Source organism: Panthera tigris, chromosome A1, assembly GCF_018350195.1.
Source record: "Panthera tigris isolate Pti1 chromosome A1, P.tigris_Pti1_mat1.1, whole genome shotgun sequence".
Classification (NCBI taxonomy): Eukaryota; Metazoa; Chordata; class Mammalia; order Carnivora; family Felidae; genus Panthera; species Panthera tigris.
In genome coordinates this window covers 9204815-9493172 of record NC_056660.1, presented here as the reverse complement: position 1 = coordinate 9493172, position 288358 = coordinate 9204815, and the positions used below count along the sequence as shown (strand labels likewise).

General features: G+C 45.3%; 1 protein-coding gene, 3 long non-coding RNA genes and 1 pseudogene across 22 annotated transcripts; 4 read left to right on the top strand and 1 right to left on the bottom strand.

Annotated features, from left to right (window-relative positions):
* The first annotated feature begins 18028 nt into the window (after positions 1-18028).
* Positions 18029-37634, top strand: LOC122240434. 3 transcript variants are annotated; one of them, XR_006220193.1, is made up of 3 exons: positions 18029-18516; positions 31999-32178; positions 37525-37634. It is a non-coding gene; the product is annotated as an uncharacterized LOC122240434 (long non-coding RNA). The 3 variants fall into 3 exon arrangements; XR_006220177.1 differs by lacking the exon at positions 37525-37634 and adding an exon at positions 33601-34629; XR_006220183.1 differs by lacking the exons at positions 18029-18516; positions 37525-37634 and adding exons at positions 29357-29510; positions 33601-34629.
* Positions 37635-69685: 32051 nt separating this feature from the next.
* On the top strand, positions 69686-179052 carry KATNAL1 (katanin catalytic subunit A1 like 1). 13 transcript variants are annotated; one of them, XR_006220093.1, is made up of 17 exons: positions 69686-69979; positions 71023-71139; positions 92559-92734; positions 94727-94887; positions 117377-117545; positions 125964-126091; positions 126487-126592; positions 132024-132182; positions 132908-133034; positions 135924-136058; positions 151370-151496; positions 153109-153332; positions 161607-161683; positions 163347-163636; positions 164073-164213; positions 166897-167120; positions 178769-179052. XR_006220093.1 is itself a non-coding variant. In XM_042992789.1 (12 exons), the coding sequence occupies exons 2-11, from the start codon at positions 92573-92575 to the stop codon at positions 153305-153307; spliced, it is 1473 nt and encodes a 490-aa protein (XP_042848723.1). In that variant the 5' UTR covers positions 69686-69979; positions 92559-92572; the 3' UTR covers positions 153308-153332; positions 178769-179052. The 13 variants fall into 13 exon arrangements, 1 of the variants encoding a protein (XP_042848723.1); XR_006220017.1 differs by lacking the exon at positions 71023-71139 and having other exon boundaries at positions 164125-164213; XR_006220005.1 differs by lacking the exon at positions 71023-71139 and having other exon boundaries at positions 166897-167114.
* Positions 91095-91648, top strand: LOC102953550 (annotated as a pseudogene).
* Positions 179053-179489: 437 nt separating the features above from the next.
* Positions 179490-189296, top strand: LOC122240429. Its single transcript, XR_006220170.1, has 3 exons — positions 179490-179560; positions 179987-180199; positions 188643-189296. It is a non-coding gene; the product is annotated as an uncharacterized LOC122240429 (long non-coding RNA).
* Positions 189297-262614: 73318 nt separating this feature from the next.
* On the bottom strand, positions 262615-269802 carry LOC122240353. Of its 5 annotated transcripts, none has more exons than XR_006219963.1 (3): positions 269361-269802; positions 266382-266752; positions 262615-262812 (listed from the first exon to the last, which is right to left on the bottom strand). It is a non-coding gene; the product is annotated as an uncharacterized LOC122240353 (long non-coding RNA). The 5 variants fall into 5 exon arrangements; XR_006219960.1 differs by having other exon boundaries at positions 269444-269798; XR_006219970.1 differs by having other exon boundaries at positions 262615-262763; positions 269444-269798.
* Positions 269803-288358: the final 18556 nt, after the last annotated feature.

Here is a 288358-nt window from a genome sequence, read left to right as displayed (position 1 = left end):
CACGTGTACCGTCTCCGTAAATGTATGGTCTTAGTGGGACAGAGACCGTATTTAGAAATTCTATTCATTTGCCCTTTCACATCCTGTCTAGAATAAGGCAAGGTATAAACATTATTTTTTATGTTGCACACTCACTTAGTAAAGCGAGCTCTTCCCCTGTTCGGTGCTGGAGAGAGATCTGAGCAGATCTGAGAGAGACAGCGGCTGACCTCACGGACCTCACGGTCAAGGCGGCGAGGCCATCGCGCACCTCTGATCACAGGCAGTGAGATGGGTTCAGTCTCAGGGATGCGCCCGCGGTGCTAAGGGCCCGGGAGGAGGGGCAGCAAGCGCCATCTGCAGGCACCTGCACGCTGGACCAAGGAGGTGGGACTCTTTTGTAGGCGGTGGCACCGCGCTAGGAGAGAGAGAGAGCTGGCTGGGTGTGCATTTGGAGCCCTCACTGCTGCAGCTGGGGCTGGAGGGCCAGGGGCACAAATGCCACCGTCCAGGCGAGCAGTGGCAAGGGACTGGAGCCCACGGGCCGCTCCCAGGGCTGGCGAGAGGGCCACTCGACAAGATGAGGGGGCTGACTGGATGCAAGGATAAAGCCAAGAGGCAAGGACACGATGACTTCAGGGTTCCTGGCTTCTGCAACCGGGTGGATGGTCGTGCTTTGGGCCACATTTTCTCTTCTTTTGTTTTCTTTTTTTTTCTTTTCTTCTCTTTCTCTTCAAATTTATTTATTTATTTTGAGAGAGAGGGGAGCGCGGGAGGGGCAGTGAGAGAGGGAGAGAGAGAATCCCCAGCAGGCTTTGCACTCACAAACTCAGATCACGACCCAAGCCGAAGTCAGATGCTTAACCGCTTAACTGGCTGAGCCACCCTGGGCGCCCTGGGCCACATTTTCTTTGAACGCAACGGCAAAAATCATGGCATGTTCTTAGTATTTCTGATTTCCTATGGGTGACTTTTGTGACCAGAGTTTATTTACTTGTCCCATTTTCTCTAATACAATTCTATCTGGTAACTAGTAGGGACTAGAACAGATAAGAACAGAATAAGGGCATGAGTCTTTGCCTTCTGCTCCGGCCCCCCCCCCACCCCCAAATAGGAAGCAATTCAGGGTAATTTATGGGCTGTTAACTTACACAGCTAGGACAGAGAGCGGAGTAGGAGTGGCAGTCTGGGCACGGATGGGGAGGTTGCCCAGTTGCTGGGCAAGTGCTCAAAACAGCTTCTGGCTTAGCCGCTTTGCCAGGCACCAACCTCCCCCCCCCCCACGCCCCCGCCAGGTTATGAAATATTTAATACTGTATTTTTATGGGAGAAATGCAACCAGGAGAAAGAAATGTGCCATAAAGGTGGCCTGACCAGATTTTGCCCAACTGACTGGCTTCAAGAACAGGAATGTTTCTGGCCAGTGCATTCAAGGAAGAGAAATGAGAACAAAAACAATCAAATTATATTTTTCTGAGAGTTGGGTGAACCTGAAAGGAAGGTGTTTTCTCAGTTTGAGAGAAAAAAATTTTTTTTTCCCTAATGAAGATGAATGTAAAGTTTAGTTATAAAGACCCCAGGTAAACTAAAAATCTACTTTGGTGAATTTTATTTTATTATTATTTTCTAAAGTTTTCTTTATTTTTGGGAGGGAGACAGGGAGAGTGAGTGGGGGAGGGGCAGAGAGCGAGAGGGAGAGAGAGACTCTCAAGCAGGCTCTGTGCTGTCAGCATGGAGCCCGATGCGGGGCTCGAACTCACACACGGTGAGATCGTGACCTGAGCCGAAACTAAGAGTCGGACTCTTAGCCGACTGAGCCACCCAGGCGCCCCTGGTGAATTTTAAAAGGTAAAAGAATTCATGTTGGAAGAAGTGGACTCTAGCCGAGTCTTAGACGGCTCAAGCATCTTTTGGTTTATTGAGTATTGAGATTTTAAGCTGCGGAGTATATATGCTTACCGTTGCTCTGTGTGTGTGTGTGTGTGTGTGTGTGTGTGTGTGTGTGTATTTCACACCAAAGACCGAAATCGCAAAGAAGCCTCCGTTAGCAGGTGTCATGATTATCCTACAAACGCAGCGGCACACTGGATTGCTGCCATGGAGTTATTTTCTTCAAACATATCTTTCTGGTATAATGTTCTCTTTCCAGAAGCAAACAACTTCTATTGCGGGGAGTCTTGAGTGTATCATTAAGCCTCCCCAAGCACAAATCCATCCACTGCATTTTAGAAGTAATGGCCTGCATAGCTATGTATCTCTGTGACTGGAGGGACGTGGCCGAAATGGGATCTAAGAGGTGTTAATGAAGGAACTATCCCTGAATAGCGAACAGTCAGAACGGAGCCTTCGATCCACACCAAAGAGGGGAAGGAAGGTTCGAATCCTGACCGCGCGTCTCGTTAACCTGCAACCACGCAGGGGTCAAACGTGTGTCTCAGGGCCCTGTGGCGTCTGCTTGGAGCCCCACGGCTGGCGGATCGAGAGCTGTTTGCTCGCCTTGTCCAAATCAGGAGGTGCAAAGGGACAGCAACTGAAAGACGAGTCATAATTTGTAGCTGACTGGCTGCGCTTGTCGTGCCCCGTGTGTTTATAATCTTTCAAAGCCCAATGCAAAGATTCCTGTGCCTCGTTAATCATCCGGCTGCAATAGTCTTGCTTATCGTGCTGTTTGTCACCACAAAACCTGAGCTAAAGTAAACTTTTCCTTCCCAAGTTTTCCCTCCTAGCCGAAGAGCTATAGCTTCAGCCTTTCTCAGTTATAGCAACCAATGTCTGTTTCAGGCGGGTCCCTGGGGGCTATAATTGCAGAAGTCTAACCTGGCAGTTAGATCACGTGGTCCCAGAAACCGCCAGGGCACCAACGTGCTTCCTGCCAGGCGACCTTTGGCAGCTGAAGATACCCGTGCCCCATCTGCAGCCACCGTCCTTGCGGGCACAGCTCTCCGATACTCCCAGGGCGGAGTGGAGGTGCCCGTTGACAACACCCAGTCAAAACTTGGAACCCTGAGCTGTTGTTCAGCCACCGTATCAGTTTCCTGTTCAGGGACTGGCTTGCTCAGGTGTTAGTTGGCAAGGATGTTTGTTTGGTTTTGGTTTTTTTTTTTTTTTCATAAAAAGGACTGCATTTTGGTATGAGGCATTTCCTACTTTTGAATCAGCTTAGGGCATGTTTCCTACTAAAAAGATAAGCATTATCTACACAAGGATGCAGAATATCTTGTTCAGTGTAACCCTTGGGAATGGAGAGCTGGCTCCGCAGCTGAGGGGATTCAGGCAGTGCACACACAGCCTTCGTGGTTGAGAAGGTGGGTGCCGGGGAGGGGGGCGCCTGGGTGGCTCAGTCTGTTAAGCCCCTGACTCTTGGTTTCGGCTTAGGTCATGAGCTCACGGTTTCGTGGGTTGGAGCCCCGCATCGGGCTGTATGCTGGCAGCGTGGAGCCTGCTTGGGATTCTCTCTTTCCCTCTTTCTCTGCCCCTCTCTGCTCTGTCTCTCTCAAAATAAATAAATAAACTTAAAAAAAAAAAAAAAGGTCTAGTAGTACAGTTTATTTCTCAAAGGGTAAGTCCCTTCTGTGTGGCCAGGTGCCAAGCCAGCGTCAGTGGGGGGTTGGTGAGATGCCACCGTGTTGCTGCCCAATAGGACCACGCCAGTGGTGGGACACTGGAGGCCACGGGGTGATCTTGATGGGGGTTATGTGGGAGCAGAGCTGTGTCGGGGAGGAGACACTTGACCTGTGTGCATGTGTCTAGGGAGGTGATGGAGAACCTTATAGGAGAGATGCCTATAGGATGAGACGGCATGCACAGGTTTGGGGTAGCCGGGACTCTGGCATTTCCTCCCAGAAGGCTAGCGATGCCAACCGTCCTGTGCTGAAGCTTGCTTTAGAGTTTTACCCGTTGTGTAATTCTGCTCCATGACTGGCCAATCGCTATTGTAGGGTCTGGCCATTCAGAGATAGTAGAAAACACAGCCTTTGCCCTCAAGCAGCAAATGTTCATGGGAAGAGAAGGACCCATAAACAGAAAGTATAAATCAATAGGGTAATCCAGAGGTAAGCATGGGGGATCATGGAACCTTCGAGAAAGACATCTAACCCTGGGAAGGAAGTGGTGGGGTCAGAGGTGGCTGGTAATATCTGCCAAATGTCTGCCTCCAAGGCAGAAGGCAGTGGAAGCATAATTCCAGGTGTAGGCAGGTGTAGGTAACAGGGAGGCGAGAGTTGAGCGGTTTTGTCTTGACGGGGCTTCAAGTCCTAGGTAAGGCAAGGTTGGGGAAAAAGATGGGGAGATAGGGCCATGTGTACCAAAGGAAGGATCTCGGGCTTCGTTGACTCTCCAGCAACGATGGTGTGTGTCATCAGATACAGGAGTTGCTCTGTAAAGGGATCCCTCTGACAGCAGTATGGAGGGTGGAATTCATGAGAGACGAGGCTGAGCCAGAAAGGTCTGTTGCAGTGCATCCAGACGAGATGATAAGGGCTGGAGCCACGACTGTGATCATAGGAAGGCCAGGTAAATAAACCGAGCGGGACTTGATGTTTGATCGGTTACGGGTGGAGGGTTGGAGGAGAAAGAATTCAGTGTCGACTCCCAGGTTTCTAGCTCGGGTGGCTGGGAAGGTGGTGGTACAACCACTGAGTTTGAAACGATAGAAGAGCTGGGCTAGAGCAGGAGATGATGAGGTCGGTCTTGAACACATTGAGTTGGAGGTGCCTGATGGATATTTAAATAGAGGGTCCAGGGGTGCCTGGGTGGCTTAGTCGGTTAAGGTTAAGCATCTGACTCTTTTTTTTTTTTAATTGTTTTTTAATGTTTATTTATTTTTGAGAGACAAAGAGAGACAGAGCACGAGTAGGGAAGGAGCAGAGAAAGAGAGGGAGACACAGACTCCGAAGCAGGCTCCAGGCTCCAGGTTCAGAGCCGGCAGCACAGAGCCCAACGCGGGGCTTGAACCCACTAACCGTGGGATCATGACCTGAGCCGAAGTCGGCACTTAAGCGACGGAGCCACCCAGGCGCCCCGAGCATCTAGTGGATTGTTGAAATCTTGGAGGAGAGGTGGGCTCAGCGGGGAGCTGACCGGTGCTCTGAGTAAGGATTGTGGCGCTGCTGGCGGCCAGAGCCCTGCAGGGGCACCGGCTCAGGGCATCCGTTGCTCTGAGGTTCAAGGGCTCCGGAATAGAGCAAACTCCGGTGGGCAGAGATGCTGCAGCCTCGGCTGGCTTTACGGGAGAACTGGGGATGGTAGGCCTGTTTCAGGGCTTGGGACGTTGTGTCCCAGGGCTGGTTCTGGTTCAGGACCCGGGAGAAGGGTAGGCCTCGGGAGGGGATGTGAGTCACAGTCCCCTGCTGGCTACGTGGGCTCTTTAAAATGGGAACATTGTGGGGTGCCTGGGTGGCTCAGTCGGTTAAGCGGCCGACTTCAACTCAGGTCACGATCTCGCAGTCCGTGAGTTCGAGCCCCGTGTCGGGCTCTGGGCTGACGGCTCAGAGCCTGGAGCCTGCTTCCAATTCTGTGTCTCCCTCTCTCTCTGCCCCTCCCCTGCTCATGCTCTGTCTCTCTCTGTCTCAAAAATAAATAAACGTTAAAAAAAATTTTTTTTAAATGGGAACATTGAAACTACGGGTGAAACACCGTGAAATGGTCTGGTCGGTGGGGCCTCGGCACAGGTTCTTCGGCAGGTGAAGGGGAGGAAATCACCTCCCAGGCCTCTTCAACTTGTGCAAGCCCCCCCTCTTCCCTGCAGATTCTCACGGTCATAGGCTTGTGACAGGCCTGGGAGCTGTCCTCTGGGGAGGGGGTGGTGTGGGGCCGTTTTGAAAAAGCTCCTGGGGGTGATTTCCCCCCGGGTGGGTGGAGATCCCCTGCTATGGGGGACCCGGGGCTAACTGGGGAGAAGTCTTGGGACCCTTCTTATACTTCGTAGCCCTTAAGTTGAACTGTTTTCCTCCCAACACTTCAAAATGTCCTCTAGCCTAACCGGTACAATCCCACCACTTAGAATTTCTACGCTTTTACTCCCATTGCAGTCATCGTAGAATCGTCACCCAGTCACCCGGGATTGTCAGGAAGGCTAAGGGAGCACCGGAATCCACGATGCTCTTTGCAGAATACCATGAAATAGTGACCTATTTATTTCTATTAAATAACTTAAGACAATTTTATGGGCAGAAAGTTTGACTCTATAATATATGTATGCAATCTAAAATTACCACCAACTGTCCATGAAAAAAAAAAAATCAAGCTGTCACACCAAGCCTAATTGGTGATTTCTGCGTTTTTCAGCTAATTTTTGTTAGCTATGCTCATTTATTTGTTTTATCATAGAAGTCTTCCCTGGCAGACGAATGGTAGCAGTTGCCAAAGTCTTCAGAAAAAATGTAGGAGACAAATTTCAGCCGAGTACGCTAAGGCTGTGGGGCCTTGGGACAGGAGTACAACTCCATCACCCCTGAAAATTGATACTAACTGCCATCGACAGGTTTTACTTGTAGAACCCCGGAGCCCAGCTTATGGAGTAAGTCCTCGGGAACCACTGACTTAAATGATGACACTTCTTTCTTCCTTCGCTGTCGAACAGCAACTGTGTCGATACATATATTCTTGCCCAAGTGACGGGTGAGCTTTACGGCATGGGAGAACCAGACTCAAAATGAAAAGCAGCTCGGAGCCCCGAGCTCCAGGGACTCGGCCCCTGGGTTCTTTCTGCCCTTCTTCTCTCGATCCTTGCTTTCTAGGCTCAGCTCACAGGCCATTTGCTGAAATCATCATACCAAGAGATGAAGGTCTCCCAGAGAGAGGCCTCACCCAGATGCAGGCACTAGCCCACAGCACTGAAGGTAGCTCTGATTTCTGCTTGGGTACCTTCAGGGCCGGGGAGCTCACTGCTTCACAAAGAAAAGGTTTTCCTGAAGCAGCTTTGGTCCCCATCTCCAACTTCTAAAATCACCCAACCCATAAATTCTGCTTCATTTTTGCCATCAGCCCTTTCTCCCTTATGCATTTTTTAAAATTGTTTTTAAAAAATGTTTTATTTTATTTTTAGGCGGGGGGAGGTGGAGGGGCCGAGAGAGAGAGAGAGAGAGAGGGAGACACAGAATCCAAAGCAGTCTCCAGGCTCCGAGCTGTCAGCATAGAGCCCGACGCGGGGCTCGAACCCATGAACCGTGAGATCATGACCTGAGCCGAATTGGGGCTTGACCGACTGAGCCACCCAGGCGCCCACCTTATTTTTGTATGGGTGCTTACTTGTCACTATCTGGTAAGGGGCTCAGGTTTGGGAATCATTTGGGCCAGAACCTTAAAATCACAATTACCTTCACCATTTTACCAGCTGTTGTGGCCTTGGCAAGTTACTTAACCTCTCTGAGCCTCAGTTATCACATATGTAAAATGAGTGTCACATTAGTGTCTATTTCAAGGATTATTATGAGGCCTAAGGTAATGGAAGGAAACTGCCTGACAGAAAGCCGTCAATGCAGCTTAGATATTATTATTATCCCCTCTCCTAGATTACAGAGTCACCGAGGGCTGGGACCCCTTCTTGGATGTCTTTGAATCTCTGCATACCAGTCAGCAAAGTGCCAGCAAGAGGAATCTAATGAACGTGGGACATGAAAGAGACTGGGCTGACCAAGACAGACAGGAAGCTCGGATAATTATTTGAAATATCTAAAGTCATCAGAAGGCTTAGAAAACGTAATGCCAGTCCTTCTTGCAAAAGAAATGTGCACAGCAGAAAACAAAACCCAGAGCAGAAAGCAGAGAGCAAGGGCAAGTTGGGACAGGAAATGGAGAAGAAATTGGGAAAGGTCGCGCAGAATGAGGTCAAGTTCCGGGGGACGGAGGAGCAAAGCACGCATGATGTGTGAGCGCTAATTAACGTGGTTAAAGAGAACAGCGTGGAACAGTAAATGCCAGCAGAGCAAGGAGCCCAGCTGCAAGGCGGACCCAACGTGAAAAAGAAAAGCAATCCTTGCGCCACACAACTCCTTTCATAAAGCAGCAAATTCCCGTAAATCTGTTCGCCTCCCGTTGTGGCTGTATAGGTGAGGAGTAGGATGGCCGAGTGGTGGACCTCCCAGCATGTATTACCCCTAGAACGAGCTCCTGGCGCCCGCTTAGGCCGCAGCCTCTTCTGACATCCTTTTCCTCCGCGCGTGGCTGTAGATGCTCATCCGGGAGCAGGAAATGATTGCATGCTTGGGCTTTTCTGCAGTTCGTCTTCTAAAGAGAGAAACGAAACAAAGCAAAAAAGAAAGCTGGATGTTTAGAGATATTCTAAAACCTTTAAAGGCGTGCCGTTCACTGAAGCAAGGAAAGGAAGGTGGAGGCCGGCCTTTCAGATTCCCTGGAGCGGGGATATGGAAGAATTCATCGCGGGCTAGTTTCTGTGTATTCTGCACTTCAAAGTGACTTTACAGGTTTATTTGGGGATTCCACTCCAGCAGAGAAAGGAACACCTTGCCAACTCTCGACCGTACGATCCATTTTTTGAAGAGAGAACACCACTCTGGGAGCGCTTAAGAGAGCAGGCACGGGGGCCAAGGCCACGCACAATCACTCACTGTCCAGATCAAATCGTGGCCTTTTTTTTCCCCCCCTCCTGGAGAATCAGCTGTTAAACATTTACCAGCATGCTGCCGTGTACAAACGAGATCCAAGAGGAACCAGTTGACCGGCTAGAGTGAACAAAGAGTTTAGCCCAAAACTGTGGGCAAGTAAGCAGATAAGGTTAATTGTATTATGGATCCCTTCATGAATGACCGCCTGATGGGAATGCTGCCTTAACATGACTCAACAATTCGTGCCCTTTGCCGTACATTCTTGGAAGCAATAGAATTGCCTTTTATTATTATTTTTTATTATTTTTGAGAGAGAGAGAGACAGAGACAGGGTGCAAGCAGGGGAGGGGCAGAGAGAGGGGGAGACACAGAATCCGAAGCAGGCTCCAGGCTCCGAGGCTTGAACACGGGGCTTGAACCCACGACCTGTGCGTGAGATCGCGACCTGAGCCGAAGTCGGACGCTTGACCGACTGAGCCACGCAGGCGCCCCGCCTTTCAGTATTTCTTTTCGTTTGTTTTTTTGCCCCCTACAGTGGAGGCCCCCGGTTCCAAAACTTCCAGTTTACAGATTACACGTGTGTGATGGGTATGGAAGAGCCTGGTATGAGAAGTGAGGGTGTTGCCGGCAGCTGGTGGCCGCAGCTAGAGCAGTGGAGTTCAGGGTTAGGGGGAGGTCGCAGAGGTGCGGGCTGGACTCTGGTGTGTTTATCTCAAAGCTGGTCTATCCCTCTCTTTTAAACCTTATAACAATCTTCCTTCAGTAATCCTGGGTACCAGGAGTGCCGTTGAGGCCCGAGGGCGGGGCCTGTATGTTGTTTGGGGATCGATCTCCGTACTCCAGAAGCTGCAAGCCTCAAGATCCACCCTACCAGTCGACCAGCTTTTTCAGCCGAAAGACTATGGCCCATCTTCCCCAAGTCCTGTGTCTGTAGAGTCCGGCGAGGTACCACCTGTGGTGGCCATTGGATTAAGTTCAAAGATACAACCTGGTGTAATGGGACAAGACGGGACGTGGAGTTCGGAGTCAGAAGACTGAGGTTCAACGAAAACTAATCGCTGGGGTAGAAATCAGATAGTGGTCTAGGGTTGAGGGTTGAGTGGTTCTGGGAAAGGGCCGGAGGGGATTTTCTAGGGGATAGAAATGTTCTATACCCTTTGCGGGAGGTAGTTACATAAGCATAGACATCTGCCCAAGTCCAGCAAAGACGCCGATGATCCGTGCATTTTATCGAATGCAAATTGTATAGCAATTGTCTCTCCTACTGTCCAGACAACTCCTTCGTCTCTATGAGCCTTCGTTTCCTGCCTGAAAAATGGAAGGACGACTTCTACCCGTGCCGTGGGTGATCACACATATTATTAAATGGGACCACGTGAGTCCAACGTGCTTTGTACATGATAAAAAGCCCTGTGCACGGTGGCTACCATTGTTCTGCTTTTCATCTAGCTGCCTTCTAGAGCAGATTGAGTTGGTACAAATCTGTGGGCTCTGCCCTGCAACTTTCCCTTGGAGATTAGTGTTTATCTGTCTATTTTAAGGAGACTCTGGAGGTATCAAAATGCTGCAGAAAAGCAAATGGAATATGGATTTGCTGGGGAGAGGAGGGCGGGCCGGAAAGGGAACAGCTGGGGAGCAAGCCATCAATCCAGCCGGGCAGCAGGGCCAGCCGGGTGCCGAGAGGGAGCCGCTTAATGCCTGTGAGAGAGTCGTGACCAGGAAAAGCAACGTGAGTAAAAAAAAAAAAAAAAAAAAAAAAAAAAAAAAATCACATCTTGCCAAACAAACTGGGTCACATTCGTGATGGAGTTAGTCACCGAGCAGAGACGGGAAAGCATTTTCACAGGAAAAAGCAGAAGGTTGGGGGACCACGGTGACTCAGCTGAAGTGGCCAGGGCCACTTTGGCCTCCTGGCCCCGCTCGGTAGTTAAGCGAGAGTCCTTCTGTGGGTCCTGCAGCGTGTCTTGCGGTCTTTTGGGTTTGAACTTGATCTTTACGCCTAGAGGCAATCGCAAACAACCTTTACATTGGAATCAAGAGCACAGCACACATTTTAAAATAGAAAAAAAAAAAAAATCATAGCGAGAAGCCAAGTTAAACTAAGACCGGAAGAGCGGGGAGGCCGTGGCGGAGTTCACCCCCCGGAGCTCGAGTGGGAGGTAACAACTGGCCAAATGCAGCCAGAGCTCCTGAGTGATTACACTGGCAAAGTCTTTGAATTTAGCAACTTTGAAGTCAGAGCAAAGAGCAACTGTCCTTTGGCAGCAAAAACCTATAAGATGATTGAACAACGCTGAATTCAAATTTAAAATTGTTGGCCACTAAAATAAAGCTAAAACAGGGAACGATGTAGCAGGAAGAAATAATCTACAAGACAAATCTGATGTGTGAAATTTTGATTTTATCCTCATTATAAAAATTTTGGTGCTTTCTGCTAGATGGTTTTGCCAAGAAATGTGATATGTTGAAAAAGCAGAGGAAATGTACCCTAGACGCCGAGGCTATAAAAGGCTGTTTAAAGTGATAGGAATCAGTCGAGGCTCTCCCCGTGACCGAGGTTATAAAATTAGGATCTTAAAACTACCAAATCTGGGTGAGAGCAAAAGCTCCAGTTAAAAGCCATGTCTCAATTTATTTTAATATAACTTCCATTTTCCCACAGTGTTTGTCTTTTCTCTGGGCATGTCGGATTCCTTATGCTGTTAATTCCTTCCCGAAGCGCGGTCTCTGTTGGAGCGAGGTGGGGAGCTGGGGTGAGGAGGCACAGTGAGAAAGCGGGGGTGTCCTTCCTGCAACCTCTGAATCAGAAGGAGGGTGACGTCTGGCACAGGCACTTGCATGTGGGGGACATCACTGTGTTGATCCCAGCTGAAGCAAGCCTGGCTGGGAGCACCCTTCCCACCCGGATCTTTGTCTCACTGGTAATCGGCCACCTCAGACCTCCACCTGGACCCTCGGTGATACTGTCTCTAGCTGTGTCACTCTGTTCTGTAGCACGTGGAGTCCGGGACCTCCTGCAGCCCGGTGCTGGCTCCAGGTGCTTCTTAACCCCGCTTCTCCGAGGTCTTCAGGAACAGTTGGACACATGCCTTACCCCCACCCCCCCCCCCCCCAGATCACCAGTGGGCTGTGAATCATGATGGAATCTCTTATTTCTCCCCGGCTGCAGAGGGAGATTTGGGTGTGACAGATTTGGGTTTGAAGCTCAGGTCCATGACTTACTGGCCATCCGGGAAACCTCCGTGAATGCCGAGTTTCTTGCCTGGAGAGGTGGCACAGAGTAAGGAGCCAAAACACAGGGGCTATAATTAGCTGGCTTAACATTTTTGCCAAAGACTGCGATGGACCTTCACAGCAGGATAACCAAATCGACGTGCGGTCAGTTACCTTCCGATAGAAAGGGACAAAGGAGAGAGATCATAGGCTCCTCAAAGGCTGTGTTTTGGTCCCAAAGCAACTTTCCAAGGACAGAACTGGCAGCACTAATGTCATAGTGTGATCTGATGAGAAATATGCATTTCATCTTCTTGCCTGGTTCTTGGCACAAGATCGTCTAAACCCCTTTGCCTAAATTTCCCAAATTTCCCAAATGATAGGAGTGGGCCGAGCTTGTTTTGTTAGTCACAACAAGCCCCTCTCAACCACACCTGAGTTTATGCTCAGGAAGTGACGTCATCCCTTCAGGATGGGAGCTGGGTGTCAGAGGAACCAACTCTGTGATGAGATGATTGGAGCGAGGGGGCTGGAGACGGAAGTAATCACCAACGGCCAGTGATTTAATCAACCGCACTTCTGTAACGCGGCCTCCATGAACCTCCATAAACAGTGGAGTTCAGAGAGCCTCCAGGCTGGTGAACACAGCAAGGTGAGGGCAGGGGGTGCACCCAGAGAGGGTGGGGAAGCTCTCTGAACTCCACTGGGACAGCTTATAGGACTGAACCCTTCAGTTGTGGGGTCTGTACTAACTCTGGGGACAGAGTGTCAGAATTAAATTGTAGAACACCTAGTTGGTGTCCAGAGAGCTGGGGAACTGTTCAGTGGGGGAAAAAACCCACACTCATTTGGTGCCAGAGTGTCGTGAACAGAAACAGGCTATGAAACAGATTTAGGAGTCTGGCCCACAACGAGCCCCCTGCTGGGACTGTGGCCAAACAAGGTAACCTGATGGTGTCAGAGTTTTTTGGTGGCAAGCACTTGAAAGAGATTCTGATGAACTTAATTGGAAAAGGACTTTGCTAGAAAGGGATGGAAGTGTTGGCTGTTGGATACTGAAGAGCCAGGCCTCGGGAGGAAGGAAGGCTGGCTGTTAGCAGGAATAAATGGACAGACTCTATGTTCCTCCATGAGCACTTCTAAGCTCCAGTGTTTTCTGTTATTTTCTCAAAGGTTCCAAACCCTAGGAGCCAGCTTGAATGGCCTAGATTGGGTTTTATGCACCAATATCCTTCCAATAGGAGAGGTCATGGAAAATCTTTGACTGACAGGCCCTCAGGACTTCTCAGAATGGGGGAAGAGTTAATTCCCTACTGGGAAACCAGGGTACTTTTACCCCAAAAGGTGGAAAGGCATGGCTGGCCAAAGCAAGAGATCCCTGGCATGCTGATTTTAGGCTCCACTGTTAAAAGAGTGTAGAAAAACAAGGAAATGATTCCATCTTGCTCTTCCCTGGCCAGGATCAGGCCCAGTTCTGGGAAGCACACTGTCAGGGGCCTTTGACTGCTTGGGAGGTGTTCAAAAAGAGCAATTAAGACAGGAAAACATGACACATAAGAAATGGGTGGAAGACGAGGAGAAGGAACCCAAAGAAGAGACGACGGAGTGCGCCTCTACTGGCTGATCTCTCATATCTGAGGGTCCGGAATGCAGAAGAAGAAAAATTTTGTATTTGGTGGCTCCGAGAGGAGAAACTAAAACCAATAATGGGAATAGATTTCAGTTCTGGGTATTCAGGAAAGATCTTTCAAAAAAAAAAAAAAAAAAAACCCAACTCCCGGAACCGAAATGAGCTGACGTAAGGTAGGGAACTTTCCATCCCTGAGAAACCTTGGTTCTTTAGCAAGAGCAATAAATACACCCTTCACGTTGCATTCCAACACACCAGTGTGTTATGTTCCTGCTTTTGAGGACCCCGACCTAATGGCTGTCGATGACACAGCACTTCCTGTTTGGCCACGTCTGCTACAGAGCACTTTTCCACATGTGGAGTTGTGGATGTGTGGCGTGAGTAATGATGGATGGAAAGGACAGGAGCTCCTCCAAATATCCTTTCTAACCACTTTCCCGGGGCCACATGGGACAGACGTACCACAGGGAGGCCTTAATTTAGAGCCTTGCTTCATTCAAGGACCTTTCTTGCCATAGTTAACATTAACATGCATCCTTCATGGACCTCCCAGTACAAATCGAGCCAACATCTTGCTTTACCACTGAACAATCTTCAACAAAACTATATCAAGTCTCTTGGGCTATTCCTATTACTAGGAAGCTACCATATCAGTGTTGGAAGGAATTTTGCGGTCAATGAGTTTACAACGCTTGAGTACATCCAATGGCATTCTAGACAAGTTGGTTCATAGCCTGTTCTTGTTTTTTTTCAGACACCCACAACCTCATAGAGTAATGCACAGCACTTCGGGCAGTGTTGGTTGGTAAAATCCTTTATTATTTTGGGGTCAGATCTACCCTCTCTGTGACTATATCAACCAAATTTAAAATGCACAAAGCCTCTGACCAACGATTCCACTTTTAACCTGTATCCCGTATCCTGTAGATACAGTCCCCATGGGTTCAAAGACGTGTGCAAAGATATTCATTAGAGCGAAGGGCTGGAAATTATTTAAATGTTTGACTGGGGGACTGATTAAACAAATTATGGAGCAGTATCTGTTTTGTGGAAAATCAGGCAGCTGTTAAAAAATGAAACTATTTTCGGGGCGCCTGGGTGGCTCAGTCAGTTAACCCTCCTCCTCTTGATTTTTGGCTCAGGTCATCATCTCACGGTTCATGAGATGGAGCCCTGAATTGGGCTCTGTGCTGACGGCACGGAGCCTGCTTCGGATTCTCTCTCTCTCCCCACCTCTCACGACTCCTCCCCGACTCGTGTGCACGTGTGCTCCCTCTCTCTCTCAAAATCAATCAATATTTATACACAAAAACTTCTTTATTATTTTTTTTTAATTTTTTTTTTAACGTTTTATTTATTTTTGAGACAGAGACAGAGCATGAACGGGGGAGGGGCAGAGAGAGAGGGAGACACAGAATCGGAAGCAGGCTCCAGGCTCTGAGCCATCAGCCCAGAGCCCGACGCGGGGCTCGAACTCACGGTCCGCGAGATGGTGACCTGAGCCGAAGTCGGACGTTTAACCGACTGAGCCACCCAGGCGCCCCCAAAAACTTCTTTAAAAATAGGTCTTCTTACAGAGAACAAACTGAGGGTTGATGGAGGGAGGTGCGTGGGGGATGGGAGAGAGGGGGGATGGGCATTAAGGAGGGCACTTGTTGTGATGAGCACGGAGTGTTGTATGTAAGTGATGAGTCACTCGATTCTACTCCTGAAATCAATACTGCATCGTATGTTAACTAACTAGAATTTAAATAAAAATTTGAAAGGAAAAAAACATGTCTTCTTAGGCAACAAAAACAAAAATAGGCAAATGAGACGATATCAAGCTTAAAAACCTCTGTGCATCAAAGGAAACGAGTGAAAAGCAACCCACAGAAAATATTGGCAAATCATGTATGTGATAAGGGATGAAGAACAAAAATATATAAGGAACTTCCATACATTAACAACAAAAACCCCAAATAACCTGATTAAAAAATGGGCAATGGACCCGAATAGGCTATTCTCTGAGGAAGATATTCAGATGGTACCAAGTATATAAAAACATGCTCAATATCCTTAATCATCAGAAATATGTAAATCAAAGTTACAATGCGCTATCACCGCAGGCCCGTTAGGAGGACCATTATCAAAAGAAAAGAAAATAACAATTGTTGGCAAGGAGGCAGACAAATTGGAACCCTGTGCACTGTGGGTAGGAATGTAAAATGCTGCAGCCATATGGAAAACAGTATGGAAGTTCCTAAAAAAATTAAAAATAAAATTACCATATGATCTAGCGATCCCACTTCTGGGTATATATCCAAAAGAATTCAAAGCAGGGTTTCAAAGAGATAGTTGTACGTTTATGTTCCTTAGACCATTATTCAAGATGACCAACGGGAAATGACCCACACGCCGATGGACAAACGAAACAAATGACATGTGGTATATACACACAGTGAAATATTACGCAGCCTCAAAAAAGAAGGAAATCCTCACACATGCTACCGCACGGATGAACCTTACGCACGTTATGCTAAGAGAAATCAGTCGGTCACAAAAAGATGGGGACAGCGTGACTCCGCTCACGTGAAGTGTCTAAAGCAGTCAAAATGATAAAAACAGAAAAGAGAAAGATGGTTGCCAAGGGCTGGGGGATGGGCAGGGGAAATTCACGTTTAGCGGGGATAGAGTCAGTTTGGCAAGAGGAAAAAGTTCTAGAGATCTGTTGTGCAACAATGTGAATATACTTAATGGTACTGAATTGTACATTTCAAAATGGTTAAGATGGCTTAAAAAAAAAAAAAAATCTGACCTCTTAAATCCTAGGACAGGGCCCACCCGGTTCTACCTCTAAAACTGTACAAAATACTTTCGTCTTTTTTCTGCTGCGGCAGGCCTTTCAAGACCTCTCCCAAGGCCCCTTAAACTGGCTGCCTCTTCTCCAGGTGAAACAAGCTCTTATTTCCATCGGTTCTGCCCCTGTCGTCTTAGCGCCCTTCTCCCGGCAGACCCAGAACCGGCCGCTGAGGTGCAGCAGGATGGTGGGGCTTGGGAGAGAGGGCTCCCAGACACGCACCCCTGCCCGGGGAGACCCTGTCCTGAGCACTCAGTGGGAGCATAGTGGCTACCCGGTGAGGGTATCTCACAGTGGGTATCTGGGGGAGGGAAGGCCCTTGAGTGGGACAAGGACCAAGAGGGAACTGAGCCTGCGTATGAAAAGGCAAGCTTTGCTAAGCGTGTGATGGCCCGACTTTACTGCATGAATGTTCCCTACACACAGTCACGAATTTGCTGGAACAAGACAGAAAACCAGTATCGCTTACGTTCACATGGCTCCTTTATACTTTTTAAGGCATTTTGCAACCGGATTAAAGGTGCCACTCACGACAATTCTTTGAGGAGGGCGGTCAGCAACTATTTTTCTCATTTCAGGAAAAGGTGACCTCAGCCAGAAGGATTAAGGACTTACTCTGTCTTCTGTGTCATCCTTACTGGGCTGACCCTTTCCACTCTGCAGGCTGCCTTTGGTTGCACATAAAAACAAGCAAAACGAAAAGCAAAAGCAAAAATGACCATTTTGCTCAATTGTCCCAAGCCTTGTAATTTTGAAAGACGAGAATGTTTTCTATGGAGATAGATGCAAGAGGCCGAACTATTTCCAGCTCATAATGCACACCCGTAAGTGCCAAAGACTATTTGTGGGGTACCCTTGGACTAGAGCCCTCACTGAGCCTGGGGACCTGGGGCGGCTTCTTTGATAACACCTGAACCTGCCTCCACCAGCGGGTAAGAGACCAGTTAAACGTCCCGCTCTGGGGAAAGGGAAGTCCTCTCCCCTTGGCTATGTAAGAGGACCCAAAACATCCTTAGGGCCAGGAGTCTCCTAGCCTGGGCCCTACACAGGGCCCAGGGGATCCCTCTCCCGCAGGGGCTGGAAACCAGGATGGCAGCTGCCAGAGGTGGGAAGGCAGAGGCAAAGGGGGCCTCGGGCAGCCAGGATGAAAGAACGTGGGTATTCAGAGGCCTCCAGCAAAGCAGCGCTGTGCACGTCACCCTGGCCCTGGCTGTTTCTCCCCGTCAGTACGTGGCCCTGACGCTGCCCTTCTGCCTATGGTAACTTTATTTTCCCCTTTTAGGCTGCTCTCCCCGACCATGTTAACCTAATTTCATCGGGGTAAACAAGTTAGGGAAGTAAAAGGAAGCGGCACATAGGAAAATTTCCTTGCAGTCCGGAGCATCAAGGTCCCCAGGGGAATGAGTTAAGGGGCTTCTCTGCTGGCACAGAGGAAAAGCCATTTTGCTGCAAAAGACACTCCCGGGTGTCCTAAGCTGGCAGATTCCGGGCTAGGGAGAAACGGAGGCAGGGAGAGGAAGGTGGAGGGCTCTCTGCAGGAAGCCGGCTTTCTGGCCTCTGGCTGGGCGATCTAGTGGCAGGGAGTGCTATTTAAAATATTTAACCGGCGGGCCTGACCAATCAGAGCCCGGCTTCCAGCGCCGGCTCCGGGAGGCCCTCTGCTGGTCCATACGTTCCAATTCGGCTGCAGCGGGGGTGGGGGCGGGGGTGGGGCAGCCAGGGGAGGGGCCGGGGCCGTGGCCGTGGCTGTTTACCACCCGGTGCGGAATCATTCCCACGTGAACACGTGGTGTGGCTGCCGCAGTTCACAGCGGCTGGACGCCGTCCCGGTGGGGGTGGGGTAAGAGCCGGTGGTCCCGGGCGCCTCCCCCGCCGCCTGGCGCTGCCCCGAAGTGCCAGTGCCGAATCGCGGCTGGCACCGGTGGCCTCTTCCAGCCTGGCAGAATCGCGCCCGTTCGTTCTCCCTCCTGCCGAGGCAGGCGGTGCCCGAGCGTCCCGCGGGCGCGGCCAGGCGCCCCTCTGCCCGAAGGAGCTCCCGTCTGACCTCGGAAGCGCAGGCACGTCTTGCTTCACCAGCAGGAACCCCTCTCCGGCCTTCTCCCCCTCGCCTTCCCGGGTGACGAGCAGCTGCAACGAGCCGGCGGACCGGATGCCTCAGCCCGGGAATCCGGGGCTCTTCCTGCGTAAAGAGGAGGGGCCTGGGCTTCCAGAACCACTGACAGATGTCTGTGGGAAAGGGCTTCCACACCTGCCAAACCGCCAGCTTCCTTTCTCATTCTCGAGGGCTCGAGGTAACACGAGCTTGTGAAAAATGTGTCGTGTGCGCCGCGGTTTCCACTTTCACCCAAGGCCAGCCAGCTCGTCTCCCGAGCGTGAAAAATCAGGTGGCTGAGTTTCCTAAGGCGGGAGGCGAGTGGTGGCCTGTGAAACCAGGTGCGCGTCCCCCTCCCCCCGCCATCCCCCCAGGCGCCTTGCAAACCAGACCAGCCTGGACCACGCACGAGAGGGGGGCCGGAGTAGACCCTTAGACCCTTGGTCCTGAGAGGGAGACCTTAAAGATCCCTTTTTGATTTTTCCCAGTCTGAAAACTTGTGCCCGGGGAAGGCTTGAAATGGAGAGCTTCATCTCATTCCTTTGATTTCTACACATAGTACTTTCACTTTCAGTCCATGTATAAAGAGTTTTAAAATTCGTATGTTTACGAGGCGCATGAAGAAATCACAACACAGTAGTCTCCCCCCCGCCTTACCCATTCTTCTCTCCATTTATTGATTCCCGGAGCCAACAGCTGTCTATGATTTTAGCTGTACCCCAGGTATGCGCAGCGATCATTGCCGGATAATATGCTTATAAAGCTGCATCTTTGTTAATTTTAGAAATCACCCGCCGACTGGGGCACCTGGGTGGCTCAGCCAGTTAAGCGTCAGACGTCGCTCAGGTCAGGATCTCACATTCGTGAGTTCAGGCCCTGCGTTAGGCTCGCTGCGGTCAGCACAGAGCCCGCTGCGGATCCTCTGCCCCTCTCTCTCTGTCCGCCTCTCTCTGTGCCCCCCCCCCTTGTGCATTTTTCTCGCTCTCAAAATGAACAGATTAACTAAAAACACAAAACAAAACACAAAACCAGAAAGAAATCATCCGCTGACTTATTTCTGTGCAAGATGAGGTTTTAGCCCTTTCGTCCTCCCCCCGGACGCAGGTACCCCAACTTCTCCGTCACTTCCCGACAGAGGTCCTGTATTTCTTCTCTTCCTAGATGCCATCCATTATACGATAGAGCATTATTTATGAGTCACTACAAAAGAACAAAAGTGCTTTCGATGACACTATGATCCAATACTTCAAAACCAAATTCATGTCTGTTTATTTATTTATTTTGAGAGAGAGAGAGTGCATGCCTGTGCATGGGGGAGGGGCAGAGAGAGAAGGGGGAGAGGGAATCCCAAGGGGGCTCCATGCTGTCATCATAGACCCCTACCTGGGGCTCCATCTCACAAACCATGAGATCGCGAGTGAGCCGAAACCGAGAGTCAGACGCTTCACCCACTGAACCACCCAGGAGCCCCTGATCCAATACTTTATCACGTTGGCTACAAGATGCAGTTTGCTTTTCAGGATGTTAGAATGTGAAAAATATGTGCATTGTAGAATCTCGTGAATTAGGGGACATCACAATGTCCGGCTAAATCACCGATCAGTATATACGTTATTTTAACTGTGTTAATATTGTTCACAGTGTACTATAATTACATTTCTACTCTTGTACGTCTTTTCCCCTTTGGAGCTAATAACTGCCTGCTCTATTTAACTGTGTAGTTTTGGGGGGGTATTTATGAGTAATTCATCCCCAGGCTCTCCCCAGTGTGGTGAACGCATTGGCAATCTCTCAGTTGCAATTCCTTCCCCGTGGGGACCCCCCCCCACCCCCCGAGCTGTCTTCCTGCTCCAAATTCAGCGCCGGGTTCTCCTGGGCCTACGGCACTTGGCATCTCAGAGTGTCCCTTCCACATCGTCCTGGGATTTCTCTTTTCTTCTTTTCTATGTTGGATCTCCTGTTCCCCGGAGCTCCTGTCTTCTTTCTTGGTCTGTTCTTTGTTTTGTTGGAGCACGTCTTCCTGAGAAAGGCCTGTGGCAGGTAAATGTTTGGAGACCTTGTAAATGTCTTTAGTCTACTGTGGCGCTCGATAGCTTGTCTGAATGTATTACTAGACCTTGGAAAGAATTTTTCTTCATGTGAGAGGCGTCCCTCCAATGTCTGGCGATATACTGCTGCCACTAAAGGGACGTGTGCGTGGGCGAAGCTTGTGGACCAGAGGGCTCCCCGTCCGTGACTCTGCAGTGATCTGGATGCTTCCCTGGGGGAATCCTGCTGGATTGGTCTCCGTAAGTCTTCTCCCTTGGACTGGTTGGCTTCCCCAGAACCGGATCATCTGTTCTTTTGCCTGTGGAGTATAAGCCTCATTGCCAGTGTCCTGGGAGCCAAGAGGGTGAAGGGGACTGTGGAATCTTACAATCTAAAATGCAGCCTGTCATTTAATCTCGTTTCGGTAGTGTGTCAGTCACATGCCAGCTCTCCGTTGTGCCCACGGTGCAGATGATCTCTGATTCAACCTTTTCTCCCAGGGCTGGGCAGGGGCAGTGGTCCGGCTGCACAGGTGCAGGAAAAACCGTGGGGAGTCTCAGTGCTCCTTCCACAAATTTCCGCCCACCTGCGCCCATGTTCGGCAACAGAGGGAACCAATTTCTGTTTCTTTCTGAGGTTCTGTGGTGTAGCTAGTTTGCTTCTTACAGGCTTCCTTTTCTGTGACCTTGGTTTTGGCTTTATCTTCTCTGCTAAATTAATTACCTCTTACTCGTCTGCTTTTTTAGTTTCCAAAAGATTGTTGCCATGTTTTGTTTGCTGTTGTTTTTGTGCCTGTCTTCTCCTTGTCCTTATGGGTCTAGACAGGGTGTGCTTCTAAATGTTTGGCAACTGGCTTTTGGGGGGAGGGGGAGCCCTGATTTGTAGCAGTCCAGTTTCTGTGGTATAAATACTCCTACTGTGGCTAATTTCAAGCTACCAAAAGGACATCGCTGAACATGCAGATGGGAAGAAATGCAAAGTTGCATATCATTATATAATACAGATCTGCCTTGACGTTACAGTGGGGTTACAGCCTGGTAAACTAAGTTGAAAATGCATTTAATACACCTCACCTACTGGTCCTCACAGCATAGCTTAGCCTGCCTTAAATGTGCTCAGAACTCTTACATTAGCCTACAGTGGGCAAAATCGTTGAACACAAAGCCTGTTTTATAATAAACATTGAATATATAATGGAACTTACTGAATACCGTACAGAAAGTGAAAATCAGAACGGTTGTCTGGGGACCGAATGGTTGCCAGCGTATGGGTTGTTGGCTCTCGTGATCGCGGGGTTGACTGGGAGCTTCTTCTGCCCAACATCAGAGAGAGGATTGTACTGCGTATCGCTAAGCCAGGAAAAGATCAAAATTCAAAATCTGAGGCCTGGCTTCTATCAAATGAGAATTGCGTTTACACCGTCATAGAATCAAGAAATCTTACACCGAAACGTTGTCAGTTGGGGACTATCTGTATTTCCGCCGTGTGGGCACAATAGCTGTGAACAGTAGACCTAAATGACCTCAACAGAGTAGATAATTATAAAATTACTATGAATAGTAAGTTCGGAGAGTTTGTTAGGTTTGTTTTTAATATAATTTAAAATATTTTAGGCATATGTAATTTAGTTTTTAAACTGGCTGTATTTCACAACCGGCTCAAAAAATTCCTACAAATTTCACAATCAGTTTTCACGAGCCACTAGCTGCTCTCCTGCACATAATTACCTTTCCTCATCTATTGGGGTTTTCCCCAAGTTTTATTGACATATGACTCGTATATTATTAACACAATGGTAATCCATGCAGGATTCACATGCAGAAGAAAGGATGACACTTCATTCGAAGGAAATGATGCTTGATTTGAGGGGCAAAAAGAAAAGTTAAGCTCAAATAAGGTGTGGGGAGGTCATCAGTCCCCACGGGTAGTACTCCGAGGGAAGCCATGTCAACACGATTAGGCATGAGGTCTTACTAGGACAAGGTAGTGAGTTGGCCAACCTTTCTGTTCTGATTTAGTTTCAGTTTTGAAGACCATTTAGTATATCTACATTTCTTTCTTCTTCTTTTTTAGTGTTTATTTATTTCAGAGAGAGAGAGAGAGAGAGAGAGAGAATGACTGGGAGAGAGGCAGAGAGAGAGGGAGACACAGAATGGGAAGCAGGCTCCAGGCTCTGAGCTGTCAGCACAGAGCCCGATGCGGGGCTCGAACCCGTGAACCGCAAGATCATGACCTGAGCCAAAGTCGGACGCTTAACCGACCGAGCCACCCAGCCGCCCCAGTATATCTACATTTCTTAGCAGTTCTCTGAAGTGGTGCAAACCAACTTCTTATTCCAAACACGCATGACCACCAAGGGTCCGTGTGATAATGTGAGTGCTTGCACAGCACTTTCTTTAGCCCAGCCCAAAGCATTTTACCAACAGTGCCTCATTAAGTCCCACCACACCCTAGTGTGGGAGTAGAAGGGGAATAACACTATCCCGATTTTACAGATGGAAGAAACAGGCCTTGAAGCAAATCCACAGCTGCCGAAACTAGCTTTCCAGCCTGCGGATTCCGTGGGCTAGCTCTCCATGACAGGATTTAGGCACTAATTTGCGTCTGCTGCCTGTACCTAGCCAGGTAAGGGTACGGCTTTATTATCTGCAATATCAAGGAGTTCCTTTAAGTCCTAAACTATGCGATTCTGGTTTTGGCCTTTGTTGACCCTCCCACACCTTCCAGAATGCAGGGTTTTGTGTATGTGATTCAACAGAATTCCAGTCTGGCTGTAGGAATGCGGGAGCGTCGGCAAGAATGGAAGACCAGATAATTGTGGTTTGGTCTCCATGCTGAGCAGATCACAGAGCATTAACGATTGCCGAAATAGGCAATGGACTTTGTGAACCGTCACCACGTGCCCGGTACGGGCTTCGGGACTTGATATACACTGTCTCATTTAGCTTATTTCAACCTTCACAGCAACACTTTGTGGCTGGTGTTGACATTTTCCCCGTCTTACAGATGAGGGAAGTGAGGCTTAGGGAGACTACGTAAACACGGCTGGCCTCTTGGTTATAATGACTGGTGTAGACATCGATGTCACCCAACAGAGTCCCAACGCTGGACGTTCCTCGCAGGGCCTAGCCGAAGAACCGTCTCTTCTCTGGTCGCGGAGTCGTTCGACTGCGAACCCAGTGAGGTGGACTCCCATGTTGTGTGAAGAAAAGCTCTCTGTAGGAGATGAGAAGGCAGTCCTCTCACAGAGAAAAGCAGAGACGAGGATGGGGAGAAAGAATTCGGAGGGCATTCAAATCCTTGCCTCCCAGTCCCCGCCTTCCTTATCTAAGCCAATTTGGTTGAGTTCAGCTTTTGTCACTGGACCAGTGGGTGAGTTCTGGACAACATAGTGCTTACACATCTTGCTATCCATTTTTAATTTTTTTTTTTAACGTTTATTTTTATTTTTGAGACAGAGAGAGACAGAGCATGAACGGGGGAGGGGCAGGGAGAGAGGGAGACACAGAATCAGAAGCAGGTTCCAGGCTCTGAGCCATCAGCCCGACGCAGGGCTCGAACTCACAGACCGCGAGATGGTGACCTGAGCTGAAGTCGGACGCTTAACCGACTGAGCTACCCAGGCGCCCCACCATTTTTAATTTTTAAAAACATTTAAATCCAGGTTCGTTATCATGTGGTAATAATGGTTTCAGGAATAGAATTTAGTGATTCGTCACCCCAGTGCTCATCCCGACGAGTGCCCTCCTTAATGCCCCTCACCCATTTAGCCCATGCCCCACCCACCTCCCCTCCAGCGACCCTCAGTTTGTTCTCTGTATTTAAGGGTCTCTTATGGCTTGCCTCCGCTCTCTTTTTTCCTTATTTTTCCTTCCCTTTCCCTATGTTCTTCTGTTTTGTTTTTTAAATTCCACGTGTGAGTGACATCATATGATATTTATCTTCCTCTGACTGGCTTATTTTGCTTAGCCTAATACATTCTTTTTTTCTTTTTTTTTAAATGTTTTTATTTATTTTTGAGACAGAGACAGAGCATGAGCGGGGGAGGGGCAGAGAGAGAGGGAGACACAGAATCCGAAGCAGTTTCCAGGCTCTGAGCTGTCAGCACAGAGCCTGACGTGGGGCTTGAACTCACGGAGTGTGAGATCATGACCTGAGCTGAAGTCGGACGCTTAACTGACTGAGCCACCCAGGTGCCCCTAGCCTAATACATTCTAGTTCCATCCACGTTGTTGCAAATGGCAAGATTTCGTTCTTTTTGATTGCCGAGTAATATTCCACATACATCTTGCTATCCTGATGCTAGACATTACCATATTTACCAGCATAGGAGAGCCCACCACCGGGTCCCTTGGACTTACCCAGGTCTGTAAGCAGGTACATTCTCCCCATGATACAACTTTTCTTCCACTTCTTCTTTTTTTCCTTTTCTGTACTTATTTATTTTTAAACTTGCATCCAAGTTAGTTAGCATGTAGTGCTATAATTATTGCAGGAGTAGATTCTAGTGATTCATCCCCTATAACACCCAGTGCTCACCCCAACAAGTGTCCCCCCTAATGCCCTTTACCCCTTTAGCCCATCTCCCCACCCACAACCCCTCCAGCAACCCTCAGTTTGTTCTCTGTATTTAAGAGTCTCTTCTGTTTTGTCCCCTGCCTTGTTTTAATATGATTTTTGCTTCCCTTCCCTTATGTTCATCTGTTTCGTATCTTAAATTCCTCATAGGAGTGAAGTCATGATATTTGTCTTTCTCTGGCTAATTTCACTTAGCATGATACCCTCTAGTTCCATCCATTACTTGCAAATGGCAAGATTTCATTCTTTCTGATTGCCGAGTAATATTCCATTGTATATATATACCACATCTTCTTTATCCATTCATCAGTTGATGGACGTTTGGGCTCTTTCCATACTTTGGCTATTGTTGATAGTGCTGCTCTAAACATGGGGGTGCATGTGCCCCTTTGAAACAGCACACCTGTATCTCTTGGATAAATACCTAGTAGTGCAGTTGCTGGGTCGTAGGGTAGTTCTACGCCATACTGTTTTTTGTTTTTTTTTTTTTAATGCTTATTTATTTTTGAGAGAGACAGAATGCAAGTGGGTTAGAGGCAGAGAGAGGGGGAGACACAGAATCCGAAGCAGGCTCCAGGCTCCAAGCCATCAGCACAGAGCCCGATGTGGGGCTCGAACTCACAGAGCTGTGAGATCATGACCTGAGCCAAAGTCAGACGCTCAACCGACTGAGCCACCCAGGCGCCCCAACGCCATACTGGTTTTTTTTGGAGGAACCGCCATACTGTTTTCCAGAGTGGCTGCACCAGCTTGCATTCCCATCTACTTCCCCTTCTAAGCACGTTCTGTATCTCATCCATAAGATTCTTCTCTGTTTCTTCTTACTTGGCTCAAGCCTCCTAATGTGGACCTCTTAGAGTTGATATGCATTACTTAGTCTTCTGACCTCAAGAGGCAGAACAGCCCTGGTATTAACAGTACAAATGACATGATGGCAGTACCGGGCCCAGTAAGGGTCCCCAGACTGCACAATTTCACGGGTAGAATTCCTTTTTTTATTATGGGGTAGGGGTAGGGGAAAACAGAGTTGCTGACTTTTATTTTCGCCAAACTGGGGCCAGTAAGCTTACATGAATCCTCCCATTGTTAATTCATTTATTTGTTAACAAGGCTAGTAAAGACTCTGCTGTAAGCCCTGAGGGTATACAACAAGCTTACATTCAAGTCACTGGAAGACTTTAAAGGGCCACACTAATTCTACTCTTCACTTTCCTTGATACCTTTGATTAGGGTCTAGAATTTAGGGGATGGTATAGGGAGATTGTCGGTCTTGTTGGCAACAATCTAAACGATGACGGAAGCAAGAAATGGAAAAGGAGGTGAAGAGGAAGCCAAGGCGGTAGTGGAAGGTGATGTAGGGCATTGATCAGAGCAAGGCTCAGAGGAAATCAGCGGGAGTGGCACTCATACATGGGACCAGACGCAGAGGAAAAAAGCTTCTTGATGTGTATCGTGTTTGCATCTGAGCAAAATAGATTTATGAAAATCTCCTTGAAACTCCTGGCAAGGAAACCTGAAAAAGGTTCTGGTAAAGCAAAGCGTTAACAAAATGGAAATTAATTGTATGGTACCTGGTACCTCTAATCTAATGGCATTGGTAAGCTCTTTATTTACCGTATTGTCTGTTATTTTGTGTTAATAAAATTAAAAGTTTACCTATTAGAAATGTTGCAGATACATTTGCAAGCCTGGTCCTCCAACCTCATTTCGTTTTGGAGGTTTTAGGTTCCGGGGCCCCCACTTCTCTTGCTGGGGGTTTCAGCATTGCGGCATCTTGACTGGGGGATGCGGTAGGCCGCCTCCAAGATGGCGCCTCATGGTGCCTGCCTCCTGCTGATCTCAGCTGTCTATAGGTCTCTGGTAGAGGAGTTGAGTCACCTTCGCTTCCTTTGCTGAACTGGGGGTACTGGTGTTTTGAATGAGATCTAGAATGATATTTCCCTTACATTCATCATCATACACTTCTTTTTTTAAAGTTTATTTACTTGATTTGGCAGGGGGAGGGGCAGAGAGAGAGAATCCCCAGCAAACTCCACACTGTCAGTGCGGAGCCTGACAAGGGGCTCGAGCCCACGAACTGTGAGATCATGACCTGAGCTGAAAGCAAGAGCTGGACACTCAACTGACTGAGCCATCCAGGCACCCCAATCGTCGTACACTTCTAATCCCTTGTCTGTTCCTTTGATATTTGCATGGATGGATGATAAAGCACACATAGAATCTAGAGGATGACGCAGACAGTTCTTTCTGTCCCTGTTCCAGCTGGGTGGAGTATGGAAAACATTTTTTGTGCACATGCAGGCTTTAGAAACTGGTCTAAATAAGAACCTCTCTCTCTCTCTCTCTCTCTCTCTCTCTCTCTTTTAATTACAAAAGCAGTAATATCTGTGGTGTAAAAAATAAAAAGGCAAAACCATTAGACACCCGTAATTTCACTATCTGGATATAAACACTATTAGCAACTGGAGCATTTCTACAACTATTTCTATCTGTGTTACACAAACAGGTAATATAATGAGTGCCGTTTTGCAAATTGTTTCTTAATTAAGTATAGTATGAGCCTGTGTTTATGCCGTTAGTGTATTATATCATCTACAATTATAATTTTATTTATTTATTAAATATATTTTTTTAAGATTTTATTTTTAAGTGATCCCTACACCCAATGTGGGGCTCGAACTTACAACCCCGAGATCAAGAGTTGCAGGCTCCACCGACTGAGCTGGCCAGGCACCTCTCACCTACAATTATAGTTTTAAATGGTTGCACAGTACCCCATTATGTGTCGTGCATTTTTAAGCCATTTCCTCGTTCTTGGATACACGTTTATTTCCATTTTTGCTAATGAAAGAGATGCTATAAAGAAATGCTATAGATTCAGCGTGTAGCTAAATATTTGTACCTATCGTTGACTTTTCCCCTTTAAGATAAATTATTAAGGTGGAACGGTTAGATTAAGGCATCTGTACATTTTTAGAGCTTTTTCGACATATTGCCAAACTGCCTTCCAGAGAGGCTATACCGGTTGATACTCAGTGAAATTTATTAGTGTGTCTATTTCCTTCTGCCCTTGCCGGCACGAGAATTTTTTTTTTTTTTTTTTAATCTTTCTGGCCTGTATTTGAACGGGAAACATAAGAATTCTTGAAGTGCAGCTTATAGTCACCAACTGGCCACAGCTGTGAGCGTCAGCAGCCTCCACTTTAACCCAGCGCCCACCAGGCGTGAGGGAAACGAAACGCTGAATCGAATCTGGCTCTGGCAGGTTGTGTTCCTAAGACGAGACGAAGGTCGAAGCTCACGTGTTCAAGATGGAGGAACAAGGGTCAAACGTACAACAGGCAACCCCTGTGGTTTTGTAGTTATAGTTTTGGGAATTTAGCCTAAAGAAAATTCCCAGGAAGAGGAAAAAAGCACATGTATGTGGAAAAAGTGTATTGTAGGGGCGCCTGGCTGGCTCCGTTGGTGGAGCGTGCGAGTCTTGATCTTGGGGTTGTGGGTCCGAGCCCCACACTGGGTGTGAATATTACTTAAAAAATAAAATTTAGGGGCGCCTGGGTGGCTCAGTCGGTTAAGCGTCCGACTTCAGCTCAGGTCATGATCTCGCGGTTTGTGAGTTCGAGCCCCGCGTGGGGCTCTGGGCTGATGGCTCGGAGCCTGGAGCCTGCTTCCGATTCTGTGTCTCCCTCTCTCTCTGCCCCTCCCCCAATCATGCTCTGTCTCTCTCTCTCTCAAAAATAAATAAAAATTAAAAAAAATTATCGTAACATTACTTATATTAGGGAAACAAACAACTTGACATAGGAGAAATGGTTTAAGAAATTGAGGTGTATCAACCTAATGGAATTGTCTGCAGTTGTTAAATTAGTAACTATAATGGTGACGTCCAAACATAGGAATATGTTCATGTGTAATGTTAAGTGCAAAAAGGGGATAGAATTGTTCGCATTTGAGAACGATGTACCAGTTAAATCTGCGTGGACGAAGACTGGAAGAAAATACAAAAACCAAAGCCAGTGGTGGAAGAGAGGGACACCCCCAACTTGACATTTTTCTTTCAAGTCTTCCTTGTGCGATTACAGTGAAAAGCAACAGTTTTGAAAGAGGTGGGAAAGGGGTCATATAAAGAGGCAAATAAATGTGCTTGAGGGACAGCCGCGGAAAATGCTCGGTCAGCCCCGGCTAGTTACGGAGGGAGGCGTTGTGGAAGGTTGGGAAGAACGAGGCACTGGAGGCAAATAGAGCTGGGCTTGAAGCCAGCCTCCACTTCATACCAGAAGTATGAGCCGAGGCAAGTTATTTGACTTCCTGCAGTTTAGTTTACATAGCTGTAAAAATGGATGAAAAATGTGTGTCTGTGCAGTTGTTGGGGGAGGGGAGCACGCATGCTCCGCGGCAGGTACACGGTCGGTGCCCAACCGGTGGGGGGTGGGGGATCGTAGAAGCGATGCTGCTCTTTTTCTGTATTTATCCTTTCATCATTATTGATCCTGCAATAGCGAGAAGCACATTCAGCCAAGAGAAGCGATTTGCAAGTGTGCTGCTTGCGAACGTAAGCCACCTAGTTCTGTCCGGGACAGAAGCGGGGTGAGTGAACGGAGATTCTTTTCTCGGCTGGATCGTTATTGAACGGGCTTAGCGGGGTCTCTGCCGCTTCTCTGTTAAGCAACTTATCTGGACGCCTGGATTGATAATGACACGGCATAAATGGTATCACAGCGGCAAAGCTTGCGCTGTGCATATGGCAGAGAGAAGATTGGACGGCAAAAGGTGACAGCCAGAAAACATTTTTGGGGAACAGAAGATCTTACATAATTATCTATCTCCATGTTATTTTTAAAACACCAGTTAAATACAGTGTAATTGGGGGCGAAAAGTCAGTGTTGGCTCTTGGTAATCCAGTGATTTGAAATCAGCCCAGGAAGAGCAAACCGCACTGAATTTTGCCCTCTGTGACCTCTACACAACTTGCCAATTGCCTATGGATTTCCAGATTCTCTAGCACTAGGGAAAACTCAGAAGGTGGAGAGAAAATGCCCTGACTTACAGATCCTGAGAGACTCAGTGGCCACTCGGCACAGAGAAACTTTCGACCTAAAAAGGCTGTCTGTGTCTTCTCAGGGACTTGAGGCAATTTCTCAAGGGCACCCATCCCTTTTATAGGGAAAAGTACATCAGCACCTTGTTTGTACCTGGTCCTTTCTGACAAATTCTTTGTCCTATGGAGAAGCTTTTTGCTTTGTCCTCTTCAAAAATCTTTTAGCATCAGAGCAGCTCTAATAGCTGGACTTATTTCAGCATTAAAATGCAGGCTCGGTGACCCTCTTCTGCAGGCAGATGTAATTTCAAAGGAAACCCCCTTTGCTGGGTATTCGGTGTTACCCGGGATTTGGGGAGTTAATCTCCCCTGTCTCTGTTGTCAGAGAAAAGGAAAGAAGGGTAGCTCTTTCTAAACGCTGATCCCCGTGGGCATCTGTCTCCTTTTGTACCCCGGAATTGTGGGAGACGGAGGAAACTCCCAAGTGGCTATCCCACCTAGCTTCTTGAGGCAGGCTGGACTCTCCTTAAAACCTCCAAAACAGAGGCTTGTGGGTCATAGTTTTAAAGCTCTCAGGTATAGGCATCCTGCAGCCTCTCTTGTTAACTGGTATCAGTGCTTAGCCTTCTTTCATTTGAATAATTAAAAAATTTTTTTAATGTCTATTCATTTTTGAGAGACAGAAAGAGACAGAGTGTGAGCAAGGGAGGGGCAGAGAGAGAGGGAGACACAGAATCCAAAGCAGGCTCTGGGCTCTGAGCTGTTCAGCACAGAGCCCGACGCGGGGCTCGAACCCACGGACCGTGAGATCATGACCTGAGCTGAGGTCAGACACTTAACCGACTGAGCCACCCAGGCGCCCCTGAATACACACACACACACACACACACACACACACACACACACACACACATATGTGTGTTATATACACACACACACATATATATATATATATATATATATATATTTTTTTTTTTTTTAGAGAGAGAGAGAGCATGAGCGGACGGGGGTAGAGAGAGAGGGAGACACAGAATCCGAAGCAGGCTCCAGGCTCTGAGCCGTCAGCACAGAGCCCGACGTGGAGCTCGAACCCATGGACCGTGGGATCATGACCTGAGCTGAAGCCGGACGCTTAACTGACTGAACCACCCAGGAGCCCCCCTGAATATATTTTTTAAATGACACCAACAATAGTAGAAATTTAGAAACAAATACTCCAAAAACCCATACAAGAAGCTCCCCGTGCCGATAAGTCACTTGTAACCATGTTGGTACATTTTCGGTTTATTTCAGAGAGAACTGGAGTTAGGGAGACACCATTTTATAAAAATACAGTAGTTTTGAGATCGACTCCTCTCGGGGCAGGGGCTGCATCACAGAGGGTCCTGCCTTCAGAAACCCCAGCTAGGAAGCAGGCCCAGGCTTATGTTCCTGTGTGTTTCCAGCTTCCAGAAGAAAACACCGCACAGCCCTCTCACCACACTTCGCTCCACCCAGGATGGGCTTGAAGGCCACAGTTCATCAGCTGTGTCCACTGGGGAGTCCCATGTCACTGTCCCCCCTTCTGGCAGGTCCCCACCGTGTCTGCGCGTGCTTCCCCTGGATTCAGGGTTGGCAAACTACGGACAAGAGGCCAAACTTGGCCCGCTCCGTTTTTGTATAGCTTGTGAGCTACAAATTTTTGGTTGTTTTTTTTTTTTTTTAAACTTTTTAAGTGGTTTAAAAAAATGAGAAGCTGTGAAAATCAGATGAGTTTCAAATTCAAGTGCCCATAAATAGCTTTATCGGAACACAGCCTCGCTCATTGATGTATGTCTCATTCGTTACCGTCTATGGCCGTTTTCATGCTACGGCGGTCGCGTGGAGTGTTTGTGACAGACACTGTAAGGCCAGCAAGTCCTACAATGTTTACCATCTGGCCCTTCACAGAGAAAGTCTCCCGACCTCTGTCCTAGAGCCTCCCAGCATCTCCTTTCCCCACAGGGAGGGCGCAGTGATCTTTAGGAGGTGAAATAATTAGGTCTTGTTGTTTTTCAGCCGTGAGATCTAATTCTGATTCTGGAGAATTAGAAGCAACAGGACACGGGACACAGGCATCCAGGACAAGTCCTGTATTTGGGCCGCGTTTGGTGCTACGTATGCAGATGGGAAAGACCGGAGAAGGGACAGATTCGGGCGGGAGAGAGAAGACTCCAGAGTCCACTTCACATGAACCAAGTTTGTGATTTAAAAAACATTTTCTTTCCAGTTTACTTATTTATTTTGAGTGGAGGGAGGGGCAGAGAGAGAGGGAGAGAGAATCCCACGCAGGCTCCGCACTGCCTGCGCGGAGCCCGACGCGGGGCTCGGACTCACGAACCGTGAGATCGTGCCCTGAGCCGAAATCGAGAGTTGGATGCTCAGCTGACTGAGCCACCCAGGTGCCCCGGGTCTGTGATTTTTTGAAGGGACAAGTAGACGGCTGGTCACCCGGGTCTGGGATGGAAGGACTGAGTTGTGAGTCATCGGCAGATGGGTGGTATGGAAAGCCTTGGTAGTGGGTGACGTCACCCAAGGAGGGAGTATAGACGGAAAGAGAAGACGTCTAAGGGCTTGTAAAGGCTCTTCAACATGTAGAAGCCAGGTAGAAGAAGAAGACCCCACGAGGGCAAGATTCTGGATACAGTGCCCGGCACACACTATGTGCTCAGTAAATTTTTTATTGACTGTATAAGTGAACTCAGATTCCAATTAACTAGAACCTTCCACTTTTAACATACATCACGGCACTGTAACATCCCACCTGTCAATCATTTCTCCCTGTCTCTCTTTCTCATCCTGCCTCTCCTCTTTTCTTCTGCCTTCTTGCCCTCTTCTCTCACCATCAGGGGCACCCAGGCACCCCTACCATACTTGAACAGTGCTTATCTGCTTACAGCTCTGGGTGAAACTGGTTGATGATCCTGCGAACTAGTCAATACATATCCTTCTTTTTTGTCTCTTCAGTTTGTTTCAAAATGTGCTAGTGACACTTGTTCCTATGGAACCTCGCCCGCATCATGAACTATTTCTTAAGTCAGTTAATGCTATTTTGACTTCTATTCCTACCCTCTTACAACCTGGTGTCATCTGTGATTTAATTAGGAAGTTCTCAGTTACATCACTGGGGTAAAGATAGAGATGTTCAGCACCGGCTCCAGCTCTGACAAGAGTGAGATCATGCGGGATACTTCCGGGTTGAGGCTGAGTCATCGATAAGCCACACTTTGAGTGATATTATTCAGCTCTCGGTACCTGCCCCTTAGAAATAAGTCTTTCTTTTCTTTCTTTCTTTCTTTCTTTCTTTCTTTCTTTCTTTCTTTCTTTCTTTCCTTCTTTCTTTTTCTTTCTTTCTTTCTTTCTTTCTTTCTTTCTTTCTTTCTTTCTTTCTTAATAGTTATTTATTTTTCAGAGAGAGAGAGGGAGAGAGAGCGAGGAGGGGAGGGGCAGAGAGAGGGGGACAGAGGATCCGAAGTGGGCTCTGTGCTGACAGTAGAGAGCCCGATGCGGGGTTGGAACTCACGAACTATGAGATCATGGCCTGAGCTGGCGTTGCACGCTTAACTGACTGAGCCACCTAGGCACCCGTCTCTTCTTTCTTTCTATCTCGCCGATGAAAAGTCACTGGCAGTGGAATCTGAGGTCATACTCCACCACGGAGAGATTGTATCTCTCGCTCATTCCTTATCTGCATGGCCTATCTATTTATCAAAGAAAATTAAATCGGTCTGCCGAGATTCGATCTTCAAATACCATTGAGGTGAGTGCAAATTGATTGTGTGCTGTTGCGGGACTCATTTTCTACTTGTGGGAAGGACTTGTGCCATGGCTTGCTAGGGAGCTGTGTAGGACAGGGCAAGCAAAATCAGAGAGATCTAACAAGACTTGAGGCCATGCTTTGCACCAGGTAGAATGCCAGGTGCTTTGCGAGGATTTGCTTGCTTATTATTCACAACAGCTCAGAGAGGTTGGTATGATAATTCTTGTTTTCCACATAAGGAAACTGAGGCCCAGGAGGCAGAGTATCTCGTACAAAGCCATACAGCTGGTTGGTGGCAGAGGTGGCACGTGAACTCCAGTCATTCCTGTGGACCCCCAGCAGTTATAAATGGGTGATACCTTGGACAATAGTGCATTCTGGGAAAGACTTTTAAACTCCTCAGGCTTCAGATGTTACCTGGGTACAAATGACTGCAAAATTTGTAACTCTGCCTTCTGAGATCCAGTTCCCATCTCCACCTGCCTCCTGGACGCTTCCACCTGGACCTGATGCCAAGAACTATGGCTCAGCACGGAAACTCGAACAATCACCATCCCTTGGGGACCCAGGGCCCCTCCCCCTCTCATCGCTGTCCTGTGTTTCTCAGGTAGCACCACATTTTTTCAGCCTTCTCAAGATCTGAGTTATGTTAAGCCCCTCCCTGGAGATTCTTGCTCTAAAATAGTTTTTGCCTCATTTCTCATTTTCCGTCTCCACCACCCTTTTAGCCTTTGTTGCCTCGGGCTTAGATTATTGCAACAGCGAAATACCTCTTTTATTAGCTGTCACGGCTTAGACACTACCTACTCAAGGCAGTTCCTTAAAAGTCAATTTTGGGGGCGCCTGGGTGGCCCTGTCGGTTGAGCGTCCGACTTCAGCTCAGGTCATGATCTCACAGTCCGTGAGTTCGAGCCCTGCGTCAGGCTCTGTGCTGACAGCTCGGAGCCTGGAGCCTGCTTCACATTCTGTGTCTCCCTCTCTCTCTGTCCCTCCCCCATTCATGCTCTGTCTCTCTCTGGATCAAAAACAAATAAACATTTTTAAAAAAATTTAAGAAAAAAAGTCAATTTTGTCCACATATTGAAATTACCTGGGAATGTAAAAAGTACTAAGAACTATCTAGAGGTTGGGGTCTCACCTTTCCAGCATTACAGCGGCCTCATCAGGATTATTTGTATCTCTGAGACCAGCGATGTTGTCCTAAGGCTCTGAGGATCGAATGTAGTCTCCAGGAAGGGTAACTCTAGCCCTACTCCTGTCTAAACTTTGGCCCGACACACACAGCAGAGAAGAAGGCACAGGACAGTTTGTGACAAGAAGCCCAGGTGGGCTGGTGGACGCCAACTTGTAACCAGGACTATGGAGCAGTTGTCGTCCCACAATATTCCACATCAGCCGGAGAAAATCTGTGTTTGGGTTAAAGTTCTTCCCTGACCGTCCCCACTGATGGCTGTCTTCCCCTCGGTACTCCCGGGGGACCTCTAGACAAGTCATTTGTACCACCTTGTGACACCTCTTTTGTTGTTATTTTCATGCATTTACAACACCCACGCTATGAACTCCTTTAGGACGAGGCTTACACTTTGTCTTTTGTCTGGGGTGTTTCCAGGCCTAATAATTCTAATGGTTCAGCACCTTTGGGAGCCTGCCGGGGAAACTGTGGAGTGGGCCTGGGGTAAAGATAAGGCAGCATCTCGCAACTTGTACACAACACCTGCATATAGCCACAGCCTTCTGACACAAGTATACTCCTAGGAAGAATTATTGTCCACAAAGCAAAACCTGACTCTGTTCAAGCTTCTGGCTCTAACTACCAGTTTACGGGAAGGAAGGAGATAGGGGAACATGCTAAATGATACCACAGGAATGCAACTCGCAAGATCCAGACTGCGGGAAACCCTGTGGGACACAACGACCCAGTTTCTTCAACAAATCAATTGCAAGGAAAAGCAACAATGTGGAGGGCAACCCTACATATTAAAAGAGACTTAAACACTATACTCACCCATTGAAATATATGTTTCATTTGCTTCCTTATTCAAACAAACTATAAAAAAATATTTCAGACAATTAGAGAAATTTGACTTGGTTAGGGAATCATCGTTCCAGGTATGCTAATGATGTGGTTCTGTTTTTTGAAAGGGTCTTTATTTTTATGAGGAGGCTGGATGGCTCAGTTAGTTAAGTGTCCAACTTTGGCTCAGGTCATGATCTCATGGCTCGTGAGTTTGAGCCCTGCATTAGACTCTGTGCTGACAGCCCTGAGCCTTCTTTGGATTCTCTGTCTCCCTCTGTCTCTGCCCCTCTCCTATGTGCTCTCTCACTCTCAAAACGAAAGAAAGAAAGAAAGAAAGAAAGAAAGAAAGAAAGAAAGAAAGATAATAAAATAAATAAATAAACTTTTTTTTTTAAAGAAAGGGTCTTTATCTTTTAGAGATGCATACTGAAATATTTTAGAGAAAAATGATACTAGATGTTTGCTTTGGGATAACAGTATGTGTGGAGGGGAGTGGACAGAGTAGAGGCTAAGACTCACCAAGGACTGTCAGCCATGGAAGCTGGATAGGTGCAGAGAAGGTCCTTGTCTAATCTCTTTTTTGCTTATGTTTAAAATGTTCATAATAAAAAGGTGGGGGGGGGGGACTAGAAGAAGGGAAAATCACTGGCCAGCCAAACGTAACCCATGACAGACAGAGAAGGGTTTAACCATGGATCCGCTGAAGTTCAACATCAGGACCTCTCACTACATAGGCCTCTTCCAAGAGAATGTCGTATTCATGATTTTTCTTACAAAGTGCTCCCCAAATCGTAAAAGTTTCAGGCATCGCAAAAGTTAGACCTACCCCTAATGGCAGGCAGCCGGCTGACTCTCATTTTAGGCATTTCGTAAGTGCTCACCAATATGCTTTTTAAAAACACTTAATGAAGATTTTCAAACGTACACAAAGTAGGCACAACATATAATGAAGCTCATGTTCCCTCCCCCAGTTCAAGTTATGAATGTTGTACTATATTTGCTTCATATTTTCCTATCTCTCTCCTCCTCCTCCTCCTTTTTTACCCTTGAATAGTTCTGCATGTTTCTTCATTTTCTTTCATAACCACAATATCATTATCACATCCAGCAAAATTAACGATACTTCTTCCACATTATCTAAGACACAACCAATTTCCCCAGTTGTCTCAGAATGACTGGATCTTCAGCAAAGATCTCTAATCAATGTCAGAGAGAGGACATCAGAGCCATTCATGAACTGTGTGCCTTTTTGTGTTGAATGTTAAAGTCACATTTTCCCCACCATCGCAGGTGGCATGGTATGGAAATATTGACCGAGCCTGCCCTTTTTTGTAAAATCTGGTTGTGCTTGTACAGTCAAAATCATTGTATTTAACGATGGCCACTGAGGGTGAGTGGACAAGATATCAGCATGTTAGCTAGAAGAGCTTATTTAAAATATGAATAAAACAACCTCTGTATTTGCAATGTGCTCCTTGTTTCTACAGATAATAGCCAGCATTCTGCCTTTAGCCGTGACCTTTATTTTTCCCCTTGCCGCTCTGTAATTGTTTCGTGTGTGCTTTGCATCCTATTGCTATGGACCAAACTGTGTCTCGCCAAATTCGTACTTTGAAGTCCTGAACCCAAACACGACTCGAGGGGGAGATGGGGCCTTGGAGGTAATTAAGGACATAGGGATGGAGACCTAATTTGATAGGACAAGTGTCCTTATAAAAAGCAGAAGAAATATTAGCAATCCTCACTCCTTCCCCCTTCCCCTGCACAGGGGAAAGGCCATGGGAGAACACAGGGGGAAGGCAGCCAGCTACAAGCCAACAAGTGAGCTCTCACCGGACCCCAACCCTTCCGGCACTTGATCTTGGACTTCTCGGCCTCCAGAACTGTGAGAAAATAAATGTCTATTGTGTAAGACTCCCAGTCTATGGTTTGTTTGTTTTTTTTTTAATTTTTTTTTTTAACGTTTACTTATTTTTGAGACAGAGAGAGACAGAGCGTGAACGGGGGAGGGTCAGAGAGAGGGAGACACAGAATCCGAAACAGGCTCCAGGCTCTGAGCCATCAGCACAGAGCCTGACGCGGGGCTCGAACTCACGGACCGCGAGATCGTGACCTGAGCCGAAGTCGGCCGCTTAACCGACTGAGCCACCCAGGAGCCCCCACTCTATGGTTTTTTGGATACGGTAGCCTGATAAGACCAATGTACTATGTAGACTATACTATGTAGAATAGAATGCACGACATACAGTGTGCAAAGCATACTTCATTTTAATAGTTTACCAGGCATAACAAGGTTAAGGACCAATACATTGCAGGCGGGTGCATGAGTGCACACACCCCCCCCCCCCCACGTCCTCAGATAAAGGGCAATGAGGAAGAGGGAGGGGAAATACTCATCAGATTTGAAATGAGTGGGTCTTTAGGGACCTTATTAAGAACACGGCTTCTGTGGCACACACAGATAAAATACACCCTGGGAATTAGCTAGAAGTGAATTGACTTGTACTTGGACACTTTAGGAGGTCGTATTAGAAGGGGAGGAACATGTAGGGTCAATGTCAATTCTGGGCGGTATGTGCCTGTTTTAAGGGGAGTGAATAAATGCATAGGGAGCAATAAATGAGAGATACTAGATGTGGAAAGAATGTCGTGAAATCATCTGGTCCGATGGTTGAAGGTGGGAATGAACGCTGTGAAGAAGACAGTCACTGAGTTCAGAGTAGAGAAGGGGGCTGTCCCCCAGGATGGGTGCAATCCTGGTCCTTCAGAGAAAGGTGTAAGGCAAGGTCATGATTTTCGAGGTGGATGAAATTCACGTGACAGTGGTAGTGGTGATGGGGAGCACTCATATGACTTTAATCATTTCCAAAGATGAGTTCAGTGAAGAAGTGGCTGGAATGTAGGAGGAGGTGACTGTGTGCAGTGAGAGTTGGAATGAAAGAGGGGACGAGTCTTCCTGACTTCTTTGACTAGGACGACAAATTTACGCTCCAAACGGGGAACAACAGGCGTAACCCTGGCAAGTTGGGAAAAAGGCACCTGCCACGGAGCCTCGGTTTTCTGGTTGGAGATTTAAGGGTTCTCCAACTGTTTGCAGCGTGGAGGGGCAATTGTCCTCTCCCTTTCAGGAGCCACGGAGGAAATGTGAGCTTCTCAGGGCTGCTGTGGGAGCAGTGAGCCAGTTCCCCTTTGAAACGGAAGAAGCAGGAGAGACCCTTGCCCTTGGACAACATTAGTGATTCTGGCAGCTGAGGCTGAGTTTGATTCTCTTTTGTGATACAGGATCTGAGAGAGAAGCGTTAGTGTATGGGCTCCTCGAACAAAGGAATTATCTCTCCCCCAGCTGGTGCCAGCAAAATAACTCCCTAAAAAGTGTGGCAAAATACTTGCCCCAGAGCCCCTAAGTTTGGAAATTAACAGCGTATTAAGCAATCCTTAATTTCTTGAACTGTTCTTTTAAAAAATCTCCTGAGTTTAGAATCGATTCCCCTTGTTTACAAATTAGACTTCAGAAAAGCGTGGAGGAAGAATTTTTGCTACTGGTATTCAAGAAGTTCACACGTGACTGTCAAGAATTTTGAAGGGACCAAGATCTTACACTACATCACACTTAAAAGTTAGCCTGCTACAGTCTCACCAGTATCCACTGGTGAAGACAAGAGTCTGCTGGGTCAGAGAAGGACAGTTTATTACTCGCGGCCAGACCGGGGGACAGACCATCAGCCTTGTTCTTTATACTGATTCCCCAAACCTCAATTTCCAGAGAACAATGCAAAGAGGGCTGGATTATACCTGCATATGCAGTGGGTTGCATTTCAGGAGAGGAATCCTGAGGTTCAGAAGCCCGAATCTTTTATAAAGGGCAGTAAGCATATGCGCCCTTTGCTTCAGAGGTAGACATTATCTCTATCTTCCAAGGATACAAGCAAGCCTGCGTTTTGCTCCAGAAGGAGACACTGTCTCTTTTCCTCAAGGCTGGCCATTACATAAACGTCCCTCAAAAGAAATTCCAGAATAAGGGGTGGTTAGTTTTTCTACACAAGATGTGCAGAAATTTGAAAAATCTATGCAGGGTGGTAGCCGTACAGCAATAGATTCTTTTTTAAAAATGTTTATTTTTGAGAGAAAGAGAGTGGGGGAGGGGCAGAGAGAGGGAGAGAGAGAATCCTGAGCAGGCTCCACGCCATAAGCGCAGAGTCCGACGTGGGGCTCGAACTCATGAACCGTGAAATGACCTGAGCCGAGATCAAGAGTTGGACGCTTAAATGAGCCACCCAGGCACCCTGAAGAGTTTTCTTAATACCTTGTCATTAGTGATGTCCTTGGACCAGAGAAACTTCTTAAACGCTGTGGGGGGTCGCTCTACACCATTGCCTCTGCTTTAATTGTTTCTAACCTTGGTATCACAATTCCCTGTGGCTTAAAAATCTTTTTTCATGCATCTGTCCAGATAACTACCTGCCAGCACCTCTTCCCCACCCACTGGACTCAGTGCTGTCTTCTTTCTTTCTACTCCCAGGCTTTTAGATTCTGGCCATCCTGGGTTTCACCTCATTGGCTTTTGCCTACAAGATCTATACAAAGAAGACAAAATAACTCCACTCCTGAAAGGTATGGCCATTGTCTCATCGTATAAAGCTAGGAGGAATCTGAAAAGCTATCTAACCCTACCTGCTCATTTTACAGATGTTAGGGGGTGGGGGTCTGTGGTCAAATGAATACAGGAAATACTAAGTTAAAAAAGTCTAACAGGTGCAACTACTTTGGAGAACTGTTTGGCAGTTTTTATAAAGTTAAATGTGTCTGCCCTCTGGCCTAACAATTCCTCTCTTAAGGATTTACCCAAGAAAAATGAAAACATATGGCCCCAAACATTCTTGCACAAGAATGTTCATACCTGCCCTATTCATGACGGTCAAAACTTGGAGACAACCCAAATGTCCATTGAAAGGAGAATGGACAAAAAATCATGAATGAATGAACTACTGATACCCACAACAGCATTGATGAAACTCAAAAATCTCATACTGAGCAAAAGAAGTCAGGTCCTACCCCCCAAAATCTATGCAACATGATTTGGGTTTTTTGTTTTTTTTTTTTTACGTCTAAGAAGTATATGGACTTTAGTGATGAGAAGTCAGATACTGGCTGTTGCTGAACAGGGACAGGGGATTTACAGAAATGGGGACATTTTCTGGGGTGATGGAAATGTTTTATATCGTGCTTTGGCTGGTGGAAGATTTAAATATTCAGTTCTCAAAACTCATTGAACTGAACACTTAACGGTCTATGCATATGTTAATTATACCTCAGTTAAATCTTTTAAAAAGTAAAACATATTTCTTTACTAAGGGACTTTGAAGTAAAACATATTTCTTTACTAAAGGCTTGTTAATCAAGCAAATATACATTGTACATCTTTAAGAAGGAGATACAGTATACAGAGTGTTTCTTAAACATATTTGAACACCAATCACTTTTTTATAATAAAAATCTTCGACACATATGTGCGTTTATTTCCCCAATTTTTTTTAAGTTTATTTATTTTGAGAGAGGCAGAGACAGCATGAGCGGGGGAGGCGCAGAGAGAGAGGGAGAGAGAGAGAGAATCCCAAACAGGCCCCGCACTGTCAGCACGGAGCCCAATATGGGGCTCGAACACGTGACACCGTGAGATCATGACCTGAGCCGAAATCAAGAGTTGGACAGTGTCACTGACTGAGCCACCCAGGTGCCCCTGAAGACCAGTTGCTTTTGGAAGGAACAACAGGGAACAGAAAATGCCTTAGAGGATGTTTTGGGTTGCACGTTGAGCGTAGAGTATTTCACTGTGCGGTTTTCTGTTCCTTATTTCCTTCCTTCTGCTCGACATAGAGATGGACCTCTCATGCCAATCCGTCGGGGCAGGATGGTGAGCCACCTGCGGTGACCCAGCTTTCCTGTCTTCCTGTTGCCAGCTCGGGTCCTTCAGTTGGCACCCTCGTCTGTCCCAGGCCATTGGATCACCACAGCCCATTGCCTTCAACGGCAAGAGACACAGTTGAACGGGGAACGGGGCGGAGCATGGCCATCTGATGTGTTCGCAGGACGTTGCCCATATCAGTCACAGAGTTCATTTATTCGGTCACGGAGGCATCCATTCACTGGTTGGCAACCTAGTTAGAGGAGCGCCTCTATGTGTCTGTCATTGTGCAGGTCTCTGGAGACATAAAACTTAGTAAAGCACACTTCCTGTCTTACGTGGGGGGAAGGGCAGAGGAGAGAGCCACACGCACACGACTTTTAAATGATGCAAAACTGCAGTGTTGGTGCTAAAGGTCTCGTCTTTATCTTGTTCCTTCCCCTGCAGACACGCGGATTCCCTTTCCCTTCTACGGGGCTGCCAAAGGCAAAAATAACAATACCAACCACCTGATGCCAAGGGAGAATTATTGCTTCGACCGAAAGGTTATCTGTTATAAAGGAAGTAGTCTACGTGTCCGCAAAGTGGTAGAATGGTACAGAGGCTCCAGGACCTGCTGGGGATTTGCTGCACCTTTGTGGGTGCGGCAGCTAGGAAGGAAACTCAGAAGCGGGTGCTCCCATGAGGAGTCCAGTGGGTTTTTTTTCTTGTTTGTGAGGAGGTTTGAAGGGAGGTCGGCTTTACAGTTTTTGGAGAACAAGAGGGCTGTACCACAGAATGACTCACTTTTTACTCATTGTTCAGCTCGAGCACGTAACATTCTCTGTGCTTGAGCTGGTAGTGGGGCCGGTGCAGAGGTCAATTCAGGTATTAGTTGCACGCAAGGGCGGCAGGAACAGCCTGATATTGACCATGGCCGTGACGCAGAGATGACCCTCACAAGCACGCATCCAAGGGAGATGGTGAAGCTTAGAGTGTCCCTCAAAGACTCGAAATTTCGTAGGGACCAACGTCTCGATTTGTCCACTTAAGAAAATTTAGTAGGTGGCAACACCGACTCCGTGTATGTGGCTGTAGTGGTGTGTGCATTTTACTATACGCAGAGATTTGTGTAAGCACCATCACAATCAGCATACACACATCTGTGTCAGCCCAGGATTCCCTCGTGCTCTCCCACCTTATTCACACCCTCATCCCACCCCCGGCTCCTGGAAACTACTGATCCATCCTCCAGAACCATAGTTCTAGCTTTCTGGAAGTATCATATAAATGAAACTGGTATAGTACATAACCTTTGAGTCCAGCTTCCTGCATGCAGGGTAATTTTGTGTGAAGATCTTCCTTCCTTCCTTCCTTCCTTCCTTCCTTCCTTCCTTCCTTCCTTCCTTCCTTCCTTCCTCCTTCTCCTTCTTCTCTCTCCTTCCTTCCTTCCTTCCTTCCTCCTTCTCCTTCTTCTCTCTCCTTCCTTCCTTCCTTCCTTCCTTCCTTCCTTCCTTTCTTCCTCCCTCCCTCCCTTCCTTCTTTCCTTCCTTTGGTCTTTCCTTCTTTCCTCCCTTCCTTCCTTCCTTCTTTCTTCCCTCCCTTCCTTCTTTCCTTCCTTCGGTCTTTCCTTCTTTCCTCCCTTCCTTCCTTCCTTCCTTCCTTCCTTCCTCCCTCCCTCCCTTCCTTCCTTCCTCCCTCCCTTCCTTCTTTCCTTCCTTCAGTCTTTCCTTCTTTCCTTCCTTCCTTCCTCCCTCCCTTCTTTCTTTCCTTCCTTCAGTCTTTCCTTCTTTCCTTCCTTCCTTCCCTCCCTCCCTCCCTCCCTCCCTCCTTTCCTTCCTTCCTTCCTTCCTTCTCTCCCTCCTTTCTTTCTTTCTTTCTTTCTTTCTTTCTTTCTTTCTTTCTTTCTTTCTTTCCTCTCTACACCCAACATGGGGCTCAAACTCACAACCCCAAAATCAAGAGTCGCACCCTCTACTAACTGAGGCAGCCAGGTGCCACTGTCTGAAGATCTTTCTTTATCAGTTCTCCTAGAGCGTGTCTGCTGTCAAAAAAACCCTCTTAATTTTTCATTCATCTGAGGATGCGTTAATTAATTAATTAATTAATTTTTTAATGTTTATTTTTTGAGAAAGAAAGACAGAGCATGAGCAGGGCAGGGGCAGACAGAGAGGGAGATGCAGCATCCGAAGCAGGCTCCAGGCTCCGAGCTGTCAGCACAGAGCCCGAAGTGGGGCTCGAACCCATGAACTGTGAGATCATGACTTGAGGCGGAGTCAGACACTTAAACTCCTGAGCCACCCAGGCGCCCTGTGAATGCTTTTGTTGTTGTTGTTGTTGTTGTTTTACCTTTGTTCCTGAAAGCTATTGTCTTGGGATATAGAATGCTGGTGGATGCCAATTGCTTTTCTTCCAGCACATTCACATTGCTCTTCAGCTGCCTTCTCACCCCCGACGGTTTCCGGCTTCTGGTTCCAGATGAGAATTCCACAGCCGTTTATTTGATTGTTGCTCCCCCATAAATAATACGTTGCCTTTTCTCAGATTGTTTTCATGATTTTTGTTTGTTTTTAGTTTTTAGCAGTTTGATTATGATGTGTCTGGGCATGTATTTCTCGGGTGTATCCTACTCGAGATTTGCTGAACTTCTTGAATTTACAGGTTTATGCCTTTTGCTAAATTTGGGAAGTTTTATTTTATTTTATTTTTTTTTTTTTCAATATATGAAGTTTATTGTCAAATTGGTTTCCATACAACACCCAGTGCTCATCCCAAAAGGTGCCCTCCTCGATACCCATCACCCACCCTCCCCTCCCTCCCACCCCCCATCAACCCTCAGTTTGTTCTCAGTTTTTAAGAGTCTCTTATGCTTTGGCTCTCTCCCACTCTAACCTCTTTTTTTCTTTTCCTTCCCCTCCCCCATGGGTTTCTGTTAAGTTTCTCAGGATCCACATAAGAGTGAAACCATATGGTATCTGTCTTTCTCTGTATGGCTTATTTCACTTAGCGTAACCCTCTCCAGTTCCATCCACGTTGCTACAAAGGGCCAGATTTCATTCTTTCTCATTGCCACGTAGTACTCCATTGTGTATAGAAACCACAATTTCTTTACCCATTCATCAGTTGATGGACATTTAGGCTCCTTCCATAATTCGGCTATTGTTGAAAGTGCTGCTATAAACATTGGGGTACAAGTGCCCCTATGCATCAGTACTCCTGTATCCCTTGGATAAATTCCTAGCAGTGCTATTGCTGGGTCATAGGGTAGTTCTATTTTTAATTTTCTGAGGAACCTCCACACTGCTTTCCAGAGTGGCTGCACCAATTTGCATTCCCACCAACAGTGCAAGAGGGTTTCCGTTTCTCCACATCCTCTCCAGCATCTATAGTCTCCTGATTTGTTCATTTTGGCCACTCTGACTGGCGTGAGGTGATATCTGAGTGTGGTTTTGATTTGTATTTCCCTGATGAGGAGTGACGTTGAGCATCTTTTCATGAAAATTTGGGAAGTTTTAAAGAAAGACATTTCTCAAGTATTTTTCTACATCAGACTCTTTCTTCTGTCCTTCTGGGACTCTGATGACACAAGTATGAGACTTTGTATAATTGTTCCACAGGACCCTGAAGTTGTATTCTTTCTTTTTCAATCTCTATTCTCTCTTGTTAAGATGGGAGCATTTCTATTGCTCTGTCTTCAAGTTGACTGACTCTTCCCTCTGTTATGTCCATTCTGCTTTTGAGCCCAATCAGTGAGTTTTAAACTTTTGTTATTTTATTTTCAGTTCTATAATATCTGTTTGAGGTGTTTGTTTTGTTTTGTCTTGTTATTTTTTGCAGATCCTTTCTAGAATGTTTATTTTTCCTTGGACCATTCTTTATAATAGTTGCTTTAAAATCTTTATCAGATAAGTTTCACATCTGTATCATCTTGGCATTGACATCCATCAATTGTATTTTCCCATGTGAGTTGAGATTTTCCTGGTTTATATGCCAAGAATTTTTGGATCATTTCATGGACTTTTTTTTTTTTTTTTTTAGTATTAATGTTCACATATTCAATAGCAGCTTTTTTTCTTCTTAAAGATTTTATTTTAAGTAATCTCTACACCCAACATGGGGTTCGAACTTACAACTCTGAGAACAAGAGTTGCACGCTCTACCAACTGAGCCATCCAGGCACCTCTATTCAACAGTAGCTTAAAAATAAGTATTACTACATTCAAAATGCTTCCAAACTGAATCTATAAATGGTAATATAAATTTAAAAACAGAAACTTAAAGTAAATAAATTTAACATTACATATCATGGACATTTTGAGTATTATGTTACGAGATACTTGATCTTATTTAATTATTTAATTATTTATTTATTTAATTTCTGAGGGAGAAAGAGACAGAGGGAGACAGAGCCCAAGTGGGAGTGGGGCAGAGCGAGAGGGAGATACAGAATCCCAAGCAGGCTCCAGGCTCTGAGCGGTCAGCACAGAGCCCGACGCGGGGCTCAAACTCACACACCTTGAGATCATGACCTGAGCCGAAGTCGGACGCTCAGCCAACTGAGCTACCCAGGTGCCCCAATACTGGATCTTACGTAAATCCTGCAGAGAATGTTGATTTTTTTTTTTTTTTTTTTTTTTTTTTAAGCAGACAATTGACACAGTCGGGCTTAGGCGGCAAGTTCTGACCAGATTTCTGTGGGTTGTGGTTCCACCATCAGTTCCATTTGCAAAGTCTTTGCGGTAGTGTTTAGATTTCTCCTGAGCGCCCACCATCTCACGGTCAGTCTCGGATCCGGATGGTGGCATATCTGTTAGTTCAGTTCTCAGACTCTTTGTATGCTGTATGTGATCAAATCTAAGCGTGCGTAGCTTGGGGTGAGACCCCCCTCCAAATTAGCAAAGAACTTTATGGGGTTGTTTTTTCCAAACTCCTTTCTCTCCCTGATCTCCCTGTATTTTCCAGTTTCCTGCAGGTTCTCCTTTGGGTTCATCCATCTAGAAAGCTGCTGTTTTATTTAATCTACTCTGTGCCATTCCTGTGACTCTCCCATGTCCTGGGCCAAGTGGTGGGTACACACGGAGAGGAAAAGAGCATGGTCCTTGGACCACCCCTCCTTTAACTGGAGAGGAAGGTTCCCCTTCGTTGGCATTTTCTATGCCGTGGACCTTCCGTGCTGCCGCTGTCACTGCCAGAAGACTTCTTTCTCACATCTTGAACCTGAGCTAGTAGGCTTCTACTCAGTTCTCTCTGTCCACACGGGTGTCTCCTTTTGGGGTTCAGTCTGCCTTGAGTCCTGTCTAGGGGACACCAAAGGGGAAAAAAACATTAAGTCCACAGCCAGTTTAAAGGTTCTTTGAATTCTTGTTTTCTTCCCCAGATGACCGGCTACTCTTTTCTTTCTTTCTTTCTTTCTTTCTTTCTTTCTTTCTTTCTTTCTTTCTTTATTTATTTTTTAACGTTTATTTATTTTTGAGACAGGGAGAGACAGAGCATGAACAGGGGAGGGTCAGAGAGAGAGGGAGACACAGAATCTGAAGCAGGCTCCAGGCTCTGAGCTGTCAGCACAGAGCCCGACGCGGGGCTCGAACTCACAGACCGCGAGATCATGACCTGAGCCGAAGTCGGCCGCTTAACCGACTGAGCCACCCAGGCACCCCTACTCTTTCCTTTTTAAAAAGACCTCATAGAGCTGCTCCGTGCATTGTGTCCATCTATTCTAGCTGCGTTCAATGGGAGAAGCAGGGTGGAGTGTGTTTATTCTGCTTTATCCCAAAATAGAACCTGTGCGTTGACTCTGGCTGGGCAATTTCTCCCCTATCCTTTGGTCTGAGGCCTGGGGCCCCTTTCCTAGTCACAAAGGTAGAATGGATACTTCATTGTAGGCATTTGTGATGGCAATTGTCAAATATGTGAGTTTGTCTGTTTGCGTGTATATGGATGCTAATTAAGTGCTGAAGAAAACCACAAAAGGGGTCGAATCCTTTTCCCAGACGGAAGTGGAGGTCACCGTGCTCTTATCTCTTGCCACTGCTGATGGGAGCAGAGCCCCGCCTGTACTGCCGGTAACAGAGGGTCTGCAGCTCTATTCCTAATGGCTTTGGGGCACACCGAATGTTCTAGAAGTGGAGCTGTCAGCCCTATATCTCTTTGCAGGTCCCCTTGAAACCTTTTCTTCCCTTCTCCATTGATCCATTTTTTTCTGCCAGCCCCTTTGACGGAGTGACGTGACGTTAGGAAAGAAGGATTGGAGCCAAACAACAGAAGGGGGCGGTGGAGTGTTTATACGAAGAAATGAGGTTCTTACGTGTTGTGTGTGTTGTGATCCAGGCTGGGGCAGTCTTTGGTGGGGAAAAAAGCTGTAGTGCAGAAAAGTCTTAACTAATAAAGATATAGTTGTTCTTGCCAATGTCACCCAAGGGATAAACAGCCTGCCCGCCATAAAATCTCATTAGTCCTGCCAGGCAAGTGAAGAAATGTAAAGATTTGTGGCCCCGGTCTAACTAAGCCATTATCCCAAGAATGTCTCAGCGATGCGTTGCGGGTCTATTTGAGGATTTCAATTTACCTGTAGTAGGTTTGCTTTCTTTTCTTGTACCGGAGAAAAACATTCAGCCCGTTTTACTGTTTTGGATTTCTTTTCGGTGGGCTGAAACTGTCATAGCGCTCCCTTCCAAAAAAGTAAAAATACCAAGCACTTGCCTGTCTCGCCCCCTCGCCCCCCCCCCCAACACACACGATCGTCAAGGTGATTTCCGTTTATGGAGGGGCAGGGGTCAGTTTGGTGGGTGGACAGGTTGAACGAGACGGTTGAAGGGGTTGTGAATCCATCTGTGGTTGAAAAACATGCTGGGAGTCTAAGAAACGCTCAGAGAGTCTCTGAAAAAGACATTCATCATAAGGATTGTAATATTTCCCTTTTTTAATGTATTTGGCGCGCATAAGGAACATGAAATCTGGCGAGGCATGTTTGCTCAGTGCCCCCGGCTGCACGCTAAGTGAGTGCCAGGCGTCCACCAAAACCCTGCTCGTGAAGACGAGATGGCCCTCGTGGGCGGTGCTGTCTGAGCCTGCACTCAAGTCACCAGGTCAGAGGGCTCAGGTCAGTCTTCAGCCTCACGGGTCCCTCGCTTCCCACATTCAACGGGTCGATCCTATTTCCAAAAGGTCCCTCAGGTTTCCCTTGTTTGCTTTGTTCCACTCTTGCTGTGCTTTATCAGCTATAACTATAAATCCCTGGACGGCAGCAATTTCCTCCTAACCGATCTCCAGGGAAGTCACCTATCTGATCACGTATCAAAGTTCCTTCATGATTCTTTTTTTTTTTTTTTTAATGTTTATTTAGTTTGGAGAGAGAAAGGGAGAGCGTGAGCTGGGGAGGGGCAGAGAGAGAGGAAGACAGAGGATCCGAAGCGGGCTCTGTGCTCACAGCAGCGAGCTCCCTTTGGGGCTTGAGCTCACAAACCACGAGATCGTGACCTGAGCTGAGGTCAGACGCTCAACCTACCGAGCCACCCAGGCGCCCCTCATGGTTTGTCACTATGTCCAGAATAAAGCCTAAGCTCTTCACACATTATCCTGGTCTAAGTGTCAGCCCCGGCTTCTTCCTTTTTAATGTCTGTCTGCTACTGGACGTAGAGTATTCGTCGCTTTCTGGGAAGGCTGCCCTATTTCCCACCCCCATGACTTTGTTCGTGCCCTTCTTCTGTTTGTGATTCTTATTTCCCTTTCCCTTCCTAAAAATCAGATTTGTCCTTTAATACCGAGCTCAGATGCTGTCTCCTTGGTGTGGCTAGTCAGTGGTTATAGCTGCCCTCTCTATGCTTCTGTAGAACTTCATTTAGGTATAATTCATTCACTCGTTCATTCATTCAATTATTCATATGATGTATTCATTAAACACTACTTTGTTATGGGGCAATAAACCAGCTGCTGAGCCCGCAAAAGGTAAGACATCACTCCTGTCCTTAAGGGATGTAGTCCAATGGAGAGAGAAATTGGAGTATAAACATACGCTATGAGAGTGGCGCCTGGGTGGCTCATTCAGTGAAGCATCCGACTCATAATTTCGGCTCAGGTCATGATCTCACGGTTCGTGGGATTGAGCTCTGTCTTGGGCTCTGTGCTGACAGCTTGAAGCGTGCTTGGGATTCTCCCTCTCTCCCCCTCTCTCTCTGCCCCTGCTTGCACTGTCTCTCTCGCAAAATAAATAAATAGGGGCACCTGGATGGCTCAGTCGGTTAAGCGTCCGACTCCAGCTCAGGTCGTGATCTCACGGTTTGTGAGTTCGAGCCCCGCGTCGGGCTCTGTGCCGACAGCTCGGAGCCTGGAGCCTGCTTCGGATTCTGTGTCTCCCTCTCTCTCTGCCCTTCCTCTGTTCACGGTCTGTCTCTCAAAAATAAATAGAAAGTTAAAAAAAAATGAATAAATATTTAAAAAATACAGAAAATATAATGGCTATAATGGATTTGTGTACAAAGGGAGTGAATCTGCCTGGGCGATTCTGAAAGAGCTTCCGGAGGACCAAGCATTTGAGCTGAGACTCATGGATAGAGAAGGCGGCCGTGGGGCGGGAGAGCCCACGCTCACAGCCCGGCACGCACCCTGTGAGAGGCGGCTGTAGGTGTGGTTGAACATGGCCTGCACGGGAGGTAGTGGACCTGACAACCACAGATAGCAAAGCAGAGGCCGAGCGACTCCAACACGGGGCTGGGGGTGGGGGGTGAGGGGAGTGTCTGCCATGATTAGATTCTAGGAGCCAAGTGTCTCGGAAGGCGCGTGCTTTTTAAGATGCATGAGAATGCCAATTTATGGCCAAGTCGGTTTGAACCATTTTTAATCTAAAGCGTGCTCTCACTCCCCCAAGTGATGGCGGCGTGAGGAAAAGAGCGAGGTGCGTGTTTCTCAGTGCTTGGGCCAGAATATAAATCAGGTCCTCCCCACTCACACCCTCTTCTTCCTCCTCTTCCTGGAGATTGCCGTAAGATAGTCCTAAAGGTACGCCAGTGTTGTGGAACGTTGACTGGAAAACCGTAAGTTCTAAAGCTCAAAAATAGTTAGGAGACTCTTCTGCCCGAAGAGGTATGTGACTATAAAACTATGCTTATTTTTCATTAGGTTTCTGCTCCCACCTGCTGTGTGGACCGCGGCATACAGGGACCCGGGCCCCTCCCACTCTGGTTCAGAAGGTGTTGGGTGGGGTTCGAGCAGCACACGCCCAGGTGACACTCCTGCTGCCCACCAGGAGACCACTCCAAGGGGGGGGGGGGGGCTCTACGTGTCACTGTCTCCATCATTAAATTCGACACAGAAAGCACCAAGCTGCGTGTGACTTGCCGAGTTCAAAGGCATTTTAAGAGGTTACCGCGACTAATCATCTCTTTAAACTACTACCCAGGGCACAACCGTATCTACTTCAATGGGGTGTTAAGAAAAAGCGGATGGTTGCAGTTTCATCAGAAATAAGAAGTTGGACGTTCTGCTTTTTCATTTTGTTAATCTTGCATAAGGGATGACCCCACGATACAATGTGAGGTATATTATCCCACACGTAACAAATGTCTAGCCTTCTGGACCAATAGCAAATACCTTGGGACTGGGGGCGCCCCGGTGGCTCAGTTGCTTGAGCGACCGACTCTTGATTTCGGCTCAGGTCATGATCTCATGGTTTGTGAGTTGGAGTCCTGAGTTGGGCTCTGCCCTAATAACACGGAGCCTGCCTGAGATCCTCTCTCTGCCTGTCTCCCTCTCTCTTTCTCTCTCTCTCTCTCAAAAAAAATAAATAAATAAAAAAAAAATAAAGACCTTGGGAGTAAAGTAACTAGTCAGTTGAGGTTTTTTTTTACTTGGCTTTCGATCTGTGATTGTCACTGTTTCGTATGTTCAGTAAACCTGCTTGTTTTTCTTTTCAACTTATCAAGGAATAATTTAGGTACGGTAAACTGCGTTCATTTAAAAAGTATACTTTTGTGACCTTTTTAACCTACGTTCTAATTTACTAATGACGTATTAATTTAAAAATATTCACTAACACAGGGGTGCCTGGGTGGCTCAGTTGGCTGAGCGTCTGACTTCAGCTCAGGTCACGATTTCACGGTTCGTGAGCTCGAAACCCACGTTGGGCTCTGTGCTGACAGCTCAGAGCCTGGAGCCTGCTTGGGATTCTGTGTCTCCCTCTCTCTCTACCTCTCCCCAGACTCATGCCGTCTCTTTGTCTCTCAAAAAGAAGTAAACGTTAAAAAATTCAAAGATAATTTCAAATAATTTAAAAAGCCCCGCACAATTGGGAATACCGTATAACCTTCAGAAGGAGCAAGAAATGACTACGATTTTGTCTTACTGTCTAGATAGAAGGGCAAGAGGGAGCACGTGGGAATTAGGATGAGACAGTCCACTAGGACACAAGAATAGCTTCCTGAGGCCACAGAGCCTTCACGCTCTAGTACCCAAGAAAGGGAGCTAGAGAATCCCCAGAGCCCAGACATGCCTGGAAAGCTCGGGAATGCATCTGAATTTGGCCTCCTGTGCTCGGATAACAAAGGCTGAGTCCAGGGAGCATTTAGGCTATGAGAATGGGGTGAAGGGGACAAATCTGTGTCGTATCTCTCATGCCTGTCACTTTGTGTTCTCAATGCCCCCACCTTGGTCCAGGACCTCATCACCTCATACCTAGGTGATTACTAAAAGTCGTCCAACTTTTCTCCCTGCTTCTGGTCTCTCCCCACGTGAACCCTATATCTGCGTCTGTGCCTCTTCCCAACTAACAAAACCTCGAGATCAGGGACCACATTGTAGAATACTTTCTGGATGTAGAATTGCTTGTAATAAAAAAACAATACCCTAAATGTGTAACTCGATGGCTTGTTGAGACGTTCCACATAAATATAAACCCACAAATCTGAAAACAATCCTTTGTTAGCCCATGTGTCTTGCTTTTTGTTTTTAAAATAGGTTAAATATTTTTACAGGCACTAAGGGAAAAGGAAAGTGCAGTGATAATAACAGCAATTGTTTTTTGAGTTCTTGCTGTGTGTCAGGCACCGTGAGTCTGGCTGGTACTATCGTTATCCCCACTATACAGCCAAGGAAACCAAGGCGCAAAGAGGTGAAGTCATTGCCAAGGTCAGACAGCTTGAGCCAGGCAGCTGAGCCTGGTGCCTGAGAGCTTCCTTAACCATAGCACCCACTGCATATCATTCCTATAAGGAGCATGTGAGATGTAGGCTGTGTTGAGGAATAAGTAACAGAATTGTAATTACAGCCCAGAGAAAAAGATCTTGAGATCAAGTTCAGGTTTATGCCTGACAGATGGTGAGATGGAGCCTATCTTCTGTACAGTGAAGGTGCTGTAACCTCACGAACTTGGGAGAAAGAAGGGATCATTATCTGTGGAGCCTATTTTTAGATACTTTCTCTTATGTCCTGATAAAGAAAATACAAAGTCTCCGGTTTGATTATTCTATGTTGGTATGACCTTAATTATTATGTTTTTAAGATCCTTGCCCAAAGTCTGTGCACTTTGCTGAGTTTTTCCTTAAAAATCTCCTTTTTGGACTTAGCAAATGCTCAGTCTTTTTCACTTCAATAGTTGGAAATTTTCCCTTGGGGGTCCTACGCTCTTTAAATATTTTTAGGTTGCCAGTTTTCTTCTGTTGGCTCTCCAGGAAGCCAATTTGGTTCCAAAGCCCCTGAGAGTAGCCTGGCTCCTTCTTTCGCACACCCATTGCATCACAATAAAATGCCGCCTAATTACTGCCTTTGTGGGGTCCCAGAGGCTGGGTATTTGTCTCCAGGCTATGCTGTGGACTATAAACTCTCCTCAGATGAGAGATAAACCGCTTCATTATTGAAATCTCCAGGTCTTGTAGCAGGAGTTTCCTCCTACCAAATCGTTTCCAGTCTTGGGAGAGAATCGATCAAACGAGACCATGTAATTCATCTCGAAGTAATTTCCAGTGGGATCAGCTTAAGAGAAATGTCCCTTGCTTGTGGTGCCCAGATCTAAAAGAGGGATTCTCCCCCAAATCGAATCCTTTTCTTGATTTTGCTTCCTCATTTCTGGTACGAGGAGGGAGTTCATAGGTGAGTAGTCCTTGACATGGGAACATACTGTGGAATGTTTTGGGGAGGCAGATTTTAGTAGAGAAACAGTGACGAGGGCGGGGGCTCTGTACTGCTTGGGCTGCTTTCTCCTGACAGTGGCTGTAGAAAGGAGGTCAGTTGCATAGGTGATGGAAGGGCCCTAGGATCTTTGTGCTTCAAGGTCCAACGCCTGGACCTCTTTCCCAAGCGACCCTCGGACCCACCCTGCTCAGGTACCGCCATCTCTGAAGCACATCCGTAGTCTCTACAGCAGTGCTTCCCGATCTTAGCTGCACACTGGAACCACTTGGGGACCGTCAAAAAATCCCGATGCCCAGTCCCGTCTCCACTGCCACCCACCCCCATTAAAATTTTCATTGGTCACGGTGGGGTCGAGGCAGGCGCGTATTTGACGTGCTCCGGGTGACGCTAACGTGCTACGACGTTGAGAATTTGCTGCCCTAAAGCCCCTCTGAGAAGAAAGCTTCTCCTCCCCCATCGGCCTGCTGCAGGTGCACCTGTGGGGGACGGGGGCCGCAGGGGTGTCACAAAGGCAATAGTATGCTGCAAAATTATTGAACGACCGCAGTAAAAGGCACTGTCAAAGTAAAAAGATGGTAACAAGTATTCTCATTATTTTGCCGAAAAAGATTGCTAAGATCAGACATCTGTGTATTACCAAACCAGTTATAAAGCACTTTCACACGTACCCCGGGTTCTGTCCCCATAAGCATCCCCCCCCCCCGCCCCACCCCAGGCAGATAGGGAAGGTATTACTACGTGCATTTTTTGTAGATGAGAAAATGTGGCTCAAAAAGGCTGAATGACATTCCGAGATGACACAGCTAAGCAGCTGGCAGTGCTGGGGTTAGAATCCAGCCTTCTGATTGCAGTTCCCTTGTAACAGATCAATAGTATTATGAATTAGAATTCCATACAATTCTAGTTACTTACTCGCTGTGTGACCCATAGACAGTCACTTAACCTCTCAGTTTCCTCATCTATAAAATGGGATCATACTTGGACCTCCCTCACAGGGCTGCTCTGGGATCAAAAGAGATAATGCTACTTTTTTTTTTTTTTTAATCTGAGAGAGAGAGAGAGAGAGAAAATGTGGGCACAAGCGTGATTGGGAGGAGAGGCAAAGACAGAGAAAAAGGGAGGGGGACAGAGTATCCAAAGCAGGCTCTGAGCTGAGGGCAGAGAGCCCGACATGGGGCTCGAACTCATGAACTGTGAGCCGAAGTTGGATGCTTAACCGACTGGGCCACCCAGGCATCCCTGCATCTGGGATTTTAAATTAACCCCAAAGTGTAAGTTGTTGCCTTGTAATATCTTATTCTTTTCCGTGTCGCCTGCGTATGTTTTTGGCCTGATTTATTCATGAATTCACCAGCCAGGAATCCAGAACTGACCTGAGAAGACCAGGTCTCCCAGAGTCAAAGAAGTGTCTGGAAGCAAGACACTGCATCCATTTTGGATTCACACTTCCCTTCCTGCTGAACTCCTGAATTTTCTGGCTCGTGAAGGCAGCTGCAGCAGCTGCTGTGTGTGTCCTTAACCACCCTCGAAGTCTGTAACACGTCATATTACCTCATTTTGGCTCCCTGGGCCTGTGTTGAAAGGCCCTGAATTAGTCACGTGGGGTACTTGATCAAAAATCACATGGCTATTTGGGGCGCCCGGGTGGCTCAGTCGGTTGGGCGGCCCACTGCGGCTCAGGTCATGATCTCGCGGTCTGTGAGTTCGAGCCCCTAGTCGGGCTCTGTGCTGACAGCTCAGAGCCTGGAGCCTGCTTCCGATTCTGTGCCTCCCTCTCTCTCTTCCCCTTCCCGGCTTAGTCTCTCTCTCTCTCTCAAAAGTGAGAAACATTAAAAAAAAATTGAAAAAAAAATCACATGGATAGCGCTCTACTCCTTTGCTCTACACTGGGCCTCACTGTCGGAGAATAAGCCCGGGTTAGGAGAGAGACGTCTGAGGGACGTCTGAGTTTTCTCGTAGGAGATGAAACAGGAAATGGATTAAGAGAAGGGATGCAAGAAACGGGGTCTTTCAATGCCACCTAACACCACTCAATCCATTGTCAGTGAGACACTTGATGGCACTTAGTTGTAGATATAAAGACTCTCCTTATTTATGAACTCTGGGCATTTATACCTTTTTTAAAATTCATCACTGTCAACTTCTGCTATCTTTTTCATGATTCTCTCTAGCACCACACTTACATAGACTAGATTTTCAGTAAATGTTGGCAGCAACTTCTTTCCCTGTGACATGCATTCATTTACTTATTCACGCAAGAAACATTTATTAGGTTTTGACTTTATGTCAGGCACTACGCAAGGGCTGAGGATATGTCAACCTTAGTCATAGTCCCCATTCTCAACGAAGTGGCTTAGGGCGGAGCAGAGATGTGAACAGAGGAGAGGAATCAGCCTGAGTGCTATGATGGGGGAGACGTAGAGTGCTACGGGGCTCACGGAAAGGGACCGGGCACCAAGGAATGGGTTCCAGAAGCAATGCCTGAGCTGATTCTTGAAAAGTATGGCGGGGCTGGGAAGGTGAGAAGGCCAGTTGGGAAAGGTGGTTATGGACGAAAGGAGGAGGTATATAGGTCTGGAGCAGGAGGGGTTTGGAGTGCAGGGAGAAAGCAAACAGGTCACCACCCCATAGGCCTGTGTTTGCCCACATCCATTAGTAGTTCATGAATTCGATGAAAAGAAATAGAATAGGAAATATCAGAGTAGTAGTAAGAGTGTGTTTTGCTTCATGAAACTTACAGGTGTTGGAGATACACGTTTGAGTGTGTGTGTGTGTGTGTGTGTGTGATGTGCATGTATATGTATGTCTGTACTGAGTACAGGGATTTATGGTTAAAAAAAAGTTTGAGGAGCTCTACTGTAGGCTGAAAGTGCCACTGGTTTCTACGCCGAGGGATGACATGATTAAATTTGCATTTTAGTACCATTATTCTAGCCGCGGTACGTAGAATGGACTTGAGGGGCTGGAATACAACATGGCGGCAGGTGTTAGAGCAGCTATCTTGTAGGATGAGATAGGATCCACATGTTGTAAATGGCAGAGGAATAGATAAAAGGAGCACAGGTCTCTGATGATTGTGAACTACCATACCAGCCCTGTACATGTATTCGGACCTCCAAATGAGGGAGAAATAAATCTCTAGTCTAGTTGGGCCCACCATTATTTGGGTTTGTAATGACAGGCTAACCCATATTCTTTTTTATTTTTTTTTTACTTTTTACTTAAATTTTAATTGTTAACATGCAGTGCAATATTGATTTCAGAAGTAGCATTCAGTGATTCGTCACTTACGTACGACACTGAGTGCTCATCATAACAAGTGCCTTCCTTATTTATTTACTTATTGAAAGTTTCTTTATCTATTTCGAGACAGAGAGAACACGCATACTTGTGAGCAGGGAAGGGAAGAGGGAGAGCAAGCAGGCTCTACACTGAGCGTGGGGCTCAATCTCACAAAATGTGAGATCATGACCTAAGTTGAAATCAAGAGTTGGATGCTTACCCTTAAGACTGAGCCCCACCCAGGCATCCACAAGTGTCTTCTTTAATACCCATTACCCATCTAGCCCATCTCCCACCCACCTGCCTCCACCAACCCTCAGTTGTTTTCTATAATCAAGAGTCTCCTGAGGTTTATTTCCCTCTCTCCTCTTCCCCACCCCCTTCCCATATGTTCATTTGTTTTGTTTCTTAAATTCTACACTTGAGTGAAATCATATGGTACTTGTCTTTCTCTGATTGACTTATTTCGCTTAGCATAATACATTCTAGCTCCATCCATGTCGTTGCCAATGGCAAGATTGCATTCTTTTTGACGGCTGAGTAATATTCAATCATATATACACCACACCACATCCTCTCTATCCATCACTTGATGGACATCTGGGCTCTTTCCATAGTTTGGCTATTGTTTTGTTTTTTTTTTTAATTTTTTTTTTAACATTTATTTATTTTTGAGACAGAGAGAGACAGAGCATGAACGGGGGAGGGTCAGAGAGAGAGAGACACACACAGAATCGGAGGCAGGCTCCAGGCTCTGAGCCATCAGCCCAGAGCCCGACGCGGGGCTCGAACTCACGGACCGTGAGATCGTGACCTGAGCTGAAGTCGGACGCTTAACCGACTGAGCCACCCAGGCGCCCCAGTTTGGTTATTGTTGATAAAGCTGCTATAAACATCAGAATGCACGTGCCCCTTCGAATCTGTATTTTTGTATCCTATGGGTAAATACCTAGTAGTGCAATTGCTGGATCGTAGGGTAGTTCTAGTTTTAGGTTTTTTTTTTTTTTAATGTTTATTTATTTTTGAGAGAGAGAGAGACAGAGAGGAAGCAAAGGGCAGAGAGAGGAGACACAGAATCCAAAGCAGGTTCCAGGCTCTGAGCTGTCAGCACAGAGTCTGAAGTGGGGCTCTACCTCACGAACTGCGAGATCGTGACCTGAACCGACTGAGCCACCTGGGCACCCCTATTTGTAGTTTTTTGGGGAACCTCCATATTGCTCTCCAGAGTGGCTGCACCAGTTGGCATTTCCACCAAAGGTGCAACAGAGGGTTCCCCTTTCTCCACTTCCTCGCCAACATCTGTTGTTTCTTTTGCTGTTAATTGACAGGCTAACCAATATTCTTAACTATTATGCCTGCCTACGACAGATGAACTCTAAGATGGCCCATGATAATCCCTACCTCCTGACATTCACACGTCTGGGTAATCCCTCCCCTTGATTATGGGGTGGGACCTGTGACTTGCTTCTAACCAATAGAATACGCAAGATGAGTAGGTTAATATTCAAGAATACTATCCATGAATATTATTATCCATGAAGAGATAGTACTGAAGATTCTGACCATCAAGTCTTGCTTTCAAAGTCTCACCTCTGCTGGTTTTGACAAAGCAAGTCGGTATGTTATGAGCTGTCCTGTGAAAAGGCTCAGATAGCAGACAACTGAAGGTAGCCTCTGGCCGACAGTCAGCAAGGAATTAAGGCTCTCAGTCCAACTGCCTGCAAAGAGCTGAATCCTGCCAACAACCAAGTAAGCTTGGAAGTAGGTTTTTCCCAGCCAAGAGAGCTCTTCCCAGAAGAGACCCCAGCCCTGGCCAACACCTTGATTGAAGCCTCAGGAGACACTCTGAAGTAGAGGACCCAGATGAACTGTGCCTGGATTCCTGACCCACAGAGAAGTGTGCTGTCTTGACCTAAAACTGAGTTGGGAATAGCAGAGGGATACAACTTGGGCAATGCAAGCTCTAGGCTGGTCCAGTCAGCATCGAGGGAGAATATTTAAATATTTATGGGCAAGGAGTGCAATGAAGGGGAGGTTGAGCCAGAGTCCGAGCAGTAAGTTTACTGGCTTGAGAAAGGGGAGAGATTCTTGTTGGATGTTCATTGATGAGGCGGTGAGTCTTGGTCTTGGGTAAATCGGGCATTTAATGGAAATCAGTCTCTTGGTTCTTAAGTTCCATTCTTCTAAGGGTACATTCTTGAGATTCCGCATTTCATATCTTCTGGTTCCATTTAAGATTGAAATCCTTTCACTCTAGGAATGAAATTGGATATATAGCTGAAGCAGTTTCTTTCTTTCTTTTTTTAAGTTTGTTTATTTGTGGGGGGGGGCACACGAGCAGGGGAGGGGCAGAGAGAGAGGGGAGAGAAAGAATCCCAAGCAGGGTCTGCACTATCAGCGCAGAGAGTCTGATGTGGGACTCGAACTCACAAACCACGAGATCATGACCTGAGCCGAAACCAAGAGTTGGAGGCGTAACAGACTGAGCCACCCAGGCGCACTGAAGCAGTTTCTAAGCAAAGTGTTGCAGAAGCAGACTGGTTCTTCCTGACGGCTCACAGTAAAATTCAACAAGAGAGAAATGACTTAAAGATGGAGGGCAGGGAGGGGCAGTTTCAAAAGAGGGGTTGCTGGCACTTTCAGGAGCTCGGTGTGGGCTGCTGGGCACTGCCTCACTTCACGCCGTGTGATGGCCACCGCACTCCCCAACCGTGCTCCTCAGCCGGCTGCCTCAGGTAAGCAGCCAGTGGGCCCAGGTGCAGTGTGGGCTAAATGGTTGCTCCCCCACGCAACCCCCACCCCCCGCCTGCGTGTCCCGAAAGGGAGAGTGGTATCTGCACTGCCTCCAGTGTGTACAATCGCTGGGGACATGGCTGCCTTCACCTATATTTCAAAGGATAGGACCCTGGAGCCATAAGAGTGGTGCCCAGGGGAGTCATGGCAGGTGAGGCCATCCAAAGCCATGGGGGCAGAGCCGTTGGAAGCTTTGGGAGCCATTTTCTGCCCAAAAAAGCTGGGAGGCCAGGACCACTACCCCAGTGTACGTGAAGGGTAGAGCATCAAGCCAAAATAGATTGTTCTCTAGTCTCAAGGTCTAATGGAATTTGCCTCGCTGGGTTTTGGACTTACTCTGGACCTCCCTCCTTTCTTCTTTCCTATTTCTTCCTTTTGGAATGGAAAAGTCTGTCCGGGGCCTGTCCCACCAGTTCATGTTTGGGAAGCACAGGGTATGTTCGGTTTTGCAGGCCAAGAGCTGGAGAGGAATTGGCCTCAGGATGAATCTCGAGTCTCACCCATAATTGATTGGGATGATATTTATTTATTAATACTTATTTATGATTACTTTTTTCTAAAAATTTTAAGTAGGCTCCATGCCTAACATGGGGCTCAAACTCATGACCCCGAGATCAAGAGTTGCACACTCTGCCAAGTGAGTCAGCCAGGCACCCCTGATTTAGATGAGATTTAGAGGAGATTTTTGGAGTTTAGGGTTGATGACGTGTGAGACAGACATGGACTTGGGGGGGCCAAGGGTAGAATGTTGCAGACCAAATGCTTGTGTCCCCTCTAAATTCGTATGTTGAAACCCTAACCCCCAAAGTGATGGTATTTGGTGGGGCTTCTGGAAGGTGATTAGGTAAGGAGGGTGGAGCTCTCATGACTGGGCCTGGTGTCCTCATGAAGACCGCAGAGATCTCCCTGTCCCCTTCTGCCACATGGGGACACAGCAAGAAGACCACAGTCAATGACTAGGAAGCCAGCTCTTACCAGACACTGAATCTGCTGGTGACTTGACCTGGAACTGCTCAGCCTCCAGAAATGGAAGAAATGAATTTCTGTTGTTTATGAGCCATCTGGCCTATGGTATTTTTGTTACAGCAGCCCGGACGTACCTGGACGTGAAGGTTGGGAAGAAACGAAATGTCCATCAGTGGGAAAGGGATGAACTGTATCCTATGCAGCAATTAAAAGGATTGAGCAAACCCTCCACGTATAAACATAGGTAAACCTCACTATTGTCTCATTTTGGGAGATTGCCACAGCCACCCCAACCGTCAGCAACCAGCACCGTGATCAGTCAGCAGCCCTCAACATTGAGGCAAGACCCTCTGCCAGCAAAAAGATTAAGACTTGCTGAAAACTCATCTTTTAGCAATAAAGGATCTTTGAATTAAGGTATGTACATTGTTGTTTTTTTTTTAGATACAATGCTATCGCACAGTTAAAAGATTATAGTATACATATAACTTTTATATGCACTGGGGAAGCAAAAATTTAATTTGACTTGCTTTACTGTGATACTCGTTTTATTGTGGTGTTCTGGAACTAAACCCACAATATCTCCAAGGTATGACCATATAATTCTCTATAATTCTCACTTAGGTTGTAATGTTTACACACAACGACCTGCTTATTTGTCAGGAAGGCATAAATCCAGGCACAGATCAAGAGGGAAGAAACAGTACAAAACTTATGTGTCTGCTGTCCCTACTTTATTTTATTGTGACTGCACCGTCAGATAGTGAGAACAGCTAACTGGTGAGCTGGGGAAAAGGGACAGAGGTGAGGTTGAATAAGGGCTGTTAGAAGTCTTCACTGTAGCTGTCAGAGAGGGCTTTTCGGAAACGTGAAATTTGCGGTGGGATTTGAGAAAGGAGTGAGGCAGCCTGGTGAACATAAGGAGAGGCTATCACGGAGAACTGGATGATGAACAGTTTGCTTGCGTAGTTAACCGTTTAGGAATGATTCATGTAAGCCATCATTTATGCACATAAATCACGAGGAAGACCTAAAATGTAGCAGAAAAACAAGCGGAAAGAGAGGAAATAGAATTTGCCTCCCAAGCCCATCACTCTCAATCCCCTACAGTTGAAGTAAAACAGGACACAGAAAAAAAAAAAAAAACAAAAAACAAACAACCAGGCAGGAAAAGGATTCTGGAACCAGGAGAAGCCGTCTAGAGTGACTTGTATCTTCTTGGAAGGGGAAATAGGATCCCAGATGTACCGCTCCTTTTCCCATTCAGACTTTAAATGTGTTGTGGTTGGGGTTGCTTGGCACAGCACTGCCTTCTCCAAATAGAAAACCTGATCACAAGCTGCTCTCCCTCTATGACATGCCAGCTACCTTGTACCATGCTTTTCAGCTCGCTAGAAAACGTTCTGCCCGTCACCAGCGAGGTAACTTGCCAACATTTGCCTGAGTAATTCACGTCCGGTGATGGATTCCTCTGCTAAATGTAAGGTCCTCGCGCAGTTAGGTGCTAATGAATTAGCATCTCGCCGGGTGGAGGCAATGACTTACTTCGGTGCTCAATGAAAATACTATTACTCCAGCTATCACGGAGGACTCGACATTCATTCATTGAGTTACGTACCCGCAACACTCCAGAGTGTTACCAATCCGCTTAACAGCCTCGAGTCCTGGGTTTCCTGTTCCTATTTCTAAATTAGCATAAGGAAATACAAAATCATAAGCAAGGAGAATCCCCACAGGCGACTGCCAAGAGGTTCCGTGTTTATTTTGGCATTCATAAGAAATGTTTTGAATTCCCCAAAAGTAGAGCAGTTCTTTTCATTAAGAATGGGTGATTAAGTGAGGCTGGCCTAATAGCTTTGGTCTTTAAAGAGTGCCTCACTGCTAATGGGAGCACTGAAGCAGAAGTTCATGAATAAAATAGAGCAAAAGCCCCATTTGGGCTGGATATGGCAGAAACATAGGTACAAGGTTCTTCGTTTCCTTCTCTTGTCTATTACCTCCTCATGTGACCTGTGAGAAAGGGCAACATCAGAGAGAAAAAAAATCCACCCTGAAAATCTGTCTTTTTCATCCTTCTCTTGGCCTCACCAGGTCCCACTTGGTGAGGTCTGTGGTACCCCTTTCTTGCTTTTTCATCATTAACTCTTGTTCCCCCCCCCCCACTTGCTAAGGGTAGCAAGTTAAAAAGCTGCGTTTCGGGGCGCCTGGGTGGGTCAGTTGGTTAAGCCTCCGACTTTGGCTCGGGTCATGATCTCACAGCTCGGCGGTTCGAGCCCTGCATGGGGCTCTCTGCTGACAGCTGGGAGCCTGGAGCCTGCTTCAGGTTCTGTGTCTCCTTCTCTCTCTGCCCCTCTCCCACTCACACTCTGTCTCTTTCTCGCTCTCTCTCAAAAATAAACATTCCCAAAAATTAAAAATAAAGCTGCATTTCTACATATCTGAGAGAGGTCAGAGTCCACATGAAGCGTGGGGTTCCAGCCAAACTGTGGTAGGCAACTGTAAGCTCATCGCCAGTGATTCTTAAGGCCGCGCTAGGCCTGGGGTCCGACGGTGACAGTTGCTATGGCAGAACTGGGTCTCTGCTCTTCACAGACCTGAGACACAGAGCACCCGTCTGTGGAAGGACTGGACCCTTGGCACGTAGGGCATCTGTTTGGTGAAGGACTCTCCCACTCCTCTGAGATAGTGTTTCTTAAACCCTCTGGATCGACATTCACAGGAGATATATTTCACTTCACAACCCGTATTTGTCAGCGTCCAGCCGTCAGGCAAAAGGAAGCCAAAGGAAGTATTTCCACGGAGAGAATTTCGCATAGGGAATTGATTCAATAGGTGTTGGAGGGCTGAAAAAATGTAAAAGGAACACGGGAGTCACCATGTAAGTGACTGCAAAAAGCAGCTTCTGCCTCTGGGGCCAGAGATCAGAGAGAGGAGAGGAGGGCGGGGTCCTCAGAACCCAGCAGCCAGGAGAAGGAACCTACGGAGGTGGGACCCAGACCTCTGAAGAAAGGCACTGACTGGTTCCTGCTGCTAAGTCTGGGGTGGAGGGAGAGGAGGCGCCAGGGGACTGGTTCTGGAAGTGCAGCTAGAAGATGGAGACAAGTTCTGGCCACCAGGCCAAAGGGCCACTGCTTGGGTGATGCTGACAGGAAGGGACGCTGGGAGCAGTGGCTTCCCCGTCTTCCAGCCTTGTGCTCTTCTACGAGTGCACCCACGAGCCAGAGACAAGGGAGAAATGTGGGTTGTGGGGTTCCAGCTCCCCCAGCACGGAACAGTGGAGAGAGGGTAGGTTTGAAGCCCACTGACCGCCATATAGTACTTGATCAGGGCTATGCGTACACGCCCCGCATTTCATTTCCTATTCCTTCTGTTTGATTCTACCTTCCCTTACTGTATCTTACCCTCTCACATTTTAAGCATTAAAAAGCTGGACGAGATGCATTACCTTGATCTCATGACCTGCTAAACTTTGCTCTAGGTCCTAGTAGTGAGTTTGAGCGTCGGAATTCAGAACCACTTACCTCCTGAACTCCTTCCCTACCAAAAGTCACTTGGAGGAATTTCCTCGTGAGGCACCCTCGCACCGAATACATATGGGGGCCTATGCTTTTCTATAGGCTTCAGGGATATTTATATGAGGAGGCTGTAAATGTCCTCTATAGCACTAGACGGGGAGAGCTACACAAAGCAGGGTTAACTCAGGAGAAAAGTGAAGGAGCCAGCCATCAGACAAAAATACTGTGCCCTTATATAAAAGGTATTATAAAGATGTATTTGGAAATACCCATAAGTGTTCATCAGAGGAGCTTGAGATCTAGTAAGGAGAAAAGACAAAGGCCAATGGGTCAACAACCCACAAGCTGCCACTAGGCAGTATGGTTAGTTGTCAAAGTGGGTGGTATAGGCAGGAAATTTTGTGAGTGCAGAGTAGGCCGGTACTATTGTGAGCAGGAATGACCTGGAAAGATTTCATGTAGAGGCCTGAGTTAGTTTTTGCAGAATACAGGTCGAATTTAGGGGAGGGGGATAGCATCCCAGGTGAAGAGAACATTAGACAGAACGAGGTGAGGAAGGACCCAGCAAACTTGGGGCAGGAGTGGAGCTTGGGGATCAGAACTAGTCAGGGAAATCTGTGCGTCAACCAGAACTGAGAGACGAAACCCTATAAATGGAGAGGGTGTAGGATTTGATGTTGGGAACTATTGCCACAATGAAGGAGCAGGGGGAAGAGCTGGTGAGCACACTGAAGTATGCTTTCAGGAGAACCAAGGTCATGAACCACTAAGGAAGGTGGCCGGCAAAGTCAAATGCTATAGCAGCCAAGACTGAGAACTGAGGGAAAATGCCTGACTTTGAACCAGATGTGCTAAGTCTCTGGGTTTTGTTTTGTTTTGTTTTCAATTTATTTAAAAAAAATTTTTAAAAGTCTTTATCTTTTAAAGAGAGAGCATGCTAGTGGGGGAGAGGGGCTGAGAGGAAGAGAGAGAGAGAGAGAGAGAGAGAGAGAGAGAGACACTCTTAAGCAGGCTCCGTGCTTAGCGAGGGCCCAATGGAAGATTAGTCCCCACGACCCTGGCTGGGATCATCCACCTGAGCTGAAATCAAGAGTTCAACGCTCAACCGCTCAACCGATTGAGCCACCCAGCTGCCCCAGATGTGCTAAGTGTCTTTCCTGAGGCTCAGGACCATATTGTCTGTAGATTAACCCGTTATCACTTGCAGATTTGCACAGTGTGTTTATTACCTGAAATGATCCAAAGTCTCCAGTGAAAACAATAAACCATTTTTGTCAGTCCTCACTCCTTGCCGGCTCCATAGCCACGCTAGGTTTCCTGAGGCCGTGCTTCAGTTGCCCATGGTCTTCCTTGGTGTGACCACCCTCCTTCAGCTTTACTTTAAGGCAGCTGTTGCTTTTCACTGCTGTCATCATTCTCCTTAAGTGGCTCGTCCCGCTGAGCTGTTTCTCTGGGGTCCCGGCTTCTCCCAAACAAGGAGGGTTAATGCATTGGGACCTTGCATGTGCAGACTTCTTCATGGCTGTAGATTGCACTACAACCCTGGCCAGCTGCCTTGTAAATGCAAGTGACTGGTCACAAGGGAAACCAGATGAGGGCTAGACGGGTCAAGCGAGCCTATCATCCCTACTGCAAAAACATGTGTTCTGCCGATAGCAGATCAGTATTTTCTTCTCCAGGAGTAAAGGAGACTCTATTTATATGCTCATTATATATGCAGAGTTGTGATCAAATTGCTAGTCCAGGTGACAAGCAGTGTTGCTTGTCAGTGACCAGTGACAAGTCCAGGTGTTGCTTCTATAAGGATGTCATTGCTATCAAGGATTAACTCAGATTTTGTTCTGGGTTGTATTGCTTGAATGCTATCATTTCTTCCGCATAATGTAAGCTACGATCACGGAGGCCTGAATTTCTTTTCTTTCTTTCAGACAGCAAATCCCAGCCACAATCAATTGCTTCCTCATTTATACCAAGTAGTTCTCATAATTGAACCCACTATGCAGGTAGCCTGGACAGGTCATGTGTATAAGCCTTTTTTTTTTTTTTTTTTTTAATGTAAATCCAAGTTAGTTAACATATAGTGTAATAATGACTTCAGGAATAGAATTTGGTAATTCGTCACCTACATATGACACCCAGCGCTCATCCCAGCAAGTGCCATTCTTAATGCCCATCGCCCATTCAGCCCATCTGCCCCCACCCAACACCCTTCTAGCAACCCTCAGTTTGTTCTCTGTGTTTAAGGGTCTCTTATGGTTTGTCTCCCTCTCTGTTTTTATCTTATTTTTGCTTCCCTTCCCCTATGTTCATCTGTTTTGTTTCTTAAATTCCACATATGAATGAAATCATATATTTGTCTTTCTCTGACTTATTTCGCTTAGCATAATACACTCTAGCTCCCGCCATGTTGTTGCAAATGGCAAGATTTCATTCTTTTTGATCACCGAGTAATATTTCATTGTGTATATATATATCACATCTTCTTTACGCATTCATGAGTTCATGGACATTTGGGCTCTTTCCGTACTTTGGCTATTGTCCACAGTGCTGCTATCGACACTGGGGTACGTGCCCCTTTGAATCAGCACTCCTGTATCCTTTGGATAAGTACCTAGGAGGGCAATTGCTGGGTCGTAGGGTAGTTCTATTTTTAATGTTTTTGAAGAACCTCCATCCTGTTTTCCAGAGTGGCTGCACCAGTTTGCATTCCCACCAGCAGTGCAAGAGGGTTCCTCTTTTGCTGCACCCTCACCAACATCTGTTGTTGCCTGAATTGTTAATTTTAGCCATTCTCACAGGTGTGAGGTGGTATCTCATTGTGGTTTTGATTTGTATTTCTCTGATGATGAGTGACATTGAGCATCTTTTCATGTGTCTGTTAGCCATCTGGATGTCTTCTTTGGAAAAGTGTCTATTCATGTCTCTTGCCCATTTCTTCACTGGATTATGTGTTTTTTGGTTGTTGAGCTTGGTAAGTTTTTTTAAATAGATTTTGGATACTAAGCCTTTATCTGATATGTCATTTGCAAATATCTTTTCCCATTCTGTCGGTTGCCTTTTAGTTTTGCTGATTGTTTCCTCCTCCGGAAAAGATATTTGCAAATGAAGCTTTTTATCGTGTTGAGGCCCCAATGGTTAATTTTTGCTTCTGTTTCTGCACAAGCTTAATATTTACTGAGTATACTGTGGACCGAATCAAGTAGAATATGCAGATATATACTGTGTTGCAACATATGCTTTTAATAGCTGGCACTAGAGTTCCTCTTGGGGAAAATATTTTGTGTAGGAAAACACTTTGATAAACAGTTTAGGAGTGGAAGGTGGTCCAGAAGGTACAGATTAGGAGAAAGAGATAACTAAAAGTACTGTATAAAGAGAGAAAAGAGGAAGGGAGAGGGATGGGACCAGGAAGATGTTGATTAGTGGGGAGTGGCAGCTTATGCTGAGAAAGGATGGGGGAGGGGTTGGTGGACACCAATGCCATTGTGATACTGAAGGCCTTTCAAGACCATGGACTTCTAACTTTAGGCTATTTACGTCCTTCATTTAAAACCCTTTAGTTGCTCCAAACCTTCAGAGGAGCCTGCTACACACACACAGCCAAAGAAAAGTGTTTGATTTCCACACTGGGTCAGCAGGAGAGAAAAGAGTTGCAGAAGGCGAGATGTGAGAGAGTCCCTGTGTTCAGAGAAAGCAAGAACTCAGAGCCAGAAGTGACCCTGTGATGGTAAGTTCCCCTGCCCCCCACGGGGGATGTACAATCTTGGAGAAGACACTGGCCTTTCCACAGGAGGTGGAAAAGGGATTTGAGTCAATCTCAACAAGATTTTTGTGGACAAGGTGACCCCGACTGAGAACTGGATGATATACACAGTAGCTTGCTATTTTCAATCATAATTTCTCAAGAGACGTTTATTGCTAGAAAACGACAGGGTCAGTAATTTCCCCCATTTACTTAAATCTCTAGGTCTCATTTTCCTCATTTGCAAAATCTGGAGATTGGCTGCAGAATATCTCTGTGGTCGCTATTAGAGTCTACCGCTGTAATAGCAATCTTACAGAGGCAGAGAACAAATTGGTGGTTGCCAGAGGTGGGGGCGGGGGTGCAAAATGGGTGAAGGGGGTCACCGAGTACGAATTTTGTTATAAAATAAATAATTCCTGGGGATGTAACGTACAGCAGGACTACAGTTAATGGCACTGTGTTGTCTATTCGAAAGTTGCGAAGGCAGATCTTAAAAAAATATTCTTACGTTCTTTTTTGGAGGTACATTCACACACAGTGAAATGCACGCATTTCACTACCTGCACCATTCCATGAGTTTTGACAAATGCACAGGCCTCTGTAACCCAAGCGCTAAGCATGATACACATCTTCTGCATCACCGCGGAAAATTCCCTCTTCAGTGGAGCCTGGGCGGTTCGGTCTGTTGAGCATCTGACTCTTGATTTTGGCTCACGGGTCAGGAGATGGGGCCCCACCTCCGGCTCCGCACTGAGCGGGCGCCTGCTCAAGATTCTCTCTCTCCCTTTCTGTCTCTGCCCACCCCCACCCCCCCTCCTCCCCCTCCTCCTCCCCTCTAAAAAAAAAAAAAGTCCCACCCTCACCTCCAGGCTACCCACTCTTCTGATTCTTATCAGGAAGCGTTGAATAACTAAGATTTAAAAGTTACTGTTAAATGCCAGTCTTTGTTTTACAGTGCTTCATCAGCATTAATGTTTTTTTATTTCTCACAAGCACTGGGAGCTGGCCATTACCTGCATTTTGCAGATTAAAACTTTCAGCATCACAGGGGGTAAAGAAATTGCCCCCCCCCCCCCCCCCCCGTTTATCAGCTACCAAGTATATAGGGGCAGGACGTGAACCCAGAAGCGAGTTTCGGAAGCCCTTGCGCTTGACCTCAGTTTCTACGGCACCGCATCTCTCAGGTGGGTCCTGGAGAGTCCGCAAACGGTTACCTAAGAAATACTACCCATCAAAAATTCAGCTGAAATCACGGCCACGTACAAGTTCTCAAACCTCCCGAATGAGCCTAAAGGCTGTAGGCACTACGTTTTTACTAACGGATTCATTTCTAGCCCACTCCTCAGAGTGGCAGAAAGGTGTGAGAGACTGCGACTTTCCCGGTGAAAAGCCCCAGGGTGGCTTCGGGTCCCACCCCGCCACTCGGCCGAGGCGGCGGGGGAGGGGCCGGGCCAGACGACCTTTAAAGAGCCGGCGCTGAGCCGCTGGGGCGCTCCTTCCTCTGACGCCACAGGCACCCTCTCGGATTAGAGCGGGCACCAACGCGCTCCGCCGACGGCACAGGACACGCGTCATGCCAAGGGGATTGGACGCTGCCGCAGCAGGGCTCATCCGGCCCCACCGAGTCATTAGTCACTCGCCCTCCTCAATGTCACAGTCTCCCGCCTTCCCCCGAAGCACCCAGGCGCCTCCCTTCCCCCGCACCCGGGTGGGGTTCCCAGGCTCCTCCCCCGAGTTGTCTTGGAGTCCCCGCGCGCCCCCCACCGCTCGGTCCGCGGCTGCCATGGCAACCGTACGCCGCCGCCACCGCCTCTTCACGCACGTCGGGAACTAACGGACTCCGCGGCGGCGGCTGCGGCGGCCTGTGCCCCACCCCCACCCGGACCGCATCACCAACAGCCGGCCGACCTGCGGCACCTAGGTAATGAATCCGAGGGAGAGCGCCGCGGGCAGGAGGGCAGGTGGTGGGGTGTTCAGGTGGACAGCCCCACCCGGTCTCCCGCCGCCAGGGCAGTGCCGCGGTCCTGGGGCGCCGGGAGGGGAGGAGGAGGGCCGTGGGAGCGCCAGGCTCGCGGGGCATTATGGGCATTGTAGTTTAGCGGCTGCACAGGCTCTCGGCCTCGGCGGGGTGGCCTGGACCGGCGAACTACAAAGCCCGGCGGCCCCGACCGCTGGCAGAGAACGATAAACTTTGAGCGGACCGGGCGAGAAAAAAAATCTGTCTTTGTGGTGCGGGGGCTCTTGGGTGGTCGCGGAACTGGGCTCTGCGCTGGGAAAGGGAAGTGGAGGTGAGACTTGGGTGGCCCGCCGCTGGGCCCGCCCCGGCTGACAGCGCTCAGCCCCACCCCGGCTGGGCTGGGCCACCGCCCCGCGTAAGTCTCAGGGATGAGCAGCCACCCCAGCCGCAGGGCCTCGGGCCTGCGGCGCCTGTGACCCTCCCAGGTTGCTGCCTCTCGGTGCCGAACCGTATGTATGGCACACATTTGATGCGAGACCTGAGAAACTAAATTTTTTTTTTTTTTTTTTTTTAAACAGGCCTTTCTCCTTTTCCTGAGAACGTGTGGTTTCTAGGCTTTTATTCATGATTATTCTGAAGTAGCTCAGAGGTGTTTGCATATTAAGCCCTAATAATTATTATTCAAAAGGCATTAATGTTTAAAGGTCAAGTGTAGAAGTAGAGACCATGCTTTTATATAGTAGTATCTTTTTTTTTTTTCATAACCGTTTTGCCTTTTGCATTGTATTTATTGAGGGTTAAGATCGCAAAATGAGGACCCCCACCTTCCCACTTACTAGCTTGGCCGCTGCCTGCACATATTTTGATTGTATTTTGAAGATTAGTTTAACTTTAAATTACTGGAATTTTTAAAGCATAGACTTTTCTTTCTTATTTATTTATTGATTGATTGATTTTTTTTTTGCTTTTTAGCAGTGGGTACTAATTATTTTCTTTGGTTATTTCAGTATTCTTCAGAATTTCTCAGGAACGTGCTTTCAGGATGAAAATTGCCCAAACAACACAAAACGAAACAGCAACTCTGTAATACACCTTAGCCCTTAGGGTTGGCTTAGGTCCTGGTGGTAAGGAAGCTGACACAGATTTAGAAAACCTTTAAATTTTTTTCAACAGGGAGACAACCATCGTAGAAATTTGGTATTTTATATAGTATGCAGAAAAATCGTTGGTAGCACAGCGGGTTTATTTTGTGGGTGTGTTTTCAACAAGTAAACAACATAAGGCCACTACAAAATTCCTATTTTCCTCCATTAAAATGAGACTGGCCTGTGAATTTTACTTAAATTACCGATTTTGTACAAGGAGATGGAACTTAAATCTAGTAAGACCGTTAGTAAAAAATTTGACGCCTTAATACTATAGGGATTGGAAGTGATTTATTTATCCAAGGTTTGTTAACAAACCTGTTAAATTGTGGACATTATGCCAGATAGTGGGAATAAAAAGATGATGTGTTCTGTATGGGCAAACAGTCATGTTATCGTAACGGTATGACAGAGATAGGTGCAAGTAGCTATAGGAGCCCAGAGTGGGAATAAATCGCAATATAACAGTAACATTTATTGATTACCTAATCTCAGCGAGGCACTATACATTATTTTGTATGTAGTCCATTATTTAATCCTCATAAAAATCCCTAACTACTGTTATTCAGAGATGAGGAAACAGGCTTAAAGATTTTTGTCCAGAGTCGTACCTTATAAGGTTTGAACCTGGGATTTCAACCCAAGTGGGTCTAACTCATCTAAGTCGTGATCTCAGCCACTGATGGCTGTTCTCTGTACCCATTGGTAGAAATACCCTGACTCTAAGGAGATCAGGGGAAGTTTCCAGTGTGATGTTACATTTGACCCGCGTTAAAGAAGGTTGAGTAGGCTTTCACTGGAGGGAAGTTGAGGAAACTCGTTCTAGGCAAATGGCACAACAAAAAGCAAAGGATATATTTGAGTGTTTTTTTGGGAGAATCCTAGGTCATTCTGATGCCCCAGTTCCAGAGTGAATGCAGTATAGTGATGGGAGAGGCCAGATATTAAAGTACTTGGTACCATGATAAAGAGTTTGGAAGTTTTTGTTTTTGTTTTTGTTTTTCATCATGGGGCAACCATGGAAGAATTTCAAATGGAGTAGTGGTGTTATTGGGTTTGTATTTAAAATTTTTTAAAAATGTTTTTATTTATTTTTGAGACAGAGAGCAACAGAGCGTGAGCAGGTGAGGGGCAGAGAGAGAGGGAGACACAGAATCGGAAACAGGCTCCAGGCTCTGCTCTGTCAGCACAGAGCCCGATGTGGGGCTTGAACTCATGGACTGTAAGATCATGACCTGAGCTGAAGTCGGATGCTTAACCAACTGAGCCACCCAGGCGCCCCTGGGTTTGTATTTTAGAGAGATAACTCCAGCTAAAGTGTGAAGAATAGACCCAGGAGAGGGGAAATTAGAGTGGTGTGGGGCAATCAGTTTTAGGGGAAAAAAATACAGTGGAAAAATGAAGAGAGTCTGAACTAAGCAGTTGGAGTTATGGAAAGACAGGGATTGTAGAAGTATTTAAGGGATAAAATTGGTACGATTTAAGTTGAGGGCTAGACATATTTGGAACCTTAAGACAAATGATTCCTAGTTTTCTGCCTAGGATGTCTGAAAGGATAATAAAACCATTGATCGAGAGGAAAAGGAGCAGGGTTTTGATGGGGTGAAAGATAAAGATCAGTTCAGTTTTGAGTATTCATTCAAAGTTCTTGTGGGATATTCAGGTAAGGATGCATTTGGATCTGGAGTTCAGGAGAGAGTTCAGGGCTGGAGGTGGAGGTTTGCATGTGCATAAGTAGTTGGAATTAAAGGAGAGAATGAGTCAGCTCACATAGGAATATATAGAAACGAAAAAGGAAAAGTTTGAATAAGTTTGGGAAGCAGCAGCATTTATGGGGTGTGTGTGTGTGTGTGTGTGTGTGTGTGTGTGTGTGTGAGGAGGGGAGGGAGGACCATGTTTGAAAGCAAGTGGGAGAAATGCCCACAAATGAGACTGAGAGATTGGGAGGCAGAGAAAGAGAAGAATCAGAGCAGGCATGCATAACAAATGACAAACGAGAGGAAAGTTAGAAGCAGGAATGGTCCAGAGTATCATGTGTCTTGCAGAGGGCAAGTAAGGTAAAGATTGAAACGTACCCAGTGGATCTGGTGACTTCAAATCACTTCTAAACTTTGCAAAAATGAGAAAGAGGAATGTGAGCTTAAGCCACTTGAAAAAAAACATTTGCGTTTTCCATAATAATACAAATACAAAAGAAAATAGAACGATGAGTCCCATGTAGTCATTACCTAAGCTTGAAGAATGAGCACATCACCAATTTTGTTCCATCTATAACCCCTGCCCCCAACTGGATTATTTATTTTTGATTAATTAATTAATTTATTTTTGGATTGTTTTAAAGCTAAGCTCAGGTATCATATCTTTTTATCTGTAATTGTTTTCAATATATATCTGTTTGGGGTGCCCGGTTGGCTCTGCTGGTAGAGAGCGCGACTCTTGACCTCAGGGCAGTGAGTTCGAGCCCCACGTTGGGTGTAGAGATTACTTAAATAAACTTAAAAAAATTTTTTAAGGATTCTTTCTTAAAAAAAAAAAAAAACTGTACTATTATCCTGCTTAAAAGAAATGGACAGTACTTCCTTAATATAAAATCCCCAGACACACTTTTCTTTAAAGAAGTTTGACTCTGAAGGAAAGAAAGGGATAAAGCAGTAACTGAAAAAGGTTTGTAGGTTTTTTTTTTTTCTTTAAAGACTGATGAGCTGTTAGGGAAAGAGCCAATGAAGAGGAAATGTTTGAAGATGTAGGAGATGAGAGAGAGGAGATAGTGGATGGATCTATCTCTGAAAATGTAGGGAACGATGGACGAGCAGAGTTGGAAGAATCAGTCTAGAATTAGTTTGTTACATTTTTAAAGTATCAACTAAGTGCTAGCTAGCTGTGATCCTAGGCAGTGTGCTAGTGTAGACAGGAGGAGAGATGCACTGAAAAAGGAAGAAAAGAAGTGAGAATAGATATGGATATTTATAGGTTGGGTGGTAAAAGGTTCAAGAGTTCAAAGCTTATGTTCTCTAAGAGGTAGATAGGAGTCAAGGTCAATTGATGAGAGGAGATGGGGGTGGGGCGTTCGGTGGGAAAGGAGAATGGTGGGGTTTTGGAATAGTCACTGAGCTAGGACAGGTTAAGAATGGTTTCATGGAGCTGAGATTAGATTTGGTAATTTTCAATGACAGCAAAACATAAGGTTGTGTGATTTTTTTTTTTTTTTACCCCCCCTTAAATTTTGATTTACTAAAGGAGAGCTTAAAATAGACCAGTAGCCTAATGTGTGACTAAAGAGAAGAGAATCCAGGCCAAGAACTTATGATTGATTGTTCCTCAACAACCAACAACTTTAGATTTATTCATTTAACTGATAATTATTATCTATTTTGTGTAAATATCACAGTAAAATTAGAAAGCCCTTATGGCTTCTTTGGATTAATACTTTGATTTTTGCAGTATGTACAGTGATATTCTTTTCTAGAGAACATTTCTCCAAGGATCGTTTACTGCACGTGGTAAGAGTGGAAGGGGCCAGTTATATCTGTTGTCCAGTTCTGGAACTACAACTTATTTTCTGTGTAATCACAGACAAGTTTCCAAACCTGTACCCTTATTAAAAAAAGGATGTTAATACTATTTTATAGGATTTTGGGGAAGATTGGACGGTTTAATGGAGGTAAACCCTAAGTGCTCAGTAACTGAAGGCTACTTTCCTTTCTCCCCCTTAGCAACAATATGCCAGGATTGTCGGTTCTGTTTGACAAGAGGCCACGTCCTGTGACTTTACCTGACTATATTAAGCAGGGAGATCAGGCAGTGGTTCCATTACAAAATAATGATTTGATCAATAAAAAGATTCGTCAATTCTTTTAAGTAAGGCTTCCTTAAATGCTATACGATGTTCTTTTATAGACCATTAATAGGAATAACATCTTTGCCTTGGTTTCATCTTCAAAGAAATTGGGAATTGCGCTGCATGATTTGAGATCCCGATAGCCCTAAACTTCAATTGATGAGATCTCATTTCTGGACTGATTCAGATTATCATGTTACTAATTTTGAGCATCTATTTGTGAATGGAAATATGTATATTTTAATGTACTCAGCGTTATTTCTTTTTTTTAAGTTTATTTATGTATTTTGAGAGAGAGAACAAGCAAGGGAGGGGCAGAGAGAGAGAGGGAGAGAAAATCCCAAGCAGGCTCTGCACCTCCAGTACAGAACCTGATGTGGGGCTTGAACTCACTGCCTTCGAGATCATGACCTGAGCCAAAATCAGGAGTCAGATGCTTAACCGATTGAGCCACCCGGGACTCATTATTATTTCAGACATTGTTTTCTCCTAATAACTATTTTATATATGGTAGACCTAGTGAAAGAATGCCTTAGAATACTTAGTCAAAGTTAAGTGTATACAGTCACTAGCTAGACAAATTTAAGGCGTAGATTATGGGAGAGGTTTTTTAAAAAAAAGGAATAGTTTTCTAAGGTGAGTTATTTAATCTCCACTAGATGTCTTTATGTTTCTTTTGCTATGGATTGTTTGATGAGGTCCTATTTGAAGGTATGGAGATGGACTAAATGACCTTTTGAGTCCCTTTCTAACTTTGTAATTCTTTTTTTTTTTTTTTTTTTAAGAGCAGAGGAAGGGCAGAGAGAGAGAGAGAGAGAGAGAGAATGCCAAGCAGGCTCTGTGCTGTCAGTGCAGAGCCTGACATGGGGCTCAATCCCATAAACCATGAAATCATGACCTGAGCTGAAACCGAGTCGGATGCTTAACCGACTGAGCCGCCCGGGAGCCCCAATAAAATTTATGGTTTAAGCTGCCATCTTGAGACAGACTGGCAGATGGTAAACATTATCTGCTGCTTCAGTATGTTAAAGAATTTAATCCATGGGCAGAAATTATTATGATGGCTACTTCTGAGAAACATTTAAGCTCTTAGGATTATCTATTTAGATTCTTTTATTTTGTACGCGCAGTCATTTTTCTGTTTCCCAAGTATTTGAGAAGTGAGCTTAGGTAAGGAAACAAAAAGGCTTCATTGCTACAGACATTTTCCTCTTGTCTCTGGGTTTTTGATTGCATCATATTCTTGATTATTCATGGCAAGCTATAGTCCTTGAGAGTATAACCCATCATAAAGAGATGGGTATTGTGGCTTTCAAAGTTAGCTGTTTTGCTGACTGGGGCTCACAAGTTAGGTCAATTTATTCCTACTAAAACATACTTCAAGATGTGGTAGTTCTAGCAGTTGTGATTATGTTTTTTTTTTTTTTTTAATTGCTGGGATTTATAGTAGTCATTGCATGAAATAGACTGGACTTTGGTGATTTTGATAAACTTTAAAGAAAAATATATGTAGAGGCTGGACCACATTGGTCGAATTCAGTGTGGGACAAAATGCTTAAATCTGATTTGTTTTGCCACCACTGTTCTAATTGGTGTTATTTTGTTCACATTGCTGTTGTTGAGGCTGCTTCAGTGTTTCTAAAATAAATATCTAATTTCAGGAATTCACAACTCCTAGAAGAAAAAAGAGCATTATGAGAGAATGATGGAAGTGTGAGAATGAAAATACTTTAATTAAAACATTTTCCCCTCTCCCCCACCCCTCCCATCAACCTGCAGTTTGTTCTGTGTATTTAAGAGTCTCTTATGGTTTGCCTCCCTCTCTCTGTGTTTGTATCTATTTTTTTCCCCCTTCCCTTCCTCCATGGTCTTCTGTTAAGTTTCTGAAGTTCCACATATGCGTGAAAACATACGATATCTGTCTTTCTCTGATTGACGTATTTCACTCAGCATAATACCCTCCAGTTCCATCCGTGTTGCTGCAAATGGCAGGATTTCATTCTTTCTCATTGCCAAATAGTATTCCATTATATATATAAACCACATCTTCTTTATCCATTCATCAGTTGATGGGCATTTAGGCTCTTTCCATAATTTGGATATTGTTGAAAGAGCTGCTGTAAACACTGGGGTACATCTGCCCCTGAACCAGCACTCCTGTATCCTTTGGATAATTTTTTGAGGAACCTCCACACTGTTTTCCAGAGCGGCTGCACCAGTTTACATTCCCACCAACAGTGCAAGAGGGTTCCTGTTTCTTCACATCCACACCAGCATCTCTTGTTTCCTGAGTTGTTAATTTTAGCCACTCTGACCGGTGTGAGGTGGTATCTCAGTGTGGTTTTGATTTGTATTTCCCTGATGATGAGTGATGTTGAGCATCTTTTCATGTTAGCCATTTGGATGTCTTCTTTGGAAAAGTGTCTATTCATGTCTTCTGCCCATTTCTTCACTGGATTATTTGTTTTTTGGTATTGAGTTTGGTAAGTTCTTTATAGATTTTGGATACTAACCCTTTATCCGATATGTCATTTGCACATATCTTTTCCCAGTCTGCTGGTTGCCTTTTAGTTTTGTTGATTGTTTCCTTTGCAGTGCAGAAGCTTTTTATCTTGATGAGGTCCCAATAGTTCATTTTTGCTTTTAATTCCCTTGCTTTTGGAGACATGTTGAAGAAATTGCTGCGAGTGAGTTCAAAGTGGTTGTTGCCTGTTTCTCCTCTAGGGTTTTGATGGTTTCCTCACTCACATTTAGGTCTTTCATCCATTTTGGGTTTATTTTTGTGTGTGGTGTAAGAAAGTGGTCTAGTTTCATTCTTTTTTTTTTTTTTAATTTAACTTTATTTTTTAAAATTTAAATCCAAATTAGTTAGTATATAGTGAAGCAATGATTTCAGTAGATTCCTTAATGCCCCTTACCCATTTAGCCCATCCCACCTCCCACAACCCCTCCCGTAACCCTCAGTTTGTTCTCCATATTTATGAGTCTCTTCTGTTTTGTCCCCCTCCCTGTTTTTATATTATTTTTGTTTCCCTTCCCTTATGTTCATCTGTTTTGTCTCTTAAAGTCCTCATATGAGTGAAGTCATATGATTTTTGTCTTTCTCTGACTGACTAATTTCACTTAGCATAATACCCTCCAGTTCCATCCACATAGTTGCAAATGGCAAGATTTCATTATTTTTGATTGCCGAGTAATACTCCATTGTGTGTGTGTGTGTGTGTGTGTGTGTGTGTGTGTGTGTGTGTATATATATACCACATTTTCTTTATCCATTCATCCATCGATGGACATTTGGGCTCTTTCCATACTTTGGCTATTGTTGATAGTGCTGCTGTAAACTTTGGGGTGCATGTGTCCCTTCGAAACAGCATACCTGTATCCCTTGGACAAATATCTAGTAGTGCAATTGCTGGGTCGTAGGTAGTTCTATTTTTAGTTTTTTGAGAAACCTCCATACTGTTTTCCAGAGTGGCCGCACCAGCTTCCATTCCCACCAGCAATGCAAAAGAGATCCTTTTTCTCCGCATCCTCGCCAACATCTGTTGTTGCCTGAGTTGTTAATGTTAGCCATTCTGACAGGTGAAAGGTGGTATCTCATTGTGGTTTTGATTTGTATTTCCCTGATGATAAGTGATGTTGAGCATTTTTTCATGTGTCGGTTGGCCATCTGGATGTAGTTTCATTCTTCTGCATGTTGCTGTCCAGTTCTCCCAGCACCATTGGCTAAAGAGACTGTCTTTTTTTCCATCGGATACTCTCTCCTGCTTTGTCAAAGATTAGTTGGCCATACACATGTGGGTCCAATTCTAGTTCTCTATTCTATTCCATTGGTCTATGTGTCTGTTGTTGTGCACGTACCATACTGTCTTGATGATTACAGCTTTGTAGTAGAGGCTAAAGTCTGGGATTGTGATGCCTTCTGCTTTGGTTTTCTTTTTCAACATTACTTTGGCTATTCAGGGTCTTTTGTGGTTCCATACAAATTTTAGGATTGTTTATTCTAGCTTTGAGAAGAATGTCGGTGCAATTTTGATTGGGATTGCATCGAATGTGTAGATTGCTTTGTATAGTATTGACATTTTAACAATATTTATTCTTCCAATCCATGAGCATGGAATGTTTTTCCATTTCTTTGTGTCTCCTTCAATTTCCTTCATAAGGGTTTTCTATAGTTTTCACAATACAGATCTTTTATGTCTTTGGTTAGGTTTATTCCTAGGTATTTTATGGTTCTTGGTGCAATTGTAAATGGGATCGACTTCTAGATTTCTCTTTCTGTTGCTTCATTATTGGTGTATAGAAATGCAACTGATTTCTGTACATTGATTTTGTATCCTTCGACTTTGCTGAATTCATGTATCAGTTCTAGCAGACTTTTGGTGGAGTCCTTTGGGTTTTCCATGTAGAGTATCATGTTGTCTGCAAAAAGTGAAAGTTTGACTTTTCTTTGCCAATTTTGATGCCTTTTATTTCATCTTGTTGTCTGATTGCTGAGGTATGACTTCAAACACGATGTTAAACAACAGTGGTGAGAGTGGACATCCCTTTTGTGTTCCTGATCTCAGGGGGAAAACTCTCAGTTTTTCCCCATTGAGAATGATATTAGCTGTGGGCTTTTCATATATGATTTTTATGGTTTTAGGTATGTTCTTTCTATCCTGAATTTCTTGAGGGTTTTTAGTAAGAAAGTATGCTGTATTTTGTCAAATGCTTTTTCTACATCTATTGACAGGATAATATGGTTCTTATCCTTTCTTTTGTTAATGTGATGTATCACATCGGTTGATTTGTGAATACTGAACCAGCTTTGCAGCCCTGGAATGAATCCCATTTGATCATGATGAATAATTCTTAAAAAAAATTTTTTTTTGATGTTTATTTATTTTTGAGAGAGAAAGAGACAGAGTGCGAGCAGGGGATGGGCAGAGAGAGAGACACACACAGAATCTGAAGCAGGCTCCAGGCTCTGAGCTGTCAGCATAGAGCCTGACATGGGGCTTGAACTCAGGAACCACAAGATCATGACCTGAGCCGAAGCCTGACGCTTAACCGACTGGGCCACTAGGTGCCCCATTAATTCTTTTTATATGATGTTGAATTCGATTTGCTAGTATCTTGTTGAGAATTTTTGCATCCATGTTCATCAGGGATATTGGCCTTAATTCTCCTTTTTTGTGGGGTCTCTGGTTTGGGAATCAAGGTAATGCTGGCTTCATAAGATGAATTTGGAAACTTAACTTCCGTTTCTATTTTTTGGAACAGCTTGAGAAGGATAGGTATTAACTCTGCTTTAAATCTCAGGTAGAATTCCCCTGGGAAGCTATCTGGCCCAGGACTTTTATTGGTTGGGAGATTTTTGATAACTGATTCAGTTTCTTCACTAGTTATGGGTCTATTAAATTTTCTATTTCTTCCTGTTTGAGTTTTGGTAGCGTGTGGGTGGCTAGGAATTTGTCCATTTCTTCCAGGCTGTCCAGGTTGTTGGCATAAAATTTTTCATAGTATGCTCTGATAAATGTTTATATTTCTGAGGGATTGGTTGTGATAAGTCCAAATTCATTCATGATTTTATCTATGTGGGTCCTCTTTTCTTTTTGAGAAGTCTGGCCAGGGGCGTATCCATTTTGTTTACTTTTTCCAAAAACCAGCTCTTAGTTTCATTGATCTGTTCTATGTTTTATTTGATTCTGTATTGTTTATTTCTGCTCTAATCTTTATTATTTCTCTTCTTCTGCTGGCCTTGGTTTTTGTTGTTGTTGTTGTTTTTTTGTTTTTTTTTTTTTTGCTGTTCTTCTGGTTCCTTTAGGTGTTGTGTTACGTTTTGTATTTGGGATTTTTCTTGTTTCTTAAGATAGGCCTGGATTGCAATGCATTTTCCTCTTAGGACTGCCTTTGCTCCATCCCAAAGGGTTTGGATTGTCGTGTTTTCATTTTCATTTGTTTCCAAATATTTTTTAATTTCTTCTTTAATTGCCTGGTTGACCCATTTATTCTTTGGTTGGATGTTCTTTAACTTCCATGCATTTGTAGGTTTTCCAGACTTTTTCCTGTGGTTGATTTTCGGTTTCATAGCATTGTGATATGAAAATGTGCATGGTATGATCTCAGTTCTTTTATATTTATCGGCTGTTTTGTGACCCAGTATGTGATCTATCTTGGAGAATGTTCCATGTACACTTGAGAAGAATGTGTATTCTGCTGCTTTTGGATGAAAAGTTCTGAATATATCTGTCAAGTCCATCTGGTCCAGTGTATCATTCAGGGCCATTTTTGATTTATTGATTTTCTGCCTAGATGATCTGTCCATTGTTGTAAGTGGAGTATTAAGGTTCCCTGCAATTACCACATAAGATTGCTCATGTTGGTGATTATTTTATATATTTGGGTGCTTCCAAATTGGTTGCATAAACGTTTATAATTATTAGTTCTTCTTGATGGATAGATCCCATAATTATGATATAATGTCCTTTTTCATCTCTTGTTACAGCCTTCAGTTTAAAATCTAGTTTGTCTGATATATGTATGGCTACTCCAGCTTTCTTTTGACTTTCAGTAGCATGGTAGATGGTTCTCCATCCCCTCACTTTCAATCTGAAGGTGTCCTCAGGTTTAAAATGAGTGTCTTGTAGACAGCAAATAGATAGGTCTTGTTTTTTTTATCCATTCTGATACCCTGTGTCTTTTTATTGGAGCATTTAGTCCATTTATATTCGGTGGACTTAGTGTCATATATAGACTTATTCAGATATGGACGTAGTGTCATTGTGTTATCTGTAGGTTTCATGCTTGTAGTGATGTCTCTGGTCCTTTGTGATCTTTGCAACATTCCACCACAGAGTCTCCCTTAGGATCTCTTGTAGGGCTGGTTTAGTGGTGATGAACTCCGTCAGTTTTTGTTTGTCTGGGAAAACCTTTATCTTTCTTTCTTTCTTTTTTTTTTTACTTTTTTTTTTTTTTTTTTAATGTTTACCTACCCCTGAGAGAGAGGGAGACACAGAATCCGCAGCAGGCAGCAGGCTCCGAGCTGTCAGCACGGAGCTCGACGCGGGGCCCAAACCCACAAACCATGAGATCGTGACCTGAGCCGAAGTCGGATGCCCAACCGACTGAGCTACCCAGGCGCCCCTTTTATCTCTCTTTCTATTCTGAATGACAGCCTTACTGGGTAAAGGATTTTTGGCTGCACATTTTTCCTATTCAGCACATTGACTATTTCTTGCCACTCCCTTCTGGCCTGCCACGTTTCAGTAGATAGCTTGGCTACTACCCTTACATGTCTACCCTTGTAGATTAAGACCTTTTTGTCCCTAGCTGCTTTCAGAATTCTCTCTTTATCTTTGTATTTTGCCAGTTTCACTATGGTATGTTGTGCAGAAGATCAATTCCTGTTACATCAGAAGGGAGTTCTCTGTGCCTCCTGGAGTTCAATGTCTGTTTCCTTCCCCAAATTAGGGAAGTTCTCGACTATGATTTGTTCGAGTACACCTTCGACCCCTTTCTCTCTTCTGGAATTCCTGTGATAAGGATATTACTACATTTCATTGAATCACTTAGTTCTCTAATTCCTCCCTCGTGGCCTAGAATTTTTTTTATCTCTCTTCTTCTCAGGTTCATCTTTTTCCATAATTTTATCTTCTATTTCACTTATTTATTTTCCCTTCTGCCTCTTCAATCCTCACTGCCATTGCCTCTAGTTTATTTTGCACCTCATTGACAACATTTTTAATTCATCATGACTATTTTTTAGTTCCTTGATCTCTGCAGCAATAGATTTTCTGCTGTCTTCTATGCTTTTTTCAAGCCCAGCAATTAATCTTATGACTATTATTCTAAGTACTTGATCAGATATATTGTTTATGTCTGTTTTGATCAATTCTTTAGCTGTCATTTCTTCCTGGAATTTTCTTTTGAGGAGAATTCTTCCATTTCATCATTTTGGCTAGTTTTCTGTCCCTTATGTGTTTTAAAAGCTTGTTATGTGTCCTGCACCTGCGAGCACTAGTGTATTAAAGGGGGGTCATACGCTGTCCTGGGCCTGGCCCTTCAGGAGGTGTTTTTTTGGAGTGTGTTGCTTGTTCTCTGTTGTTGGGATTCTGGTTGCTTTATTTCCCTATTCGTAGTGATGTTTGGGACCCTCCACCAGGTGTGCTTTGATTCGTTCATTAAAGTAGCCCTGGAGAAAAACAAACAAACAAACAACAACAACAAACCAATGGGGGGGGGGTGGTGGCGGGAGCAGTGTTGGTGGAAGAGGTCTTATCCCATACAAAGAGAAATGACGGGCGGGAAAAAAAGAAAGAAAAGAAAATTGACCAGGCAGAGAAACTATATGGCTGAATCCAGAGAGAGAGAGAGAGAGAGAGAGGAAAATAAGGCGATATAGAACAGGTATAAAGAGAATAGATTACATATATCTGCTTAAACAAACCAACAACCAGAATAACCAGACTAGAGGAGGAAGAAATAAGGAGAAAAGAAAGAAAAACAAATGTATGTAAGAAGAACTGTCCAAGAATTAAATCAGAAAATGCAAAACCGCTGGGTGCCTTGTCTGGAGGGGGGGGGCTGTCTGGTTGGTCGGCGTCAATCTCCGGTGGATACGCAGTTACCCGGCGTGGAGGGGCGTGGCTTGGTGTAGGGGGTACCGCCTCCCCTCTGGACCCGCTGTCCCTTCCCTGAAGCCCCACCCTGTTGGTGGTGGGGAGAAAAATGGCGACCCCTCAGTCTTTCCTCCCCCGACCGGTGTCCCGGCCAGCCTCACTGGGCCGCGGGGCGAACGAGGCAGTTTGTCCCTCTCTGCCGACTCCCGCGCCTCCCTGGTGCTCAGCCGGGATTGAAACCCCCGATGTCCTCAAGGGGCTCTCTCCGAGTGCCCCGGTTCCGCCAATATATGGCCTCTGGCTGGCGGTCGCAGGCAGTCTTTGTCCTTTGGATGGTTACATTCCTTCTTCCCACAGCACTCCAGAGAGGGATTGCTTTCTCCTACTGTGGACTGCAGCTCTGAACTAGTTACCGAGCCAGGGGCAGGCTCCCCTCCTCCCCAGGTGTGCAAACTGGGCAGCTGGCCCAGTCTGGAGAACGCCCCACAGTTAGAGATTGGATCCTTCTCCATCCCTGGTCCATGGTAATTCTCTTGTCCAGATACAGCCCTACACTTTCACAGCCTCTCTTTCTCTTCCTTTCGTTACTCTGCAGAAGGGGATCCCTCCCCTTCCGGCCTACGCACCCCTTTTCTCTCTCCCAGTTCACAGTCACACACCTGTGGCCCGCCAGGTTGTCCCAGTGTCTCTGCCACTCTGCAGCCCGGACTCTTGGAATTCAAAGTCCTTTGGCCTCGACACTGCTGTGTTTGAGGGACAAGGGAACTGTGGGTCTCCTGTTTCTCCACCATGTTGGATCTTTCCCCCACGTAGACCCATTTCAAATACATCATCAACAATTTTAGAAAGCTTGGATCAAGGAGAAGATCCTGCAGACTTGCAGAAAGGGGAAAAAACAGGTGATCTACAAAGGGTCAGGAATTTGAATGACTTCAGTCTTCCCAACTTAATTGAAGCCTAGACGGCAATAAAGCAGTGCCTTCAAAATTCTGAAGGAAAATTATTTCCAAGCTAGAGTTCAGTAGCTAATCAAACTATGACAAACGTGTGAGGGTAGAATAAAGGTAGAATAAAATCTCAAAAACTCTACCTCCCATCTATGGAAAGAAAATGTGCTTTATAAAAGTAAGGGAGTAAACCAAGAAAGAGAAAGACATGTGATAGACGCACACACAAAAGATTCAACATAGAAGAGGCAAGGGGGCTCCCCAGGTTGAAAGCTGATACGAAGTTGAACAGCCTTGAAAAGTAGATATTGTGTCTTCCTCCAGAGCAAAGGTTGGGCTTGCTTATAGCCTGGAGGAAAGAAGATCTTCCTTTGGAACAAGACCTGCATATGCTGTTCAATATAATAGATTGGGTTCCCTAACTGAGGATTCTCCGGTAATGCAACCTACTGTACATAAAGATGTCAGCTGACTCATTATGCCCTGTGGGAACTGGGGCTTGAGGACCTGGTGCCCCCTCCCCCCTCCATACCTTGGGTTGGGTTGTCTTCTGAAAGTTTTATAGTTTTAACTTATGTTTAGGTCATCAATTCATTTTGAGATGATTTTTGTATATGATGTGAGATAAGAGTGGAGGTTCAGGTTCCTTTTGCATATGGATATCTGGTTGTTTCAGCACCCCTTTTCGAAAAAAAAATTGGTCCTTGTTGACTTGCCTTGAGAACTTTGTCAGAAATTAATTGGCCATATATGTATGGATCTTTTTCTGGACTGCCTAATTTGTTCCATTGGTCTGTGAGTCTGTCTGTATGCCAATCCCACACTGTCTTCATTGCTGCAACTTTATAGTAAATCTTGGAAACAGACGGTATAAGTTGTCTTACGTTACTCTTTTGCGAACCCGTTTTGGCTATTCTCTGCCCTTTGTATTTCCACGTAAATTTTGAAATCAGCTTGTCAGTTTTTACAAGAAAGGCTGCTGGAATTTTGATGGTGATTGTATTGACTATGGCTCACTTTCAAGAGAATTGACATCTTACCTACATCGAACGTTTCAGTTCATTAATGTGTGAACATACATATGTCCATTAATGTAGGTCATCCTTAACTTCTCTTAGCAATATTTGGTAGTTTTCCATGTTACATTCTTGAATGTATTTTCTTAAATTTATCCCTGAATATTTCATGTTTTTTGGTGATTTTGTTTTTTAACTTTTGTTTTCAATTATTGTTAGTATGTAGAAATGCAATTGATATTTTTATATTGACCTTGTGTCCTGCAACATAATAACTTCTGAGTTACAAAATAAATTTTGAGTTACAAAACTCACTAATTCTGGTAGCTGTTGTAGATTCCCTAGGATTTTCTCCATTAATAATCAGGTTGTATATGAATAAAAGCAACTTTACTTCTTTTCCAATCTGTATGCCTTTTATTTTTTTTTTCCTGCCTATTGCAGTGGTTAGAACCTCTAGTTCTAATGTAGAATAGAAGGAATGAGAGCAAATATACCGGGCTTGTTATTTCTTGATCTTTGGGGAGAGCGTTTAGTCTTTCACAATAAATATGATTTTAGATGTAAGGATTTCGTGAATACTCTATTGGGCTGAGGAAATTCTCTTCTTAGTTTGCTAAAAGTTCTTATGAATGGTGTTGATTTTTTGTCAGAGCTTTTTATGCCTCTATTGAGATGATCATACATTTCATTTCTAGTCTCTTAAAATCCTGTTGATTGGTTTTTAATATAAACCATCTTGAATTTTTGGTATTGACCCTTCTTTGGTCATCATGCATTATCCTTTTTATGTATTACTGCATTTGACTACCTAAAATTTAAAGATTTTTGTATTTGTGTTTCTGAAGGATATTGCTATGTAAATTTCTTTTCTTATAATGTTTAGTTTTGCTATCAGGATAATGCTGCCCTTAAAGTAGGAGTTGGAAGTTTTTCTGCCTCTTCTTTTTTCTTTCTTTCCTTTTAAAATTTATTTTTGTTTTTTTTTTTTTATTTTAGAGAGAGCATGAGCGGGGAAGAGAGGCAGAGGGAGAGAGAGAATCTTACACATCAGGCTCCTTGCTCAGCGTGAAGCTCAATGAGGGGTTTGATCCCATGACCCTGGGATCATGACCCGAGCTGAAATCAAGAGTTGGATGCTCAACCAACTGGGTCACCCAGGCGCCCCACGCCTTTTCTTTTTTCTGAGAATTTGTTTAGAATTGGTTTTATTTTTTCCTTTAATGCTTTGGGAGAATTCACTAGTGAAGCCATTTGGATCTGGAGGGGTTTTTTGTTTGTTTTGTGGGGGAAGATTTTAAATTTCAAATTGAGTATCACTGGTTGATATAGGACTATTCAGATTAATCACTCTGTTTCTTCTTGAGTAAGCTTTGGTATTTTGTGTAGCATTTGCATATTTTATTAAGCCCTCGTTTGCCTTTTAATATCTCTAAAGTTTGTAGTGCTAGCCCCTCCGTTATTTCTGATTTTGTTAATCTTGTTTTCTCTCTCCCTTTCTCGGTCAATATCACTAGAGATATATTCATTATGATGGTACTTCTGAAGAACCAGCTTGGCTCCACTGAAACTTTTTTATTCTTCTATTTCTAGCTTATTGATTTCTGCTCTTAACTTTATTATGCTCTTTTACTTCCTTGCTGTTTAATTTGCTTGTATTTTTCTGGATTCTTAAGATAGAAGTGGAAAGCAGGACTCAGCAAAGTACAATCTAGGGGCCATATCCAGACTGCCACTTGTCTTTGAATGGCTTATGAACTGAGAACGGTTTTTGCATTTTTTTAATGGTTAAAAAAGTCAAAAGAAGAATACTGTTTTGTGACGTGTGGAAATTAAATGAAATTCTGTTATCAGTGTCCATAAATAAAGGTCTATTTGAACACAGGCACACACGCTTGTTTACATATTCTTTATGGCTGCTTTTGTGAGCTTGAGTCATTGGGACTGAGATTTTGTGACATTCTCACTGTTTTGCACTACTTGGGTGCACTATAATCACCGTTTCAAGTAGCTTGTATATCATTGTACTATGACATTCTACTTTATTATCAGCACGTACCCATCATGTTGAAACAAAAGATGAGAAAAATGGACTTGACAAGTTATACTTTTATTTTTACTAAAAAAAAATTTTTTTTAATGTTTATTTGAGAGAGAGAGAGAGAGAGAGAGAGAGAGACAAGAGTGCGAGCAGGGGAGGGGCAGAGAGGGAGACACAGAATCCAAAGCAGGCTCCAGGCTCCGAGCTGTCAGCACAGAGCCGGATGTTGGGTTTGAACCCACGAACTGTGAGATCATGACCTGAGCTGAAGTCAGACACTTAATTAACCTACTGGACCACCCAGGTGCCCCTATTATTATTATTATTTTTTTTTAATTTTAATTTTTTATTTTAGAGAGAGTGAGAGCATGCACAAATGGGGAAGAGGGGCAGAGGGAGAAAGAGGGAGAATCCTAAGCTCAGCGATGTGAGGCTTGATCCCACAACCCGTGGAGTCCCGTGAGATCATGACCTGAGCCGAAATTAAGAGTCAGACGCTCAACTGGCTAAGCCACCCAGGTGCTCCAACATGTTAGACTTCTAAAGTACACTGGAGTATAGATTATCAAATTAGATGACAAAGCATTGATTATTATGCGGTGAGACTATAGCTGTGCTAAGGAAATACAGTATATGCTGACATTACCAGACTAATCAGTCATCACAGTATTCCCAACTCACAGGAAAACAATGGCCAGAAAAATTAGAAAATTGAAAAAGGAATATCTTAGCCACAGCAGAATTTCTTCACAGAATTATTAAAAATGAAAATCAGACTGTGCCCAGATTCAGTTTCCGAGTATTTCATTTGTTAGTCAAGTAAGGAAGTCATTTACTACTGATGGTGCCTTAACTAAATCGCCTTTGATTGTAGTAGCCAAAGAAATGTGTCTGGAGAGAATAAACTTGTTTAAAGCTATTAGCCTTTTGGCAAGAACAGTTGCTGCAAGGGTTGAGAACATTAGTAATCAATTAAAAAACAAAGCGAATGATTTCGCGTGGTTTTCCCTGGCTTTTGCGGATTGGCAGAGGTTACCAACACAGCTCAGTTATTGTTATTCAAGAAGTCAAGTCTAAGCTTGAAGTTTTTGAAGAATTAGTTTCAATGATAGTGCTCATGGAATAACTGCTGACAAAAATATTTACAAAGAGTTCAGAAAACACTAATTTTGTATGACCCGAGAGGTGGGATCGGTTAAGATGCGTTACAATTGATGGAAGCAAAAATATGTCTCTTAACAGAAAACGGCTTGGTGAGCAAATTTACGAAAGTGTGGAAATGTAAAGTGGCTAAAATATAGGGTTATTTATTGTATTTATCAGCAGGTATTTTGCAGAGGACATTTGAGTGTCGCATGAAATACAGAACTGGTCGTGTTGCTCCTGTGGACGTAGTCATTGTTAGCTGCGTGAATTTTGATCAGAAGTAGAAGCCGAAAACCCGGACTTGCCCCACCACATTGCGGTTCAGTGGCCTAGTAGTAACAGTAAAATTCTATTCCAGTCTTTTGAGGTTTGGGCTGATTTGAGATCTTTCCGAATGAGAAGAACTGCTCTCAACCACTGTGCTTGAACACCGAATGGCTTTGGGAGTCAGTTTTTGCTGCAGACTTGGTCATGTTTCTTAAAGTATTCAACCTAAAATTATAAGCCAAACCGTGCTTATATGCAAAATGAAAAGTGATTTCGATGCCAACGAATGTTGTTTGAATCACAAATAACATGAAGCTGTTTTAGATAGCTTTGCAGGCCGTCAGAAGTTAAGGTAAAGAAAACGAAGTCGCCGTTCCCACTCAGGATTGCAGTAGACGTATTTTCTGAGCTCGGTCTCAGACTCTGATGTGAGTGCAAAGGAAACGACCCTATTACAAAATCCGTTTCGTTGTGTGGTTGAGGCATTTGCACCCACCTTAACCTCCGATTGGAGGTGATTGATCTGCGGTGGAAGGACATACTGAAAGATGAAAGACAAATATTAAGAGAAGATTTAAGTCTGTAGATATCTCCCAAACAATGAATATGCTGAATTGAAATCGTGTGTATGTGACGGCCCGGCACCTTTCAGGGTAAAAAGACACTTTCAAACATGAAATACATACATTCTTATTTAAAAAGTAGCATTAGCATATGAACGTTTGCAGTTGATTTTGATTATAGGGAACGCTAATTTTGAATCTCAACTAAGTGAAATATTATCCCCCCGAAAGAACTTCATTCTTACTAGGAGACTGGTTTTATAGCAAGTTGCACTCAACGGTTATCACTATAACCTAAAATGTTTACTGTCTGATTCTTTATACAAAGAGTTTGCTGACCCCTGCTTTACATCAAGATACTGGTTTTTATTTTGAGAGAGAGAGCGAGAGAGAGAGCGAGCATTCGGGAGTAGGGAGAACAGAAGTAGAGAGAATCATGGGGCTCTATCTCACGACCATGAGATCATGACCTGAGCTGAGCCACCCAGGCGGCCCCTACATGAAGATATTTTTATCCTGCATAGTTGTGTGACAGCACATATTAGCAGAATTAATGCTTTTAAAAGAAAATAATATATGGAACAGTTTTTTTTTTTTTTTTCCCTTACCGGACTTACTAATTACAGCTCATTCAGTATGAGATCTTATTGCTTTGTGGTAATGTTGTAGTTTGAAGAAGAGGCTTTGCCCGGTTGCCCTGTGTTCTGTGGGTAGATCTGTTAAATGCTGAAGTTTCTAACTGTGCAAAGCTAGTGTACCTTTTGTTGTGGTGTAATTCTAAAGTAACACAGATGCTGCCTTCAAGGAACTTATGCTGGGGGAAGGGACTAATAATCAAAACACATAAAGGAAACAGCTTTATTTTTAAGAATGTACCGGAGTCCGTTGAAATGCCTAGAACTAGATGTGCTTAATTTTGAGGAAGGGTTTTTGAGCTCCTTAAGAATAGATAAGACGTAGAGAGAAAGCTAAGCTTACACCAGAATTTAATTGCCTCAGAAAGGCGTGGAGAAATACTTTGATGTTCTCTACTAAGTGTATCCTTTGGCTTACTGTTCTGGGAAATAAGCAGGGCAATTTGGACTCCTCCAGGATGCCGTTCGTCTATATCTCTGAACTCCCCCCAATTTGTAGTCTTTAGTGGCAAGTGTCTTGGCATTTGGAGCCTTTGGATGATTCTGGGAGACTTTTGGGAAGCCAGGAAGAAAAGCTAGAATTACCGGGCCAGAGAGCTTTGGTAGAAACCGGAAGGTCAGACGATGTTCTTCCTAGCATCTGTAGAAGGGGAAAGAAAAATGATAGTTATTTGCACAGACAGGAAGCTATAGAGAATGAGGAGATCATAGAAGATTACAATTTGAGGAGCAAAAGGGGCTCAGGTAGTTTCATTCACAGGTGTTTGCTTAGATTTCAGTTGTATGGGACAATTAAATACACATAAAGGATGCATGGACCACACTACAAGCTGTTCCTTTAAAATGTCTTCCGTAAGTGTGACTTTTTGGGGGAGAGCATGGCAGTGAGGTCTTCATCGTCGTCTCCTGACATGCACCGACAGAATTTTTGACCCCGACTGCTCCCTACCCTGGCGTGGGTGTAGGAGGTTGGGGTAGCTTGAACAGTTTCCGGGTTACCCCGGTTGGAGGCCAACCGCGGCCGCCCTCCCCCCGGGACCCTACGAGAATCCGCAACACACGCCACCGTTCTGCCCCGCTCAAGGATCAAGGCCCAAAGGGAGCAGGCAGCTTGGGGGGGTGGGGGGGGGGAGGCTGATTTGGGTCTCCATTCCCTGGCGTCCCCTGGCAGCTGCCCTCACTCCTTATTCCAAGTACCCCGCGGGGTCCCAGCAGCAATTTGGCTACTCCCCAGGAGAGCAGCAGCCTCACCCCCAGGGTTCTCCAAGGACATCTACACCATTTGGATCGTGGTAGAGAAAAAAGAATGTCTAATGAGTTGGAAAGTTATTTCAAGCCTTCAATGCTTGAAGACCCTTGGGCTGGCCTAGAACCAGCGTCTGTAGTGGGCAGTAATCAACAGTATAGTAATAAACAAAGGAAGATCCTTTAGTGAATCTTTTTGAAATTCACCCAGAAGTTTCTTGTGACAGGAACATCTTGGACAAATCTTTTACTTGGGTAATTGAATTGAACCCCAAGATGGAGACTGAATAATTAGTCGAGTCTTATTGGTATTTTACATCACATCAAGTACTGTTGATAATAGAGAAGACATACGGTAGAATAATTTGCAATATTTAGCTCTTTGGAAGTGCCTACCCCCTTTTCGAAGATTGACAGTTTCCAGATATTTAATGTTCATGGTTATATAATGGATATTTGTCTTTTCAATAGCTTTCCCAGTGTTTTAAAATAAAACATTTTGTCTTTCCAAAAAGAAAAAGAAAGTATGACCTTTTGTTTGGGGGGGCCAAAATGTTTTAGGGAGAACTAATGTCTGCAGTTATATGTTTCTACATCGTCAAAAATAAATTGAATAAAATCAAACTCATCTTTATTGTAGTTACAGCTTGTGGTAATTATAAACGAGCAAGGAAAACTAGTGTGCAATTTATGTACCTGTAACATAAACCAGTAGTTCAGAGCTGTGTAATTTCTGTGTTATCTTCTTGGGTGTTCTTTTATGATCTCCTTTGTGCTTCCAAAATTAGAAACTCTGCTCAGTATTATAAGATGCATTCAGATAACCTCAAAGAATGAGAGAACCATTTTGACTTTGAAAGTACTTTTAAGCAGATACTTTTTTTTTAATTTGATTTTTTTTTTTTTTTTTCCTGTTAGCACAGTGCCGGATGTGGGGCTGGAACCCACGATCCGTGAGATTATGACCTGAGCTAAAGTCGGATGCTCAACCGACTGAGCCACCCAGGCGCCCCTAAGCAGATATTTTAAAGAATAAGAAAAAATATTCTAAAGTTGGTGCTGAAAACTTAAAAGAAGACCTTATGTGTTCTCTTTAGTTCTCTTCAAGAAGATGAATTTGGCTGAGATTTGTGACAATGCAAAGAAAGGAAGAGAATTTGCACTTCTTGGAAACTATGACTCATCAATGGTATATTACCAGGGGGTGATACAGCAGATTCAGAGACATTGCCAATCAGTCAGAGACCCGGCTGTCAAAGGCAAATGGCAACAGGTAAGACACGCTCAGGTGAGGGTAATAGTTTATTATACTTGAGAGACCAGAGTTGGACCGTTGGAGGACTGTTAGTTGGAGTATAGACCGTTGGACTATTAGTTAGAGGTTTTGTAAATAGTTGTTTCTTGTTTGTCTGAATACTGAAATGTATTTAAAATGTACTCTGAATAATTTTGTCTTGCCTGGTGAATATTTTTGATAATATCTTTCATGAGGCATATTTTGAAGATACTTAATTGTCATGGAATCTACTTGTAATTTTTTTAATTTTCATGATCAGTCACCTAGTTGTGTGTGTTTATAAATTTTTGATATAAGGTATTTCTACTCGCCCTCTTCCCTTTCATTTTTACATGGAGTTTTGACCCATTTCACAAAACTTTTCCTTTAAGAAAGTTTCCTCTTTCTTAAAAGAGTATTTTGAAAGACTCCCTACAAATACAAAGGAATCAATAATCTAATAAAGCTAATATATTTGCTGTGTCTCTTGACTGTACAACTTGATTATATAATAGTACAGTTAATAAAAACTTGAATTAGAATTTCCCCACTTAGTCTTAAAACTTAAAATCCTTTTAAAATTAAAAGTACAAAGTCAAGCATTTCTTTGAAGTTTCTATTTAATGTACTAATGCCTTTCAAGTGTTTCTTCTAATTTTTCCATGTCAGAAATTGATATTTCACTAAGGTTTCAGGGTAAATTTGACTTATTTTCTGACTTAAGTGTTACCAAATTATGCTGAGTGAGAACAATATACTTGCTTTAACTCCAGTTGAAATTTGTAGTTGTGTTCTATCCTGCACAGTAGCCACAGGCAAGAGTGGTTTATTAATCTAGCACGGAAATATTTTTGACAATTCCTTAATTGTGTTAAATAGTGACCATTTCTATTCATTTATTTTTATGGTTCATTTCCCTTAGGTTCTGTAATTTTATTTCTCCGAGTATATAATAGCATATATTAGCAGTTGAATTTTATCTAGATTTTTCTTTTCTCTACAGTAAAGTATACTTTCTGGTCAAAAAACAAATTAGAATTGTTAAAGGGAATTTATGAATATAATGTTCAATCTATTATCTATTTGCCTTTGAAAATTAGTTTGGTCTCAAAGTTTGAAAACACAAGAAGTTCCATGTAGTAGGAAGTCAGTGAAGTTTTTTAAATGCGGGAAAAAATCTTGCCTTTGAATTCAAAATGAACTTTATCCAACACTTGAAAGAATTTAAACAAGGCCAGAAGAATTCAGGTTTTAGGTGAAAGAGAATGTAAATAAAAATTGGAGGGGCGTCTGGGTGACTCAGTCGGGTAAGCGTCCTACTTCGGCTCAGGTCTTGATCTCACGGTTAGTGAGTTCAAGCCCCACACCTGGCTCTCTGCTGTCAGCACAGAGCCCACTTCGGATCCTCTTTCCCTGTCTCTTTCTGCCCCTCCCATGCTCGTTCTCTCTTTCTCTCTCAAAATAAATAAATAAACTTAAAAAAAAAAAATGGAACTGGGTAATGCTTAGCATTACACCATTTCAGGTTTTCAGATGCTCGTAATAGGCATTTCATACTTCGTGATATTCGGAGTTAGCATTTCCTAATGCTGGTGAAAATTCTGGCCGATAGTATTCTGGAAGCTATTTTACAAATATATTAAAAGGATTTAGCATAACATTTTAGATTTCGGGGAATGGTTACCTTGTTACTGCCTTACTGCTTGTTTTAAATTATACTAATGGTCATCACATTCATTGGTAGAAATAGAGTTCCGTTTTGAAAAAATCATGACTACTTCCCTTACAAAAAGGTGCATAATATCTTTTTTCAGTCCAATTCCTGCCCTCTATCTATATTAGTTTACATGGTTCTTTGTTTTTTTAAGGTTTTAATGATTCATTTTGCATACTTTGATGTTGAGAAAACTTGCATTCAGTAGCAGTTTGTTATTTGCCATTCGTGTAAACCGTAAACAGTTTCTAGCGTAAAGCTTATTTCCTTTTAAGGTTCGGCAGGAATTACTGGAAGAATATGAACAAGTTAAAAGTATCGTCAGCACTTTGGAAAGTTTTAAAATTGACAAGCCCCCAGATTTCCCTGTGTCCTGTCAAGATGAGCCATTTAGAGATCCTGCTGTTTGGCCGCCCCCTGTACCTGCAGAACACAGGTAAATGGCACTTTATAGTCTCTTTGGGTACTTTTACAGGTAACTGATATTCCGAATGAAGAGAGTGAAGCTCTATTTAAACAAAGTATGGAAAATATTTTGGGGGTATGTAAATTTAATACTTGTTTACAATTTTCACACCTCTCCGTTTATATAGAGTTTATATTTGATGTAGAATAGAAGTAAATCATTTGTCATATATCTTGCTTTTAGAATGTTTGACTACTCTAATCATAACAATGGAAATCTGCTGGTCCTAAAATTTACCAGTTAAGTGAGTGAGGTCTTTTAGATTTCCTATCAGCATCAAAGCTTGGATGGCTTTTTTGTTTTAAAACTTTTTTTGCTTTAGAAGATTCTGACAGCTTGAGATGAAATGGTGGACCGATTGGATTCATCTGGTTGGGCCTGCAGCCAGTTTCCAGAATCATAATGTAGAAGGAACCTTATCATTCCTTAAAAGTTAAAGGTCAGATTCCCCAGTGTGGTCTATAATACTCTAAATTTTATCTCCCTGGTGCCCAGCCTACGCATCATCTACATTAAACCCGTCTAGTCTTGTTTTTTCCTGTCTTTTTGTCTTTGCCCAGTTTGTTTTCTTCAGGGGATTCCCATAATCCCCATCTGAGCAATTCATATTCATTGTTCGAGTCTCAGCTCAACTGTGTTTTCTCTCTGCAGCCTTTCTCAGTTTGCTCAAGCACAGCAGTTTGTTCATAGCAGTTAGCACATTGCATTTCTTTGTCTCTTCACAAAATTAGGAGCTTTGCTAGGGCAAGGGCCATGTTTTTATTTTCTCAAAACGAATTATGAACAACAGACTTCTGTTGCAAAAACAGTGTTCGATACATAGTAGGCATTCAACCGACATTGAATGAATAATTCCACTAATTTCACAAGTGAGGAAATTGAGACCTGAGAGACCCTCACCTATAAGTTGAGCTAGACCAGGATCTGAGTTTAGGTCTTTCTGGCTTTCAGATTGTGAAGTGCTGTTGTGACCAGAGTGTTGCATCATACAAAATAAGTTTCCTTTCGGTCAGTAGCTGTGATCATGTGTTTAACTTGTTGATCTCAGAATTTTCTAAAAGCATTTAAAAAACTGTGAAAAGTGGTTAATTTACTCCTTCAGGGTTTTTTCCACAGACTTACAGATAATTTTATGATTCCCATCATCAAAACACTAGATGATGATTCTTCTCTAAAGTCTGCAACAACAGAGCCCTTTTTGCAGATGTAACCACTTTCAGGTACTTTGGATTAAGACAACCCTTATCTCTCCAGAGTCAACATTTCAGGAGTCATAGGGCTGTTACCATGGAAGTCCCAAAGTAAATACCCAAAAAAGGAAATAATGGCATTTTGATTGATCAGCACTTGAAGATTTTATGTATGTATGTGTAACAAAATACCTTAGTCTTTTTCTGAAAGGCATTAATTCAGAAATATACTTCTAGTTTACAGCTAAAAGCTGAAAATAACTTTATTTAGGTATGTTAAAATATAACATTATAGAAGCTAAGGCGTACAATGTGTTGATTTGAGATATGTATATATATGGCGGTTTGATTACCATGGTAGCGTTAGCTTCCACCTCCATCGTGTCACATAATTGTCTTTTGTGTTTGTCTGTGTGGGGGGGAACGGTTGAGATTTAGTCTCTTAGCACCTTCGAAAATTGTAATACAGTATTGTTGTATATTACCTCTATGCTGTATGCTAGATTTCCAGGACTTATTTATCTACTGGTTGCAAGTTTGTACCCTTAAGCATCTTCCCAATTCTCAGCCCCTGGTATTTAACTCTCTGTTGTTACAATTTTGGTTTTTGTAGAGTCCAGGTATAAGTGATATCATACAGTGTTTGTCTTTTTCTGTGTGACTTATCTCACTTAGCATAATGCCCTCAAGGTCCATCCATGTTGCTATGGATGGCAAGATTTCCTCCTTTCTCATGGCTGAATAATATTCCACTACATAAGCAAACACTTAGATGGTTTCCATAGCTTGGCTATTGTGAGTAATTCTGCAGTCAACATGGGAGTGCATATATCTCTTCCATATCCTGTTTTTATTTCCTTTGGATATGTACCCAGCAGTGGAATGGATGGATCATTTGGTAGATCTATTTTTAATTTTTTTAAAGACCCTCCATACTGTTTTCCACGGTGGCTGAACCAATTTGCATTCCCATTGTCAGTGAATAAAGGTTCTCTTTTTTCCACATTTTTGCCAACACTTGCCTTTTATCTTCTTGATGAGGGCCATTCCAACAGGTGTGAGGTGATATCTCATAGGGGTTTTGATTTGCATTTTCTTGATAATTAGTAGTAATGAACGTTTTTTTTCTGTACCCCTCGGCCATTTTGGATGTCTCATTTGGAAAAATACTTTTTTTTGTTCCTCTGCCCATTTTTAGTTGGATTTTGTTGTTGTTGAGTTGTATGAGTTCTTTATGTATTTTGAATATTAACCCATTACCCAATATATGGTTTGCAAGTATTTTTTCCCATTCAGTAGGCTGCCTTTTCATTCTTGACTTGTTTTTTTTCTGTGTAGAAGCTTTTTAGTTTGATGTAGTTTCACTTGACTTTTTGCTTTTGATGTCCAATCCAAAAACTCATTGCCAAGACCAATGTTGAGGAGTGTCTTTCCATGTTTTCTTCTATGAGTTTTACAATATCACATCTTATGTTTAAGTCTTTTAAATCTAGTTTTACTTCATTTTTGTGAATGGTATAAGATAGGTGTCCAATTTTATTTTTCTGCTTGTGGTTATACAACTTTCTCAACACCATTTGTCGAAGAAACTATTCTTTCCCCATTGAGTATTCTTGGTTCTCTTGTCAAATATTAGTTAACCATAAATGCAAGGGTTTATTTCTGTACTCTGTGTTCTGTCCCATTAGTCTTTGCATGTGTTTTTATGACAGTAGTGTACTGTTTTTTTTTGTTTTTTTTCAAGTTTATTTATTTATTTTGAAAGAGAGAGAAAGCGCAAGCAGGGGAGGGGTAGAGAGAGGAGAGAGCAAGAAATCTGAGCAGGCTCCACACTTGGCAGTGCAGAGCCTGATGTGGGACTTGCACTCACGGACGGTGAGACCATGACCTGAGCTGAAGTTGGATGCTCAGCTGACCGAGCTACCCAGGCGCCCAGTACTCTACTGTTTAATTACTAAAGCTTTGTAGTATAGTTTGAAGCTAGAAGTGTGATGCCTCTGGCTTTGTTCTTTCTCATGATTGCTTTGGTTATTGGTGGTCTTTCTGGCTTCATACAAATTTTAGATTTTTTCCCAATTGTTGTGAAAAACGCTATTGGAATTTTGATAGGGATTGTGTTAAATGTGTAGATGGCTTTGGGTAGTATAGACATTTTAACAATGTTAGTCTTCCCGTCCGTAAACATGGGGTGGCTTTCCACTTGTTTGTATTTTCTTCAGTTTCTTTCATTAAAGTTTTGTAGTTTTCATTGTACAGATCGTCACTTCCTTGGTTATTAAATTTATTCCTAAAGATTTTATTGTTTTTGATGCTGTTGTCAATGGGATCGTTGTCTTTCTTTTTTCAGATGTTTCCGTGTTAGTTTGTAGAAACACCACTGATTGCTGTATGTTGACTTTCTATCCTGCAACTTTACTGAATTTCTTGATTGGTTCTAAGAGAATTTTGATTGAGCCTTTTAGAATTTTTTATGTATAAGATCATATTGTCTGCAAATAATGACAACTTTTGCTTCTTCATTTCTGATTTGAATGCCTTTTATTTTTTTTGTCTTGCCCAATTGCACTAGCTAGGACTTCTAGTATTACAAGGAGTAAGAATGATGAGAGTGGGCAGTCTTGTCTTGTTTCTGATCGTACAGCAGAAATTTTCCATTTTTCACTGTTAAGTATGATGTTGGTTGTGGGCTTAATTGTATAAGGCCTTTATTACGTTGAGGTGTGTTCCTTCTGTACCCAATTTATGGAGGGTTTTTATCATGAAAGACTATTTTATTTTGTCACATGCTTTTTTTTTTTTTTTTGCATCTATTGAGATGATCATACGATTTTTATTTTTCATTCTGTTAATGTGTTGTATCACATTTATTGGGTTGTGTATGTTGAACCACCCTGATATCCCAGGGATAAACCCCATTTGGTCAGGGTATATCATTCTTTTAACGTGTTGTTGAATTTATATTCAATAGGAATATTTTGCTAATACTTTGTTAAGAATTTTTGTATTCATTAGGGATATCAGTCTGTAGTTTTTTTGTAGTATTCTTACCAGGCTTTGATATCAGGGTAATGCTGGCCTTGTAAAATGAGTTTGGAAGTGTCCCCTCTTTTTGATTTTTTGGAAGAGTTTCAGAAGGATTGGTGTTAACTGTTCTTTAAATGTTTGGTAGAATTTACCAGTGAAGTCATCTGGTCCTGGAAATAATTTACAATATAGGAAATGTCTGTTCCAAATTGCTAGAGCACCATGATTTATTTTAAAAAGCTGTGGCCACAGATATTAACTCTAATATTTGTGGCTCAAACTGAATAAAAAAGTGTGGCTGGTAATTTCCCATTGATGAACACTTACTGAAAACTTCTTATTAGAGAAACATCATTAGCCCACTGTTTCCTTTTATTTATCCTCTGTTAACTGCCCATAACACAGATTTTATTTATTTTTAATCCTTATTCTTAATGAAAGTGACAGATGAATGGACCAGAATGTATTTCTCTGAACCTCGTTTCTCCATACTAAACTAAAAAAGAATTTTCCCTGTATATAGCCATTATATATAAAGATTTTTTTATGGACCAGAAAACCTTAATAAAAACAAATCCAAGACTATATATTGTTTGGGGGAGGGGTGGGGGGGTGGCGGTGGGTTGGGGGGGTGGCGGTGGGTTGGTGGGGGTGGTGGTGGGTTGGGGGGGAACAGGTTCCCATTCTCATGTATATCATCAACAACAATGGGAAAACTTTGATAACTTCACAAGGTTCTACCAGTGAAAGAATTTTGAGTATTGTGCATGGGCTGATAAAATAAGTAAATACTAAGATTGTAAGTTTAGGGTTTAAAGTTTTGGGAGGTTAGAGTTGTATAATATTTTCCTCCTTTTACAGTTTTGTTTCTTCTACAGGTCACATACAACAAAACGTAATGAAATTTTCACCTAGAGATAGTGAGTAGTGGGTATAGTCCTTAGATATTCTTGGTTTAATGGGAAGGCACTTGAGTTAAATCCATGAGATCTGAGTTTGAATTCCATTTCCGCCACTCACTTGCTTCAGGACCTTGAGCGAGTTATTTAATTTCTCCAAGTGTTAGTTTTGTTGTATGTAAAGTGGGAATCTCTACCTGATGGAATTAATTAAAAGAATTTAATGCCTAAGTAACTGACATATAATGAGTAATTAAAACGAATGGTCAATTCTGGAATAAAGTACTGCAATATTGTTCAGATAAATAAGAATAACAGAATTAAAAAATTATAACCTTCTTTATAAAATTCCTTTATTTCGTCCCTGCTCATTCTGCATACATCCTTTGTTTTCTGAAACATCGTGAATAACTCTGGCAGAGAAGTTATGATTTTGTAAATGTCCAAGTCTTGTGAAGTGGGTGATCATTTTCAGGGAAGGGATGAAAACTAATTAATGGTCACTTACTGTATGTTTTATAAGCATTATCTTATTGAAACCTCCAACAATTCCACGAAGTAGCTACTGTTATTCTTTGCTCACATTACTATTGCTAATTTATTATTATGAACCCCATTCACAGCTGAGGAAATTGAAGCTTATGGAGTTTATTTTCCCAAAGTCATCTGAATAAGTAAGTGGCAGAACCAGGATTTGAGTCTAAATCTTTTCACCTTATTTATATCTGCTTTGCTGTGTTACTTTCCTACATGTATTCAGTGGTATCTATGGGTGTGTTTTAATATATCCTAGTACATAGATACATCTATTACCTACTTGGTTAGATTCTCATTAGAGATTGTGAGAGAATAAAGAAGTTGAAGATACTTATTGATATTTTAAATATAGTTACGTTTGTTTTTTTTTTCCCCTATGGGAACACTACACTGGAATTACAGTGTGAGTCAACAGGAGAATGTAATTTATCTTGTTTCGGACAAAATGTTTCTGGGATGCATCTGATCTGTTTGGCATTAGCTACAAATTTGGCAACCCCGCTTGTAGTTCTGTCCTTTTCACTTAATGGACTTCTCACACTTCTGACACTTCTTAATCCCTGTTTCTGCACGCTAAGGTGATCCTTATACTGTGGTTTCCGGCAGTGGTTTGTGCATCATTTCAAGTTATGCCTTATATGTCATATGTCTGCTGAGTTCCATCATGATTCCCTGTTTTAAATCACCAGCAGCTGCTTGCATGTATCAAAGCAATCTTTGAAAATGAATTAGATTCATTGCCCTAAATGTGAGGCAGCTGAGCTACAAATGGTTCATGATAGGAGACAGTGGCAATATTAGAACTAAACTCCAGGGAGATGAAGCCTGCAGATCATTTTTCGTGTCCCGAGTGAAAGGGTATTTTGTATTAATTAAATTATTTGTAACATTTTCCACGTAAGTTTATGTAGTGTATTCTTTTTAATGAGGCCGTTTACAAATGGCCCCTCCTGGTGAGATCTGAAGCGACGGAAGAGACTTTCTGCATCGGAGCCATGTTTGATGTAGCGTATATTCAAGAGCCTATTCTGTAATCGACTTAAAAAATAAATGCATTACGTCTTTTTAAGTTGCAGCTTTTGGGATAGATGTCAGTAGGAATAGGATCCGCAAGCCTGAAATTATTCATTTGGCTCATTCTGCGCAGGTAAAATAGAACTCTTAATAGGCCCTTTAATGTTGTTTCATCTGGAACCAAGGGAAATGGCGTAATGTGTTTCTGTGTACACAGAAATAGTAAAATTCTTTTTTATCCGATTTGTGCTATTCTGTAGAATTTCAGCACAGAGGAAATTCTTATTGCCTTGGTATTAGGGTTGTTGCTTTATGTTTCTTTGGATACCTAAATAGATTATGTTACTGCTAGCATTGTAAAGCCTGATTTGCAGTGGAAAAAGATCAAGTAAGGCCAAGGTCAAGTACCAATAGAGAGTAAACTACCATCTCGTCCTTGTAGGTGTTTCATCCAGATTGTGGCTCGGTTACTTTCCGGAGATTAAGAGGCAGGAGAGCAAGGTGTGTGTGTGTGTGTGTGTGTGTGTGTGTGTGTGTGTGTGTGTGTGTTTAGCAGTTCCACCACTAATTGACTAGTCTTCCAAGTTACATTCATTTCTCCAACCTTCATGTTTCTCCCTGTAAAATGTAGATTATGATGAGATTGTTTTGTAAAATTGGTTTGAAGTCTTAGGAATAAAAACACTCTATCATGATCTATCCAGCGTATATCTTAGGGGCATTCACCCTATGTTAGGCATGATCTTTGGCCTTGTGAAAAGTATAAAGGTAACAGGCATACAGACCTTGGCCTCAAAAAGCCAATAAGAGAAAATAATCCAGGCATCCTGGGAAGCTTGAGCCAGGATGCTGGCACCTATTATATGCCAAGTACTGTGTCAGGTGCCAGTGCTGTGCCGGGGGTAGGGTGGGATTCAGAAACAGACACAGTCCGTCCTTGCCCTCTTAAGCATATGGTTTTGTGAGAGCCATTAGTGAGGTAGAATGGACAGGATTTGGTGATTAATGAAATACAGAGAATGAGAGAAAAACTGGAGCAGTTAATTAAATATCTAGACCAAGCTATTTATATTGGAACTGGAAATGAGAACCAGAACTTGAGAGGTTGGGGTTAGTGTTAGTTATTTACAAATCATCAGCAAGTAAGGAATTTTAAGAAGGAAATTTTAAGATCATTCTTTATATGGTGGAATAGGTTATTTGTCTAATATGATTGGCAGGTTGAGATTATACCCCTTTTTAAAAAACATTCTAGAGTCCCATTTTCTTCCAAGATTCTGTTTCTGGAGTGTGGAGTGGACTTTATTTTTAGTAGCTAGAATATTTTTAGTGGCTGGCAGTGTTGATTAACCATAATAACTGACATTTATTGAGTTCCTAATTGTGAACCAGGTACTGTGCTAATAAACTCTTTACAGGATTTATTTCTTAATCCTTACAACCTCCCTCCAAAATAGATACTATTATTATCAACTCTATATTTTTTAAATGCTGTATTATTTATTTTTGAGACAGAGTGTGAGTGGGGGAGATGCAAAGACAGAGGATCCAAAGTAGGCTTCTTAATGACAGTGGAGAGCCCGACACGGGGCTGGAACTCATGAATGTCATGTGAGATCATGACCTGAGCCAAAGTCTGACACTCAACCAACTGAGCCACCCAGGCTGCCCCTATCATCCCTATTTTTTTTTTAGGAGAAATTGGGGTTTAAGGATTCTAATAAACAGCTTTATCTAATTCTGCATGTAGGTCAAGTAAGATAAGGATTGAGGACTGTATTAGTGGCTCAGTCGGTTAAGCCTCCGACTTCAGCTCAGGTCCTGATCTTGAGGTTCGTGGGTTTGAGCCTCTCGTCGGGCTCTGTGCTGACAGCTCAGAGCCTGGAGCCTACTTAGGATACTGTCTCCCTCTCTCTTTGCCCCTCTCCTGTTCACACTCTGTCTCTCTCAAAAATAAATAAACATAAAAAAAATGTTTAGGGGTTCCTGGGTGGCTCAGTCGGTTAAGCGTCTGACTTCGGCTCCGGTCATGATCTCGCGGTTTGTGGGTTTGAGCCCCACGTCAGGCTCTGTGCTGGCAGCTCAGAGCCTGGAGCCTGCTTTGGATTCTGTGTCTCCCTCTCTCTGCCCCTCCCATGCTCATGCTCTGTCTCTCTCTGTCTCTGAATAATAAATAGACATTAAAAAAATTTAAAAAGAAAATTTTATTAGATTTAGCGACATAGAGCTCATTGGTGAAAAGTGCTGAACACTTTTCGTGGAATGGTAGCAAATAGCGGAGTGGGTGGAGAGAACCGGAAGAGAGGATTTGAAAACCAAGAGTGTATGCTGAGAAGGGGAGCAGAGAAGTTGAGCGGTAGTTGGGGGAGACGCAGAGTCAAGATCTGTTGTTTTAGAGAGGAGACGACTGGCAGGGTGTTTGTAGGCTGGCGAGAATGCTGCAGGGGAGGGGGAAACTGATGACGCCAGGGAGGGAGGGGATGGTATTGGGCAGTGTTCCGGAGTGGACAGGGAGATGGGGTCTAGTGTACAAGGGCAGGGGTGCATGGACAGCTGATTCATGGTAACCGGAGGGAAGGCTCGTTGTCACAAGGGTATGGATGTAGAGAAGTGTGTAGGTAGAGAGGTGAGCATTTGTGGAAATTCTCTTCTGGTTATTTCGATGAAGGGAAAAAAAAAGCAAGCGAGATCATCTGAGAGTGAGGACAGAAGGAGTAGATGTTTTCCGGGGTCTAAATTCTGATTGAACGCATCCCGAGGGTGGGAGGTCATTTTGTTTGGCTATTTCATATTATTTTATTTCTTTTATGTAAGTTTACCCTAGGGGACATTTCTCTTGTTTTGTAGAACTTAGTCACCCATTTGAAGTCTTTATTTTGGAACTGTAGATATGTATTACAATAAGTACCTAGAAACTTGGTTTTTCTACCATTTTTTTATGTTACAGGAAAGACAACTGAAAGATAGACATTTTAATTAATTAGAGGGAAACTAAGGAATGGGCACAAAATAGTGGTAAGTCAAAACGAAATCCTACCACATTAGGATTTTTCAATTTTTATCGAAAAAAAAAAATCTTCACCTTGCTGCACTTGAGCTGCTGTCATTGCCCCCCTTTGCTCCCTTGGCAGACTGGAATGTGGACTGTGCCTGTTTCGTCTCTCATGGCCACACTTTTCCTGAATAACTAGAGATCTTGGGTCTCCAGCATTGCGATATTGGGACTGAATTCTTGAAGATAACTTCCTAATTTAATGACCGAATGCCTACAAGTCTCAAGACTTCCTGTATTTAACTTTTGTAACATTTGGTAATGTTTACCATCTTTCTTCCTTGGAACTTTCTTCATAGGACTTCTGTGACATTACAGTATTCCTTTCTTCTTCTTCTTTTTCTTTTTTGACTGTGGCCTCTTCTCTTTCCCTTATGGCTGCCTCTTGTTCGCTAGTCCTCATCTCTCTTCTTCTTCTCTGTCCGATCCAGCTCAACGTACCCAGCAGCCACGGTGTCCTAGGCACTATGGATGCAAAGAATAAGAGGAAGATTCCTGTGCTCTAGGAAATCAGATTCTAGGAAGGTGGCTTCCTTTGCCGGGAGCTTGATAATTAGTCAGACTTTGAGGGTTCATCCTAATTTTGTCACTCAGTGTCTGTGAGGACATGCCATTCAGCGTTTCCCTCATTTTCCTTCTCTGTAAAATGGGGATCAATGGTACGGTTACTTCGTGGGGTTATTTTGAGAATTAAGTGATTGAATACAAGTCAAATGTAAAGAACAGCGTGGCGCATGAGGATGTGCTCAAGAAATATTTGTAGTTTTCATCACCCGTTCCCCTCCCCCCTCCCCCCAGCCCCAATAGGTATTTAGAAGACTAATGTTTATTTAGATGACACCTTCTTTAGGTCTTTCTTCACATGTCACCTATAAAGTCTTACCCTGACTACCTTATTTAAAATATTTATCCCCCTGGCAGGGGGCGGGGCGCAGGGATGGGCAAAATGGGTGAAGGGGAGTTGGAGGTACAGGCTTCCACGTATAGAGTGAATAAGCCATGGGAACAAAAAGTAAAGCCTAGGCTGCTATATGTTTTCACTCTTAGGTGGATCCTGGGAGACTTAACAGAAGACCATGGGGGAGGGGAAAGGGAACAAAAAAAATTAGAGAGGGAGGGAGCCAAACCACAAGAGACTCTTAAAAACTGAGAATAAACTGAGGGTGGATGGGGGTGGGGGAGAGGGGAAAGTGGGTGATGGGCATGGTGGAGGGCACCTGTTGGGAGGAGCACTGGGTGTTGTATGGAAACCAATTTGACGGTAAATTTCATATTAAAAAAAAAAAGTAAAGCCTAGGGAATGTAGTCGATGATATTGTAATAACGTTGTATGGTGACAGATGGTTGCTGCACTTGTGGTGAGCACAGCATAACATAGAGATGTTGAATCACCATGTTGTACATGTAAAACTAATGTTATGTGTCAGCTATACTCAAAAAATGTTTTAAAAAATGTACCCCCTCGCTTGTCGTCACTCGGTCGTCTTATTCTGCTTTGCTTTTCTTCACAGTCCTTATTGACGCCTGATACTATGGTCTACACCTACTGTTTAACTGTCCCTACTACATTGGAAGCTCTGTGAGGTCAAGGCCTTTGACCTTTTCACCGCTGTACCCCCAGCACCAAGAATAGTGCTGGGCATAGTGTAGGCATTCGGTAAATATTTGCCGAATGAATGAGCTAATAAAATGCTTCGGTTTATCCATGTGTTTACCAATTGTTTTGTTCACCATTCCTTGCATTTCACTCTTTCTAGAATCTGTTTCTTTGCGGAAGTACATTCTTCAGGAGTTCTTACACATGTCTCTTTTAGTGGTAAACCCTCAGGTTTTGTCTCAGACTTATTTTCCTGTAAGTTTTAAATGATAGTTTAGTATCGAATATTAGATTCTTTGTTCTCTATGCTTTGAAGAGGACATTAGTAATTGTATTATTTTTGCCTTCTCATTTATATTATCAGCCTAACTGTAGATAACTTGTCTTTTCTCTCCCAGTGTTTTCCTGATTTTATTTTTGTCTTTGGTGTTAAACAGTTCTGTGATGACTTATCTAAGTGTGGCTTTATTTTCACTTACATTCCTTAAGACTTGTATTTCTTTCCTTTCAAATTCTTTTTTTTTTTTAATTTTTTAAAATGTTTATTTTGAGAGAGAGAGAGAGAGAGAGAGACAGTACAAGTTGGGGAGAGGCAGAAAGAGAGGAGAGAGAGAGAATCCCAGGCTGGCTCCACACTGTCAGCACAGATCCTGATACGGGGCTCGAACCCATGAAACCGTGAGATCATGACCTGAGCTGAGATCAAGAGTCGGATGCTTAACTGACGGAGCCACCCAGGTGCCCCTGTTTCAAATTCTTTATGCTTTTAAAAACCATCTTTGTAAAAAAAATTATTTTATTTATTTATTTTTTTTTGAGAGAGAGGGATAGCATGTGTGCATGCAAGTGGGGGAGACGGGCAGAGAGAGAGGGAGACAGAGAATCTTAAGCAGGTTCCATGCCCAGTGCAGAGCCCAACATGACCATGAGATCACAACCTGAGCCAAAATTGGATGCTTAACTGACTGAGCCCCCCAGGTGCCCCCCAAAACCATCTTAAACATTCATTTTATAGTCTATAATTGATAGTTCTATTATCAGAAGTTATTGGGAGTTTTAACTTTTTCTTTTTTTTTTTTTCCTGATGGCTCTTGTTGGTGGTAAAGTTAATGTCTCTCCATGGTTTTAGTCATTTTAAGATGTGGCTTGTTTGGGGGTGCCTGGGCGGCTCAGTCGGTTAAGCGTCCGACTTCGGCTCAGGTCACGATCTCGCGGTCGGTGGGTTCGAGCCCCGCGTCGGGCTCTGTGCTGACAGCTCAGAGCCTGGAGCCTGTTTCGGATTCTGTGTCTCCCTCTCTCTGACCCTCCCCCGTTCATGCTCTGTCTCTCTCTGTCTCAAAAATAAATAAACGTTTAAAAAAATTAAAAAAAAAAAAAAAAAAAAGATGTGGCTTGTTTGGAGGGATGTCACTCCTGAGAGTCTGTGTTTGCTTCAGCCAGGTGCCCTGGAATGTTACCTGCCCAGGACCACTTTTAGGAAAATTTCTTTGAGCTATAAAACTGAATCCCAAATCACATGACAGCAGGCCCTTGGTTACTATTTCTAGGGGAGACATTTGCTTCACTCCACAAATATGGAACATAGGCCAGATAAACAGATGTACTTGCTTCTTCCACATGTGTGTTTTAAATTCAACTCTTGGGGCGCCTGGATGGCTCAGTCGGTTGGGTGTCTGACTTCGGCTCAGGTCATGGTCTCACTGTTGATGAGTTCGAGCCCCGCACCGGGCCCTGTGCTGACAACTCAGAGCCTGGAGCCTGCTTCGGATTCTGTGTCTCTGCCCCTCCCACGCTCTGTCTCTCAATAACAAATAAACGTTTAAAAATAAATAAATAAATTCAACTCTTTCACTGAGATTGTAGTCCTTGGACAGTCCTGGCTTTATGTGATAGTCTCAGTGCAACTTCTTTGATTGACGTGGGGCCTCAGGTCTTTCTGTGTGGTCATTAAATCTCAAGTCCTTGGGGCGCCTGGGTGGCTCAGTCGGTTAAGCGTCTGACTTCAGCTCAGGTCACGATCTCGCGGTCCGTGAGTTCGAGCCCCGCGTCGGGCTCTGGGCTGATGGCTCAGAGCCTGGAGCCTGCTTCCGATTCTGTGTCTCCCTCTCTCTCTGCCCCTCCCCCGTTCATGCTCTGTCTCTCTCTGTCTCAAAAATAAATAAAGGTTAAAAAAAAAAAATTTAAATCTCAAGTCCTTAAGTGTGTGAGGCCTGGAAAGCCTAAAGGACTGTCATGTCATCAGCTCTCTTTTATTTGTTTTTTGGCCATTAGGTATTTCTCTTACCCTCTGGTAATATCACCTATGTATGTAAAAGGGTATTTGTTACATTTTATCCAGAATTCCTACACGGTTGATAGTGGGAAGGGTTTCAGCTTATTTTTGTTGTTGTTACCGTGTTTTTTCATACTTCTATTATTATAAGTTCTTGAAGGTCTTATCCTACAATTTGTTGTCTTTGAGGACTCTTGTTTCTAGTTTAGTGGGGAACTGCTCAGCAAGGCTTTAGCTGTAAGATTTATGTGTGGACAGAACGGGATGTCCAGTATATTTCTTAAAATATGAATATATTTTCAGCCAAATTTTAAGCTTCTTGGATGCAGGGACTACCTCATATGTTTTTTGTGTCTGTGTGTTTTAAAAATAAATAGGATAATCTTAGAACTTGACTGTAAGCTAGACAAAGAACTGTGAGATAACTAAAGTTCAACTGGTATAATTTTAATATTTGTAGAAATTATGTAGCCTTTATAACCCGTAAGAGTGCCATTATACATCTAGTTTTGAGGTCTTTAGAGTTAGGCAGAGAATAAATATTTTAAGTGTTCAAATTTATTTATTTTTTTTAATTTTTTTTAACGTTTATTCATTTATTGATAGAGACAGAGCGTGAGTGGGGGAGGGGCAGAGAGAGAGGGAGACACAGGATCTGAAGCTGGCTCCAGGCTCTGAGCTGTCAGCCCAGAGCCCGACGTGGGGCTCGAACTCACAGACTGTGAGATCATGACCTGAGCTAAAGTTGGATGCTCAACCAACTGAGCCACCCAGGCACCCCTCAAATTTACTTTTATTTTTATTTATTTTTTATTCTAGAGAGAGCACCAGTAGGGAAGAGGGACAGAGAGAGAGAGAGAGAGAGAGAGAGAGAGAGAGAGACTCTTAAGCAGGCTCCATGCTCCGTGCAGAGTCCGATTGGGAACTCAATCCCATGACCCTGGAATCATGACCTGAGCCCAGATCAAGAGTTGGATGCTCAACTGACTGAGCCACCCCGGCGCCCCAAGTTTTTCAGATTTAAAAGTCTTTAGAGTTTCATGGAAAACACAAGGCTTGTCTATCTTTAGGTAAAGAAGAGCAAAGTACAATCAGGTAATTAACCTTCCTGGGAGTGGAGGAATTCTACCATTAGACTGATGAATTAGTAACGGTATCATCTCCTCTGTCCCCACCTCTGAAGTGGTAGAATGACAGGCACAGCAGCTTTAAATAAGGATCAGTATGTCCCATCAAAATTACTGACAAAGGTTTAGTTTCTATCCCAGCCGGCTGGTTGTGGATAATGGCAAAATGTTAAGAACCCTGTGACATTAAATGGTCTTGCATAATATTTGGTGTGAGGGTGTCTGTAGCTCCAGATCTCATACCAGCTGAAATTTCTGGTTAAATCTTCCCTTGGTTAACTTGGATGACAGTTGTCTTCTGTAGTGGATAAGCATCTTTCAACTCCAGGAAGATTTAGAATTAAGAATAGAAATGTCTAAGAGAATCAGAGTAATATTTTTCTGTTAAGGGATATGTGCATATTTGCATATTTACTTATCATTTTTATGTACTTGTAATTTAAGGATATATGGCTAGTGAGGGTGATAAGCATGCAATTCCACCTTTAAATGTATTATGGAATACGGGGTGCCTGGGTGGCTCAGTCGGTTGAGCGCCCGACTTTGGCTCAGGTCATGATCTCGCGGTGTGTGAGTTCGAGCCCCACGTCGGGCTCTGTGCTGATGGCTCGGAACCTGGAGCCTGCATCAGATTCTGTGTCTCCCTCTTTCTCTGCCCCTCCCCTGCTCACGCTCTGTCTCTCTGTCAAAAATAAATAAACATTAAAAATTTTTTTTAATGTATTATGGAATAATGGAGGTCTGTGATTTTTTACATAAAAATTTATGGTAAGTCACTTTTGTGGAACATTTAGGAGAAGTTTAGGCTTATTTATAAGTCTAATTTACTAGGTTTATAAAAATATTTATATGTAAATTATTATGCTTTATTGAGTAAGACAGTTGAGGAACTAAGAAGGAAATAAAATACGTTTATAAATGTAGGTAAAAAATTTTGGTGGCATTTAATTAACCAGGTTTGAAATGGGACAAAACACTGTTCAAAAGCATCTTAAAAATGACTTCTAAAATCTGTCAGTCTTGTATATAGGAAAAGATTTGTGAGCTGAATCTAAAAGTTTTAAGGAATAACTGAATTTTTACATTTTTTAACTTTAATAAGTTGAATACTTTTAAAAATCAAATTAAGCTTCTGAAGAGTACGAAAGGTACCCTAGAGGATACAAGACAACTCATATAGTTGTTCAATGTATTTGAAGACCTATAGTATTCAATGTATTTCTGGGTGTGATTGATTTATTCGTTGGATAATGAGGGAAGACTTAACCTAACATGGCCTGTTAGGCCTAACATGGCCTAACAACTAAAATGTCTAAAGTTCTTTTTAGAACTGGGACTTATCATTAAAGGTTAACTTTTGTGAAGTCACTTGATTTATGCAGAAGGTGCCACTGCAGTTTAGTAGGGAAAGGTGGGTCTTGTCACTAAATCCTTCTGGGTTAATTGAGTATTTATGGGGGGAGGAAATCTTGACCCCTCCTACCACACATCATATAGAAGAATTAATTTGAAATAGATCATTACCTAAAATGTAAAAGATAGTAAGATAAGGCTTCCAGAAGAGAACATGAAAGGATAATATCATGATTTTGGAGTAGCACAGACTTATGAAACTGGACACAAAATTATTAAAGAGAAAAGATTGGTAAATCAGAATTCTAAAACTATGAACTTCTCGTCATGAAGAGAGACACCAGTAAGAGAGTGAAAAGGCAAGCCATATACTAGAAGATATTTACAGTGCCTGTATCTGACAAAGGACTTGCATCCAGAATATATAAAGAATGACAGTCAATAAATCAATAAGAAAAAGACAACTGGTTGAAAAAAAAAAAAGGTGAACTAAAAGCTGGAATAGATACTGTACAAAAGACAGCGTTTACGTGGCCAAGAAGCATATTGTTGAAAAGGGGCTCAGCATCCATAGTCAGGAAAGGCAAAGTAAAGCCATAATGAGATGCCATTGTACCTCCACCAGAATGGCTGGGATGGGGTGACTGCTAGTCTTATATATTGTTGATGCGAACGTAGCATGACGTCATCACTTTGGAAAACTGTTTGGCTACATTTGCTAAAGCTACTCGTACATGTACTTGATGATCCAGCAGTTCTGTTCCTGGGTACATAACAAAGAAATGAATGCTTACGTTTACCATGAACATAACCCCATATTCGTAGAAGCTTTAATAATAGCGTCAAATGGAAAACAGCGCAAGTGTTCATCAACGGTAGAATAGATATGTTGTAATTATATTTACACAATAAAATACCACACAACGTTGAAGGAAGATGAACTCATGCTCCGTGCAGGAACATGGATGGATTTCACAGGTAATGTTGAGAGAAAGACCAAGTAAAAGTATGTACCGTAGGATTCCATTTCCCTGAAACTAGCACAGGCAAACCCAACTTACGATAATAAGGTCAGATAGTGCTTACCTTCTGGGTTGATGTTGACTAAAAGGAACCATGAAAAAGCTTTCTGAGATATTGGGAAGTGTTCTATATCTTCATCTACTGGTGGTTATATGGTATTAATATTTATTGAGTTGTGTACTGTGTTTACATTTTACTGAACATGTTATATTAGTGACAAATAGATTTACAAATTCTATGAAGTATTAACATCTCCATTTACAGAGGAAGAACATGACGAGTATAGATAGTAAGTAATATGTTCATATAATCAGTAATTGGTAGACCAATTTTTTTTTTTTTGAGAGAGAGAGAGAGAGAGCACGAGTGGGGAGGGACAGAGAGAGGGAGAGAGAATCCCAAGCAGGCTCCACGCTGCCAGCATAGAGCCCATCTTGCGAACTATTAGATCACGACCTGAGCCAAAACCAAGAGTCGGACGCTTAAGTGACTGAGCCACCCAGCTGCCCCTAGGATTCTAAATCTCATGCTGACTTCAGATCACCATGTTGTTTCTCTGTGAGGATAGGAATAGTGCTTATGATTTTTTTTTAAAATTTATTTATTTTGAGGGAGAGAGAGAGAGTGTGTGGGAGGGGCAGAGAGAGAGGGAGAAAGAGAATCCTAAGCAGGCTTGCAGGGCTCCAACTCACGAATGAGTGAGATCATGACCTGAGCTGAAATCAAAAGTCAGACGCTTAACTGACGGAGCCACCCAGGTGCCCTGCAATGTTTTTATGTCAGTAGTATACCCAGCATAGTTCTGTACTTATTAGGTGAACAATAAATATTTACTGATTTGAAAAAATAGCAGTCATATATATGATGAGAGTGGACATAAAATTCTTAATCATTAATGTTTAGTTTCAAATCCTAAGTCCTCTCATTTCTATTTAAGCTTTGTTTGTTTGTTTGTTTTTTCTTTTTTTTTTTTTTTTTTAAAGAGTAGTTACATTTTTCAACGTTTATTTATTTTTGGGACAGAGAGAGGCAGAACATGAACGGGGGAAGGGGCAGAGAGAGAGGGAGACACAGAATCGGAAACAGGCTCCAGGCTCTGAGCCATCAGCCCAGAGCCTGACGCGGGGCTCGAACTCACGGACCGTGAGATCGTGACCTGGCTGAAGTCGGACGCTTAACCGACTGCACCACCCAGGCGCCCCTAAGCTTTGTTTTTTACCTCCTGATTTCTTAACAGATAATTTCTCCTGGACTCAGAAGTCTCATATGTTGACTCCCAAGTTCTTATAGCCAAAATATCAGTATGAACTACTTGGAACTTATGTTTCTTATCTTTTTATTAGATGTGGAGGAGGTGTTTTTCTGTTTTTTTAATTCTGTAGTTATGTAAGTTAATCTGATAGCAAAATAAAATTATTTTTCCTTCTTGTCCAGAAGTTAAATTTAAACAATCTGGGTTATGTTCTTGGGCATATATAGGACCTGTTCTAAATTACTTATTCTTATACCAGAATTCTAACAATGTATGAACAAAAAAAAATTAGAATAATGATGAAACAAAATGCTAGAAGAAATAGAGGTCAATGGGTAGGAATCTTAAGAACAATTGGAGAAAATTGTGCTAGTATTGTAGACCCTGTTACTTAATATGGTGTGGAATGAAGGGTGTCTTCGAAAGAGGGCTTCTTCCCTTGACTTCTGGAACCATGGAAGAGTGATGCTATAATACAGACAGTTCTCTTTCTGTTGCTTGATGTTTTATGGAGATTTGCCAGGCAGTAGTCTAGTAGGTTCAACCGAGGATGTGGACTCTGAGCCCACGCCCCCTAGCACGTGCGTCTTTCTGGAACATGCCAAAAACTTTGTAGCAATTCTGTAATTTCGCTTTTTAGGTGCCCGGATCTTTTACTCAGTGTTGTAGTATAATCAGATTTAAAGTTTCATTAACTACTGAGCAGATAATGTAAATAATTCAAATTACGGACGGTAGAAGGCGTCACAACACAATAGCTTCCATGGACCCCGCGAAGAGTTTAGGATAAAGAACTGAACTGTTGCTTTTGAAGATCCCCTATGAGCTCCTCTGCATTCCATTCCCCTCCCTCCCCGTTCAGAGTTAGGCACTGTCCTGGACTTGGGATTTATTATTCCCTTGCCTTTCTTTACTTTTAGTACACATATTTATGTCCCCAAACAGTATCCTATGTTGCTGTCTGTCTGTGTCTTTTGAACCCACCTTTTCACTCACCATAATTGTCCTGAGATTCATCTAGTGTTGTTCCATGTGGTTATAATTCACGTTCATGTGTATATTGTGAATTATATCATTATGTGAATATATATGCATTTGTTCTGATACTGGACAGTTGGGTTGTTTTCAGGTGTTTGCTGTTACAACTAGTGCTGATAAGAACGTTTCCATAGAATGTTGATACTTAATATAGCTTAGAAAGAGGAAACACTGGATTTTGGAACAAATTAGGCTTATTTGCATATGACAGAAAGCGCATTTCTTTCCGTTTCTAGAGGGGAATCTAGGAGAACTGAGTATAGTGCAGACCTTCTAATCTTGTATCTGCAGCTCGATCAGATATTCTCTATCTCGGGAATACTGTAAGCTAGTACAGTGTCGTCTTCTCTTTGACCATCGGGGCAGAGGTTGGTGGTGCCGTGTAACCCTACTGAAGCCTCTTTTTAAACGAGACCCGTAAAAGAAGCCCCGAGACTTCTTTTTTTCCCCCTCAGCCTGGAAGCTGTCACTGAATCCTTAAATTGAAGCATGACATTGTGCAGTGATGCGCTAATGGAGGAAGTACAGAACAGAATCAAGGATGTCCTTTGGGAAGTTGCCAGGGTCTGTTACAAATGTAATATCCAACCGCAGCGAGATGCAACCGAAGACTTTTTCTCGGAGCACAGGCACCCTTTCCGCGAGGCTGCGGGTCTTGCCCCAAAGGGCACCTCTGGCTTCTCGAGCAGTTTCGTTCAGACCGCATACAAGCCCATCAGAATGGTGAGTGGCGCGACAAGGTCAGCGGCGGCGAACACTTGGGACGCAAGCCTGTGCCAGAGCTTGGACATCATTCTTCTCACGGCACAGCCTGCCTGGGCTGGATGCGTGTGCCAACCGGACTGAAGCGGGACCCCTAAGCCACCGCTGGAGAGCAAGCCGAGGCGGGGAATGTGCCAGCCGCGAAGGCAGAAGAAACGTTTCAGGACTCACTACGGCTCAGCCCCGGGCGCTGAGGCCTCGCGGGCAGGCCCAGCAACTGACGAGCAGCCTGGCACGCAGCTGTAGGGGACGGGCTTGCTGCTGGGGAGCAAAAGCTTCAGGCTGCCTGTGCCTCTAAAAAGCAGGCCCACAGACAACGACGGACTGTTTGAATAGCAGGCGCAGCTGCCACCAGAAGGGCGGACTTGGCGCACGTTGTGCGTGGAAGAGAGCGCGGCTCTCCTTGTGTCGTCTTGGGCCTTCCCCACGAGTCCGATTCAGGGAAGGCGTTTACGCACGCGCAAATGCGCGCACCCCAGAGTAAAGGGCTGCCCTGCTGCTTTCCGCTCCTTCAGCAAAAGGGAGCAAACGCTCGGTCAAAAGATAGTTGTTGCAGTGAAATGCCGGGAACAGAGCGCGTAACGTTTTTGGTTGTCTTAAATCCGTCTCATCACAGTGTTGCTTTGTTGGCAGATGCTTAAAAGACTAAGCTTGCCCTAAACTGATAATGCAGTAATATCTTTGTATTTGAAAATGCCTTGTAACCAGTTCCTTTCCCGTGATGTCTTTCACAAGATTGCCCATTCATCTTTGTCTCCTCCTGGGGCCTAGCACACTAGTGGCCATATACCTCCTAATAGGTGGTCAATAAATAATTATTGAGCTGAGTCAGCTCCAAGGATTCAGATGTCAGTGTGTAATGACCGAAGAGCCCTAGCTTCTCTTATCCCAGCAGTTTCATGCGGCGGTCTCATTCCAACAGTCTGAAGATGCTGTATTAGACCTGCCATATGTCAACAGTTTTTTGTTTTTTGGTTTTTTGTTTTTTTTTGTTTTTTTTTGTTTTTTTACCTCTATTGCCTTAAGTTGGCATCCTTCCTGGCTTTTCATCTGTTTTTCCGTGTTGCTGGGTTCTGAGTTATATACATGTCTCACTTCTGATATCAGGGAGAGAGACTCCGTGATGAGTTGGATGAACTGAAAGCCTGAAGTTGGAAAAGGGATAATAATAGGTAGGGCATATGGGTAAAAAAAAAAAGGAATACACATATGGGATCTCAAGGGCTACAAGTGAAGGCAGAGCAGTAGAGAGAGAAAAGATAGGAAAACAGAAGCAGAGACAGTCCAAGGAAGAAGAACCAAGAGATTAGGCACAGAGTGGATAGAGTCCCCGTAGCACCCAAAGAGAGATGCTAAATACTGTGCTAAGAAACCTTAGAGTTTCGCTATTGAAGAGGAAGTGTTTTGCATCACAGGGAACAAAATGCGTCACTTGGTGCCCATGCTTACTTTTATGTAGTTGTCAACACTTAAAAGACATTGAGGTATAATTGACATGCAACATTAGCGTCAGGTGTAGAACCAGACGATTCAGTATTTTTGTATGTTGTGAAATGGGCTGCCATGTGTCTAGTTAACATCCTTCGCCATACATGGGGCTCTGAGTTCTTCGTTCACATCTGGGGGCCTGTGTAATTTGAACGATCCTGTGATTTTTGGCACCTTCGATGCAAGAATAACATTTTCACACAAAAGTGAATTTGCATGTGAAAAATTGCATTGTTTAGCCCTACTGCTTATAATTTGATGAATGAAATGCTGGGTTTTCCAGCACAGAAGCAGAGGAAATAATTTTGATTGTAATCAGTAAATTAAGTCGACTGCGCGAATAGTTGTATTTTGAATTCCTGTCCTTTCAGCTTTTAATGCTTTTGCAAAAGTTGAAGTATAATTTACATGCAATGTGATATTAGTTTCAAATGCATTTGTTTTTTTAAAAGTTACTTAGTTTGGGTTTAAGACAGTAATGAATAAAGTAATTGACTTTCCATTACACTATTAAGATTGTTAGATGGAAATAGTCTGTATTGCCCTCTATTGGTGATTAATAGTTATTTTTGACAAAATAATTGCTGTTATACATATCATTTATATGTACTTAAAAATTGTATCAACCAGTCTATTTTATAGAAAAGCACTACTGCCCCCCCCCCCCCCGAAAAGTACTTTTAAGAACTGATCTAATAGTTGTAGCTATGAATTGGCAAAAGGGAAACGATGGAGATTTAGGGCTTCTTGATTGAATAGTTTTATTGACTACAAGAGCATCAAACTACTTTTGCCTTTGATTAATTTTCATTTTCATTTTTTTCCTGTCAGAGCTCCACCTCAGATAAGGCGTCCCAATCGAGAAGTAAGACCTCTGAGGAAAGAAATGCCCGGAGCGGGAGCCCGGGGACCTGTGGGCCGAGCACATCCTATATCGAAGAGTGAAAAACCCTCCACCAGTAGAGACAAGGATTATAGAGCAAAAGGAAGAGAGGATAAGGCAAGACTCTCTTTGTAACTCGTTCACTTGAGGCCCATGGCTTTTGGTGAATATTATCACATCTTTCAGGTTTTCAGGGTACCCCTGGTTTTGACACAGAAGAGAGTGAAAACAAAAAAAAAAGTCCGATTCAGAACTCCAAGCAGTCTTTGCAATCTAAGCAGAACCCCGCAATGCTAATAACCTCAGAGGTGTATTTCAATAAAGACTCACAGATCTTTAGTAAAACGGGTCTTTGGGAGAAATACTCAAAGTTTTAAAACTTAAAATATATTTGAACAAGTATTCTGAATTGAAATGAGCAATAAATGAAAACAGTTGTAGGGGAAGGACTTAACGCGGATATCGGTTTTTTTTCTCTTAACGAGAGAATTTTCCTGGGTTGGGGTTCACTGTGTGCATTTACTTTATCTGGGAAATTCATCCGTGAATAAACATAGTACTAGGTGGCGATTCTGTACTGCCCTTACAATGGACTTTAGAAACATGGGCTGAAGATAATCTTATAGAGTAGGGAGCCAGCCAGGATGATCTGACCCATCTTTTAGCTTTAGTTTTAGTGAAAACAAAATTAGATTTTTAGCGATAGCATTTCCCATTTCCATTGTGACGTCATAAATGAATGATGATGATTATTGAATTGCAACCAAGAAGTTGAACATTTTCCTAGCTAGAGATTCAGGATATGTCATCATGTCGATACCAGAACACTTATAATGAAAATATAACTTACCACTAATAGCAAGTTGTTATCCTTAAAGATTAGATGCTGTGTTGGAATATTTTTATGATGTATGATTTCAATTAGAAGATAAGGACTCTGCACAGACCACCTTCCTAGGCCTTGTGTCTGGTAGAATACAACCGGTGTTTTTGGAGTATTTCTCATGAGCTAGATTCAGAGATAGATTCTGCTTGTCTGCCTCGCTAGGACACAGCAAAGGAATTAGATATTTTTACATTGATAATTTGTCGGAGCTATTATACCATAAAACAGTAAGTGATTCCATCTCCGATCCTTTTTGGGATTCATGAGGGACACCAATAAATTAATTAATTGTTCCTGCTGGTGAAATTGTACTGTTTTCCCCCCATTATCAAAAGCCATCTGAATGGATACTTAAAAATCTCTATGTTATCTGTCATTTTTGTTTCTTTCCTTGTTCTTCATTTTGTCAGTTAACCCTGGCGTGCACTTTGGAACATAAAGTAGAGGCTAAAGTCCAACCGTCACTCTGCTCGTAGCTTTCAGGAAAACTTTTAGAACTGTGTGAGGAAATGCCAGGCTTTCACCGTAATTTCACATAACGCAAGAGAATAACCTTGGTCTTGGTTTATTTGGATGCTTCCTTGTTGGGCAGCATTCAGAGCAATTAGACATTAATCCATGAAACCATCCCATGAAGTAGGTAGTCCCCTTTTTCCCATTTTACAAATGAAGAAACCGAGGGAGAGAGCCGAAGTACCTAGCCCCAGGTCATAGATTAAGGAATGGAGCTTGGAATGGAATTTGTGAAGTCACAGATCTTTTTCCTCTTTATTTTAGGATTTTTTCATATTATGGAATATCCCTACCAAACTAGATTAAAAATATGGATTGGATTTGAAAAGAGTCCCGGAACAATTAAATAAATGTTGATTTTTAATGTGATTCGTCAGCAAAGAACAAAGCAATGAGGCAGCATTTGCTGAATGTCAGATTTTTCTGGAGATTGCAAATTGTCTTTCTCTTAAAAAGTTCCAAATAATTTTCTAAATCCTATTCTTTCACTGACATGTAAGTACTCAGAATGTCACTGGAAAGTAAGCCCTTTATTTTTTTAAAAAGAGAACTCTACAGTTGTTTGAAGATAAAAGATGTCTTCTGAGTCACTCTGGACACAAAAGGGACTACAATTAAGAGAAACGAATGCAAAGTTTATTAGTATTTGAAAAGCGTACGTGGTTCAGTTATGATCATTGTAAGCACTCAAATACCCATTAGAATGTCCCTAAAACTCACTGAGACCTGTGATAGGGTTCGAGGAAGTTTAGGTGAAACTGCTTTTGAAAGCTAATTTGAAAATGAGTACCTTGTATTGGACGCCTCCTCAGAGATATTTTGGTTCCCAGTGCTGTTGGTTTTTTAAAATTAGTTTTGTGTATTGCAACCAGCTTTTTTTTTTTTTTTTTTTTTTTAAAGAAGAGTAGACTAGAAAATTCAGAATGCATTGGCGATAGTAAGGACACTATTATTTTGAGGAAAAGTATTTAGTTACATGAATATGTATAAAAATTATATAATTATATATTTGTATACAGTAGCTCATGATCTCAGATGAATTTGTACTTCAACGCTTAACTTTATAGATGTAAAAAAAAAAAAAAGTGAGGACATGAGAATACCTCACCCAAGATTCTCAGTATCGTTGGATGTTTGAAGCTTTATATATATGGTGGCTTACTTAACTCCTATAAGTTTCTGTGACCTCAGCATTATTTCCCCTGTTCTACATATGAAGAAATTGAGGCACCAGCCTCGTACCTGCGCAAGTCGGTGCGGGAACTAGGAGTTGAACTCTTTGAACACCTGGGCTTTTAATCGGTTTGCTATGCAGCCTCTTGTTTGAAAACGCTTACTGTCTTATTTTAATGTATCACGGATGCCTTTTATAAGATTTTCCAGCTCCTTTTCTGAGAGTGATTAAGCACCCCCTCCCCCGTCCCCCCCTCCTCCCGCTCTTTTTTTAAAACTGTTGACAGGTTTCCAGTGAGGTCCAAGCTTAAAAATACTGGTTTTTAACCAGTAACCATCACTGTGTATGGTGATCTGTTGTCCAGCCCTTACAGTTTTTCTCTCCCTGAGGTCCACAGACTCATCATAAGCCAGTTTGTTACCCTGTTTACTTAACACACCTTTATTGTGTGCGTACTTTGTATTAGTCATACTTTGCAGGGACTGGGAATACAGACTCTAATAAAGTGTGACTCCTGACCTCACGCTGATTATTTTCTTATTGATGAGAGGGAGTCAGAAGAATCAGTTCACCTTTACAGCTATATTTGTCAGTCTTATTTGAATGTACCTGAGAACGTTCGATGTATTATTATTTCTTTTTAAAGATTTTTATCCTTTCTAAGTAATCTCTATACCCAACAGGGGGCTCAAGCCCACAACTCTGAGATCAAGAGTCACGTGCTCCACCAGTTGAGCCGGCCAGGTGCCCCTTGATGTATTATTATTTAACTGTTTAAACCTAGGGTCGGTATAGAAATAGACACAGAAATAATCAGTGCATTTTTTTATTGAAAAAAGATGGTTTAAAAATATTAGGTAGCAGAGGAAATGTTTTTGTACTACAACCGAAAATAAGTTTAATTCATAAAACTCTGATTCTCAAGTATTTTCAGACTATGGCTCTGTGGTGAATTAACTCTTAGTGAAATGAGCAGTACTGATTAAAGCTGTATATGCTTTTAAATAGAATTCAGAATAAAGCATGGTAAATTATATTAATAGAATTAATTTAAAATTATTACATGTCAATGACTTTATTTCATTGAATTTCACGTAACAAATGACCCTTTTTGACTCCTTTCCTTCTCATCCCTGAGTAAGTGTAGGGATGTCTGGATGTCTGATGTGGAGAGATGTTATAAACTGGATTGAGAGCTGTTGATGGGTCCTTGTACAGATGAACAGTGACTTGAAGAAAACTTTTTTTTTTTTTCCTTGAAGAAAAGGATACCATCATATGGGTACTATTTGACGAACGATGATCATCTAACTAGCAGTGTACTGGTAAACGTTCAGTAACTAGTTTCCTGAAAATGTGCGTGTATATACACGTTCACACATTTGTTATAAATCTGATGTTAAGGATGTGTAGCACATCATTACAAATCATAGAATATATAGTACAATTATTGTAAATTTTGTAGAGCTAATGGACTCTCACACAAGGCCTCTGCTGAGTTTTACTAATCTTGTATCTGTGGCCAACCTATGGTTGCAGATAACAGATGAAGAGAAATGTAGTTCTGACATGAATGTTGGGTGGTATTTTTTTTCATTAGTGAGTAAGATGAAAGTGTAACAATAGAAATGTATGTCGGTAGTTCATTCATTCAGCAGGTATTTGAGCAACTTCGATGAATCGGATCATGGTTTTCAGATCCTGGAAAAATATTTCCTTAATTTCTGCGCTATTTAGGAAGTAACAACTGCGGAAATGACAGACTTTTAAGTTTCACCTGCATTAACATTCCCCCCCCCCTTATTTTCTTAAGTCTAGACTGTTAACAAAACAATCAAGCCCCGATTTATACCATCAGCTGATTTCTGTGGTATAAGTACTTCTATGACTGATTCCAAACTACTGGCGTGATGTTGCTGACCTCAGTTGAGATGAACTTAGACATCACTGGGACTGTGGGCCAGTGGTTTTTTATTACTAATTAGCTAGTAATTCTGATGCTGGGTAGCTCACCACCTAACAAGAGCAATGACCCCTTTGTTAGACAGAACCCATTGTTAGAAAATTGTTTTGCTGATCTGAAATTTATATCCTTTGTTACTTTCTATTGGTCCCAGTTCTTTCTTTTAGAATAAGATAGAGGAGATGGAGGTAAACAGGTCAGTTGGTCATGTGGCTCCATTAGTGTTTGCTTCTTTACCTTAAATGTCTCTAGTGTCCTTGATTCTCCTCTCTATGATGTGGTTTTTCAATCCTTTCTCACCCTGGGTATCCTTCTCTGGGTCTAATTCACTTGTCACCTGAAACGCAAGACTCAGAGCTGTAACTGACCATCTTCCACTTCATCTGCCCGTGTGGGGAGGCACACAATAAAATGCAAAAACCGTTGTTTGTGCTTGAGGCCAAGCTGTGTTATTAATGGACTCTATCTAATATTGGGTTAGTTGCTAATTTTAGCCTCGTTTTTTTTTTTTTCAAATAGAATGATGAGCCAATACTAATGAAAGATCATTAACAAATCTGTCTTGATAAGGGTAATTGAGATGTTAGCAAAAAGATACTAAAATATTTTGAGGAAAAGGGGCTGTTAGACTTCATGCTAAATATCAGATTCTTGCTAGTGTTGACCTTTGTCAATTAATGTGAAAATCTAAGCAAAGAAGTCTAAGATCGTTTCGGTGTTATTGCAGCTAGTATTGTTATCATTAGTAAACTGTACAGGTAATAATATCTTGGGTGAGGTTATCTTAGTTGCCTGAAAACTCAGTCCCTTTTAGGTATTACAGTTAGTCTAGCCCGTGAACTGAAACTACAGTTACTTATATTTGATATCCCTATTCCAGGTTAGCTGGGTATTTGTTTTGAAGGATAATGGTCACCCATTTTGTTGATTTCTCAATGTAACCAAATGATTTACTTTTAGTTTCCCTAATTTTTTTCTTTAATAACCTCACCATTTTGATTTGTGAAAGTTCCTAGAATCTTTTTTGCTTAATTTGTACTCAGATCTCATCTCTACCTTTCATAAACTTTGGATTCTAGGGCAGGTCATTTGACTGGCTTACACCTTTATTTCCTCTTCTGCGAATTAAGAGGCTTGACCTTGAGTAGTGTAATAGAGGCTTTTCTTTCTCTGCTTCTTCTCCTCCCTCCACCCCATCCTTTTCCCACATGGTAGGCAGAAGGATCATTTAAAAATGTAAATCGGATCCTGTTACTTCCCTATTGAACACATTTCAGAAATTTCCCCGTGCACTTAGAATAAAGTCCAAACTCCTCACTGTGACCTGCAGGCGCCTAGGTGAGCTGGCGCCTGCCTTCCTCTCCAATCTGTTTTATTTGCTCAATACCTTTGAGCCACCCTGACCACCCACATTTTTCGTAGCATTTCGCAGTTTATGATTATGTGTGTTTTTGTTTTGTTTACTTGTTACTTGTTTCCCCTACCAGACTAGATGCTCAATGAGGGCAGATAGTGTATATGCATTCACCGATAAAACCTACTGCACAATGAAATGTGTTAGACAGATGCTCACGTATTTATTATTCTTAAAAATCCTCTGATTTCTATTACTTTCAGATAAGTGTACAGCTTTTTGTTTCTCTTGGTAGTATTTATCAAGTCTTTCCTACCACTTGGACATTCATATTAAAATGGATGTCTACCTACATTTTTTAATAGTAATTTTTTGGTAGGTCTTAAATTACGATGCCATTTCAAGACTTAAGTCTCAGATATATCAGTTTCTGTTGCATTCTTTAGTTGACTTATTTCTAGAAGAGGTGTTTTTTTTTTTTTTTTTTTTTAAGTTTATTTATTTTGAGAGAGAAAGAGAGCACGAGCAGGGGAGGGGGAGAGAGAGAGAATCCCAAGTGCAGAGCCGGATGCGGGGCTTGAACCCACAAACTGTGAGATCATGACCTGAGCTGAAGTCAAGAGCTGGATGCTCAACAGACTGAGCCCTCGAAAAGTTTTTAAAGGGATTAGTTTCTGGTGATTTGTTTGAATGTGGCTTTGTAACTGTGCCCTACCTGTATTATAAAATGTGATTCTAGGCCGAGCTCATTTTAAACTTGTAGATGTAATGTTTGTTGTGTAGGTATGCCAGAAATTTACTCTTTTTTTTTTTTAATATTTATTTATTTTTGAGAGAGAGAGAGAGACAGAGACAGAGCACAAGAGGGGGAGGGGTGGAGAGAGAGGGAGACACAGAATCCGAAGCAGGCTCCAGGCTCTGAGCTGTCAGCACAGAGCCCCATGCAGTGCTTGAACTCGTGAACTGTGGGATCATGACCTGAGCTGAAATTGGATGCTTAACTGACTGAGCCACCCAGGCGCCCCAAAATTTACTCTTTTTCATAGTGTCAGTATTGATATCTATCATCTGAAATACAAGAATCTTTCTGAAAATTCAGCTTGATAGTGTCACTGTGCTACCTAGAAACAGAAAATTGTTCATTTTTTTGGGTCGAGTCACCAAGATTACTATTTGGTCATTTACCTAGTGGCTTAATGAACTAGAGCATTTGCCCAAAGGGAGCCATTTAGTCCCCTGTCAGCACTTATGGTCAAGCCTATGGTGTATCTCAGATGAAGTGTGGTAGGAGGGGTTCATTGCTGTTCTCTCCCTTCAGATTTAAGCTTAGGATATTGACTCATTTTTTGACTACTTTCCCTTTCGTTTTTGTATTAGACAGTAACTGTGGGGCTGAAGCTCTGGGGAGGTATTTGGCTCTGTCCCCTGACGTCGTTCCATTGGTTGAACTATCTCTAGCAACTGAGCACATTTCATTTCAAGCTCTTCAAAGCTGAGGAAATCTTGGCAGAACCCCATAGAAAACAGAGCATGTAATTCTTTTTTTAAAGCCACCATATTATTAAATGAAGAATTGGGGTAAAGTATATTGCTTTAGTGGTCTTAATAGCACTACTTAAAAAGGTCCTTTTACCATTAGCATTACAATGACTTTATGATGTGGTCCAAGGACCTTTCTAGGAAGAAACCCCTGAATCCTGAGGGGCGCTTAGAGTAACAGGGAAAAGGCTTTGTAAGAAGCAGTTCAGAGTCCCAACTCTTTCCCTATATGCAGCCTCTTCTTGGTTGCTTTGAAGGATGTCATAGTTTGTAAAGCTCTTAAGCTGTAAGCTGACTCAATTAGGCATGAGATGGTCTGATGTTGTGCACAGGGCACGGGCTCGGGGAGTCAGGAAGAGATGCATTAAAATCTCTACTCTGCCATTTAATAATTATGGGTGATTAAGTTATTTCACCTGAGTCCTAGGTCCTCATTTGTAGAAATAAGGATAATAATACCTACCTTCTTGTGAGTATTAAATGAGATAGTTATATGTGAGATTTATTGGCAGGTAGTAGGTTCTCAGTGAATTAAGGTTGTTTTGTCCTCTGCATTAATAGTCTGTGTATTCTCTGGTGGTGGTGGAAATTCCCTGCATCCACAAATTCAGAAATCTCTAGCAAGGGTCATTTTAGTCTTACTTGCAACTGTCCGTCCACGGATGTAAATTTGAAGGAGTGGATAATAAAGTTGGCCAATTCATCTGTTTCTGAGGAAATGAACAAGGAAGGGTGGCATTTGGGTAATCAGAAAACGCTATCTTAAAATAACAAAAAAATTATTTAAAATGATTACATTATAATATTTTGAAACTCAGTGATGTTAATTAAAATTATCTTGGTTTTTTTGTGTTTTTAAAAAATGTTTATTTATTTTGAGAGAAAGAGTGCCTGTGTCAGGAGGGGGCAGAGAGAAAGAGAGAGAGAATCGCAAGCAGGCTCTGAGTTGTCGGCACAGAGCCCAGTGCGGGGCTCGATCCCACAGACCGTGAGATCATGACCTGAGCCAAGATCTAGAGTTGGACGTTCAACCAACTGAGCCACCCAGCCGCCCCTAAAATGATCTTTTGTTATTGAACGGTACTTTTTTTTATATCTGTCTCCAGGGAAGGAAGAATATGCAAGACGGTGCAAGTGATGGTGAAATTCCCAAATTTGATGGTGCGGGCTATGATAAGGATCTGGTAGAAACTCTTGAGAGAGACATCGTATCCAGGAATCCTAGCATTCATTGGTTAGTCTTTAAGTTCTTAAATTAAAGTAGCAGAGAAAACAAGTTATTGGCTGGCCTGGTGTGAGTCTTTTCTTATTATCCATTAATCTTCCTGACTGTGACTTCATGCCTAATATATGAGTGTGTAGGATTGACAGGACAATTCTTTCAAAATATAACCAAGACATTTTACATGTTAATTTGATGTTGACATAACTGATGAAGGTTGTTAATTGAATAACATGTCCTAATTAATAACTGCCATATGTTTTCACTGATCATTTTATGCAGTATTAATTAAATCATTGTTCTTAATGTAATAATAACTTCATAAATAAAAAATTTAAAAGAATGAGTATTGCCCATAAGTCAGAGGTGTCCTTGAATAAACACGAAACTTTGCTGTTGTTGCAAAGGGATGACATAGCAGATTTGGAAGAAGCTAAGAAGTTGCTCAGGGAAGCTGTTGTTCTGCCAATGTGGATGCCTGACTTTTTCAAAGGGATTAGAAGGCCGTGGAAGGTGAGCATTTATTAAAATAAAATAGGTATAAAAATGTGGCTTACGTGATAATGAACAACACCGTTGTGGTTTCTTTATGTGTGTGTTAGCACAGTGAGTAAAAGCTGGAGGAGGTTTGTGTACCCCGTAAGTACCTGGATTTGAATTTGTAGTCGAGGTGTGTTGCCCCTGCATGGCAAGAGAGGGACAGAGTGTTGAAATTACCGTCTTCAGTTGAGTCACTCCCCTCGGGTTTGCCAAGCTAGGGATTAGCTTTAAGAATTTTCTGGATGTCTGTTTCTGTAGATAAAAAAATTAAGAAGCGAATTGAAGAGTCTATTTATTTATTTATTTACTTACTTATTTATTTGGTAATCTGTACACCTCACCTGGGGCTCAGATTCAACGACCTCAAGGTCAGGAGTTGCATGCTCTCCCAACAGAGCCAGCCAGGTGCCCCTAAACAGCAGGTAATCTCATAGAATAAGTGTTTGATCACATAAATGCCTTTCTAAAAGTTGACGTATTTCTCACCGTTAATTATTTTGGTCACTTCATTTCAGCATGGTATAATTCTAAGACATGCCCTCTACTTTAGATTAAAAAGTCTGCCCAGGGCTAGTTCCCAAGTCCGTTGCTTTTATTTTGGCATATTAAAAAAGAACCTTCTGACAGTGGCTGCCTGGAACTTTGTTTGGTCTTAGTCACAGGCAAATCTGACTGACAGAGTGAAATAAAACCATGATCTTACTTTGCCCTTCTGAATTACGTAGGAAGGTCTGTTTCTCTTCTCAGTATCTCTTTCTCTTTGGACATGCCTTACAGTAAAGAAGAGGAGAAATTGTGTATTTACACAAATAGCTTGGAATACCCATAGCATTTTGATTGTCTTCTACAATTTAAAAACTTTTGTGGACTGTTACAAATCTACCAAATTTTGGTAACATATTACTGTATATTCCCTTTTTATTGTAACTGTTAAAACAATACTTAAAAGAGAGAAAAGTAGGTATTTAAAAGTACGTATTTAAAGGAGCTTTAAGGGGCGCCTGGGTGGCTCAGTCGGTTAAGTGGCTGACTTCGGCTCAGGTCATGATCTCGCGGTTCGTGAGTTCGAGCCCCGCGTCGGGCTCTGTGCTGACAGCTCAGAGTCTGGAGCCTGTTTCGGATTCTGTGTCTCCCTCTCTCTGACCCTCCCCCGTTCATGCTCTGTCTCTCTCTGTCTCAAAAATAAATAAAAAAACGTTAAAAAAAATAAAAAAAAAATAAAGGAGCTTTAAGACAGCAGGAATAGTAGGCATACACCCACCTATCACGATGAGCCCTGTAAATCTTTTTTTTATAAAGTTTATTTGTTTATTTTGAGAGAAAGAGAGCAAGCAGGGGCGGGGGGAGGGCAGAGAGAGAGGGAGAGAGAATCCCAAGTGGACTCAGTGCTGTCAGCGTGGAGCCTGATGAAGGGCTTGAACTCAAAAACTGTGGGATCATGACCCGAGCCAAAATCAAGAGTTGGAGGCTTAACTGACTGAGTCACCCAGGCGCCCCAAGCTCTGTAAGTCTTTAGCAGGAGGTTGATTTGCAGATGTAGAAAGATCACCTTGACCAGAAGTATGGAGGATGGACTGGAGATGGGCATAGATGGATATAGATGAGGAATCTGATTAAGAAGATGTGGCACCAGTCGAGCTGAACAGTGAGGACCTGAACAAAGGCATTTGTTATTTGGCCAGTGAAAAATGGGTGGATTTATGAGATATATAAAAGATATGACTAATAGTTTATAGGGATGAGGAAGAGGGACAAGTTGTATGACCCCCAAATTCCAGGCTTAATTGAAGGAGTGTGCAGTTACTTGGGACACCGGCTACTTTGGGCCAAACCTCATAGGTTGAGGGCACTTTTCCGTGGGACTGTCCTCACTTCAGATGCCAGCTGCCAACTTGGGCGTCCCCAGGTCTCCTTCACTTCTGGCCAGCTGGCTATAAATTTGGGGGTTCTTACTATCCCCTTAGATTTGGCAATTCTCTAGAATGACTCACAGACCTTAGGAAAGCATTGTACTTACAATCACAATTTTTATCATAGCAAATGGAGGCAAATCGGGACTAGCCAAGGGAAGAAATGCATAGGGGCACGATCAGGAGGATGCCGGAAGCGAAGCTTCTGTTGTTTTTTTGTCCGTAGAGTCAGGTTGCTTTGCCCTCCTAGCACATGGGTGTGTGACAATACATAGAGTCCTGCCAGCAAGGAAGCTCACTCGAGCTTCACTGTGGAGGGTTTTTATTGGGGTGTCATTACATAGCTGGGATTGATTGAAATCACTGCCCACGTGTCTCAGTCTCCAGTCTCCTTTCTCTAGAGGTCTAGTTGACATCACTCAACCCAAAGTTGGCTCAAAGTCCTAACGCTCTGATCCTATGGTTGGTTTTTCTGGCAAGGCCAGCCACCATCTGAATCATCTCATCAGCATAAACTATATAGGGGCCTACCATGAGTCCCCACATTAACATAAAATTTCAGGATTCAAATGAAACAACAAAGACACTCCTGTCACTTTGGAAATTCCGAGGATTTGTGGTCTCCACCTCCCAGGAACTGGGGGAAAAAAACAGCCAAATCCTTTATTATACAGCACGCATACTATAAACTGACACTGGAAATTGAGAAGAGGCGCAGGTTTAAATAGAAACAAAATATGTTCAGGTAAATACTCAGCAAGTAATTGGAAATAGAGGTGTGGAGCTTAGGACAGAGTTTGGATTTAAATTAAAATAGTGAGACTATGCATGTGGATGAGATGGTTCAAGGAGGTCTATAAAGGGAAAAGAGAGAAAGGCTTGGAATCGCTTTGGGAATGTAAAGGGCAGAGGAAGAGGAGACCCGAAAGGCACTGAAGAGAGTCCCAAGTAGGAGGAGTCTCAGGGAAGGAAGAGGCTCATAGAATGAACCCAGGGAGGAACCATTTCAGGAAGAAGGGAATGAACGTCAGGTATCGGCACCGTCAATGGACAGAGAGAAGGAGAAACGACAGAAGTTGAAAAATGACCCTGGCATTAGTAAATTAGGCAGTTTTAGTGAATCAGTGGAGGCGGAAGGCGGATTGTAGCTCATGAAGAAAAAATAGTAAACACATACCATTTCTTTAAGAAGGTTGGCTGAGAAGGGAAGGCGAGGTGAATAGTAGCTAGAGGATATGTAGGGTCGAGTGAAGGATTTTTTGTTAACAGGACAGATTTAAGTCTGTGTATATACTGAGGGAAGGAGCCGATAGAGAAGGAGATACAGGAAACCGAGGAGATAATCGAAGGAGGAGCTGTACTGTGTGAATCTATCTATGTACAGATGCTAATTTTGGAAATTAGCCCCTGTTGGAGGTGGCCCCATTGAAGGACATTACAGGAACTGAGAAGGGCATTCAAAGGGGACATTGGAAAAAGAAATAATGAATCTGGCTATAGCTGTGTTATATTAGTTGTTTTTACAGTTTCCAAAATACCAATCTCCTGCACCCTTGTGAAAGGCTCCTTGCAAAGCAAAATACTTTTTATAAAAGTAGTGTTTTAAATCCTAGTGACCTCTGCTCTTTCTGGGTGTCTGAATCCTATAACTGTGTTAACCTGAAAAATAAAACTCAGTTACTTTATCAGCAAAAACTGGGTTTATTTAGGAGTAGCAGAGAATTGCAATTTAGGACAAGCAAGCTATGGCAGAACCATAGGCAAGACTGGAGAACAAAGGAGAGGAACACTCTTTTATAGAGCAAAGGGGAAATTGGGAGGCCTGTTGCAAAGAAAAAGTGTATTGGAGGGGCTCCTGGGTGGCTCAGTCAGCTAAGCATCTGACTGTCGGACTCTTGATTTAGAGTACTGAGTTGGCCTCTGCACTGACAGCAGGAAGCCTGCTTGGGATTCTCCCTCGCTCTCGCTCTCTCTCTCTCTCCCTGCACCCCCTCCACACTGCTGCTTCTCTTTCTGTCGAAATAAATAAACATAAAAAAAAAAAAAAAAAAAAGGAAAAGTCTATTGGAGCAAAGTGTAAGGTTAAAGTATAGTGGTTTTTCATTGGCTGGGTTATGATACTCTTTCATTGGCTGGACTGTTGCCAGGGGAGTAGAAAAACCTTTCTTCCTCCTGCTGGGGTGGTAAAGTAGCTAAGGTAGCATAGACTTGCAAGACCGATCTCTTCCCGTTGGGTCTGCAATCGACTAGGGGTTGTAGGGTGTGAGAGCTCCCCCTTCTGGCCTCCAGGCTCTATTTTAAAAGAGTTTTTTCCTTTTCTTAATTTTTACACTAGAAAAGGGTTTGGACGGTTTCTAAATTTCTGAAACTTTTATGTGCACATAGTTTTCAAAATGTAAATCCCCAGAAGCCTATTAAGCCAAATAAATGGGAAGGAATTATTAAGATCATCCACTATTATACAAAAGAAATGTAGCGTCACCTATATATCGGCACTCCCATTAAAAGTGTCAGAAGAAAATAGGAAGTATCTGAGAATCCAATAGTCTTCAACGCTAAAGGATTGGTGTTCTTGAATAATTTTTACTCCTTAGTGATTTATTTTTATAGAATAGTTTTGTTTTTAAAGGTATTAAGTAACTAAAATGTAGTTTTGAGTCTGTTACACTTAGTGGCTCCTTCATCGGTAACACTATCGTATGTAAACTATTGTCTAGCACATTAAAGCTGACGAAATGCTAGCTAAATTGGTTATGCTTGAATTGCCACTAGATTTCAGTTACCTTACTAACTGATAAGTGGATCTAGTTTTGATTAAAAACTGTGTATTATGTAATGTGGAAGATTGGTTTTGTCCCATAGGAGGGCACATTCTACTAGATGTGGTAGAAAAGGTTTTATTTTATGTTTAAATAGAGCAGTCATTCTTAAGCAGTGCTCAAGACTATACATACGTATCTTCTTCCAGGCTTAAGAAAATTGGGTCGGTTCTTTTTTTTTTTTTTTTTTTTTTTAATTTATTTGTTTATTTTGAGAGCGAGAGTATGAGTGGGGGAGGACCAGAGAGAGACTAAGAGAGAGAGAAACCCAAGCAGACTCCACACTGACAACACAGAGCCCAGAGGGTGGCTCAAACTCATGAACCGTGAGATCATGACCTGAGTCGAAACCAAGAGTTGGACGCTTAACCAACTGAGCCACCCAGGTGCCCCTGGGTAGGTCCTTTCGAAATGTATCAGAAGATTTCTTCTTGTCTGGGCCTTTTGTTGTAACACCCATTTCTGACTACCTCTGATTCGAGACATTTTATGAAATCGGTCTTCATTTTTTTTTTACTCTGTAAAATGATACTCATATCAAATGCACCATGATTTCACTGTGATAATTGGGTTTACCTTTTGATGGGAATTTTTATGTATGTCAATAGCTGATGATACTTTATAAGAATGTATTTTAATCTGATAAAACATTTAATACATCTTTTGAAATTTCAGGGCGTGCTGATGGTTGGACCCCCCGGCACTGGGAAGACTATGCTAGCTAAAGCTGTTGCCACCGAATGTGGCACAACATTCTTCAATGTTTCCTCTTCTACATTGACATCGAAATATAGAGGTGAATCTGAGAAGTTAGTCCGTCTGTTGTTTGAAATGGTGAGTGATGATCTATATATTCAGATTTCAAAGTACTGTTTGTGTAGGCAAATGATATCCCCATAAATCTAGATCCATTCACCTGGGGATCTGTTTTTAAAAGGGCAAATGGACTTAGAGTTGAACAGTTCTTGACCCATGAGTAAGATATGGGGTAGTGGGTTTTGTGGAGTAGTTGATGTGTGTTTTCCTCTCTGACATAAGAGAAGGCCCTTCAGCATCCTTTCCAGTGAGGGTTGAAGACACTTGGGAATTGTGTATGTTTGATATTTCTGTATTTCTAATGAGCTGGTTGAGCAGAGTATTTTGTAATGTATATTTTAAAAATCAAATTGATCTATCATTGAAGTTTGTTCCTTTTTCATAAGGGATTTGCGGTAGTTATTTAAGAAAGTATGTATGTTTGAGGATGGTGATTGGTAATTTGTCTTTAAAAGGATTTGTATTTTGGAAATTTTCAAATACAGAAAGTATAAATCATAGTATTATGAATCCCCATGTATGTCAGCTACCTTCACCAACCATATAGCTTTTATTTTTAGAAATTTCCTTTATGTGATATAAATGATTTAATCCCTGTTGGTAACCACATGGTGACATTAAAGCAGTGAAAAATTTCTGCTCTTTTTTTTTTACCATTTCCTTAGGAGGAGGAAATGGCATTAAAAAAATCAGATTATCTTATGAGCTCATTAAATGGTTTCTTTAAAATATTTTTCACAAAGGCTAGATTTTATGCACCCACCACAATCTTCATTGATGAGATAGATTCCATCTGCAGTCGAAGAGGAACCTCTGATGAACATGAGGCAAGTCGCAGAGTCAAGTCTGAACTACTCATTCAGATGGATGGTAATTGATATTTAATTACTGTCACCCAACCATTATATTTCCTTTTTGAATTTTGTGGAGATTCATATTGTGGAAATTGTCAGGGAAGGGACTAGAAGGCAGCCCGAATTTATTTGTGATCATTTGTTCATCCCCCCCCATTTGTTCGTGCACTCAGGAAAAGCACTTCTTGCATACCTGTCATGAATCATGTACCATTTCAGGTTCTGAAGTTACAAAGAAAAGGAACGTCATGGTCTGCAAGGACTTAACTATTAAGAGCAGAGATTCCGGAGATGTGGTCCGGGGCCCCAGGACCCCTTTAAGACCCTTTGAAAAGGTCTGCAAAGGCTAAACTATTTTCATGATAATATCAAGGCGTTATTTGCTCTTTCTGATTCTCATTCTCTCCCCGAGAATACAGTGTAGTTTTTCAGAGACTACAAGACATTTAAGATGTCCTAATAGGTGGAAAGTAGAAGCAGATATGAGAATCCAGCTGTTCTCTGTTGAGTCAGACATTAAAGAGATTTACAAAAATGTAAGAAAATGCCACTCTTCTTACTGGTTTTTTTTTGGTTTTGAAAATCATAGTTATTTTTCATAAAATGTTATTTACATTAACAAATAACAGATTCATTATCATATTAAAATGAATTAATATTTTAAAAAATTCTCCATTTTAATTTCTCATGCTAAATATTGATAGTTACATTACACACAGACAAAAGCTCTTTGGAGCTCAATAATTTTTAAGAGTGCAAAAGGAGCCTGAGGGGCGCCTGGGTGGGGCAGTTGGTTAAATGTCTGACTCTCGATTTCAGCTCACGTCGTGATCTCACGGTTCATGGGTTTGAGCCCTGCGTCGGGCAGGCTCTGTGCTGACAGCTCGGAGCCTGCTTGGGATTCTCTCTCTCTCCCCCCCCCCCCCCCTCTGTCTCAAAATAAATAAATAAACTTAAAAAAAATAAAAGGAGCATGAAACCAGAAGGTAGAACCACTGGTCTAGTTGGGAAGCAGGCAACTTAACAATACTTTATAAGTTGTGTGGTAGAACTGACCTCTGGGTGTAGTGAAAACACAGTAGGAAAGGTGCCACCCAGACTAAGGGAATCATGGAAGGAAATAGCTGAGTTGGGCTTTGAAGCTTTGGCAGAAGTTTTTCAGACAAAGGAATGTCAGTGAAGGGAGAGAGTGATGGGCCAGAGCCTTCTTTTAGAGGTTTATTATTCTGGTAGCTGTGTGGTATATGTAAAATGTGTTAATATCCAGAATGTGCTGTTTCAAAACAAATAAGGTTATACACCAGCTATAGATACTTACTGAATACTTGTAGTGTGTGTTCTATATGGTGCCAGGCACTGTAAGATACATAAAACAATGTAGTACAAGTCCTCCCCTCAAAACGTTTATCATTTTAATTTCTGCTAAAGTATGAAAGAAAAGAGTGAGTATGTTATATTTTTGGGGAGGGATCTAGAGGAAACCTATTAGATGTTTTAAAAATATCACTGAATATAAATTTAGCTGAATTTCATCGAGGGGTATTTGTGACTACAGTTCTGTTGCTTATTAGTTGGATAGCTTGATTACTTTTTCTTTCTTTCTTTTTTTTTTTTTTTTGAGAGAGAGAGAGAGAGAGAGAGGGAGAGAGAGAGAAAGAAAGGGCACAAGTAAGTGAAGGGCAGAGAGAAAATCCCAGGAGGGGCAGATAGAAAGATAGAGGGAGAAGAAGAGAGAGAGAAGCGGGGCTACCCAAGCAGGTCTTGAGCTCACCCAGTGTGGGGCTCGAACTCACAAACTATGAGATCATAAAAGTCAGATACTTAACAACTAAGCCACACAGGCACCCTGGAGAGCTTGATTCTTTGTGGCAATGGTTGAATCAGGAGTTTAGTAATAATTTATTAAGAAAATACCGTATTGAACTGGGTTGCTTTAAATTCACTACTTTGCGGGGCGCCTGGGTGGCTCATTCGGTTAAATGTCTGACTTCAGCTCAGGTCACGATCTCATGGTTCGTGGGTTGGAGCCCTGCACTGAACTTTGTGCTGACAGCTCGGAGCCAGGAGCCTGCTTCAGATTCTGTGTCTCCCTCTCCCTCTGCCCCTCCCCACTCACATGTCTCTCTCTCTCTCAAAAAGAAATAAACATTAAAAAAAAATTAAAAAAAAAATAAATTCTCTACTTTGTTATGCCAGGCTACAACTAGAAACTCTTATCAATAAACTTTGTGGAGTTTTTGATGGTTTTTTTTTTTTTTCACTGAACATTTTCCAGAGTTGCCATTGTGTAATCTGAAGCTTCTTATTCTAAAATTTTAATTCTGAAAAAGTAGAACTCAATGTGCATATATTTTGTTTGGTATAAAAAGAAATGCTATTTTCAGTAGTGACTATTAGGTTTATTCTCAAATTTTTTGTTGATTTTTAACAAGTCACTTAGAAGTTTGAAGGATAAAATTGTTGCAGTATATAACCTGCAACAAATGTTATGATTGCATGCTAGGACATTAGTAGATGTGAACCTTTTTATTCTTGAGAAAATAAATTAGACTGACAACTAAAATAAAATTTTTTTTGAGGAACTTCATGATTTAAAAAAATAAGGAATAAAACAGCATAATCTCCCATGCCTTTTCTTTTCAGAGCAAATTAAATCTATATTCATTTTCTTACAGAAAAAAAAATATTTTTCTTATTGGATTAGATGATGTAAATCGTTACCTCCTTGTTTTGTAGTTATCTGTTGATGTATCTGGTTCTGCCACCATACAGAGGTCAGAAGGACTGCATTATTTTCGTCATTGAGCCTATGACGAAGCCTGTGGCTGATGCTTAGAGATGTGAGTTGAATGAAAGAATAAGGAACTGTAAGAAAAACTCCTTCTTTTGCCCTCACCATTTATAGGAGTTGGAGGAGCTTTAGAGAATGATGATCCTTCCAAAATGGTTATGGTATTGGCTGCTACTAATTTCCCATGGGACATTGATGAAGCTTTGAGAAGGAGATTAGAAAAAAGGATATATATACCTCTCCCAACAGGTATGATGCCTTCCTTTTACTATATATATATTTTTATTTTACTTCCTGTTACCTTTTTCCATTTACATAAGAATTTAGTCCATTGGCATTCTACTTAAAGGTTGTAGTATCACAAAACCAATTGGTCTTAAGTGGAAAGAGAGGCCACAGTAGTTCTCTGTTGAGCTCCTTACATTCAGAGCAGTATTCATGTTAATAAATTTGATAGGATATCTAAATTTTTACTTTTATTTTTTTTTGAATGTTAATTTTTGAGAGAGAGAGTTTGCACGCACATGCAAGGGTGGGGGGCGGAGGGGGAGAGATAGAGGGGGACAGAGGATCTGAAGTGGACTCCGAGCTGATAATAGAGAGCCCAGTGTGGGGCTCAAACTCACTAACTGTGAGATCAGGACCTGAGCTTAACCAGCTGAGCCACCCAGGCACCCCTGAATTTTTACTTTTACAGTCCTCATTAAATCTTAAGTGATTAAAAATAAAGATCTCTTGGGATTTTCTTCAAAATATGCTGCTCCGAAAAATATAATTTCATCCTATTGAAGACTGTTGAAATTTTCATAAGTGAATTTTTTCTTTTTATATTGAAATAAAATTTACATAAAATTGAGATAAAATTTAAATCTTAAGTGTGTATTCTGGTGAGTTTTGACAAATGAATATTCCTGTTTAATCGGTACCCTACTGAAGATGTAGGATATTTCTGCACCCAGGAAGTTTCTATGTGCCCCCTACCAGTTAATTCAAACCCTTAATTGGCATTACCTTTCCTGGTTTTTGTCACCATAGATGAATTTTACCTATTATTAAACTTCACATGAATGGAATCGTAATATGTATGTACTCTTGTGTGTCTGTTACTTTCAGGCACCATAATGTTTTGAGATTCATCCACATGGTTACGTGTATTGGTATATCCCTGATATGATTATGCCACAATTTATGTATTCCTTTTTTGGTTGAACGTTTGAGTTATGTCTAGTTTAGAGCTGTTAGGAATGAAGGTGTAAATAATTCTTGTGCAAATCTTTTTGTGGAGGAGTGTTTTGGATTCTGTTGGGTACTATAGCTAAGAATAGAACAGGTGGGTCCTAGGGTAGATATGTATATGTTTAACTTTATAATACCCAAACTTTTCCCAAGTGGTTGTACCATTTTACTCTTTCACCATCAACCAACGAGAATTCCAGTATTTCCACATCCTTGCCAACATTTGGTATGGTCGGTATTTTAATTTTAGTCCTCCTAACAAGTCTGAAATACTCTAATTATGGTTTTAATTTGTGTTTCTCTAATGACTCATGATGTGGAGTGCCTTTTCATGGGCCTGTTGGTCACTGGTATATCTTTTGTGCAGTGTCTTTTCAAGTCCTTTGCTCAGTTTTTAATTGGTTTATTTGTTGTTCTATTAATGCTGTGTAGTTCTTTATCAGATACATACATCATGAACATTTTCTTCCAGTTTGGTTTGCCTTTCAATTTTCTTTATGGTGTCTATTGATAAGGAAAGTTTTAATTAGTTATTTAAGTTTATTTATTTTTTTTCAACTTTTTTTTTAATTTATATTTGGGACAGAGAGAGACAGAGCATGAACGGGGGAGGGGCAGAGAGAGAGGGAGACACAGAATCGGAAACAGGCTCCAGGCTCCGAGCCATCAGCCCAGAGCCTGACGCGGGGCTCGAACTCACGGACCGCGAGATCGTGACCTGGCTGAAGTCGGACGCTTAACCGACTGCGCCACCCAGGCGCCCCTAAGTTTATTTATTTTGAGAGAGAGAGAGAGAGCACGCTCAGGGGAGAGGCAGAGACAGGGAGAGAGAGAGAATCCCAAGCTCTGCACCATTAGCTCTGAGCCCAGTGTGGGGCTCAAACTCACAAACTGTGAGATCATGACCTGAGCAGAAACCAAGAGTCAGATGCTTAACTGACTGAGCCACCCAGGCACCCCTATTTGTTTATTTTGAGAGAGAGAGAGAGAGAATGAGCAGGGCAGGGGCAGAGAGAGAGAAAGGGAGAGAGAGGATCCCAAGCAGTCTCTGCACTATCAGCGCAGAGCCCAATGCGGAGCTTGAAGCCATGAACCGTGAGATCATGACCTGAGCTAAAACAAAGAGCTGGGCACTTCATTGAATGAGCCACCCAGGTGCCCCGGAAAAGCTTTAATTTTGATGGTCTTCTTGTTAAGCTTTTCCTTTGCAGATAGCACTTTTTGTGTCTTAAGAAATCTTTGTTTACTCCAAGGGGCAAAGGTTTTCTCCCATTTTTCTTTTAGAAACTATAGTTAAATCTGTGGTCCATCTTGAAGTAATTTCGTGTGTATAGTATCTCTTAGAGGTTGAGTTTCATTTTTTTCAAATATATATCGAGTTGTTCCAAGCACCATTTGTTGAAAGGAGTTTTCTTTTTATATTTAGTTAGTTTGGCACCTTTGTTGAAAATTATTTTTCTGTGTATTTGTGGGTCTATTTCTCAGTTCTCTGTTCTATTCCATTGACTTAAATAAGTATAAGGCTGTCTAATTAGGTTATCTGATTTTTCTTAAGTTTTGATACCTTGTCTTGAAAAGAATTTGTCCATTTCTTCTAATTTGCCAAATTTATTGGGATTTGACCTAATACAAATGTGCAAGCTGACTAAAGGGTTTATGTGAGGCTGTTGATTTCACGTCTGGTTCTGGAGCCTGAAGTCAGTAGCAAGAGTAGTCAGGAAGACAAGATGAAGTGGTGGAAAGAAAGACAAATTATAACCTCTGGGGATGAACTGGGACCCCATGAGAACATACTGGAACCCATGCTGGGCTCTCATTGCCTCTAAGACTTCCAACTTTGATGACTGGGATGTCCTATTGAAGAAGCTGGTACTGTTTGTAACAGTATCAAATATACACCTAGCTAAGGAGTCAAAAAAGCTGAAGAAAGAAATCTGCCCTAGCAGGGCAGAGCCAGCAGATAAGTGACCGTATGCTTGAGCTGCAAATGCACTTCATATTCTGAACCAATTTTCTGAGTTGATTCATTTCTGCCTTATAAATTTCACCCATAATGACTTATGTGGTGCACACTGAATCAGAACTATTCAGTGAGGAGAATTCTAGGAAATGAAATTACAGCTTTGCTTAAATTGACATAATACAAATCTATACACCTAATTTTTCTTTTATTGTCTGTAGGGTCTATAGTAATGGCTCAGTTTTCATTCCTAAAATTGGTCATTTGTGTTTTATCTTTATTGTTCTTGATCATCTTGCTCTAGAGATTTATCAATGTTACTAATCTTTTAAAAATTCAATATTTTGCTTTGCAACTTTTCTGTTTCCTATGTCATTGATTTTTTTCTCTTATTTTTATCATTTCTCCATTGTACTTTGAGTTTAATTTTCTCTTTCCAAAGTTAGAAATTTATGCTATTGATTTTAAACCTTTCTTCTTTTTTTAATATAAATATTTACAGCTATAAATTTCTCTTTGTGCGCCACTTTGGCTTTATCCCACAGATTTTGCTATAGCATATTTTCTTTATTCAGTTAGAAATATTTTCTAATTTTCCTTTTTTTTTTTTTTGTTTTTGTTTCTTTGACTCTTGGGTTATTTAGAAGTTTGTGGTTTACTGTCCAAATATGTGAGGATTCTCTAGATATCTTCTTGTTGATTTTTAATTCAATTCCATTATAGTCAAGAACTACTCTGTAGAATGTCAATTTTTAAATTGTATTGAATTTATTTTATAATTCAACATATAGTCTTTCTTGGTGACATGTTTTAGTTGCGATTAAATAGAATGTTGTTCTGTGTTTGTTGATTACAATATTCTGTAATTGTTGGTCAGCTCAAGTTAGTGTGATAGTATTGTTCAAATCTTCTAGATTCTTACTGACGTTTTTACTCTAGTTTTTTTTTTTTATCAATTACTGAGAATGGGTTGTTAAACTTTTCAAATATGGTTGTGAATTTGTTTATAACTGTTTGCCCTAATTCTCTCAATTTTTGCTTTATGCATTTTGAAGTTCTGTCATTAGGTACCTAGATAGTTATCGTTGTTATACCTTCTTTGTCTTTCTACCGTTATAAAATATCTCTGTCTCTGGTTACATACTGTGGCTTGATGTTAACTTTTTTTTTAATGTTTATTTTTGAGAAAGAGAGTGAGCAAGGGATGGGCAGAGAGAGAGAGGGAGACAGAGGATTTGAAGTGGGTTCTATGCTGACAGCAGAGAACCCGATGCAGGGCTTGAACTCACAAACTGTGAGATTATGACCTGAATCAAGTTGGATGCTTAACCAACTGAGCCCCCCAGACACCCCAGCTTGATGTTTACTTTGATATTAATACAGCCTCACCATCTTTCTTCTGCTTACTGTTTGTATATCTGCTTTCTTCTTTAATTTTCACCCTGTCCTTATTTTTACAGTGTAGTTCTTGTAGACAGCATATCGTTGGGTCTTGCTATTTATCTAGTTTGTCTCTGTTTTTTAATTGGAGTATTTAGTCCATTTAAGTATAATGTAATTATTGATATGGTTATGTTTAAGTGTGCCATTTTGTTTGTTTCTCTGTACCTCTTCTCCTAATTTCTTTTGATAATTGATTTTTTATACACTTTAATTCCTTTATTGGATTTTTTTACCTGTACCTATTTTTTTAGCAGTTAACCTAGGGATTATAATATGTACCTGTAACTTCTCACAGTCAATTTAAAGCTAATACTGTACCACTTCATGTAAAATATAATAACTGTTTGCCTCCCTTTGCCTTTGTGCTCTTTTGTCATGTATTTTACACCTACATTCATTGTAGATCCCACAATATAATGAGATTTAAATTGTCAGTTTAAACTTAAGAGGAGCACAAAAAAGTAGTGTTTTTCATTTACCTACATATTTAACACCCCCGCTGCTCTGCTTTTCTTTTTTAAGGTCCAGATTTTCATCTGGGTCTATCTCCCATTTGTCTGGAAAACTTTCTGTAACATTTCTTCTGGTTTAAGGTCTGCCAGCATCAAGTTCAGTTTTTGTTATCTGAAATGTCTTTATTTCACCCTTATTTCTGAAGGATATTCTTGATCGATAAATAATTCTGGGTTGGGAAGTTTTTTTGTTTTGTTTTTTCTTTCATTACTTATGAGGATATCATTTTGTCATCTTCTGGCCTCCACTGCTTTTTGCTGTGAGGTTAGCTTTCATTCATCTCATTGTATATATAATGTGTTTTTCCCGCCTGGCTATTGTTTTTCAAAATCAGCTTTATCAAAGAATGATTTATATGTAATAAACTTTATCCACTTACAATGTGATGATGTTGACAGTTGTATACAGCATGAAACCATACCCCAATCAGGGTCCAGAACGTATCTTTCATTATGATAGGATTTCTTGTGCCCCTTGGTCTGTTCTTCTTTCTTCCCAACACCTTCTACCTCAGGCAACCACTGATCTGATCTTTGCCATTCTAATTTTGAATTTCATAAGTAGGATCATACAGTATGAATTATTTTGGACTGTCTTCTTCAGCATAATTGTTTTGGGATTTATCATTGTTATTTTTTTACTGGTGAGTAGTATTTCCTTTTATGGCCATATTACAGATTATTTATCCATTCTCTTATTGATGGACATTGCGTGGTTTTTGTTTTGAGACTGTTGTAAATAAAGCTGCTGTCAACATTCATGTTCAATTCTTTGTGTGGACACGTTTTCATTTCTTTTGGATAAATACCTACCAGTGAAATAACTGGGTCATGTGGTACTATATGTTTAACTATAGCGAACGGGTTGGATTTTCTTAAGTGGTTGTCCTCTGGTTGTTTTTAAGAGATTGTGTTTATCTTTTTGTTTTCAGCAGTTTTACTATGATGTACCTCTGTGGAGTTTTCCTTTTATTTATCCTATATGTATGTTGGACTTTGATATTGTTTCATAGGTCACTGGGACTCTCTTACATTTTTTTTCAGTCTTATTCAGATGGATAATTTCTGTTCATTTATATTCATGATCATTGACACTTTCTTCTGCCATTGCCTAATCTGCTTTCAATCTTGTCCAGTGAATTTTTCATTTCAGATATATTTTGTAAATCTAGCATTTCCATTTGGTTATTGTTTATAGTCTCCATTATTTTGCTGGGATTCCTCATCTCTTCATCCATTTTGTCCATCTTTTCCTTTAATTCTTTGAGATTTTCCTTTCAAAAGGTGGAACTTCCTTCCCTCCCTTTGAAAATGGATTGGATTTAGTGATTTGTTTCTAAGGAATAGAATATGGCAGAATGATGCTATCTATATATGACTTCCAAGGCCAGATCATAAAAAGGATAGTTTCTGCCTGGCTCTCCCTCTTTCAGATTATATGCTTTTGGGGAGGCCAGCTGCCACACCATGAATTCATGAATTCAAAGAACCTGTGAGAAGGAACTAACATGTCCCACCAAGAGCCAACACCAGCTTTTCTGTTATGTGAGTTAGCTGCCTTTGGATGACTGTAGGCCTGGCCTGTACCTTGACTGAAATTTCATGAGAGGCCCTGTATTAGTCAGGGTCTCTAGAGAAACAGAACCAATAGAAAATGTGTATAAAGAGACAGATTTATTTTAATGAACTAGCTCATGGAATTACAGAGACTGTCAAGTTTAAAATCTTCAGGGTAGGCTGGCAGGCTGGAGACTCAGGGTAGAGTTGATGTCACAATTAAAGTCTGAAGGCCCTTTTTGGGCACAATTCCCTCTTGCTCTGGGCAGGTCTGGCTTTTGTTCTGTTCAGGCCTTCAACTGATTAGATGTGGCCCATCTGCATTATGGAGGGCAGTCTGCTGACTGAATCCACTGATTTAAATACTAACATCATACAAAAACATCTTTACAGGAACATCTAGAATAATGTTTGACAACATATCTGACACAGTGGCCCAGCCAAGTTCACATAAAATTAGCCATCATAGGCCCTAAGCTAGAGCTTTCTAGCTAAGCTTCTCCCAAATTCCTGATGCACAGAACCTATGAAGGTAATAAATTGTTATTTTAGGCCACCATGCTTTAGTGTAACTTTTTCATTCAGAAATAGATAATTGGGGGACACCTAGTGGCTCAGTCGGTTGAGCTTCCAACTCTGGCTCAGGTCATGATCTCTCAGGTCATGAGTTCAAGCCCCGCGTTGGGTTCTGTGCTGGCAGCTTGGAGCCTGAAGCCTGCTTCCGATTCTGTGTCTCCCTCTCTCTCTGCCCCTCCTCCACTCGTACTCTGTGTGTGTCTCTCTCTCAAAAAATAAACATTAAAAAATATTGTAAAAATAAGGAAATAGATCATTGATATACTACTTTAGAGTTTTTGTCAGCTGATTCTTATATGTGGAACACAGTTTCTATTGGCTGCTTTTTAATTTTCTTGACTGCGGGTCACCTTTTCTGTTTCTTCACATGTTCAGTAATTTTTATTGTATATTTTACACTGTGGAGAGTCTGGATCATGTTGTTTTTCTTTGAAGGGTACTGAATTTTATTCCAGCAGGCACTCAAATTTTTGGCAGAACTTAAGAAAAAGCCAATTTACAGGTACTTGCTGTCTCTTGGCTAATGCATGAAAAAAGTTGCCTCTTCTCTTTTGTTTTATATTTGTTTACCATAAAAAGACAAGTCTGGTACCAGTTTTTTCCTGATGATCAGAAGTGGAAGCCTCACCTATGACTTTTGGAACTTAATTTTTATAACATCTTCCTTACTCACTTTTGTGACTCGATCTCCAAGCTCTATAGTGTAATTAATTGGCTCACAGATTCCATCTCGCGTTGTCTTTCCTGCCTGCTACTATGTATATACCATTAATTCTAATAATCTTGTTAACTTAAAAAGAAAAATGTTCTTCTTCTTAAAACATGCTTAAATTACTAGTTGAATTTACAACAATAATAAACTTATTTAAAGCACTAATGGAAGTGGTTCAATTTAGAACCTGGAAGCTGTTCTGGAATATTACACCTCCCAGAATCAGCTCCTTAGTGCCTGGCTTGATCTCATATTAGCCGCATGAAATTTTGAAATTTGAGTGGTTTGTTACAGTTTCTGATTTACTGTTTCTTTACTTTCTCTTTGTTCCTCTTTTTACTCTTCCTTGTTTTCTAAAACAAATCTCTCTATGCTATCTAGTATATTTGTATGAAATGAGTTTCAACTTTACTACTGTATACAATGATTGTAAATAAGAAATTAATGCTAATGGGGGAAAATAAAAGTTTTACTACTTGAACTGACACCATTTAAACTTTTGTACTTTGAACTTTAATTTACCATGATAGGGAGAAAAAAATGTAACTAGAAAAATAGTTGATGGTAGCAATTTTATGAACTGCTAAGGAGAACTTAGGTGTTGGGGAGAAACACATACTTTATGATACAAAGGTAGGAACTTAGCTTTCCTTGAAATATTGGCAAAGAAAATAGATTTGGCTGACTGAAGGGTTTTCTTCTAAACTTGTTTTCCCTTATGAAAACGTTGTATCCATTGTAGGTAATCACTTTTGAGTGCTTCTGTCTGCTCATTACTAGTCTGAAGGTCTGTACCTGTGACCACAGAACTTGAGAAATCGCTTTCTCCTAAAGTGCATCCAAACAGATCATCGTAATTAGAACTCCACTCTTTTTCTTTCATCCGTATTAATTCAGTAGGTGTTTATGTAGCTCTTTGCTATTAGAAAGACATTTACTGGGTTCTGTGGGAATATAAAGATAAGTAATGGACAGGCCTCATCCTTGGAGAACTCACTTTGTAGTTGGAAAGTAGGCATACGCTTAACCTAACTGCAGGGAAAACAGTGTAACATGCGGTGCCATTGTTCTCCGTGGTACTTTTCCTTTTCTTTTTAAAGTTTTTGTTTAAATTCCAGTTGGTTAATATAGAGTGTCATATTAGTTTCAGGTGTACAATACGGTGATTCATGACTTCCATACAACATCCGGTGCTCATCACAAGTGCCCTCCTTAATCCCCATCACCTATTTAACCCATCCCCCACTCTGGTCCATGGTACTTCGGAGTGGAGAATGAGGACTGATAAATTCGGACTGAGGTGCTTTGGGGAGACTTCATGGAGGAAGTTGCATTTTCACTCATTTCCAAAGAGAAAAACAGAAAAAAAAAAAAAAGAGAAAAACAGAAACAAAGGTGTGGTTGCTTGAAAACGAATAGATAGATAGCTCTTGTGGCTGAAGCATCTGGTAGGATAGAAGGGTCTGGAATAGACAAAACAGCAACATGTGGAAAGATCTGAAAGAATGATACAGCAATCTAGGGTAAAATTAATGGCAAGAAGAGATTATATGGAAGTAAAAAGAAGTTGGAGGACATTTTATGAACACAAGCAACCTATGAAAGTAAAATTTTAGTTGGAAAAGGCGAAAAGTAAAACAATGAGAATAGATAATACCAAAGCCACCCGGAGGCCCCGGCTGGAGCTGTCTTGCTGGAGCACTTTCATGTTATCTCTGGTCATTCCATTGGCCCAGGCTGCTCCGGGCGCGGTGGCTTCAAGACAGTCCGATTTCATACGTGGTGGCCGTGGCTCCAGACGTTCCGCTAGGGGCGTTGCTTTTTATAACCTAGCCTTACAGGTCATATAGTGTCACTTCTCCTGTACCCTGGGTCGAAGCATTTACAAGCCCACCCATTTTCAAGAGGTGGGAATTAGACTACCTCTGGGTGGGAGAGCGTCAAGACCGCACCGCCGAAGCGTGTGTGGGATGAGAGAGACTCTCGCAGCCATCCTGGGAAGTACGACCTGCCATAGTTACCAAAAGGCAAAACAGCAGGCCCGGGTGGAGCTTGGCCTTACATAAGTCTCTTCCTTCACTTTATGCATCTAAGTTATGGCAGCAACCGCCTGATCAGCTTAATGAACTCCCTTTTTCAGCCCCTTTCATTTAATTATATTTTGCTTTAGAATAACCTCCCTGAATCATTAAAGCATCATAGAGTCTCTTAGAGCTGAGTCTAATTTTCCATCACATCAGGGTCAGAGTTCTTTGTTTGGTTGTGCGTGCGTGTGTGTGTGTGTCTGTGTGTGTGTGTTTACCATAAGTTCTTATCTGTCTTATTTATATCTGTCTTATTTCTATTTATTTTTATTTATTTATTTATTTATTTATTTATTTATTTATTTATTATCTTATTTATATCTTATTTATTTATTATTTATTTATTTATTATCTTATTTATATCTGTCTATTTGTGTTTCTCAGTCCTCTTTTGTACTTTTCTACTTACCATCCTCCCTCCCCGCCTCTGGTATATATATGTGCTTCTTTCTACTTCCATGTCATTATTTATGGTACTCCCATTTCCAGATTTTCTCCCTTTTCCACTCTATTTAAATTTTATTGGGGCACCTGGCTGGCTCAGTCAGTAGAGCATACGACTCTTGATCTCAGGGTTGTACGTTCGAGCCCCACATTGGCTGTAGAGATTACTTAAATAAAACTTAAAAAAAAATTATTGGTTTTTCAAAGTTGGCATTAAAGCATCTCATTCTGTGAAGGCTTCTTTTGGCCTGGCCTGTCTCCTTTGTGTAGACTTCACTTCCCTGGGTTATCTGTCTCCCAGATGTTCCTTAATAGAAGGGATCTATCTGGCTTTTCTCTGTCTCCCTCTAATCTTGTTTGTCGATTGACTGATGGTGGTGGTGGGTGGGTGCGGGGGCAATGAACAATTTTTTGAGTGCTGACTGTGGGCCAGGCTTTACATCTATTAACCCATTTCCCCCTCACAACAGTCTTATGTGGTAGATTCTGTTCTTATCTTTATTTGACATGTGAGGAAACTGAGGCACCGAGAGGTTAAGTATCCTACCCAGTGAGGCAGAGCAGGGCAGTGAACCCAGGCGGTCTGGCCCCAGAGTGTGCACTCGTGTTCTTCTGCACTGGACCTCCAAGTGTGCTCAGGGAAGTTGTTATTACAAGAAGTGTATGATCCTTTTAACAATGTTTATTTAAATTTAGAATGTATATTAACTTGGTTATGTAGTATTGGTGGTTCTTGACTATTAACCTATTAATTACTTGTTAAATCCTTTCACAAGGTTATTAAATATCATTCATACAGTTTTATAGAGCTGATAAATCCTACTTGGAACCTTCTAACAAACCACTGATACAAGCAGAATTAGAAGTCACTTTCCCCAAATTATAGTTACGAGGGAAAAGGATGCTTCCAACTAGGGCTTCAGTACTGGCTTATACTCCAGAGTTCATTTAAGGTGACTGTCGGGAACTTTCTTTCTATGGGATAATACAGTATATTAAACTTGGCATTTGAGTTCTTAGGGCAGGCTGCAGTTAAACATTCTGATTTCCAAATACAATGAATTCTAGCATCAGGACTAAAAGAGCAAAGTGATCTTTGTTCACTAACATTCACACTAACACGTTGTGTGTGGAGCACTATGAAGTCACGCTTACGTTAAGTTTGGAGTTCTTACGGAGGCATCGGGAGCACCGCCACTTTGTGTAGCAGCAGACCTGGGAGCTTCCTGCCCCTCCCTCTTTTTCCCCACCCCCCTCGGGCTGGCCACCTGAGTACAGGACTTCTTTGGCCCCATACCTCAAATGATGGGCCTGCTGGCTGGGGATGGACAAAGATAAGGAGCCTCCTTACTTCCAAATTAGGGAATTCTGGAGGTAAAGATTGCCTAGTCACACTCTTTTTTTCTGGCGATCCCAGATAATGCGTGCTTGCTTCTCTTTCCACTGTGGCTGCCCTTTGCGTTGCTTTGCTCTTGTCTTACTTTGTGTGAGTGAGAAATAGAACTCACAATGGAAGCGTATTAAAATTTAGTTCAATCTATCCAATAATTGGCAAACAGGCAGATAACTACCTCTGTAGCTCAAGAAATGGAACGTTATCAGACTTCAGAAGCTCCCAGTATGTTCTTTCCCTAGCACAGCTCCCTTCTTGCCCCCTACTGGTAATCACTGTTATTCCTTTTATGGAAATACTTTGTTTGTTTCCCTTATAATTTTCTCGCCTAATAATATATCCCCAAAGTTTAACCTTTTTTTTTTTTTTTTTTTTTAACTTAAATGGAATCACACTGATTGTGTTCCTCTGTAGTTTGCTTCTTTGGCTCCAGTACATTTTTAAGATTCATCCATATTACGATTTCTAGATGCTGTTCATTTTTGTTGCTTATAGCATTCCATTGTATCAGTCAGCAAGGTATGCCACAACAAGGTACCACGGACTGGGTGGCTTAAACAGAAATTTATTTTCTCAGGCTACAAGGCCAAGGTCAAGCAAGGTGTCCTTTCATTCTGGAGCCTCTTTCCTTGGCCTGTAGGTGGCCATTTTCTTCCAGTGTCTTCAGGTGGTCTTCCTCCGTGTGTGCACGTGCGTGTGTGTGTGTTGTGTCCTAATTTCCTCTTCTTATAAAGATACCGGTCAGACTGGATTAGGGCCCACCCATATGACCTCGTTTTTACTTTAATTACCTCTTTAAAGGCCCTATCTCCAAATACAGTCACATTCTGAAGTATTGAAGGTCAGGGCTTCAACATAAGACTTCAGTAGGAGGGACACAATTCGGCCTGTGATAGCCATTGTGTGATTGTACCACGATTATCCATCATATTATTTGGTGGACATTTTGGTTCTTTCCAGTTTTAGGCAATTACGAATAGTGCTGCTATGAATATTTTTATACTTGTATCATGGTGAAAACGTCTAAGCTTCCTTAGGTTAAGATGCCGCATTCCATCCTTGCAGCGAATTGCGGGTCAGGCTGCGTAGCTGGAACAATAGTCGATAAATCCTGTCTGTCTTCCCAAGTGGTTGTTGCACTTTAGACTTCTACCCGCAAGGTGTGAGAGTTCCTATTGCTTCCCATTTTTCCAAAACGTAGTGTTTTCCAAAACCTCAGCCTTTTTCGTTTATACCAGCCTCTTGGTGTGCAGTGCTATCTCACTGTGGTTTAATTTTTATTCTCTTCATTATTAAATACAGTAAAGCCTTGGTTTATGGGCATAATTCGTTCTGGAAACCTGCTTGTAATCCAAAGCACTTGTCTGTCAAAGCGAATTTCCAGAACCATTGGCTCAGTTGTGATCCTGTGACATTTGGTGTCACGTACTGCTCGTTTTGCAAGACGTCGCTCGTTTATCAAGTCAAAATTTATTCGAAATGTTTGCTCGTCTTGCGGAATGCTCGCAGAACAAGTCACTTACGTTCCAAGGTTTTACTGTAATTTGAATATATTTTCCTTTATTTATTAGCCACTTGGATTTTGTTGTTATATATCTGTTCAAGTCTTTTGCCCATTTTTCTTAATTAGGTGGTCTGATCTTTTTTTAGTTTTTGTAGGAGTTCTTTAAATATTCTGGATATAAGAACTTTGTTACTTATATACATTGTAAATATCTTCTCAAACTCTGTAGCTTGTGTGTTTTCACTCTATTTAGAGAGTCTTTTGATGAATTAGAGTTCTTAATTTTAATGTGGTCAGTTTATCAATCTTTTCCTTTATGGTCAACTTTCTGAATATATATATATATATATATATATATATATATATATATATATGTCTTAAGAATATTCACTCTGAAGTCATTAAGATATTTCCTGTTTTATCTTTTAAGATGCTCATAATTTTTGCATTTTACATTTAGGGTAGTAATATATCTGGCACTGATTTTTATGTATGGTACGAGGTAGAACCCAGTTTCATCCCCCCCCCCTCCCCCCCAGTAAATAGCAGTTCTGGGATCCTTTCTCCCACTGCTGGAACCACCTGTGTCATAAATCAGGTATCCATAGTGTATGCTTTGATCTACTTCTAGGCTTCCTATTCTGTATCATTGATCTATTTACCTGAGTCCTAATGCTTTGTAATAAGTCTTACATTCTGATAGAGCAGTTCCTCCCATCTTACTGTTTTTCCAGACTGTCTTAGTTGTTCTTGTTTCTTTCCATTGCCATAAACATTTCAGTATCTGACTGTTCAGATCCACAAACAAAATTGTTGTGGCCTTTACTGGAATGCAAAAGCATTTTTATATGCTGTATGATCATTTGGAGGAATTGTCAATGTCATGAAATACAAAACAAACATCGGGGAACTGCTTTAGATTAAAGAAGACTAAAGAGATAAGCGAGAAGACTAAAGAGATAACTAAATACAATGTGTGATGGTTTTTAAGAAAGTTATAAAGTCCTGGGGAAAATGGGGACATTTTAATCTGGATTGTCTATTAGATGATTCTAATGTACCAATGTTAAATTTCCTGGCAAGTGTGATAGTTGAATGGATACCTTTGTTCTTAGGATGTACATGCTGAAGAATTTAAGATGAAGTGTGATTGTCTACAGCTAGCTCCCAATTCAGGAAGCAGTGGGGAGGAGGAGAAGGGAGTGATAATGGCAAAATGTTGACAATTGATGAGTCTAGATGGAAAATAAATGGGTGTTCATTGATTTTTTTTTTAAACTGTAGATTTAAAATAAATCTAAACTTTTCAAAAGAAAAGTTGGAGAAAATTAAATTTAATTTGATATATCAGGAAATAGTAGAAAGCCAGATCCAACCTAAGTTTGCGTTCTCTTAGTGTGCTGTATTAAATAGCGAATTTGCCACTAAAACTGATGGTAAAAAAAGCAAGCATGATTGGTTATTTAAATAATTCTGTACTTCATTAGAGCTTACACAATACACATTCTCATCGTACTGGAACATTAGATGTCTGTGGGCTAGCTCTCCAAGTGAAAATACGTTAATATGTTTTTTGCGACAATTGCCGATTTCCTCTATCATAGGAAATCTTTTCTATATCACACTAAAAGGTGAGCAAAGTGATTCACAGGAGTTAGTCCACGTAGTCTATAGTTTTATAAAACTAGGCCAAATGTTGTTTTACTAAAAGAATGTCTGGTACTTGCATATTAATGTTGAATATTAATGATTTTATTTTTAATAAGGATTTTATTTTTCATGAGGGATCACAAACCCTTTGTTTTCAAATCTGTATTTCACAATCTTCTTCACAACTTTTTGAATATATATGTTTATATCTTAAGAATATTTACTCTGAAGTCATTATATTTCCTATATTTCACAATCTGTGTTTAAAACTCTCAGTTTTGTTTCAATTTTTAGTTATTGAGCCCAGGCACATAGGAAGTTAAATAATTCTGAGTCATGCAATGAGTTGGTGATACTAGGTGAACTCAAGTTATTGACTCCTTTTTGCATTAGTCTCTTTCTTTTCCTAAATGTTGGTATGCGATTTCTCATCAAAATGATTTGTGAAGTAAAACATCTAACAGTAACAACAAAAAAATCTTTTAACAGCAAAAGGAAGAACTGAGCTTCTGAAGATCAATCTTCGTGAGGTTGAACTGGATCCTGACATTCAGCTGGAAGATATAGCAGAAAAGATTGAGGGCTATTCTGGTGCTGATATAACTAATGTTTGCAGGTATTTTTTTTTTAATAGTCTGTGACTTTTAGATATCAGGTATAGATTTGACATGAGGACTGGTCTTAAAGGCAGTATAGTTATTAAAACCTTTGACGTGAAAGCAGCAGTCCATTTCCTTGAAATGGTTTCTCATTTGTCTTCTTTTTTTTTTTTTTTTTTTTTTTTACATAGCTTCATTGGTCATTGTTAGATGAATAAATACATAACAATATGGTCACCTTTTCTGTCTTTGGTTTTTAAGAAATTTTACTTGGTAATAATGATTTTGACAAGCTAAGGTCAGTTTAGCCCTAAATTGGAGCCTAGCTGCATCAACATAAAATAATATTTCGTTTTGGTTAGTAGTATTTTACCACATGCAGAAGAGCAAGCAAAGTTGATCAATTTAAGCTGGGAAATATATAATATATACTTACATATTTTAGTAACATCATAATTTAGTGACATCATAATTTGTAGATAATTCACATCACCCAATCCTCTTAAGCTGGGAAATATATACTTATATCATGTTATATAAGTATATATTACATATTTCCCTTTCAATTTAGTGACATAATAATTTATAGACAATTTACATCACTCAAAGAAGAGGATTTTCTTTTCTTTATTTGGGGGGGGAGGGGAGAGTGCAAGTGGGGGAGGAACAGAGCTGGAGACAGAGGATCAGAAAGGGGGTCCGTGGCGACAGGCTGACAGCAAGCAAGCCCGATGTGGGGCACGAACCCACGGACCGTGAGATCATGACGGGAGCCGAAGCCAGACACTCAACCCACTGAGCCACCCAGGCGCCCCAAGAGGATTTTCTTTTAGTTGTCACCTTCTTAACTGTACTGAAATTGACATCAGTAGCCTTTCTTTAAAACTATAACATCTGTTGTTTCTCACTCTAGATACTAGTATTTTTCATGTGCATCTAAGTTTAGCGGCACATAATCTCACAGTAGTTTCTAGTATCACTATAATAAAATATATAAAAATTTGAAGTTTTGGTTGGGTTGGCTTCCTATTCGCTTTTCCGTGAGCATTATCTGCCTCTTCGAAACCTTGATAATAATTTACAGTTGATCAGAGTGGAGCTGAAAATAAGATCTGGAAGAGCTAGATTTTATCCCTTTAGTAGCCCAGCAATGCTCCATGTGGAGAATTCCACATCCACTATATGTAGATACATTCATGTTCCAAAGAAGGAGTTTCCTGGCTTTACCTCCTCTAATTAGGTTATAGACAAACTGGTATGAGATTTGAATTATGTTAACCTTAGCCATGTGTTCATTTTCAAGTATGCAATTCAGTAGTTCACAATTCACTTCTGTTTCCTAACTTTCTTGGCTGTCTTTGAAGAGCAAGTGAGGAAAAGGAAATTTGGTACTAGCTGAGCCTAACCTAGGCTTTTTGGATTCATTAATAGTACATTTTGTGTTTAAGTCATTTACATCCTGTTTTAACCTTTCTTGCACCCTCAGATAGCTCTAAAATGGGAAATTCTGAGCAGCATCGTAAAAACATAGAAAATGATCTTTTGAATGTTTTGTGTTAACTTTCTTACAGTTGAAAGTGTTTAAAACATTTACATCAGTATGTATTCACTGATTTTGTATGTTTTTAGGGATGCCTCTTTAATGGCAATGAGACGGCGAATCAATGGCTTAGGTCCAGAAGAGATCCGTGCACTTTCTAAAGAGGAACTTCAGATGCCCGTTACCAAAGGAGACTTTGAATTGGCTCTTAAGAAAATTGCTAAGTCTGTCTCTGCTGCAGACTTGGAGAAGTATGAAAAATGGATGGTTGAATTTGGATCTGCTTGAATTTCTGTCAGCTCTTTCATTTCTGGTATTTTTACTTATAAAATGTGAAGAAATTCCCTGCAGTTTTTTTTAAAAACAGGTTTAAAACTTCTCATTGGAGAGATTTTTCCCTTACAGGAAAAAAAAAAGAAAAACCCAAACCACCGAGAGTATAACCGTAGTTGAGAAATGAGAAAAGCTTACATAGAGAGCCTGGTAGTCTCCACCACCTGGCTTTGCGCTGGTATCCACGTGTGCACATGTGAATAGTGCACATCCAAACCAAGGTGTCAGGGAGGCCGAAGGAAGCGCTCCGCGTGCTCTTGTAGAAACTTGTTTACAAAAGGTTTAGAGGGACCTCTTTTTCTCACGTGCGTCTGTTGGCTTTTTTTGCTTTGTTTTCTTCTATTCTTTGCTCTGAACACGAGGGACCTAGATACGTCGACTTTTAACAGCCACACTGCGTTTGCGTCAAATTCCTCGTTCGTTGTTAAAAACGAGAGTTTGGAATTAAATAATGAACTTGTTAGTTAAGCCTTTAGAATTCAACTCTTACTGTTGCCGTCCATCATATGGTTGAATTTTAACCCTTCCTCCCCCCACCATTTCTTCTGTTAGCCATCTCATCATTTCTTCAGCTTTACATATCCTCATGCCTCGTGGTCTTTGAGACGTTTTGTCAGGTGGTGTCTCTGGGCTTCAGTATTTTTTGCTGGTACTTAACATTTCACGTTGGAAGGATGAGAAGAATGTAGTGATTGCATCAGATGCATTTCTTCATCCTAGACTTCTGGGTTTGTTTTCGCTTTTCTTTCAATACATTCAAATAGATAAGACCTTTACTTTCCTCAGCTCTAGCAATGTTTGATTTTTGCTGAACTTGACTTTCATATACTAAATAAATGCGTGGGTGTTCGAAACAAGTCCACTCTTTTGTGGCTAATGCAAAATAAAACAAAAATCGTTTTAATTATCCAGATAGCTTGTTTAACACAATAACATTGTACATAATGAGTGATGTTCATTTGAAAACTTTAGAATTATTCCTTGTCTAGGTTGAGAACTTGTACACCGCAGTGTACATTAGGATAAGATTAGGATAGAAATCTGACATGCACATGTCACGGTCAAAAGAGGCCAGAGAAAGTAGATGTGTCTAATCACGAGTAAAATATCCTGGTGTTAGTTGTTTTAAATTACATTTATCCCATTTTGGTTGGGCATCCTATGCTTTAATGGTGATGCTTTTTAAAATTTGTATTTGATGAGATCTTGAAGTCTCAATTTTGGAGAGCAGCCACTGGTTTAAAACTAAAAATAATAGAACTTTTTAGATACGTAACAAAAAAACCCTTTTAGTATCTTGCTTTAAGAGATTTTTTCCCCCTACTAAGAATTGCATAATTTTCAGATAACTTAAGTCTGATTCTAAACTCCAGTATTTTATAGAATGCTATAAATTACCCCCTGCTTCCCTGAGGTATAGATTATAAGAGTTAAAATCATAAGGCGTCGTAATTTTATTTTAACTCCTTTTTATTTAATTCATTTAAAAAAATTGAAATAAGTTTTCTTTTATTCATGACCTTTTAAAATAAATAAATGATCACACTAAGATAATCTTGCAAACAGTTGCCATCTAGTAACATATTTTTTTCCCCTGAAGTCCTAGGGGCAGTCGTTAATACATTTGTCTTTTGATTGCTAAAACTTCTATTTTGGTTGACTAGTTAGACCCTTTTTCTAGGTTTTGTGTTATTTGTGTGGGTATGTATTTCTTCTTCTTTTTAAAATTCTTCACGGATAATAGCATGGTGATCGCGATTTTTAAAAAACTATCAGTTAAGTAGTATTTGGACACTCAAGCTTCCTGGAACCTTATCTGCTTTGTTGAGAGTCAGCTGTGCTTTTTTATTTCCCTCATTTCTCATTTTGCTCTGTCAGTGGATGGCAAATGCTTTGTATTTCTTTTTTCTTTCTTTTTTTTAATGTTCATTGTTTATCTTTGAGAGAGAGTGAGTGGGAGAGGGGCGGATAGACCGGGGGTGGTGGGGGGGTGGGGGGCAGAGGACCTGAAGCGGGCTCTGGGCTGCCAGCCGAGAGCCCAATGCGGGGCTTGAACTCATGAATCGTGAGATCATGGCCTGAGCCGAAGTTGGACGCTCAACTGACTGAGCCACCCAGGCGCCCCAATGCTTTGTATTTCTTAAACCCCTTAAAGGATCCCAAGGAGCTTCCCCAGGTCTTCTATCCGGCCTTTACTGTACATCCTGTGTCCACTGTCTTTATTGCAAGACAGGGTGTTGCCTTACCCAGAATGAGAAAATTGTTGTCTTTTGCTTTTTTTCTATGTTGCATTATCAAATTAGAAGGATGTGGTTCCTTTACTTCATCTGAAAACATGAGTGCTTTGGGCTCTGCAACAAAGTGATGTTAGGACTGAGTTTTGTGCAATTCTGTCTTGCACATACCTGATCAGATAGTCCCTTTGTTCAGCCACCTTGCACTGGTTGCTTACTGTGTACAAGACCCTTGGAGGGGGAGCTCTGTGGCTTACAGAGTTGGGCCAGGTTGTCGTGCAGTACTGACTCTGGGCCCTTTCTATAATTACACCGTGTGGCTTCTGGCTCCAACTAATGAGATGAGTCCACATCATAAAAGGAGAGGCGCAGTAGTCTGTGTGTGCTTTGGAAAGATAATATTTACAGGTGTTTCTCTTTTTCCTTTAAATGTTTCAAAATAAGAAATTTGTTTGAACAAGGTCACTATTATAGATCTGGCTACTTTCATGAATCATTTCCTGAAGTTCATGTTTACGGTAAACACGTACCCATGTAATTGTGTATGCACGTTCCGTGTTTATTGTGAACATTTTGCTCTCACAATCACTTTATTTTTTAAAGGAAATTTGTGTTGATGAAATGGGCCAGATAAATGGCTTTTAACTGTAGGCTGAAACCTTCTAGAAGTCCAAGCAGGAAAATAGACGATGGTATCACAGATTTTTATCTTCTCGTCAGTAGCAGTGTAGAAATTCTAGAATGATCAAAAACACGCTTTGGGCTTGGACTTCTATCTTCTGAACTACCAAGACAGCTTGGAACAGGAAACATGTGGTCTAGCTGCATAATTATGGGCTTCAGTTGAGCCCCTGAGATTACAGTTTTTATGATGTGATATTTGACTGTCAAAGTATAGGCTGAAACCACTAATTACTCAAAAAGGGGGCGAGCAAATATCTGGTGAATCTCCGATGAACAAACATACAACCACGTCAAGAATAAAATGTGCGTTAACAGCCCAGATTTATAATGTGACTGTCACTCTACCACTTGGCTAATGTACCTGACTCCTCTGAACACAAAGTTATTGATATTCTGTAGGTTTTGCACAGCTTGAGTTGCTGTTAACCCTTGCCTTGGAGGTTTCTTATATGTACACTCTTGAATCTGTGATGGGAATTGTAAAACGGAAGCCGGTTGGCATAATTACGTGTCACTCTCCCCCACTCTGACTGCAGCTCGAGTGAAGGGCTTAGGCAGGTATTTTCACATTGCGTGGGCCTTGGCTTCTTCAGTGTTAATCTTGATTATTGCGTCTTTTTTGTGTAATAGTAGGGCCCCACTCTTTCCTTCATCATAAGTGATAAATCACCTTAGCTTGTATCCTGTGTGATAGGCATAAAATGTTAAGGATGTTTTCTGGCCTTTTCCGAGAAAGGGCCACATGAACTTGCGTGAAACAGTAGTAATTATTCTTTTCACATTTTTTTGTAACTTTTGTTCCTTAACTGTTTCGATTGTGTATTTTTTACATACCACTTAATCTGTGATGCACATAATATTTATGTGAATCTAAAAATCTGTCATAACAGAAAAGAATAGGAATTACAGTTGGAGGGCTTGTTAGGGAACAAAAGTATGTGAGCCCCAAATGTTATATTCTCATCTCCACGACTTATTTTGGCAGAGAAAGCTAGAAACTCCATTATAATTACTATATTTATCTATTTATACCTTCAAATTGGGCTTTTCATACTTATTTATTTAATTTTTAAGAACATTTGCTTTTTTTTTAAACGTTTATTTATTTTTAAGAGAGAGCACATGAGCAGGGGAGGGGCAGAGAGAGAAGGAGACAGAGGATCGAACCCACAAACTGCGAGGTCATGACCTGAGCTGAAGTAGGATGCTTTTAACCGACTGAGCCACCCAGGCGCCCCTAAGGACATTTGCTTTTAATTTTGTTTCTCAATGTGGAAACTGTGGGAGTACGTTAAAAATAAAATGCCTAAGATAATAGATACATTTTTAAACATTCACAGATTAACAATAATTCTTGAAATATTTATTAGGTTTTTTTTGGCTCTGGACAACTCTTTAGCTCTATGGTATTTCTAAATTTCCAAGTGATTTATTAATAAAAAAAAAAAAGGAAAACTATTAAGGTAATATCACTTATTCTTTTTATTTTACCATTCTTATTTCTTGATCAACCTTAGTTCATTTATGTCTATAAATCAACTAGATACTGCTTTGTCCCCAACAGTGTGTAGGTTTTTATACATTTGGGAATTTGGCACAACAAATAGGGAATTAGCGTAGAGGTTTTCTTCCAGTAAACGGGCTCCCATTTGATTTTGTGTTCAAGACTATAAAACGCACTTTTGTTTGACAACCTCTGACATGACTAAATATTGCCCTTTGGAAAACCTGAATCTTTGCACTTGTTATCTCCAGAGTCTACCTCAGTCACCCAGGCTTAGTTTTAGGAGGAAATGAACTGAAACCATATTTAAATTCTGTTCATCATCTATGCAGACTTGTTTCTTCAAGTACTTCCTTTTCTCTCCTCCTGCCCTTTTCCCGCTGCCTTTTTTTAAATCTTGAAGTTTTTATTTAACATACTTGCTTTTGCAAAACCGTCTATTCCAAATTAAGCCTCTGTGACATGTCTGGATGATCTTAATTCCCTTTTTGGTATGGCTTCGTTATTGGGATGTGTTTCGTTTCAACAAGCAGTTTCAAACACAACACACATCCCCTTCTTTTCTCGTGGCTTCATAAACGCAAAGTAATGTGATGACATGAAAAATCTTGGAACCTAACCGTTCCTGTGTCCACTTTCTAAGAACCCACGTGTGTTTTCTGAAAACGCACAAAAGTGGACACACGTCTGTTCACGTGTTGATACGGCAACAGGGCATCGACTTCAGGTACCGTTGTGTGGGGACAGTTCCCAGGGAATCATTACACGTTAAGACGGTTTATGTATGGTTACGAATTTTGTCTCAGTGTTTGTCTCAGTATTTTGACCCTAATTTAAAGAAAAAGGTGTTTCTGAATTGTATTTATTAAACGTGCTTTTCCTTACATTCTGTGCTGCTGCTTTGCTGGTCTCGTGAGCTTAGCTGTCTCTGTGCATAGGTTACGATTGGGTAATAAATCTCTAGAGTGTTGCTCGTTGGTGTTTTCTTTGCGGTTCATATTTGATCTGCGGTCACTGCTGCACTTACTGCCGTTAATGAGAGTAAGAAACCTTTCACTAGTAAGAAATGACTTCCCCGAGTATCAGTTCTTAAAAGATCACCTACGGTAAACCTGACCTCTTCCGTTTGCCACGCGTTATATTACTGGTTTCAGGGTTGATGAAGATGAGAGAGACTTTTCAATTAATTCTGACTGGTGTAATAACTATACTTGCCTTATTTATAGGACGCCACTGTTAAATGGATATCTCGTATGGTGACTCTTCCAGATGACTGTATCTTATCTTATTTGATGAATCCCCCTCCATTTTTGAATTCGTGGACTTTATTTTTTTGAGCAATTCAGGTTTACAGAGAAATTCAACAGCGGGGAGAGTTCTTCCTCCCTGCTTTGCTCCCTCCCCCGCCCCGCAATGCTTCAAGCCCCCTTTATGAATATCTTGCTTTAGCATAATACGTTTGTTATATATACTTGAATCAATATTGATACGTTATTATTACATAGTTACTAAAGTACACAGCGTACATTAAAGTTCACTCTGTGGCACAGGCGCGTGGGTTTTGGTCACAGTATAATGTCGTATATCCACCATCACGGGATCGTACAGAACAGTTTCAGTGCCCTAAAAATCCTCCTGGCGCTGACTGTTCATCTTTCCCCCGCCCCGCTCCTCTGGGAAGCACTGATTTTTTTTAACTGTCTCTGCACTTCGCCATTTCCAGAATGTTACATAGTCAGAATCCTACTGTTACTTAACAATATGCACTTAAGGTTCCTCCGTGTCTTTTCGTGGCGTGATAGTTCATTTCTTTTTATCACGGACTAACATGGATGTTACGTGGATATTCCAGTTTGTTTGAAGGACATCTTGGTTGCTTCCAAGTTTAAGAAATCGCTATAAACTACTAAAAGCATTCATGTACAGGTCTTTGCGTGGACGTACGTTTTCAACTCATTTGAGTAAATACCTAGGAATGCAGGGGCTGGAATGTGTGCTAAAGAGTATGTTTAATTTCGTAAGAAGCTGCCAAACCATATTCCACGCGAGCCGTCCCCGTTTGCGTCCCCAGCCGCAGCACGTGAGCGTCCCGGTCGTCCCACATCCTGTCCGGCATCTGGTGTTGTCAGTGTTGTGATTTTGCCTCTGGAAAGTGTGTCCCAGTGTGACATTGCCGTCGCCATTCCCAGTTCTGTAGTGACAGGGCACGCATCTCCTCATATGCTTATCTGTTTTCAGTTGGCTTTTATCGAAGCCTTGCCAAAATGTATCACACTTGTTCTCCGAGTTTGTAACAGAGAACTTGAACTTCACCTTGGCTTTGTGATTCGAGGTCATCCTGAAGACATGCTACCCCCAGCAGCTGGTGGGGGGCGAAGTAGCAGCGTTTTTCTGTCTGTCGCTCTCTGGCCTTTGAGTTTTGGTGTTTGCTCTTAACAGCATTTTTACTCTTCTGTCATCAGACTGACAACCTCTATTCCTCCTCCAGGTCCTGCCCCCAGTCTGTAGTGAACCCAGTGAAAGAGTCGTTAGGCTTGTTCGAATTACGGGTAACTTCAGGAGGACAACCAGCTGGGGATGAGGACTGGTAGGGAGCTGCGGTCTCTGAGCTCTGGCGCTGTGTGTCATTTCCCTAGGCTGTGTGTGGCCTTCTTAGCTTTATCTTTGGTGCCCAGAGGTGTTCCTGGCAGACCCAAGGGCGAAGTTGATGTTTATGCCTGATTATGTTGTCACGTAGTTGTAGAATAATAGTTCTAGCTGGAAGGCGCCCAGCATCCCTTTAATCCCACAACCGCACCCGTCTTCTTGCTGTGACCATTGCTGAGGATGTGCTCTATTACAGGCTGTCCAGAAAAGAATTAGGTAAATGGGACAAAAGAATAGGAAACATTTGTGGCTAGGGCCTTCCCACTCCCTTTGGTCCTTGCTCCTTTCTCCAGTACGTGTTTCCGATGCTGCCTCGTGATGTGTCGTGCGGATTGGCTCACGTGGCGGCGCGTACTTGAATGTTGGGGTGTTTGCCCGGTGGAGGCAGGACTGAGTTGGGAACCGTGGGGGGAGGCGTAAGTATCGCCCGGCCAGCGTCAGCTGCCGCCTTGCAAATGGATAGCCGGAAAGGCAGCGTGGGCTGTCAACTCAGGCTCAGATTCTGGAGGCAACTCCCTGCGTGCTCCCTTCCTTCCCTGGCTGGACGTGACCTCAGGCAGATACAGCTGGCCCAGACAGACACGGGGATTCACCTGGGATGCATCCGGCTCCTTGCTCACCACCACCGCTCCTGTCACACCAGGACGGTGTTCACGGGCTACTTCCTATCCCCTTCATGATCAGAAAAGTCTCATGGCCAACTCTTCTCTAATGTTAAGTTTCCTGAGATCTTCTGCGGACCTTTCACGCAAGTTTTGAGAGACACTCAGCAGCAACCCAGGGTGCTGAGACCTGAAATTGGGAGCAAATGACTTGGTCCAGTCCCCTCGTGTTACAGGTGAAAGACCGGAACGCAGAGAAATGTTCTGATGTGCATTCAAGGTCACATTTTGAACGGGGAAGTAGCACTTGTATCTATTTTTGATCTGAGACAATGCTACAGAGAAGCTGTAAAGCAAGCAAGCAAGATGTTTCCTGAGGACCTTTAAGCCTCTGAAGCATAGCAGTGGAGACTATTCACCCAAGTTAATGATGGTTAAAAATAAGAAATAGGAGCTAAACTGACACCATAGATTGGAACTAACGTTTATAACGTTTGCTATGTGCTAGACACTTTACCTTACCTTTATTGTTTTATTAAATCTGTGCATTAGCTCTAAGATTTACTGTTACTCTCTTTTTGCAGAAGAGGAAACTGAGATTTATAAAGTGACTTGCTCTAGTCATTTGGCCCCTAAGAAGCGGAGGAAGGAATGGACCTAGGTCAGTTTAGCCCCACAACCTGTTTCTTTGCCGTAGTCCAAGATTACTTTTAACAGTGTAAATGCAAAAGTACTCAATTCTTTTCTTTTTAAAAAATTTGTAATGTCTATTTATTCTTTGAGAGAGAGAGAGAGAGAGAGAGAATGAGCAGGGGAGGGGCAGAGAGAGAGGGAGACACAGAATCCAAGGCAGGCTCCAGGCTCCAAGCTGTCAGCACAGAGCCCGATGTGGGATTCAAACCCACAAACCGTGAGATCATGACCTGAGCCGAAGTCAGATGCTCAACCGACTGAGCCACCCGGGCACCCCTAAAAGTACTCAATTCTTGAAATAAATGTTACACTCACTCATTTTTCTGAGGTTAGTAATCACTGTTACCTTCTGTTTCCTATGATGCTTTTTTGCCAGGAGACTTTTAGGCTCTTGTGTTGTGGGATTAAAGTGATTTGGAGAATGTCACTGTTATTTGCTGTAGGTGTATATAAATATACACCTTCTTGATTTTCAGGACAGGCTTTATTATACGAACCAGTCATTCTAAGACGTTCCACAAATTATATTTAGACCACCAACTTAAGCGACATAAAGCTCCATCGGTTATTTTTATTAATAAGATCCCTGACAGTGCTCTGCCCACTGGATGACAGCTCCAGAGTCATTAGCTGTGTGTATGGTCACCGTCGGTTACCAGGAGAGCTGGCCCTGGGGTTGGGGTCTGTATTTGAAGCACTACCCCGGAGCTGAGTTTACTTCTGAATGTTCAGGATGTTTCCAATTAGCACATCTTGAATAGCTTCTTTAGACAAATAACTAATCATGGTATGACTACTGTATTACAGAACATAAATCTTAAACTATAGTGTTAGTAATTATTACGTAATTAGAGATGAATGAATTAAGCCTCGTTTGCAATTTGTAAAATACCTCAAGTTATTTTTCAAACATTTTGAAACATGTTTTGTAACATTTCTCAAATGTACTTTACCAGGCATACTTCCTCTAATTTTCAAGCCTTTGTGTATTTTAAGGGAAATTTAATCCATATGTTTCTGATTCATTTACACTTAACTCATCAAAGTTATTTTTTAAGAACAATTTGGTTTCCAAGCAGCCTTAGGAACCCTTGTCATGAATTCCGTCAGCCTTTAAAAGCCTTTTCCCCAATCAAAACTTTTTTCCTCCAAAGATAAATGTGGATGAAATTTCGGTTTACAATGCAGAGCCCGTATTTCAAAATCTAAGCTGGTTCTGAATTTAGTGTAATAAGTTGTTCTGCCTTTACTGAAAGAACTGGCTTAATTTGTTTCTCTTCAAAACAGGCCTCTGCAAAGAGTTTGTAATAAATAACAGTGTGCTTTCTTGAAAACACAGTGCACTGACGTTCTATACTGCCTTCCCGAATTCATAGCACAGGTGACAAATGTGGGTCGATCAGACATGGCAAACAAAATGAACTGTTTTGGGGGGCCCGTCATGTAACTGATGAATACGTGTACATATTCGAATATACACGCATACATTCATAAAATGCTTACATTCTTATAGATTACCTTTTTTGTTTGTTTTTACCTGTACTTAAAAATTCAAGCAAGACTTTGCTGTATTCTGGATTAAATTAATAATTGATCGTGAAATGACTGTAATTGTTCTCATGTCTCTTCAGAAATGTTCCCCACCTGAGATTTCGTTCACCGGGTTTGTGTGGCCCAGCAGTCGGGCTGTGAGCACAGCTTTTTGTGTAGTTTTAATTCAACGGGGTGGGGTGATTGTATGAAATCTTCTTCGGAAAAGTAAGGTCCTTGCAGTGAAGGTGGAAGGCTGACAGCTAATTGGACAGAATGTCATACAGCAGAGTGACTCTGGAAATGATTTGCTGAAACACAGCACCAGAGGAATGGAGGTTGTTCGAGGCAGCTAGAAGCCATATTCAGAAATATTCACATTAAAAGAAAGGTACCATTTTCTTGGGTTCTCATCAGAGAATTGCATGAAACACATATTTGCTAATTGCAAGATATCACCTCTTTAGTTCCTGTTTTTGGTGGAAACTATCATTTTCTCCCTGAAGTTTTTAATGTGGGATAAAAACATCTTTTTCTGTACTTTTCAGGGCATACCAATTTCTTACATATCTTGCCAGTTTGTGCTGTAAATGAACTCTTAATATTTTATGAAAAAGCATTATGATAGATGAATTCCTTTTAAGAATTAACACCTACTTTTTAAAAATTCAAACGAAAATGAGAAACCTCTTGCATGAGGGGATATTTTTACCTTTTACCTTATATTTTTCTATGTGATAATTACTTAGAAAGGAAATATGCTTACACATAAAGCAATATGTATAGAAATCAAGTTGGTCAGTGCTTGTGTTTCTGTCTCCCAAAAGCCTTTGGCCTAGAAGTCAGTCATGATTCCATCTCATTTCATACGACTCCTAGGACAGGACTGTGCTGGCCATTGTCACTGGTGACCTGGGACAGTGTTCTGCAAATTTCTTTGATGATGCCTCTCCATCAAGAAGTGATTTGTGAGTTTTCCACCCTGACTGTATTGATAGCTTGCAGAACATTTGTAATCTACAGTAGTTTTTGTGTGCAATTTATAACAATGTTCACGACATTAGAAAATTTAGAGACCGAAAATATGAAAACATTGCCAAATAATTTTGTTGGTACAGAAATGCCCTCTAGAAATTATGAAGAGTGTTTGTACTGAGAGCCATGAGATTAAATACACCTCATTCTTTTTTTTAACTTTAACTTTCGCCTCACTGGGTACAGTGATTTATAATGTATTTCACTGCTTAGTTTTAATGACTGTTGTGGTGAAAAGGTTACTTCACAAAAGTGGATAGATCCAAGTGGAAGAAGTAAATCATTGACTGCAACTCTAAGTCAGGAGCTTTATTTAAAATGATTAAAATTCATGCTCACTACGCAGAAGTTTTCATTTACCTTTGGTCAAACCTGTGAACCGCTCGCTTCATTTGGAAGATGTTTAAACAAATAGGAAAATTCTTTCAAGTTTAAGTTGCACATATTAGAGTTTTTAATAAGAGACTCAGTGTTTTTGGCAACAAAATCACGGAACAGTGGAAGCCCCTACTCGAGGTCGAGACCTGGGTCTTCCTTCTGCCTGCCTCCCTGCTCTGTGTGTGCCCAGGATTCCTGGCTCTGTCAGCCCCTCCCATAGTGTCCCCCATTCTGCTCTGTCTGGACGTGATAGCTCTTGAACACCATGGGACAAGTTTCATTCCTGTTGTGAGTTTTCCTCTCCCAGTCTTCAAAGAATGCCTGCCTTCTAGATACCATGTGAATGTCACTGCCCATTTCTTCCTTTTCACTTGTCAGTGCACAACCTGCACAACCGTTCCTCCAGCTTCTGTGCAAAACTTGCCCCGCAGAGGCGCCAGGTTGTTGCGGCTCTCCTTTTATCCGCGTGGGACGTTTCCAGAGCCGCCAGCCGCCCGAGGCAGCGGCTTGCGGCCTCTCCTCGCTGAGGGAGGAGGACGAGGACCCTTCCATCGAATGTGAATGGAACTGTTGAAGGGCGAAGCAAGAGTAGAGCAGAGATTCCTAGTTACTAACAGAAAAGTGCTAAGCTGTGAGAGTCCCGGCTAGAAGGGAGAACCGAAGAGGGAGGATCTGGCGTTTTCAAAGGGAAGGAATCCGCGTGTACTCCTGTGACCAGGCCGAGACTGCCGCGCGCCACAGATGTCCCGTCTTAACTTGCACTGTGTGCGCTCTGGTCAAAGCCTCACTCCTGCTCTCTGGCTGGGGATCTACCAGCTGTTTACACAAGGGGTCCGTCTGCCGGGTCGCGAGAGGCCTGGTGGTATTGTGAGGACGTATAGGACTGTCGGGAGGACGAAATGACATCCTGAGTCTAAAGGGCTTATCAGTTTCTGGCACCGCAGTAAGCCCTTAGGAGACGTGAGCCGCGGTGCTGCCTTGGCCCCTGGCAGGCTCTCCCGGAGCCGATCGCTGAATTTTAAGGGAAGGGGCAAGCCTTTCAACCAAGCAGACCTTAGAGTTGGCCTCCGCGGGCCTATTTATGCCACAGAAGCCAGCAAACATTACAAGTCAGGGCTTCCTCCGCACGCCCCCTGGAGCACACCGCTGGTTAGCTATTTTTATTTTGTGTCCGTTTTTTCTCTTTTCTCCACGCGCAAAGCAGCCCTGGATGCCCAGGCTGGCTGTTTGTCAGTCCCTCTGAACTAAGTAGATGCAATGACGAATAATGTTCCTAACCCCTGCCAGTCACGGTGAATAGGGTCACAGTGATTTGCATTGAGCCATTTTTGACCCGGGGTGAACGGCCGTTGGGGATCTGTCAAAATTAGGGGCCACTCTCTTCTCTTACACTGGTACTTTTAATGCAGCGGAGCAGAAATCTAAAGATACCAGAAATCGACCGAAGTGTCGCACTACCCCTTAATTCCCTGTCCAATGCAGGGTGAGCTCTATCCAGGCAGTTGCCTACACTGTTTTCAGCTTTTTACCAAAGGTGAGATACTTTTAATTGCCCAAAAAGTTCTGGCCCCCAGCACTGGCATGGCTTACCTAGTGGTTGTAGGCATGTGTCCATAGAAGTGTTTTGCCAGGTATTCGTGAAAACTATTTGGCTATTTTTTTTTTTTTTTTTAAGCAAAGGTGGCAGAGGGAGGAGGAAGAGAGGGTTCTGTTCTCACTTCTTCTAATACCTTCCCTGATCCAAAAACTGGAGTTTAGCGGTAGAACCCAATTAGAACTCTCTTGCCTCATTTAGCACACGATCACATTTCTTGCTATTTACGACAGAAACAGAAGAGTAAGCATAATTTCTCAACAAAGAGGGAATTTACGAGCGACGCGAGGTTTCTCTTACTGTAGTTAGAGACGTACCTTCTAGAGGGTCCCACAGGGCCTGTGTGCCTTGCTTAAGAATCACAGACTGGAGTGGTAGTTCGTTGGCCCACTGGCTTTTGACAAGGAAGGAAAGGTGTTACGTGATGTCAGAAGGTCTCCGGTTCCATAAAGCGGAGCTTTCCAAGGGTTTCCCTGTTCAGACGTTTTCTACGTAATGCCTGAGGGATCCTGCAGGAAGGGGGCCTAGAGGATCTAAGCAAGATTTATTTTTTCATGCATTTTAATTTGAATCTTAGCTAAGATTATTTACGTAAGTCTACTTAGACCTTCATTAAATCATTCCAAGTTTCGAATGTCCAGCAGATTCTGGGTAGAATCCCTGCCTGAAGGAACTTGACCTGCTAGAGAAAGCCCTGAAACAAACCATCACAGAATTCTATGCACCGATGACAGTATGTGGCCGAGAAGTGGTGTGGAGGAGGAAAAGGACAAAGAAGGCTTCACAGAGGAGGTGATGTCAGCCATGTTTTGAAGCATGAAGAGGAGTTCGGCAGGTGGCGAGGGAAGGAATGCTAATCCAGGTAGAGGTAACGATCATCGCCTTCCTCTTGACTTGTATCAGAGTGACGGTTCCCTTTTATTAGAGCAAGTTCTTTAACACTCTGTGAGGGTAGGGAGCGATATGATCATTGCCTCCTGTACCTTGTATACTGTGAGAACATCCCCAGTGGGCAATGAGAATCTGTAATCATAGAAGAAGGTCTCCTTTCCTCACTGTGACCCCTTAGGCAAAACCGTCCTGAGGAACACTGACCCGAAGAAACACGTTCGCTGCAGGGTAATGGCGAAGCTTGGATTTGAAATCAGCTGCTCAGCAGAAAATCTAGAGCAAAAGAACCGGGTGTCTCGTCTATGGACATGGCCTGAATAAACACAAATCTCCTTGATTTTTGTGTGGCTCCAAATCACCTTCTTGTGATTCCTGGTTGTTGACAAACTGCGTTGCCTGCTTTCTCTAGCGGGATGGCGGCTGGCCCGGGCCACGGCGGGCCACGGCGGGCCACAGAGGCACAAGCAACAGTGTTCCCCTCGGTGGTTTGATTTTTACGTGCCGCGGGTGACGAGACAGCTCTGCGGCCCCAGTGTCTTCCCAGTGCTACGAAATCCCCCCCTTGTGTTTCCAGGTGCACGTGCGGTCCGTTAGTCCATCTTGGAATCGTCTACGGGACAGAACTTTGTTCCAAGCATGAACCAAGCCTACTTCGTAAATCAAAAGGCGCTCCTTAATTCGCAGTTGTATATTAAATTCGCACGTTTCAGATTGAAATTCGCACACAATCTCTTTTGCATTACTCACCCTTAATAGTAATTTCTTCTGGCTATTGCCCTCAGGCTGTACAGGAATGAAAAAAATAGATTTGAACTCTTTATTTTGACGATGTTCACAGATTGTAAATCTAATTAGTTCTCTGACTTTTTCCCCCCCCTCTTAAAGGAACACACATTACCTTCTGAACAAAGTCTGCTAAGTCGGGACAGGTTTGCCTGATAACCATATTCATTTTCCCTAAATTATCTTATCAGTTCATTTGGAAAATTCATCTGTCTGTCTGCCCTAATTTGCTGCATCCGGTTGATGTGTGCCCCTAATAGATAGGATATCCACCTGTGAGATGGTGAGGAAAATCCTGTCCAGGTTAGATAATGCTTTAAGATTGACCTATTTCAGAGTTGGAAGGGACCTTTCTTTCAGATCGCCGAATGCAGTGTTTCTCATCCTGGCCTAGAGGATCTGTTTGTTCTTTGAGGAATTTCTAAATCCCGTGTTTTCATTAGGTGAACAACCACAAGAAAAATAAGCACAGACCTCTCTGAATGGGGGACTGCCACGAGATTTCAGGGGTTACGTGACTTGGCTCCGGGGAGAGGGTCAAGGCTTCCTGCGGGCCTAAGGGAATTTAGATAACATGGTGAATTGAGGGCACAGCCATGATGGCAACGTCACGCCCACCCCCAAATTCCTGCGGGAGGCAGCCGGTGTTACATATTTGAATAGTTGTGTATTTCTGGCGTCCATGGTGGTATCTAAATTATAAAGCTGCTGCAGCCAGGAGCGTCCATTCTAAGAGCACAGGGTAGCCGAGCAGTCCTGGTCGTTCTTCGGGTATTTATCACACATGGCCCAGTGTTGGGTGCTGGACGGGTCAGCTTTCTGTGGGTAAGACTGAGATAACGAAGCCACCCCAACACTTTGGTGGCTCGTAATAGCAAAGGTGTGTTTCTTATTCCCATAGATATGTCGCCGGCAGCTCTTTGGTTGCCATCCTACATCGTCTCATTTGGAGATCCGTGATGCCTTCAGTAGACACCCGCCCCCCCCGCCCCCGCCATCCTCATGACCTAGGGAAAAGAGCAAGAGGGCTCAGAAGCACTCAAAAACTCTTAAAAATCAGATGGCACATATATCATTTCTGCTGTGTTCAGTGGCCAAGCCAGGCCACGTGGACGAACCTGTTGTCCATGAAACAGAGAAATATTATTCTCTCTGCAAGGTGTCGCACAGCAAGGGTAGAGATGTATGAGCCTCTTCCAGGGAGGGGGTTGGACGACTGGGGACAACAATCTACTGCGGGTGACCATCCACCCACGCACCTCACAGCCCCTTGTCGTGCTGGGTGACGGGACTGCCCAGCTGGCTTCCTGTCTGTCTTTTGTTTTCATTTTTTCTTCTTTGGAAGTTTTTGACCTGGGAAGCCAGACCGCTCTCGGGCCGAGTGGATGTTTAGAGACCTTGCCTCGTGCCATTATTTTCCCCCGTAGAGGAACTGAGGTGATGTGCCCGAGATCACACAGCAAGACGCTTGGCTACGCTGCTTACTCTCTTCCCAACATCCACTTGTGAAAGTGTCAGACAGGAATTGTTGCTTTGCTAACTGTAAAAGAAAAACACCTCGATTGTTCCTGAAATCATACCCCATCTGAGAGACAGAGAAGTGAAACAGGACCCGAGTGGTCCATCTCGGAATGAAAACCGGCTCAGTTTTCTATCCCATTTTCTTTCCAGCCACCTTTGTGTGGGAGGCAACCTATTTAAATGTATTATAGAGCATCAACAGAGCGCCAGGAGCTGTTCAGTGCTCTAGTAAAGTCCCAGTTCCTGCCAAGGCAGATCGTGTCTCTGTTTTATAAATAGTCTGCGCCCGGTGCCGATTTGATTTAAAATAAAACCTGCAGGTAGTACTCCGCATGCTTCCTTCGGGTCCTTGTGTGTGTGTGGGGGGGGACAGTAGGTGGGTGAGTCCAGGGCCGGAGACGGCAAACAGGGGGCGAGCTGGGCAGTGGCTTCTGGGGAGACCAAAGGGCTTATTTGGTGAGAGGCTCACCAACGGCCTCTGGGCCCCAGTGAGCCTCTGACATACAGCGCGTCCGCTTCCCTCCGGGGGAAGCTTGCAGGCAGGCCCCCTAGGGGTGCAGGACTGGACACATCTTGGGCAACAGTTCTAACATCTCTAAAACAGTTGGGAGTTGTCTGCCCTCGTCAGTGCCTTCGACAACACAGGTCACAATCGCAGGGGATGTCTTCAGCAAGGTTGGGGTGAAATGGCACACAGGGTGGAAAGAACACACCCAGCTTCCGCCTCTCGCCCCGGGCAGCGAAAGAGAGGAGGAGGAAAGGACTCTTTGAAAAGGAGTTCATTGAAAACTGCTTTGGCCTCTGGAGACTGGGGGCAAGATGGATCCGACGAGATTTTGAAAAGGCCCATTTCTGTTCTTTCTCTTCCTTTCACCTCCCAAAACATTTTATCGCTGTGAATCAAGTGCCTGGTTCTCTGGGGTTTTCTAAAACCTCCTGTTTTGACATCCCACTCAGCCTGCTCCATATGGAGTCAAAACAATCTCCCCATTCACCGTGCCAGTCAGAGTACCCTTTCCCTAGGTGGTGGGTGTTAGGAAAGCCATCTGACTAAATTTTATTATGATGCACTTGACATTGTGATGCTTTGTGTATTCCACTTCTTCAGCTTGCTTTCCCCAACTTTTCCTCTCTCTCCGGCTATAATTTTGAATTCCCCCTACGTATAAAATACATATCCATCAAGGTTCTAGATAATCAATTAGGGCGATTTTCAGAACCACTCGGGGGAGCTTTTAAAAATACACATGCCTACGCATCCAGGATCTTGAGATCCTGATTTTGTGGGCTTCGGAGTGATCTAGGTGTCTGAATTTTTAAAAAGCTTCCTGGATGGGGTGCCTGGGTGGCTCAGTTTGTTAAGCGTCCCGCTTCAGCTCAGGTCATGAGCTCAGGGTTCGCGAGTTCCAGCCCCGTGTCGGACTCTGTGCTGACAGCTCAGAGCCTGGAGCCTGCTTCCGATTCTGTGTCTCCCTCTCTCTCTATGCCCCTTTCCCGCTCACTCCCTGTCTCTCAAAAATAAGCAAACATTGAAAAAAAAAGTTTTTTTTAAGCTTCCCGGATGATTTTTAATCGAATCATCTAATTCTTTGCTTCCCTAGTAAAGAATTCTTGCGTAGGAAAGCACTTTTCTCTTGTTGCTTGCCATTCTTGGTGAGGGGGGGTGGGGCGGGGGGCGGGAACTATCTTTCACCTTATATCTCAACAGCTCTTCTAGAATCAGCTTTGATTGATTTTAGTTGATTTTGATTTTTAAAGTTCGTCAGTTTCTTTTAGAAGAACCCAACAGATATTCTTAGAGTCTATTCTTCCTGCCCAGATTCCCAGCTCGTAAATTTGGCCACGTCCAGGGATTGGAACACTTAACAGTGCTTGGAATTGCTTGATTTAAAGAAGGGCAAAACCCACTCTTACACATGATCTTATTAGGTGGTCCTAATTTCCTCCCCCTTATCCCTTCTTCCTTTTCTTAGGACCTCTCTTTACCTACCTCTCACCTCCAAGGGTTTTTTTTTTTACTGTGTCAGAAAGTTTTTTCAATTGTTGTGTCTTACCATTCCCTTTTCATGACCACTCAGCACAATCATGGCTGTGCGTCTCATTAAAATGTATTAGGTTTGCTGTGTTGTTTTATTTAATGGTAACACTGAGCCCTGTTTGTATGTTGCTCTGATACCATGCCTGTCTACTCAAAAATTAATAAAACAAAATGGGACAGTTGTCTGGTAACATTTCATTTGTGTTTGACTGACAGTTTGGCATCATTGCAACAGAACCCAAGTGTAAACAACAGGCCTGAGTTCACCAGGCTGGCTAGAGCCAGATAGTTGGGTATTCTCATCTTTCATTTGGAATTTTAAAGCCATTGCAGTCTGTCCAACTTTCTACCAAGGTGGAGGTGCGTGTGCGTGGGCCTCTGTGGGGGGGAAGAAGGATCTTTGCTGAGACGTTTGGCAAGGTCTCTAAGTGATGTCCTTGTGGACAAGGTAGAGAAATACAACCCGAATGATGGTTACCTGGGTTCTTGGCTAATAGAACGGCCGTATCAAAGGGCATTAATTAGTAGATTTGTGCTGGGCTGGAAAGAAGGCTTAATACCAGGCTACAGGACCTCGTACATGGAGACCTCGGTCTCCAAGTAGTTTCGTAGAAGGTAAAGATGCAGATATCAAACTTCTAGATGGCCCAAAGCTGGGAGGGACAGATTTAATGTGAAGGTTATTGAAACAACATTTAAAAAGAGCTCAGCAGGTGGAAGGAAGAGCTAGAATAAGCAAAATGAAATGTAAAGAAATGAAATGGGGCAGAAACAGATACAAAAAGCCTGAGCAATTGCTTGTTGCACCAGTTAGGGAGACCTAGTATAATAGTCCCTGCATGACAAAGGCCTGTGCCCATATGTGTTACCTGAGGGCGTTCTGACTTCCTAGAAGTTTGTCACGAGGCCCCCACAGGACCGCCAGGCTCGTCAGTGGATCTGGGATCTCTTGAGGGTCTTGATCACCTAAGCTAGTGAGAAAAACCTTGGAACCCGCCGCCCCCCCTCCCCCCCGCCCCCGCCAAGAATCCACATTCACAGCACTGTGGACCTCTCTTTAGACTTGTCACAGGGCATTACAGTCAGCTTCTTGTGCACTGGTCTTGGCTCCTTAAGTGTAAACTTCAGGATAAGGACCATGGTTTCCCCGTTTCCCAGTTCCCAGGGCCAAATGCCTGACACGGTCACAGACTGGGGAGTCCGGGGGGTCCCCACAGGCAGGGACTTTCGTCTGTTTGTTTTGTTCACTGCTGCATCCGCGGGACTTAGAACAATGCTTCTCATAAGGTAGGACTCAATACACATTTCACGAAAGAATGAAGGTGAACACACAGATGTTCAGTAAATCGTAGCCATTCCTTCTCAGTGTGGTGGTGACATGTCCTGTTTGTAAGTCACTACTTGGCTAGTCTAAAACCCTCAGGGGCTTCACATCTTTTCCATTTTGCTTCTCAGTTCTTAGTCCGTTCCCACCCCTGATTGCATTTGGCGTTTACTCGGAAAAGCCCAGCTAGGGCAAAAAAAAAAAAAAAAAAAAAAAAAGTTTGATGTGTCTTTGCAAAGGTAGGCATAATAGTGTAATGGATTAATCACTGGCAGGAAGTTAAGCGCACGGGGTGAGGTCAGATGGTTCAGGGTTTAGGCTCTGTCTTGGACAAGCTTCTTTATGAGATTTATGACTTTGGTATAAAATCTCCTAGTTTCTTGAAGCCTTGGTGTTCTCATCTAAAAGGGTAGACACTGTTTGTATCTGCAGTCTTAATCAATGTCACTATCATTGTCACTAGTTTGCCAAGGCCTTGGCTCAAAAAAGAGCCTTGAGTAGAGAGGGAGAAAACTCTAGGAGGAATCAAGGAAAAAGAAATCAGAAATTGCTAAAGGCCTGCCTTCAAGGTTGACTTCTTTTGTATGGCAGAGCACCTGCTCCTGTTAGACAAGTAAGCTCTTCAGAGGGGGGAAGTAGAGACCCTGCATTGCAGAGGGAGCTAATGTCTCCATGGTAACAGCACATCAGATTCTGATGTGGGCACACCTGGTATTCTCAGGTTACTCCGACCATATGGCACCTCATATATTTCATCAAGGAAAAAAAAAAAAACCTACCTTGACCTCCCCCTGCTGCGTAGGCAAACACAAGCACGCATAACCCCAACACCCTCTCTGTCCAATCCACGGCCACTGACGCAATACAAGCCACCGTCAAAGAGATTGGAAACACAGCTCCAAAAGCCATTCATTCAAACAAAGGACCAGGAGAGTTATTCTTGCTTCAAAGAGGTGCCCAGAAGAGAGGTACCTGACAAGGGACATTTGCAACTTGCCTTTTCTACGAGACTGACGTAGAATCAGGTGGTCTCCCGCTCGCCCCCACCCCGCCCCCGCCCTGGCTTGGTAATAAAGCAGCCCCATTCATAACCCTGCCAAAAGCAGAATCACGTCCTTGACCATGACTCATCTCATGACACCATTTGTAAAAGTGGCCTCTCAAACTCTCCCTCCATCTAAATGCCCATTAAATACCCTGCTTTGAACTAGTTTCAAAGGGAAAAGAGAGATTTCCTGGTAGGATTTAAAAAAAAAAAAATGCAGACAGCCTGTAGTTGCCGTGTGCTGCAGCCAAAGAATTATGGCTGCTTGGAGATTTCCTGCTCTGCTTCAGAGACAGATGTTTTAAAATTTCATGTTAAAAGAGACGTCAGAAACTGGGCACAAAAGTCACTGTTCTTGCAGCATATCAAAGCCTTCCTTTTCAATGGGTATCTTACTGATTTGGTTTATTCACACCACATTCCCCGGAAAGCCCATTTAAATTAACTGCTGCTACAGTGTTGTTTTTTTCGTGGTGTTTGTTTTTTTTTTTTTTTTAAGTACTTTGGGTAGCCTACCGAGAAATATATAATAGTCACCAAATGTATCCATGCAGCAAGGCAGAGTGAGCTGTGCTCTCTAAAGTCTGTAGTTTATGTTTTGAAACTGGTTCAACGTGCAGGCTTCCTGGATCACTACTTAGTTTTAATGTGCGGGAAAGGCTTTGTGTTTAAAGCAGTAAAAGCTTGTCCTTGCACGGCACAGCAGCTTGTGACAATCTCACTGGCTCTTTTTCTCAGCTGCTTCCCCCCCCTCCACATGCTCACGAGGGGAACTTTGAGATTGCGTGTAACCCGAAAGGGAACCGTAGGTCTCTTGCAACATATCTGACCTCTCCTCAACGTGCCCAATATAGTCAAACTTCCAGTTACAGCCAAGATGAAGCAGCCCTAATCCTCCCAGCTCCTCTCTCGCCCGGCTAAAAAGGCCATGGACATATCAAACCAGCACAAGAAGATTCTCGGGGGGAGAAGAAGGCAGACGACCCAGGGCCCTCGGGACTTGAGGAACGGCACAGTGGTGGGTCCCCCGGGTTTCTTTATTGCCTTCTATATATTCTGGACAGAGCCCTACAGAAGCCTCCAAACTGGAATTGCCAACAGGCAGACCAAAAGAATCTTCACGAAAAGCCTTCCCCCCCAACCCCAGCCAAAAGGCCAAGAAAGGGGTCACCTAGCAACAGAAAACCTTTTGGGCAATACTTGCCCTACTCCAGCCAAGTACCAGTAGAAACACCCTGCCCCCAGAGTTTCAGCAGGGCCGAACTGGGAGCTGATCTTTTTCCACAACCCCCTGCCCCACAGAAGCAGGCAGTAGTACTCTAATCCCTTGCTCAGTAGGGCTAAGCAGAGATCTTTCTAGTCTTTCGTCTTTGACTTGGTGGAAGCAGGTGGTGCCCTAACTCCCCAGGATACTGTCTGTGGGCCAGGTGGGTAGTTGATCTTCTAGTCTCTGCTGGTGAAAGCAGGCAGTGCTCCAGTTTCCCTGGGTAATACCAGTAGAGTCCAGTAGCCAGTTGAGCCTTTCACTTACCTGGGATCAAAGAGGCAGAGTGAGGTACGAGGCTAGCTGGCGTGCTGATCCCCCCCCCCCCCCCCCCCCCCCCCCCGGCATCAGCAGGGCCCAGCAAGGGGCTGAGCTGCTGTCCCAATCCTGTAGTGACAGAGCCGTGTGAGTGAGCCCTCTGCTTCCCTACTGCCAGGGGTCAGTGGGGCCCTTGGAGGCAATGGGCTGGTGGTGCCCCACTTTGGCTGGGAAGGTGTCCGAGGGGTTAAGCCATAAATCTACAGATTCAAGAATCTGAGTGAAATCTAAATGGGATAAACCCGAATGGTGTGAAACCCATGATAAGACACATTGTAATTAAACTTTTAAACGTAGAGACCAAAAAAAGAAAAAAAAAAAATCTTGAAAGCAGCCAGTGGGAAACAATGCATCACATATAGGGGAACACTAACTCCAAAAACAGCAGATTTCTCATCTGAAACCGTGGAGGCCAGACAGAAATGACACAACATTTTTCAAGAACTGAAAGAAGAGAACTGTCAACCACCAATTCTATAACCAGCAAAAATATCTTTCAAGAATGAAGGGGAAATAGATATTCTCAGACAACATAAAAGTAAGGGATTTTGTTGCTAGGAAATCTACCCTTTCAGAATGGCTGAAGAAAGATCCCCGTACATAAAGGAAATGATAACAGGAGAAAGTTTGGATTAGGAAAGGAAAAAAGGAACATTAGAATGCGTAAAAAACGGGAACGAATAGACTGTTCTACTTCTCATGAGTTTCTTAACATTTTGGAAGATTCAAGCGAAAATTATAACAGCATCTGATGTGGTGTTCAATATATGTGTAGAAAATTCTTAAAAGTATATTTTTAAAATGGGGAATGTAGAGGGACCAAAATGGAAGTAAGGTTTCTATCCATCACTCAAAAGTAGTTGACGTCGATACTATAGACTATGATAAGTTACGTTTGTATATTATAATAGTGACCACTAAGAAAACTCTGCAGACTAAGACACTCAAAAATGTTGTAACTATATCAAGGTGGAATCCTCAGGTAACCCAGAGGGAGGTAAGAAGAGAGAAATGGTGGAATTAGAAATAGAGGAAACAGACAGCAAATTAAAAAGTGGCCGATTTAAGCCCTCATGTGTGAACGGTTACCTTAAATGTAAATGGTCTAAATATAACAATTAAAAGACAGAAATTGACTGAGTGGATTAAAAAAAAAAGGGCCCAACATATGTTGTTTATAAAAAACACACTTCAAACACAACTGCATAGGTAGGTTGGAAGTAAAAGAATAGAAACACATATATCATGCAAACATTAATAATAGTAGTAATAATAAAAAGCAGGAGTGGCTATATTAACGTCTGGCTAAAGTAGACTTCAAAGCAAAGAACATTACTAGAGACCAAAGTTAAATTGCATGATGAATGAAGCCTCAAGGCCACCGGAAGACATGAAGCAATGAAAGATAAACCAAGGTCCTGGTTTGGGTGGCATATTTCTCTCTTCCTCACTGGACCATGAGAGCCTTTGAAGACAAGAAGCATACCCATTGGCGTTGCTCTCTCACCCCACCTGCCCCCAGAGGTGCTTCAGAAATGTTTTGAACCCAGTGCAGTGGAAGTCTACTGCAGTTGTGGTCTGGCTCATGAGAGCACCCCCTTCTCCAGGAAGGGCCTCAAAGGAACTGAGGAGCCTACTGAGGCTAGTCATGGCACCATGATAGACTCTCTCGACTGAGATGTACTCTGAAGCAGAGTGAGTGTTGACTGGCTCACTCTTGGCTTGAGGGGGCGGGGAAGCTTCCTTTTCCAAAGTGCTCCCCTTCAGGGTTTGGGTAGGGTCTCCCCTTGGGTAGCTGGGTCCTAATTGTAGGCAATCTGCCCTCTAGTTCCTCCATGGTCCTCTTTGTAGACCCTCCCAGGAAACCTACGGGTTCTTATGCAAATAACTTCTCAGCTTTCCTGAGAGACATATGTAGATGAGACCCCACAGTGACCCTACACAAGAAACCATATCCATAAATAATCCCAACTTTAAGACACTCTGGGGTCAGTCGGCATCCCACTTGATTAAGTAATGAATTGAAATGCAGTGAGAGGTCCCATCTCATGATCGGAATGTAAATCTGAGAGAGGCTGGCCAGGAATAAATAGACATCTTTCTTGGTGGTATCATTATGACACTTGGTGGTTGGAAAGGAAATTATTTACTTGGGAAATCTCCACAGTGACATGATGAGCTCACTGGTATGTTGCTCATGACTTCCGTGCTCTTGTTTTAGAGCTTAGTATCTGCTTAGTCCCCAAATTTATACGACGTGACATGGCGGCAGGTTTGCTTTAAGTCACCAGCACCCTCAGCAAGTAAGGCCAGAGCAAGAGAGACTGTGGCTGCGGAAGGGACATTCTCCCTTGGGACCTTTTAGGCAGAAGCCCAGAATCATGGCCTCCCAGCTCAGTGGGCGTCAGGGATCCAGCCCAAACATTTCCTGACTGCATGCTCCCGAGGAATCAATCCCAGTTCCTCTTTCCACGGCGCCATTTTCACTGCTGGTGGCCAGACTTCAAATGCCGGGGGTCAATTTATCGTGGTGCTCCCTAACCCAGGCCTCCTCCTCATGGCCCGCCCCCATGGCCTTCAGGTGGTTGCATCAACCAGGATGGTTGCTCCCAGTGCTCCAACTGGACCACTCCACTGCCTGTCCACATGGGACCCTATCTCCTTATTCTTCATTCCTGTTGGTCTCTTGGCCTCTCGTTGGCTTCTGCACGTGTTTAGAGCCTCAACATTAGGGTTCGTCTTGGCTTTTGCCTGTCTTGTGGGTCTCTTGACATTCTCTCAGACCCATCGTTGCTGGTCCCCTGGCCACTCTCGGACATCGCCCACCCAGGCAATAGCTTCTTTGACCAGAGCCCTCCCTGGACGCTCCTGCTTCTCATTCCTTCCCCTCATTCATCCTCGTCCACTCATAGTCTCCCCCCAAACCCAACTTAGCCTTTCTATAACCCTGCCACCATAGGGGCGCCCGTCCCATATGTCCTGCACACCTCACTATATGGCCTGTGATGCTGAGGGTGGGATATCACTGTGAGTTAACAGTGTGCATTCTGGAGCCTAGCTGCTGCTGGCCCGCAAATGCCAATTTCTCTCTCCTGGCTGTGAGACCTGGGGCAAGTCCATGACCCTCTCGGCCTCAGTTTCCTTATCTATAAAACAGACACCATCAGAGTCGGTGCCTCACAGAGTTGTTGGGAAGGCTTAGTGAATTGATTCGTATAAAGCATTTAGAACAGGGCCCAGCACATGCTAAGTGCTGTGTGTTTGCTATTTTGCCAAGCTCATCTTTAAAAGCCGAGCCAGCTTTTAATAAAAACTTGTTTCTGTCCTTTTAGGAGCGCTGCTGTTGCCTCAGGCTTAGCATGCCTGGCCACCCAGCCTGAATGGGAAGGCTAAAATCGAAACCAGGCTGAAGGGAGGCAGAGGGAATGATGGATGCTCTTCGTCTGCGATTTTTAAAAAGAGTTCTCTTCCCTAAAGAACTTGAGCTTATTAATTCCTGAAGCAGGTGCCTGTTGAAGAAGAGCCATGGGAGAAATGCCTACAAAAAAGTCGGTACCCTTTCCTCTAGTCCTTGATCCCTTTTGTCAACGGATTCAGGATCTGAGCTCAAAATCTCTTCCGAATGGGTGTTTGTGCGCTGCGGGCTGGCTGGTCACGGCACTGTGCTCCGGATCTCTCAGGGCCGAGCTGTCACCACTCTCTCCTAAGCACACAGGTGGCTCCTACACCCTGCCCTGTCCCCCAGGCCCCGCTGGCTGGCTTGCACACCAGGCCCGCCCTCAGCAGGACCACACGGTGCACCTGCAGAATCCTGCCGTGCCACAAGCACATGCCTGTCTGTGTTGCCTCCCGGGCTGGTGTCTCCGGATCTGGCCTAGGACTGTTTCCGGTGATGCCGAGAGGGCCCGGCTCTTTGTCCCTAATTGTCCTGGCCTCACAGCCGGGATCTGTGCAGACTCAGCCCCAGAAATAGCAAGTGATAGGTGCTGTGACGGACAGAGGGAGGGTGTTGTGATGGATGGTGCTTCGCGGGGCCTGGGAGCAGTGGGGGCTCGGGGTGGGGGGGAGGTGATCAAAGGAGCTTCCTCCGTAAGATGACGCCTGAGCGAAGTTTCAGAAGACAGGTAGGTGTTCACGGGCAGGCTGCAGGGTGCGTGGGGGCGGGACGGAGAATTCCAGGTAGGTTTGGAAAGCACACCTTTAGCGCCTGACACATTCACCAGTGACACCGGCCAGCACTGCTAGACAGGCGACCTCTGCGCCGGGAAGGAGACTGAAGGGCCCTGCAGGCGAAAGCCTCAGTCTAGAGAACAGGCAGGTGTTTGGAGGAAAGCATGACAACATAACAAAGCTCTGAAATTAAATCATGCTGACCCACCTCGAGGATAAGCCAGAGTAAACGAATCTGACCCTCCCTCAAGGCAGGAATTCCAAAGAACCACCCTGGACAGATCCTTCAGCAATACACAATTATCCGGGGTAATTAATTCGCTGGTTAGGCACTTATACTTAATTAATTGAGCATTTATTAAATGCTGTCTTTGTGACAGGCGCTGCACATCCCACGGGGGCTGCAAAGAAAAGTGAACCATGGTCCCTGCCCTCTAGGAGCTCACGATTGGAGAGAAGGCTACCAGTGCCGTGTGGTACGAGCCTATAAGCACAACCACGGCCGTGTACGAAGGAAGGCACCAGCCGTACTGGCAAAGGGGCGGGAGTCTGGAAGGGGACAAGAGACAATGCTAAGAAAGATTACTATTTAGGTGAGTCTTGAAGGATGAGTAGGGGTTTAATTGGTGGGCAGGGTAGGAAAGAACCTTGTAGGTGGTTCCAACAGCATGAAGTTATGAAAAGATTTGGTCTTATCGCCTCTCGGCCTTTTGGCTAAGATCAACTGAAAAGATTTGGTCCTGATGGGGAATGTCCAGGGAAGGCTCATGAATTCACAGCACGTCAAGCCATCCCCCACCTCCTGAGCCCGTAGCAGCCAAGCCAGTCCAACCTCGGCAGTCTCTCCCCAGTTCTCTCCAGAAGCTTCCGAGGCAGCAGTAACAGATCCACAGGACCCACCTTTGAGAAACGGCCTCTTTGCCCCCCTGGGCTTGCAATTTTTGTGTTGCTAGATCACAAGGTGTTTAGAGAACAGAGGAAGTGGTTTCGCGACCGGGATGTAAAGGGCCTTCGGTGTCGTCCTGAGTTCCTTCTGGTGATGATAGAAAGCCGCCTAAAGTTTTTAGGCTGGAGACTGACACGGTCAGACCTGCGTAGGCACGTCCCCCACCGCGGGGCTGCGATGCTCTGCTGTGTAGCTATCAATTGTGAGACGTGCGGCAAAGGGCTAACTCTTTAGAGGCAGTGTTGAGGTTGGTAAAGGACATCCTTAAAGCAGTGAGGAAGGGTAGATTTAACATCACCCCCCGAATCTCTGTCACTCACGCTGGGGAGGCAGCACAGCGGGCTCGAGTCCTTACCGCTGTCCCGAGCCGTTCGGCTCTGGGCCTTGGAACCAATCCCTGCCTCTGTGTCAGGCACCGTGCTGCTAAATGCTTTCTGTTCAATAACTTCTTCTTCTTCTTTTTTTAATGTTTATTTATTTTTGAGAGAGAGCTTGAGGTGAAGAGGAGCGGAGAGAGGGGAGCAGGGGATCCGAGGTGGGCTCCACGCTGACAGCTGACAGCAGGGAGCCCAATGCGGGGCTCGAACCCCCCGAACCGTGAGAGCATGACCTGAGCTGACGTCAGGCGCTCAATCACCTGAGCCACCCAGGCGCCTCCCTATTCAATAACATCTCGTTCCTGGCTCACGTTACTTTTATACTCCCTTATCTCTTCCGGTTTTATTTATTCTGTCGACTCAACCCCTTAGTCCCTCTATTCCAACAATTCTGCCCCAGGGAGTATACGTTGCTGGGCTTGATGTGTTTCTTCGACAGCCGCTGTATCCTCAGAGGTGTGGCCTGGCCTCGGAGCTCGCATTTCCCTGGAACTCTTGGCCGCCCTTTCTGCTAACGTGTGTCAGGGGGGCACCAAGCTTCAGGCCCTCACGTGTGCTTCTCCGGCGAGGTTAAGCAGAGAGGAGGGAATGAGTCCCGGGTCGAGAGGAACCCCGGATCCAGTGCGGCCTCTTTGATTTTCCTCTTTGCTGCCAGCCCGCCACCGATGCCCCTCATCAGAGCTGTGGGCTGTAAACCCTCGGCCTGGGAGGAGGCAGGGCCCCCGGGCTGCAAGGCTCGGTGCTGAGGCCAGGCCCCCACCCTGCGTTCACCCACTCCTCAGCTCAGCAGGGTGGGGGGCGGGGGGGCAGACATTCTTGAGACCTGGCCCGTCGCCGTCTATCCCGGTGGCAGTGGGCCAGCTCTGACCGTGCCAAGGCTGAACCGCGAGAGCTGAGCCTCAGGCTTCCAGAACCTCCGGCCGCACGCTGCCGGCTCCACACCCCAGGCCGTGGGCAACCACCCTCGGTCCCTCCGGGATCTTCTCACCGGTTCTTGCTAGTGCTTCCGGTCTGTGCACGCCTCCCTCACACGTCTGTGGTTTCTCCAGGATGTTCTTGTCAACGGCCCCAGCTCTCTCCTCCATAAACGACAGGCCCGAGCCTCGCAGTTTAATAGAACACCTGAAAAGTGGGGGCTCTGGGGCGCCTGGGTGGCTCAGGTGGCTGAGCCTCTGACTCTTGGTTTCGGCTCAAGTCGTGATCTCACAGGTTGTGAGTTCAAGCCCCACTTCCGGTGAATTGGAGCCCTGCTTCGGGTGAGCACAAGCCTCACTTTGGGTGAGCCCCGCTTCTCCTAAGAGCGAGCGCCTCCTTCTCCACCACCAAACTACCGCCGTGACACGCAAGAAATTTAACGTTAATGCAATAAAATTACGTGAAATTCCTTCCAGTCGGCCCAAGAAAGTTCTCTGTGACGAAGTTTCGCTCTAGAATCCAGTCAGAGAGCGCCGATTTCCTCTGCCTGTCGCCACTCTCCAGAGCAGCCCAGAGATCAGTTGTGTCACGGAGGGGCCCTCGGTACGGACCTGTCTGCTCATTTCCTCACGACCCCATTCGGGCTCAGGGGTTTTGACGTGACACGTAATGTCGTCGGCCGCCTATCTTTGATTCTACAATAGCAGTTCCCCTCAGGAACTGTCTATACAAGTACACGTTATACTCCTCTTGACAACTGATGAAGGAACTACCCGAAGGCACAAAATGAGAGGGCAAATTCCAACGCTAATTGACATAACACAATGTTACGATTTGATGGCATTTTTAAACTTCTGATTTGATGACATTTTTAAAAATGTTATGTCATCTTCAGATGAGCGTAAGTTCTGCCAGGGTAAATGGCTTACGATGGCGGGGTTCAGGGGCGTGCCGGGAACATTCTCAGGAAGCCCCTGAGTCTGCTGTCCAGTCATGATCCAAAAGAGGCGCTCAGTGTTTGTATCCGGGCGCCATTTTGCCATATGCTATCGGTTCTGGCAACCGTCTTCAGCGTCCAGATGGATTGTACTAAACTCTAGGAAACAGGCTAACTTTCTGGAGTGTATTTTACGACCCACCCATCTTGGTGTGTTATAGGAGGTGGACATTCAAGACAATAAAGTTCATAGAAATCATGTTAAAACTCTTCGAGGCCTTTTGAGAAGAGTTCCAGTCCTGCTTTCTGGTTCTCTCGTAATCCATCCTGGGATGAGATGATCTTTCACCCAAGCAAGGTTATATAATTGGCTTTTTAATTTCCCTAGGAAATTCAAAGCTTTGCTTCCTTCAGCCATGGCCACCCAAACTTCTCCTTCCTTTCAACAAACTAGCCAGAATACCTCAGGTCAGGCAAGGCACCTGTCCCTATCTTACTCTCTGTGCAGACCGTGTTGAATGACTAACCAAATGAATAAACAAAAGAAGTTTCCAGAAAGAGTCTAAGGGGCTGCTAACCTTCCCTTCTTCATAAGTGGTTTTTGGAGGTGAAGGTACCTCTCCCTGCCCCACATTGGAGTGTGAGTGGGGTGTGGCTTGCTTGAAAAAGAGTACTCAAATTTATAATATAATTTTATTATTTATTTATTTATTTATTTATTTATTTTTAAATTTTTTTTTAACGTTTATTTATTTTTGAGACAGAGAGAGACAGAGCATGAACGGGGGAGGGTCAGAGAGAGAGGGAGACACAGAATCTGAAACAGGCCCCAGGCTCTGAGCTGTCAGCACAGAGCCCGACACGGGGCTCGAACTCACAGACTGTGAGATCGTGACCCGAGCCGAAGTCGGACGCTCAACCGACTGAGCCACCCAGGCGCCCCAATATAATTTTATTTTTGAAAAATTAAAAGTGACCTATCATTTTTATTTTTTAAACTTATCATTTATTTATTTATGTATTTTGAGAGAGTGTGTATGCAAGAGGGGGAGGGGCAGAGAGAGAGGGAAGCACAGAATCTGAAGCAGGCTCCAGGCTTTAAGTTGTCAGCACAGAGCCTGATGTGGGCCTGAACCCACGAGCTGTGAGATCATGACCTGAGCCGAAGTTGGACACTTAGTTGACTGAGCCACCCAGGCACCCCTCTTCTTTTCCAATATAGTCATTCAATGCTATAAATTTCCCTCTGAGAACTGCTTTTACTGCATCCCACAAATTTCCCTAAGTTATGTTTTCATTCTTATTTAGTTCTTATTTCATTCTTATTTAGTTTATTTTTAATTTTCTCTTGAGACTTTTCTTTGACCCATATATTATTAGAAGTATAAGTTTAGGGGCACCTGGGTAGCTCATTCGGTTGAACATCCAACTTTTGATTTTGGCTCAGGTCATGATCTCACAGTCCTGAGATCGAGCTCCACGTTGGGCTGTGTGCTGAGCATATGGCACTTGCCTGGGATTCTCTCTCTCTCTCCTTCTCTCTGTCCCTACCCTGAAGAAGTGTATTGTTTCGTCTTATTTATTTAAGATTTCCTAGTTATCTTTCTGTTATTGGTTTGTGGTGTAATTCCGTTGTGGCCTGAGGAGACATATTGTATAACTTACATACTTTTGTTTTTGTTAAAGTGTGTTTGATGATCCAGAATGTGATTTATCTTGGTGACTATTCCATGTGAGCTTGAGAAAAATGTACATTCAGAATTAATCCATAGTTGTCAATTACATCCAGTTGGTTGATGGTGTTGTTAAGTTCAACTATGTCCTTACTGACTTCTGCCTCCTGGATCTGTGCATTTCTGAGAGAGAGGGGTTGAAATCTCCAACTACGATAGTGGATTCATCTATTTCTCCCTGAGTTCTATCAATTTTTGCCTCATGTAGTTTGATGCTCTGTTAGGTACATACATATTAAAAATTATTATGTCTTGTTGGAGAATTGACCCCTTTATCCTCATTAATGCCCTTCTTTACTTTCCTTCTTTACTTTAAAGTCTGCTCTAAAATTCATACACCTACTCCAGCTTTCTTTTGATTCATGTTGACGTGCTATATTTTTCTCCATCATTTACTTTTTGTTGTTGTCTTGTTTAAATTTTTTAAATGTTTATTTATTTTTGAGAGAGAGAGACAGAGAGAGCACAAGAGTGCAAATGGGGGAGGTGCAGAGAAAGAGAGACACACGGAACCCAAAGCAGGCTCCAGGCTCTGAGTTGTCAGCACAGAGCCTGACGTGGGGCTGGAACTCACAATGAGATCGTGACCTGAGCTGAAGTTGGACGCTTAACCAACTGAGCTACCCAGGCGCCCCTCCATCCACTTACTTTTAATCTATCTGTGTCTTTATAGTTAAAGTAGGTTTCCCGAAAACAACATATAGCTAGGTTTTTTGACCCACTTGAACAATCTCTGTGTTTTAATTGGTATATTTAGAACATTGATACTCAAATGATTATTCTATAGTTGGATTAATAGCTAAAGTATTTGTTACTGTTTTCTATTTGCCCTTTGTTCTTTGTTCCTATTTTTGTCTTTCACATTTTTGTCTGACCTGTGGTTTTAATCAAACATGTTATATGATTCTATTTTCTCTTTTCTTAGCATATCAATGATAATTTTTAAAAAACTTGTTTTAGTGGTTGCCCTAGAGTTTGCCATATACATTTATAACTAATCCAAGTCCATTTTCAAATAACACAATACCACTTCACAGGTAGTGTGAGTGCCTCATAGTAACAAAATAATCCCAATTTTTTTCCTCCTATCCCTTGTATCATTCCTGCCATTCATTTCATTTTCATGTAAACAAACATAAACATTCATATATGTACACACAGAAGATATATACATTAGCATGCATAATAAAATGCATGGTTGCTATTATTTTGAATAAACTGTTATCCTTTAGATCAGTTAAGAGTAAGAAAAAAAGTTTTTATTATATCTTCTTTATTCTTTTTTTTTTTGGAGGCTCTTCCTTCTTTATGTAGATCTGAGTTTCCAAGCTACATTATTTTCATTCTCGCAGGAGAACTTCTTTTAACATTTCTTATAAAGCAGGTCCATTGGTCACAAATTTCCCAAATGTTTATTCGCCTGAGAAAGTCTGTATTTCCCTTTCACTTTTTTTTATTAATGCTTATTTATTTATCTTGAGAGAGAGAGAGAGAGAGCACATGTGCGTGCCTAATTGGGGAAGGGGCAGAGAGAGAGGGAGAGAGAATCCCAAGCAGGCTCTGTGCTGTCAGCACAGAGCCCAATGTGGGACTCGTTCTCACGAACCATGAGACCATGACCTGAGCTGCAATCAAGAGTCAGACACAACTGCCTGAGCCACCCATGCTTTTGAAGGATAATTTTGCAGGGTATAGAATTGTGGTGGGTTTTCTTTTTCTCTCAACCCTTTAAATATTTTACTCTACTCTCTTGTTTCCATGGTTTCTGAGGAGAAATTGGATGTAATTCTTCACCTTGTCCCTCTATGGGTAAGAATTTGGTTTTTTTTTTAACCTCTGGTTTCTTTCAGGATTTTAAAAAATTATCTTTGACTTTATGTACTTTGAAAATGATACAGTAAGGTCGGGTGGGGTTTTTTTGTTGTTGTGTGTGTTTGTTTGTTTTGTTCTTGCATTTATTCTGCTTGGTGTTCTCTGAGCTTCCTGCTTCTGTTGTTTGGTGTCTGAAGTTAATTTGGGGAAAGTTATCTGTCATTATTCTTTCAGATATTTCTTCTGTTTCTTTCTCTCTTCTCCTGGTTTTTCCATTCCCATTACATGTATGTTCCACCTTTTGTAATTTCCCACACTCCTTGGATATTCTATTTAGTTCAGCGTTTGCTCTATTTGCTTTTCAGTTTTCAAGGATTCGGTCGATGTATCCTATAGCTCAGAGATTCATTCCTCAACCAGTCTGGTCTATTAATAAGCCCATGAAAGGCATCCTTCATTTCTGTATCAATCAGTGTTTTTGATGTCTAGCATTTCTTTCTGGTTCTTTCTTAGGATTTCCGCCTCTCTGCTTGCATTGCCCATCTGTTCCCGCACTCTGTCTACTTTATCTACTAGAACCCTCAGCCTGTTAATCATAGCTGTTTTAAATTCCCAGTCTGATATTCTCATCATCCTTGACATGTCTGGTTCTGGTGCTCATTCTGTGTATTCACATTGCGCTTTTTGCCTTTTCGTGTGCCTTGTAATCTTTTCCCGATAGCTGAACATGACATACCAGGTGGAAAGAGCTGCTATAAATAGGCCTTGAGTGATGTGGTGGCGAGGTGTGGGGGAGGGGAAGTGTCCTGTCATCCTGTCATTAGGCCTCAGTCCTTTAGTGATCCTGTGACCCTCACAAGTGTTTCTCAGTGTTTTCTCTCCCTTTAAGTAGATCAGGATGGCAACAGTGGGCGGGAGTTGGGTTTCCCGTGCCAGTTAGGCTCAGAGAACAAGCTGTGAAGCGTTGGTCAACTAGTTTCCCCCGAGGGCTGGCCTTTTTAAGAAAAACAGTGATCTGAGGTATTTCAGAATCGTTTCTTCACTTCCTGGAAACCCAAGGGACTTTTTTCTCCATTATTAACTGTGGGAACCTCGTCCATTTACCAGAGGTAAGACTGTGGGGCCCCCTGTGACCAGGTTCCCGTGGAGTGTTTTAATTCTCAGACTCGTCTGCACAGGGCCTCCAGGAATGAGTCAAGTATGACTCAGTTTCCTGGGGAGTCTCTGCTCTAGTCAACCACGTTTGCCTGCCTGTCTCTCCAATCTCAGGGACAGTGGTCTGCCCTGTGTCCTCCCCTCTTTTATGGATCCAAGAAGAGTTGCTGACTTTTCAGTCTGTTGAGCTTTTTACTTGTAGTTAGGATGGAGTGAAGACTTCCAAGCTCCTTACATTTGGAACAGGAAACCAGAAGCCCTGTCCTTTCCTCCAGACATACAATTTCAGCACATTTTAAAAGACATTGAAATGGCTAATTATGTAGGTTTTATTCCACACACACACACACACACACACACACACACACACACGTAGAGCCACATCTTAAAAATCTAGAAAGATAGGATCCTGTGGGCAACATTTTAAAGAAAAACTACTTTAGTCCTGGGACATTCCTTTTAAAAGAACACTGACATTCATTTTCCTCAAATTCCTTATCTTTGTACCCTTATTACAAAAAAGAACAAAAAAGAACAATTAGTCCTGGGGATGAGGTTCTCGCCACGTCCCAGGGACTGTGCAAGTAAATTGTGTTAGTGCTAATCCTGGCATTATTTAACCTTTTCATAGATTAAGAAACCAAGGCTCAGAAAGTTTGGACACCTTGCCTAAGGTCATAAAATTAGTAATTTAATAGCCAGATAATAATAATAATATCTTAAATCGCTATGGTCAAGTCTAATCTGTCAGAATCCTGCTCAACTATGGTGATTGGTGAAATATGCCTGTTGGCTTAGTCGGCAAGTGACCTTTGCAAACACTGATAGCGGGCCGTGCGTATTTTGGACCACGTTGTTATTATCTCACGGTTCATCATCCTCTTCCAAAATATGTTTTCCTAACCTGTTTTATCAGAACCTCTGATGAGCTGTCCTCTCCCCTCACCTATTTTGAACCTCTGTATTGCAGCTTCCAACGGAAGAATGCCTGATTTTTAGGTGGTGTTGATGAGTTACCAGCAGATTTATAAAGATGTGGCTTTTTTTTTTTTTTTTATTAGGCTAAAAGTTGTTTGGTTTTCATTTTTTGGTAACCCTGTGTTTACCCGCCCTCAAATCAAATAGTCTTTTTTCAACTCAAATAAGCTATTTCCTCCTTAGATCCAAGAGCTTTCAAGCTTTGAAGATAAAAGGACAGGCTGTTTCACAGCTCAGAACTTTCCATGATGTGTTGTCGGGACAGGAAGTGAATTTGCAATCCCGTCCTGAGGGGTTCATTCAAGAGAGAGGCAGCGGGTTCAAAAGCAGCAAGCCTTAAATCCCTGACCTGTGTAACACCACCCCAGCGGCTCTGTGGCTCTCTAAGGTGGAAGTGAAGGTTCTTTGGAAGGAACTCTAGCACCTGGTAAAGCCAAACGGAGCCCGTGGCTGGGAAGCGGACTGTGCCCAGCGTCGAGGACATCTTAGAGGGGAAGGACAGCCTTGGCTGGAAAGTGGGTAACTCGTATTTGTCACTGACAACATTAAAACATTAAAGGCCTCATGTGGAAGAAGTTGATTAAAACACAAATTTAATATATTCGTGTTTTATCTTCTTAATGAAAACTGAAAAGTAAGAATTTACACATTCGTCATGCTCAACGGGGCCTTCAGAGAGGTTAATGCGGATCATTAGACATCGTCTATTAAGGAATTACATTTCGCAATAGTGAGTAAAAGGAAAACACATTAGCAAACAAAGACCATTATTCTTCCCCCCAGTTCCTTCCCATGTTCACACTACGCTGTTTGTAACAAGAGGAGAAGAAAGACAAAGTTAAAAGCTCTTAAAACTTAGGATATAATAGAATTGCTTCTTTCTTGTGAAATACTGTTTCAAGTCTGTTTGTTCCAAAGTCAGGTCGGAATGCCACCTTAAAGTGACGAAACGCCATGGGTTCTAATACTGTCCTCCCTCTTAGCTTGAGAAAGTCTTTCACCCCTGTCCAACCACAGGGAGATGTTTCTACAACATACTGGAGTTTTTAAACTTTGTTGAAAACAATTCACAGTTGAACTTTTTTTTTTCTAAATGGCCACTTGGCCCCCACCTACCCATCAAAACCCCCCCTGGAGCCCGCAGGAGGACAGGAGGACAGAAGGTAACACAAACACCGTGCTGCCCCAAAGGGAAACCTATGGAAAGGACACGTGCGAGCGGATGGAGTCTGGTACCTTCGCTCTGGTCCGTTTCCGGCGGCCACAGGACTTTTCAGTTCCACAAGCATTTATGAGGTGCCCAGCGTGGCTGGAAGACTAAGTTAAACAGCTGCGGTGTCTGTAAAGAAGGGACAGACCAACTGTGCTCCTTTGTTTGGTATTTGTGAGTGAGTAGTGTAGCACATTCTATGTAGTGCCCAGCATGTGACGGCCCTTACTGTTATCATCGTTTATCGAATTATCGTCCCTGCTGAAAAAGAATGTATTTAGCTAATGAGTATGTTAAGCAGCCCGCAAGACTTTTAAAAGCACGGGCGGGTGGTCTCCACGCAGAGGCACCTATGGGTGAAGGTGAAGGTGCCCGAGTCCGAGGCCCTGGGCCACGTCCCGGCCTCCCCGCCGATCCTGGCTGCGTGACCACAGCAATTCACTTAACCTTCCCGAGACTTGTTTTTAGAATCTGTAAAACAAGGATGGTGCCTTAGCAGGTCGGGGTGAAGCTTCCACGAGGTGGCACGTGGGGCCTTCTGCACAATGCTTGGCACACGGGGAGTCCCCTGTGCGCTCCCCACCTCTCCCTTGCGCCTCGTTTTCTCCTCCTGCAGGCCTCTTTCTCCACAGACGCACGCTGCTTGGTGTCTGGGCTGCTAGACTCCTTCCCTCTATCCTTCTAACCTCCCCCACCCGCCCCATACACACACACACACACACACCCCTGCCTGCCTAATCTTTACTTGGCACGCACATCACTTTCTCCTTGGCTTGCAGATGTTCAGTGGCTCCCACTTGACCTCAGGACAAAAAGTAAACTTGTTAGCCTGATGTTTAAAGCCCTCCCAGGTAGGCCTCGTGTGTCCCCCAGACTCCTCTCTCCTTATTCCCCGACAGGCAGCGTTTGTTCTCCCCTCGGAGCCTTTCCCACTTTCTCCTGGAGGGAGGAGCTCTCCCCTCCTTCTCGGCGTTTCCTTCAGGCAAAAGTGCTGTCTTCCAGGGCGCAGTCTGTCTGTCACCGTGAGCCCAGTCCCCGGGGGGAGCCACAGCCCGGGACTCCCTTCCGGACTCTTGCCTGATTTCCCACCCCATTTCTCCTCCCTGGACACTTAGCTCCCTGGGGGCCAGAGCCCGTGTCTCCTGCCTCCCAGTGTCCTCTGTACCTGCTCGGGGCAGGGCTGCGGGGGGCGGGGGGTGGTGAGGGACCGAAGAGGCTCCTTTTGTGCCCTTTTCACTCTGTAAGCAGGTCTGAAAGGGAAACAGCTCTTTTCTTTTCTTTTCTTTTCTTTTCTTTTCTTTTCTTTTCTTTTTTTTCAGTCTCAAGAAAGATGCACTTGGTTAGTGATACTGTGTGCGCTGTCCTCAAAGGGAGTCCTCGTTGGGACTGGGAGAAAAGGACCCACATCAGCTGTGCGAGCAGTGCTAGCTTAGGAGTGCTTGTCTGATCCCAAGGCCACGGATTGGGAGAATGTCTCCGGTCCTGCTATCAAGAGGCACCAGGCAAGCCGTTGGGATCCCAGTTCCTGTCTGCCAGGATGGGGAAGGGAGGCAGACCGATGAAGGCGTGCTTTGCTCCCAGGGCCGGAGTTGAACTTGCTACAGGAGCGTGAGCGCAGGGCACTGTGCCTGCCCTCAGGAGGGGCACTTGGCGCAGTCAGGAGAGGCCGGGGCGATGTGGTAGACGATGTGCTGGCGGGAGGAGAGGCAGGTACCGGGACCAGGAGGTGAGACAGAGTGTGGTAGCCCTGGGGGGAGGTGAGGCCGGGTGGTGGCTTACGAGGTGCAGGAGAAAGCTGAAGAGGTTGGCAGGGAAGACCGTGGAAGGCCTTGATGCCTCGTTGAGGGATCTGGACTCTTTCCGGAGGGTTCTAGGGCAGCGAGAGAGAGAGAGAGTGGAACAGAACGTGCTAACTCTGCAAACCGGATTCTGGAAATCCGTTGCCAGGCTCTGTGGTTGTTTTGTGGAATACCCTTTCTGAACGGCTTCTGCAAAGCCTATAACCTTTCGCCGCGGAACACTCTGCTCCGTTGACCCAGGGGTCCGTTGAATGAATGGGCAGAGGGCTCCTTAAGTTCCTGTGACCGATAAATCTAGCCTTTGCCAAGAGCCAAGAGCCTCTGGGTACACCGTGGGGCACACCTTCGACACTCAGCCAGCCGGACAATCGTCCGTTCTCTTGTTACTTTTTTGGAGGAGAAAATGTTCAGAAGTCCTTATTCCTAACCAGGTTTCTGTTCTGGAAGATGACTCTGGCCCGAGTGTGTAGAAGGCATTAGGATTTGGGAAAGACTGGAGTCCAGGAGAGGAGATGGGAGTTTCATGGTCAGTGGACAACATAATAGTCGTTGTAGCAGGGAAACACCCACAGGAGCTCTTACGTAGCAAAGGGTTGCAGCTTGCCAGGTTCTGTGCTCAGTACTTCCTACATTTTTTTTTTTTTTTGGTACATCATCATATCTATTTTAAAGATGATAAAACTACATTTAGAGGAGGTCAAGACCTTGTCCAAGGTCACACAGCTAAAAGGGAGACAGAGCAGCTTTTGAATCATGAGTCTGACTGTAAAACCCATGTTCATAATCACTAGCGCATGTTTCTGGAAGCAGGCTCAATTTCACAGTTCAAAAAAAAAAATTCTTCATTTAACAAATATTCATTGATGACCGGCTACATGCTGGCTACTGTTTTCGGGGTTGAGGATATAGTGGTGAACAAGATAGCAGAAAAGTCTCTGTTCTCATGGAGCCTATACTCTAGTTGGTGCAGACAGACAACAAACAAGACACATAAGCAAACTTGATCTTATGTTGGATGGTGGTAGGTGCTGAAATAAGGCAGAAGCGGGAGAGAGAGAAAGGGCCTTGCTAGAAAGTAATATTTGAGTAAGGATCTGAGGCTGAGAGAAGAAGCATGTGCATATCTAAGTGAAGAGCACTCTAGACAGAAAGGGTAGCAAGTGCAAAGGCCCTGCGGCAGGAAGGTATCTGGCTTTCATGAGGGAACAGCAAGGGGTCAGGGTGGTGGGTGGAGCTGAGTGGATGAGGAGGGGGCGTATAAGGAGACAAGGTCAGAGAGGTGATGGGGACCCAGACTGCATGGGCCTCATAAGCCATTGGGAGGAGTCTGACTTTGAGGAGTGACACCCCTGAAAAGATTCCTCTGGCTTATGTGCTGAGAATAGAGACACAAGGCCAGACGCCGGGAGGCCAGGGAGCAAGCTTTGCAGGAATCTAGGAGAAGGGATATGGCTTGGAGCAAGGTGGTAGCCTTGGAGGCTGAGAAAATGGTCAGCTTCTGTATATATTTTGAAGGTCGAGCTGACACGATTTGCTGATGGTCTGGCGGTGGGGAGTGAGGAAAGAAAGTTGTCAAGGAAGAAAGACTCCCCTGGGAGGATGGCATGTTCCCTTGCTGGGAGGGGAGAGAGTGGGGGGTGGGGGGAGAGGTTTGGGGAATTCAAGCAGGTGCTTGTCTGCGGGTGCTTAGTTGAGTGACCTATTCAGTATCTTTGTAGAGCTTTCTGGCAGGCAGTTTCGTGCCCAAGTCTGTTGTTCAGGGAGAGAACTGAGTCTGGGTGATCAAGGCAGCATAGAGAAGAGACCATGAAATGACCATAAGAGTGTAATGGTAAAAGGGCGGGGGGGATGGATAGAGGTCAGACAGAGTCAGAAAGCACAGCCCTTTGGATCCCTCCAACCTTATCTCCTACCTTGTCTGCCTAAGCAGAAGTATCCCTCCATCAGCAGCATTCACACGGATGACCTTGGTTTATAAAAAGAAATAAATTAATGAAGCAGCCAGCATGGGACGCCGCTCAGTGCCCACCGTGTGACAGCTCTGTGCTCTGTAAATGCTCCTATGTCACCTCGCTGAAGTTCAGTATACTCTGAGAAGGCAGGGAGGGCAGACGTTAATTCTGAAAGATTTCCACAGAACAAAACAAAAACAAAAACAAAAACAAAAACGTGAAACTTGGCATAAATAAATCCGTGAGATTTAAATAGGCAAGCCTCGGTTTTCGGTAACATGAATTCAGGTGGACCAGCCCTTGCCCAGGGACATAGGACAAATGAGACTTCAACACCTGTTAGGTCAAGGTGGAGAGAGCTGGCAAGTGGGGGAGAAGCCGGGGCAGACTCGTTCAAGTCCACTCAATCCAGGGTCGATGGCCATCCATCACTCAGCGCTCTCCCCGGGCAGAAAATGGACCAGGTTTGCTAGAGAGAGTTCATATTCCCCACTTGTATTAATCTTCCCTTTCTAGGGAGCTTGCCGGTCTGCTGAGGGAAACATACTTCGTGTCAGCATTGCCAATGTCGATGAAAGCTCTTTGTTCGTCTTGCCCTTCCCAGGGCCTGGCCCACCGCACTTCCATACGGGAACCATCCACTCCCCACGTACGGTTGGCTCAACCCAACGGGTCTTTTCTCTGGAGCGTCGTGTTGCTTCAATCTGTGGTTACAGTTTCTAAAGACTTCGTAAACAGATGTGTTTTTGTATCCCCAAGGAAGGAAATGAAGATTGTCACTTGGCGTTGTTTTCTGCCATCATGTTTTTGTTGCTGTTGCAGAAATGGAGCAGAAAATTACTGTCGCTCCTTTATTGCTCAACTGCCCGCACGACTGCCAGTCCTTGGGAAGAAAATCAATTGTTTTTGCAAATTTTATTCAGACGTTGGGGTTATCATCTGCTGAAATCATCCCCATTCTCTCCCCTGAAAAGAGGAAGCTCTGTGATTGGAAGAGAAAAACAACAACCCACTACTTTTCCCACCTCAGTGAAAAATCAGCTGCTGTGATAGCCTTTCATCAGATCTCTGCACCTCACGTTGTCACAGGATATTAGCAAAGTAGATGGTATGTTTGCCCCTATCTTTACGTCATGCAACTTTACAGTTCTTTCCAAAGTTCGTTCTTTTTTTTTAAGTTTATTTATTTTGAGAGAGACGGAAATAGTGCGAGTGGGGGAGGTGCAGAGAGAGAGAGAGAGAGAGAGAGAATCCCAAGCAAACACTGCACTATGAGCGCAGAGCCCAACGTGGGGGCTCAAACTCATGAAACCGTGAGATCATGACCTGAGCCAACACCAAGAGTCCGAGGCTTAACCGACTGAGCCACCCAGGAGTTCCTCCAAAGTTACTTCTTTACCATTCCTGAGCTTTAAGAACCAAATGCAATGCTCAAACCAACCATGTCTTTTTAAATCCCATTTTAGGGATGAGGCAACTGAGGCCACGGGATTTAAATATCTTGCCTGAGGCCACACACACATCCAGCCGGTGAGTCTTCTCCACAAGCGTCCACTGTCCCTCGGGGAATCCGTAGCACCTCCCAAGAAGAATTTCTTATCCTTCAAGTTTGTGCGTTTGGTGCGGAAATCGCGGTTTGAATTCAAGTGTCTCAGGCTTCATTTTGCCGCATATTTTACTACAGTGTGTTCACCCACTGGAGGAACATGCGTGTGGCCCATCACACCAAGAAGAACAGGTTCGTGCAGCTTCGGCTTGACTTAGAACGTCTTTTAAATGGTTTCTTTTTCACACCCTGATGCGGAGCAGACATTTTATATCACTTGAAAGTTTTCGATTGCGCAACCAAGTAATTGTAAAATTTGGGCTGCGGTACTGTGACGGGTTAACTCCGGCCGAGGGGTCTCAGGTGATAGACATTCACGTGGGCAAGTGACACTTGCGGTTAGATCTTGGTGGTTCTCAGGCTCCCGGTGGATGCTTATTCTAGGAGAGAGGAAGTTGGTCAGAAATGGCTTTGTGTTTTTTTGGTTTTCCAAGATTCTACTTTTAAGTCATCTCCACCCTCACCGCGGGGCTCGAACTCACAACCCCGAGATCCAGGGTCACACACTCTACCTACTGAGCCAGCCAGGCACCTCTGATCGAAAATGTTTGCAATCATTGGCAAACACTGGAGACATATGCTGGCTACGGTTGTGGATTGAATAGTTATGGATGGATTTTGACACGGTTCTTGACTTAGTTGCTGGCTTGCTTAGTGAAATTGGAGGTCATTGACCAAGCCTCAGTCCCAGTAGGGGCTGGAATACTGGTCTCCAGAGTCAAGTGTAGGAGAGGAGGGGGGCAAGCAGGAGGCGGGGCAGGGGTCGTTTGGGACTAGGGGGAGGGGGTGGGGAAAGGGGAAGACACATGTCCCGATACAGTCTTTGCTGCTTACAAAGGACTCCACCGCGGGCTAGACTGGAAATCGCGAGGCTAGGAGTCAGAACCCACAGGACCACGAGGGAAGGATTTAGTTCAGATGGGGGAGATTTCCATTCTCCTGCTGGCAGGGGTCAATATGAGGGTCGTTGTATCAGTCGGATAAGGCTACCACAAAAGAGTTCCACAGATCTGGGGGCTTAAACCACAGAAATGTATTAACTCACGGTTCGGGAGGCTACAAAGTCCAAAATCAGGATATCGGCAGGGTTGAGTTCCTCAGAGGCCTCCGTCCTGTGTCTTCACATGGGTATCGCTCTGTGTCATTTCCTGTTCTTATAAGAACACCAGTCATACTGGATTAGAACCCATCTGTATGACCTTATTTTCTTTTAATTGCCTCTTTAAAGGCCTTGTCTCCAAACGCACTTACATTCTTAGGTACTGAGGGTTGGGACTCCAACATAGGGATCTGGGGGGCACAATTCAGCCCATAATGATATTACCGTTGTCTCCACATCACTGTAATTTCACATGTGCTTCACCAGAAAAAACATTTGGGCATGGATACCAAACAAATCTACTTGACTATGAATCACGGCCTACTGGACTGATAGATTTGCACACATATATAGAAATCTTCAAGGGTAAACAAGATGTAAATAGAAGTTCTATATTTTCCATTATATTTTCCATATATTTTGTGCCATTACCCAGTGGGTCATTTGGGTACCCACTGAGGCACAGGCACCCTGCTTTTGGGGGGCCGCAGCCGCTGCGGTTACCATGTCTTTCTCTCCGATTCTTATTTTTCGAAGGCTTTCTTGGGGAACCTACCTGCTCTCCAGATTGACACATTCATTCCTTAGATACAAATACCTTCTCTCGGATTATAATCAAGTTTCCCTGCCTTGGAGTCATGCTCTCTCTTTAAGGAGACTTTCCCTACATCGAGACCTGTCCTGGGTAGATTTGTCATTTACCTCAGCAGCTCAATTTCCCTCAGCTCTTGGTCCTTGAGGGCACACGTCAGCGTCCTAGCAGGCATTTGCCACCTCACAATTTCCTCTTTGATCCACTTTTCATTCTTCTTATATGTAATTTCCATTTCCTCGCCCGAACGGTAAAGGCCAAGAGAAGACAGAGTAGCCTAAAATCTGTTTTCCTAATGCCAGGCATGGTGCTTGGGATCACAGGAGCTTCATGGGCTGTGGGTATTAGAACTTTTCACAGCATCGCGTGGTGAAATAGAAAATCGACGACTCGCCATTGCTCTAGAGTTTAAAAATTCATGTCATTCGAACACAACTGAAGAATTAACAGCCCTCCTAGTTGCCCTTCTAGAAAGTCCTTGGGGAGTAAAAAGACATAAAAGCCATTGCATTTGCCTTCATTAGTGTTCCCAGTGGGTGGCACGGGGATATTGGCAAAGTGGCATCCAGCCCGGAGTGGCTGCTTAGGAGTCACCTGAACTGTCAATGAAAGAAAAGCAAAGGCAAGACTGGGGAGAAGTTACTGGATAGCCCCCAGGGCTGTGTGACTGAACTCAGGGGGAGACTGGGGCATCAGCAAGCATCCCATCAAGACCCGGTGACCCCATTTTCTGGCATCTTTCCTGGGCTTTCCTGCCTCCTTTGAACGGTCTTTGCCCTAATCTTCTGACAGAGCTCTCTTCTAATTAAGGTGGGCTGGCAGGACAGAGGCGGTAACCGGTGATCATGAGCCAACATCTGTGTCTGGAGGTCTATGTGCATTCGGACACAGGTCTCTTGGGGACTGTGCCTGACACAAATGTGGAAGACATATGTGAGGGCAGGAGAGCCTATGAGGCTTTCTCAGATCATGTCACACAAGAGCCACCTCTTGTGGCGTGTTGAGTTCTGTCGGGTTTTAGCCCAGATGACGGTGGGAGACTAATTATGGAATATTAGCTTCTCAGCAGCCCTTTCCTTGGGCTATGATGTAGAGACCACCAGTGCACTGAAGAACAAACTCTATATGCTGCTGAATTAAAATGGAGGAGGAATGAGTTCTATTTTATTTATTTTTTTAACGTTTCTTTATTTTTGAGACAGAGAGAGACAGAGCATGAATGGGGGAGGGTCAGAGAGAGGGAGACACAGAATCTGAAACAGGCTCCAGGCTCTGAGCTGTCACCACAGAGCGTGACGCGGGGGTCGGGCTCGAACTCACGGACCGCGAGATCATGACCTGAGCCGAAGTCGGCCGCTTAACCGACTGAGCCACCCAGGCGCCCCTTGAGTTCTATTTTAAAAGAAGCGTATCTCTCCCTGTGTTGACCTTCCCTTCCTGTTTAAGTAGGGATTTGGGATTGTAGGTCCAAGGCCTCCTCCTTTAGGTTTATTTACCAATGGATTTCAGCTTCTAGATGGAGTTTCCAGTGGGGCTTTGGCATATTAGGCGGCTCTCCGTAAGCCTCATTATAACTGCGTACCTCATCACTGTGGGGGGTGGGTGGCATAGGCATTTTGACATCCGGTATGAAACCTACTCTCTGGTCTTCATGAGTCAAGGGCAAATAGCCTCTATACTCTTTTGAGCGCCAATGAGACTTAACAAACCAGATCAAATTTTCAACCCATCAGGAGTGCCTGGCAAGCCGCATCGCAGGCTCAGTGACGGGACAAGTGGAAGACGCCAACTCCGTAACGTTGACAAATCGAGGGCTACCTGCATTCTGAGTACTTGGTGCTTACCATCATTATTTCATTTACTGTTCACAGGCGTGAGAAAGGCAGCATTATCCCCATTCTGCAGATCAAACAGCTGAGGATTAGAGAGACTGAGTTACATAGGTGTTGGTCAAAGAGCCAGGATTTGAATCCAGGCTTGGCTCCAAAGTTCATGCTCTTTCCATGGCCATTGAAATGAAGAGAATGTACGTACGACCTTTGTGTGCTGACAGGGGAGAAGAGGGCCAGTCACGTCAGCCGTCCCATGGCCATTGACAATTTCTTGGCTAAGCAGAAGACTGTAGTTTTATTACACGTATCTCTGATTGAGAGCCATTGTTTTGTTCTTCCCTCTGTTGATGAAGCCTCCATCCCTCCAGCCCTGAGTCAGTAAACCCAGTCAGGTGTGTCTTAGGGTGTGACAGATGTGGTCAACTTCACCTTCTTGTACCAGATGGTACTTGCATTGATTTGACTTCAATGAGCTGGGAATTGTAGGGCGCCAAACAGCAGGGACCAGCTATGGGTTTCACGTTCCATTTTTTCCTACTAAATGCAATGCCAAGTTCTACCCAGGTCATACCTGCAAGGCTCCAGCTCTCTGCCAAGAGTGGGATTCTTCAATGATCCGAGCAGTCCTGGACCCCCGAGCTGGCACGGATCTCAGAGGATATGTTGGCGTGTCTCAGCCTCGTCCTTTGCAAGGACAGCTGGTGCCTCTCCTGGCAAGAGGATGTGTGTGAGTTGCTGTGACCCTTTTCCCAGGGCAGAAATTATAGACCCCTTATTATCATGTCACTGGATCTATTTGACCCATTCCAAGCGATGAATTTCCCTCCAGTGCATTGACATTCTCAAAAGAGCAAACAGGAGAAGGTGGGGTTGCTGAGCAAGGAATTTGCCAATTGTATTCATCTGCCAGGACTGCCAAAGTGCCCTGGACTTGGGGGCTTGAACAATAAACATTTATTTTCTTACAGTTTTAGAGGCAAGAAGTTCAAGATCACGGTGTCAGCAGGGTTGGTTTCTCCTGAGTCCTCTCTCCTTGGCCGGTAGATGGCTATTTTCTTCTCATTAGGGCACAGGTCATATTGGAGGCCCCACCCTATTGATCTCACTACCTTAATTGACCTCTGTAAAGGCCCTGTCTCCGTGTGCAATCACATTCTACGACATTGGGAGTTAGGGCTTCAACATATGAATTTTGGCGGCATGTAATTCAGCCTATAATACTGATGTGATATCGCGTCCCTTGAGGCAGAAACGAAGTCGCTCTCTTGGAATGGACCAACAATCTGGGCTTGTGGATGTCACTGGCTTCCCGAGAGGAGGAAGGATCACGTGGTGAGGTCAGGGTGACCCAGGTGCGTTGGGGGCTTCTGCGAAGAGGCTCCCGTGATGAGGGGCAAAGATCTTCAGCCTTCTGGTTTTCTCATTTTAAGGGGAGGAGACTGGGACCAGGGAGATGGAGTGACCTGTCCATGTCACACAGCGAGTCGGGAGAGCCGGGACAAGCATAGTCTCCCAGGTCTGTCCCAGGCAGACCACCGTCGCGCCTCCAGTTAGCTTTGCCGCCTTTCGTTTCCTATCCAGGAAGATGCCAGTGGCCATCTGGGGAGAGTTTCTGAGGACAGCCCATAAAACTTCACAAAAAGAGCACAGAATGGTGGCCTGGAAAAGAAACGTTTTTCTGAAGCTAGGAACTTTTGGGGAACTGAATCTCAAACGAGCATCACGTAGGGTGGTATAAAGCGCCTGGGCTAGGGTCAGACCGGCTGGGGGCGGGGGGTGCCCTGGCTTTACCAGGAATGATTTGTAAGAGCCTAGGAAAGTTATCTCCTGGGGACTCCGTTTATCTATGAGAAGAAGCTGTCGAACTCTGTGAGTAGTTCGATGGTGGAACAGTTGCTCAGATCCCACGTGGTGGAAACCTTTCTCAGAAACCCAGTGCATAAAATGGATAAAACGCTGCCCTCACCGAAGGTCAGGTGAAGACAGGGACAAGGGTCCCTTCAGTCTGAGCACCTTCTCAGACCCCAGCGTCCCTGGGACCCACAGGGTTCTTCCACAAATCGCCCGGCGTCTCTAATGCACCACTATATTTCTTACCAGGAGGTGGCTCTCTTCCCTAGTTTCTAAACTGTATTATTCAGCAGCAAAGGGCTCATTAATCCAACCAGTTGGTAGACTTGCTGAGGAAAAATGCCTTCAGAATTCAGCTGCTGAGGAAATCTCCAGAAAACAAGCCCTGTGTGACCTTGACCCTTTGGTTTACGACAATGCACCACCTAAATCCCTGACTGAACCCCTCCTCACATTCTACCTCTCTGTCCCTTTAGAAATTTGATCTGAGATGGGCATGCAAAACATGGATTCCCACTATTCCCAACCATCCCAGTAAGACTTTTCACTTAACGAGGCATAGGAAAGCAGGACTGTTTTTAAAAGTACCTAAGTGAGCATTAAGATAAAATGGAGACTTTCACTTCCAATATGGTGGACTAGCTAGTATCAGATCAACCCCCACCTTGAGAACTAGAAAAAGTGGATGTAATGTTTTTTAAGACTCTGTTGAAGGCACCAAAGAGCTACCAAGGCAGCTAGGACTTGAAGAGCCAAAATCAAGGAAAGAAGGGAATCACAGAGAGGGCAACTTTCTGTTTCCTTATCCCACTGAGGCACTGGCCAGTCTTTAAGTGCCAGGTGAGAGGCTGAGCAACCAGGCTGAATTTTTAGGAGTCCCACAAGCCTGGAAAAACAATACATTCAGAGCCTGCCAGGGAGGAGGGGCTTAGTAAACACTCCAGGCTTTGGGTGGGGGCAACTGAGGGGTTACCCAAAGGCATAACTTTGGTGATTCAAAAATGGACGAGCCTTCACGAAAACTGAAACCAGCTTTGAATCGGCTCATCCAGGCTGGGTTGAGATGATCTGCCCCCGGCCCAAGTGCCTACTGAAGGCAAAAGCAAATCCTATCTGGAGGCAGGCATATATCATCTCAAGTCTCAGAATATCTCTATAATTTTATACTCAGAATATTGAATGTCCAAAACAGACAGATGGGTGTAAGATCCAGGTTAAGAACTGGCCCGGATGCTGTTCTAGTGTTTTCTGTAGCTGTGTGTGCTCTCTGTGTGAGATGCCTCCACAGGGGGACAGCTACTTGGAAATAGGCCCGAGTGATATTAACAATAATGGTAACAGGAGCATATGCTCTCTCATTTATTCCCAACATAAAAATGTCTTTATTATTTTCCCCATTTTACGGATGAGAAAAAAAGGCTGGGGGATTTGACCTAAGTCTCTCCGATTGTATCGGCTTTGAACCGCAAAGTACTACCACTTGCCCCGAGGTGTTCTTAGCCATGAATGTTTGTCAGTGACTGGCTCAAGGTGGATACGCAAGCTATGATTTTAGCGTCAGTGCCTGGCCTCAGACTTGCCAAAACAAACACTCATTTGTCAGGCCCGGCATGCAGGCTCCGTATTGAAGCGGCTCAGAACACCCACTGCCTCTGCAGGGCTAACTCCTCACACCGTCTGGCTGGGACGCAAAAGGATCAATTCCTAGACAACTATTCATGCTTCGTGACAGTCGCCTGTACGTGGTATGGGTTCTGTGGCCTCCTGGGAGGACTGCACGGAAAGGGGAGGCAGCGTCACCACCCTCTTGGGGACCGTGGATGCCTCCTGGGAGCCCACAGACTTGCCCTCGCTCAGACCTCTTGCTGCGTCTGGAAGCTTTTCAGACATGTCTTCAGAGAGTCCCGGGGAAACCTGGAGCCCCAAGAACGCTGCTCAAGGAACGTCAGCTGGATCTGCAGGATGTTCCGAGTGAGCAGCTGGGTCAGGGGTTTTCATTCGGGCTCCTCGGGGCCCTGCACGTTCTTTGGTACCAGGGGGGTGAGGGAGGTTGGGGGAAAGTGAGGAGGTGGGCCCCGGCCTGCCCCTCCCTGTTTCAGCAGTCGTGTCTCACTGTTACCCGCTCTTGGTATTAAAACTCGCTGAAGATGTCAGTTCTTAAAATATTTGTTCTTTTTTTTTTATTTATTTAAAAAAGGGTCCCAACGTTAACAAAAAATGCTGAATGGGGGAAGGGAAAGAAAAAAAATAGTTACCAACAGAGAGGGAGGCGAACCGTAAGAGACTCTGAAATACAGAGAACAAACTGAGGGTTGACGGGGGCGGAGGGGTAGAAGGGCAGAAAAAATGGGTGATGGGCACTGAGGAGGGCCCTGGGTAAGCTCATTGGGATGAGCGCTGGGTGTTGTATTGAGGCGATGAATCACGGGAATCTACTCCCAAAGCCAAGAGCACGCTGTATACGCGGTGTGTGCTCTAACTTGGCGACCAATTCTATTTTTAAAAATGTTGAAAGAGGGCCATTTTAATCTAACCTTCTTCCTTGAAATAAGCAAAATCTCCGAGGTACTGGAGCTAACGGAGAGCCGCACCCCAGGCTTCCCGACGGCCCCGCTGGGATGTTTCTGCTCCACGCCTGGTCCCGTAAAGGTGGTGTTACCAACCGGACAGTGTGTGTGGACGCTGAGCCCGGAAGATGGAATGGATCGTCCTCCAGACCAGACAGGATGGGTGACCGCGAGGCCCCCTTGGTCGGTACGACCGGCTAGTTACAACTCCATTCCAACAGCGGGGCCAGGATGAGAGTCTCGGAAGTTCCTCGTCCAGAACTAGTGGGCCTCGTGGCCAAGTGTCTCCCCTTTTGTGGGGAGAAGGTGGTGAGGTCCAAGGCAAGCCGCTGTACTCCAGGGTGGCCCGCGTTATTCTCGGCCTCCCGTTTGCTCTTCCCACACCCGAGCCCCCTCCCCGCTGCCCAGGCGGCCGCCAGCACGGTTCTCTCTTCACCCCTGAGCCCACTCCCCTGAACTCCCCGGCGACTTTCAGCCAACTTTCGCCATTTTCACTTTGGATCCATGACGTCAGACTGGGTCAGGAAAAATCTAATTATTTTAGGGAGGAGAGACGATTTTGATTTGTCCCCCACCTGCTATGTTTTGGTACCTGCTCACGGGGCCAGCTCGTGCACGGCACCGCCCTGGTCGTCCCCAGCAGAAACGATCTCAGCCTCTTACAAGTTTCAATAGTATCTTTGTCCTCCCCTCCCCTTTTGGTCCTTCAATGACATTTATTATCACTTGTCCCGTCCTTTAATTATTTAGGCGTGACTGCCTTTCCTTTCCCCAGACGTTACCCTTTGTGGAGCAGGACTGTGCCTTCCCTTCATCGTCATCCTTCGTCAGCCTGGACCCGGGCGCCATCTTGGACGCTCCAGCTCCCTTACTCCCCACCTCCAGCCCATCACCACCTCGCCAGGACTCCTCGAGTCTGCTTCCTGCTCCCTACCCGCGCTGCTGCTCTGTGTCAGGTGGCCATCATGGCTTGCCTGCACACTTACGCTCTCCAGGTTGCCAGGCACCCGCACCCTGGGGTGGAGATGGGTCATCAAGCTCTCATCAGGCCTGAATACTGAACCCCCGCGAACGCTGCATGGATGCCCATCCATCTTCTGTCCATCACAGAGATACAAATAACCCCATGTGCCGGCATCATACCACGCCAGCACGAACGAACGGTGAAGGAAACGGACCTGGGCATGTGTTCGTGGATCTCCTAGACTGACCCGGGAGACCAACCACAACCGGACCACAAACAAATCCCTCTCTTCTTACCACTGGGCCATCCTCTACACTGGGTGGCCAGGGTGTCCTCTGCGAGGAGGTAATATTCAGGCAGAGGAGGCAGAGGGGGAAGACTCAGCCAGGTGGCCGGTGAGAGGAAGACCCGGGCGGAGGGACAGCATGCTTAAAGGCCCTGGGGTCACCGCGCGCTCAGCCTGTTTTCAGAAGGCCTACGTGAACGGAATATGTGGATGAGGGGGAGCCGGAGAGCTAACGTGGGTGAAGATCTTGCGGGAGCTGGTGTAGGATCTGGAACAATGCAGCGTGGGGCTAAGTGTGTGCATTCGGGGCCAGACTGCCTAGGTTCAAACACGGGCTCTGCCCTTTACTCCTCTGTGACTCGGGGCAAGACCTCAACCCCTCTCGACCTCAGTTTCCTCATCTGTAAAATGGGGACGGTATGATATCTATGTGTATATATTCATATCTATGTTGTAGATTTCGTATCTTGTAGGGTTGCTTATGGGGATGGTTTGAGTTAAAGGAGGCAAAGCATTTAGGACAGTGCCTGCTGAGTGGTGACCATAATAACCCTGATAACAGAAGGATTTGGAGCAGACAAGCGGCTGCTTTGCACTCTCAAGGCTCGTCCTGTTGTGCGGAGAGGCGTGACAGCAAGGGTGAGAGCGGCAGCCGGGAGGCCAGCTGGGCAGCTGGTGTGGACCTCCAGGCAAGATGCCGGTGACTGGCCCAGGGTGGCGATGGGGGAGAGGCAGGGGAGCGGGCAGGCCGGGGGGACGTCCGGGGAAGAGCCAAGGGGGCCTTCTGAGGCATCTGGGAGGGGGTGGGGGTGCAGTGAGGGAAACTGACCCTCAGGTTTGTAGCCTTGGAAACCGGGACTGTAAGGAGGGGTTGCGGTCAGGGGAGGTTTGTGTAACCCGCTTAAGGTCACCCAGGGCATGGGTGGCAGGTCTGGGATTCAGAAGACCCGGGTCATCCCGACAACAGAGGCCCCGTCCCTTCCACCGCACAAGCCAGCTTCCTGGATCGGGTGTCTTCTGATCCCAGGGACCCCTGGAGAGCGTCTACGGAGCCTTCTGCCTTCTGGCAGGAGACTCTCCATTTCACAGACAGTGACACAGAATATAGAGGTTAAGTGGATTGCCCACATAGCCAGAGAGAGAAGGCGTCAGGCCGACGCCCCAGCTCCTGCTCTCTCCAGTGGCTCTGGGTGGGAAGAATCAAAGGGGAGCTGCCCCCGCCCCCCATCTCTCTGCACAAGGCTCACCTCGGTGGTCAAGCACAATGAAACCACAAACCCACTGGGCAGGTCGGGGGGAGCCGGCAGGTGATAACAGCCCCACGCGGGCCCTGAGCGGAACAGTCTGTTCATCCTCCAGACCTCACGGCAGGCCGAGAAGCATCTGCGCGGTGAAGCCTCTAACCCCACCTTCCATTTATAAGGCCAAGGGTGACCTTCAAAATCCACTGTGGTTTTATACTGCCGAACTCTCTGCCACGTGAAGACGCGCCGGTCAGCCCCCTTTCATCGTGACGCGCGGGCCCTGCGTCCCCGCGCTCGGCTTGCTGTGGTGTGTCCCCTCTTCAGGTTGTCATGACAATTCACACTGAGAAGCTGTTTCTGGAGCGGGAGCAGGAAACGAAACAGGGGAAAAAAGGCTTATTACCGTCAGGCCTCGCGAATCCCAGGCTCTCGAGGGTGTCGGCGTGTTGGACAGCGGTCTCTCAGGAAAAATGAGAGTTTCTGTCCTCTACCAGCCAGCTGCCAGGAGCTTTGCTGTTATGTCGCAGCAAAGGAGTAAGTCCAGAATCCATCAGATATTACTAATTACAGGAAGAGTGAATAGCGATAACGCTAATTAAACGCGAGCCGCGAAGTCAGGTGCCCTCTGGCATCACCCATGAAAGAGAATGGGTACGATGAATTATTCAGGCAGTACAGGTGGCAACTCAGTTTTGGGGGGTGGTCAGTGTTACCCTACTAACAAGCTCATTCTCTGCCCCTTTGCCACGGGCCGTCCGGCCTTGCAGCGACCTTTCTCCCCTCCCTGGATCTCAACCATCTGCCCAGGATGTCTCACTAATCCTTGCAAACGACTCCATGAGAAACAAGAAGTTACCACCCCGTTTCACAGATGGCTCCTTGAGTCCCTCAACAGACTGGGAGGAAACTCAAGGGGCGTGGCCGTCAGGCACCCCTCAGCGTGTCCTACAGAAGAGGCGGACCCCTGTTTGGACTAGCCGCGCTGAAAATTCCAAACCGAGTGAGGTTTACATGTTTTCCTGTTTTTCTCTCTTTGCCGAACCAATGTATGTTCATCGTGGTACGTCTGAAAAATACAGCAAAGCCTCAAAAGAAAAGTAACACTCGTCCACCATGCTAATGCCTGGATTGAATCCTAATAATGAGGAAACTAAGGATAGGATTGATAGTTGTGCTGTCCTCGTACACGCGGGCTCGGCCACGGGTGTGACCAGGGCAGGACGGGTGCAGAGGCCTCACCCTGCCTCAGTGGCCCCTTCTTGGTCGGCTGCAGACACTTCTGGGTTTCATCCATGTGCCCCCCCCCACCCCTCCAGCTGCAGACCTCCGCCCTGCGTTGAGCTGTGTGTCGACCCTTGAGGTTCTGAATCCGTCTGGGCTTCCGCCCGTTAGGACTCAGGGACAAAGCAGAAACCGACAAATTTTCCTCGCCAGACAACATTTAATCTTTCAGTCCATTCGCCTAACATTTACTGAGGCATCGCGAAGGAGAAGCTGTAGTCTCTACGCTTAAGGAGCAAACGACCCTGAAAACGGACACTCAAGTCAACTGGGTAGACCTTGCCCGGCCTCGCACTTCGTTGTTGCGCATAAGCAGGGGGAGGCAGAAAGGCAACGTGATCGCCAGGGACTGGATGAAGCCACTCCCGGTTTCGAGGCGAAATATCACGTGACATCTGGGGGGAGTCAGCCTCTCCGAGGGCCCCCAGCGATCCAGCCCCCTGGTATTCACACCTCGTGTAGCGTCTTCCCACACGGAGCCAAGGCTGGTCTGTGAGACCGACGGCTCGGCAGAACTGGTGACGTGTGACTTTCCAAGACTGGGCGTAACGGGTGTTGAGGGCTTCCACGGTGTTCTCTTGGATTAGTCACTCTGAGGAAAGCCAGCAACATGTCTTGTGGACGCTCGGGGAGCCGTACAGAGAGTCCGACACGGAGAAGAACCTTGGTGTCGCTACCAAGCAGCACCAGCTCGTCAGCCATGACGGAATCATCCTGAGGATAGGAGCCTTCAGTCCCAGGGAGGTTTCCGGGGAGCCCGCACCCCTGGCCAACCTTGTGCGAGAGCCAGACCCCAGAGCCAAGCCGGTCCTGCCTTTCCCGACCCCAGACACTGCGACGGCTGGCTGTTTTGCAGCCACGAAGTCAGGGTGATTGGCTATGTAGAAGTAGGTAGAAAATTCCGTACCTCTTGTTACTCTGCTGGGAAGAAATCCCACATCAGCTCCCTTTTGTGGAGTATTTTTTATGAGGCGCTGGGTAGGCTGAGGGACCTACATTCACAACCGTCCCAACGGCCAGGCTGTGATGCTCACAAGATAAGTCTCCTTTTTATCCCCCTCCATGGGGACGTGGGGGCCTAGGGAGGGGAAGGAGTTGGGTCAAGATCAGACAGATCTATATCTGTGGTGGTGCCAGGATTGGAACCCAACGTCGCCTGACCCCAAAGCCCAAGCTCTTAACCACGACACCATTATTTCCTTGTCAATGCTCCATCCAGGAAACATTTGTTGAGGTTCTGTTCTGTCCGGCACACTGCCAGGCCTCGGGGTGTGAATCTTGTGTCATTCTTTTTGATTGCCGAGTACTATTCCATTGTGTATATATACCACATCTTCTTTCTCCGTTCATCCCTCGATGGACATTTGGGCTCTTTCCATACTTTGGCCATTGTCGATAGTGCTGCTATAAACACTGGGGTGCGTGTGCCCCTTCGAAACAGCACACCTGTATCCCTTGGATAGATACCTAGTAGTGCGATCGCTGGGTCGTAGGGCCGTTCTATTTTAAAGTTTTTTGAGGAACCTCCATACTGTTTTCCAGAGTGGCTGCATCAGTTCGAAAGGTTTCTTACTAAACACTGTTGCACAACACGCAAGGGAAGTGAAGAGAACAGGCAGTGGAGAAATTAATTACAGGGGTCACAGATGCTCACCATGGTTTGAGGTTCCTGATCCTCATGCAACACTATCTACTGAGCATCTACCATGTGCCAGGCGCCGTTACGGGCACTTAGGACACATCAGTGAAAAAAGCGAAGCTCCAACCCTGACACAGATTATGGTGGGGGGTGCGGGGGAAGAGACAGGGGGAGGGACGGACAACAAACAACGCTCTACGTGAATAGTGCAGTAGAAGGTGGGAAGTGCTTTCAGGCTTCTGTATCCATGGGTTGATCAGGATAGACCTCGTGAGGAAGACAGGGAAGGAGCTGGCCCAGTTCCCAGCTGTCCCCGTTTGCCTGAGGCTGAGAGAATGTGGGAGTTGCAGTGCTAAGACCCAGAAAGTTCTGGGCAAACTGCGAAGAGGTGGCTGACCTAAGAGTTGGCCGAGCGGACACGGGAGAAGATGATTCCAGGAAAACAGCTAGATCCGTGGTTCTCAGTCGGGAATGATTTTTGACCCCCACGGGACATTTGGTGTTATCCAGAGACATTTTGGGTTGCAAAGTCCGGGGTGGGCAACGCTACTACCATCTAGTGGATAGAGGCCAGGGACGTTGCTAAACCGTCCACGACGTGCAGGACAGTTCAGAACTCTCTGTTCGGAAATGTCCAGAGTGCCAAGGTTAAGGTACCTTGGGCTAGTTTCTTCGTCTTTAGTTGCTGAATCATCTGAAATGTCACTTGCCTTCTGTTTCCACTTCCATTCCTGGGGAAGAATATTCTTTCGATCACACCTAACGATCAATGCTTGGCCCCTCCTCCTCCGGAACCGGGCCCCACCCTCAGCACCAGGACGTGCCGTGCCCTCCTGGACCGGCCAACGGGGTCTTCCCGAGGGGTCACTGTCCCCTTCTTCCCGGGCCCGTGGCCTCTGGCGGAGGTGAGCAGGCTCTATGAAAGAAAGAGCATTCTGTGCGTGTCTTTTGGGGATGTCGGGAATTTGAGAAGGGAAGCGGGCTTCCTTAGGCTATTTTCCTTAGAGAACACCTGGGGCCAGGACTTCCTGGCATCAGGCTTTTGAAGATAACCCTCCCCCCTGCTCCTTCCCCTCGCCTGCATAGTTTCACGACAGCTTTCGACACCTACTCCTCTGACCTCTGACCAAGCCCGTGCAGCTGGTAGATAAGGGGAGCGGGCACTTCAGTGTCCTCAGTGATGGGGCCGACGGAGTGGTTTGCCCGATGGCCAACTTGTGACAGAACTAGAACCCAGGGGCGCTTGGGTGGCTCAGTCAGTTAAGTGTCCGACTTGAGCCGATCAGGTCATGGTCTGATCAGGTTCGTGAGTTCGAGCCCCACATCGGGCTCTGCACGGATGGTGTGGAGCCTGTTTGGGATTCTCTCTCTCGCCTTCTCTCTCTGCCCCTCCCCTACTTGTGTGCTCTCTCTCTCTCTCTCTCTCTCTCTCAAAAATGAATAAACTTACATAGAAATGAACTAGAACCTCAGTTTCACTGGAATATTCCCAGGTCAAGGAGGATTCGAAAATATTCAGGTTGTAGATTTCCGATTTCCTGGGGTCTTAATATAAGTTCCACGAGGGCGAGATCTTTCTGAAACTCATCAGTGAAACTCAAGCTCCCAGATCTGTGCCCAGCCTGTCATAGAGGCTTGATAAACCCTGGTCGAACTGAGTGTTGTTAATAAGCTACTCCTGGAACAGCTCCCCGTGGAGCCTCCTGAGGGTGCTTTCACCAAGGCTCCTCCTTCCGCACAGGGTGGCTCAGGCACGCCGGCCCCTCGCCTCACCTCAGGGGACCGGCTCGTCATCCCAGAGCTCAAGAATCCAAAGACACAGACTCCAGGCCCTGAGCTGTCAGCACAGAGTCCGAGGCGGGGCTCGAACTCAGGCACCGTGAGATCACGACCTGAGCCGAAGTCGGACGCTTCACTGATTGAGCCACCCAGAAGCCCCTGCACTGCTTGATTAATTGAAGGAATGAATGAATGAGCGAGTGAAGTCGGTGCTGGTCAAGCTCTCCTTTGCTCGGTGTCCATAGTCAGCGGACAACCCAGACAGGCAGGGACACAGCTCTTCGCGCGGGCCTGGGGGGCTGGGTTCCACATACGTTATACGCGTCCCGCGTACATATGAGATGCGAGACCGTTGCCCAGCTCCCCACCTCCTTGCCTCTTTCCATTGCCAGGCTGGAAACTGCCACTGGTGACAAGTGCTGGGCTCACGGCCGCTGAGCTGGTCCCCGGGGGAGTGTGGCTCTGGCACCTGGGAGTGCCAGGCTTTTGCTTCCTGTGCATTTGGACCCGCGAGTTTGGAGAGGATCTACCACTTGGCGGAACGGAGCCGCAGGAGTGACAGGCAGCGTCTCCGTGCCAGGACAGCCTTCCTGCCCGGAACGTATGGTGCGTGTCCAAGGGCTCCCAAGGTACCCGGAGCCCTGCCAACTTGCAATAATGAAGCAGTAAGACCCGAGCGAACGGGTTTGCCGTTGCCGCGTGCCAGCCAGATGCCTGGGGTGCGAGCTGAGGCCCAGCACACGGCACGGGCGTCTCTCTGAAACGCTGAAATAGTCGGTGATGGATAGACGCAAAACTAACGATGGTGACTTGATGTTTACACGGCGGCTCTCGGCAAGGGCTTCCACGCATCGTCGCTTTTACCCTGACAGCATCCCAGGGAGGCAGGGGCTCAGCCCGACCCCTGCCCTCCTTTAGCCAGCGAGACAGCCTGCCACACGGAGCCCAGGCCTCATTCAGAGGGCACCCGCACAGGTCGGGAGAGACACCCCCCGGTCCCCGCTGTGCGGCCTCACCTGTGCCCTGGAGGGTGCTGGCAGCTGCTGGGCCCCGGGTAAGCACCACTTCTTCCCAATCTGTTTCAAGTTTCCTAAGGGCTCCGTGAAATAGGGTGTGAGCCTCGCCAGTATACAAATGAGGAAACTGAGGCTCAGAGCTGTTAAATGATTTACCCAGGTCACACAGCTCGTCGTAGGAGGGAGTGGGACCCGGGGCTCCTGGACGCTGACGCCCATGATCTCAGCTCTCACAGTCTATCGCCTCTTTTAATTTTTTTTTTTCAACGTTTTTTATTTATTTTTGGGACAGAGAGAGACAGAGCATGAACGGGGGAGGGGCAGAGAGAGAGGGAGACACAGAATCGGAAACAGGCTCCAGGCTCCGAGCCATCAGCCCAGAGCCTGACTCGGGGCTCGAACTCACGGACCGCGAGACCGTGACCTGGCTGAAGTCGGACGCTCAACCGACTGCGCCACCCAGGCGCCCCATATCGCCTCTTTTAGACAAACAAACGTGGGCTTTATAGCTTGGTTTGCGTGAGTCTCTCAGGGCCGCTGTAACAAGTGCCAGAAGCTGGCCGGCCCACAAGAGACATTTATGCTCTTACAGTTCTGGAGGCTGGAGGACCCAAATCAGGATGTCTGCAGGGCCAGGCTCCCTCAACGGCTCCAAGGGAGAATGTGCCCATGCCTCTCTCTCTCTTAGCTTCTGGTGTTGCCAGAAATCCTTGGCGCTTCTTGGCTTCTAGCCTCCATCTTGACCTGACATCTCCCCACGTGTGTCTGTCTTCATAGGGCCATCTTCTCATGAGGACACAGTCATAGCACACTGCTCCCGTGACCATATCTTAACTGAGCTAATTACATTCGTAACGATCCTATTGCCAAATAAGGTCACATTCAGAAGCACTGAGGGTTAGGACTTGAACGTACCTATTTGGAAGGGACATAATCCACTCCATAACAGGTGTTACAATTGTTGTTAATCGACATCGAACACAAAACAAAGGGAAATAACTTTATAGCTGGGTGGAGGTACATGGCCCTAACGAGAAGGTACTCCTGGGGTGCCTGGGTGGCTCGGTTGGTTCGGCGTCCGACTTCGGCTCAGGTCACGATCTCACGGTTCCTGGGTTCAAACCCTGCATCGGTTCATGGGTTGGAGCCCCGCATCGGGCTATGTGCTGACAACTCAGAGCCTGGGTCCTGCTTCGGATTCTGTGTCTCCCTTTCTCTCTGCCCCTCCCCAACTAGTACTCTGTCTCTCTCTGTCCTTCAAAAATAAATAAATATTTAAAAAAAAAAAAAAAAAAAAAACGAAAGAAAAGGCACTCGGGTTGCCCCATCACAAATGGCATTTCTTAAGAGTCGAAGCAGTGCCTTCCCTGGACTTTACAAACACCAGTGCCCACACTCTGCCCCTGGCCCTGGGGGGCTGTCCTGCCCAGAGTGAGGACCTGGGTAGCTTCAGTTCTGCAAAATATAATTTATTGGCTATTCATTCTCTCCCCAACAGCAGCCTCCCCACTCCCAAAACACACACACACACACACACACACACACACACACACCACCCATTCTGATGACCAGGATGCCTTTAAAAAAAAAAAAATGGAGACTTATCAGAATATCAGTTTGAAGGGAAGGAAGCGATGGCACATGGAGATTTTTCAGGAGCAGAAGAGGGCCAGAGACAGGATGACTTATTGTTGGTGACACAAATTCATCTTATTAAGGGGTAGTGAATGGTTTTGCTTGGCGATGAATCACCCAAGCCTTCTCCCTGGAGCTAGAAGATGCCAGAATAAAGGTGGGCTGGAAGGAGCTGTTGGGAGGAGATGCAGAGGAGGTTCGGAATCACCGAGGGGGATTTAAAAAACACCAGTGCCCAGGCGGCACTGCAGACCAATGGAATCAGAATCTTTGCGGGAGGACCCAGGTATCCGTACTTTTCTAGAGGATTCCAACAGCACAGCCGGGGCAGGACCCCTGAGCTTTCGTGTCTCATCCAGCGCCCCCTGGCCTTCATCATCATCCAAAGGCAAGGAAGAGCCCATCACTTCACCTCTGCCGAGACTTCCGACAAGTCTTTCTGCTCATCTGGGGTCAGCCGAGATGGTGCTCATAAGTGTGCTCCATTGCTTAGCCTTATTTCCTCTGGGTTTGGGGTAAAACAGGGAGCTCTGAGAAAGTAGTTTTAATTAGGCGAGACCATACAGAAAGACCCACAAAAACATGTAAAAACCAGATTGTTATTACCAAGAAATTGACACGGCAGATTGCCCTGACGTTTAGCCCACCCCGGAGCCCGAAGCAGCACTCAAGCGGGGATCTAGCACCGTCAGGAGACCTGCCCCGCCAGGAGGGCCTGAGGTGGCTCTCCAGCACCCCAGGGGGGAAAAGTCTGTGCTGCTCCAATGTCCCCTGGCCACACTTCCCCCCCTTACACACCTTAGGGCCAGGGCAGAGCCCTCGTCGGGAGGAGGGTGAAGGGTGGAGAAGGCACAAATAGGAGAACAAGCGATGGGGCGCCTGGGTGGCTCAGTTGGTTAAGCCTCCAACTCTTGATTTCGGCTCAGGTCATGATCTCACGGTTCGTGAGTGGGAGCCCCACATTGGGCTCCACACTGACAGCTTGGCACCTGCTTGGGATTCTCTCTCTCCCTCTCTCTCTGCCCCTTCCCCACTCACGGGTGCGCTCTCTCTCTCTCTCCTCTCTCAAAATAAATAAATAAACATTCAAAAAAGACAAGCTACAAGGAGCGGTGGGGAAGGTGAGCCAACTCTAGGCAGTTGGCTCCGGGTGTGATGAGGTTTTCGTGCACGCATCAACAAGGATACAGCTTCCTCTGCTAATGGGGGTCAGTGCCCTCCACAGGGGCAACAAGGGCCTGTGCCCTTCACATTCGGTCGTAGCCTCGGGACAGCAGCCTCAGAAACCACAGGAAGGAAGCCTAAGCAGAGAAGGAAGGACCGCAGGCCACCCGGAGGGCTCGAAGTGATCAGGGACACCCCAGGAGAAATGGCGTGAAGCCCTCCCGGGTCCTGGAAAATACGGGGGTGGGGAACCAAAGCCAGGGAGACACCTGAGCCCCACGGACCGGGCCACGGAGTGTGGCGGCATGAAAAATCTTGTAGGGACCTTCTGTCGGGCGGAGACCTTGTGCGCGGCACCGCAGCTGGGAGCCCCCCCCAGAGGGCATGTGACGCCAAGCTTTGTCCCTGCTGCGGTGCCGCGTTGGGGGGACCGCTGCTCACCGAGCACCTCCTTGCCGACGACACACTTCAACGCGGCAAATAGGTCCCAGGGCTCCTCTCTGGCCTGAAGAACATGCCTGTGTATCACAGGCCCTGCTTACCCTGGAGGCTGAGAACATCCTTTTCCTTCCCCTCTGTGTGCGTACAGACCTCAGGGGGCAGCAGAGCCCCACTGTCCTCCAAGGGGATGTGACTCGTGGAGACACATGTCTCTTGGCAGCTTCCTTTGTTTCTTTTCACGTGAGGAACAAGGCCCCCCATGGAAATGGCCCAGTGTTTTATGAATGGGGGCCCTACAAAACCCTAACTTCTGATGTTCTCTCTCTAGGGACTTCCAGGAATCCTGAACCCGAATTCAAGGGCGAGCTTTCAAAAGAAGCCACAGAAAGAGGCTGCTACGGCAGAGGGGGGTTTTGCAAGCAGCTGGCCTGGGAGGTAGCGCCTCTGTGGCTCTGAGCCAAGGCGGTGGGCCGGCGTTGACCTCCGGAAAGGGGGGTGGAGGGGCTTCTCTGAACATGTCAAAAAATCACTGACTGTACCTCCCGGCTCTTTGGCTGAGCAACTTCAAGATTAACCTGAATCTGGGCCGACGGAGGAAAACGCGGGTGTTCCTGAAGAAGCACGCGGCAGGAAAATAGGTTTCAGGCCACAGACATCTATTTTCACGGCTAGGAAAAAGGGTCTGTTCTTACATAGCCGGTGCCCTCAGCCCTTCCCTTCTCTCCTGCCAAAGCCCAAGCACTACCTGGAGATGACCCAGTCGCGTGCAGAAAAGTCCCTTGAGAGGCTAAGCCCGTGACGGTGGCACTTGGTGAGGATTGCCCTCTTCTTCCCTCGGAACTGCCTCTTTGGGGGTTAAAGCATCAGGGAGCTGCTCTCAGGTTTCCCGGGATACCAAACGGCTTAATAACCCTGATAAGGCCGAGAGCGTATAGAACAATGATCAAAAGGAACATCCGTCCTGGAGATGCCCCCCGCGCCCGGCGGAAGGTCTCACGCGTGAGCGCGGGCTTCGTTGCACATGCCGGCCGGCCACCCTCCCGCTAAGAAGCAAGGGTGTGAAAGCAACCAGGCCAGGCCAGAAGTCAGAGGCCAGCTGGAGCCCGGTGTGCGTGCAACCCGGGACGCGGACGAGAAGGGGAGAGGTGGTGATGGATCCCTGCTCTTCCCGGAAATCCAAGGAGCTCCGCGACTGGGAGATGCTCACGTGTGCGGTGGGCACGAGCCCGGAGGTGCCAGGCACGCGCCCTGTCGTATCTGCACCCCAGGTTTTACAGACGAGAGGGAAAAGGTAGGCCCAGCTGTAACAGCAGTGAGCTACGTCCAGCCACCTACAGCTCAGGCTCGCAGCTTTTTCGGGCGAAAAGGAGGGTGTTTGACGAGGTGTCCTGCGGGCTGCCCTTCCAGCTCTAAATGTTTTAGGACTCCAGGAGTTTCGCAGATTGATTTCGGGAAACAATTAAGTCCTTACAAAGTCAAGCACGGTCACAGGCCCTGGAGACGGTGAGGAGGAGACCGTCCCTGCTTCCGGCGAGCCCAGCGGAGAAGCGGACATAGAAGTGAATTCTTCAAATACCGTGCAGCACGGGATGTACTGGAATTACATCCAAGTTGCAATGGGAGCGCTGCAAAGACGGGGTCCAGCTGGCTTGGACGCTGTCGGGGCAGGACGTGTGTGCTGGATGTGTCCGGAAGGATGGGCAGGCGTCCTTGCAGCTGTGAGCACTGCAGACAGAAGGAAACACAGGGAGAGCCGGGAGGCGGGAGAGACGTTTGCACAAGATTCTGACGCCAATTCCAGCGAGGGTGCAGGGGGTTTTCCCCTCACCAAGCAATTCTCCCCCAGCCATGTTCCACTCGGTCCTGACACCATCTACCTAGAGATGACATCTGGCCCTACAGGTTCTGGGCTCAGTCCCAGAAGACTGCCCCTTCCCCCCCCCCCCCCCCCCACTGCAGAGACCAGTCACAAATTCAGGTTGTTACTCGTGCTTCTGATTAACTGGTTATAAATCAGAGGTTCCTCGAACCGCCCCCTCCCCCCCGTGGGGTTCAGTTGATTTTCTAGCGTGTCTCACAGAACTCAGGCAACTGGTTAACTCACTAGATCACTGGGTTATTAGAAAGGAAAATAAAGGGTGCGAATTCAGACAGATGAAGACACACACAGGGGATCCTGAACAAAGTGGAGTTTGGGGCCTTGGGATGGCAGCACGTGGAAGCATCCTGGTCCCCAACCTGGAAGCTCTCCAAAACCTGTCCGTTTGAGTTTTTATGGAGGTTTCATTACATAAGCACTGCCCTTACCAGGAGTTGAGGGTGGGACCGAAAGTTCCAACACTCTAGTGACAAGGTCGGTTCCTCTGAGGACCAGCCTCCGTCCTTGGTTGACCCACGGGCTTTCCGAAGTCACATCGTCAGCACGGCGAAAGACGGCCTTCGTCGCTCCGATCGCTTAGGAATTCCGAAGGTCTGAGAATTCTGTCAGGAATGGGCAAAGGCTAAATGTACATTTCTTCTTATAAATCACACTATCACATTGGAGTTCTGTGACTGTGACCATTATGGCCAGAATAAGAGAAATACCGGATCCCGAGTCTGAGTGTAGAAGGACCTTGTGCTCCACAGCAAAGCCACGGGGTCAGGCTTGTATTCTAAGGTCACGGTGTGGGCAGCGGGGCGCTATTTTGGAGGAAGCAAGACTGAAACCTGTGGCCAGTTGCAAGCTGCCTCAGTAATCCACAGAGAAACCAGTAAGAGTCCGCCCGAAGGCAGGAGAGGAGGGATGGATGTGAGAAGTACTCAGGAGGTGGAATAAATGGGACTTGGTCTCTGGTGGGATTTAGGGAACGGGTGAGGTGGGAGAGTCAGGGAGACCCCTGGGTTTCAGAAGACCAGCTAGATAGAGTGGCCATTAACCAGGAAAAGATGAGAAAGGTCATGGGCAGCGCGTCTCATCAGTTGGGGTTTGCTGGGTTGAAGGTGACTGGAGGGGGTGTGGATGGAGACGTCCGACAGAGAGCTGAGAGCCGTGCCTGGACGTTGGGACGCGAACCGGGACTACAGATGCAGATGTGGGGGGAGACAGCACGTGGCGGCGGGAGGGCTGTGTGAAGGTGAGACTGTCCGAGGAAAGTGGGTGGAGATGAGGGGACCCCCCCCCCCCGGTCTGATCCTTGAAAAATGTCAAGATTTGAGGAGCATTCTGTTTTAAACTGTTTTCAAGCTTATTTATATTTGGGAGAGTGAGAGAGAACGTGTGTGCATGAGTGGGGGAGGGACAGAGAGAGAATCCCAAGCGGCCTCCTCACCGTCGACAAAGAGCCCGACTTTGGGCTCAGTCTCACCAGTGAGATTATGGGTCTTCAGACAGCGCTAGATTACAGATTCTGGTGGGAGCCCTTCCTCCCCTTCCCAGCTCTGGTCTTTATGTCAGCACCCACTTGGGCTCTGGAAGGAGTGTGTGTGGCTGGGGCGGTGCCCGAGGCCCTGCTCTCACCCTCCTAGGTTTCCCCACACTGCCTTCCCAGCTTCTCCCCACCTTCTGGAATCACGGACAGGGCAAGATGAAGGCAGGAGCCTGGGAGTTGGGCAGCCAGGGTAGACACGTTGCCTTGTCGGATGAGAAACCTACACATGGGAAGACTGATTTCTCTATGTGCTGATGGCAGGGGTGGGGTTGCCTCAGCTAAGAAGGCTCCTTGACTGGGAACAGATATTGAGGCAAGACCTCGTTGTTCTGGGGATGCTCCAGAGGCCTTGGGGTGCTTAGATCTGAGTGGGAAGACTGGCATGCTGTGGACTGTAGGGTTGGGAGCAATGATGTTGGGGTCAACAGACTTGGGTTTGAATCCCACCCGTGTCCCTTATTATCTGTGTGCTGTTGAGCTAGTTACTCGCTAATATCCCTCAATTTCCTCATCTGTGGAATGAGGGCAAGAGTATTACCCACCTCCCAGGGTCTCTGGGAGGATGACAGAAAACAAATGAGATGGTTGGCATGGGGCCTGACTTGACTCACTGTAAATGCTCAAATTAATGTCCTCCCGCTTTCTTACCGCATCATTAAGGGTGTGTCCCCAGAAGAACGACAGGAAGAAGACCCATTACAACACAGCCAGCCTTTGCTGGGCTCAGTGTCCCTTAATCGGGTTGGCTCCCGTATCACAGAGCCAATGGCTTTTAAAAAAAATTAATTACTTTTTAATTAGGCTTCAAGGGAGAAAGCAGTTTGGAGTTGCACCGTGCCCTTGTGTAACTCGTTGCTGTCACAAGGGAGAGACAGCCAAGGGCAGAAAGGACCGCAGTGCCAGTGGTGGGGGGAAGGAGTCACCCATGACCTCTGGGACACTGCGGGTGGGGGTGGGGGGGACGGCTGGCAGTCCTCAGCCACGTCTCCTTGAGTATTTTCTCCAGCTGCTCCCTTGACCTCTCCACTTGGAGGTCGACAGGCACCACACAAATAAACAGAACTCTTGACTTCTCCAAACGGGTGCCCCCCACTCCACTGCCCCCAAGACTCCTCTGTCTAATCTACTCACCTGTTTAGGTTAGAACCTCAACCTCATCCTTAAGCCCCTCCCTCGCCCTCCCTCACAGCCAAGAACCAATCAGCGGGGCCTGGCTGGCTCTGCCTCCAGGGCTGCTCTGTGTGTGTCCGTTCTGGTGAGTGTTTAGGGACCCTCTGTCTTGCTCTCCAGGCAGTGTCAGGCCGAGGGGCCAGACCATTGGCCGGGCCGGAGAACAGGCTTGAACCAGCTTCTCTCTTGAATTAGCATTGGCTCAGACCCGGGTCCCCGGCACAGCCCTCTATGTGGCTTCACCCCCAAGGGCAGAGTCTGTCCTGGGAAGGATGAGAACTGAGCAGGATGTTCCCTCTCTGAGGACAGAGATGTCCTAGAGGGAGACCAGGAGGTGTGAGGGGGGAGGGCGAGGACGAAGTTGTGCGGGGCCACTGTCCCTTCTTCCCGGTCTCATCAGTGTTCCCCTTGGGTGGAGGGGACAGCAGGGCCCTCCCCTTGGTTCTCTCATGGGCCTGGAGTGGAAGCCCCATGTGTGGCGGCTTGAGAGGGGAGAGCATTTCCCCAACAAGCTGCGAGGACAGGGCCCGTTTGCTCCGGCCACGCTGCTGTCCACGGTACCACCGGCCTCTGGATTCCTGTCCTGCCTCTCTGTGGCCCCTCATCCAGAAGGCAGCCAGCGTGGCCTCCTAAAAACTCAAATCAGACCTCGCTGATGCCCAGTTTCAAGCCTGTTCCCACTTGGGGGTCTTGGCTGGTCCTTTGGCTGGAGAGGACCTGCCTCCAGATGGGAAACAGCTGACCCTTCTTGAGTCACATTCTGAACAGTAAATCGCTTCCCCAGAAAGGCACCAGCGCGCCCCCCCCCAAACCAAGGTGGCCCCACCGTGCCCCGTGCCAACACGCCACCCTGCTCTCATGACATTTCACACTTACGAGATCAGTCTTGCTCATTTATTCACTAACTTATTCTCTGCTCCTCTCCTGCTGGAACCTAAGCTCACCAGAGTAAGGCCTTGTTCTTGTTCGCTGCTGGTGATGGCATACAGTAGGTGCTCAATTAAACGTTTGCTGGGGGGGGGGTGCTAGCTGGAAGGGCAAATGTGCCCGAGGCCTGCTCCCAGGGGCTGAACCATGTCTTAGAAAATGGTTTGGTGTCTCCCTTCGGGAGCCGCTGTAAGGCTTGATAACCCTCGGGATTAGGGAATTTTCTCTGCTCCGCCAAGCTCTCATTTGTTTTTACTGCATGGTTTTACAGCCGGAGCAGCCCAGCATAGCGGTTAAGACGATAGCTGGCGTCTGGGAGATAGTTGCGTCTGGGTTTAAATTCAGCTTCTGCAACTGACTAGCCTTGCAAATTTGGGGAAGTTACTTAACCTCTCGAAGCCACCACTTCCTTGGTTGTAAAATGGGGACTCGTACAGAGTTGGGGAGATTCCATAAAATGATACATGTACTGAGCAGTTCGCAGGGCAAATGGCATCTAGAAGCGCGGGGGGGGGGGGTTCCCGACAAGAGCGGAAGGGGGGTGGCGACCGGCTTCCTGGGGCAATCAGCTGAAGCACTGGCGATCGCTGTTCCAGAATATTCTCGCTGGTTGACCTTCTGCCCCCAGTGCTCTCTGCTGATGCTGAGGAAGCCAAGGCCCCCCGAGGAACCCAGGACGCTGCAGGGACCCTGCTCCTCCCCGGTTCTGGCCGGAAGGAGTGGCTGGCACAAGCATCTGGTTGCAGCAATGAGGTCTTTCGGAGGCTGTGCGACCCTGGTTACCACGCCACCGGTGCCCGGCCGCTTGTCACCAGCCTAGATGAAGTGGGCCTGTTTTTGGTCATTAGCTGCGGCATTTTCAAGATACAGAGAAACCACAACTGAGTTCTGCTGCTCTTTATAGGAGCTATATTTAGATTTCTGGCTTCATAACAACCCTGCTATTTCCTATTTTCTCTCGCTCTTCCAGTTTTTTTTTTTTTTTTTTTTTTTTTCCTTTTAAAGAGGACGAGTCAACCTAAAATATTGAAGAAACAACCCACCAGGGAGGGAATTGCATGGTAAGGCAAGCCCAGGATCTGGAGCCGGGAAAGTCCCGGGGACAGCCACATCGCTCGGATTCAGGTGATTCGAGGGAGTGAATTAACCTGTTTGGCCACAACAGTCCCAGTTTTCCAGGGACACCTTCGGGACACGGGCCCCTGGTCTTGCGATGGGGAGAGCACCCTGGCGGCGGGAGGACTCCAGAGGCGCAAAGCGCAGGGGCTGGGGCCACCGCCCCTGGGCAGGCAGTGCAGGCTGGTGTCGCGCATGGTTTGGTCCGGTGCTGTGTCCGCGGGGTAGAAGAGAAGGACAGCCGGTCAGGGGCTGCCTCTCAAAGGGAAGAAAGCCTTCGCTGCTCTGCCGCTGGGGCTTCGCGGGGAGGCGGTGCAGACGGTCCCAATGAAGCGGCAGGTGAGTCTGACTTTCCGCTTCGGCGGGAAGATGAGGGCCAGTTACTTCTCCAGGATACGAGTGTGGCCCCGGGGAACCACAAGGCCACGCGCCTTAACCGGGACCTGCGCAAAGCGTGATGAAATGAAGTGACCCGCTCAGCCCCGGCGGCCGGCAGAGGCAGGGACCCTCGGGGACTCTGGGGACCCACGGGAGGCCCCGGTGGGTTGAAGAGCACACGCGGAAGCCTAGCGGCAAAACCGCCGGCGTCGGCCTGGTGACAGCCGCGCAGTGCGCCGACCAGCTCCGCGCAAAGAAGAGAAGCAGAGGGGCGCCTGGGTGGCTCAGTCGGTTAGGCGCCCGACTTCGGCTCAGGTCCCGGTCTCGCGGTTCGTGAGTTCGAGCCCCCGCGTCGGGCTCTGTGCTGATGCCTCGGAGCCTGGAGCCGGCTTCGGATTCTGTGTCTCCCTCTCTCTCTGCCCCTCCCCTGCTCGTGCTCTGTCTCTCTGTGTCTCTAAAAAATAAATAAATGTTAAAAAAAAAAAAAAAAACTTAGAAAAAAAAAAAAAAGAGAAGCAGAATTATGGCAAACGCCCTCCCAGTGGGAAAGGAAGGCACAGGACAGAAGGAGAGAAGAACGAAGGGTAACTCACATATCCCCACCCGAGGACATTGGGGTGGAGGGAAAAACAGAAATCTGGGGGAAGGGGTGGGCGAAGAGACTGTTGGGTGGGGGGTCCTGGGAAGAGGACCGCTAGGGTCTTCCCCAAGTCACGGCTCACCCTGGATTCGCATGCTCTCCAAGTGCCGTCTGACTCTCCTGTTTGACCAGCCTCTGGGCTCCCCTTGCTCCGTGCGTGAGCCTCTCCCCACCAACACCGAACTCCTTCGAGCCGGGAGGAGTCTCATTTGTCTTCAACCCCCCTCCCCAAATCTCAGGGAGCACTCCGCAAGGGCTGCATAATGAATGAATGAATGAATGAATGAATGAATACGTGTGCCGAGGCCCCTGGCAAGGGGTTTGTTTCTTCACCAGCCCTTTCTTGCCCTTTCAGCAGAGGCAGAGGCCAGGAGGAGGCTAATTTACAATTCGTGGTGCTTGCTCAGGCAAGCTCCCCCCCACCCAAGTCTGCCTTCTCTGGGAAAATAGCAGCTCCGGGGGCGAAGCTTTCTGCCTTAAACAAGGAGGAGCCGCCCTCTGCTGGTCATATCTGGTAATGCCACACACGGTCGGCCATGACCCCGAGATCCCCAAAGGAGTGGCTGGCCTGGTAGACGGTGCGCAAGTCTTTAGGTTTTAAAAGCTCTCGGGGCGCCTGGGGGGCTCCGTCGGTAGAGCGTCTGACTTCAGCTCAGGTCATGATCTCACGGTTTGTGAGTTCGATCTGGTGGTTCGTGAGTTCGAGCCCTGCGTGGGGGCTCCGCGCTGATAGCTCAGAGCCTGGAGCCTGCTTCAGATTCTGCGTCTCTCTCTCTCTCTCTCTCTGCCCCCCTCCCCCGCTCGTTCGTTTTCTCTCTCTCTCGTTGGATAAAAATGCATCTCAAGATAAGAAAAAGATTAACCGTAATAGGAGAGGAGCTAGGAAGTTACCGTGAAACGCTCAAAACTCAAACCACTGGAGTTACGAGTTTTTAGAATTGATCATTTATCTTTATGTAACAGAAACAATTCTCCTTTGAGGGCACCATATTTCTTCTCCAACAGGCAGGTCAGTGTGTTTACTGACAGCTTGTATTTGATGGGAAGTGTGTGCTGTTTGTGGCTGTTTGGTTAAATTTCGGTTTTCTGCTAAAAGTCTGCTCTGCCAGTTTGGGTCCAAGTGGCGGGCACAGACCCGAAGGCTTCAAGGCTGCGGAGAATGTGGAATTACTCCTCACGCTCCGTTCCAGAATTCAGATGAAGGTTTTTGACGGCTGGATTTTATCCTGATCGTGTTAAATAACTTACGCTGCAAAGGGCACCCAGAACGTGTGCCAAGCTGACCTGAGGAAAGCCTCAGCTTGGCTCTACAAAGTTGCTCCTTTTTCTTTCTAAATGTTTTTGAGGGAGAGAGACAGCAGGGGAGGAGCAGAGAGAGGGGGGCACTGATGATGCGAAGTGGGCTCACGAAACGGGCTCTGTGCTGACAGCAGAGGGCCTGAGGCAGTGCTCGAACCCACAGACTATGAGATCATGACCTGAGCCAAAGTGGGCCGCTTATGTGACTGAGCCATTCAAGCGCCCCTGCAAAGTTGCTTCTGCAAACAGAGCAATCTGACCCTGGGGGGTGAGTCACAGCGGTCGTGGGGGAGGATTTTCTTCACATGGCCCAGCTCAGGCATCATCAGGGCATCATGGTGGAAAGAGTGCGGGCTTTGGAGTCAGAGACGGGCCTTGGTTGGAGTCTTGTCTTTGCCAGGTACCAGTTGGGACTATGGCCATTTCTCTAGCTTCTCTGAACCTATCCCACTTTTGTAAAATTGAGGTAGGGGGAATCCAATGTAGCGTTAGAAAAGGCGATGGTCACCACAGGAACTGGTGAAGCAGTTTTTATTAATAACATCTGACCGCTATCCGTTCTGTGTGCCAGAGATGCTTACACGCAAGAGGATTGGGTTTCTGTTGGCCAACAAATCTAGAATCGCTTCTCGATTGTTATAGGCCATTGGGGCTCTTAGAGAGATGCTCCTTTTCTGGAGGGACACTTGTATCCCACTCTGCTACAAGGTAGTCTGTGAACATTTCAGGGGAATTGGAGCCTTCTTTCAGGCCCATGCCTTCCAACCCCCGCCCCCCCCAACGTAAATCGGATTGGCTACCCCTCCCAAGTCAGTGGTCTCCAAACTGTACCCAGTATGATTCCCTAACATTAACAGTGGCAGCCGGATCTCCATCAGGCCCCGAAGCGTACAAGTCTTGGTGACATGGGTGGGGCTGTCATGCATGCGTTTTCTCCCCTCAATCACTCATTCTGCCCATGTTTATGACGACACACCATGCCAGGCTCCAGGGTAAGTGTGCAGATAGCCTTCCCGGTGTTCCGGTCCGGACAGCGTCTGCAGAGGTTACTGTGAGGGCCGGCCGCTGTTGTGCACGGGAAGGTCTCGGGGGACGCCAGCAGCACGTGCTGAGGACTCTAAGTGTTATCACCACACCTGCATGCCATACCTGCATCTCTCTATGTAATTCGATGCCGATTACAACACCTACCTGTACCAACGACGCGTAGGTTGTCTCCCCGAGGACCGGCGAGGGATGAGCCGCTACGACCAGGCCACCTACTGCTATTCAAGAATCGGTGATCACCTTCAGTGATGAGTTAGGATCTTGCTACCAAGATCTAAGAACTCTGGGCGATTCTCCGGAAGAATTGTATTCCCTTCTAGATTCACGTAATCGGCGGTGTCAAAGTGTGAAGCAATTAAAAATGGCTGAATGGTGGTGTATAAGAAGTCCAAGACCACGAGAGAAAAACGACAGCTCTGTGAGGACAAAGCATGGAGCAAAGAGGAGAATAAGCAGAAAGAAGGACAGTGACAACTGAAGGATTCATGGGGACCGTCAATGAGTGGGATGGACTTGGACGCTCCCAGATGCGGACCACAGCGTAAGGCAAGCGAGACCTGACATCTGTTGGGTGGACACAGTGATGCTTTACCAATAATCATGAGGATGTTCTACTTCATAGGTACAGCTACTTATTGTCGTCATGGTCATCATTATGACGATTGCTACCTTGAGAAGTTTGGGGTCTGACAGGGAAGATCTCTGTAAATGCGTAATAAGAGTCCAGCGCCATTCATTGGTAGAATGAGGAGACGTTTGAACAATTGACTTGGGGACCAAGGAATGTTCTGGAGAAGAGGGGCCTTCGGGCTGGGTCTTGAAGAGAAGGGAGGCGTTTGTGAGGTAAAGAAGGGGAACAGCGTGTGCGAAGGCTCAGATCTTGGAAGAACTTGGCAGGTCTTGGGGAGTGAAGGGTTTGATGTACAAGGAGAGAAGGGAGGGTGCAGGAGTCAGATAGAAAATAAAGCCAGTAGGGGCGCCTGGGTGGCTCAGTCGGTTGAGAGTCTGGCTTCAGTTCGGGTCATGATCTGCTTGTGAGTTCAAGCCCCACGTCGGGCTCTGTGCTGACAGCTCAGAGCCTGGAACCTGCTTTCAGATTCTGGGTCTCCCTCTGTTTCTGCCCCTCCCCCACTAGTTCTCTCTCTCTCTCTCTCTCTTTCTGTCTTTCAAAAATAAATAAACATTAAAATTTTTTAAAAAGAAAAGAAAGCCAGTAAAGGAGGGTGTAAAAAGGCCATGCTTGCTGTGCAGAGGCGTTCAGACTCTGTTCCTTTGACAATCGAGAACAAGGCTGAAGATTTTAAGGAGGGCAAGGGCAGGATTGTCGTGAGCGCTGGCTGACTTCTACGTCCGGTGAGCGAGGTCCCGCAGCTGCTCTGGATGGATTGGCATCACCCTGGGCCCTGGTGTCCGGTCATCCACGCTCAGGTAGCGGCTTTAATGTGCGGTGGGATTTCTGCCGGGGCAGCCTCACTGGAATTCCAACACTTCAGAGGTTTGCTTGCAGGAAGCCTCCAGAAGCATTTGTCCTGGAGGCGCTTAAAATACCTAGAGGTTCCAGATGTGGTTTGAGTACTCAGTGAGACCTCTTGTCCCTCGTGAGCAGCGACTGGCCGCTTGGCCCCGGGGAGGGTGAAGTGTCGAGAAGGGGAACGAGGTAGGCGTGCCGTGGGACTTGGCACTTTCCTCCATAAACTGGGTCCCAGCCTGCAGCGGGATCTGACAGGCTGGGAATGAGAAATGGCCACCTGCTAACTCCGAGGGGACTTCCCAGCTGCAGTTCCCGGGGGTGGGAGGAGGGAGAGGCGCCCTCCCTGGGCTTCCGGGAGTGTCTGCACAGGAAGGGGCCCGATGGGGTAGTGGTTCGGAGTCTCAATTTAGAGAATCTAGGTTTAAATTTAAATCCTGTGTCAGCCATTTACTAATGATATGACCTTTAGTAATGATTCCACCTCCCCGTGCCTCCAATCCTTCCCGGTAAAATAGAATGACGATAGCTCCCATAAAGGTTCTAGTGAAGATTAGTTGCAATTTAATGAGATAACACACAGAAGATGCTTCGCATGGGGACTGGCGCCCAGTGATTAATAAATGGTGCCAATTACCGACTTCCTTAAGATACGGTCTACTTAATGATGACCTTCCTTCTCCCCGCCATTCCGTGTCCTTCCACCTGGCTTTGCTTCTCCACTCGCCTGACAGCTGGCTATGACCCCTGTGTAAACTCTGGCTACTCAGCCCCGCCGCCTGGAAAAGATCAGGAAGGCTTCTGTGCCCCATCGGGTTCTGATCTGGCTCGGAGAGCATAAACTGTCAAGACCTTGACAAGGAGTTCTTGAGCTGGAGTGCCGTGCAGAAGCTCTCGGGGAGTATTTTCAGCCTTTTGCTGGCTGTGATTTATGGGTTGGGTAGATGCTCAGCTTGTGGCCACGCAGGAAGAAATCTTCAGGGAGCACAGCCAGGAGCCGCGAGCCTAACAACGCCGTGTGTGGACGCAGCAGGCGGGGAGGGCAGAGAGAATTCTCCTCCTGTGTTGTTCCCTCCGCCCACGCTTACAAGATGTTAGCTGTGGCCGAAACAAGGGGCAAGCTCCGGTGATGATACTGTTTTCGGAGGTCGTGATCAGCAGGAAACCGTACAGGCGTCTGTAGGGCTGGCGGTTCAACTGGTACATGTTTGGGGCGCCTGGATGGCTCAGTCAGGTAAGCATCCAGCTCTCGACTTCAGCTCAGGTTATGATCTCATGGGGCGTGGGTTCGAGCCCTGCATCGGGCTCTGCACTCACAGTGCCGAGCCTGCTTGGGATTCTCTGTCCCCCTCTCTCTCTGCCCTCCACCACTTACTTGCATTCTCTCTCTCTCTCTCTCTCTCTCTCAAGTAAATAACTAAACATTAAAAAAAAAAAAAAAGGTACGTGTTTCATTGCCTCTTGTAGGCCTGGCATTTTGTCCAGAGGTAGGACGGGACTCACGGAAACACCAGACTCTGAAAGCTCTACGTTCCAGGAGCAGGCAAATAAGAGACATTGGCAGAGGGAAAGCCAGATCGAATTCTGATCAATAAACACTTTTAAATAGTCCGTAAAGATGGACAGGCCCCTGAAGACTAGTGAGTTCCCAGACTGGACAGACTCAAGCACAGAAGGTGGTCAGGCTGTCAAAGAGACATGAATTTTGGGAGTGGTTGGACTAATTTGATCTTTAAAGTCCTTCTAGCCCGAGAGGCTATGATTAAAGACATCTAGAGACTGGCATCCTTTTACCTCCCTGTGTGCCTTTCTTTAGCCAAAAGTTAGCATCTTGGGGTCTGAGCTTTCTTGCTATACTAGGGAGGGATTGACTAAGGAGGGAAAACATCCCAGTGGATGGTTTATACAGTTCCTTCCACTTTACCCGTCTCCTGACCATGTGTAGGGGCCTAGTGGAAAAACAAGAACCAGGTAAGAACCCTATTTTTCTTAAGTTTTTTTTAATGATTATTTATTTATTTATTTAGAACAAGCGGAAGAGAGGCAGGGAGAGCGGGAGGGAGAGGATCCCAAGCAGACTCCGTGCTGTCAGTGCAGAGCCTGATGTGAAGCTTAATCCCATGAAGCGTGAGATCGTGACCTGAACAGAAATTAAGAGTCCGAGGCTTAACCGAATGAGTCACCCAGGCGCCCCTTTAAGAGGGTTTTTTTTTTTAAATTAAAACATGAAAATCTTTGGGTAATCCATTTTTAGAATAATCAATAAACTATTTCGGCCAATTTATTTATGTATTATTCCTAGCCTTGATGACACCAAACTTACTTTTTAAAAGATACAATTAGAATTTTTGTGTGGCTCAGATGCTTACAGTTCCTGAGCTCTGGGGAGCATTCGGTACCACACAGCCCACGACCCCAGAGCGACTTCTATTTGGGTCATAGAAGCAACTGGCAACGGAAAACCTGCTAGAAGTTCAACACACACACGCACATGCAAATTTGCACACAGGCATGCACACACACATGCGTGCACACACACACACGCCCAACCCAAAACAGCTGGCTACCAGCGTTAATTTATGGAAGGCAGAAAAGCATTTCTCTAGAGGACCCAGTTAATGCACTGCTGAGGAGTGGACAGGAAGTGCGAGATAAATATTTATGGAGTGTGTTCCACGCCGGGCAGTGCTGGTGCCGTCACATAAGTGAACGGAGAAGCAGGCAAAGTCCTGCCTGCCCAGGAAGATAAGTGACAGGCGTCATGCAGGTTATGGCTCCCTGGCTGTGGGGCCCGGGGCAAGCCGAGTAACTACTTGATGCCCAGGTTCATCTATCAAATATGGGGAACAATCATTCCAACCTTCTAGGACTACTGAAAGAAACAAGGTGTTGCATGGAAAGAATTCAGCACGGAGGCTGGTTCATACTCCGCACTCAGGAAGTGGTAGTATTATTTTTTGTTAGTTAATCTTCACAGCATCCCTGTGAAATTGGTGATGCCAGCTCTGCTTTATCAGGTGACGATCAGAAGCGTGTGTTAACTTCCCCAGGGCGCTCAGCGGAGCTCAGAAACAGGTGCTTTCACGTCAGGTGGTTCTTTGCCTGTGCACCCAGAAGGGTCCTCAACATCCCCGGAAATGGCTCAGTGTTCGCAGATCAGCTCAGGCCTGAGTTCTTGTCCTTTATCTTCAGGGGCTTGTAGTTCTGCTCACTTTCTGGGGAAAGAGCAGGCTGAGCACCCAGGGGTCTTCTGCTGCCTCCTGCCCGAGCCCTGATTTGGCTGTCCTGGGTGTGAAATGCCCTTGGCATCCCGAAACCAGAGAAGGCTTTAGAGATTGTTGTTTCAAAAAGCTGCATTTTCAAGAAAAAAAGATCAGGAACCGGAGAAGTGGGTGCCACGCTGCCGTCCCAGAGCCCCGTGCTGGCAGAGCTGGGGCCGGGGTGGGGTCCCAGCAGCCCCAAGACAGCCCCGCGCTTTCCAGAGGCTGGTATTCATTCCACCCGGTCTCCTGCGTTTTGCCCCACGGTCTCTCCTTTTCAAGACCAGGTGAAGGACAATACTTGTCTATGGAAAAATGACCACCTGTCATTCATCCACTTCTTGAACGTTTATTCGGCTGTGGGTATGAGTCAGGTTCGGTTCTGGGCATGGGGTGGGGGGGGGCCCACGGGCACCAAGACCGGCAGGTCTGTGCGCTCACGGAGCTCTCCTTCCAGTGGGAGGGGGTACACAGCAGCAGGTAAAACACAGAGATGTGGAAACCTCAGAGACGTGCCAAGGGCCAGCCACACCACTGAAGGAGGAGGGCGTGGCGGCTGGTGATGCTTCAGCGCGTGTGGTCAGGGGCGCCTCTCTGATGGAGCGATGTTCAATCTGAGATCTAAGCCCAGAGGAGCAGCCCTTCTTGTGGACACAAGGGGGCTTCCTCTAGGCAGAGGGAAGAGCCAGGGCCAGGAAGGACAGGCTGCAAGTTGTTCTGGGAGCACCAGGGGTGGAGAAAGGACCACTGGAAGCTGGTGGGGTTTGGGGCTTTGCAAACCACCTGAGGGGCTGGGATTTCACTCACAGCACAATGGGAAGCCCCGGGAGGGTCTGGGATGGGGTGAAATCACTGGGAGTGACTTCGTGTGTTTTTTGGAAGACAGCTTATGGCTGCCGAGCAGAACAGACTTCAGGGAACTTACCAGTAAGCTCCGCCGCGGTGAGGCGTGACCCCCAAATTGCTCAGGCTCACGATGAGGGCATTTGGTTCTTGCTCACGTGCTGGAGGTCACTGCTCTGCCCCAGCTTCCTCTCACGGAGGGACCAGGCTGACGGGGGTGGCCCCGACGGGACACAGGGCCATCGTGCCCCCCCCAGCAGAAACCGGAAACCAGCCCCGAGCTCACGCTTAAAGCTCTGCTCGCATCCATAGGCCGAGGCAAGTCACACACACAGGCCAAAGCTGTGTGGACAGAGGTGTGGTGACTGTACAACCCACCCAAGGAGGCGACTGGGGGCTCAAGGGTGGGTGACGGTGGCCACGGCCCGGTGATGAGCGTGTAAGTGGATGGCAAGAAATGGATGCAGAGCATTTGGGGAGGTAGAGTCAGTACGTTAGTTGTGGAAAGGAGCACTGGGGCAAGAGAGTAGTTGAGAATAACTCCTTTCCAGAAGGGGAAACTGAGCGCGTGGAGACTCCATGCCCGGAAACCAGGAAGTCCGTGGAAGGGCATGCTGGGGGACTCATGGTCTCCTTGAGCGTGTTCAGTTAAGGTGCTCACGAAGCATCCACGTGGGGACATCAAGGACACAGTGGGGTCATGAGACCGGAGCTCCGAGGGTCAGCGTTGGCAACAACGAACTTGCCTGTCGTGCATAGGTTGTGATCTATACGTGTGTGTCCAGAAGTGGGGGGATTTCTCACCATCTTAGGTCACAGGGGTGGTAGGAACTATGGTTTGAAAACAGGGAAAGTAGGAAGTAAAGTGAAAATGCATTGTTTTGAGAGCTATTTATCGTTTTAAGTTCTGTTAGCTTAGAAGCACGCAATTAGGTGAGGCCTCAAGGTGGAGGGACAGCCTGGGGACACAGTGGAGGGGGGTGCAGAGCCACAGAAGGGTGATGGGGGCAAAGGTCACCGGGGAAGGTGGCCGAAGTGGGGTGTCAGCGCCTGAGAAGGGCAAGGAGGGCTGGAGCAGAGACAGGAGGCGGGCCACTCACAGGGAGATTGGTCACATAGGTGCACATATTAAGGATCATGAGAAGGAGTTTTGCCCCCATCAGGGAAAGAAGGTGCAAATATGGAGACGGAGAAAACTGGAATTTCTAGTTGGTTTGAATTGGAGGTATTTGAACTCAGAACTGGAGGTGTCTGAACCTGGTTTTCAGGGGACAGATAGCTAAATAAATGTAGCCGGTTATGTGTGTATGTATCTATCTATATCTCCATCTACGCCTGTACATATATTTCCTGGCTGCGTCCACTGGGACTGCCTGGGCACAGGGACATTCAAAGAGCAAAAGGCACACTTAACGCCCGCATCTTGGCTTCTCAATAACAAAAGACAGGTTGAAGGGGCTCCCAATGGCCAAACCAGGGATAGCATGAGCCTCAGAATACAAAACCTATAAAAATCAGATAACCTGTTGAATAAAATAGGAAGCCGTAAGCATATACAGATATACATCAATGAAAGAATAAATTGAAAGAATATACATAATAATACACGTAAATAGATGAAAGAATAAAGTGACGAGGAACATGGTATTCCCCATGAAATAGTCATTGACAGTGAAGGGGAAATGGTAATTTGACAGAGGAGAAGACTAATCAGGCGATCGTAGTGAACGTTGTCAGTAATGGGACAAATCAAAATTTTGTGTCGCCTCACAGGAGATAATGAGAAAAACACAGCATCCATTTGGGGCACTCCTTCCGAAGGTGCGTAACGTGCGTGTAATCATGACAAAATATCAGACAATCCCAACGTGAGTGACGTTCTACCAAATAACCGGCCCGTCATCTTCAGAAGCGTGAAGGTCCCGAAAGTCGAGGACAGACCGAAGACTGTCCCAGGCTGAAGGGGCTGAAGGGGACTCGGAAAACAGGACAGCTAGATGCAGCTTGGGATTCAGACCTGGATCTTTTTCTAGAAAGGGACAATTGCCGACACTTGAGTGCGTCAACGCTGATGTCCTGATTTTGATGGTTGTATTGTGGTTAAGTAGGTGAATATCCTTGTTCAGAGGAAACACACAAAAATATGCAGGGGCTGAGTAACAGTTCAACTATGGCTACTTATCCTCAAATCATTCAGGAGCAAAAAGGGTTGTTCAAATTGTGCTTATAGTTTATGACTCTTATCCAAAGTTTAAGGCTGGGGCGCCTGGGTGGCTCAGTAGGTTAATTGTCTGACTCTTGATCTTCGCTCAGACCACGATCTCACCGTTTGTGGGATCGAGCCCCACCTCGGGCTCTGTGCTGACGGCGTGGAGCCTGCTTGGGATTCTCTCCCTCTCCTCTCCTTTCTCTCTGCCCCTCCCCTGCGCTCTCTCTCTCTCTCAAAATAAATAAATAAACTTTCAAAAACTTGTTTAAAAAATGGTTAAGGGTATTTTATGCAAATTTTATAAGCCACAAGGCTGAAAGACCATTCAGTCTAAATAAATCACCTCAATTTTACAGACGGGAAACTGAGGCACAGATAACATCAGTACATCCTCCAGGGTTCCGTGGCCTGGACCACAGCACCCTCCGCTGCAGCCCCTAATGCTAGAGGGTACCCAGCAGGAGTGTGGAAAGCAGGAAGCAGGAGAAAGATTCGGACTCCTTACTATGCTCTGAAGGAGGGTCCTTCATTGATTTTACCTTCATTCTGTAAAGGAACACTTGATTTTTAAAATCCAAACACAGTATGCTCATTTTGAAAATTCAAGCAATACAGGAAATGTAAAGGAGAAAGTTTAAAAAATCACCCCAAGTCTCACCCCCACTGATGATTTTGGTGCCCATCCTTCCAGATGCCCCTTTATGTACATATGGTCTGTACCTGACCTTGCATGGAAGTCGCAGATCTTACACGGGACCGATAACTCTGCTGGTACGTTCCGGCAGAGCTCTCTGGCTGCGGCTGGATCTGCTCTGCTTGGTCAGCACTTCTGTCCTCCCAGTCGTTAAACATTGTGGACATCACCCTGGATCTACAAAATCATTTTTGATGTTTAGCAGTATCACGTTTAACGGCAATGGATCGCTCTGCTTTATGAATGTACCAAGAGAGACAGGTATAATTTATTTAACCAATCCCCTATTGATAGATATTTGGGTTATTCCCATTACATAGTATAAATAATGCTGAGGTATTACTATACATTTGTATACCTATCTTGGTATGCTTACCCAATTACTGAGTTTCCTTAAATTATTTTTTGTTGGCAAGCAAAACACAAAGTTAATACAGGTGGCCACTTAGAGTTAACTTTAAGCAACCTGAGATTCTAGAGCTGGTTAACGGATCTTAAGTTATTTAAACTAGAAGAGATATCAAAGGTTAGGCCTACTTCTCGTCTAGTTGGAAATGGCTCAACTCAATCTCTGCTTAAACACTTCCAGGGGCTGGGAGGTCCTTACCACTTTCTTTTCCCTCCCTTGTCTTTTGCACAAGCCTACTGCATTGTTGGGTATACTTGGGTGATCCCTGCCTCCTTGTAACTTCCACCCTTGGGTCTAGGTGGTTTGCTTTCCAGTAACGGTCTACAAGTGTCTAATTTCTCTCTCACTTGCTCTCTCTTCACACATTTGAGGAGGGTTCTTCTCCTTCCCCAGAGACTTGTATTTTATACCCCAAGCACCTCCGATTCCCGATGTCATCCTATGGGATTTTATAATGATAAAAATAAGCTATGACATAACACCACCATTTGTTGAGTTCTCCTCTGTGCTACGCTCCAAGTTCATTGCTTTTATCTCAAATTCATAACTCAGGATGTCTGAGCACAGAGCTCAGAGTAAACTGTCCGAAGTCAAAGAGCTAGGAAGTGATAGAGCCAGTCCCCAAACTCAGGCTGTCTGTCTTTGAGTCATCACCCTCCGAGGGTGGGCCATGCACTCACCGGGGGGGGGGGGGGTCTCAGGTAAAGGGCCTGCCACCAGCCAAGGTAAGTCTCCTGAAGTCATGGGTGCAAGGCTTCGGAGAAGCACCTGCAATGGGTAGGGGATGGGTGCACCTGCTGGTGAGCACCCATGGGGCTGGTAATAGATATGGACTGCACGTCCCACACTACTTATAGTTAGAAACATCCCAAGGAAGGGCTGTGATTGGCCAGCGTAGGTCCCTCCCCTGTATCAACCTGGAGAAAAGCAAAAATTCACAGATTTCTAGGTTCTAATAGAGCAGAACCCCTTAACGACGAGGCTTGGATATCTGTCTTCTTACAAAAGATCCTTAGATGATTCCCATGATCAGTGAGGTTTGATCTGCGACTTGAGCTACAGATATATATCAAGACAACCTGGGGACACTTAAAAACACAGATATCCTTATTCGGGTCTCAGTGGTGGGTATCCCCGCTTATAAACTTGGTTGAACTTGGTTCGCAGCCCGAAATCCACGGCTCTAAGGTCTCACGCTGCTCTAATCCCCGATATTGGACATAAAATCTTGTATCCGCTCATGTCTATTTTTCTGAGAGGAGGGGCCAAAACTTCGATAAGGTTCTCAAAGAGCAGCAACCTGAAAATTCGTAGGAACCACAGCTCTAGATGGAGTTAAGGTGATGACCCAAACTCTACTGGATTTCGTTGCTCAGCCAGCTCAGACGACAGACTCGATATTTATTCTGTCCATGCTTCCGCTCGCTTTTCACAGGGTTCACGACAATGTGCTATCTCTAGGGACATCCCTTGACTACTAGTTTAGGAGGTCTCCACATTAAATGAATTTGTGTCATGACTTCCACTTTATAGCCCATAATGGGCTCTTCTTGGTACCACTTTCTTGCTGATGCTCGTAAGTCATCTGTTTGATAGGTAGATATGGAATTGCATTAGTAATTGATATAATGCTTAAGAGATCTCTTTATTTTGCCCCCAGGCAAAATTTTATTTTGCCCGATCTCATTCATGCACGTATGCATTTGTTCTCTCGGCTTCCATTTCCCTTCCTCTCCTAGGCGACCATTCCAACGTGACCTACGTATGTCACTAGCATGTCCCCTATCAGACATGTGGTGTTGAACAGGCGTGTAGTATGAAATGTACACGAATGTCCTTATAGCCTCCGTTGTCTCTTGCTTTCTTGACGCACACCATATTTTAAACGATCTATTCATGTCGTCATTTGTACACGTAGTCTACACTTCTGACTTGGGCAGAGTGTCTCGGAGAGTGTCTCCTCCACTTGTACCCAGCCACCCCCCACAGAAGGACACCCACTGCCACGAACAGAGGCAGCCAGCATCTTCATGCATGGCCCCTGAGGACTTGTAGGAGGGCTCCTCTGGGAAACCTGCCTGGGGTGGCATTGTTGGGTCACAGCGCACACGAATATGGAATGTGACAAAGCACCGCTCTCTGGCATGGCTGTACCAGTCCGCACACCTCCAGCAGGTCCAGGAAATTCCACTGTTCCCACATCCCGGCCACCACTTGGCATTATCCAGCTTTCTAGTTTTTGCCAATCGGATGGGTGTCAGTGGTAACTCATTGTCATTTTACTTTGTATTTCTCTAATTACTGATGAGTTGGGACATCTCTTCACACACCTGTTATTCAGGAGGGTTTCCTCTTCTGTGAAATGCCTCTTCTGATCCTTTGTTCGTTGAAGAGAGGGGGTTTCTAACTTTTCTGCTGATTTGCAGGGTTCTTGCGTACTCCAGATCCCTAGGGATCTAGGGATCCCCAGTCCCTCGTCAGTTTTGACATGGCAGGCACCTTCTCCCAATCTGCCGCAGGATAACCTGGTCCTTCTCTGAATAGAACCCTTGCATTTTGGTGGATTCAAATCCATTAAGCTTTCGTCTTTTGCTTTGCCCTTTTGAGTTTTGTTGAAGAAGTACTTTCCCCAAGCTAGGCCGCCAAGGTCGTCTCTGGAGACCTTGCAAACACACTCAAATGGAAGGCGCCAGCAGCTAAACGTACCTTCACGACCTCTTTGTCTTTTTTCTTTGTCTTTTTTCTGGAACCGCAGCCTTTGCTGCAAGCCTTGCCTTGGAGTCTGGGCCGCTTATCCAGCCGCACGTGAACCCTTCCCTGCTGTTTGCCACACAAACCAGACCAGGGTGTGTTGTACTCCTTCAGCACGGAGTCCCCACCGGCCCGTCCACTTCTCTGCCTTCGCACTTTCTCCTCTTTCTCTTCTCTTACCTAGATCTGGCCATCCTTCAAAGCCCACTTCCTCCAGTGCAAAACCCCAAAACCTCTGATGAACCTAGTCTTCTCCCATCCCTTCCTTTTCACACTTGTACCCATATCAAAGGCACCTCACTATTAGAACCCAACTCCCCAATTATTTCACGTGGGCTCTGCTCTCTCCCCGGGGACAGGTGTCCATCTGTGTTTATCTTGCCCACAGCTCTGGGCTCAGCGTTCTTCGGAGGCACCTAATAAATACTCTTCTTTCTCCAAATTCAAGCTGCTGCCAAAGACTGATTACTTAAGCCTCCAAAACCTCTTTAAAAATGCATTCCTTCCTCTCCATCTCCAAAGCCACATCCGTGCCTGGGTTTAATCATTGCACACTCAGACTTTTACAACCTTTTTGTCCCTTCTTTCTTCCTGTCTGCCTTGTCTCCAGTGAGAGCAGAGAATTGCTGTAAAATCACCCAGGCCCAGAATGTCTGGGTTTAAAGGGGCCTCACACAGCCTTGAGTCTGCTCCGCCCCTGGGGCTTGCATTCTCTTTACAGTATCCGCATTCCTAACAAAGGGCAGCTCGGTCTCTGCTTGAATGCCGCCAGTCACGGTGATCTCACTACCGCGTGAGGCTGTTCATTCCCTCTCTGCCCTGAAAGCACTTCCTTATATTAAGCTGAAATCTGTCGTCCTGTAGATTGTGCCTGTTGGTCTTAACTTTTCCTCTTGGGATCAAGAGGAACAACTGCAGAACAACTATTCATGCTTCTTTCAGTAAATGTATCTCCTAACGTGTGGTACCGAGAACCAAAGGCAGTATTTCTAAGTGAAGAATGGAAAAGAACCCTCTTCTTTCTCCCTGTGTTAGGTTCCAGCAGCGGCTATAACAAATGACCACAAACACAGTGGCTTACAACAACAGAAATGTTCTTCTCTCCTGGTTCTAGAGGGCAGAATTCAAAATCAGTACCACTGGGCCAAGATCAAGGTGTCGGCAGGGCCGTGCTCCCTCCACGTGAGAATCTGTTCCTTGCCTCTTCCAGCTACTGGTGGCTGCCGGCCCCCCCTTGGTCAGGGACCACGTTGCCCCTGTCTTCACAGCCAGTGTCTTCAATTCTCTCTCTGTTCTGTCTTCACGACACCTTCTCTTTTGTGTGTGGCCAAATTTCCCTTTGCCTCCCTCTCAGCAGAATGCATGTGATGGTGTTTAGGGTACACGTGGATCACTCAGGAAAATCTCCCCACCTCAAGACCCCTAACTTAATCCCACCTGAAAAGCCACCTTCCACCGGTGTAAGGTAACATCCGCTAGTTCCAGGGATAAGGATGTGGATGTCTTCGTGGAGGGGCATTTTTCAGTCTGCCACACTCCCCTTGCAAGGCAACACTTGCTTGAAGAGGGCCCAGTACCTCGCCGGCTTCTCCTGTGATCACATCATACTATTGACTTTCACACTGAGTCTATGGTCTTTACAGACCCTGATTAATTTATTTGGTGCTATTGGTTGCTTGGTCTTGACCTGCAACCCATTATCCCAGATAAAGGACATGCTGTTAGCTGTAAACCATTGTTCTAATACTGTTGATATCTTCTTAGATCTATCAGGCAAACTTTGGGGATTTCTGCCAACTTAATTAAATCTGTAAATTTTAAATTTGGTACGCACTAGTTTAGGGTTTGTTTTTTTTTTTTTTTTTTTAATGTTTATTTATTTTTGAGAGAGAACAAGCCGGGGAGGGACAGAGGATCCAAAGCAGGCTTTGGGCTGACAGCAGAGAGCCCGATATGGGACTTGAACTCATGGACTGTGAGATCACGACCTGAGCCAAAATCGGATGCTCAGCCGACTGGGCCACCCAGGCGCCCTTGCATTCGTTTAGTTTTAATGGTGATTAAGATGCCCAGTGAGCCTGGATGAAAAAAACACGGCCCAAGGCACATGATCAGATAGGTCTGTCCAGGTTCCATGAAGCCTATGGCCTTCCCTTTCTTCCTATCTGTCTCTTCTCCTCGGTCCTCTGCTGATTTATGTGAAGTTTCTTGCACTGGGCAGGAGACGGGGTGATGATTGTATAGTTACCAAGTTTTATTTCCCATGTTCCAAACCCTATTTTAAATTCACTACGCATGGATTTATTCTGACTTTCAGACCAAAGTTAAATACTTGACTCCAAAAGGCAGGTGCTACGTAGAGCAGGCTTCTCAAATTTCAAAAGGCATCTGAATCACCAGGGGGGGCTTATTAAAACGCAGAGTGCTGGACCCCAGGTTCAGAATTTCTGACTCAGTAGGTCCAGGGAAAGGCCTGAGAATTTGCATGTCTAATGAATACCCAAGTGATGCTGATGCCGCTGGCCCGGGAACACACGCGGAGAACCGCTGATGGAAAGTATGCTTCCATGACATCTCTGTATAAATAAAGATGCCAGGGGGCGCCTGGGTGGCTCAGCCAGTTGAGCGTCTAGCTTTGGCTCAGGTCATGATCTCACGGTTTGTGAGTTTGAGCCCCGCATCAGGCTCTGTGCTGACAGCTCAGAGCCTGGAGCCTGCTTTGGATTCTGTATCTCCCTCTCTCTCTGCTCCTCCCCAGCTCATGCTCTGTCTCTCTCTCTCTCTCCTTCAAAAATAAATAAAAACATTTTTAAAAAATTAAAAGAAAGAAAGATGCCAGGACTTCCATTGCTTCCTCTAAGAATGTTTGGCCACAGCAGGTGTTTACTATTTGCTACATAATAATGGAATGACTCGGCTATTTTTGGTGTTGTGGAACCTCAGGTAGGCGAGAGAATATATTCTTCCGCCAATATACAGATCACAAGTCACTTTTGTTCTTTAGTTCTTTGACTTCCAATTATTCCACGTCCTCTCAAGTTAAAATGCATTCTAAATACCTGATGACTTGAATTAAAAGCTTAACACAAAGGTTGAAGCAGAATATATTCCATTTTGCATCCAAATTATGTAGATTTAAGCTCATCCTCCCTCCCCCCCACCTCACCTCTGAGAGTCTGTTCCCTAGATCCATTTCAGCCATCAGAGCTCTGGACGCTTCCGTTTTCCCTCTGACCCCAGGACTGTCCTTATGAGGTAAGCCCTTGGGCAGGGCCAATGGGCCAGGCCCCCTGCAGGCAGGGAGCGTAGCCCGGCTCTGACCTTGAGGGAGGGAAAGAAAGCACCGACATCCACACTGGCTGGCGGCTCTCAGGAATGGCAGGAGACGGAGGGGCCTTGTCAGCGGAGACTTCTTTCCATGCAGCCTGGCCCTGGGCCTCCCAGGGACCTTTTATCCCTCTCAGCTCCTCTGTCCCTTCTGGCTTCCTGAGGGTTAAGGACCCAAGGCCCAGACAGACATCCTGATCTTGTTGAGTGAGACCACTCAAAGGGATGTGTCTGTCTGCCAATGTAATTTGCAAAGTGAACGATTCTATACATTTCTCTCCCTTTGCCGTCTCCTCTCTTCTTCCAGTGCCCGAGGTACTGTTCAGGAATGCCTTCCTGCTCACTGCTGCTTCCGGTTCTGTGAGATTCCGTGGGCACAACTGCCAGCACAGAGGGCCTCTCGCAAAGCAAATTACAGGAGAGGGTCCGTCTCACAGGGACTGACTCCCTGACTTCAGTTTGGGTGACATTCTCCGCCGCTCTCCGCATTTACGGTTTCTCTGAAGGGAATCCAGCACGAGGCTGGGTGAGACCTGCCGTTTAGAGTTGTGAGCTGTTTTAGATGTTTGCACGCGGACACTTTACTTCTCCTTGTTGTTTCCGTCCAAGCAGCTAAATAAAAACGTGTAAAGTACACGGGGGCTTTAATTGTCTTATCCATGGACCCTACAGTGTGCATTCCTTTTACAGCCCTAAGCCTTTGCGAGAGTCAGTGTTCTGTCCTCGGTACGGTTAAGAAAACGGGTTTCATTTGCAAGGCGCTCAATCTTTGCCAAAGCACCCTGATTCCAGGAGAGGGCCAGCACTGCTGTTTGCCCGGCACAGGGGTCCCGATGAAATACCGAGTACTCTGTTGCTGCGCGCACAGCATTGCTCTGCATTGAGCTGCACAGCGGTAAGTTCCTGGCCTCACCCTTTCTGCGTTTTCATTGCATTTCCGTTAAGCGGCGCGACTCTTGCCACCTAGACCTCCGAGACACCCATTTGAAGCTGCAAATCACACCCCCCCCCCCCCCCGACCACTGACGATGAAAACCGTGCCAGGGCCCGGGAAGCTGGAGGGAGCTGGTGCCCGCCAGGCGGAGCCGTGGCGTCCGTCTAGGGGACAGCGCGGGGCGGGCGGGGGCGCCAGCACCCGGTGCATTTACTGCCTTGGAGGAGGGACTCGGGCTCGCCGGGGCGAAGTGCGCCTCTCCCGCCTCGGCTCCGCAGCCCCGGCGCCGGGATGCAGCCGGGGGCGTGCGGAGGCCGGCGACGGGCGACAGGGCCGCGTCCTTCCGGCTCGGGCTCCGCGATCCCCGGCCGGCCCGCGGTGGGTGGCGCGGCGCCGGGCAGTGCGCGCCCGCGGGTGACGCGCTCTGCGAAGGGGCTGGCCCGGAGCCACTAATGGCCCGCGCGGCCGGGGGAAATGGCCCTGCCGGGGGATTGATCTCGCCGGGAAGTGGCTGAGTCGGCGCTGCGGTTCCGAGGAGTCTGGCTCCTCGCAGCACGCGGCCTTTCCTGGTCCAGCCGCCGCAGCCTTGGTGCAAAAAAAAAAAAAAAAACCGTTTCAAAATTTGTAGCCGAAGGCTCCGGTCCCCAATAGGAGATGTAGCTTTCATATCTTTCATTGAGGTTATGGAAATCAGAAGTCGCTGGAAGCGAGTTTCTGAACTTGGCTTTTTTTTTTTTTTATCAGGGACGTCCGGCCTCTGGGGACTGTGACCGGGGGAGGGGGTGGGGAGCACAGGCTACACCCGCGGAAGCAGCTCCTGTGGCTTCCCCCTGGAAGATGGGGGTGGGGCTGGGGGTGGGGGGTGGGGCTCGGGGGTTGTGCACACCTTCGCCGCCGTAGGACGTTTGGGCGTTCAGACGTCCCCGTCCCCGGGTAGGCGTGGCCAGGGGGAGCGCGCTGAGCAGGTGCTGTGCCACGGGCGGTGCTAAGCCTCCTACTGGACGAGCATATACGATTTTCCTAGCGACCCGATCACCCTCGTTTTACAGAGGACAAAATCGGGGCTCACAGACGTAACTTGCCAGAGCTTACCCACCTAACTGTTGGCCAAAGGCAGATCTGTCACCTAAGTCCCCCCACCCCACCGAGGGAAGATGCTGATTCCCTTGAACCTCCATCTGGGAACGCGGGTCTTAGGGGACAATGTTATCTCTTAATAACTCCCCAGCTGACCGGGGTGAGGAGTGGGCACAAGGGGTTCCTAAAACCGCTGCCGGACACCTCAGGGCTCAGGATGCATTGTGCAGACAATGAAGGGATGCAGGATTTTGTATCAGTTGCCCTTACTTTCAGTGTGTCCAGTGTCCTGACGCTTGCCCAGCTTGTGGGGACAAAACACATTTAGGGGCTGTATTAGTTTGCTAGGGCTGCCGTAATAACATAGGACAGACTGCAGGGCTTAAACAAGAGAAATTCGTTTTCTTGTAGCTCTGGAGGCTGGAAGTCCAAGATCAAGGTATCAAGGGGTGGGTGTCTCAGGAGGCCTCTTCCCTCGGCTTGCAGAGTCTGAGGTTCTGGAGGGTACTTATTTGAATGGGGGCGGGGGGGCGCATAATTCAGCCCGTAACAGTGCTCGGTTACGTTTTAGCTGTAAGATGTCCCACCCTGAAAAATGTGCACTGCTAACCCAATACGCAAATCAGTCAGCTTGTTATGTGTGCACATAGACGTCTTTCCTAAAACCAGCCGTGAGAAAATTGCCCAAATACTCTGTACTGCCTATTCATTGTTTTTAAAAGTCACGAGTCTTTGGTTTGGCTCAAGCAAAATCATGTGTGAAGTCCAATAAATGGGAAGTCTTTATTGCTCAACCACTTTTGAAAAAAAAAAATGTCTATCATAGAGGCCAATTTTTCCCCCCTATCAAGTCTCATGATTTTCTCCTTACAAGAAAAGGCTTTTTCGACAAGCGGGCTGGAGAGTGTAGTACAGGCTGGAGGACGCTAGATGGCGCCCCGGGCAGAGGCAGGAGGAGACAATATGTCCGCAGGCAGAGCTAAGGCTCCTGATTTGGTTTGAATGAATACATTCAGTCATTCTTGAAGTTGGCTTTCTTCAATTAACATGAAACTGATTGCTCTGGCTCTAATGGAAAAGCCCGTTTTGTTTCGGTTTGGTTTTGGTTTGGGGCGGTAATGAGCCATTTGCAATCTAGGGGTCATCTTTAAATGAAGCTGAAATGGTCACTATTAATATTAGGACCTCTTTCTGCTCCATCAGAGATGGCGGGCATCTTCAGTGGCTGTGCTCTTTGGAAGTGAACGCACTCGGTCGTTCCTCCCTCCCTCTCAAGTGCAGCCCCTCTCTCTCTCTCTGGGTCTCCCGTCTCTGCTAAACAGACGGGCTTGTCTGCAGGCAGAGGACCGAAGTCATTGAGATTTTATAGCATAATGTCAGAGAAAGAGGAGGTATCCATAGGGAAAGGGGATGAAAAGGGGTTTGTGAAATGGAATGATTGTTATGTCAGATTCTCTGGGCCACGTACTGCGGGGCTGGAAGTGCCGGCATCGGAGCTGGGCGGCATCGGGATGTTGCTACAGAGACGATTCCTCCAGATTCTCATTCGTTTGTTCTCCCAGGCTATTGTGGGGTGAGCGGCTCTGGATTACAGCCGTGTCTCCTCAGGTCTTGGTGGGCGATGGCAGGAGCAGGACAATAGGTGGCTTGTGCGTTGCTTGAAAATATGCTCCCAGGGGCACCTGGGTGGCTCAGTCGGTTAAGCGGCCGACTTCGGCTCAGGTCATGATCTCGCGGTTCGTGGGTTCGAGCCCCGCGGTCGGGCTCTGTGCTGACAGCTCAGAGCCTGGAGCCTGCTTCGGATTCTGTGTCTCCCTCCCTCTCCGCCCCTCTCCCGTTCACACTCTGTCTCTCAAAACTGAATAAACATTAAAAGAATTTAAAAAAAAAAAGAAAAGAAAGAAAATATTCTCCTGGACCGCATGAATCTGCTGGGTCTGAAGTCTGCTGCATGCTGCAGTCATTTCCAATCCTGGCTCCTTTTTTTTTTTTTTCTACCATCTGTGCTGGGTGACTCCCTGTTGTCCCCCCCACACCCTATTTCATTCTCGGCCTTTCTCTGCTCCTCTGTGTGCCCCAGAGGCTGTGCTCTATGGACTGTGTCCAGCCCCGTGCCCTCGGCTCACTCGTCTTCTTGCTCCCTGCTGGGCTTGGCCACTGGTTGGAGGGGTGGGGCCCTTTGGGACCCAAGCTCCTGCGAGGGGCTAGACTAGACGCAAACTGCCCACCTCATCAGAAAGCTGGCTGGAAGCTTCCAGACCCCAAGCTCAGACTCGGCACACAGGCCAGATGGGACGGGTGGACAGAAGGCAGGGCAACCTAGCCATCATTCCCGCGTTGCGACAGTAACCCTTTCGTGGGTTTCGGACAGGGGAGCAGGACGGCTGTACAGATGAAACCTGTGTTAATATATCATTGTGTGAAAATCAACTTGTGCTTTGGTAACTGAATCTCTTGGGATAAGGTCCAGAAAGGCCCGTGTCAGACAGAAGTCAGCACCCCGGTGCCTAGAATTTCTGAGGACACCAGAGTGTCATGAGTATCGAACTGCCCCTCACCCGCTTTTATGTAGAGTGATTGCTTTTGACTTCTTTGTCCTTCGGTCAGTTTGATTTCCCGTCCCTGAACTTGTCTGGTTCCTCTTCTCAGACCCTCTCTAATCTTCCCATGGCTTTCCCAAATTTAAACGCTTGCCACCAGCAGGCTTATGTCCCGGTAAATTCTTCCATTCTTTCGACACGAATGCTCATAGACTATGTTGGGACTTCTCTTTGTTTTGTTTTAAACGAGCAGTTCCTTACAGAAGTATGTGTGACTTGAGGGGCGCCTGGGCGGCTCAGTCGGTTGGGCGTCCGACTTCAGCTCAGGTTATGATCTCGCGGTCCGTGAGTTCGAGCCCCGCGTCGGGCTCTGTGCTGACAGCTGGGAGCCCGGAGCCTGTTTCAGATTCTGTGACTTCCCCTCTCTGCCCCTTCCTCTCTCATGCTCTGTCTCTCTCTGTCTCTCAAAAATGAATAAACATTAAAAAAAAAATTAAAAAAAAAAAAAAAGAAATATGTGTGACTTGATATATGCTCTGACCTCCCAGGCCTTTTTAAGTTTAACCCTTTATTCGTATTTTGTGTCCCGAGCTTTCTGCCGGTTCCCAAAAGGGCCACTCGTCCTTGTCCCTGTGGGACGTCCTCTTGGTTGGGACAAGCCATTTCTCTGACCTCAGAAAGTCTCTGACCTCTCAGCCCCTGTGCCGAGAAGGCAATGCCTACTTCTCCCCTCCTTTCTAGGTGCCTGCAGGGGGAGGGTCTGCAATTCTATGACTTAGACTGTGGGTAAAAAGACAAGTAGCTCATGTCTCAGACCTGATCCCTCTGGAAGGACCCCCAGAGCAGCTGCCTGGAAGGGACCTCTCCTCCCGGCCACTGCTATGCTCACCTTCCTTGCAGGCTAACCCTGGGGGCTGGGGGGAGGGGGGGGGAAGGGAGGGAGCCGTGGCTTAACAGAACTGCGTTTCCTGTGTTGTGCCAAGGGGAGTCCTCTGCCGCTGAGGTTTCTTACCTGATGACACCCGAGGGAGGAAGGCAGGCCGGGTATTTCCAAACGTCACGGAGCCCGAAGCCCAAGTGGCTCGGGGAGGTCGGAGTCTGCAGTGGCACGTGGGAGCCGGGACGGAGGCACGGCTGTTAATGACCGCCGGCCTGCCTCCTTCCAACCGGCTTCGTCCCCGTGCCCTGCAATGCCTGTGATTTCATCAGGCGCACCTTTGTCAACAATCCATTTAGCAACCAAATTATACACCGGGTAATTATAGCTTCCAGCCTAGTGTCAGGAGTCCCCAGCACAACAACCTGCTTGCGGCAACAGCTCAGCCCGGGGCAGGGCGCGGGGATTTTCCAGAGCCTTGATGAGACATCGGGGAGAGACAGGATGTGGCGGGTGGGTTGCCTTGACTTCTGTTAATTGTCTGTGTCAGGTCTGCGGGTCTTGTTTTGACAGTCCCGAAATTGTGTTTGGACTCTTGATTAGATCAATGTGGGAAGCCAGGCCAGAGTAGTTTGTCTTTGAGGGAAAAAAACAACCTGATGCGCTCAGATCCCTGGCGGGAAGGAAGGGGACCCTTCACCCCCCCTTTCGCCTTCCTTATTGCCTCAGGGCTTTCCTTCTGTGCCCCCAGCTCTTAAAATGGACCCAGGAGACACGGGTAGAGGGTAAGAACTGTACAGGAAAGTGACGTGATGGTAGGAGTCAAGGCCCAGATTTAAAGGCCGCCTATGCATTTAAAAGATGGATTCCGGGTTTATTCTGAGCCCTCCCTCGGTGGCTCAATAGAAAATGGTCTTCAGGGGCGCCTGGCTGGCTCAGTAGGTTGAGCATCCGACTCTTGATTTCAGCTCGGGTCATGATCCCAGGGTCGTGGGCTCGAGCCCTGCCTAGGGCTCTGCCCTGAGCGTGGAGCCTGTATGGGATTCTCTCTCTCTCCCTGTCCCTCTGCCCCTCTCCCCTGTTCGCACGCTCTCTTTCTCTGTCTAAAATAAAAAATAATTGAAAAAAAGAAAATGGTTTTCCCGGGGCCCGATGGGGAGGGAGGGGCCCAAGGCGGGAGAAGGCAGCGGTGGGGGGCGGCTGGTGGAAATAGCCCCAAGCTGAAGAGAGCTCTGTCATGGCCCTGAGCTAGGGACCGAGGGGTGTATGTCTCGTGTCTGGGAACAGTGATATCTGCCGGTGACGCTTGCACTCGCGACCTTGACACTCGCTGAGATGTGATGATTCTCGACACCTCTGGTGACAGAAAGATGTCATCGCTGGAGCTGAGCACAGGGCGCCCCGCAGCCATCTGACTTGCCCTTCCAAGACAGCGCGGATCTAACCAACCTGACAGTCAAGGGCCAGAACTCCACCTGCAGGCCGACGGTCCCACCGCTGCACAGGCTCCGGATCTGACCCGTTCATGAAAGGACACAGGGGAGATGGGATGAAAAGCTCGGTGCCCCGGGCTTTCTTGCCCTTGCGGGTCTTAGAGGGCTTTGCTCCCCAGACGCCTCTCCTCCCCCAGCCCCCGTCCACCCGGAAGGGTTCTGCCATCGTCCGAGCGCCTCTTGGCTGGCTCAGCCCATCAGGAAGTTTTGAGGAAAGAGGTGCTGGGGTGTGAGAGGACTAGATGGAAAAGAGGAGAATTCACAAAGTAGTGCTGTGGGCCAACTGTCTCTGTTACTGCGTTTAAGAAAGGCGTGCAAAGAACTTCGATTATCTTGAAATCACTCTGGGGGTGCTGGATGGTGTTTCCCGACTCCAACTTTGGGCTGAGACTGAGCCACATGGATGATGGCTTCCATAGAATGGTGGAAATAACAGTGTAAGGAAGCACATGAAAATTAACAGTTTGGACAGCAGCCATCACTTCCCTCGTCTTTCTGGAGAGCCTGGGAATAAAGATCGCCTGGCTTAATCCACACCCTGGGGAGCTTCAGCCCATAAGCAGCCCCGCTGTTATCCCAGGCAGGCCCAGGGATCCAGGCTTTGATCGGAATCCAGAAGGCCCAGAAGGATCTGAGGGGAAACATTCATTTCCCCCTGAACCTCTCAACACATGTTCACGAAAGCTCTCCAAAGAGCTGCGTCTCTAGGGCCAAGTTCACTGCATTTAGGGGATTCTGTTTCTAAATGAGTTTCTGGAACTCTCTGTCGGAACTGCGATCCCATTTTAAAATTTGCCGGAGTGGTTCCTCAAATGCAATGGATGATTTGCTTAGCTATCCTATTCGCGTACATTTGCATATTTGTTTCAAAATTAAAATATGAGTAAGAATAAAAAGCTAATTACACCCAAAACTGCATGAGTCATCGCAATTAAAACAGGGTACGATAACTACTTACTGCTTTCAGAATTCTGAGAATTCTGTTATTCATTGTTCCATACTTCTTCTCTGTACTTTTTTTTTTTTTTGATTCATCTGTTTAGTTTTTACATCTATTAACATTCATTCACCTGTTACGTGCTGGGTTGCCAGATTTGTTTAACTAAGGGGCAATACCCATTGCCTCCTACACCATGCTGACTAAAGGACTTTTTCCCCCTTGATAATATTATGTGAGAAATTTAAACTGAAAGCAATGTCTTCGCCCAAGATTCCGGAGACATCTCTCTTGCCCCTGAGGTGTGAGTTGACGTACAATATAATATTAGTTCCAGATGTACGACATAGTGTTGACATACATTATGAAATCCTGACCTTGGTAGTTGTAACTACAGCTGTCCTCAGACAAATTATTACAATATTTTTATTGTATAAAAAAAATAAAGTATAAAATTATTACAATTATTAATTGTAATTGTAATAAAGTATAAAATTATTACAAATTATTACAATATTTTTATTGTATAAAAAAAATAAAGTATTAAAAAAAATATACAGACGAATTGTCTGTATAGCCATATTCCCTGTGCTGTGCTTTGCATGCCCGTGACGAAGTTTGGACCTCTTAATCCCGCGAACTGTTTTACCCATTCTCCCTACTCTCCTTCCCTTTGGCATCCACCAGTTTGCTCTCTGCCTTTCTGAGTCTGTTTTGCTTTGTTTGCTCGTTTGTTTTGTTTTGTTTTGTTTCCCATTCCATTCTACGAGTGGAATCATATGACATTTGGGTTTGTCTGACTTATTTCACTGTAGTAAAGCCACCTGAGGTGGTATCTTATTGAGGTTTTGACTGAGATCTCCCTAATGATTAGTGATGCTGAGCAACTTTCATGGGTCTGTTGGCCACCTGTCTTTTTTGGAAACATGTCTATTTAGGTCCTCTGCCCATTTTTTAACAGGATTTTTTTTGGAGCTTTTTTGTTTCTTTTGTTTTGTTTTTTGCTTTTTTTTTTTTTTTGTAGTTGTTTGTGTTGTTTCTGAGTTGCATGAGTTCTTTACGTAGTTTGGATAACTAACCCTTTATCGGACATATCCTTTGCAAATGGTAGTTGCCTTTCCATGTTGTTGATGGTTTGCTTCCTGCAAACGCTGAGCTTTTCAGTTTGAGGTAGTCCCAACTGTTTATATTCTTGCTTTTGTTGCCCTTGCCTGACGAGACATATCAAAAAATATGTATAATAATAATAATAATAATACTTCTAAGACTGATGTCTAAGAGTTTACTGCCCGCGTTTTCATTTAAGAGTTTTATGGTTTCAAAAGTGGTCTTACATTTAGGTCTTTAATCCATTTTGAAGTTATTTTTGTCTGGGTCTCTTCCCTCTCTCTGGCCCACCCCTGCCCTGCCCCCGGTCACCTGCGCCTTCAGGGTCTCTTTGCCCAGTTTCTTAAATCAACCCCTTCTTTTCCAGTTTCCCTTCCCAACCTTGGCCCCGAGACTAACCCTCTCTTGTCTGGATGGTTTCAAATTTCCTCCTGCCTTGGAATCCGTGCCGCTCACTGTCCTCAAACGGCCTTCCTGCCACACTGATTCGAACCATGGCTTTTCCTGAACCAAGTCATCAATGACTCCACACTGTGAACAGATTAAGGCCCATATTCCTCAGCCTGGCATTCGAGACTCCCGCTTGCATTTGTACCTTCCTCACAGGATCATTCAATAGGCTGCTGTCACCATCCTGTGGATGTTACTTTGGTATTCTCCCCTCTGTCCCTTTGTTCACACCCTCGTCCCCACCTCACTGTTCAGATCAACACTGCTGAGCGCTTCCTACATAGTAGGCGTTCTTTCCGCTGGAAAAGAAAACGGTCCTCACCTAGTCTTCCCAAGACTAATTCAAAACCTGTCGCCATGATTGACTGATGGGTTGCCTCATTCATTCAAGTTATATCTCACTTAGGATCCTGTTCCAGAAACTCTGAGGGATGGAGTTGAGTGAAAACCAGCCCTTGCCCTCCACAGGCCCCACGCTAGAAATCTCTCTGGCTCATGGAACTTTATGTTCCACTCCCCACCCAGGCCCGCGGGCCAGGAAAAGCTGGCTTTTCTCTGAAGTCCTACAGCCCCACATCAGTCAGGGTCTTTAAGTGGCAAGATGCAATGTTCTTATTTGTTTACTTGGTTGTTTAAGGCTAGACAAGACAGGAGAGGAAGTTCTGCTCATGGCATGTCCAGAAAAGGTGGGGACAGCCTCACCCCAGGTGTCCAGGCTCCGGAGGGTAGGTTGGGGACGGATGACATCCAGGGCACTTCTGAGAACAGGAGGCGTCTGGATGTGTTGAGACGGTCCATAGTCGTTGCTGGTACTGTTCCGTGCTGCGGCCCAAGTCACCTCTTCCTCCACTCCGTGTGGCTGGCTTTTCTCTGCCTTCTGCTACCTTACAGAATCTCCTAGTCCCTGCAGCACGGATCTGCGGGTGAGAGCCTCGCAGCAGGGGACGGTGGCCGGGGCAGGCATCGTAGACAGGCCAGCGCACGGCTCATGTGAAACTTCTCAGACGGTGCCCTCGACCCCGCATGCCCTTTTACACCCTGACCTCTCTCTCCCACATGGTTGCAAACCCCCTGAGGGAAGGGGCTGTATTCAGTTCCTCACTTATATCCTGTGGGGCTGTAACTCACAAATCTGGCAGTCACCTGGGAGGTTTTGAAAAATAGATTCCTCCAGAAAACCAGAAAGGCAAGGATTTTAACATTTGACCACATTAGAACAGAACAAAACAAAAGCCTTCTTTAGAGCTGAAAACCACACCAACAGGCAAATAACGAGACCCACGAACCCGTCCAAAGAAATAATAAACAAGAGAAAAAATATTTGGAACACAGATGAACAGGCACTCGTTTCTCTACTTTGCAACGAGCCCCTACATAATACAAACAAACCTAATGAAGGCAGCCCAGAGGGTCCAACCTGGGAGAGCAAGGAAAAAATATATATCTATGGCCCAAAAGCATCTGAAGAGTTGTTCAACCATACTCAGAAGTAAGGACGTGCGAATTGGAACAATGCCAGACCATGTTTTCATGAATCTGGTTGACAAAATCTATCAAGTTTTCTAAGGTCCGTTGCTGGTAAGAGTATGGGCGGCAGGGGGCGAGAGCCGTCTCTTAACAGTTTCCAAGGGACCCACCATTGCAACGTTGGCGGCACGGCGGGCCGTGGCTCTCACATCTTGATGACCTCCAGGATGACATGATGAGCTTTTAAAAAACACCGATTCAGGGGCGCCTGGGTGGCTCGGTCGGTTAAGCGTCCGACTTTGGCTCAGGTCATGATCTCGCGGTCCGTGGGTTTGAGCCCCGCGTCGGGCTCTGTGCTGACAGCTCAGAGCCTGGAGCCTGTTTCAGGTTCTGTGTCTCCCTCTCTCTGACCCTCCCCCGTTCATGCTCTGTCTCTCTCTGTCTCAAAAATAAATAAACGTTAAAAAAAATAATAATAAAAATAAAAATAAAAAACACTGATTCCCCATTCCCCGCCCCCCCAACCCCACGCCAGTATCCTCATATACGCCCCTGTGTAAGGAAGACCAGCATTGGTGATAGACTAGACTACAGAACCTCAACATCAGGTCAACGTTCATCGGCATTTTATTAAATGACCCTTGACCCAGCGACCCCACTGCTAGGAGTCCCCTCTGTGCAAGCAGCCACAAAAGAAGGTCGAGACAGACGGAGAAGGAAGTTCACTGCAACTTTGTGTAACACACAACCCAAACGTCCCTCACTAGAGAGCTGGTTACATAAACTGTGGTTACAGGCTTACATCTTTTTTTTTTTTTTTAATGTTTATTTTTGAAAGAGAGCGCAAGTGGGGGAGGGGTGGAGAGCGAGGGGACAGAGGATCCAAAGCGGGCTCCTTGCCGACAGCAGCGAGCCCGATGTGGGGCTCGAACTCAGGAACTGCGAGATCATGACCTGAGCCAAAATCAGATGCTCAACCGACAGAGCCTCCCGGGCGTTCCCGTTTTACATCTTCTAAAAATGCTGAAGAGGAACTCCATTTGCAAATAGAGCACAGTCTCTGTGTTATATTTTCTGGTGAGAAAAAGCAAGAAGCAGAAGAATATAAGTAGTATGATCCTTTTTTATAAAATGTAAAAAACGATACACTATACATTTTGGTAAATGCACAAATTCTTTCGTAATGGAAAATACATAAGAAACTGATGACAGTGACACCTTTAGGGGAAAGCAGACACCTGGCTGGCTCAGTCAGTACCGTATGTGATCCCGGATCTCAGGGTTGTGAGTTCAAGCCCCACGTTGGGCGTGGAGCCTACTTAATTAAAAAAAAAAAAAAAAAGATCTAAAACTGAATTGTGTTGATATATACCAACCTTTGGGTCAAGGGATGGGGAGAAATACGCTAACATTTCATTCTCTACTGTTTGATTTTCTTCCTTTGTGTATTGATGACTTTCATTGGAAAACTTCCATGAAGTGTTTTCTGGAAGGTTGCATTATGGGACAATTTTTGTTTCTCCTTTATAGACTTCTACAAAAAATTTCAAAGCTCACAGCTTTTCAGGCTCTCCACCAGAGAGACTAAGTTTGGGGACAGAGGTGCTGGGTAGGGTGCCAGGAATCAGCTTGTCATGGGATTCTGCTGATCAGTCACGTTTGAGTATCATTACAGAAGCTTCTGGAAGAAAGGCACTCTTCTGTAGCTCAAATGTGTGAGGACATGAGGTCTGGATGGCAGTAGCCCTTTTGCTTCCGACCCTAAGGTGACCGTGAACAACCAAGGACAAAGCAACACATGCGTGGTAGGTCAGAGACAAAGACACACAAGGACCTTCGTGACATCGTCAGGCCATCACATCAAGTCTCTCCTGAGGAAAGACAACCTTGTCTCTAGACTTTCCAGTTATGAAGCCAATAAATCCTCTGTGTTGTTTAAGGCAGTTGGAGATGGGTCCTCTGTCACATGCAATATTAAGAGTCCGGCTGATAGACCTCCATTAACTGAGACAAACTGAGTGTGTCTTTATCCTCTCACAGCCTGAAATTGCCTAATTTATAAAGTATTTAATGATGTTTCCAAGACAATCCCTTATCTGGCACCCTGGGCCATCTCTGATTGCCTGCTATATTTCTACCTCTCGAAATAAACTGTCAAACCAAGAAGTATGTCCTTGGAATGCACCCTCCACATTCGCAAAAGAATTACTATGTGTTTCAGTTACCCTTCATTATGTAATTCTTAAATTGGATTCAAGATTACGTGCATGACCAGGAAATACTTCTTGTGATTTAACTGATATCTGGGAATAACCACTCATTCAGCAGATACATGTGGAGGGCTCACCATGAGCCACGTATCTTGCAAGGCACTGGGTAGGCATACAATCACGAAAGGAGCGGATACAGTCTCTGCCCTCATAGAAGTTACACGCTAATAGGAGAGGTAGACATTAAGCCAATCAGTCACCGCACAGATAAAGAAGACATTTTTATATTTAGATAACTTTATGAAAGAAAAGTGCTGAGGCACTATTGGAGAACGTAGCAGGGGGTTCTAACTATGCGAAGAGTTTAGAAAAAGACCCTTCTAAGGAGATGACCTTAAGCTGAAAGCTAAAAAAATGAATAGCTATTAAGTAGGCAAAGAGTGGAGAGGAGAACATTCCAGGAAGGAAGGACAACATGTGCAAAGGCCCTGAGGCACGAGGCAGCTTGACTCATCTGAGAGCTTGAAGGGCCAATGTAGTCCATGAAGCGAGTGAGGATACTTCGAAGAGAAGGGCTGGAGAGATAGGCAGGGGCAGTGTAAGGGGAGCTTTGCAGTCCATGTTAAGGATTCTATATTTTATCCCCAGTGAAATAGGTACCACTAAGGGTGACTTGGCACAGGAGTAACCTGATCTGAGTTGTGCTTTTAAAAAGATCTCTTTGGCTCTTGTATAGAGAGAGGACCGGGAAGGCCAAGGGTAGAAGCAATGATTCCAGTATTGGGGTGTTGGAGGAACGCAGGCAAGAGTTTCTGGGGCCTTGGAGTCAGATGATGGCTATAGGGTGCACAGGGTGGAAGGATTTGCCACATATATTTTTAGGTAGAATCTATACGGCTTTGAGACAGATCGATTGTGTACATGTTAGGGGAGTGAGAGGCAGGGAGCTGTCAAATCAAATCGATCAAGGGACTTGCAAAGGCCCATTGGATGTCAAGAGTTCATTCTGAGTTTTATTTGCATGGACATATTTTGCCAGGATAGGTAGAGATTTTGTCTTCCTGTCTCCGCTGATTGCCTATACCAGATCTCATCCGAGATAAGCTTTCCTAAACTCGTCTAGGAGTCACCCAAATATGGGATAACACTCCCCACTCCTCTTCTAGAAAAGCCGGGGGCCGGAGGGGTGGGGGAAGGCTGGCAGCCAGTGCAACATTAGGGAAGTCGGAGTGGAGAGATTGGGCATAGAAAATGAGAAATTTCCCCCCATCAGTTCCTCCTTACCACCCCATCACCTTCTCAGTTTGGACACTCAGCAGGTTTCGCTTGGACCTTTCCAGTAGCCTCCTACCTGTCCAGTGCCTGGACCACTGGCATGACTGAAGAATACATTCGGCTGAGAGGGAGCAATCAGGTCACATAGCCTCTCAGTCTTGGGGACATCCCAGAGCCGAAGTTCTTTTATTTTTAATTTCTTTAAGATTTTTATTCCCGTGGCATATAAATTCTAGAAGCACCTAGGGGGCCCTTTTTTAATCTATTAGCATATCTTCCAACAAAATGTAGTACCAGTTATATACAAGAAATTTTTGGAAAACATATTCATGATTTCATTACCCAAGTACAACAGTGGTCTTTCTTGTTGGTTGGTTGATTTTTAGTTTTAGTTTTTTGATTTTGCAAATAACCTTCCAGTCCTCAATACGTTCTTTCGTTTGAGCAAGTTCTCATTGGGCACGTACTATGCAGAAGTGAAAGAAAAAATAGACAAAAGCCAACAAGCGTGCATGTTGCGAATGGTTATGCCATAGTGTATTCGCCATTCGAAATTAATCTTTATGAATTTTAAATAGTATTTGCATCTTTCTTAATTACCATTTAATGACTGCATGCTATGCCAGCATGTTAAGAATATAATTTGTTAAGACTTTCACCAGTTGGGAGTGTAGGCTCTTTGCAAACAGGGACTAGAATGATTTTTTATCGTTGCGTTCACTAGCCCCTAGCACAAGGCCCTACAGATAGAAGGTACTCGGTAAATATCAGCTGAATAAATAATGGCTTTTTGTTTTAGTCTGGGAATGGCAATTATGCTGCAGCAATCATCTTGGTACCTAGTGGCTTCGGCTTCTGGTGAATTACTTCCCGAAGACAGATCTTTTCAAACTTTCCCACTGAAGTTCTCACAGCAGAAGAGAAGGCACTTTGGGAGACCCGAGGGATAAAATGGTGGCTATAATATATAAATATACTTACATGCAATTAAAATGACTTGGATCCACAAAACGTTTCGTAACTTATAGCATCGAGTGCTTCTGAGTCACGTCCATACATCCCTGGGAAGGAGAACACCCAGATCTGACATACCCAGTAGGGGTGAGACACATTCCTGAGAGTGAAATCTGTGGACGGAAGGCTATCCGTGGGGATCGCTGCTGCTGCCCCTTACCAAATGGCTTCCCTCACATTTTACAGCTACTTTCACTGCTATAAACGTCATCGGAGAAGCAGACCAGTTTTGCCCCAACTTTGCCAGTGCTGGGGATTGTCACAGGTTGAATTGTTTGCCCCGGAAGATGTGGAAGTCCTAACCCCCAGGACCTGTCAGCGTGACCTCCTCTGGAAGTAGGGTCTTCCTAGATGATCAAGATGAGGTCAGACTGGAGTAGGCTCGCCCCTCCTCCAATACGACCAGTGTCCTTATAAAAGGAGGAAATTTGGACAGAGACGCGCGGGAGGATGTCACGTGCGGACAAAAGTAGAGATCAGGGTGAAGCATCTAGATGCCAAAAAAACCCAGTAAAGGTTTCAGCAAATCACCAGGAGCAGGGAGAGAGGCCAGGAACAGAGTCTCCCTCAAACTCCTCAGAAAGAACCAACTCTGCCCACACCTTGATCTTGGACTTGTGGCCTCCAGAACTGGGAGACAATGCCTCTCTGTTGTTTTAAGCCATCCAGTCTGTGGCACTTTGTTATGGCAGCCCAAGCAAACCAAGGTGGATGTTTTCTAGAAGAGCTTTTCCTTTTTTTTATAACCTCGTGGGTCCAAAAGGCCCCCTCAAACCTGGTTTAATTTTTTATTTTATAACTTAAGAGAATGGATACTGTCCTGTGAGTTTGTTTGATTATTGTACTTTCACTTGACGGTGGTGGTTTCTGGGGTGGAGGTCTTCCTGGGTACTCATTAGATAAAGAATAAAGACTCAATTAATAACTAAATTGAATGCGATTCAATGAAATATCTGGCCAATTAAGTCCGATCAAAGTAAGTATGTGCTTTGATTCCTAGATTTCCTGTCAGCATCTGTGACTGGTCTGAATTTGCTAAAACAAGAGCTTTGAGACAATTCCTAGGAGATAATTATTTTGCTCACAGCATCTAGACAGGTGCGTTCAAGAGTGCTCTTTGACTGTGTTTGTCTGTCTCGCCCCAGCAGACGGTATAATATTTTTTAGGGCAGGTGCCGGGAGGGGTTCACGGATCTCCCTAACCCCAGGCCCAGAAGTGCCTGGCCCACAGCAGAGGTTACACACAAGCTTAAGAAATGAGCTTGGGAGGGGCGCCTGGGTGGCTCAGTCAGTTAAGCGGCTGACTGCAGCTCAGGTCATGATCTCACGGTTCGTGGGTTCAAGCCCTGCGTCCGGCTTTGTGCTGACAGCCCAGAGCCCGGAGCCTGCTCCGGATTGTGTCTCCCTCTCTTTCTGCCCCTCCCCTGCTCATGCTCTGTCTCTCTCTGTCTCTCAATAATAAATGAACATTAAAAAAAAAAAGAAGAAGAAAGAAATGAGCTTGGGATAGGGGTGCCTGGGTGACTCAGTCAGTTAAGTGTCCAACTTTGGCTCAGGCCATGATCTCACGGTTTGTGAGTTTGAGCCCCACATCAGGATCTGTGCTGACAGCTCAGAGCCTGGAGCCTGTTTCGGATTCTGTGCCTCCCTCTCTCCCTGCCCCTCCTCTGCTCACGCTCTGTCTATGTCAAAAGTAAATACACATTAGAAAAAAGAAATGAGCTTGGGATAATAGAATGCACCAACGACCTACTTCTAAGAACAAGAAATGGTCTGAAAGTGAGTAACGTCCTAGTGAATGTGACCTGTGAAAATTGATCTGATATTCATTCGGTTTGCGGATGCTCGCAGCCGCAATAAACCAATCTTCGTATCTCAGATTTATATCTCACTCACAAAATCCGACAAGGGTCAGGGGGTTCTTTTCCATCTTGCAGTTACACCATCTGCAGGAAGTGAGAGAGATGCAGTCCCGCAGGGCAGGTAAAGAAAAAAGGCAGGACTCACACCAATTCTTAACCAGCTCCGCCTAGAAGTGAAAGGAGCGGCTCCTGTTCGCATGTCATTGGCCAGCGCTGGTCACATGGTACTGATTTAACTGAGGGGGCGGGGCTACAAGGTGCAGAGGCGGGCCCGTGAGCGCCGTCGATGTCCCAGTTGTGCTGAAAAGCCGGCGAGGTGTTTTTGTGTGTGCGAGAGTGTTTGTGATGAACATCTACTTAAAAGTGGCCTTGAGAAAATTCAGAGTTTTAGAGATAGAGATTTGAAATCTCTCCCTTTGAAGTAACTCTTGTTCCTCGTTTGGAGGACGGGTATGGAAATAAGTGAACTGAAACCCACTGGCCAACTGAAAACCAGAATGGAGCCTAAATGCAAAAACGCAAACAAAAATATTCATCACATTTACAGGCGTTTGGACAGCACATGGGCCACTTTGAGAGGGTGCATTAGCTTAGTATTAGGGAAATCCCTATCATTGGGAGTTCTGGGCTTCTGACAACGTTTTTTGTTGTTGTTGTTGTTGTTGTTTTTTGTTTTGTTTTGTTTTGTTTTTTATATCCCACAGGGTATTAACATAGGCTGTGAGGATAGTATGTTTGGATGGGACATTTATTTGGTTGCAAAGTACCTTTCTAGGAGGAAAGAGTGGGAAGACAAAAAAAAAAGTTGTCTGTCTTATCAGAGGGTTTCGTTTCCAGAATAGAAAAGAAGGATGGTTTATCACTGAGATTCTGGAAATTTCCTCGAGAAAGCTGGACCCAGGGTCGCTGGCTGGGCAGATCCTGAGAATTCCCAAAGAGGAGAGGTTTGACTGATGGGGACTTCTCCCCGGGTGGGGAGGGAGGGAGGAGAGGGGCGTTCCTGTTCTGAGTTCCAGCACCCAGAGTGCCGAGGGCCCCAGGTACGCTTCCAACCCAGACTGCCCGTCGAAGTCCTCTTTTCCTGTCTTTGAAATAAATGGCAGCTATGGATCAGCAAAAGCTTGCTGGTCCACCCTTGACCCTCAGTCACTTCTAATTATGGCTCTGACCTGGACAACTTTTTTAAAGTCATTTAAACAAGGAGGAGGGGCGCCTGGGTGGCGCAGTCGGTTAAGCGTCCGACTTCAGCCAGGTCACGATCTCGCGGTCCGTGAGTTCGAGCCCCGCGTCAGGCTCTGGGCTGATGGCTCGGAGCCTGGAGCCTGTTTCCGATTCTGTGTCTCCCTCTCTCTCTGCCCCTCCCCCGTTCATGCTCTGTCTCTCTCTGTCCCAAAAATAAATTTAAAAAGTTGAAAAAAAAAATAAAAAAAAAAAATAAAAAAAAAAATAAACAAGGAGGAAGTCGGTCTGGGCAAAGCACAGGGGTTGGATCTTGCTGCAGGGCTCTGAGCCAGATTTATCCCTCGTTTGCTTCGCCAGCGCCATCGGAGGCAAGGCATTCTGTGATCCTTGAGTTTAAAAAGTGATAGCATTGGCCTGTTCCACAATTTGATCACAGCCCAAGGCTCCTAAAACTAGAAGGGGTAATGAAGAGAATGTCTATGTCTGTGCCTATCACGTGGCTGGCCCTTGCTGGGTGCTTTAGACATGTCACATATCAAACCTTACAAATTTAGGACTATCATCATGCCCATTGTATAGATGAGAAAAGTTGGGAACTTTGGGAGCTTAAACATATAAACCGTCCAAAGTTATATCATCAGCAAGTTGTGGAGGCAACTTTCAAATTCACAGGATGCTAGTGGTTATCCAACTTGGGGAGTCTTGTGGAAATAAATTAAATGCAGGTAGTGCTGGAGGTAAGAGACTCTGTGTTCACAGGAGGCTATGGCCTGCTCAAGTCTGGCTTGTTTAATTTCACACTGTGGGCCTCCCAAGCTGAGCACCTCCATAGTCTTAATAAGACAGGATGAGGGGGGTAGGGTGGGGGCTGAACAAAGAGAGCGTCTTTCTGACAGCTGGAGGGGCTTGGATGTTGGTCACGACAGGTATCCTCTGTCATGTGAAAGCCCCATGGAGGTGGGAGTCATGTCTGTCCCTGGCAGTCTGCTGCCATCGATGGCTGAATGAATGAAGAAAGAAATGAACGCATTCCCCCTCTGCAAAAATGTCTGGTGCGTTTGGAAATGAATGAAGGCTGCCTTTCACCGGCACCACCCATCATTCCTCAGACATTTACGTTTCATCAGCAGACTCAGAGCCAGAAGCAAGTGTGGGCTGCTGCCTGCCCCGTCATACTGTGACTCCGGGATCAACTAGATGCACGTTCTAGATTCCAGTGTATCTGTAGGGTTCACAACAGGAGGTCCCTCTTGACCACACCAGCGTATAAATTTAGTAAGGTTTTTAAAAATTGCTAAAAGCCATGAAACTGCATCAGGAGGGGTCCCCCAAATTCAAGGAGAATTCAAAGTCTATGAAAGCAGAGGGTTGGAGGTTTTGCTTACTGTTGTATTTCCAGCACCTAGAATAATGCCTGACACGTCTTTATTAAGCACCTACCGCTTAATAAATAGGATTATTGAATGAATGAATTAATGAATGAGAAGTCTCTGCGATCCAGGCAGGTGTCAGCATTCACGGGAAACTTACATTTCACTGTCTTTGAAGATTGTTTGTTTATTTATTTATTTATTTATTTATTTATTTTAATATGAAATTTATTGTCAAATTGGTATCCATACAACACCCAGTGCTCTTCCCAACAGGTGCCCCCCTCAATGCCCATCACCCACTTTCCCCTCCCTCCCACCCCCCATCAACCCTCAGTTTATTCTCAGTTTTTAAGAGTCTCTTATGGTTTGGATCCCTCCCTCTCTAACTTTTTTTTTTGTCCCTTCCCCTCCCCCATGGTCTTCTGTTAAGTTTCTCAGGATCCACATAAGAGTGAAAACGTACGGTCTCTGTCTTTCTCTGCGTGACTTATTTCACTTAGCATAATACCCTCCAGTTCCATCCATGTTGCTACAAAAGGCCAGACTTGGTTCTTTCGCATTGCCACGTAGTATTCCATTGTGTATATAGACCACAGTTTCTTTTTTTTTTTTTTTTTAATTTTTTTTTTTCAACGTTTTTTATTTATTTTTGGGACAGAGAGAGACAGAGCATGAACGGGGGAGGGGCAGAGAGAGAGGGAGACACAGAATCGGAAACAGGCTCCAGGCTCCGAGCCATCAGCCCAGAGCCCGACGCGGGGCTCGAACTCACGGACCGCGAGATCGTGACCTGGCTGAAGTCGGACGCTTAACCGACTGCGCCACCCAGGCGCCCCTAGACCACAGTTTCTTTATCCGTTCGTCAGTTGATGGACATTCAGGCTCTTTCCATAGTTTGGCTATTGTTGAAAGTGCTGCTATAAACATTGGGGCACAAGTGCCCCTATGCATCAGCACTCCTGTATCCCTTATGAAGATTGTTTAGATACACTAACTTCTATGTCAGCTGCAGATAAGACGTCATAGCACAAATGTTCCGCAAGAAGGCTCCCCTTGAGGGTGCGTGCCGCTCAAAACTCACCTGAGCGAAGCCAGAAAGTGCTGGAGCAGTTCACAGCCTAGTAACACACAACCCTGTGTCCTGGAAGGGGGCGGGGGGAACATGGCACCCGGACAGATCAAGGAAAGTTGCATAAAGAGATAAATCACAGATGGTGTGGGCAAGGTCGGGAGAAACCAGTGGGGGTGGTAAAGTACCCAAGGGCTAGCAACAGTGGGAGCCACACTGTTTGACATCTGGAGTGGCAAGGTGGCGGGGGGCGGGGGGGGGGGGACACAGTGTCCTGAGCCTGGAGAGTGTAGTCATAACAGTTGTAGGACACGGCCACCTGGCAGGTGCTGTGGTCCTCAGTGGTCTTCCTGGAGAAAGGGAACTGGGGACATAAACACCTGGGCTTTGACCTCCTCTGGTCTTCCATGGGCTGAATCCCCCAGAAGCCAGAGGGCAAGGGAGCCCACTGTGCAGCCGTAAAGGTTGCCTAGGAGGAGTCTGAGCAGAGTGGGCAAATGGGCAGTGGAGCTTCGGAGCATTAATAAATGCTGTGTCCACACTCTCTATGGGGGTCTCTTGGAAGGCAGGACCCCGGGAGTAACGGGCACAGCTGGGTCCAATAAAAACTGGTTCCTTAGAAGTTACCAGAGCCATCCACTCTAGTCTGACATCCAGCTTTTCCCTCAGTTTCCCAAAGATGTGTCCCGGAGTGCTCATTTTAACAACTCAGAACGCCTGCCCGAGGTCCTTCCATTTTCTCCACGTGCATTTTCAGATATTGGCCCCTGCTTCACACTCCATCCCACAACCACTCACCCAGTCTGACTCCAGGCCTTATGTCTTCCCTCCCCCACTGCCCATGGGTGCCTAAAATACAAACATGAACTTTGCCGGGACCTCAGTTTTTCTTCTACTAAGAGGCAACCACTGCTGAGCCTCTTCCATGCCGGCACCGATCCTGTCGGAACGGGAACACTTCTTAGCAGCTCGAGCAGTTACTCGTGACCAAAACCACTGGGACAGACATAAATCACTGGCTCCCACCCCCAGCCCTCCCCCTATTCTTCTCTTTACCACATGGGAGCAGTGCCCACCTAGAAGAGCATGTTGGTACCAAGGCACCACTGCCCACTGCCCAAGAATAATGTCACCTGTGAAACAACATCCAAGGCAGCCCCTGTGATCCTTGTCTCCTGGTGTTCACACCTTGCACAGTCCCCAGTTAGGAACAAGCAGTGCCAACTGGCCAGCCATGTGAATGAACCACCATAGAAGTAGATCCTCCAGCCCCAGTCAAGTCTTCAGATGAGACTGCCGCCCCAGCCGATGTCTCATTGGCAACCTTGGGAGAGACACAGTTAAACCCTGACCCAAAAAACTGTGCAAGATAATAAATGCTTGTTGTTGCTTTAAGCTGCTGGGTTTTCTAGGGACAAAGCAAGAACATACACAGTCCTGGGTCCTCTTGTTCACTGCTTGTGGGTGAACACATGGCTTTAAGCCTGGTGTGGGAGGAATCTAATGCTGATAATCCAGCATGTCTGCCACTGTAAATCTTGGATCATTTTGTGGAAGCTACATATAAAATTTCAATGCCAGAAGACAGCCTCCCCCCCCCCGCCCCCGCCCAGCCACTGGGTGATTAAAATCATGCTATTAATCATAGATCCACCGTGATTTAAACAGAATTGAGGAACACTTCATAGAAAATCTGTCTGAGAAACTTTTGCAACTTCCTCCCCACCACCACCGAAGAAATGGGCCCTCCCACCCCAGTCAAGTCTTCAGATGAGTGCAGCCCAGCCAACATCTCATTTGTACCCTCAAGAAAGACACTGGGTCTGTCTTATAATGCCCATTTTAAACATTTGTCATCTTTGTGATGGCTGAGCATCTGAAGCTTCTATATAAGCCTGCAGGATTCCTTCCTATATGGGTCTGGGTGGGAGGGAGATCCCGTTTTCTGCCATGGTGACGGTGAGGACCAAGTACTTGTTGTCCTTAGCTAATCAATAAATTTATTTCCTTTTCTCTCTGAGGCGCATGGCCAGAACACATTTCCCACCTCCCTTGCAGTTAGGTCATGTGACTGAATTCCAGTCTATGGTATGGGACCACTTCCAGGCCTGGCCATGACCCCTCCCATACTTGACCCCCCCCACCTTTCTTCTCCATTTGTGAATGCTGATGCCCTGGGTAGCCTCCAAAGCCATATGTTGAAGATGAGAAAGCCTTTTTCAGCCTTAGTCCTTGTAAGATGGCATGGATTAAAGGAACATCTCCCCCAACCACCTGCTGTGTGTTCCGTGAGGTCCTCAGCTGGGATCAATTCCTGTTGCCTGCGATTAGGAATCTGGACTTATACACCATCAGTAAAAAGTATGTGCCTATAAAAAGTTTATTTTATGGGTAAATTACATGGTTAGGATCGGGTACGGTGATCACTGTAGCTGGTCGTAATTCATACAGCACTTGTGGGAATGGTTAACAAAGCATCGTCGGCCGTTAGCTGTGACTTGTGGCTTGGAATTAATTCTGACTTTGAAAAGCCTGTATACAAGGATAGCAGGTCATATATCAGATACTTTAGACTGGTTTCCTGGAGAGGGGAAAGGAAGTAGAGGTCAGGGGAAAGGGGGAAAAATAAAATAAACAATAATAATAATACAGGAAACACGGTGCATCTACTATGCATCAGTCACAGCTCTCGGTGTTTTATGTGCAATTACTTTTTTTTTTTTTTTTTTGTCATGATAGGATAATGGTGGTAGGCATCATTTTTACTCCTAGTTAACAGAGAAGTTGAGCACACTGCCCCAGGCCACATGGCCGCTAAGTGGTAGAACCAGGACGTGAACCTGTCAGCTCTTTTTCTGTATTTTTAAATTTTTATTTATTTTTGAGAGACGGACAGAGACAGAGACAGAGACAGAGCGCAAGCAGCAGAGGGGCAGAGAGAGAAGGAGACACAGAATCCGAAGCAGGCTCCAGGTTCTGAGCTGTCAGCACAGAACTCACAGAGCTCCAACTCACCAACCATGAGATCGTGACCTGAGCCGAAGTTGGAAACTTAGATGACAGAGCCACCCAGGCACCCCCTGAACCTGTCAGCTCTTAACCACAGCTGCTGATGTCAACTAAGAACTGGGGAATCCGATTAACTCAATTGTCTCTGGCCTTGAAGTCTAATCAGGAAAACTAAAACCAACAAAGAAAAGAAAAGAAAAGCTAGTAATACTTGGCAGGTGCTTGGAATAATTTGCCCGAGGCACTTAATTTTCCCTCAGGTATCATCAGGAATCTTGCTTTTATGGGTCAGTGAAAGGGAAGACTCGCCTGTGGAGAGGCCTCCAATGGCTTGAAGAGCTCCCAGCTCCCTCCGCAGTCTGGCTGCAGCCTGTGTGCTGGGCCCCAGTTGTTCGAAGCACCCGGGTTGTTGGGAACAGGCACGTCTGCAAATCGCCGATGTTTATTTTGAACTTCCTGAGTATGTGCGCAGTAAACCCGCCCGCGGAGCCCCTGCATGGCCCATCTCCTCCTAGCGAAACGACCGAAGGGGTGAGGTGGAGTTCTGCGGATCCTCAGGTGGGTTGTTGGAAGGCAGAACAGAGTTGTTGCCAAATTGTACTGGACCCACTGGGGCTGAAAGAGTGGCTGTAGTCGGTTGGCCTTGCTCGTAACAGGCGGCAGAGGGGAGCTGTACGGGCTGGTTTTAGCAGCATCCACGGATGTTTCCCGAGGCCCAAGCCTTGGTGTTGTGGCTGTCCACCCATCCCACATCAGCCACCAACGCTGGGCCGTGTGGCCTGGACCTGCCAGCCACAGAACGCAGGGAGCCCTTGCTCTTGGCCTGTATCGAGGCACCTGCCGCTCTACACAGCGGATCAACGCCCTCTGGGTCCCAAGATTTGTGAGCTAAAGGGCGGGCTGCTGTTTCTGCTGGGGCTCTGGTTCCACGTGACTGTGTCTTTCACAAATTGTAGCGGGGAGCAGCTAACGAGGGGCCCCTCTCTGCCCCATCCCTCACCTGCCCACCTCCTCCTCGCTTGTCCTTTGGTAGCGTGCCAGGCTCTGCAAATGGCGACCAAGCCCCGTCAACGTGGCCGAGGCCCAGAGCTCTTGATTGGAAGGATCCGGAATTCTTTGTCTAGTAGGGTGCTGCCCTCACCTCCCCTGGCCTGCGTCTGCTGTGGAGCCAGGTCCTCGGAACTCGAGCATCCCGCTTCCGGTGGTGTCATCTCTGTTTTACGATCTCTGTGCTTGGGTTCCCTTCCAGTATAACGACTGTCGCTGCTTTATAAGGTGATCGTGAGCCTTAAATGAGTGGATGGGTGGAAAGTCCTTGGCACTTGGCAAATGGTACGCGGAGGGCGAATGCTCAATGTTATTACGATTACAGCTGCCTTTGTGGGTCGCATGAGGGCAAGAGTAAACTAATAATAATAATCACACAAATATTCACAGGCAGCCACTGCCTCCTGCTTTGTTTCCTGCTTCTCCCTGCAGCCCCAGCTCCTCCTGCTTAACTCCTCATTCTCAGGTGTTGTTTCCAGGCTGGATCAGGGCTCCCGCTCTGTCCCCTTAGTGCCCGGTGCTTAATTGTAATGTGACACCCGCCAGTCTTCCTCTTTCTCAGCAAGCTCCTGGGGTGGGGCCACCAAACCTTTCCTGGTCTTATCCCCAGCATCTCGCACGTCCAGACACACAGGGCCAGGGAAGGAACTTTCTAGCCCCAGCTGCAAGGAGAGTCTCCATCATCACTGTGGTTTCCAGAAGGAACTCCATGAGCATCAGTAAGGGAGGGCCAGGGGCTGGAACGGTCTCTGTATGCCCAGGCTTCCTGTTCAAGGTCACAGCCTTACGAGAAGCAGAGGTTTTGTTGACGAACTCCTAAATGGCAGTGGGGGCTTGAGGCCGTTCACTCACCAAGTGCCCTTCACTGGCTCTAGTCCTCTAAAACAAGAAAGAAAAGCCAGTCCTCGGTGGAGGTTTCATGAGATAAGTGTATTTCAGATATAGTTGGGGTTGGCGTGGGGGCAGCTGGGTCTGATACACAAAAATACCCTTTGAGTCGCATTCAGCCCTCACCGTGAGCCTCCTGTCCCACAGAACAGAAAAGACTCCCCAGCTTGGCTCTGGGCAGCTCCTATCTTAATTTATTTACTGCAAACAGTCTCCATTAATGCAAAAGGCAAGCCATCGACGCTATAAATAACTTAAGCTGAGCCCTGCTGACAGCGGGAAGTCTGACACATGAAATATCACACTGTTCCCAGCTCTGAATGAGGCAGTGACATACACATTATCTTCACCAAGATAAAGACGGGGGGGCCCCAGGAGCCTAGCACAGCCCCTGGCAAGGTGGCACCCTTCTGCACCAGACCCATCAGGGGAACTTGAAAAAGTCGGCGTGGGAGGCAGAGTAAAGGCCCTCAAAGATGTCCACGTCCCAATCCCTGAGACCTGTGAATATGGTCCCTTACAAGACAGAAGGGACGTTGCAGATGTGATCAAGTTAGAGACCTTGAGATGGAGAGGTTTCCCTCGATTGTCTGGGTGGGCCCAGTGTCGTCACAGGGGTCCTTATACGGGAAAGGGGGAGGCCGCAGCGTCCGAATCAGAGGAGATTCGAGGACAGAAGCACAGTTGGAGAAACAGAAAATTTCAAAAATGCTACGCTGCTAGCTTTGAAGGTGGAGGAAGGCGAGGAAGGCAGGTAGCCTGTAGAAGCTGGAAGAGGCAAGAGGATGTATTTTCTCCTACAGCTTGTGGAAGGAACACTAGCCTGCCTGCCCCTCGAGTCAGTCCAGAGAAACGAATGTCTGACTTCTGACCTCCAGAGCTGTCAGATGATAAATCTGTGTTATTTTAAGGCACTAAGTTTGGGGGCGATTTGTTACAGCAGGCACAGAAAACTAAATACCGTACGCGATTGCTCTGAAACGCTCTAACTGAAACCCTTTCTTCGTCATCCGTTTTCTTTTTTGCTTCCTTTGCTTCTGGAGCGGGGACACAGGTGGGAGGGAAGGCTTAGGAGGGGGTGAAGGTAACCTCGGTGTGTGCCACCCACCCACCCATCTGTGGGGAAGTCGTACTGCTTGGCAAAACTATCAACGGCGATTGATTTCTGGGGGGAGAAGGGAGTGTCCTTATTTCTTAAACTCTCACATTTAAAAATACTTCTCCATGCCTACGGGGACCCCATCGTCTCTGCAGCACCTCCTATCGGCTGTTCAGACTGGTGAGCCCCAAGCTTTTCACTTCTTATACCCACGCCACCAGGCTTTTTCAAAAGTGGAAGATGGTGACCTTCGTCAATCACACTGGGGTAGAGTCTTATAGACTGCCTGGGCTGGTGGCTGGTTCAGTGATGTTAGCATCCAGCAGCCCTCAGAAGCACTTCTCGAACTTTAATATTGCCAACAACTCTGAGGATCTTATTAAAATGCAGATTTGATTTCATGGGTCTGGGGTGGTGCCGAGATTCTAATTTTCTTACAAGCTTCAGTGGATGCCCAGCCTGCTGGTCCTGTACGACCCTGAATAACAAGGACAGGGAGAGAGGATAGTCAATATCTGAGCTCACCTGGGGGCACGGCTTTAATAGAATCTTACTACTCAAAGTGTGGTTCCCAAAGAAGCAGCAGTGGCATAACCTGAGAGTTTGTTGGAAATGCTTTCTCTCTGAATCCGTCCTTTCAGACCTACTGATTCAGAACCTGCATTTTTCACTAGATCCTTAGGCGATTCCGATGCACATTAAAGTTGGAGAAGCACTTCCTTAGAGCCTGGTTCTCGACCTTTAGCGCACGCGAGAAGCACCTGGAGAGTTCATTAAAAGACAGATTGCCGCATCCTCGGGCTTTATGATTCATGAGACACTGTGGATGGGGCCTGAGAATGTGCATTTCTGACAAATTCCCAGCTGATGCCGATGCAGCTGGCCCAGAGACCCACAGTGAGAACCACTTCCTGTGAGTAAGCCCGTAACTCAAGACTGGTGGCCAACCTACCCATCCAGAGGCCCTAGAATGGGCCCTAGGGACATACTTGTGCCAGCTTTTGGATTCGGGGGTCTACCCATTTTATTTAATGATGAGTTTTTGGTGTATGACACAATAAGAAATATAAATACTTGGTTTTGCATAAGAGTATCTTTTGTGTGCTACTGAGATGACTGGTGGCCGGGGGCTCCTGGATGGCTTCCGGATGGGGACTGGTGACCAGAAAGACCAAGGCATGGTTAGAGGGTGGAGTCTTTCAGCCCTACTCCCCAGCCTCCAGGGAGTGGAATGGGGCTGGAAGTTGAGTTCAATCACCGAAGGCCAATGGTTTAATCAACGGAACCTCCACAAGACCCCCTCGCTGATGGGGTTTCGAGAGCTCGCAGGTTGGTGAGCGTATCCATGGGCTGGGAACGTGGTGCAGCCCAAACTCTGTGTGAACAGAAGCCCCTCTGCGGGACCTTAACCAGACCCTACCCTGTGTATCTCTTCATCTGGCTGTTCATTTTTATTCTTTATACTAAACCTGTAATAGTAAGTAAAATATTTTCATGTGTTTTCTAAGCTGATCTAGCAAGTTATTGACCCCCCTTTTTTTCATCGTGTATTAGCGATATCCCTGATCTTTTTAAGTCAGAAAGGCAACCGTCAACTACAAAATGATGCAATGGGATAGTAAAACCCTGTTTCCTCCCAATCTCATGTATCGTAAAAACACTGTTTTAAAGAGTCAAGACGATTTAAGAGATCAAAATTTTCATTCCACTTTAACACACAGCTGTTTTCATTTTGCCGTACTCCCTTCATGTACATGGATGATCTTAGAGCACATTTACATTGGTATTCTGCTTCTTCGCTTAATGTTTGATCATAAAAGCGCCACTAGCAATATATAAATAAATTAGCTTCCCTACGAAGCCACTACCATTGGTATTTAACTTCGTTTGGCTAACGTGATAGGTGTAATTGGTACCTCGTTGACACTCTAAGTTGTAATTTTGTATTGCTAAGGATGTTGACCATTTTCCCCATGTTTGTTTCTGCATTTTTTTTTTTTTTTTTTACTTTCCTTATGTATGAGTTCTGTTCATGTTTAATTGAGGAAACTACTGAAAAGCACCCTGCATGAGGCCTGGCAGCCAAGAACCAACTCAACAAATAGGAGTTTGTCATCTTTCCAAGCCTCCCGTTGTCCTCCGGGAGTGGTAGGGGGTGGCAGGGAGGTTGAACAAGACTTTGCGATGAGGGTCTGGCACAGTGCCTGCCTGATAGGTAGCAAGGGCGGCTCTTCTAGTGTTTTCTGCCCATCTGTCAGGGCTTGTGGTGTTCTCCATTTATTATCCACTAAAACAGCGAGAGTTCCGTGAGCACGTTAGAGGGGAAAGGGAAGTCTTTTTGAGTCGGTGAAAGTCCGCAAACAAGCTGGGTTTTCCCCATTTGCAAAATGGGGGTGATATACCTACTCATCGAGTCGTGAGATCGAAACACTTAGCCGTGTGCCTGGCACATAAGAGACGTTCAGCCAACATTAGCTTTGTCACACATGCTCTGTCACCTTTGCACCCAAAGGGATTATTATTTTTAATTTGAATAATTGTGGCCAGATCGCTGTCTAAACACTGAGAGTGGATAGCACTTAAATTCAGAAGGATATTCTGAATTTTGAATTGAAACACTTATTTGCATTTTAAAAGTTTCAACACGTCATCTGGTACTGAGCCTCTTCCCAAAGCTCCCGTTTAAGAAACAAGGAGAAAAACATTTTTGAAATAAAGGCGTTTGGAGCGTGCCAAGCAGAAGTAACGACGTCGGGAAGAAAGCATCTTTTAAAAATTCCTATTTGTTGACGGCCAACATTGCTTTTTTTTTTTTTGCCCTTGTGCTTACATCAACAGAATCTCTTGAGAGAATTTCATTCAACATTATAAAAAGGTTTACCAGGAACTTGGATTAGCCACGAACAACTTCAAATTGAAGCCATATATATATATATATATATATACACATAATCTTTTTTCCCCATGTGTGTGTGAAAGTAAGGAACTCTACAGAGGAGACTTCTCATTTCTTAGGACACAGCAGATCAGTAATTACACCTGGTGCATCTAAAGAGCTTTACCATCTGGAAAGCATTTTCTCATACATTTTCTACTTTGATTCTCACAGTGGTCCACCAGGGAGGCACAGTGGCTTTCACCATCCTATCTTGGGGACGAAGACACTGACCCACGAAGAAGTGCTGACTTGGAGATCCCACAGCTACCAGCAGGGCCGAATCTGTCTGCAGGCCTGCTGGCTTTCCGTCCGGGCTCCTGCTCCCCAATGCATGATCTAGAGCCCCTGAAACTCACTGGTCTTGGGCAAACACACCTGAATCAATGTAGATGCGGAAAGAATATTTCTGAATCTCTAAACGTATCTCCCAACCTGCTTCTGAAAGGCAAGCCTTGGCAGCAGAGACAAGAATGTGCTGACCGCCATCAAGCATGGTTAGGACGGGTGTGTGAGCGCCAGCCGGCCGGGTGCTGCCCGGAACTCCCACTATGATTCATGTGGCCGATGTCACAATGCACGCGCCTCCGTTCTCAGGGGCTTGGGGCTCTCTGAAACGAACACAGGGTGTGCGGGTGAAAGATGCCGATATGGCAAAGGAACGGCACACACATCCGTGCCCCAAGGAGGACTTCCTGCAGGCAAGGACTTGCATGGGCTCCACCTTGACCCCCTTCTTGTGGGACCCGCAGAAAGGGCCTGGGAAGGACACGCTATGCCCCACACTCTCTCCCTCAGTAGATGGTGTTTATGAACATTCCTTTGGCCACGTGAGCTGGAGTAACCCTGTGAAACCAGCACCGAAGGCTCCAGATGATGTGATAAGATTCCTGACAAATGCTGACTATTTCAAGCAAGCGTAGGTAAACAGCCTCCTTAGATATATACGGTAAATATTGATAATTGCACACTCAGAGATGTTTTCTGTCCCAGGCGGAGCTCATTCCTTGCCTGGAAGGACACCGTTGGTCCATTTCTGGTGTTGCTGCCACTTTTCTCCTACCGTGTGCCCTGGGGTGTCTGTCCAGACCTCTGCACAAGGGTCAAGAGGCCTGGGTGGGGGAGGGAGTTCCCTGCATTCGTAGTTGTGTGGTCTTGGGCAAGACTGTTTGCATTCTGAACTCTGCTGCCTTCACAGTAAATGGAGATAACAGTGTTTATTCTTCTTACACAGCTCGGAGGTACAAAGGTGATCGCAGGTGTGAATGAGCATTGACGATTTGAAAGGACATTTTTCTTCTGGAAACTTTTTCAATTTCGTTTCGAGATTATCAGGGTATAGCACGTTGATTATAATAGGGCGAACAGTTGCAAGACATATGCAGAGAGGGGCGCCTGGGTGGCTCAGTCGGTTGAGCGACCAACTTCGGCTCAGGTCATGATCTCACGGTTCGTGAGTTCGAGCCCCGCGTCGGGCTCTCTGCTGACAGCTCAGAGCCTGGAGCCTCCTTCGGATTCTGTGTCTCCCTCTCTCTTTGCCCCTCCCCTGCTCATGGTCTGTCCCTCTGTCTCAGAAATAAATAAACATTAAAAAATTAAAAAAAAAAGATATATGCAGAGAGCTCACCATTACTAACTTCCAGTCCTGCCCTCTTGACGTATCCAAAGTTGACCCATCTCTGTATATTGCTGCTTGTGAAACCATATGCAGGCGGATATACATGGATGCTGAGGTTTTTGTTTATTTGGTTTTACTGAAGTGGAATCATACCAAACATATGACTCTGTGACTTACTTTTCCATTTGATGATATGTCATAGACATTCCTGCAACTCTGCGGATATAAACTTAATTTGGTTTTTGTTTCCTTTAATTCCTTATGAACACACACACACACACACACACACACACGTGTGTATGAATTGTATACGGAATCATTTTTTAAAAACACCTTTTCCTCAAGGGAAAAAAAAAGTTACAGAGAGGGAGGCAAACCATAAGAGACTTTTTGTTTTTAAATGTTTATTTATTTATTTATTTATTTATTTATTTATTTTTGAGAGAGAGAGAGAGAGAGAGAGAAAGAGAGACAGAGTGTGAGCAGGGGAGGGGCAGAGAGAGAGAAGGAGACACAGAATCCGAAACAGGCTCCCGGCTCCAGGTTCCACGCTGTCAACACAGAGACCGACGTGGGGCTTGAACCCACGAACTGCGAGATCATGACTGGAGCTGAAGTAGGACGTTTAATCGATCCAGCCACCCAGACGCCCCCATAAGAGACTTTTAAATACAGAGAACAAACTGAGAGGGGGAAGGGAGTGGAGGGGCAGGGGACAGGGGAAAATGGGTGATGGGCACTGAGGAGGGTACTTGTTGGGATGAGCACTGGGTGTTGTATGTAAATGATGAGTCATGGGAATCTACTCTGGAAGCCAAGAGCACACTGTATACACTGTATTTTAGCTAACTTGACAATAAATTATGTATATAAAAATTTTTTCCTTTCCCCCACTACTTCTAATGACATTAGCCCTTCCCTATAGAGCCCTCATACTTTTCCTCTGTGTTCATATAATCATCGAATACTTATACCCATACATATTCCTACCGGGGTTTTCTCACTAGGTTTCAAAACTGGATTCTATGCACACTTTTCTTATTCCACTCAATAAAACCTCACGCAAATACTTACAATTTAAATGGTTTTGGTGCATGATATCGCTGGCAGGGTGGAGGCATTTTTGTGCTGGTAAATATTTAACAAGGAGCTCTCGCAGGGAAAGCCCTGAATGGTAGTGTTTGCTGATATCTATGCCAATTTACGTTATCGTTAAATCACTTCGCAATAAAATCATTTCATGACGAACTGAATGATAGATTAAATCATTATTTGTTAGAGTAAAGCAAACACAGGGAGTTGAATGCGAAATCCCATGTGAAGTTTGAAGAGAAACACATGACATCTAGGAAATTTCCAGCTTGCAGTAGTGGTTGCTTTGGGCTGGGCACGAGACTGTCAGCGCTCAGGCTTATTCTCCACTGCCTCGAAAGTACTTACGTGAAAAAACACGGGAGGCCTGGGGACACCCCTCTCCAGAGCCGCCACTAACCAACGACTGATGGTGGGAGGGTAGAAATATCCCAGCTCTCCCACCTCGTCAAGATGATTCTGGGTCAGGTGTTTGCTCCGCAGGACTAAGCATCAGTACTGATTGTGGCAGCTGACTCCAGAAACGCACGCCTTATCAACTGCCCTGGCTGTCTTATGCCACCTACTCACCCCCTCCACCATCCCCATCCTGAGGGGGGCTAGTGGAGCAAGGAGCTGCTAAGACACCAAGAAAAAAAATCTGTAGAAACGACGAGAATCAATAGGGAGGATTACGAATGCAGCCCGATACAGAAGTAAAGTGGAACTGAGACACCAAAATCACTAATATTAGTAAGAGAACTTGGTTATATACGTGATATAATAAACTTGAATTACTGGAAGAATGAAATAGAAACATCAGACAGAAAATCCCCAAAGCATACAAAATATAAGTGCCCATTTTTTTTTAAGTTTGTTTATTTATTTTGAGAGAGAGCAAGCATGGGCAGGGGAGGGGCAGAGAGGGACAGAGAGAGTATCAGAAGCAGGCTCAGTGTGGAGCCCGACATGGGGCCCGATCTCACAAACTGCGAGATCATGACCTGAGCTGAAATCAAGAGTCCGCTGCTTCACTGACTGAGCCACTCAGGCGCCCGAGTGCCAACTTTTACTATTGATGAACAGATATAAAATTATTGCATCAGATGGCTACCAGTTTACTCCCAATGTCTTGCAACACACTGGTAACAGTTTGCAGACTGACACTGACCCGTAGAGCATGCTTGGAGTACCAGTGCCTTTGCAAATTCCTCTGTGAGGGACTAGCTTCAGGGTTAACAAGCAGTGAATGCTCAGCACTGATATTGTTAAGTAAAGGGGGGGAGTGATTAATAGGAGATTGTTGGAGAGTACCTCTATTTTTAAATAGTCAGGGGACTCTTCCACAGGCCAAGGAGAGCTGTCATGGCCATGGCTTAAAGAAAAACCAGCAACCTGACTTTCATACCTCCCTCCCCCAGGACAGAAGAACAGGGTATCGGGACCCACATGAGAGTATCACAGCCTGGCCAGTCCACCTCTGGGAATTTAGAGAGCCCTCTGTCTTCTATGTCTTCTACTATACTTCTACTGTCTTCTATGTCTTCTACTTTTTTCTCCTTGGCACTTTTCCTGATTTCCCCTAGAGAGTAGGGAGCAGCTGTCTCTCCTTTGTTCCCAGGAGCTGACTTATGCTTTGAACACAGAGAGACCTTACAGGGAGATGGTCAGATCCAGGCCAGAATGCACTGACCACTCTGGTGAGCACACCATTCCAGGTGCTTGAGAACATTGGCAAACAAAACAAGATCCCTGTCCTCCAGGTGCTTCCATTCTGGAGGGCAAAGACACAATAAACAATACGCACCATAAAACAGTGAATCGATGGCTGTACCACATTATGAATGTGCTTAATGCCGCTGAGTTGCACGCTCAAACACGGTTACAACGGTAAGTTTGATGTTTATGTATATGTTACCACAATAAAAACAAATGGATACGTTTTTAGTAAAAGGAATTATGTAGTATGTTCAGAGGTGATGGGTGCTATAGAAAAGAATAGGCATAGGAGGGAAAGGAAGATGGGATGGGGGTGACGTCTATGCACAGGTACAGGTGGGGCCACTGTAGGGTTCAATACTGACTGATCAAGGCAGGCCATTCTTGTGTGAAACCCAGCTGCCAGCAAGGCCAGTCCTGGCAAGAATTTGAGGTTTTCTGCTATTTAGGCCTCGAAGGTGGCAATGAGGATTTTTTAGACCCTTGAAAAGCAACTTTGGGGAACGGAAAAAAAAAAAGTAGTTTATGGTTACTTTGTGATTTTGTTTAATATTTTTTTAAGCTATAAATGTTTTAAAAATTCTTTCCTTGGGCTTTGAGATTATAAGTCTTATAATTCTGTTTTAAAAATTAGTAAATTTTAACAATTACCTTCAAAAACCTTTAACAACTTAAATTTCCTTAAACATATATAAAGAGTTCTCTTTTATTTTTGTTTTAGTATTCCAAATAGATGGACAAAACCTTCCCCCCAATTTATTCTTATAAATAAGTTAGAACTCATAAATATGGTGACTTAAATTCCCTTAGGCATTTCAATGTTCATTGCTAGCTTTATTCTATCACACTTTGCGACTTAAAATCTTACATTTAAATCAATCCCTCAATTACATATCAAATGGATATGTAATCACATTTGGATTAGCCTATGGAATCACAAGGCTAATGTGTGAACTACTCCAACACACCAGCTTCTCATAAACATGACTGATATTGTAAACACCACCTATACATAAATTATTCCTCAATTTACATAAAGAAAGGTCAACCTGCTTTCCTTCATCATATCTATACTTCATCCTGACTTCTGTCAGAGTGAGCATGTCTCACCTGCTAAGGAGATCACTGGTCTCTAGCAAGTTGGAGTGTCCATTTTAGGAAACTGAGGTTAGACACAGTCAGAAATACCTTAGACAGACAGAGATATTCTGTGTGTTTAAAGGCACACACACACACACACACACACACACACACACAGTATGTAGTATGTGTGTATACATATGGTATATATGTGTATACGGTAAACACATGGCACATATTATAGGATACATGTGGTAACCTACTATACTTGTTGTCCTGTCCTCTGTTCCTCATATAGCTTGGTGACAGACCCACAGCAAAATAAACAGAGCCATCTTATTCTTTTCTTCATGACTATAAGTTTCTGTTCCTTCTTCCGAACCAACTCAACGTCAAGTTCATTGAGGGCTGCAGTTCATAGCTTCTCTAGTACACAGGATGGCCACATACCTGGTTGTGGTCAGTGAGATGTAATCGGGAGTTGGTTGGGTGAACTTTCTGGAAAAGTTGTTGCTTTCCAGGTAAAAAGGGACAGCCTTTTTGTCTTTCCTCCTCCTTCTTCCTGCCTGAAATACAGCTGTGAGGCCTAAGTGCATAGCAGCCATTTTGTGGGCCTGGGTCATGATCAAATGACCAAGCAGAGAGACGAAGGTGACTAAGTATCGCCATCATACATGCTCTACCAACCTCTGGACTTTTCATCCAGGAAAAGAAACTTTTTATTTGTTAAACCCAAAGTCATATTTCTGCTACGTGCAATAGCATTAATCCTTAATGGTACGACACTATTTCATTGTCTGGATATATCATTATTTATTCAACTAGTCTTCTCTAGATGAAAAAAAAAAATACTGTGATATAAAAAAGAAGAACTATGTTGGTTTCCACGTTTGAGAGTATATCTATAGGACAAATTTCTAGAACTAGAAATTTGACACCCCTCCCCCGTCAACGTTTACATATATTTTAAATTTTGGTTGATATTGCTAGATGTCTCCTCCTAGAGTGGTAGCAATTTATGAAGAATTCTTAATGTGCTGGGGAAAAGCCATCCATATTAAGGCTTTAGGACACACATGATCAAAAGCTTAACTCTGTTTTAGAATTTCTCTTGGCGAAGTAATTTGCTTTTCTCCTTTGGAAGGAGAAAGGCTTCGACAGACCCTAAAACCAGACACAAGATTCCCTTACTAATTGAAAGGGGTTCATCAAAGAAATGCAGAGAATCATGAATTGTAAAATCCTTCCCCAGAATTGGCCTTAGGACTGTTTATCAGATACAAACCATAATCCATTTTAGCAAAGACCCTCACCTCTCCCTTTCTGACAGGATAGCCTCTGGATGAAATTAAATAAATATTTTTGAAATGTTTTTTAAAGCTGAACTTCTGAGCATCTCTTCGGTATCCAGCACTAGGGTTGGTGCTGGAAAAAGATGGGTACTGTAATGGGTTGAATTGTGTTCCCCCAAAAGATACATTCAAAGTTCTAATTTCTGATACCTTATTTGGAAATCGTCTTTGTGGATGCAGTCAAGTTCAGACGAGGCCATACTGGATTAGGGTGGGCCTATGCCCAATGACTGGCTTCTTCATAAGAAAAAGGGGAAGGAGATTTCAACACAGAAGCACAGGGGAGAAGGCCACGTAAAGACAGATGACAAGATGCCACCACAGACCAGGAAAGCTAAGGATTGCCAGGACCCACCAGAATCTAGGAAGAGACAAGGAAGGAATCTTCCTTAGAAACTTTAGAGCAGCATGACCCTACCCACACCTTGGTTTCAAACTTCTGGCTTCCAGGACCCTGAGAAAGGAAATTTCTGTTGTTTATGGCACAAATGACTTATTGCCACGAAGCCTGTGGTACCTTGTTAGGGAGGTCCTAGGAAAAGAATACCGATACCAAGGTTGAACCCCTTCTAATGAGTGGAAGGGCCACTCCCCCTTTGATGCCCTTAGCGATGTTCCTGACATACATGTCTATTATTGACCAAGTCACACGATACGGATCATTATCTGTTTTCACGTCTACGTTTCCCTCTAAATTGGACTTCTATGGGGACTAACTATGCCTTATTTATTTCTGTATTTTCGGAGGAAGAGAAAGTGGCTGCCACATGGCAGGTGTTCACTAAATGTGGACTCTATCTGCCGGTTGACCAATCAGTCATCTGTTTCTTCATCGTCTCTCTATCCTTAGCACAGGAGGAGCCTGGTAAAAATGTCAGGGTTGTAGAGGGCATCGTCACACAAATCAACACTCACTGATTTGCTGGCACCGATGAGCCATGACCCCTCACTTTCTCCTTCCTGCCAATTGTCCCTGTCACCCAGGACAAACTAGCCACCTTTACCTCCTTCTTCTGTCTTTTGCAGCTAGTTGAACATAAGTTTCCACCCAGTCTTCTCAAATTTGCCTCTATAACCCTTTCTTGCTCTACACACGCTCCCATCACCCTTTCTTTCCCTGTGACCCCATACTCTTCATTGACCACCATCTCCAGGTCTGTGCTGATAATTTCCAGATCCTTATTATGGGGCTGAGATGACCTGAGTTCCAGACTCAGCTCTCCAACCCCAACTTAAATCTCTGCTTGTTTATCTTGGAAGCGCTAAAACAAACCTGTTCAACTTGATCTCGTAATTTTCTCTGTCAACCTGCTCCCCCCCTTATGATTCCTACCTCAGGAATCAGCTCCAGGAGCTACACACTTGACATCCAGAAGCCCAAGAGTCATCCTTGGTTTCTCTTTCTCCCTCACCTCCCACACGTTACTCATTAAGCCTTAAGCAGTCAACCTCTTCGATATCCCTAGAATCAATGGACTTTTCTCCTTCACCTCCTACTCCCCCATCACTACCACCACCGAGTGTAGGCTACTGTGCACAAGCACTGGGACTCTCTTAAGTCACCTTCTAACTGCTCTTCTTGCCTCCAGTCTTGCTTGTCTCCCATCCCTTCTCCAGGTTATACTGAGAGTAATTTAGAAATAAAAACGCACCTCGATCTGATCACATCACATTATTGAAGCAGAACTCCTTTGTGGTTTGCAACGCCTTTTGAAGTCTGGGACCTGCTTCCAGCTTCTCTGGTGTCCTCTGCTCCCACTATATTAAGATTTTTGTTCATTCTTCAAACTTCCTTATTCTCTCTCTCTCTCTCTCACCTCCTGAACTTTACACATACTGTTCCTTTGGTGTGGAATATTCCTCTCCCCGCTTCCTGAACTGCCTGACCCCAATTCAATCCTTCAGGCTCAGTTTATGAGCCCTAATTCCTTAGAGATGTTTTTTCCCAATTGTTTATATCACTCAATCTTCTCTTGCTGTGCAATTGCTTTGCAATTTTCCCTTCCTCTTCCTCACATGTAGGACACTGGCGATTATTAGTTTAAATATCTGTATTTCCTTCTAGACTTCAAACTTCCATAAGGGTAGGGACCACTGTGTCTCTAGAGTTTAGCATAGCCCCTCCCCCTCCACATAATAGATGTTCAATAAATATATTTGTCTAACAATTGAAGAATGAATGAATGAGTCTCAAGGGTACAAAGCAGATCCTCAATAAGAATTGGTTGAATTAATGAATGTAAATAAGTTTTTATATATTTCATTTGCAATCATCTACTCCAAGCCTTTATCTGCTCAAAATTGGATGTTTGCAGTGTTACCCTCACTGGTGCCTCTGATTCAGCCTACACAGCGTAACATATCCAGACTCACTGTCAAAAAAACCCATCTTCCACCAGGTAACACCCAAAAAGAAAGCTGAGGGGCACCTGGATGGCTCAGTCATTTAAGCGTCCAACTCTTTGTTTCAGCTCAGGTCATGATCTCACAGCGTTGTGGGTTCCAGCCCCTCATTGGGCTCTGTGCTGGCAGCACGGGGATTGCTTGGGATTCTCTCTCTTTCTGTCTCTGCTCCTTCCCCATTTGTGCTGTCTCCGTCTCTCTCAAAAATAAACAAATAAACTTACATTTTTTTAATTAAAAAGTTCAAATAAAAATTAAAAAAAAGAAAGTTGATTCACAGCTCCCCGATAAATTCAGAGCAAAGCCCAACTCCAAGGTTATGTCACGTCCTACAGCATGGTTGTGGTAGATTCTTCGGATGTTTGTGTGCTAGTTACGGAGGGCGCTAATATGCATCTGTGGGCGAGTGTGGTGTCTAACCAGCATTGTGTGGTGAACTGCCTCCCTGAACCCAAGCACCCTATTTACAGATGAATGGAAGCCCAGCCTGTGATTAGGTTGAGGGCTGCTTAGTTTGAACTGCCTTGGCCGTGTCCCTGGAGGTCACCAGTGGGACGGTCCCAAGCAGTCAGCAAAGAAGGGCAAGTAGGCTTTCAATAATCCTAAATTACTGGCAGTGCTTGGGAGGGCTTGAAAGAGTAAGACGATATATTGGGCATATATTTGAAGGGCTAACTCTTATGAAGCTTTCAGACTTTGAGATGATTATGCATTTGATACATTTTTAAAAATTAGCAAGTGCATGGGCCTTGGGCTCAGGAATACCTGGCTCTTGTCCTTCTTGACTTGCAAGATGTTGTCTCTGTAGCCCTTGCGGTGTTAACTTGCTGAGTCAGCTTATCGAGGTAGGAAGAGGCCTGGCTAGGGGTTCTCTTTGGCCCTGGGTGTAAGGTCGGCCTGGGTGCCGACCATGGCCCGGGTACTTCCTCTGCCAGGACTCCAGTCTGGGTACTTCCTCTGCCTCTTCTGTATAGTGCAGATCGTATTTGTTTGCATGGCTATTTTGAGGATTAAATGCAGCGATCCAGGAAAGCACCTGTGTGGGAGGTAGTGTGTGCCTGTTCAGCGTCTTCAACTTGGTCGCTAAGTCTGTTGCAGGAGGGTGCCGCTGTGGCTAGAGCGTGGGTAAGGTGTAGGTGTTTTGAAGACAGGTGTGTTCAGAGAGAGCTCCTCCCTAAGGTTAGCCAGTAGGGGACCCCCTCTGTTGCCAAAGACCTTCTCCTGGGAGTCCTGGGACCTACGAGGCAGACACGTGACTGGCTTTCCCAGGGGTATGCTGGAAATGGAGCCACACCCCCACTCCAGCCCTGTCCTAGGATGGGTCTCCCTGATTCATTATCTGTTGAAGGCCACCTTCTCCATCTGTCATCCTGCCACTTTTTCCCCGGATCCTCAAATATTGGGTGTTTGAAATTCAGACGTCATCTTCACTGTGCTTTGTGCTACTACCCACGGTCTGGTGGGTCTGTGGCCTAAGTACTATTGTGACCATGCTGGTAATTCCAGCGTAAGCCACACACACACACACACACACACACACACACAGAGACTTATGGCCAGGGTTTCCATCACCTCAGGCCTGGGGACATAAATGCTCCAAGGTGCTCCAAATTGGCAGAGGAGACAGTATCAGGAACTCCAGAGCACAGTTAAGGAAGCTGGCCACAAATGGGAGAGGTTCTGGAAGCTTCATCGCAGAGCAGGAGCTGGGCATTCCGAGTCTGAAACCACTGACATCCTAAAAAGGGTGAGGAATGTTGGAGACGTTGTGGGGATGACCTAATTCTGCTCTGTGGCCAACTCTCAGAGTTGCTTGTAGAAGGTTCCGGCCCATGGCATCGTGGAGGCATCTCCTGGCACCCGACACCTGGCAACAGATGTCCGACTGGGCGTCGCCTCATCCCCTATGTTGGGCCAGGGTTGGAAGTCACACTCGGGTTTCTTATTAACAGTAATACCATTCATTGTTTCTGTTTACTGAGCACCAACTACATGTGGGGAACTGCGTTAAGCATATTCATGAAATCTTCTTCAATCCTTTCAACAAATCGGTAACTTAGCTACTGCTGTTACCTCCATTGTACAGATGAGGAAACGGGGGTTCAGAGAGCTTAAGTAGCTTCAAGTTAATTACGGTCACCAAACTAGTTACCGACAGGTTATGGGTTGATCCACGGCAAGCCCAAGCTTGAGATCACTGCACACACTGCTTGCTGACCATTATACCAGCCGCTGGTTGCCCGTGATTTTGCAACAGAGCAGAAACTTTTGGACCCCAGACACCTCCCTGAGACGCTCACTCCTACTGTTCTTCGTGTTCCCTCCCTGTGTGACTTGTTTTGGTCACAGTCTCCACTCCCCACTCCACTGGCCACCGGGGGTGGGTCCTGACTTGCCCTTGTCCCGGTGTTGTTCGCCTCGGACACCCTTGTGCCGGTGCTCCCCTGCTCAATGTTTGCCCGTTTCTACTTCTGGTACCTGTCCCAGCTGCATCCCTGTTCTTGTCTAGGCTCCTGGTCAACCCAAACTGCCCCCTTCCCTCTCCAACGTCCCTGAGGGCCCTGATCATGACGTCCCCATTCCCTGCCAGAATGTCATCTCTCTCCCAGCCCAGGCCTTGAAGATGTGCTCTTCGGTTGCAGTAAGTTCTCTGCCCCACCCCCACCCCCAGACAGGGCCATGGAGAGAGAGTGGGGGACATGGGACCCAGTCTATAGTGTTCATCTATCCCTTTGCCTTTTGTTTAATTACGAGAGAGCATATTTTAATGGAGAGCATGGGGACCATCTTGTTTGATCACACACAAGAAAACTCGTAAACGCTTGAAGCAGGACAATTCCATATTTCTTAGTACACCCAACACTTTTATAAATTGAATTTCGACCTGATTATCACCTAATGCAATGAAAAGTTTGTTCTTGAATAAAAGAGCATGTTAGCCTTGTTAGATTAATTTTAATTTTTATTTATGTGCCACCCTAATCCCTACCTTACATGACCTCATGCTTCCTGAATACATATTGATTCGCCATATTTATTCAGCCACAGCTAAAACCAACTAGGTAATATTGGTCGGCACTAACAAATCTGTGCTTTGCTGGGGATCTTTCCAGAAAGAGTTCATGGCCCTGAAGGTGAGTCAGGGGAAAAAGCGTTGCTCTCCCTTCTCTACAACCTAGAAAAAATGTACAGGAGTGAAAGTGGAATAGGAGGGACCGTGCACCCAAGCAACACGTCGGCGGGAAGTATTTTGTGGGTGATTCCAGCCCCTGCTTCTACCCTTAAGAGACGAAACCCTTTTTGAGTCTATGTTATGATTGTTGTTGACTAATCAGTCATGTGCTCATGTAGATTTTTCCTTAAGAAATAACAGCAGCGATCTGGTTCAGGATTTTATTCCTGGATGAGGAACCAGCCTGCACGGAGGGCCACTGTTTGGCACAGAAGGAAGCCACCCAACTACTGAGTCATTCCTGAGGACATAGACCAACGCTGGCCAGGCTTGCCCTCTGACTAGGCGACGCTGAATTTGCTGCAATGCTTGGAAGGGAGGGGGTCTGCCTCAGTGGCGTCCTGGGGAATATACACCCCTGAGAAGTGAGGGAGGCAAAAGGGACCTCAGCTAGAGGTGAACACCAAGGGGGCCCGAGTGGCTCACTTCACTTTATGTCTGTCTAATCAGACCTCAGGCATGTTTTCCGAGGGGCTCGCATGCCTCGCGTTTACGTGTGCTTCACTCAGCTCACCCTTTAGATGTCGATAGTTAGTGATACGCTGATCCTTCAGTCATCCTTTATCCTGGGCAGTGGACCTCTGAGAACATAAAAGATTACAGATGTGGGAGAGAGAAACCGAACACCAATCCCGAAACATCTATGTGTTATTTTCCAGCTCCGGTCAAATGTCTAAGCTAGAAGGGAGGCAGATGGCATCCTGAAAATAAAAATAGATGTGATCCCCTGAAGTTTTGCAGCCCGGTTGAGGTGGCTGAAGCTAGCATTTGAAAGATCCTCTCTGAAGACGCACATGTGGTTTCTATGTTGCATATTGTAGAGACAGACAACCAGGCATCTGTGAAAATGAGTGGTAGGACAGCACAGATGCTCCCAAGAACAGACTCCTTCCTGGGCTGGGGTTTATTTCCATCTCCCTGGTGGAACCCCTGGAGGAATCACAAGATTGTAGGAAAGACCAGGAATGTCGGACCCAGATCATTTTTGGTTTGCATCCTGGGTCCAGCAGTAGCGTGGCCTCTAGCGGTTGGCTTTCTGCCTCTGAGCCTCAGTGTCCTCGCCTGTAAAATGAGCCCTTGCGAAGATTAAGTGAGATCACAGGTATTTGCCACCTACTGCCGTGTAACAAGTTACCCCCAAACTTAGGAACTTAAAACAACAGCAGGTATTACCTCGCAGTGTCTGTGGATCAGAGGACACAGCCTACCTGGGTCCCCTGAGAGTCTCGTAAGACAACAATCCAGATGTCAGCCAGGCTGCAGTCATCTCCAGGCTCAACGGAGGAAAGGTTTGCCTCCAAGCTCATTCACGTGGCCGCTGGCAGACTTCAGTTTCTCATGGGCTGTTGGACTGTGGCCTCAGGTCCTCGAGCCCTGCTGACTCGGCTCTCCCTCAGCTCCTGGCTCTGTGGGCCTCTCCGGCGGGCAGCCCACAACACCGATGCTTGCCTCGTCAGGCCAAGTCAGGGACAAGTAGCAGAGCCAGAAACAAGGAAGTCACAGTTGTTTACCACCTAGTCTTGGAAATGGCATCCCATCACTTCCGCTGTATTCTGTTTGTTAAAAACCTGGACCCAAGATCCACCCCACCCACAAAAGGAGGGGCTTGTGCAAGGTGTAGATACCAGAAGGCACAGATCGTCGAAGCCGTTTGAGAAGCAGGTTACCACATGGTGCATACAGAGAGTGGTTATCACTTCTTCACATGGTTGGTGCTTAGTGAATGTAGCAGCCTTCTTTCTCTAGTTGACATAGACATCCGGAGCTTTGCAACGACGCTACTTGGATAAGGTATCTTCTATGGTCCTTAGGAATCTTCCACAGGCCATACGGAACTGCGTAGATTTTGCAATCTTGCCCGAGGGAGAACCCCCTCCCCACAATGTAGGCCCCTGTGGGAGATGTGTGCCCAGAGGTGAGCAGGTCCAAAGAGCCCAGGGGCGCCTGGGTGGCTCAGTCCATTAAGCGTCCGACTTCGGCTCAGGTCGTGATCTCACGGTTCGTGGGTTCGAGCCCCACGCCGGGCTCTGCGCTAACAGCTCAGAGCCTGGAGCCTGCTACGGATTCTGTGTCTCCCTCGCTCCCTGCCCCTCCCCCACTCACACTCTGTTTCTCTCTGCCTCTCAAAAATAAAAAAAGTAATAAAAAAATTTTTTTTCAAGAGCCCAAAGAGGCCAGAGAATATTTCCTCCAAGTACTTACTGAGCTCCTACTATGTGCCAGGAGGCAGCAGGGCACAAGACGGACTGAAGGCCAAGTTCACATGGAGCTTGCATTTTAGTGAGGGGCAGACAGACAGCAAGCAAAAGAACTAAGGACCGTGCCCTCTGTTACATGGGGAAAGTCATGATCTGTTACAAGCCCCCCAAGACCTCCAGTTAACTTCCTGCCATGTAACCCAAACACCTACAGAGTACATGATTACGAACACTTAGGCCATTGCTCCTTGATCTCCAATCAATTAGTCAGGTTGTTAGCAGTCACCCTGTGTGCTTGAACACGTACGGTTTCCTGCCATGTCATAAGCACTGCCTTGAAGATGGGTGATAGGAAATAAATACGGCAAATACCGTCAATTAATAATTTTTGGGTAAAAATGAAGGTAAAATTCGCAGTACAATTTTATTTTTATAGTCAAAAACACGAGGCAATTTCCTGAGATGCGTTGCTAGTCACTGAGGGAAGAATTTTGAGGCCGGAGGGGTGGGGAAATGTCAAGATATACAGCCTTCTGCTGTCACTTGGGATACCTTTCAAAACACGTACACACGCTTCTGACGTTTCACCTACCGTATTTGGACTGTAACTCAAGCTTCTGCCGTAAATCATTTTATTGAAGATGTCACATTAAGCCGGTGGGATAGACGTATGCATTTCTCCCGTATGAACGGCAGCTGATGAAAATATTGCTTTGAGAGATGTGCATATATTCTTTGATGTTTAAGTATTAAAAAACCGGAGGGATCCTACCGTTGGGATATTAACTTTGAGCGGATGGCCCGAGGGCCAAGTGGGATGATATGCTATGGAGAGAAACAAAGCAAGAGAGGGGATAGTGAATTGCAACTTGAAATAACGTGGCTAGCAAAGAGGGTGGTGTTTGAAGAGACTCCCAAGGAGAAGAGCAAGTCATGTGGACTTGTAGGGGAAGGGGGAACAGCTAATGCAAAGTCCCTGAGGCAGAGGGTGTGCCGGCATGCTCTAGGGGAAGCAAGGAAGCCTTCATGGCTCTCTGTGAGCTCAGTGGAGCAGGGTAGGACAGCGTAGGGGGAGCAGAGGTCCCCGAAATAAGGAGGGCTGGCAGAGGAGGACCCCAAACAATTTAAACTCGGAATGAGATGGGAAGCCATTACAGGCTTTGAACTCTCACCAACCTGAGCATGATTGGAGATCTTTGAGGAGAGGGACTGGTCTATGTCTCTGTGTCCCCAGCCAATTAAGTGGCGGCTGTCACCCCGGCCCACTGAGCCAACGTCTGGGGGGAGGAAGGAGCGAGCAGAGCAGGGGGGTAGGAAAGAAGCACGCTGAGGCCGAAAAAACAGAGCGGCAACGGAATCGGCCCTCACCTGCCCCAGAAATCGGCCCTCACCTGCCCCATTTGGGGCACAGAATGCCAGGGAGGGGAAAGCCAAGGAATGCTCCTAAGGAGGGATGGGCATCGGTGTGTGTTGTCTAAGAGAGGAGCCTGTGGCAATCGACGGGCAGGGGTTTTAGAGGTGCTAAGAGGGCACCTCTTTCTTCGTTTCCCCAGTGTGGCCCCCTCGAACGGGAAAACATCACCTCACACCCTTTTGCGTTGTCTTTTTTTTTTTTTTTTTAATTTATTTTGAGAGAGAGAAAGTGCATGCATGGGAGCAGGGGTGGGGCAGAGAGAGAGGGACAGAGAATCTCAAGCACTGACCGTGCGGAGCCCAATGCAGGGCTCGATCCCACAAACTATGAGAAGAGTCGGCCGCTTAACTGACTGAGCCACCCGGGTGCCCCACTCCACACCCTTTGGGGTTCATTCTGTTGCCCGTGGTGTCGGCGTGCAAATGTACATTTGGGGTAAGTTAAATAAGGGTAGGTGTTTTGGGGGCATCTACCATGCCCAGGTATCATGCTCTGTGCTTTATTTGTTTATTTTTTAGGTTTATTTATTTATTTTGAGAGAGAGAGAGAGAGAGAGCATGGGGGAGGGACAGAGAGAAAAAAGAGAGAGATGTGGGAGAGAGAGAGAGAGAGAGAGAGAGAGAATCCCAGCAGGCTCTGCACGGCCAGCACAGATCCCAAAAGGAGGGGGGGTTTCAAACTCACCAACTGTGAGATCGTGACCTGAGCTGAAATCGCGAGTGAGTCACTTAACCAACTGAGCCACCCAGGTGCCCCTCATGCTCAGGGCTTTATAGACATGGGCTCATCTAGTCAGGTCAACAATCCTTTGAAGTCATTATTTTATCCCCATTTTACAGATGAGGAAACCGAGGCTCAAGTGGTAGGTAACTTACTCAGAGTCACAGAGCTAGTAAGTTTACTGAGTGGAATTCAAATCCTGGACCTTCCAATACCAAAGTCAACATTCTTCACACTATTCTGTCTAGACCGATAGGTGGCCAACATCCATGAATATCATGACTGTTTTATGGGATTAGACAAGGTGAAGACCTGGGTTTTAAGGGGTCAGGTGCATTCTACCTGACAGGCAGGTCCATTTAGAATCTTCTGGGGCAGAGAGTGAGCTTGTTTGGCAGGGAGGGTCTTGGGGGTCTAGGAATAGGGGGTCAGTGGTGGGTGGCGGCTGGAAATGGGGGTGGGGATTGGAATATTTCCTGCCATATTCGGAGACCAGGGCCAGACCACCCTTTCGACTTTCCCACTGGGTGGTCCACACCCTCTGTGTTATGCGTCCGATGTATTTAGCTTGGCAATCATTTAAATTAATGATGTAAAGAGTCTCTAAATGAATGCAGCCCACCAACGCTCACACATTTCAGTAAAGATCCACAGCTTGGGAGTCAGTGTTGAAGAAAAGCCATTTTACAAGAAAGGGTTCCATTAGCCACGTGAAAGAAAATGGGGCAGAGGGGAGGGCTAGACCTTCTTCCTTCCCCATCCCCCCCTTTTCACCGTGACAAGGTGATTCCAAATAATTGTGGAAGATAAAATCAAAGCTGGTTTTTCTTCCCGTGCTGAAGCATGGGAAAATCTTTAATTTTTACCAGTCCTGGGGGCTGGAGGTATGCAACTTTGCTAAAGAGGATTCACCCACCAAGCACATTTTATTAGCTGGGCTATCTGACGGTGCTTTCAATTTTTAAAACAGTTGCTTTAAAAAGCCTCTAGGGACATGCACAGCAATCTCAGTTAATCCCATAATAATAAAAACCAGCAGCTAAAGTGCTGCTATAACGGTAATGACCAATACATGGGCTTTAAGACGGATTGGAAGGAGGATTTCCTGACGAGGAGGGTTACGGATTCACCTTAGACTCCCTCTCCTTCCTTAGCAAGCAGAACAAGGCTCATCTTTCTTGTCGGGCTTTGCTGAGCTTGCCTGGAGGCAGAGATAGATGAGGGAACCTCTCAGCATCCTTTCCCATCCTGTGAGTCCGAAAACGTCCCTGGTGACCTATGCCAGCGGGAATTGCCTTACCCATCCTGGGCTGACTGAGTGAAAATTTAGTGAAGTTCACTCAACAAACATTGACTGGGCAGCCACCATTTGCCAAGCCCGGGGGAAGTTTCGGAGAGGGAAACGGTGAAGAATGGGCCATTGACCTCCACCCTCGAAGAACAGAATCGAATGGGAGACAGAGGGATATTCATGGGAAACTGAGCCCATGCAGCTTATACACATCTTTCGCTATGTAGCTTATATAACTTGGACTTACCAAACTCCATGCGCTACCTTGTCTATTATTCATATTATTTATTGGTTACAAAGCATTCTACTTATGTCAGCGTTCCATCAGTGGTCTGCCTAGGTCTGTTGCCCCTAATCTCATCATACAGAGAGGAAATGAAAGCTGGAGAGGCTAAGGAACGTGATCTGAGTTGAGTTATACAGTTACTAATATCAACAGCGGTGACGTACCTGCCTGCCTGTCCACCACCTCTGTGGTCCCTGCTTGCCTTGCCCCCCATCCCCCCAATATCTTTCAGGTCCTCACTACCCCCTTTCTGTCTCCTGCAGACCCTTGCCTTTGCTCTCGTCTGCCCAGAACTGACCTTCCTTTGCCATCCTTACTTCACGGAGCAAACTCTTGTCCCTCCCCTGAGCCGTGTCCCCACCTTCTGTCCTCCCCCCGCCCGGTACGCACTAGCCACGCCTGAATTATTGGTTACAAGTGAACTTCTTCGCAGGCAGGGAGCATGCCTGGTTGTCTCCCACTCTCTCTGAGTACCTGCTGTGGTTCCTGATACAGTGAAGACTCAGTAAGTACTTGGTGAATAAATCCCTGAAGAGGTGAACCGGTGGGACGCAGGCGGAGAGGGTCGTGTCCATCCCAGTCCTGGCACACCTGACTGCTGGAGGGAGGAGACATCCCCTGAGATGAGAGAAGAAACTTCCTCTCGTCAACACCAGCCACCCCAAAGCTAGTGGCCAGAGTGCGTGCTGTCATATCACATTCAACTAACCACCGCGGAGAGGTCTTTGTGCCTAATGACCAAGGAAGTGGAATACCAACAAAGTT

Bases quoted from the DNA above. Each gene is read 5' to 3' on its own strand.
- KATNAL1 (XM_042992789.1), top strand. From the start codon at position 92,573: ATGAATTTGGCTGAGATTTGTGACAATGCAAAGAAAGGAAGAGAATTT. The intron at 94,888-117,376 runs GTAAATGGCACT...TTTTCCTGTCAG, and splicing joins CCTGTACCTGCAGAACACAG to AGCTCCACCTCAGATAAGGC. The intron at 136,059-151,369 runs GTATGATGCCTT...ATCTTTTAACAG, and splicing joins ATATATACCTCTCCCAACAG to CAAAAGGAAGAACTGAGCTT.